The 247,500-nt window shown below is 42.5% G+C and overlaps 1 protein-coding gene across 2 annotated transcripts; it reads left to right on the plus strand.

The window, feature by feature from the left end:
• Window positions 1–61,685: 61,685 nt before the first annotated feature.
• NR5A2 (nuclear receptor subfamily 5 group A member 2) lies at window positions 61,686–204,255 on the plus strand. Of its 2 annotated transcripts, XM_049770644.1 has the most exons (8): window positions 61,686–61,953; window positions 72,586–72,723; window positions 76,704–76,822; window positions 78,343–78,484; window positions 81,086–81,732; window positions 145,046–145,165; window positions 157,750–157,897; window positions 203,500–204,255. In XM_049770644.1, exons 1-8 carry the CDS (start codon window positions 61,890–61,892, stop codon window positions 203,745–203,747), a joined length of 1,626 nt encoding a protein of 541 aa, XP_049626601.1. In that variant the 5' UTR covers window positions 61,686–61,889; the 3' UTR covers window positions 203,748–204,255. The 2 variants fall into 2 exon arrangements, with proteins under 2 accessions (XP_049626601.1, XP_049626603.1); XM_049770646.1 differs by lacking the exon at window positions 72,586–72,723.
• Window positions 204,256–247,500: the final 43,245 nt, after the last annotated feature.

The raw sequence follows: 247,500 nt of genomic DNA on the forward strand, positions 1-247,500 counted from the left end.
CTCCATGTTATAGTTGCATAAACACATATCTGTAATTGTTTCTCTTTTTAACTAAGCTCCAAATAATCATATTCATCAGTGAACTTAAATTATCTTAGCATAAATGTACTCATCCATAGGGAAAGATAATAGGGAACATATAAGCAAGAGGATAAATCTAGTTTTCCATCATTAGTAAATATTATAGCTGCTATTCCATGGCAAATGCAATAAATATCTACAGTAGCTGGGCAGGCACCACCCACCCCTGCCTCTGCCTCACTCACTGTTTTCTCTTCTGTGAACCCTTGTGAATCTCTTCTGAGATTTTCTAATCTTGTCTGTAAAGATAATATATTTGAAATGGCCTTTCTAAACTTTGGAACATTTCAAAGATCTTCAAATTTAAGTTTCTATCATATATTACAGTATCACCCATAAAAGCATGTAGGATGATACAAAAAACATTTCAACTACAGAAGCTGAAGTCAGGACATCAAAGTGAATTTCATTTCAGTTCTGGTTAGATTTGAAAATGTTCTCATGTCATGGTTCGATGGCTTTCGAGAAAGAATGTGCACAATTGGCTCTGGTTTGAACAAACTGTTGTGAGCACCAAAACCTGTCTCCATTGCTTTATGGTTAACCAATTTATTGATTTCTGAAATTGGTCATTCAGTCCCAGGTTTAAATTTCTGGTTCAGTTTTGTTCAGCGTAGGGTTGTTCTCATTTCCAGTGGTGCTCAAAGGCTACTCTTGGCTCAGGGGGAGGGGTCACTCCTGGTGTTTCTCAGTGGACCATGTGGTGCCAGGAATCAAACCTCAAACCATAAGCTTAAGCAATAATGATCAAGAAATAAACCTTCTTGATATTCCAGTGTTGCATTCTGGATGGTGCACTTAAGGAATAGTTTAGAAATTTCCTAATTTTGGGCCCGGAGAGATAGCACAGTGGCGTTTGCCTTGCAAGCAGCCGATCCAGGACCAAAGGTGGTTGGTTCGAATCCCGGTGTCCCATATGGTCCCCCGTGCCTGCCAGGAGCTATTTCTGAGCAGACAGCCAGGAGTAACCCCTGAGCACCGCCGGGTGTGACCCAAAAACAAAAACAAAAAAAAAATGAAATTTCCTAATTTTGTGGTTTCAAAACTTAGCTGGTCACCAGAATCTGCTATAGAGTTTAGGGTGTGTGTGTGTGTGTGTGTGTGTTTAATCTTTTGTTTTTTTGTTTTGTTTTTTGGGCCATACCCGGTGATGCTCAGGGGTTAGTCCTGGCTATGTGTTCAGAAATCACTCATGGCTTGGGGGACCATATGGGAGTTCATCCTGGGTCAGCCGCATGCAATGTCCTACCACTGCGTCATCACTCCAGTCCCTGTTTCTAATCTTTTGAATAAGAATCTCTAGTGCTGGCACTTGCAAACTTAGAGACTTAAGAAATACCTAGGATTGGCTTTAGCTCAGCAGTTACTTCGGCAAACTTGGCTTTATCATCATTGTTGATGGTTCGAGATCCTCGGGTGCCTTCCATTCCTTTAAAAAGAAAAAGAAAAAAAATACCTAGGAAATCCTTTGAGCTACTAACTTAGCCCACCATCTTCCTGCATCCCTTAAAATCATGCAAGTGCATACTACTGCTCATGTGTGGCCATTACAGAGAATATGTGTGTGGTACTGGCTGTGGCTCAGACTGATGTACATCCTTCTAACTATCCTTTAATGCATGAAGAACTCCTTACATTCTCCTCTCTCCAGCATCTCAGTACTCTTTTTTGGGAGAGGGGATCCACACCCGATGGCAGCACCAGAGGTTACTCCTGGCTCTGCACTCAGAAATCAGTCCTCGCAGGCCACAGGGGACCATGTGGGATTCGAACCACCATCTGTCCTGGATCTACTGCTTGCAAGACAAACACCCTACCACTCTCCTATCTCTCCGGCCCCATCTCAATACTCTTTTTATGTATTTTATCCTCTTCTGTGTCCTCAGTGGACATTAGTAAGTGCTCATGTGTTACTTCTGAAAATCTTACCATCTAAACAAAGATGGTAAAGTGAGTGGGTTTCATTTTCCATGAAATAAAAAAATGTGAAATGTGCACTATACTATAAATAGTGACAAACCTCATAATGATCAGGGAAATTAATAAACTCATGGGAAATCAATTTTTCTGGAGAACAAGCTAGTATAAAGACACCAAGGCAATTCCATTGTCCTTGGCCATCAGGCAAATTCCAGTGGTAAAGGCTTCCAGAAATTCACCTCCTCATCCCATCTTTAACTATTGCCATGTTGGGAAAACTGATAGATCACACTGACCCATCTGCGACCATGACTGGCTTTGTGATTAGATTTTCATGCGGAAAGTACTTTGGAGTTATTAAAATTATGCTCAACCAGATGAGTTTGATATCAAATAAAACTAGTTTTTGTGTTTCTAGTCTGGCTTGCTTCCAATACTTCTAGCAGCAAAGTTTTTTAGTTTAATCGGTTTCCATATAAATGTTTCACTTTTCACAAGATTGCTGGGCACCCTCAGATAATTCACCTGCTAAGGGCAGAGTGCCAAAAGTATGAAATGAAAGCAGTGTTTGACAACATACTCCCACCAGAAGACACCACTGGATCTTCATGTCTTTCTATATATAAGACCAAACCAAGGCCTCCTAAAGGAAAGTCTTGGCAGCCTGAAGCCATAAGTAATACCCTATTAAAGAGCTGTCCATCTAAACTGCCAGAAAATTGAATGGATTAGAGTACAACAGAGCAATAGAAGTATCTCCATAGCAAACGCCAACTACACATTTCTCATGATTATTTCATCTCTTCCAGTCAATTATGTAAACGATGATGTAAGAGACACTAAAATAGGAAGGAGATCAAAGTGATCCTGCTGCGAATTAAAAACACGGTGAGTCTGGTGACAGAAACACAGATCTCGCTGAAGCTTAGTGCTCTGAATGTCTTCCAAGCCCATTTGCAGACATTATTGGACTGGATCCTCCCTGAATTCTAGCCCAGAAAGTAACAAGAACAGAGGGGAGCTTTCTTGCTCCGAAGCAAGAAGCCTGAGTTTGATACTTGATTTTAACATATTTGACCTGTGATAAACAGGTGTGTGTTCTATCTGAGCACCAGCCTTGGAAATAGTGGGGCAAAGAGAGCGGTTTTTCTCTGGCTGAAAAAACTTCTGGACAATGAAACACAGAAACCCTACATCAGTGAGATCCAGAGGGCAGAGAGAAGTGCCAGCCACAGGACAAGCATCTGCAGCAACTCTCAGGGCTGCTCTGGAGTCTGTCAAGGGCTAAGAGGCTGATCGCAGGCTGGACAGTGGCCAACAGACCTCAGAGTGGAGGTCACATTTGAGTCTCCCAGGAGACATGCACTTTCCTAAGAGATGCTGTTGCTTCCAAATAAACTCATCTTCTGGATAAAAATCACTTGATTGGTCTTACTTAATGGGCAGAAAAGAGCCAATGGACTGGAGGCTTTGCATGCAGAGGCCGGGGTTCCATGCCCAGCACTGAATAATTACCCCACTTGTACCAAGCACAGCCAGGAGTGACCCCTGCGCATCACCAAGTCTGGAGGGGAGACAAAAGATTAGAGCTGGGAGATAGTTTATAAAGCAAGAGTGTACAATCATTCGATCTCTGGTATAGTATGGGCCCCCAGCACAGCAGGTGCAACCCCCTAATACAACCAGGTGTGCTTCAAAGCCTATATAAATAAAATAAAAATGCAACTAAATAAATTAAATGGCTACATAAAAGCATCTAGCTCAGAGACAAATAGATAGGACATAAAGGCACTTGCCTTGCCTGGGGCTGATCCACATTTGACACCAAGCTATCTGAAGGAGTATGTTCATAATTCTCCCAAATAGGAGCATCAATTCATCACCTACCACAATCAGAGCCTGGGGCCTGAGGGCTTCTCCACATTCCAGACTCTGCCCCTAGCTGCAGTGTGCATGATCATCAGGCAGTGTGAGTGAAACAAAAGACACTGAAGCAACCACTATCTAGACAAGCTTTATAAAGCCACTGTGGGTAAAATATATGTCAACAGAATTACAGAGCACTGGGCCCAAAGACAATGTCAACAATCTGAGACAACACAGGGGTGACTCCTGGTCTGCAGCCGACCCCAGATGGATCTCAGTCCCACTTGTTCCCTGAATCACCGGTACCACTCTAAAGAGCTTGAGCACTGCTGAGATGAGCAGTGGCACCTGGTACTAGCACTGAGCCACTGAACCTGTTGGCCAGGCACTTCTGGGAGGTTCTGAGCACAGCTAGGAGGCCCCTCCACACCCTTCACAAAAACTTTTCAAACATACCAAAATGTGACATTAAATTGTCGTCTTAAATCTTCGTGGAAGAGATGAAGCAATAAGGCAGTGTGTTGGGACAATAAACTCTCAGTACCAGAGCTGCCATGTTAGTGCCAGTATGTGCACACAAGTGGGGACAGTATCCTGAGGACACAACAGGGACACGAACAATGGTGGAGCAGGGATCACACTCAGAGCGTGGGGTGTCAGGACATGACAAAGGTCTGCAAAGCAGGGCCCCACCATGGAGCTCTATCCCAGGCCCTGAATTGCTTGAGTTTGAAATAAAGAGAAATATCATTAAAAAAAAAGATCATAATGTTATAGTTATTTCCCTAAAACAAAGTATTTTAAAATCTTTAAATAAGTTTTAAATGAATATATAAAATAAAAATATATTTATGCCGTGTAAAAATATTATACATAAATGTAACAGTACACAATAAAATATATAGATAAATAAATAAACTATCTCAAAATCTTTCCATAGTGAGGAAAGACTTTTTAAGCATGATGCCAGTGAATGAAGCAGAAAGAATGATAGATCTAACTATGTAAAATGTGAAGTGTGAGAATATATTTAAAATGCAAATAATGTATTAACTTGGGCCCAACAATTGTTATAGTTTTTTACAAAGTTGAAATTTTTATATCCTGACACAAACTTAAATTTTATAATTTGAGAAAATATAAGATGTTCTTTTTTTTTTCTTTTTTTTTTTTTGTGTGTGTGTGATTTTTGGGTCACACCCGGCAGTGCTCAGGGGTTATTTCTGGCTCCAGGCTCAGAAATTGCTCCTGGCAGGCACAGGGGACCATATGGGGCGCTGGGATTCGAACCGATGACCTCCTGCATGAAAGGCAAACGCCTTACCTCCATGCTATCTCTCCGGCCCCAAGATGTTCTTTTTTGATACAAAAGCATGCTAAAGTTTTATCATTTCATACTTAAACTTAGCCAATTTAAACATTATATATGCATAACAAGAAAATAGAAGTTATATGTTAAAAATAGAGACTATGCACAAAAAAAAATAGAGACTATGCACTGGCATTCTTTGACCCACTCAAACTGTGAGTGTGAAAATAGACTGAAAAACAGAAAGATGCTCAGCGCTTTTACTCGTTTTCAAAGTTCACTTCAAGAGCCAAAACATTAATCAACAGCTGCCATCCTGTGACCCTAATAACAGAAATTCCGAGAAATCTTTTTTGTGTGTTTTTTGTCTTGTTTTATTTGGGAGCCACACCCAGTGATGGTCAGAGGTTACTCCTGACTCTGCACTCAGCAATTACTTCTGGCAGGCTGGGAGGGACCATATAGGATGCCAGAGATCAAATCTGGATCGGTTGCCTGCGAGACAAGTGCCATACCCATTAAACTCTGTCTCTGGACCTGCAATCTTGTGCCTTTAGTAACTTCCTCACTGCACAAATATCAGTGAATTCACATTACACAAACAAAGTTCACATTAGAGCCAATTCAGCTCAAGGATACCAACATACATGACTGCAACATAAAGTGACACACCACCTTAAATAAGTACAGGAGAGCATTCCAACAATGTTCCCACATGTGCAAAGATCCTGTGATGGGGGTTGGGGGGGTCTGGTCTAGCTGAGAGCAGAAAACAGGCAAACAGAGAAAGAAATGTGAGAAAGGAAGGAGACAGTGAGCAGGAGTCAGGGGTTATAGAACAGGGAGGATTTTGATCTTCCACCTCAGATTATAAAAGCTCCTGGGACAGTATTAATTAGATGAATAACTAATTGGGCTTTATTTTGCAAAAATATCTTCTGGCTACAGAAAAGAGAACTGACTGAAGCATGTGAAATTAGTGAGCATCTGAAGTACTAATATAGCCAAGATGGAGTGAGCCTGGTCTAGATATGGACAAGCAAATGGATTCAAAGATAATCAAGTGATTTTCATAAATGGGCACCTGGTGATGGTTCTGATTCAGGGAGTAAATAAAATGATTCTTGGTTTTGTCAGTGACTAAGAAACAAAAAAATCAAGTTGGGGAGACAGGGAATCATGAAGTCTTGGGGTTGGAGAGATAATAACACACTTGCCTTATACGTGGACAAACAGGGTTTGATTTCTAGTACCATCTATGGTTCCCCAAGCATCATCCAGGAGGATGTCCTAAACATAATCAGAGGTGCCACATACACACACTCAAAATGAAGTCTAAGTTGTCTTAGAAACATTCCTATTGAAGCAGGAAAGTGTAAGTAACTGAGACTCAGCACAGAACAGGTAATGTGGTTCCTTGAGGACGATGCTAGAGTAGAACTAATGTGAGAGGCCCTGGATGTTTAAGACTCAGAAACGTGACAGGCAGCTGCAAAAGAAGCATGTGGCCAGGGTGAAGAGAAAGTGTGAGGAAAGCCAAGTCTCCACTGACAGATGAAGCAAGATCCTCTCAGAGTGGAGGCTCACAGGATAGAGAGGGAAAAGCAATGAGACCATCCCCTATCCCTGACCAATGGTGCCCTGAGCAAGCCACACTGACACCCACGGGGCAGAAGGGAGGAGCTGGATGAAAGTGGACTTTGCCATGTTTGATTGTTATTATTGGTTTTATGCCATTGGAATCCATCTGCCCAAGTTTTCAGTCACATCCAGCCCTCCTCCACACCACACAGATGTCAACCCATTGGGCCACCTCTCTTGCCCTTTAGTATTCCTTTCTAAAGACAATCTTCTGTTTGTTTTCCCCTCCTACTAGGACAACCTTCACATAAGTAATAGCATGTAAAGAACATGATGAGCATTAGTCCCTGGTGCTGCTCAGTTTCTTAATTTCCAGTGTCCATTGTCTTGTGCTTCTCCAAGAGAAGAATCAAGAATGTACATTTAAATGCCCCAAAGAATATTTATTTTTCTCCTACCAAGAAAGCCTATGGTAGAGGGAAAGCTTTTTATTTTTTAAGAGGATAATTAAAGCTCTCACTTTTTCCTTTTACAAATCAGGTGAGCTATGTACTTAACTCCAAACCAGGACAGCTTTTTGGCTGCCTGGGACCCCTGGAAGTATTGATCAGTTAAAAGTATTCGAAGGCTTGCATCTCCTGAATGTGCTTACTGCAGCCTTCTTCCTGCTGGCTGAGGAGAGTGCCAGCAATTTTGTTCTGGTGATAAATGATCCTCCCCACCAGGTCACTCTTTTTTACCTAAAGTTACAATTTGTTCCTTCCTGTGGGTCACCACCTGAGTTCATGGGATGGCAGATTTATTGCCTGCTTTGTGCTCCCAAACACAAATTGGCAACATTGCTCAAAACACAGGCCTGTCACAAGAACTTGGGCTACTTCCCAATGGAGAAGTGGGGAGAAATAGGGAGGGGAGAGAAGGAAGGGAAGAAAAGAGAAGAGAAGAGGAAGGGAGGGAAGGGAGAGAAGTTGGGGGAAGATTGGCAGGGAAGGAAAGGGAAGAGAAGGGAAAAGAAGGGAGGTAGAGGAGGAAAGGTATGGGAGAGGAGGGAAAGCAAAGGAAGAGGGAGAGGGGAAAGTAAAGGAGGGGAGAGGAGGAGAGCGCAGGAGAGGGCAGGGCAGGGAAAGAGAGGGCAGGCTGGGAAGGGGAGAAAGGGAAGCTATTCACATTTCCATCTGGCTGCAAAGACAGAAATTAAGTTTGACCAATTGATACCCATGCCTTATCAGAGTCCTGGAGTCTTTATTTCTTTTAGAGGATGCTCTAAGAACAAAGCCCCTCCAGCCCTCCAAGGCAGCCCTTTGACTGCTGGGACATTTTTCTTCACCATCACAAAGGACTAAGTCCCAACAAATGTCCCTCAAGCCCAGGCTGAAGCTGTGACATTTCCAGAGTAAGCTCTGGCTATGGAATGTGGCCAGAGAGTAAGCACGTTCAGGGCACAATGGTTACTCAGGTTTGCATACAGCAGATTTGGTTGGATCCCATCATCACCTAAGGTCCTAAAGCCCCACTGGGAAAGGCAATGAGCACTGCCAGGTATGCTTCTCAACCCCAGCAAAAAAAAAAAAAAAAAAAAGGCACTCAGCCCTCTGCTTCCTTCCCCAGCCTACATACTAGAATTCTAACCCCAGATTCCACCAAGTTACCACCTGTGCAAGCCAAAGTAAAGTTCTTCCAGAAAAACTCTCAGTCCTAAAGACAAGGGCTTTATCTGTGACCATTAGGAAGGTCCAGCTCATCCACTTTTCAGACAAACCACACACCACACCACCCCCAGTTCCCTCTTTTCAGAGGACAGTCTTTTCCACGGTTTTAACCCATCAACTGAAAAAGTCCCTGCATACTTATCTGTTCCTGATTCATCCTGCTTTTATTTGGTTATGTTTAGAGCCCACACCTGGCGGTGCTCGGGGTTTCCTCCTGGCTCTGCATTCAGGAATCACTCTTGACAGTGTTCAGGGAACCATATAAAGTGCCAAGGATCGAACCCAGGTAGGGAGCATGCAAGCCAACACCATTCCCACTGTGTTATCTCTGGGGCCCCTGTGTCACCACCTGAAAAGTCATAGAAACCCTGAAGATGCCTGATGACCACAATGGCAAGTCACATCATGTAAATAAATACAGGACTGAAACTACACAGTGGTGGGCACTGTAGGTTCCTCAGACAAAGCCAAATGTTGTCATTATCATTCACATCTTCACTTTCAAAGGGTTTTTTAGTTTTGGTTTTGTGTGTGGGGCCACATTCAGAAATGCTCAGGGACTATTCCTGACTCAGTTGTTTGGTGATCACTCCTAGCAATTGCTGGTATAACCAAGGGGTGCTAGGAGCAAACTGGGTCTCCTACGTGCCAAGCAAGCACTCCAGCCCATGAAGATCTCTCTAGTCTTTTAAACTTCTGATTTGGGGATGAGGGAGAGTGGGATTCAGAATTCAGAAGCTAGTGTGGACTCTGTACTCAGCAGTACCATGGTGATGCTCATGGGGGAGTATGTGGTACTAGGAAGCACACCAGGTTTAGCCATACACCATGTCTGCAGGTCCCTAAATATCTGAATTCTTGAGAGCAAACATAAATGACTGCCATTCTTATCCTCACAGCCAGGACTTTGAAAATACAGTAAATAGGGCCCGGAGAGATAGCACAGCGGTGTTTGCCTTGCAATCAGCCAATCCAGGACCAAAGGTGGTTGGTTTGAATCCTGGTGTCCCATATGGTCCCCTGTGCCTGCCAGGAGCTATTTCTGAGCAGACAGCCAGGAGTAACCCCTGAGCACCGCCGGGTGTGGCCCAAAAACCAAAAAAAAAAAAAAAAAGAAAGAAAGAAAAGAAAATACAGTAAATAGAAAGATAGAGTCAAACTCCTTATTTGAAGTCATTTTAAAAAAAAATAAGAATAGGGGCTGGAAAGATAGCATGGAGGTAGGGCATTTGCCTTGCATGCAGAAGGATAGTGGTTCAAATTCCGGTATCCCATATGCTCCCTTGAGCCTCCCAGGAGCGATTTCTGAGTACAAAGCCAGGAGTAACCCCTGAGTGCTGCTGGGTGTGACCAAAAAAAACAAACAAAAATATATAAAAATAACAACTGGAAATGGAGTAGTTATGCAAGCAGTAGGGCATCTGCCTTGCATCCACTAACCTATAACGAACTGCGGTTCGATCCCCCAAGCCAGGAGCGATTTCTGAGCACATAGTCAGGAGTAATCCCTGAGCGTCACCTGAAAACCAAATAAATAAAGAAAGAATAACAACTAAAACCTCTTCAACTAAATTTTAATTCCTTTACTTTCAAAATTAATCTAATCAAACACTGTCACATGGACAAGCAAAATTTCCATGACTTGCAATGATTCCCTAACACTTGCCCATGCTTCCTGCAGCACCTTAGCAGACATCATTGTAACAAAACTTCCCCCATAAGGCAGGTACTGGACTGGGTCTGATAACCCAAATATACCTGAGATAACTGGTGCAATTTTCTTGTTCACTTGCAGGGGATAAACAAGGAGGTTCAAAGATTGAACAAGTACAAAGAAAAGACATTTTTGAAAAATCATTCATCCATGTTTCATCAGTCATGTGACATGGCACTGAAGCCTGTGACTATTTATTTACCAAATAAATATGCAAAATGCAAGTCCTAACAGTGGTCCCACAACAACCCTAGAGAGCTAGAGCTGCTGCGAGCATATGTCATATGCTGTGGTGATGGAAGGAAAGTCCAGAGTCACATGGGTGTGATGGCTTGCTACAAACAGGCAGCTCCCATGGAATCAAATTTCCATTGCTCCTGAGCTGCATGCCAAACAGTTAATTAACACAGTGCAAGTGCAGAAGTTACATTTTTTTAAATTCATCATTGATACCTTTAATCTGTACAGATCACATAGAAAGCAAATTGCATTACTCTTGTTTCAATAAAACAGTGCTTCATGTGAATATTTTGATACATTTTCCTACATGCGTTTTCTAGTGCATTTTTAGTAATAAAAGATTAGCAGGCTTGTGTTAGCACAGTACTATTTGAAGTGTACAGTCAATATATTTGTCATATTTTATTACTATATTAGTGAAAACATGGAAATTAAAGTATGAAAGAATTTCTAATAATTAGCATGTACATGTATTTATCAAGTCCCCTGTGTTATTACAGATTATTTAAGCAAGGACAAACTAACTCAAAATTATTAATTTATTTTAAATTACATCTTTATGCATTTTAATTTACTATATTTTGAAAAACTCAGTTTGACATTTGACAATTTTATATCAGATACATACATCCAATATTGAGCAATGAACAAAACCCAGTTTGCTTGTTTCATTCCCATTTTTGTTTGTCTTTTACCATCTTGGGCAAAAAAAACTGAATAGATGATGTCATTGCCAGTTTTTGAACAGCACAGGCATAGCAAAAAACATTTTTGATTCTGGCCAGAAAAATTGTACTTTGTTTATTATATAAATCCTTTGATGATTTTATATCTTTATTATGATAAGCCTAAAAAATCAATTAAATGGGGACCGGAGAGATAGCATGGAGGTAAGGCGTTTGCCTTTCATGCAGAAGATTATCATTTTGAATCCGGCTTCCCATATGGTCCCCCGTGCCTGCCAGGAGCAATTTCTGAGCATGGAGCCAGGAGTTTCCCCTGAGCACTGCCGGGTGTTACCCAAAAACCATAAAAAAAAAAAAAAAAAAACAATTAGACAATACAGTCTTGACAATTTGAACTATGGTTTTATTCAGTCACGACAAACATCACCAATGTGATAAAAAGCTTTACCAAATATAGCATTGAGCACTGGAGAGATATTAGAAAACCACCAGTCAGGAAGGAACATCCAAGTACCAAACACATGTGGTCACCAAGCACCACCAGGGGTCACTCCTGAGCACTCCCACGGTAGGGGCAAAAAATAATTTTTTAATAAAAAAAATAAACAAAGCTATGAAGTGTTTAAGACTATAAGAACATTTGACAAAGTTCATGCTGGTAAAAAAAAATTAAGAATTATCTTATGGAAAAGCTTTTGGAATAGCTGACATTAGCAATTGTTTGTTGTTTTTTTTTTTTTTAAGTTTCTTTCTTTGGGGAATCACACCTAGTGATGCTGAGAGGTTACTCCTGGCTAGAATGGCTTTAGATTGGATGGGGGCTCAGAGGCAATATGAGATGCTGGATCAAACACAAGCAAGGCAAGCACACTACCCACTGTATTCCAGACCCAGCAAAATTCTTTTCAAAATCATTCACATAAGCTATGGGTGAGTTGTGAGTTTCTTATAACATTTCATTGCTGGTTGCTACTTTGCTACTCAGGGGAAAAGCCACATACTGGGCAAAAGAGAGCCCACAAGGAATAAAGCATTTGCCTTGCATGACCCAGGTTCAATCCCCAGCAGATAATATGGTCCCCAAGCACCACCCTTGGTCACTCCTGAGCAGAATCAAAAATTATTCCAGAGCACCAATGAGTGTAGGTGCCGCCCAAATAATCTCCCTATCCCCCCAAAAGCCCCCACTGACAAAGAAGGAAAAACTATATACTCTTGGGGAAAGACGAATTCTACTGACTGTAAGCGAGGTGATACACACAGTACTACACAATCCAACAACTGATAGGCCCAAGAAAATTTCTTTGAGTAAATGGAAATGTTTGAGATGTTGAAGACTCATTACAGGGAGAATTTAAAAACATTCCAGTTCTCAGTAATGCCAGATGAGTCAACTCAGCCAGGAAATGAAGCCTTACTTTCAGCATACATATAATTCATAAAAGCAGCAGCAAAATGCCGAGAATTCATATTATTTGGTAGAAATTTTCAGACTGATACTAAGAATAAGTATTTCATGAATTGGAAGACTTAGGGTTGTTTGTTTGGGGGGCTTTGGGTATTTGGGGGAGGGTATTTGGAACGACACTTGGCAATAGTCGGGCTTTGTGTTCATAGAGAGAACCCAGCTCAGCCATATATAAGGTAAGTGTCTTATTCTTATATTTTATTTTCGGTCTGGAAGCTCTTAAAATAATAACAAATCCTCCTAAGTAATATTTGTCAGTTGTCACTAATAGTATTCCAGAGATAATAGGGGGCTACAGGCCTTTCTTGCATTTTTTAAAAGAAAGTTCCAAATGTATGTTTTTGTATACTGCGATAGTCATCACCAACATTTAGTTTTCAAGGCTCTGAATGAAAACCAACAGAGGTCATTAAAATGATAAAGAAAATCAAAAGTAATTCCCTTTTTGGACTCAATCAAAAATATACTGAAAACAGTGACCTGTAATGACGTGCATCGGAAAAGAAATACTTCCACAAGAGCCCAGACAATCTTCCGTGTCCCAGGCCAATCACCCTGCGCACAACCGTCATCTGAAAAATGAAATCCCTTCTGGTCTGTCAATCACTGAGTTTGTGTTTTCCTTTTGTGGCCTTTGGAAGCTGTGAATGTGATAACCCAGGAATGGTCACACCCAGAGAACCACATGGACTGGACTTTGCTAATCCTAGGCTTGTTTGAAGAAGCAATAACTTGTAGAGAATGGGGGAGTACTTCCTAGCTCCCTGCCACTCTAAGGGTCTATTCCTCTTTCTCTAGCCTACTCAAGTTCCAGAGAAGAGAGATCCCAGTTAACTGTGTTTTATCTGGTGAGAGACCCCAGTTATGGTGAGCATGAAATGAAAATATCATTGCCTGAGGGGCCAGAAAGACAGTGCAGTGGGTAGGGTGCTAGCTTTGCACAGAGCCAAGAATAAAATGGTTCTGACATAGATTCCAGAACCTCTTTCACAGGTCCTGCTGAAAATATTCTCAATCACCATGCTTAGGAGAAACAGAAGGGCTAGAGAGGCAGGGGAGCCCCCTAGTCAGCATGCTGACGTCAGGGATAGACTGAAGTCTATGCACCCAGCCAGCTATCAGCTCTTGCCACCAGGCCAAGGGTACGACCAAGAGATGTGGCTGAAATTCAGCCTCCTGGCTCCCATCATTGCCGGCGTTTTGACAATGATCAGCACCATCTTCTCAGGCATGGATACCCAGAGGGATCCCCAAACCTTCTTCCTTTAGCTCCCCTTGCTCAGACAAGGAAGGCTGATTCCGTCCTGCAGTACAAAGGGCTTTTTACCACTTGCATTCACGATTCACCTCCTTCCACTTTATTGATGCAAGTTCGGTTTGGGTTTTGTTCGTTTGTTTGTTTGTTTGTTTGTTTGTTGGGGGCCACACCCACACTCAACGGTGCTCAGGAGGTTACTTACTCCTGGCTCTGTACTCAGGAATCTCTGGCCTTAGTCTCTGGGCATTTCCTGGGCCCACAAGCTTGTTCCCACAGACATTTCCGAGCTGGATGCTTCTCACCTAAGTTCCAGTTCTTCCCCTTCTGAAGACTCTTCCATCCCTTTAAATTGAGACTGACCCCCTCAAATACACAGCATATTCTTACTTGCATGGTATCTGGGGACTGTTCCCTGTAAGGGCTTTCAGGGGTCCTCAAACTTTTTAAACAGAGGGCCAGTTCACTGTCCCTCAGACCATTGGAGGGTCTGACTCTAGTAAAAACAAAACTTATGAATGAATTTTTATGCACACTGCATATACCTTATTTTGCAGATACAAATACAATATTTGGCCCGCGGGCCATAGTTTGAGGACCACTGGCTGTGCCTCCCATCCCCCATCTTCTCACAGAGCATAGCCTCCCCGAGGCCAAGCCTCTATTGGGTCCTCCCTTTACCAGCACAATAAACCCAGAAATATTCTATTACACACCTGCAGGGTGGTCTACAAGGGCTCCCCTTTCAATGGGCCAAATCCCTCATAAGCAAGACAAAAGCCAGGATAGTAGTGCTGATCCCCAGAATACAAGTGCCAAAGGCCCGCTGGGCCTCCAATATCCATTTCAAGAGAAAGCGGGATCTTGCCAGTTCCTTGGTAGGGGCTTGGCTTTGTGCTGATCTGTCTCCTCCTGCTGTGGAGGTCAGCAAGTGTTGGTGGGGGGGAGCAAAAGTTGGATGGATGGGGCATAGAAACCTCTTCTTTCCTTTGGTATTCCACCCCCTCCCACCACCACCACCACCCTGATCCAGTCCTGATCCAGCATATGCAAGACAAGCACCTTAGCCAATGTACTACTCTCTCTCCTACTTGCCTACTCTTGTTTTTAATGTTCTTACTAACTGTACAATTTGTCTGACACCCAACCACCCAGCAAGCATATACTACACTTTTTCTAGAATCACAATTAAATCATCAATATTTGAAGGTAAAAGAGACAGCTAAAGTTTCTGAGAAATATTCCGCTTCCAGATGAAAGAAATTGAGACAATTCAAGAGAACATCAAACTGTTTATAAGGAATATGAATCTGATGATATAGAACAGAGAAGCCAAATAAACAAATGAGTGACTTTGCCACCGCATAGGTCTCTTATCATGCCCTTAACTACCTAGGCTCTGAGGCCTGAATTTCCTCAAGCAGGGGAAGAGCGGCAGTTAAGCCAAGGCAGAGAAATGAGCCAAGAAAGGGCACAGATAGCAGAACGTAGCCAAGGTAGGTTCCATCCCCAGAATGCCTATGAGCCCCAAGTTCCTTTAAGAGTGATCTCTGAGCATAGAGCTAGGAATAAAATCCAAGTACTGCTAGGTATGCCCAAAACGGAAGGAAGGAAGGGAGGAAGGGAGAGAGTTGCTAGCAGTCCCTCCATCCAAGCCTGATGCCCACTGGCCCCCTCACAACTCGAATCTAGTCACTGTCTCTGTTTCTGTTTTTGAGCCACATCTTGGTGCTCAGAGCTTACTCCTACCTCTATGCTTATGGGTCACTCCTAGCAGTGTACAAGGGGATAATCAAACCCAGGTCAGTTGCATGCAAGGAAAGTGTCTTTCTCATTGCACTATCTCCCTATTCACTGTTCTGTCACTTGGCTGTGATTCAAGTCACCTCATGTCCTCTAGTTAAACTATAAATGACTGAACTACAAGGGTTCTCTTCTTACCATAACGATATTATTATAATTTTTTTGTTTTGTTTTTGGTTCACACCCGGCAGCGCTTAGGGGTTACTCCTGACTCTATGCTCAGGATCAGGGGACCATGTGGGATGCCGGGATTCAAACCACCCTCCTTCTGCATGCAAGGCAAATGCCTTACCTCAAGGCTATCTCTCTGACCCCAATGATATTATAAAAAAAATCATACTAATATTTTCTAGTAAACCAAGCATTTGTTGTACCAAAATAAGATTTTTATTTTTTTCTGGCACCACACACACGCACACACACGCGCGCACGCGCGCGCACACACACACACACACACAGAGTCACACACAAAACATGTAAATAAAACATAAACCAGCTGCAGCTAACAGTGATTCAATTTAAAAATGTATTACTTTAAGGGTCAGGAAATAGAACAGCAGGTAGGGCATTTGCCTTGCATGCAACCAATTCACATTCAACCCCACCACTTCCCAATCAAATATAGTCTCCTGAGACCACCAGGTGTGATTCCTAATGGAAAAGTAACTCCTGCGCATCACCAGGTGTAGCCCCCAAAAAAAAAAAAAAAAAAAAAAAAAAAAAAAAAAAAAAAAAACAAATCAGCATCTTTCTAATGCAGAAACTCAGCTCAAACCATCTATTATATTGTTGACTAGATGACATCAATGGAAATCCGTCGTGTTTTGCTTCCACCATTAAGAAAACCATATAGATCATCTCTTTACGCCTCAACTGAACTAGAACAGAACTAGATTTGGCGGGGGGGGGGGGGGGGGGGGGGGGGGGGGATGGTCGAACCACACACCCGGCAGCGCTCAGGGGTTACTCCTGGCAGGCTCTGGGGACCTCATGGAATGCCGGGATTCGAACCACTGTCTGTTCTGGATCAACTGCCTGAAACGTCCTACCACTGTGCTGTCTCTCCAGCCCTGAGAACAGAACTAGATTTATCTACAAGCCTCACTACCCACTATAAACTAACCATCCTGATTCACCTCAAAGATAATCAGAGCCATTCTTCCCCCAAAGACCTCCTGGTTCACCAAAGCCCCCCCCCCCCCCAACTAACTAGGATCACATACGCAGGCCAGTTACTACCACTACAAGGAAGTTTTCTTCTGATGACAACCCTCTTCATGGAAGTCAGTTTCTAGTCCTTCTGGTACCCCACAGATCTTAAAAATGTGTGTGGAGGGGCCAGAGCCATGGCTCAGCATTAGGGTGTTTGCCTTGCATGGGGCTGACCCAGGATGGACCGTGATTCGATCTCCAGTGTCCCATATGGTCCCCCAAGCTAGGAGCGATTTCTGAGTGCAGAGCCAGGAGTAACCCCTGAGCATCACCAGGTGTGGCCCAAAAATCCAAAACAATAAAATGAGAGAGAGAGAGAGAGAGAGAGAGAGAGAGAGAGAGAGAGAGAAATATATTTTCAGCACCATCTCTCATGGAAATAAGAGAAACAATTATAACACAAAAGAATGTTGACTTAAAAAAAAAGTGTTGACTTGAGAGAGTGCTGGGATAATGGTGGTAACCCGCCACTGTTCTCTGCTTAAAGGCTGTTTTAGTACCGTTGCAAGAAATGCTTTCTTTACCTTTTTCTCCTTTCAAACACCCTAAACAGAAAGAAAATATGGTTGGTGATCATTAGCCAGTTTTATTTTATTTACTAAGATAAGATTTATAACTTTCAAGAAAGTGCAAACTCTTGTGGATGGCCAGCAATTGCCCTGTGATAGAATATTATGACCAAGTGTCTTTGTAGATGCTGAAAACACTCAAGACAGAGAAAATTCCTGGACACCATGTGCCCCAGTGACCTCAGAGAAATAGTCAACAAATCACTGCCTATTACTGATGAAAACAGTCCCCTACACAAAGGCTACTTATGGAAAATAGGGTCTCTCAACACAGGAAAGAAGGATAGATTGTTTTTATAGAAAATAAAACAACTGAAAAAGAATGACTATATTTAAGGACAAAGGAAGCAAAAATAATTATATAAGTGCATAAGATCAATAAAACACTAACATAAAGTAATATAAACACAAATAAAATTATGCCATTAATTTTTTATTAATGTTCCTCAGATCTGACACATTAAAGTGAATAATACAATATTATATTTTAAAATATATGTATTAATATCTGAATTTCTATAAGGTAATGTCAAAATTGGAAAGGGATCAATTTACAGGTTAAGCAGTTTAGAGGCTATCAATGTCTCATCTAAAGGTTGATAAGTAACAAATGCAAAAGACACAAAGGGAGAAACATCTGAGTCATGGAAAAAAACAATACAATTATAAATAATAAAAGATATTATTATATATAATGAAATTATAAAATAAAATAAGAGAAAATATTTAAGCTATTAGTAGTTAAGGAAACAAAGGTAACTATCAAGGAGTGTAATTATAATTAAGTTTATTACAGATAAGGCAATGGACTAAACACTTTATTTATCTTTACAATAAACCTGAATATAAATTCTCATTCCCATTTTACAGGCCTAGAAATGGAGGTTTAGAGATGTTTGCAACTGAAGCTGAAGAGATAGTTCAGCAGGTAGGGTGCTTATTTTGTATAACCAAACTGGGTTCAATCCCCAGCATCCCATATGGTCCCCTGAGCACACTGGGAGTGATCCCTTACTGCAGAGACAGAGGTGAAGTCCTGAGCATGGCCAGATGTGGCCCCAAACAAACATGGACAAGTAAATAAAGAAAATTCTGTATATACAATAAAATACAACTCAGTCATCAGAAAAACATTTGAAATCTGAAATGACGTGGATAAAACTGGAGCTGGTTACACTAAACTATGTCAGAAGAAGTACTAGACAAGCTAACTTTAGAAGCAAAGCATCAAAAAACAAACAAACAAAAAACTCATGAGCTCAGAGCCCAGAACTATAGTTACCAGGCCAGGCCCAGCAGCTCTTAAAACCAGTTGTGTCAGCATATGGTCAAGAGTTCAAATCCCTAGAGTCTTGCATACACTGAGTACAAGCCTGGCAGCTCTACTGTCTTCACTGCTCCCCTCCTGCAAACAGTTCCCTGACACACTGTAGCCTAGTATATATAAGCACCACAAATAGGCAGAACCTTTAATAAACTCCTCAAACATAATGTATGTCTCAACTAAGAGTGCAACGTCTTCACCAGGAAGCATGATGCAAACACTAAAGCAAAGGGAGTGCCATGGACAAATGTTCTAGCATCACAACCTGATGTGATCACAGCTAGCAAGCACCATGGCTAAAGACATGTGAGCACCGAGCTGGGCATGAGTGCAGGCCCCAGGCAAAACAGTAACAGCTGAAAGGAAGTGGAGGGGGATTTAGAAATAAATTAGTTGGGGCCAGAACAATAGCGCAGCAGGCAGGACATTTGCTTTGCAAGCAGCCAACCTGAGCCCATCAAGAATGACCCTTAACCAGAGTCAGGAGCCAGCCAGGCATGGCCTAAAAACCAAATAATAATGATGATATACATATATATACAAATAAAAGTGAAAAAAATGAAAGAGAAAAGAACAATGGGTGCTAGATGGAGTAGTAAAGGAGTGAAGAGGAATCTCTGAAACACATACAGTCGAGAGAATTTAAGAACCAACTAGAGGGCCCAGACAGATAGCACAACGGCGTTTGCTTTGCAAGCAGCCAATCCAGGATCAAAAGTGGTTGGTTCGAATCCCGGTGTCCCATATGGTCCCCCGTGCCTGCCAGGAGCTATTTCTGAGCAGACAGCCAGGAGTAACCCCTGAGCACCACCGGGTGTGACCCCCCCCCCCAAAAAAAAAGAACCAACTAGATTAGCCTCTCATGGTACTAAAACATATCCTAAGTGTAAGCAAAGCATCATCGCAAGACAGCAAGACTGAGCTAGGGAAATGAATTTTGCTGAGGCACTGCAGCCCACTCTCCAGGATATGATCCAGAAAACTGGCGTGTGATTCTCCCACTTCCCTTGGCTTTCACACGCTGTGTTAGTATCACACAACAGACAATTGACTGCTAAAATCTACTGAAAGTAAAAATACCAACAAATAACCAAAGTGCCAACTTTTCAAGCAGAGTTCACAATGACGCCAATGAATTTCTCAAATGACTGAGTTCAACAAGCTCATCAAGGCCAGGATGTGTTCGATTTCCTGAAACTAGAAGGGCAAATCCTATTAGATCAGTGTCCAGTGGCGGCTGTTTAACTCGAGTATGACATGCTGTGTGTATCCAACATATTGATTCTTAATGTCCTAACTGGCTCACAGGTGGGCATCTTGATTCGGGAATTCCTCATTCTGGGTTCTTGATTTTTCTTTATCATCAGGATTTATCTAGGCTGTTCTATAGACTATTGGCAATAATACTAAGCATGAAAAGTGAAGAAATATTATATTATCTGACTCCTTGAGGTCACCTCGCTCTCCTAGAACTTCCTGTCTGGTGGAAATGGGAAATGTTCTATATCTGCATTATACATTATATATATATATATATTGGTTTTTTGGGTCACACCTGGCAGCTCTTAGGATTTTCTCCTGGCTCTGTGCTCAGAAACTGCTCCTGGCAGACACAGGGAACCACTATTTGTCCTAGGTCAGCTGCATGCAAAACAAATGCCCTACTGCTGTGCTATCTCTCCAGCCCCTGCATTATCCATTTTAGGAGAGCACTTGAAATATGGCCCAAGGAAACTCAGGAAATCAATCTAATTTTAAATAATTTGCATGTAACTCATGGTTATTGTGTTAAACAGTACAATTTTAGAGAACTCTTACACTTTACAAGACTAACCAGAAATATAAGTCTCTGTCCCATCTTGTTTCAGTAACTTGGGGCTGGAGCAATAGCATAGCGGTAGGGTGTTTGCCTTGCACACAGCTGACCCAGGAAGGACCTGGATTCGATTTCCGGTGTCTCATATGATTTCCCCAAGCCAGGAGCAATTTCTGAGCAAATAGCCAAGAGTAACCCCTGAGCGTCATCAGGTAGGCCCAAAAACCAAAAACAAAACAAAACAAAAATTCAATAACTGTTGGTTTACTGGTCCTATCCTAATCAATATTCATACTCCACCCTAGGGTGTCATCTGGAGATGGAATAATGTATTATTCCCTACTTTGTATTTTTCTCCCACCCTAGGGTGGGGGCCTGATTCTTTTCAATAAAATTAGGGATCTGAGGAAGGCAGAGCTCATTCTTCAGTCTTCCACTGAGCTGTGTTCCTTCGTAGGAGCAGAAAGCTTGAGTAGTTGAATTCTTTATTTGAGTGCTGGATTTCCTGAACCCATTCTTGTACCTCTTCACCATGTGGATCATTTCCTGCAACAACATTTGCTTCCAGGCCTGAGGGTCATCAGCTCCTCAATTTGGAGCCCTATGCTCCACTAACAAGTGACAATTGCTTACAACAGAGAATGAGTGATACTCAACACATAAATGAAAGAACCAGATCCATGGCTGTTCATGCCAGTAGCCTTCTAATTGAAGGGAAGAATCACATCAGTGTTAAATTAGTTCTATCAATGTATTCCTCTCTCCTTTGCCATCAAAAACCACCTCTTCTTTATTGGTCACAGTCCATATCTAAAAATTAAAATCACAATTTGCATTAGGGGGTTGGCATAGTTTGACAGAAAAACCCAAAGTAACACCAGATACTCTTTTTGTTTGTTTGTTTTTTGGGTCACACTGGCAGCACTCAGGGGTTACATACTTCTGGCTCTGAGCTCAGAAATTGCTCCTGGTAGGCGTGGGGGACCATATGGGATGCTGGGATTTTAACCATCGTCCTTCTGCATGCAAGGCAAATGCCTTACCATTTACTATGCTATCTCTCTGGCCCCCAACACCAGATACTCTTACCAATTACCATTTCATCCTTATAGCAATTAAATCTTTCCCCAATGGTGGCAAAAGTCTTCACAGTGGCACAGGATATCAGGAACATTTGTCTCCAAACATTCTCTTCTTTCACTGTAAATAAAATATGCATGTTTATGCTGGGAACAGGGGTGGAGGGAGGACAGCACTGGTGGTGGGAATGCCACTCATTCATTGTCACTATGTACCATAAATGATGCAGTGAAAGATTTGTAATGCACATTGGTCACAATAAAAATTTTTTAAAAATTAAAAAAATATGCATGTTTAACTCAATGTGCTCATCTCATTAAAAACTTCATTTGCCAGTCACCTTTACCATTACATAATCAGATATCAAAGGCCTGGACAGTTAGACATGGGCAGAAATCGCATTATAAATCCCAAAATAAAAGCACATGCTGAAGTTTCTGTTGAATGGAATGTGACAACAATGGTTGTAACTAAAGCAGCTATCATAGACCATGAGTTAAAAGGCAAGTATTGCAATGAACAGATCCCTGGTTTCTAAACATTCATAAAACTGCTACCCCAAACACTTGGGCTTCGGTGTTGGGGTTACATCCAGTGGTACCCAGTGCTTACTCCTGGTCCTGTACTCAAGGATCATTTTTAGAAGTGCTTAGGATACTTCTGGTTCTAGGGATTGAACTTAGGTCCCCTGCAAGACAGTCAAGTGCCTCACCTACTATGTGATCTAATTTCTCTGACCCCAGCTTAGCCATTATAAAATATGCTAAGAAACACTTACATTAGACTACAGTTGAGACAACGCATCCAACACCAAGTCTATTTTCAAATAAAATATTGAATATTTGTGTGATTTACAAAATACTACAGCTGTGAGTCTCCTGATTAGAGAAACTAGCATATTGCACAACCCAGGGAAAAGGTCAAAGCCCCAAAGTTAAAGAACGGTTTTACCCAAATGTGGATATGTAAGTCGGAGAGCCCTAAATCCAACCATCACATCAAGGATGGCCAGTACTGTGACAACAAAAAACATGCCCACAGAACTATCTATCACCCAGCCAAAGAGTGGTGTGAAAGAATAGGGTTTGTCCTGGCTTAAGCAACTCATGTCCTCTACAGGCTTCCCAAATGACCTCTACTTTCTATGAACTGTTTCTTCACTTACCCCAATTTCACACTGAAGTGGAAAAATTACTAGAGAGTTCAGACTTCATTTTTTTTACTACAGTAGATCCCAAACCAACGAACTCAATTAGAACATGCACTCAACAAATTATTGGTAAATAAACAAATGTATAATGGCAAGGTCCAAAAATTTTCCCTTAGGAATCCCTCCCTTCCCCACACCATGTATAGGCTTGGTTATTTATTCCCGAGTGTGGTGACCAAACAGGGCCATTCACACCGGTTTAAATTGGAAAAACCCAGAATCAACACAAGCTCCAGCTTGATAAGAACAAACAATACCAAAAGGACAATCGAGGAAAGGAGATTTTAGAAAACTTTTGACAGCAAGTTAGAAAAAATTAATCACTCCCCCCACACATACAACAAGCAGTTCACCCCAAAGTTCAGTTGAAGTTACTTATTCTGGTCTGCAGATATCATGACCCTGCTCTTGACAGCAAAAATAGAAAAAGCAAAAAAAATTAAAAAAAATTTAAAAAATAGAAAAAGCACAACATTCTTTCTATAGATCCTAGTTCACTGTGTAAAAAAAAGGAGTGGGGTAGCACCACTGATCTCTGGACATATTTAATTTGGGGGCAAGTTGGGGGGTTGGGGCCACACCCAGAAGTACTCACCTGTTCAGGGATCAATCAAGACAGGACTCGAGACCATCAGTGGCAGCGGGGATTGAACACTGGTCAGTAGTGTGCAAGGCAATCTCTCCAGCTCTATGAGGGGAGTTTTTTTCTTTTCTTTTGTTTTTGTCTTTGGGCCACACCTGGCAATGCTCAGAAATTACTTCTGGCAGGCTCAGAAGACTATTGGATGCCAGGGATCAAACCCAGGTCAGCAATATGCAAGGCAAACACTTACCCACTGTACTCTGGTCTGGATCTGTTTGTTTTTTGTTTATTTGTTTAAGTAAAAACAGGCTTTACTCTATGGTACTGAAGAAGGGAGGGAACAGATAAAAAGCAGTGAATAATGTACTCAAGAGAGAGCTTGGACTTCTCCAAAGGAGGAGAGAACCCAGAGCACATGACCCACCATGAAAGAAGGAAAGTGTATGTCTCAGGAGAGGAGATGTGGACAACATGTGCATGTGTAGACTGTGTTCATGGGCCCAGGGAGCACATGGGCCTGAGTGAATTTTAAAGAGGTAAAAAGAGATCCAAGAAATAGTAGAGTGGGTAAGTCCCTTGCCTGTCATGTGACCATTTGATTATATCCCTGGTAGCCCATGTAGACCCCCTGAGCAGTGAGAAGTGAGCTCTGACCACATCTTGGTATGGCATAAAAACAAAAAATCCAAATCAAAAGCAGTTTAAAGAATCAGCACACAAAATGACTAAACTAGGCTTGGGGATGGGCTTGCTTTTTAGGGGTGAGGCTGTAAACTGTATCCCCGGCAGCATTCCACATGCTAAGAATGATTTCAACAGCACAGCTCTAGGGCTCCCTTGTGCCCCAACAGAAGCATGTGATCTCCAGTGAAAAGTTCAAACTGTGTGAGCACACATCACAAGACCCAAAGAGCAGAGGGTCCAAGGAAATGAGGATCTCACCTCATTTAGTCTTACAACTATTGAGGAGCTGTGAGCATCTGAGCATGAGCCCTCTGAGGAACAAGTGCTAAGTGATATTTAGCCAATTAAAATGAGCATGAATAGAGAGAGACAATACAACAGGTAGTGTACTTACCTTGTATGTAGCTGATCTCAGTTCAACTTTTGGCTTCCCATATGGTCCCCTATGTACATCCAGGAGTGATCACTGAATACAGAGCCAGGAGTGATCCTTGATCATCCCCAGGTATGGCCCCCAAACCAGCAAAACAAAACAACAACAACCAAAGAATGTAAGTAGGGACTAGAGTAATAGTACAGCAGGTAGGGTACTCACCTGGTAACCAACTCAGGTTTGATCCCTGGCATCCTGTGTGGTCCTCCAAGAACTACCAGGAGTGATCCTTGAGCACAGATCCAGGAATACCATATTTTCCAGAGTATAAGACGACCAGGCGTATAAGACGACCCCCTAATTTTACAGTTAAAACATAGGTTTAGGCCTATATTCACTGTATAAGACAAAACATTCCTGTACTGCAACTGTAAGTACCACAGTGAACCAATCACAACAAGCAAAGGTTCAAAGGTTATACTGTAATAGTCTTCCTCTCAAACTCTGGCCAATCTGAGCAGGCTTTTGATAGTGTAGATTCAGGTACAGAACATTGTATAATTTTCATGCATAAAAAGCCTGCTTGGATTGACTGAGTTAGAGAGGTGGTCCAAGCAACCTTGCAGTGATTGGTACAGGATTGAGTTGGAAAATTTGTTTCGTGGCAATATGCAGACGATTTTCGTTTAGTGGCATATCGAAATGTTTTTCAGGATATACTTGGTGTATAAGACGACCCCCGATTTTTGGTTGACTTTTTTTTTCCATTTCAAAAGTCGTCTTATATGCCACAACATACAGTAAGCCCTGAGCACCTCTAGGTGGTTCCTCTCAAAAAAGAACCAAAAAAAGAACCAAAACTAAGTGTAAGTGCCATTACAGTATTCATTTCCCTATGAAAATGCTGTGTGTTGTTATTATTATAAACTTCTACAGTTTTTTTGTTTTGTTTTTGTGCCACATCCAATGATGGTTATTTCCTGGATTGCTTGAAAGACCATAGGGTGCCACGTACTAGGCCTCAGACTCCCACACCAAAGCTTGTGTTCCTGGCTTTGAGTTATCTCCCAACCCCACACTTCCAAATCTTATTCTACATCATCTTTGCATGTGGCCAAAATTAGTATCACCAGACACCAGCAGAGCACAGCTGGGTATGAGCCACGTAACCACACCCCCAAATAACAACTAAATCTAACTTTACATACAAAGTATATATACAAGAATCCTGGTCGAGTATAGATGTTCATTATTAAAAGAAGAAATGTTAGTTATTTAAGAAACAAATGTCTTGATGGGGGGAGGAGAAAACAGCATAGATAGAACACCTTTTCCCAGCCTGACTGACAGTTATGCCATGTCTACACAAGCAGTGACCACATTCTTGCATGTGCTGGAACAGTTTGTGCTGTGACAGAGCAAGGAGAAAGAGTCACATTTCCACAGAAAACCCCAGTTATGTCTAATACAGCCCCAGACCTGGTAGGTAGCCATGAACATTTGGTCCCTATCCCTCCTCCTCTCCTCTCTCTCCATTCACTGGTGATTCCCTGGACCATTGCCCCTTAGAAATGTCAAGCTTTGGGGCCGGGCGGTGGCGCTCGAGGTAAGGTGCCTGCCTTACCTGCGCTAGCCTAGGAGACGGACCGCGGTTCGATCCCCCGGCGTCCCATATGGTCCCCCAAGCCAGGAGCGACTTCTGAGCGCATAGCCAGGAGTAACCCCTGAGCGTCACCGGGTGTGGCCCAAAAACCAAAAAAAAAAAAAAAAAAAAAAAAGAAATGTCAAGCTTTTCAATTCAGGGGCTCTTGTACCAAGGCTGTTTATGTATCCCCACAGAACTCAGTACAGAGGTAATTCCAAAGGGATGATTTTATGCCCCATGTATCTCAAAAACAAACAAACAAAAAGATCTTTTCCTGCCGATGCTCTTGACTAGGATAATGGGCAGGGACCCTCTACCAGTGTTTGTACCAATGCCCATGCTTTCCAGGGTATGCAGACAGTTCCTGAGTTCTCACCTTCCAGTCCTTCCTTTTTGTCGCCTCTTACAATTTTCACATCAACCCATGATCCCATTTCATAAACACACACACCCCAACAAAAGAATTAAGGAGCCCAGAGAAATGTAGGTGGTGGGGATGATGGTGGGAGGACACTGGGGATGGTGGTGAGGTGGATGGTGGAGGAGGTAATGTGAATGTGGTTGAAAGAGCATTCAAGTTCTCTAGTGTAACACACCTTTGCCACCTACAAAAAAATGGACTTTTCCATTTCTTCCATCTGTCTGCATTCTGGTTGACCCAGAAGCCCCAGTCCAAGTTCTGGAGATGTTTACCCCAGCTTCACATCCCCGCTTACTCATTCCAGCTCTATCCAACTTTAACACAGGAAAAACAAGACAGCACTGGCTTTAGAGACAAACATACATGGGGAGAGACTGGTTCTTACTAGCTAAGTAAATATGGGAATCTGTTTACCTTCTCTAAGATTCTGGGTCTTTCTTTGAAAATTATATAAACAGGGCCCAGAGAGATAGCACAGCGGTGTTTGCCTTGCAAGCAGCCGATCCAGGACCAAAGGTGATTGGTTCGAATCCCGGTGTCCCACATGGTCCCCCGTGCCTGCCAGGAGCTATTTCTGAGCAGACAGCCAGGAGTAACCCCTGAGCATCACCAGGTATGGCCCAAAAACAAAAACAAAAACAAACAAAAATTATATAAACAAATACCATTTTTGGTTATAAAGATTAAATGGGCCGGAGAGATAGCATGGAGGTAAAGCGTTTGCCTTGCGTGCAGTAGGTCAATGCATGCAATTTGATCGAATCCCAGCATCCCATATAGTCCTGAGCCTGCCAGGAGCGATTTCTGAGAATAGAACCAGGAGTAACCCCTGAGCGCTGCTGGGTGTGACCCAAAAACCAAAAACCAAAAACAAACAAACAAAAAAGATTAAATGATAAAGTGAGTAAATTATCTTCAATATCTCCCTAGTACTCACTAGCAGAGTTAGCATAAAGTCCATCTATCATAATCAGGAAAAGGTTAGGTCACATTGCCATAACAAACATGAGAATAATTTCTCTGAGTTCTCATAGAAATGATTTTTTTTTATCACTCACCCAAAGCCCAGGGTCTAGGTAATTCTCCATGGACAACCATCTTCTATAAAATCACTCAGTCCCCACTGAGTCAAGCTCCATCTTGTACTTCCTGAAGATACAACATTTGTAGTTAATGAGAGAAGGAAAAGGAAAGGAGCTCTGAGGGGCCGGGCGGTGGCGCTCGAGGTAAGGTGCCTGCCTTACCTGCGCTAGCCTAGGAGACGGACCGCGGTTCGATCCCCCGGCGTCCCATATGGTCCCCCAAGCCAGGAGCGACTTCTGAGCGCATAGCCAGGAGTAACCCCTGAGCGTCACTGGGTGTGGCCCAAAAACCAAAAAAAAAAAAAAGAAAGGAAAGGAGCTCTGGAATAACACAATGAAAGGTCCTGTCCCAAAACTGTCACATAATTATTACTCCTGATGAATTCACCTGGCCAGCCACAATTTTCCAGGACACAGGAAAGAAACACTGATAAGCAGCTATAACATGACATTCAAAGGAATCTGGTTTCAAGGGCACTTTATGGAATGAAGAGATGGTGCAAAACCTAAGCAAAAGCATGGGCCAGAGAGATAGTATGGAGGTAGGGCATTTGCCTTGCATGCAGAAGGATGGTGGTTTGAATCCCAGCATCCCAGATGGTCCCCTTAGCCTGCCAGGAGCGATTTCTGAGTGTAGAGCCAGGAGTGATCCCTGATCACTGCTGGGTGTGATCCAAAAACAAAACAAAACAAAAAAAGTAAATAGCAGGAGCACCAGAATCTTCTTCTATACATCATGTCACTATTGTGCAGGGATCAAACCCGGGGCTTTGAGCATGTGAGGCTGAGCCAAGTCTCATTTCTACCCAAACTCTCCTTAACCCCTCATCCTCCCAAAAAATGTTCTTTCTATCAACTGAAGGCCAGCCCCCACCCAGACCAGCTGGCCAGCTTGGTCCCTGGCTCACTGTGTGGGCAAGTCTCTCACTGTCTGAATTTCAGTTTCCTCAGAGGAAAAACAGACAGTTCCTGCCTTCTAAGCAGGCTGTGAGAAAAGGGTGAGGAGGATGGGTGAGCACTTTTATTTTATTTTATTTTATTTTATTTTATTTACTGTTTATATGTGGTACAAATTGTTCTCTCAGTGTTTCTTTTGGGGGCATACCCAGTGTGCTCTGGGATCACTCCTGGCAGACTGAAGGGACAAGATAGAGTCCCACTGATCAATCCCTGGTCAGCCATGTGCAAGGGAGTACCCAATCACTAGCTATCAACCTGGCCCCTCTATTTTTACCCTATTACAATTTTTTATTTTTCGGATTTTGGGGCCATATATGGGAACATTTGGGATGTCGGTGCTCCAGCCGAATCAGAGTATGAAGGCAAAAACCCTACAGCAGTGCTATCACTCTACCCCCCATTACATTTTATTTTACAGAAATTACAGGATCAAGATGGGAGCATTGAGGCGGCTCATATTTTCCAGAGGCTCCCCAATCTTTGCTGAGCTCTAGACAATCAGCTCTGAGTCCTGAGCTCCTGTGGAAGTCACACCGCTATGGTGACTGGAGCTTTATTTCAGAAGATTTTGTTTGTTTGGAAGCCACATTTGGCGCTGTTCAGGGGTTACTTCTGGCTCTGCACCCAGGAATCACTCCTGGCGGAGCTCAGGAACCATATGCGATGGGAGGATTCGAACCTTAGTCGGCTTCGTGAAAGGCAGATGCCCTCACTGCTGGGTATACCCCTCCCAATAAAAAGAATCCTAGAGAGAATTATGAATCAAAGAGAAACAGGATTTTCCTTGCTCTTTGGTAGGCTTTTATCACTGGAGAAAAGAATGTCACTTTTGGTTTTTTTTTTGTTTTTTGTTTGTTTTTTTGTTTGTTTGTTTGTTTGTTTTTGTCACACCCGGCATCGCTCAGGGGTTCCTCCTGGCTCTATGCTCAGAAATCGCCCCTGGCAGGCACAGGAGACCATATGGGATGCCAGGATTCAAACCATCGTCCTTCTGCATGAAAAGCAAACGCCTTACCTCCACGTTATCTCTCTGGCCCCAGAATGTCACTTTTGTTTTTTTTTTTTGTTTTTTTTTTGTTTTTTTTTTTGATTTTTTGGGCCACACCCGGTGACGCTCAGGTGTTACTCCTGGCTATGCGCTCAGAAGTCGCTCCTGGCTTGGGGGACCATATGGGACGCCGGGGATCGAACCGAGGTCTGTCCTAGGATAGCGCAGGCAAGGCAGGCACCTTACCGCTAGCGCCACCGCCCGGCCCCGAATGTCACTTTTGTAATTTGCAACTTTTTCAAGGTTCCACAGGGAAACCCCAAGAAGTAGGTACAACAAATTCTGCCTTCACAGACACTCAGTATTACCAACGATTGCAGGGGTGGGGTTCAGGGTGCGGGGTGGGATTGAAGGGCTCTTTATGAATACAAGCATTGCCACCACTTCATTTTATTGTTCACCAAACCAGCTTTAGAAAGTCTTGTGCTGTTCAGGGACACTGGAATGTCAACCAAACAGGGTTATCTGACATGGTCAGGTCAAGACAAATTATCTGCCCAGTCTGGGGGCATCCTGACCATCAACTCCTAGTTTCTTAATAACCTAGTTCAACCTGAATTCTTTTCTTGGCTCTTCTAAGCAACCAGGGGAAGCTTATATAATTCTCATCTTATAAAAGAATTCATTTAAAGGTGCTTTGAGAGTTAATGGTTAAACCCATTGTTTGTGATTCCATGAATATAGGTCACAATAGTCAGAAGCCTTTAGACAGAAGGTACATAAAGAGGTAGTGAGCAGTTCAGGACCTTATTACAACATGTCTATCAAACCTGGGGGAACAAACAATGTATCTGATTGATTAGAAAAAGAAATGGGGCTGGGGGGGGGGGGGTCTGGCAAACAGCTTTCTTTTGCCATAACCTCTGAGCTTGCCCCAAATTTAAACTAGTAGTGAAGCAAAATTTTTCTCCAGTCAATGTCTTGGATCAGCTTCCTTTTTTTTTTTTTTTTTTTTTTTTTAGCAAAAACTTCTTTTCCAGATTCTCATCTTTCCTCCCATCAGTTCAGCTGCTGGGGCCCAGAAATGTCTGTGCAAACCTTTGTCCCCAGCATGCAGAGGCACCAGGAGAACAAAGCAAGACCCAAGTCTCTGCCCATCTTGAAATACTACAGGAAACCTCCCTTTCACTTTTAAGGCTGCTGCCCCAGTCAATCACACTGCTCTTGTTCTAGGAAAGAATTCATTCTAGCCATGCAAATTAGATTTTTTGATGTTTAAAAAGAGGAATAGAATTTTTAAGCTGTGACTGAGTTCTCAAGTGAACATCACCTCTCAAGTCCCAGAGCTGGAACTCCCCCAAGTTCTATGATGCTAGGTCCTCTCATATTCAATTGTCTCTCACCAAACCTCAAACTTCTCTCCTGTCCTTCACCATATAAGTCATATGAGAGGTTTGATGCACACCTCAGGAAGAATAGACTGCATGCTAGTCAGAGAGTGCAGATTAATAGGAACTGTGTGTCAGACTGTAAAAGAATCTTTGAGGGGCCCTAGAGATAGCACAACAGTGAGGCGTTTGTCTAGAAAGCCGCCAACCCAAGACCAACGGTGGTTCAAATCCTAGCATCCCATATGGTCCCCTTAGCCTGCCAGGAGCAAACCCCTGAGCACCGCTGGGTGTGGCTCAAAAACACCAAAAACAAACAAAAAAAATCTTTGAAATCTGAAGAGAGAGGACATAATTAGAACCTGTGAGCTAATGATTAAGAGTCTATTGAGCTGAAGATGCAGCTCAGTGACAACATATATGACTTACATGTGTGAAGCCCTGGGTTGGAACCTAAGACCTCCAAAAAGGGGTGGTAAGAGGCTGAAACAATAGCACAGTAGGTAGGGCATTTGTATAAGTTGACCCTGATTGAATCCCCTGCATCCTGTGCTATCCCCCGAGCTTGCCAAGAGTAATTCCTGAGCACAGAGCCAGGAATAACCCCTGAGCACTGCCCAGTGTGGCCAAAGACAAACAAACAAACAAACAAACAAACAAAAAAAGATGGGAACATAGAAAATTTGAACAATTACATTTTAGATTTAAAAAGCTTATACATATACATATTTAAAAAGCTTATAGGGATATACCCTAAGAACACAAAAATACAATACAAAGTCCCTTCCTGTATTCATTGCAGCACTGTTTACAATAGCCAGACTCTGGAAACAGCGTAGATGCCCCTCAATAGATGAATGGTTAAAGAAACTGTGGTTCATATATACAATGGAATATTATGCAGTTGTTAGAAGAGATGAAGTCATAAAATTTTCCTATACATGGATGTATATGGAATCTATTATGCTGAGTGAATTAAGTCAGAAGGAGAGAGATAAACACAGAATGGTCTTGTGACTCCACCCTGGATTTGTGTAACTACCTGCAAGAACCCGTCCATCTATGGGAGGTGTCTTGGGTGAATATTACCTGTATCTTTACCTGCAAGACCCTGCCTATTCCTGGGAGGAGTCTTGGAAAGGTTAGATAAGGCCTTTGACCCAAGGGATTAGGGTCTTTGCCAGCATGGACAGGTAGCAGAAGCAGAGATTGCTGAGAGACAAGTACAACGCAGGGCTGAATAGATATACAGCATAATTGGTTATAACATAGGCCACATAGTGGGCCAAGGCCAATAAAGATGTTATTTCTCTGGAAGCCTGTCTGAGTGAGTCTGATTCCCTCCACAATCACCTGAAGATGATGACCTGCTAGTTAATGGGGGATGGAGCCACGTGGCGGGGGCCTAAGGACAAAGGACATCTCCACCATCCAATCCCATCCTAAGGGCTGCTTTACTACATCCATGGTCTCACTCATCTATGGGTTTTGAGGAAAATAAACGACATTTGTGTAATGATTCTCAGAGACAAAATAGAGGAGGACTGAAGGTCCAGCTCACGACATGAAGCTCACCACAGAGAGTGATGAGTGCAGTCACAGAAATAATTACACCGAGAACCATCATAACAAAATATGACTGTATGAGGAAAGTAGAAAGCCTTTCTAGAGTACAGGCTGGTGGGTGGAGAGGAGGGATAATTGGGACATTGGTGATGGGAATGTTGCACTGGTAAAGGGTCTTTTTTTAATATATAAAATACTAAACAATAATAAAATAGGAAAAGATTAAAATAAATAAAAAGCTTATACAACTGGACACTTAAAAATGCATTGTTCACCAATAGTATAATATGATATTGTTCCTTTTTGCATAGACACACTAAAATGAAGAAATCTTATGTATAAAAAAAACCTTATCTAATAGAAATAAAATTTAAATTTATTAAAATTATAAATTTTATAATGCAGGGCCAACTTCCACCCTGAACATTTGTCATGGGGACTTGACATAGACCTCAATTGTTCAGACATTGACCGTCCAACACCGAATCCTGGATCGCAACCTTAGAACTGGCACAGTTCCCTGTACCAACACCAGGAATCAAACTCCCCCTGGAGGAGGCCCTAATACCACTGTCACCAACTTGCACTCTGATGGCGAGGAAGCAGCAACAACTTGATCTAAGAGCATGTTGCCCTACCTCACCACCCAACAGTGAAATAAAATCAGAAGACGCTCTGTGCTAGGAACTGTGCAAAAACCAAGATCACTAATTACAGAAGACTAACTACAACTGGGACCAAAAAGAAAGACCTTGGGGTTTGACAACTAACATGTCCGAAGTCTGTAGTAGTATTATAACAGTATGGGGATTTTCTTCCTAATTTCCTCACTGCTTACTGTGCCTATGGGGGAAAAAAAACTTGCCACATCTCCCTCCCATTTTTATTTTATTTTATTTTTGGTTTTTGGGTCACACCCAGCAGCACCCGGGGTTACTCCTGGCTCTACGCTCAGAAACCAAAAAAAAAAGAAAAAAAAAAAAAAACCCTCAAACAAAATCCACAAACCCTCATGAGCTAAGTTATTATTACAACACTAAAATTACAGAAAAAGAGCTGTGTTGTTCAGTCTTCCCTTGTATGTGTGAGATCCTGAGTTTGATCCCTGGCACCGCAAAACACACAAATAAATTAAAAATAGAAAAGAAAAGCAGTGACAAAAGTTTGCCACCAGGTAGGGTTTTTTTGGGTTTGTTTGTTTGTTTGTTTTTGTTTTGGGGTCACACCTGTGGGCACTCAGGGGTTACTCCTGGCTCTATGCTCAGAAATCACTCCTGGCAGGCACAAGGGACCATATGGAATGCCGGGATTCAAGCCACCGTCCTTCTGCATGAAAGGCAAACGCATTACCTCCATGCTATCTCTCCGATCCCGCCACTAGGTAGTTTTTAAAACAACAAAAAGCTGGAGTTCAAAAGGAGTATTTTAGGTGTTATAATACATATTTTATGTGTGTTGTTCTCTAGTTATAGAGTCATCTTTTAAAAAAAAAAACTTTATTGATTGATTGATTTGCTGATTGGTTTCTGGGTCATACCTAGCAGTGCTAAGGGGTTACTCCTGGTTCTACACAAGAAAATTACTCTGGCAGGCTGGGGGACCATATGAGATGCTGGGAATTGAACTGGTTCCCTCCTGGATCAGCCACCAGCAAGGCCCTACCACTGTGTTATATATATATATGGCTCCTTAGGGTCATCATTTAAACTAAGACAAGAGTAGTGAGAGAGATAGTACAATGAGTAGGGCATTTGCCTTGCACACAGCTAACTGGGACTGAATTCCTAGTACCATATATGGCAGCCTGAGTCCCACTAAAATTGATCTCTGAGAATAAAGCCTGGAGTGAATCCAGAATACCATCAGGTGTGACACCAAACCAAAATATAAAATAAGACAGGTATAAAATATTTGATAAGCATTACCATAATTATAGAAGTAGAACTTTCATGTTGAATGTAAAAAAATAATTAAACACATTTCAATAAACGTTTTGAAATCTTTTCTATCCTCCTTTTCAGAGATATGAAAATGCATATTTATAGTTGCAACTAACTTTTTTTTTTTTTTGGTTTTTGGGCCACACCAGTCAATTCTCATGGATTTACTTCTGGCTCTTTGCTCAGAAATCACTCCTGCCAGGCCCTGGTGACCATATGGGATGCCAGGAATCAAACCCAGGTCCATCCTGAGTCGGGCACATGCAAGAAAAATGCCCTACCACTGTGCTATCTTTCAGGAGCGTAGAACCAAGAGTAATCTCTGAGTGCTCTTGGGGTGTGGCTAAGAGTAAATAAATAAATAAATAAATAAATAAATAAATAAATAAATAAATAAATAAAAACCACCAGAAAACAAAACTTGGCATTTGTTATTGGGAAAGTAATATTTAGCCCTGGACAGCTGAGATACCATCCAAATTGTTGCCTCATTCTCACAAACTGAAGCCAAATCAACAATGTAATGTCTCCACCCTAATTCAATACATCTACATCTGAGCTGCCACATTTCACCAGACTCTGTACTTCATTTTAGGTCATATCCACTCTAACGAAGTGCAAAACTTTAATCAAAATGACAGTTCCAAGCATTGTCCCCTGTAGAACTGGTACCATTACTCTTTGTGTGTATATCTATATAGGCTTCAAGTGAATAAATGACTGTTAGAATCAATACTAATCAATATATTCTAGCTACAAAAAATAATAATAATCTGACCTGAACAGTGTGTAAAAAACAATGAGAGAAAGGTTAACTGATATTGCTCTTTGACAGACCTTTCTTAGAACTTAACTAATTTCCTCTTCATCAAAACAAACTCAGGACGAGTAAAGTTACCATCTTTATTTCACAGATGAGGAAACTGAGGTTCAGAAGGGCTAACCAGGGTGGAGGTAATGTTACACTGGTGGTGGGACTGGTGTTGGAACATTGAATGTCAGAAATAACTAGTATGAGCAACTTTGTAAACCACAGCGCTTAAATGAAGGTATTTAAAAAATAAGATGAATCATAAAAATATTTGTTTATTGCCTCAACATAGACAAATTGGAAGTCAAATTTTGCCATTGTTCTCTCTTCCCATATTCCCCCCACCCCAGGTCATTTAGCATGGTGTCTATCTTAAGCAATTTGATAAAAATAAAATTGATGGATCTGGACAGTTAGTACAGTGGGTAAACTTTTTCTTTGCATTCAACCAAACTAGACTCTATCTTGAGCATTATATATGGTCCCTGAAGCCCTTCCAGGAGTGATTCTTGAGCCTTAAAAGCCATGGACATAGATGTGTGATCCCAAATTAAGAAATATAAAACAACAGAAACTCAATGCTTTAGTTTAACTTGGTTACTATGGAAAGATCCTCCAAAACTTTGACAAAAGAATTAGTTGCAGACAACCCTAACTCCTCATGATAACTTCCTACTGAGGCATACTCTGCAAGAGAATATAACAGTTAATGTATGTCTTGGTTTGGGTTTGCACCAGGGGTCTCAAACTTGCGGTCCTCCGTACAACATTTTGTGGCCCACGGCGGGCCTTCAAATATCGCAGTATTCGCGATTATTTGCTTACCGAATAATCGCAATAAAAATTGCATTAGTAAAAAAAATCGCATTAAACATTCGCATACCCCGAGCAGTTCCTTTCGGGGTATGCAAATGTTTGCTATTTTTTTTCTTACTAATGCGATTTTTTATTGCGAATATTCAGTAAGGGAGTAATCGCGAATACTTTGTGCCTAGCGCAGACGTCATTTCCACTGCTCCTGCCCGCTGTCCCTTGCATTATCAGAGATCAAAGGGAGAGAAGGGAGAGAAGCTTATTACAGAATTAGATTTTGTCATACCTTCATCATGACTTCATCAAAGCCTGCAGTGAAGAGAAAGATTGATGACGAGCACAGACAATTTCAGGAAAAGTGGGAGACACAGTATTTCTTTGTTGAGTACAGGGGCATCCCCACATGTCTTATTTGCTCAGAGAAAGTTGCAGTGCACAAGGAATACAACTTGAAACGCCATTATTCAACTAAACATGCTGAGGAATGTGCAAAATATCAAGGAAACGAGAGAGCCAAGGAGGTTGCATTCTTAAAGCATGTCTAATGAGGCAACAAGATTTCTTCAAGAAAGCAACCAAAGAGAATGTTGCATCAGTCGAAGCTAGATACATGGTTAGTGAGATGATTGCTAAGGCAGGGAAACCATTCACAGAAGGAGAGTTTGTTAAAAAAAATGCATGTTATGGGCTGCAAGTATTATCTGTCTGGAAAAGAAAGGTCAGTTTAGCAAAATCAGCCTTTCTGTCAACACTGTGGCAGAGCACATTTCTTTTTTTTTTTTTTTGGGGGGGGGCCACACCCGGCGTTGCTCAGGGGTTACTCCTGGCTGTCTGCTCAGAAATAGTTCCTGGCAGGCACGGGGGACCATATGGGACACCGGGATTCGAACCAACCACCTTTGGTCCTGGATCGGCTGCTTGCAAGGCAAACGCCATTGTGTTGTCTCTCCGGGACCCAGAGCACATTTCTGACATGTCAAGTGACATTTATCATCAACTGTGTGAAAAAGCCAAATGTTTTGATGTATACTCAATTGCTCTTTCTTTTTTGGTTTTTGGGCCACACCCGGCAGTGTTCAGGGGTTACTCCTGGCTGTCTGCTCAGAAACAGCTCCTGGCAGGCACGGGGGACCATATGGGACACCGGGATTTGAACCAACCACCTTTGGTCCTGGATCGGCTGCTTGCAAGGCAAACACTGCTGTGCTATCTCTCCGGGCCCTACTCAGTTGCTCTTGACGAGGGCACAGATATAACAGACACTGTGCAGCTCACAATTTATGTCCGTGGTGTTGATTGCAATTTTGAATTGACAGAGGAGCTGCTCACAATAATTCCAATGCATGGCCAGACCACTGCTAATGAGATATTTTGGCATCTGTGTGATGCCATTGAGAATGCAGGTTTGCCATGGAAGAGATTTGTTGGAATAATAACCGATGGAGCGCCATCGATGACAGGGAGAAAAAATGGACTGGTGGCAAAAAAAAAAAGGGGGGGGGGGCCGGGAAGGTGGCGCTAGAGGTAAGGTGTCTGCCTTACAAGCGCTAGCCAAGGAACGGACCACGGTTCAATCCCCCGGCGTCCCATATGGTCCCCCCAAGCCAGGGGCGATTTCTGAACACATAGCCAGGAGGAACCCCTGAGCGTCAAACGAGTGTGGCCCAAAAACCAAAAAAAAAAAAAAAAAAAAACTTGAAGAGGAGGGTGTAGAGAAGGCCATTGCTCTTCACTGCATTGTCCATCAGCAGGCCCTTTGCAGTAAATACCTGCCGTGTGACAATGTGATGTCTGTTGTTGTGAAATGCATCAACCAAATCAGATCCAGGGGCTTAAAGCACAGGAGGTTCTGTGCTTTTTTTTAGAGGAAATGGAGTCAGAATATGGAGATGTGCTCTATTTCACCGAGTTACATTGGCTCAGCAGGGGAAATGTCCTGAAAAGATTTTTTGAGTTGAGAGAAGTGAAAGCCTTCATGGAGAAGGATGGGAATGCTGTTTCTGAGTTGAGTGATCACAAATGGCTCATGAACTTAGCTTTTCTTGTTGACATCACACATAAGCTGAATGTACTAAACAAGATGTTACAAGGCCTGGGGCAGCTTATCAGTGCTGCCTATGACAAAATGAGAGCATTCTCCACAAAACTTGTGTTATGGAAATCCCATCTCTCTAAGACAAACCTTTGCCATTTCCCAGCATGCAAGGAGCTTGTGAATGCAGGCATACCATTCAGTGGTGAGAAATATGTTGATGCTATTTTTAAGCTAGAGAAGGAATTTGATCACAGATTTGCAGACCTCAAAAAGCACAGAGCCACTTTCCAAATTTTTGTGGACCCCCTTTTCCTTTGATGTGCAAGATGCCCCTCCTGTGCTTCAAATGAAGCTCATTGACCTGCAACACAACTCTGATCTCAAAGCCAAGTTCAGGGAGATTAGTGGAAAAGCAGACATGCATGGGCAATTTTTGAGAGAATTGCCCCCACAGCTTCCCTGAGCTTTCCCGAATGTTCAAGCGCACAATATGCCTTTTTGGGAGCACATGTTTGTGTGAAAAGTTATTCTCCACATTGAACTTCAATAAGTCAAAGTACAGGTCTAGACTTAATGATGATCATCTTCAAGCCATACTGAGGGTCTCAACTGCTTCCTCTCTAAAGCCAAATGTGGTTCAGATTTGTGAGAAGAAGCGCTGCCAAGTCTCTGGCAGCAAGGAATAGGCAAAAGATGCCATGTTCAGAACTGTTCATGATCTTCACTCAATGTTCTATTCATGTTCAGAAGAAATAATTAAAACTGTTAATAATGACGTTTGAGGACTTTTTTTTTTTTGTGAAATCCCTTATGCGGCCCTGCCTCACCCCGACTTTGCCTCCTGCAGCCCCCAGATAAATTGAGTTTGAGACCCCTGGTTTGCACTAATGTGTGCACACAGGCTACTTCCAGCTTCTGCCATGGATCACTCTTAGTGGTGCTCAGGGACTCTGTAGTACCTGCGAAGGCCTCCTGCAAAACATACATTCCAGCCCACTAAGCTAACTCTCCATTTTTGAACTTCATAAAGTATATCAAGGGGAAACTATCTTTTTCTAGTTGGGTCACCTCTTTGTAAGAATCTGCATGTGCAACATATTAGAAATGGAAGAAATTAAATTACAAAGCCCTAAAGACTGGGTATCCAGCATAGAATTGAGAACAAAGATGCAAAATTAGGACCATCAAGAATTTGTAGCTGTGGAATCAGAGCTATAATACGGTGGGTAGGGCATTTGCCTTGCACTTCACAGACCCAGGTTCAATCTCCAGTACCTCATATGGTACTCCAAGCACTGCCAGGAGTGATTCCTGAGTGTAGAGCCAGGAGTGAGCCCTGAGCACCATTGGGTGTGACACAAAATTAACTAAAATATTTTTAAAAAAGAATTTGCCATTGCTTATGGTTCTGCTTCAGTTATTTATTGAAATGAACAACTCTCAAACATTCTGCTAGAACTAGTTCTAAAGTTTAGGTACCAGCTCAGAAACTCAAAATACAAAATACAAAAGCTCTAGTCTATATCTGAAAATGGTCTTTTTTTCCCCCTAGGTACTCCACATTGTGACTTTCTTGAAAACCACATACCAAAGATTTTTTTTAAATGTCATCTAAAATATTTCAACATTTGGCTTCCCAATTGTTGAAAGCTTCAGGAGTCAAATCCCAGTTTGAAAACACAATAAACTTGGATTTTGTCATTTCCCTCTGCCTTTTTAGCCAATGCTGGGGTGTCTTTCCTCCATGACTCAGGCCAGAAGCCTGCTCTGCCCTTAACTCTGCTGGTTTTCAATTTCCTTTGGTGCTGATGACTAATGCAGAACTCGGAGATGGCAGATGGGACCCTGTAGCAGTCCACACTGCTTGGAAAAGGGCATGGCCACTGCTTCCCTTGAGCCTGGCCACTTAACCCATTCTCTGGCTCCATATCTCAGGGGACACTGTGACCTTCTTGATTTGATTTCTTACTATAGTACTTTGTCTCCTCATCGATCAATGAATAGGATCCTAAGAATGTCAAATCTACATGTCAGAGTTTTGGGGTAACTATTAAGAATTGGGGTGACTCACTCATCTGTGGAATTATAGAAAAATAAAAGACATTATTGTAATAATACCCAGAAACAAGAGATGAGGGCTGTAAGAACCAGCCCACGATATGAAGCTTACCACAAAGAGCGTTGAGTTCAGTTAGAGATACAAGTATACTGACAACTATCATTGACAATGGTAATGAATGAGAGAAATAGAATGCCTGTCTCAAATACAGGCATGGGGTGGAGGAGGAGGGAATGGGAGCATTGGTGATGGGAAGGTTGCACTGGTGAAGGAGGTGTTCTTTTTTATTACTGAAACCCAACTACAATCATGTTTGTAATCATAGTGCTTAAATAAAGATATTATTTATTTATTTATTTATTTTTGGGTTTTTGGTCATACCCGGCATCGCTCAGGGGTTACTCCTGGCTATACACTCAGAAATTGCTCCTGGCAGGCTCAGAGAACCATATGGAATGCCGGGATTTGAACCACCAGCCTTCTGCATGCAAGGCAAATAAATGCCTTACCTCCATGCTATCTCTCCAGCCCCAATAAAGATATTATTTAAAAAAAAGAATTGGGGCAATGGATAGAACAGTCTAGTTTTATTTTAAGGTCATGGTAGGAGTACAGAATCCAGCTTCATCCAAAATTAAAGTGGGGGATAGAGGAAGAAAAGCCCAGATTCCAGAGTAAGGCAGAAACACAAACCCCAGCTCTTGTTCTTCCTATCTGTCTTTCTTTGTCTTTCTTCCTTCCTTTCTTCTTTCTTTCTTTTTGGTGTTTTTTGGCCATACTTGGTGATACTCAGGGATTACTCCTAGTTCTGCACTCAGGCATTACTCCTGGGAGTACTCAGTAGACCCTATAAGATGCCAGAGATAAAAAAAAAAATTTTTTTTTAAATGCCAGAGATCAAACCCTGGTCAACCACCTGCAAGACAGTGACTTACTTGCAATACTTTGTCTACAGCCCCAGATTTCCTTTCAACTGAGTTCCAGGCTAGAGTTCTCCCAATAAGGCATAACTCTCAAGTACTTAACATACAGGGTTCTTGAAGCAATTGAGACTGGACTTAGCCAAACTTCTTCAGGGAACTAAATAATTAACTAGCAGTAAATGACTAGGACCACCCCATAATCCAGGGTTCGGTGTCATCGTTCTGAGCCCTCGCCAAGAAATCAGCTCCTGTTATTACCCAAGAGACAAGCTTACACCACCTTTCTCTCCTCTTCTCCTGGACCCATACTCATGAATTATGTTTTGGCAATGCCTGGGTGGCCTTTTGGCACATTGGGCAGTATGCATGGTGAGTGCTGAAAGGTCTATACAGCGTTTTTTAAAAAATCATGGTGCTTGGGATAAAACCCAAATGTAATTTATGCAAGGCATGTACTTTGCCACTGAACCATAACCAGCCCAAGATTTTTTTCACTTTAGGTAGATACATGTATTGGACATATGTTGGATGAGGCCTGGAGTAGAATTCAAAAGTCATCAACATGAAAAAATAAGTCCTCAAGGTAAAAAAAAAAAAAAGACAAATATTTGGCTAGAATGATAGAATTCTTTAGCATGCAGCTGACCTGGCTTAATCACTGTCACTACAGATAGTCCACTGAATGCCACCAGAAGTATTCACTGAGCTCAGTTGGTTGTGTCTCAAAAACAAAAACAAAACAAAACAAAAAGAAACAAGGCTCATCTCTGGGCTCCCTATACCTTGAAAGTTCTCACTTCACCTTTCATGCCAGCAGGGACAGACATCAGGAATCAGAGGCTAGACATCGGGAATCAGGACTAGGAAGGAAGAGATGCCAATAAACAACATTAAGAAAAGACAGATGGGGCCGGGTAGGTGGCGCTGGAGGTAAGGTGTCTGCCTTGCAAGCGCTAGCCAAGGAAGGACCGCGGTTCGATCCCCCGGCGTCCCATATGGTCCCCCCAAGCCAGGAGCGATTTCTAAGCACATAGCCAGGAGTAACCCCTGAGCGTCAAACGGGTGTGGCCCAAAAACCAAAAAAAAAAAAAAAAAAAAAAAAAAAAAAGAAAAGACAGTTGGTGGCCCGGAGAGATAGCACAGCGGCGTTTGCCTTGCAAGCAGCCGATCCAGGACCAAAGGTGGTTGGTTCGAATCCCGGTGTCCCATATGGTCCCCCATGCCTGCCAGGAGCTATTTCTGAGCAGACAGCCAGAAGTAACCCCTGAACACTGCCGGGTGTGGCCCAAAAACCAAAAAAAAAAAAAAAAAAGAAAAAAAAGAAAAAAAAAAGAAAAAAAGAAAAGACAGTTGGAGCCAGAGAGATAGCAGAGTGGTAAAGCGTTTGCCTTGCAAGCAGTTCACCCAGGACCAACGTTGGTTTGAATCCCATATGGCCACCGTGCCTGCAAGGAACAATTTATGAGCAGAGAGCCTGGAGGAACCCCTGAGCGCTGCCAGGTGTGGCCCCAAAACAAAAAGAAACAAAACAAACAAACAAACAAAAAGACTGTGAGGGAAGGACGGAGAAAAGGCAGTGAAGGCTGGAGAGAGTACAGCAAGTAGGGCACAATCCTTACACTCAGCCAACCTGGGTTTGATCCCTGGTACCGCATAGGCTCCCTGTGCACCACTAGAAAGGATCCCAGAGCATAAGGAATAAGCTCTGAGCACAGATAAACTCTCTAAGCAAAATAAATAATCTACAAAAGAAAGAGAGCAAGCAAGTTTAGCTTGTCAACTTAATCAACTTGAGAAGGGAAGCAGGAGGTTTTTAGAATAAGCCCAATATTTGTTGTTTGTATTTGTTTTGGGGCCACACCTGGCAGTGCTCAGGGGTTACTTTTGGCTTTGCATGCAAGAATTACTCTTAGCCGGCTCAGGGGACCACATGGCATGCTGGGGATAGAACCAGGGTTGAATGAATGTAAGGCAAGCACCCTACCCACTGTGCTGTCGCTCCTGTCCCAAGCACAACTTTTCTGTGTTAGCAATTGTGTGGGATCATAAAAAAAATTTAAGTGTCATTTGAAATGAAACATCATGACTTGAGTTCCATTTTGGACATAATAGGTCAGATCTACACCGACAAGTTGTTATCACTTATTACAATGTGTTTATCGGTGCAATTTTATTTCTTCACTCCTGCCCCTTCCCTCCTGCTTGTTGCTGTTGTGATGAGAAGCTGTGAGCAGACCTGGCAGTGATGCTCACACAAACTCAGCTGTGGCATCTTTCCTTCTTTTTGTGGGGTATGCACCTCATTTTGTGGAGTTTGCACACAACTGGGGGGAGCACAGCAACCAAAAATTGTCCTAGATGTGGACTGCAGACAGCAGTACCTGCAGGACAGCTTTTAGCATATGTGTGTGCCTTCATCTTACTAGTCAATAGATTGACATTCTGATTCATCAGTGACTGCCAAGGAGTGAGAAATTTTTAAGGACTAGATATTTGTAAATTCCAGAGCCAAAGAGATAGTACAGGTATTATGACACTTGCCTCACATATTTCTGACCCCAGTTAGGATCCTTGCACATTTTCCAAGCAAGTGTTCCTAGGTGAGCACCAAAATAGGGCTCCTTTGGGGCCAGAATAATAACTTGCTTTGAATTCAGCAGACCCAGGTTGGATTCCCAGTAGCTCAAGAAGGTCTTCCAAGCACCAAGAGTTATTCTTGAATGCAGAGTCAGAAGTAATCCTTGAGCATCACCCAGTGTGGTCCAAAAACCAAGGGGAAAAAAAATAACTCCTGAAAACCATATGATATGGCCTAATTCCCCCCTCCCCGAATAAATGTCTAACATTCTTATCCAGAGATGGCTTCATGGCAGGACACCTGCCTTGTAGGCATAAAGCCAAGAGTTTGATCCAGACCCAAGCACTATCCCATTTGCCAAGTGTCATTCCCCAAAATGGCGTATGATGTCCCCTGGTGTCACAGTGAACTGTGGAATCCAATATATGCCATCAGCAGGTATGTGATCACTGCAGAAAGGGAGAAGGGAAAATTCACTTCATTTTTATTAGACACTTTCCTTTTTTCCCCCAAAGGATTAAGAGGTCAAAAGTCATGATGTCTCCTAAAATAATGAAGATCCTTGGTACCAGAGCAGTGGCACAAGCAGTAAGGCCTTGCCTTCACTAGCCTAGGATGGACAATGGTTCGATCTCCCCATGTCCCATATGGTCCCCCAAGCCAGGAGTGATTTCTGAGCACATAGCCAGAGCATCACTGGGTGTGGCCCAAATGCAAAAAAATAAAAATAAAATAAAATAATGAAGACCCAAATAAAATGTAGCCATATAAAATATGTCATTCTAGGTGCTGGAGAGGTAGTCCAGCTGATAAAGCACTTGTCTTACACATGACCTAGCCGGGTTTGATCCCAAACACCTATGTGGTTCACCAAGTACTGCCAAGACTGACCACTGCCAGGTGTAGCACCCAAATCACAAGATAAAATCAAATATTGTATTAAGATAAAATATGTGGTACTAGGTTGAGGTGAGGTATTTCTTGGCACAATGCCTTTACCCCTTCCACCAGCAGATCTGAAGGCGCAGGATAATAGCGTAGAAATAATCACAAGCAGTCAGAGTTTCATTGGAGTCAATTCGCTTTATTCTATGTCCCTATCTGCCATGTGCATTTCCTCACATGGCTTCTATGCTCTGCTTATTCCAAGCATCTTCTTCTATCCTGCTCCACCTTTGGCTCTCCGTCTCTGTCTCTCCTCCCTTCCCCCCAGACAAAATCTATTATTCTTTATTCAAGATACACCCCCCCATCCCAGGTGTGGGTGGGTCTGACCATTCAGATGATATTAGCATTTCAATAGAAAGTTTAGGGCTTTGGGGAAAGGAGTACCTCATAGAATAAACAGAAACAGAATTTCTCATTATTTTGTGTGTTTATCAAGAAAAGTAGTTAGAAAACAAGAATGTTTAAGGTATATTTTGTGGTTTCAAATGTATGTATATGTGTAATATATATCCTGGGGTCACATCCAGCTGTGCTCAGGGTATATTCCCTGCTCTGTATTCAGAATTACTCCTGGAGGGGCTATATAGGATACTGGTGGTAGAATGTTGGTAGATTTTGTGCAAGGCAAGCACCCTGCCCACTGTACTGTTTCTCAAACTCTGAAGCCTCATATTTTTATTTACCTACTAATGAAATTAAAATCTTTTTTAAAGGGCTAGAGAAGCACGTGGCCAACCCAGGACAGACAGTATTTCGATTCCCAGCATCCCATAAGGTCCCCTGAGCCTTCCAGAGCAATTTTTGAGTACAGAGCCAGGAGGAACCCCTGGGCGCCACCAGGTTTGACCCAAAAAACAAAAAACAAAAAATCTTCTTTAAAAAAAAAATCTTCTTTAGAAAATATGAAAGAGGGGCCGGAGAGTTAACATGGAGGTAAGGCGTTTGCCTTGTCTTGCATGCAGAAGGATGGTGGTTCGAATCCCGGCATCCCATATGGTCCCCCGAGACTGCCAGGAGAGATTTCTGAGTGTAGAGCCAGGAGTAACCCCTGAGCGCTGCCGGGTGTGGCCCAAAAATCAAAAAAAGTAAAGAAAGATGAGCTGGAAAGATAAAACAGCAGGCAAGTCACTTATTTTGCATGTAGCCTACCCAGATTTGTTCTATGACAAAAAATATGTTCCCCTGAGAGACACCAAGTGTGATCCCTAAGCATAGAGCAGAGTAGCCCTAAGCACTACCAGATGTGACCCAAAAACCAAAAGAAAAAAAGAAGAGAGGGGCTGAAGAGATGGCATAGAGGTTAGGCTTTTGCCTTGCATGCAGAAGAACTGTGGTTTGAATCCCGGCATCCCATATGGTCCTCCGAGCTTGGTAGCAGTGATTTTTGAGCATAGAGCCAGGAGTAACCCCCTGAGCACTGCCGGGTGTGACCCAAAAACAAAAACAAACAAACAAAAAAAAGAGGAGAGAACAAAGAAAAAGAGGAAATCTCATTAAAAAAAAATTGAAAATGAACACCCCAAGTTGGAATATGGGCAATTACAGAGTGAAATATTGCTTAATATTTATTCTTAAAAAATTATTAAACAACTCAATTGCTAAAAGCATGTTTCACCTATATGAGGCCCTCAGTTCAATTACAGGCACCACAGAAATGAATAAATAACATAACAATACATGATGGAACATAATTACTAAGTAACTCCTAGGGAAATCACTCTGGATACTCTAGAGGTCCTTTCTCTCATCTTAATTTAATTTAATTTTTCACACAATCTGTCATTTACTGATTTCCCCCTACCTTTCCTCTCTCCTGTTGACTGTTACAGTGCTGCAGTCCATACACACTTATCACTATGCTCTCACACTTTATTTGTGGTCCTTGTCAGGGGTCACACATTTTAGCTGGACTACACTTGTACAGCTTGCTGGCAGTACTCACTGAGGGTTGGGTCTCAGTTGTGCTGCTGAGGAGCCCAACAGCAGTGCCTCTGGGATGGCCCTTTGTGTAGGAGGTGGTGCCGGGATCAAACTCTGTGCCTTGCACCTTCAAGTTTTAATAATAGTTAATTTTTGTTTTTATTGTTGTTTTGGGTCACACCTGGCGGTGCTCAGGGGTTACTCCGGGCTCTGAGCTCAGAAATCACTCCTGGCAGGCATGGGGGACCATGCCAGGATTCGAACCACCATCAGCCCTGGATGGTCTATGTGCAAGGCAAACGCCCTACCACTGTGCTATCTATCTGGCCCCCTTAATAATAGTTAATTTTAATAATACCTCTCTGTGTGTAGAGAATCCAGTCCTCATCTAAATAGATCCTTTTTTCATTTATTTATTTTTTTAGTTGTTGGGTCACATTCAGTGGTGTTCAGGGCTTTCACTTGGCTCTGCACAGGATGACTCCTGGCAAATCCAATAGATCCTTTTTTTTTTTTTTTTTTTTAAATAGTCTATATAAGGACTGAAGGAATAGTAGTGCAGCAGGTAATAAACTACTTGCCTTGCTCATGGCTTACCTAGGTTTCATCATCAGCACCACACATGGTTTCCTGAACACCACCAGGAGAGAGCCCTGAGTGCAGGAGCCAGAGCATAACCAAATATATCCAAGTAATCACCCTCCTGCAAAAACACAAACAAGCAAAAAAAAAAAAAACCTGCTTACATAATTCAAGTATTTGCTTACATGTTTTGCAAGATCTTAAAAGGAAACAAACTGATAATGTTCTATTTCATTTTCTTTAAATAAATATCTGGATCATTAGCCATCAGGCATTGATCGTAGATTTCAACCAACATAGAGATATCAAGGGAAGATAGAAAAGTCTTAAACCTTTCATTCAATAGACATTAAGATTGACTAAGGCTCTGTTTAATTATTAGTGCTATAAAAAGCGAGTCATATTTACTTGGCCATACTAGTACTGTGTAAAAGTCACTTATCTTTCCTGCCAGGTGCTACATTTCTCACAGTTAATAACAAGAATGAGAAGAAATCTTTACTCAGTCACCCCTTTTTCAGATCCACCATCTGACTATCTGATGTCATTGGGTGGTTTAGAAATTGTTGGAAATGAAACTGATTTTTTTTTTTTTTTTTTGGTTTTTGGGTCACACCCGGCAGTGCTCAGGGGTTACTCCTGGCTGTCTGCTCAGAAATAGCTCCTTTGGTCCTGGATCAACTGCTTGCAAGGCAAACGCCGTTGTGCTATCTCTCCGGGCCCAAAACTGATTTTTTTAAGTGTCAATCTTATCCCAGATTCTAAATGAAGTTAGTGACAAAGGCTTTTGTTCATGACAGAATCAAGCAAGGTGCAGAGTAAGTAATGGATTGCCAGAAATTAACTGGCTTGGTATTTATGGCTTTTGTAAACTCCTTAAGACCCACTCATCAGTCCGTTTGAATAAGTCAGTTAGGGTGCTTGTTTTTTGGCAAACCCTAAATCTAAGCCTACTTAAAAGTTCTTTTTTTTTTTTTTTTTTTTTTTTTTTTTGGTTTTTGGGCCACACCCTGTAGTGCTCAGGGGTTACTCCTGGCTATCTGCTCAGAAATAGCTCCTTACAGGCACGGGGGACCATATGGGACACCGGGATTCAAACCAACCACCTTAGGTCCTAGATTGGCTGTTTGCAAGGCAAACACTGCTGTGCTATCTCTCCGGCCCCTTAAAAGATCTTTCTAATTCATGCACACTGCCTACCAGAAACCCAATTTTACAAGATTAACAGTTGCTAACGGATATGTCCTCATGTCTTGGAAGAACATACTCAGGAAGTTTGCAGAGTCTGTAACTCATTAACTAAACCTTCCCATCATCATGCATTTGGGGCCCGGATGACATTGTTGGATGCCTTTTGGATTTGGACAAGGATGCCTTGGAGCCATTAGTTATCTGTCAATCATTTACAAATACTCTCTGAAATCAGTAAGCAAATAATATTTTATCATGATAAACATGTATCCTCATAATGTGAGTCATAGTGAGTACTCCGTGTCGGCATCTGATGAACAATGTGAGCTAGTGAAAGTGCTGGAAAATGCCACCAACCAGAAGGAGATGGCTCGATTGTGCTGGGCTCAGAAGAGCAATGACTCAATGTCGAGGCTGGGTTTGCTGAGCATTCTCCCCCAGGAAATCTGGAAAATACAATGTTTACTAACCATCACCAGGCTGAGTTCTACGCACCTGCTCTTTGCATCACATGAGAACGTGACCTCTCTCTTTCTTTCATAAAAATATGTTCATTTCTCACAAAGTCCTGAGCAACTATTTTTATTTAATTAGCCAGATAGATAAGCTTCAAAAGACCAAAGTAACTCATTAATATAATGTTTCCTCATCATGCCAGTGAGTTTGACAGGAAAGTGAGTAAGAGGGCGACAGCAGAGAAGAGCTTTTTCTAATGTTCTGGTAGGAGTTACCAGAAAAACACAGTCGCCAGTCTCTTCCATACATGTGCTAAAGTATAAGATTAAGTATGAGTATGAGACAACTCATTATATGCTATCTCATTCACGTCAATAACAACACATGTGATTTCATTTTTGGGGGGTGTGAGGTTATATGGTTTGTTAAGCATATAAAATATGGCAGAATAGGGCCGGAGAGATAGCACAGCGGCATTTGCCTTGCAAGCAGCCAACCCAGCAGCATTTGCCTTGCAAGCAGCTAACCCAGGACCTAAGGTTGTTGGTTCAAATCCCGGCATCCCATATTGTCCCCCGTGCCTGCCAGGAGCTATTTCTGAGCAGATAGCCAGGAGTAACCCCTGAGCACCGCCGAGTGTGGCCCAAAAACAAACAAAAATAAATGGGAGAATAGGGGTCTGAGCAATAGCACTGCAGGTAGGGCATTTGCCTTGTACATGACCAACCCAGGTTCAATCCCCAGCATCCTATATGGTCCCCTGAGCCTGCCAGGAGAAATTTTTGAGCACAGAGTAAAACAAACCAAAAATGAACCAAAACAAAAACCAGGAGAAGCAAAGAAAATCACCATATAAAGCTATGAAAATACAAGAGTCAAATAATTTGTTTTATTTTTGTTTTTTGGATCACACCTGGCCACGCTCAGGGGTTCCTCTTGGCTCTGCAGTCAGGAATCAATTCTTGCAGGCTTGGGGGATGATGTGATGCCAGGGATTGAGCCCAGGTCAGCCACATGGATGGCCAAAGCCCTACCTACTGTACTCACACTTCAGCCCAAGTCAGATGATCTTTTCTTTTTTGGTTTTTGGGTCACACCCAGCAGCGTTCAGGAGTTACTCCACACTCAGAAATCACTCTTGGTAGGCATAGGGGACCAAATGGGATGTTGGGATTTGAAAAACCGTCTGTCCTGGATCGGCTGCATGCAAGGCAAACATCCTACTGCTGTGCTATCTCTCTGGCCTTCTAAGTTAGATGGTTTTTTAATAAGATCAAATAGTATCAATAACTAAAATGAAGCTATGCTCAAAACACAATCCTGGTAGGTATTTGCCTTGTGCGTAACTGACCCAGGACAGACACGGGTTTGATCCTCAGCATCCCATAAGGTCCCCAAGCCAGGAACAATTTCTGAGCACAAAGCCAGGAGTAACTCCTGAGAACCATCAGGTGTGGCCCAAACAAACAAACAAAATAGGAAGCCAAGAAGAAACAGGAATGCTAAACTTGCCAATTCTAAACCCCAGATTCTTTTTTGGGGTGTGGGCCATACCAGCAGTGCTCAAGGGTTACTTCCTGGCTCTGCATACAGCACTCATTCCTTGGCAATGAGTTCCAGGGGACCATATGAGATGCCAAGGATTGAACCCAGGTCAGCTGCATGCAAAGCAAATACCCTACCTGCTGTGCTATCCCTTCGGCACTAAATCCCTGGTTCTTAACCTTTAGTCTTACCACAAGCTTCAATGTTTTTGTGCTCATGAAGGCCATCCTTTCCTGACTCTAACATCCTTTCGAGAGTGTGGAAAGATGTGACAGATGATACGGTTGTAGGGACTGAATAATCTGTAAAATTTTAAACTCATCTTCACCACTTTGGCATATATAAAGATGACACACATTCTAAAGTAGCTACAGGTATTAGGGACTATAATAATAGCAGAGTGGGGAAGATGTTTGCCTTGTATTCGGACAACCCAGGCTCGATTGCCAACATTCCATTTCATTTTCTGAGCACCAGGGGTGTGGCCCTAGAACCACTAAGCCCTGTTGGTGCAGGTGGTCCCAGAGCAAGCAATGCTGTATTCTTGACCCTTTGCACTGACTTACACAACCATTGATGAATATTCCATAGAAATGGTCTTAGGAGTCACTGAGCACCAATTGGAGAGCTACCCTTGCCATAAAGTTCCATATATAGGACCAGAACAATAGTATAGTGGGTAGGGCCTCGCATGTGGCTGATCTGGCTTTGATCCAGGCATCTCATATGAATACCAGGATTAATTTTTAAGAACCAAGAGTAGCCCCCTGAATATTGCTGGGTGTGACACAACAAAAAAGCAAGCAAAAAGACTTCAACATACATAATCACATAAGGATCAGAGAGATAGCGTGGAGGTTCGGCATTTGCCTTACATGCAGGAGGACGGTGCTTCAGATCCCGGCATCCCATATGGTCCACCGAGCTGCCAAGAGTAATATCTAAGCATAGAGCCAGGAGTAACCCCTGAGCGCTCCCGGTGTGACCCAAAAAACAAAAAGAAAAAAATTTAGTCACATGAAAGTAGATTCTCTTCCAGAAAACTGAAATAAAATGTAAAAGCTAATTAGTGTTATAATTATGCATTCTGATTTACCTCATCAGCAATCACAATTTCAGAATAGGAGGCCAAGAAGATGGTTCAATGGTTCAATGATCAAAGTTACATGAACAAGCAGGTGCCCGAGGTAGTATCTTATACTCTAGACCCCACTAGGGGTGCTAATACACAGGACCAGTCACAGAACAGCCACCCCTGGTTGGTCTTCTTTCACCCCAGATCACCTTAACACTGATTGGAACCACACTCCCCACCTCTCCGAAACACACACAAGTTGTTGCTGTTTCTCCAGCAGAGCTCAGCAAGCCTGGGGGCCCTGCTGATGAGCTGGTGATTCTCCACCAACTGGATCCAAACCCAGAGGCTCCTAAAGCAGCGGCAGGAACCTGGTTACCAGTTCCCACAAGTTCTGCAACTCCCTCAAATGCTGGAAACTGGTCACCCTGTTCAGAAGCTGATGCTGAGAACAGGAAGATTTATTTCCATTCACAGAGGAACTAAGCAGTCTCTGCAACTTCCAGGAGAAGAAAGGTGTCCTGGGGTTTGACAACACAAGATACCTATTCTTTTTTCCTTTCTTTCTTTTTTTTTTTCTTTTTTGGGCCACACCTGTTTGATGCTCAGGGGTTACTCCTTGCTAAGCGCTCAGAAATTGCCCCTGGCTTGGGGGGACCATATGGGACGCTGGGGGATCGAACTGTGGTCCTTCCTTGGCTAGCGCTTGCAAGGCAGACACCTTACCTCTAGCGCCACCTCGCCGGCCCCAAGATACCTATTCTAATAAAATTCTGATTTATCCTATACTCCCAGTTTTCTAAAAATAAAAACACAAAAGTTTATTTTATAAGAGATCCAATTAACTTATCATTTTACTTTACTAAAAAAGTACAGGGGTTAGCAAGATGCTACAGCAGGTAGGGCTTTTGCCTTGTATTTGATCAACTACAGCTTAATATCTGGCATCCCATGTGGTCCCCTGAATTCTACTAGGAGTAATCCCTGAGCACAGAACCAGAGCCAAGCCCTGAACACAGCCAGGCATGGCCCTCCCATGCAAAAAAAAAAAAAAAAAAAAAAAAGAAAAAGTCTAGAGGCCAGAGAGATAGCATGAAGTTAGGGCATTTGCCTTGCATGCAGAAGGATCCAGCATCCCATATGGTCCCCTGAGCCTGGCAGGAGCGATTTCTGAGCATAGAGCCAGGAGTGATCCCTGAGCGCTGCCGGGTGTGACTCAAAAACCAATAAAATAAAATAAAGTTTAGAGGGACCAGAGAGATTGTACAGGGGCTGAGGCATTTGCTTTGCATGCAGCTGACACTTGATCCTGGATTTTATATGATCCAAGTACTGCTGGGAACAATCCTGGAGCACAGAATTAGAGTTTCCCTAAGCAGCAGCAACGTGTCCTTTGCCCCCACCCACCCAAAATCTAGAGGCTGGGAATGTAGCACAGTGGTATGCCACACACACACACACACACACACACACACACACACACACACATACACACACAGACACACATCCACTAACATTTTGTTTTCTGAAAACAGCATCCACTAGTGTAATCAATGTATAATGTGAGTTATAAAAATTAATTGGGATGAGAGATAAAATAAAGTGGGAAAGGTGCTTGCTTTGCATGCTGCCTACTAGATTCGATTCCCAGCACCCCATATGGTCCCCTGAACACTGGCAGGAGTGAACCCTGATTACAAGAGCCAGCAGTAAGCCCTGGCTTACTTAAAGCCCTTGAACACAAATGGCTGTGGTCCAAACCCCCAAAATAAGAAAAGTCAAATAAATTTTAATTAAACAAAACTTTCTCAGGACACTGCTGCACCGCAAAGCAAGTTCCCCTTCCAGCAAAGCCATTCCAGAGTGATGTTTTCCTGAACTGCAATAGTCTAGATCTCACACTGCATTCAGTGCTTTAATCAAGCTTGCTGGCCTTCTCCAGGGTGAAACCACATGCTATGGGCACAGCAGTTGATCTAGTGCCCCCCCCCCTTTTTTTTTTGCAAGGAATGGAACCAGTGGCCCTAAATCTCTCCCAGCTCTAGCTGCCTTTAGGGTTAGGGAAAAATGGGATTGGACTACACCCAGTAGTGCTTAGGGGCCATTTCTGGCTCTGTGCACAGGAGCAAACCCTGGCAATGCTCAGAGTACCATTTGTGTTGCTAGGATCCCAACCAAGGGGCCTGGGCCTTCAGCCCCACTTCGGGCCAGCAGGCTCTGCTCTGGTCTTTTCCCTGCTCCACCCTTCAATAACTGCCAGACTCTCCCTTTTATATTTTGAGGGCAGTTGTCACTTGCAAGGGGGGCATATCCCAGTCCAACTGCCATTACAGGGGAGGGTGTTATCACCCCTTAAAGGTACATTGAGTAATTCCCTTAAATATATCAACAATGAATGACTGACCCTGGCTATGAAGAGAGCTCAAAGGGCCAGTGCATATATTCTACATACTAGATGTCTGGGTTTGCTGCCTAGCACTGCAAGGTTCACTAAGCATGGCTTGAGTGTGGCCACAAAACAAACACATTCAAAAAGCAAATGAACAAAACAAAAAGAATGACTGTGGCTATTTATACATGGGTATTTTGAGGACAGTTCTCAAATATAAATGAAAGAAACTGATTACTTCAAGAAAAGAAAATGATGCTTCTGGAAACATAACGAAAGACGCTATCCCAGGCCCCGTCCTAGGATCAGCACAAAGACCAAGACCACCAACCACAGAAAACAGATTAAAAAGACACGGAGGGAACAGAACTTCTAGAACCACAAGGAAAGACTTCATCATAAGTTCCACTCTTTGACTTGTGTAGATACCGAGATCTCTAGATACAGAGGTCTGATTTTATCACCCAGGACGGAGCAGAAGTCTTCCATTCACAACAAAAGCACCAAGGGGAGAGTAAATGAACCTGAAAGGAGTCTATAGTTATACTTCAAGGGTGGAGAAACCCTGTTTTTCTTAGGCCAAGGGAATTCCTTTTCAAATGACCCCAATATTTACTGTGCCTGTACAGGAGGGAAGAAAAAAAAAAAGGCAAAAAGCACAAAAAAAATTTTTATCTAGTTTTTGCCAATTTATTTGTTTTGGTGTGGTTATTGCAGTTGTTGTCTTCGTTCATATTTAGTTTTTTTCTTCTTCTTTTCTTTTCTCCCTTTATGTGCTCTGCCATATTTTTTATCTCAAGACCATGGCCTTTATGTGGTGCTTATCTTTATTGTTGGAGTGTTCACTGGATGTTTTATTTGACACTTCTTTTTGTACTGTTGTGGTGTTCCACCTCCTTTTTCCCCTTCGTCTCTCAAAACTAGGATGAGAGCTTCCAGAAGGACTCCGCCCATTTTCGGCGTATTTGTTTTTTTCCCCAGTTTATTACTTTTCTCTTCTTCAAACAAAACCACATAACTTGAACTATCTAGTCCCGCCTCCCAACTAAAGCGGGAAGTACCAAGACCAAACTAGTGTAGGACCACTAAGTAGTCAGCTGGGCACAGAGGGGACCACTTATTCTGGCAGCCCCGGGGGTGAGGAAGGAGGATATGGGAGGTAGGACGGGAACGGAGGTGGAGGGAGGACAATTAGGTGATGGAAATTCCCCTGATTTTATGTTAATATGTACCTAAAATATTATTGTCAATGATATGTAGGCCACTATGATTAAAATAAAAATTGTATTAAAAATAAAAGAAAAGACTGAATGCAAAATTTCAAGAGTATGTTCTAGAGGTTTCTTTTAGCTATTTGTACTATTTCAGATGCTTATCTGTTTTCCCTATTTTTGGATAGGTGAGAGTATTTACTTGTATATGCTATGTGATTTGTCATAGTTAAATGTTTCATTATAGAAAAAAAGAAAAGAAAAAAAAATGATACTTTTCTCCAATGATAATAATTCAGGTTTTCAAAGAAAAATTTAAATTAAAAAAAAAAAAAAAACTTTTCCTTGGGTCTGTTATATATCCAAAGCTGACACCATAGATTTTGTTTGCAGGAGCCCCAGGTTCAATTTCCAACACCAAATGTTCTCTGAAAAAAGTCAATTAGGTCTACCAAAAGGAGGGGGAAAAAAGCCAAACAAATAAAACGCATGTATCTACCATCGTGAGTTTTATAATCCCATATTTAAACATTTCTGATGGTGTTTTGGGATATTGGAAGCAGAAATTCTAATTATGCATAATGATATGGATCAACATGTATAAACTTGGCCAAATATATTCATATGAACTTTACAAGTTGCCAATGGCATTGCCAATGCCAATGCCAAGTTCCAAGTACAGCATAAGCTACAAGTATTTTTCAAGTAATATGCCATAATATTCCCCCCAATGCCATAGTATTTTTATTTACTTGTGTAAAGCAATGCACTGATATGTCCATTAATATTCACCCAACTCCTTTTCCATTTTAACAACAATGCAGTGATATGGACTTTAACAATCACTCAACTCTTCTTCTGTTTGAAATACAGATCTACTTGCCCAGATAAATATTACTCACCTTCCTTGTGATTATGTGTGTGTGATTAGTCTTCCACCTTGGAGTTACCTAGAGATTAAGTGCTTTGGATAAGCCATGCATGTGGCCAATTCTGGTTCACAATTCTGGTTCAATTTCTGACACCTCATATGGCCCAGGGTCCAGCATGGACTGGTCCTTGTGCCCAGAGCCAGTGAGAGCTTCTGAGTATTTCCAGGTATGATCCCAAACGTCAAAATAAATAAATAAATAAATAAATGTCTGTTGAGTGAGATATTAGCAGTGTATTTAAATGAGACTTTTTCTGCTTTGTTTTGTTCTACTTTTTTTTTAAATTATACCTTGTTCTGTTCAGGGTTTATTCTTGGCTCTAAACGTAGGAACCATTCTTCGAGGTGCTTGTGGGAATCTTATGTGATGCTGGGGATCAAACCTGGGTTGATTACATGCAAGTGAACCCTACCCACTCTACTATTTCTCTGGTCTCTAGATGATGCTTTCAAGAAATGTTTTTAAGAAAGATGTTCAGGGAGGGCTGGAGTGATAGTACAGCAAGAAGGGCATTTGCCTTTCACATGGCTAACCCAGGTTCAATCTTCAGCATCTCATATGGTCCCCTGAGCCTACTAGGAATAATTTTTGAGTACAGAGCCAGGAATAACCCCAATGTAGACTCAAAACAAATAAACAAACATAAAAAGATGTTCAGGGCAGAATAGATAGGACAATGGATAAGGAAATTGCCTTGCAAGTAACTGTCCTAGCTTCCATCTCCAATATTCAATATGGTCCCCTGAGTGCCACCAAAAGTAATTTCTGAGTGCAGAGTCAGGAGTGACCCCTGAGCATTGCTGGGTATGTTCTAAAAACAAAAAAATAAAAAAACAAACAAACAAACAAAAAATGTACAGTGGTTGGTATGATAGTATAGTGGGTAGGTCATTTAACTTGCATGAAACCAATTGAGTTCAATTTCTGGTATTCCATATTGTCCCCCAAGTATCTCCAGTAGTAATCCCTGTGTGCAGAGCCAGGAGTAAGTCCTGAACATTGCCAGGTGTGTGGAGAAAGAAAAGAAAGAAAGAAATAGAAAGAAAGGAAAGAAGAAAGAAAGAAAGAAAGAAAGAAAGAAAGAAAGAAAGAAGAAAGAAAGAAGAAAGAAAGAAGAAAGAAAAGAAAGAAAGAAAGAAAGAAAGAAAGAAAGAAGAAAGAAAGAAAGAAAGAAGAAAGAAAGAAAGAAAGAAAGAAAGAAAGAAAGAAAGAAAGAAAGAAAGAAAGAAAGAAAGAAAGAAAGAAAGAAAGAAAAGAAAGAAAGAAGAAAGAAAGAAAGAAAGAAGAAAGAAAGAAAGAAAGAAAGAAAGAAGAAAGAAAGAAAAGAAAGAAAGAAAGAAGAGAAAGAAAGAAAGAAAGGAAAGAAAGAAAGAAAGAAAGAAGAGAGAAGAAAGAGAAAGAAAGAGAGAAAGAAAGAAAGAAAGAAAGAAAGAAAGAAAGAAAGAAAGAGAGAAAGAAAGAGAGAAAGAAAGAGAGAAAGAAAGAGAGAAAGAAAGAGAGAGAAAGAGAGAGAAAGAAAGGAAAGAAAGAAAGAAAGAAAGAAAGAAAGAAAGAAAGAAAGAAGAAAGGAAAGAAAGAAAGAAGAGAAGAAGAAAGGAAAGAAAGAAAAGAAAGAAAGAAAGAAGAAAGAAGAAAGAAGAAAGAAAGAAAGAAAGAAAGAAAGAAAGAAAGAAAGGAAAGAAGGAGAAAGAAAGAGAAAGAAGAAAGAAAGAAAGAGAAAGAAAGAAAGAAAGAAAGAAAGAAAGAAAGAGAGAAAAAGAGAGAAAGAAAGAAGAAAGAAAGAGAAAGAAAGAAAGAAAGAAAGAAAGAAAGAAAGAAAGAAAGAAAGAAAGAGAAAGAAAGAAAGAAGGAAGAAAGAAAGAAAGAAAGAAGAAAGAAAGAAAGAAGAAAGAAAGAAGAAAGAAAGAAAGAAAGAAGAGAAAGAAAGAAAGAAAGAAAGAAAGAAAGAAAGAAAAGAAGAAGAAAGTAAGAGAAAGAAAGAAAGAAATAAAGAGAAAAAAAGAAAGACACAAAGAAAGAAAGAAAGAAAGAGAAACAAAGAGAAAGAAAGAGAAAGAAAGAAAGAAAGAAAGAAAGAAAGAGAAAGAAAGAAAGAAAGAGAAAGAAAGAAAGAAAGAAAGAAAGAAAGAAAGAGAGAAAGAAAGAAGGAAAGAAGGAAGAGAAAGAAAGAAAGAAAGAAAGAAGGAAAGAAAGAAAGAAAGAAAGAAAGAAAGAAGAAAGAAAGAAGAAAGAAAGAAAGAAAGAAAGAAGAAAGAAGAAGAAAGAAAGAAGAAAGAAAGAAGGAAAGAAAGAAAGAGAGAGAGAGGAAAGAAAGAAAGAGAAAGAGAAGAAAGAAAGTAAGAAAGAAAGAAAGAAAGAAAGAAAGAAGAAAGAAAGAAAGAAAGAAAGAAAGAAAGGAAAGAAAGAAAGAAAGAGACAAAGAAAGAAAGAATAAAAAAAGAAAGAAAGATAGAAAGATAGAAGAAAGTAAGGAAAGAAGTAAAGAAAGAAAGAAAAAGAAAGAGACAGAGAGAGAAAAAGAAAGAAAGAAAGAAGAAAGAAAGAAATAGAGAAAGAAAGAAAGAAAGAAAGAAAGAAAGAAAGAAAGAAAGAAAGAAGAAAGAAAGAAGAAAGAAAGAAAGAAAGAAAGAAAGGAAAGAAAAGAAAGAAGAAAGAAAAGAAAGAAAGAAGAAAGAAAGAAAGAGAGAAAGAAAGAAGAGAAAGAAAGAAAGAAAGAAAGAAAGAGAAAGAAAGAAAGAAAGAAAGAAAGAAAGAAAGAAAGAAAGAAAGAAAGAAAGAAAGAAAGAAAGAAAGAAAGAAAGAAAGAAAGAGAGAAAGAAAGAGAAAGAAAGAAAGAAAGAAAGAAAGAAAGAAAGAAGAAAGAAAGAAAGAAAGAAAGAAAGAAAGAAAGAAAGAAAGAGAGAGAGAGAAAGAAAGAAGAAAGAAAAAAAAGAAAGAAAGAAAGAAAGAAAAGAAAGAAAAGAAAGAAGAAAGAAAGAAAGAAAGAAAGAAAGAAAGAAAGAAAGAAAGAAAGAAAGAGAAAAGAAAGAAAGAAGAAGAAAGAAAGAAAGAAAGAAAGAAAGAAAAGAAAGAAGAAAAGAAGAGAAAAAAAAGAAAGAAAGAAAGAAAGAAAGAAAGAAAGAAAGAAAGAAAGAAAGAAGAAAGAAAGAAAGAAAGAAAGAAAGAAAGAAAAGAAGGAAGGAAGAAAGAAAGAAAGAAAAGAAGGAAGGAAGAAAGAAAAAAAGAAAGAAAGAAAGGAAGAAAAAGATATTTTCCGGGGCCGGAGAGATAGTATGGAGGTAAGGCGTTTGCCTCTCATGCAAAAGGTCATCGGTTCGAATCCCGGCGTCCCATATGGTCCCCCGTGCTCGCCAGGAGCGACTTCTGAGCATGGAGCCAGGAGTAACTCCTGAGCACTGCCGGGTGAGACCCAAAAACCAAAAAAAAAAAAAAAAAAAAAAAAGATATTTTCCTTTCTTCCATTCTTAAAATCAGCCACCATGGATGTAATAGTTGGAATTCAAGCAGCTATTCTGTGACACATAGCAGGAGATGGAGAATGGTAGAAGGAAACTAATGGGATTCTGAACATCTCTATAGAGTCATTATACCTTTCCTGCATTACCTACCTCTAAGCCTGTTTCCTAAGAGAAAGAATGGTCTCTATTCTTCCCTTGATGGGAGAGTACTAGGGTCTAAAACATGCAGGGCAAATGCTTTATCACTGACTCACATCCTCAGTCCCAGAAATAAAGATCTTATCTGTTTTTTGTTTTGAGACTAAACTTGGCAGTGCTCCAGGGCTACTCCTAACTCAGTGCTCAGGGAACTATGCAACAGTGCAGATCCAACTGGGGGTTTCTGCATGCAAAGCATCTGCTCCAGCCCTTTGAGTTACCTTTCAGCCTCCTATAGGTTTTATTGAACCATTGTTATTCTGTCCTATAAACTGTAAGCACTAAAATCTATTGTTAAAAAGTATAATTTTGATGGACAAAAAGGTTATAAATAAATTTGGGGGCTTTCCAGGGAATCTGAAGCAATAGTACAGTAGATAGGGACCTTGCATTGCACACAGACAACCCAGGTTTGATCTCCCAGCATCTTATAAGGCTCCCAAACCTCCTTCAGGAGCAATTTCTTATCAGAGTCAGGAATAAGCCCTGAGCACAGCCTTCCAAAAGATCTGGGGTTCCGGGCCAGAGAGATAGCACAGTGGTAGGGTATTTGCCTTGCACACAGTCAACCCATGAGGGATCTGGGTTTGATTCCTGGCATCCCATATGGTCCCCCGAGCCTGCCAGGAGTGATTTCTGAGTGCACAACCAGGATAAACCCCTGAACACTGCTGGATGTGGCCCAAAACACAAAACAAACAAACAAACAAACAAAAAGATCTGGGATTCTCAAATAGATTCCCAAGCAGAAGGAAACTTTTGCTCCCTTAATAAATGACCAGCCCGAGTTCAATCCTCAACACCCCTTATGCTCCCTCACCCAGACCCACCAAGAGTTCCTAAGAACAGAGCTCTGAGTAAGCCCTGAGCACCAATGAGATATGGGCTCCAAAACAAACCACAAACCCTTAAAATAGGTGTCTGAGGACAGTACAGTGATTATGAGGCTTGCCTTGCAGTAGCTGAGCCAGGTTCAATCTGCAACATGAATATTGTCTGCTCAGCACTGCCAGGCTTAGGAAAGTCTTCTTTACCACTACCACAGAGGAGGGAAAAAAAACCCCTTAAAACAGGGTTGGGCAAATGGTTCAAAGGGCAAGAGCACATGTTTTGTATGTGGGAATTTCTGGCACCACATGGTCTCCTGAGCACCACCAGGAGTGATTGCTGAGCCCAGTGCCAAGAAGGAGCTAGGTGTGGCCTCCAAACAAATAAGAACAAAATAAATAAAAATATGTAAACAACTATTCTCAGCTTGGCAAAGACATGCATTGGCCTGAGAATCCAGATTTAACTCAGTTAAAGCATAGGCACATTTAAAATAAAACAAACCACTTTGGGCCTAAAATTACCCTGAGTCATTTGAGTAATAATTTTTTTTCTGGTGAAGAGTAGATGCAAGTAAAGAACTTTACATTTGTGGAAAACGGATTATACATTTATGGTTTTGCCAGATTCCTCTCCAAGTCGTAAGTTTGACTTTATGGGAGATACAGACCAGCTGCCATGGACATGAAAGCATCAAGGTACAAAAAGCTCAGGCTAACTCCTCGTCATAGGAAGAGCCTCACTATAAAAGTCATCTGAGCAGAATATGAATAAACAGCTTCCCCTCTGCTGTAAGAGTCGAGGAGTTGGTTTCAAAGTGTCAATGATATCTCTAGCCATCCCTTAAAGAATTACTGTCTGCCAATGTTATCATCTAAATATATTTACAAAGGTCAGGAGAGCTCTGTCTGTCCTCTCCCGCCAGAAGTGATGACATCTAGGGGGGATGTCACAAGCCCTAAGTTCAGTAAGTGGATTTCAGCTGCTTTGGCGTTTTATCCACCCCAGGATGATCTCCTGACCCCTCTGGTTTACAAGTTTCCACTCTCTGTGCCGCATCGCACCTCTCCTCTTGGGAGTTAATCATTGCTTGGCCATTATCTGCCAAGAGTTCTTATCTCTTTCCCTGTCACTTTATAACAGGGCCCTCTTATCAACCTGCAGAGAGACACGTGACCAGGGCAAGCCTATCGAAAGTTTCCATTCTTTTGATTAGGACCCATCGTGAAACTGGATTCATGGTTTACAGCAGGCCACTAATGCTGGAAAAAGTACAGAGTCCAGGGAAAGACTCGCTTGTAACTTTCTGAATTCTTGGATTTTTTTCTTTTTCTTACTTTCACTCAGGGTTACTAGAGTCTGAAGTGTCCTCCCCAAGGCCACAGAATTTAACAAGCTGCACTTTTTCCTTCTGCTCAATGATTTCTGCTTTAAGCCAAGGGACTGCTTATAATTTCACAAAGAATGTCTTCTAATGCGGATACTGTGGATTTACAAGATTCTCTAAAGCTTGGATTTACACCTCTTGGTAAGTAGGAGTTATTTTATTTGTCATGTATGTATTATTCTGTTACTACAGTGATGTGGATAGTTTTCCTGCTTTCCTGTCCTTAGTATTGTTAGCCACTATTTTGTTAGTTCTTTTCATGTAGTGTTCATTACAAGCAAATAAGTCTGTGTATGTATCACAAATTTGTCTTTCTGGGAGTTTAAGAAAATAAAAGGATGTCAGACATTCATTACCTCCAATTTGGGGATGTCATTGACCAAAACAGCCAGAAAATATAATGCCCACTCCATTTTATTGCTACTGCCTTTCTAATACTTTTTTAAATCAGAAGTAATATGCCACAATGTGAGCAGACTGAAACAAATGAACCATATGGGACGATCATTGAACACACTTTTTTCTTCCCTGGAGAGCTTTCAAAAACACTTATAAAATTTCAAGGCACTCTACAGAAAGGAGTTCCATTCATTGCAAGATACTATAGAAAATCTTTGGGTTTTCTAGCAAAGCAAGGTACAAAATCAAACTGGACGAGGAGGTGAATAGTTCTAAATAGGAACTTTGATCATTTGTTTGATCAAAACTAATGAGTATGTTCTGTTTTTAATAGATGTAAGTAAATTAAGTTTTTATGTTAAAGGAAGTCATAGATTTGTTAGTTTTACAGCAAGAACACATTCAATTTGGGCCGAAGCAATCAATTAATCTCAGAGTGAAGAACGGGAGGTAGGAAAGTCTGTAAAGCAGCTGTCTGTTAAAAAGCAACTTGTCTTGCCTTGAAGGACACTGGCTTTCTCTTGTGGCCTTTTCTTAGGCGTTTGGACTGAAACATCTCTGCTGATTCTCAGAGCCCTGGTAGAGAGCTCTGAGTTCTAGATCCACTGTGAAAGGAAGCAAATGAAGGCTTGTTGGCATTTCCCTCTCCTTCCTTCCTAGCCAGCTGACTCTAGCGGCTGCAGTGATTGCGTTGTTTATGGGCCAACTACACCCTAAAGTTCTATCAGTTAAGGAAACGGTGACCAAAAAAGAAAAAAAAAAAAATTCTGTACTTACGGAAAGAAACCTCAGGGAAAGAGAGACTGAGTGCAGCTGAGAATTACAGCTGAGCTGATGAAAAGCGCACAGGGGGCACAAGGAGCTGTACCGAACAAATCCCGGTTTCCTCTGGCCACCCTCCCGGCCGGCCGGTCCAAGGCTGGCAGCCCCCTGGGGTCTCTTGGTTGTCAGGGGTCTTGCAGAGAGCGTGCGCTCCAGCCTGGCACCCGGGAGGCGCGCGCGCGGTGCCTAAGCGCGCGCCCACGCTCGCTCCCGCGCCGGGCGGTGTGTATCTCCCTCCCAGCTGCCAAACCGGACTGGTGCTCAGATGCAGTGGGGTCGAGAGATCGCACAGGCCATCGGCGGCGGGTGAAATGTAGGGGTGCTTACGGACGCTTTTGCTACCGTAGTTTGCTGCCTATTGCCGCATTTTCTTTTTCTTTTTTAATTTGGGGGCCACACCAGAGGTGCTCAGGGCTTACTCCTGTCTCTGCACTCAATAATCACTTCTGACATGGAACCATAGAGTTTGGGAGGGATTAAACCCGAGCCGGCCACATGCAAGGCAAACTCCCTCCCCATTGTTACTATTAACTCCAGCCACAGAAGCCTCGATTTTTTTTCTCTGAAGGAGGCACCCAGCATCCCTTTGGAGCATGCACCCCCTGCTCCCAGTAGTCCAGGCACTTCCTAGAGGCAGATCCGGGCATGACAACATTCCAGGCCATTTTCCGGTAAAACCCCGCCCCGCCCATCCCCTGCAATTGCTCGACCACAAGGGGACTTGGTCCCCTATGCAGCAAGTCGTCACCTAGAGGTGGTTGCTGGCATCAGTATTCAGCTTGAATGCAAGGAGACTGAGGATAATGACGGTGTTGCTGGGCTAGAACCGTGCCCCCAAAGGCAGAAAGAGAAAGAAAGGGGCAGTGCCTTGCTATCAGACTGGAGGGTTGGACAGGAGGGGCTGACTTGTGGCCTTTGCATTTAGGTGATCTATTGAGTAGGGAGGGCCCCTGTGAAGAAGCTGCTGTCAAGAGTGGCCTCATTTGGGGAATGGGACTTTGAGATGAGTGGGAGGGGGCAGGATTGTGTGAGTAACATCTCTGCACTCAATGCAGGTCAGCATCAACCATGCAGCAATCAGCCATGATGAGTTTCACATTATGTAATAAGTTGTGTGATGCTAGAAAATGTGGTTTAGGGCCAAACCCAGTGGTACTCAGGGGTTACTTCTGACTGTGCTCAGATATTACTCCTGGCAGGCCTAGGGGACCACATGGGATGCCAGGGATCGAACTCTGGTCCATCCGGTAGGTAGCATGCAAGACAAATGCCCTATCACTGTGCTATCACTCCAGCCCAAAGTAAAAAAGTAAAAATAAAAATAAACCTCTCCATTGGATCTAGCTGGATTGAAAGTTTTCTTCTGGCCACATTAGTGGCTTATATCAAAATTGTGGACGGATTTCTGAAACAAATGTATTATGATCAATTGTGTCAACTATGTGATATATTTCTTTTAAATAAATTTTAAAAAAATGTGGACAGTGTCTATGCACACACAGAGAAACCCAGACATCGTCCTGTGGGCCAACAAAAGGATGATTTTAGGTACTAAAAGAGTAACAAGCTCAGAGATACTAAACGAGTAACAATCAGCCACAGCGGATTGGTGACCACTGAGTCAAGAGTTCACTAGCTCCTGAGCCTCTCCCAGATTTTTAGAATCTGCCTCCATTTCTATATCTTTCCCCCAAATGCAGTGATTTTACTGAAAGAGATGCAGTACTAATTTCAAAGAGAAAATAAAACCTTCATCTGCAGCAAACAAAACCCAAACCTGGGTAAAAAGCATGTTTCATGATAACTTTTAATAGATTCTCCTGCCTGGAGTCAATATGTTGCTTTGACTGTATTGAATGTCCATAATTCCTCAAAGTTGACATATCACTGTATGAATCCCATGGGAAGTTGTACTTGAGTGAAAGGTGAATGATCCAACATAGGGCACCCCTTTTCAGCAGCTTGTCATCTATCTTAGCACTCTAAAGTCTGACTTTATCTCCAGTGATAACATGTAGCTAGTTCTTTTCCCATAGGATCTTGGGAAGTAGATTTCAACCAATAGAAAGTGAGAGGACCAGGTCACTTGAATAACCCACATAATTTGTAATGCAGTCCAGGATGCATACAACATCTGGATAACTCCAAAACACTAAACTCTGGGGTTCCTAATCTCATCCTGTCTCTGAAATCCTGTATCCCAAATGCCATTTGGGCCCCTCGACTTGTAGCAGAATTTATTTTAGCACCTTAGAACAAAGCAGAAGAGACAGATGGAGAGGGAGAACAAGAGGCAGTGTAATTCTTTTCTTCTTTATCTGACCCTGGTCAGCAGACACAATGGCTAAGGTTATCTGGGGTTTAAGCTTGAATTTGAACTAATATAGAGAACTGGGAGGCAGATTTGCTTTATACTCAAACTTTCCCAACTATCTTCAGCTTTTTCTTCTGTTTGGATTTTAGGCCATACCCTACTGTGCTCAGGACTTACTCCTGACTCTGCATTCAGAGATCACTCCTAGCAGGCTCCTCAGAATCCATAATACCTGCTGAAACTGAACCCGAGTGGTCTGGTGCAAGACAAGTGTCCTCACCACTGTACTATCACTCTGGCCCTTTCAAGTCGGGCATTTATCTGGTTCCCCCAGTCCAGACCTTTCTTCAGATAGTTATTTATTTGGGCATTCTCTTTAACCTTATTGAAACAAAATCTGAAAAATCCAGTGGATTTCGAGGCCTTTATGTCTTGGGAGACCCTGAGGAAGAGTTGTAACATGACCTGTGTGAGTTTAAGAATTGAAGAGATTGAGCCTGAGAGAACCAGAAGGACCAAAATGAACCAAATTAATGGCTAACTAGTTCTCAGTCTTTTAGGAAGCTCCATTATGTGAGATTTTGTATGACTGACATGATGGCACATTTAACTTTCAAAGAAAAAATGAGCATTTGCTTCACTTTTAAAATTTCATAGCCTAAATACTTTTGTTTCTTTGTTTTGAGATCACACCCTGCCTTGCTCAGGGCTTATTCCTGGTAATACTGGGATGGTGGGGGGTGGGGGACCATCTGGGGTGCCATGAATGGAACTCAGGCCAGTTGGGTACAAAATAAGTGTCTTACCTGCTGTACCAATGAGGATGCATTTTTGTCTAGTTAGTTTTTGGGGTTTCAATATTTGGGCCTTAGTTTTTTGGCTTAGTGGTACTCAGGGCTTATTCCTGGCCCTGATCTCAGGGATCAGATGTTGATAGTGCTCAGAGCAACAAGATGGGGTGCCTGAGGATTTACCAAGCATTGCAAAACATGTTAAATTAGCCATTTTCTCACTAGACTGCTTAATAACCTACCAATGACCAAATAGTGCCTGCTGTATGTGACTGTTTCTTGTGAATAAGAAGTTTACTTCATAAATTACTTATCAGTGAGACTGAGGAAAGGGGGTATAATTTGCTCAGGTTCACTCAACTTATCAAGGGGGTAAAAGTTTGCCTTTGGTGCTAGGATGACCTTCAGAAGAGACCAGAACTGCTCAGTCTAGTAGGGTGCCTACGGGCATTTCGAGATGTCATCTCTTGGGATGTCCCTGACCCCCGCCCCGCAAAACTCTTATATTTTTATCCCTCGACGGAAAATCAGATCATCAGTCTGAGGATTCAGGAGGCCGGAGAGGAGGGGAGGAGGCCTTGGGGGAGCCCCGAAGGCGGAGCTGAGCCAGGACGTCCCCTCCGAGATCCTTGGAAAGAACCTCTAGGGTTTTGGATGGGGCTTGTACCCAACTTGCTGCCAAGTGGTGTTTCTGGCAATACGCAGAGCTACGGAGCAGATGAGAAGCGAGTGGAGAGACAATTCCGAGCTTCTACCTGCTCTAGGGTGTTCAAGAAAGGCGGGAAACTCGTCCCCCAGAAACAGCTCGGAGAAAACGCTTCGATTCCCCTAAGGATCAAGCTGTTTGTCTCTCGAGGGAGACGATGGGGAGTTTCAAAAAGCCTTTGTCCTTTCAAAAAGCCCCTTCGAAGTTCCAGGGTGTGTCTGGCGCCTGGCGGTGCTGGTTCTTCGCCTGGGGCTTATTCATTGTAGAGAATGGAAGTGCGCGGCCTCCGGCCCACAGCCTCCTGCAGTGTACAGGGATGGAAAAGAAAACCGGTTGGAACCAGCCATTGGGGGGGAAATCTTTCCTCCACCGAGCAACGTACCCCAGTAACAGGCCTAGGACCTGGACCGTAGCTCCTGCGCACGCTGGACACGCCCCTAACCCCCTAGTTCACCCTGATGATGTTCCACTTGGAGGAGCAGTGCCCGAAGCAGCATAGCCTCCAGATCTCAAAACACAAACACACACACACACACACACACACACACACACACACACACACACACAGTCCTCGAGGCGAGCCAATAGTGACACTGCACCCAGTTCCCACTTTCTTTGCTCTGGCGCTGGCGCCCACGTCCCTGCGCATCCTCGCGCGCGTTGGCTCTCCCACCCGCAGAAACAGACACCCCTTACGCGGAGGCGAACCCCATCCGGACACCTCCGATCAGTGCACACTGTACTGAGAGCCGGGAAATCGCAACTCTGGGGGAAGCATTTTGGTCCCCTCTAAAAACTTTCATTCCCGGGGGCTCCTGCTTTGGGTTCGTTCAGGTTGGAAAGGGGCGGAGGAAGGGGCGTGGCACGGCAAAGTCGGGGTTCCAGAGCTCTCTTGGACAGCAGGATTTCGCTCAGGGTCAGGATGCCCTAAGCTTTTGGTCCGGAGGACGGGCTGGTGTGATCCCGAGTCCGGAGGCGCTTCGTTTGGACGTGGGCATCTCATCTCCCCATTTCCTTTCCGTGGCAGCGGTGGAAGGACGATCTTTCGGGACATCTGCCCCCAAATGAGTCCTCAAACAGCTTCTCCAGGGACACCGCGCTCAGAAGCCGGGACCTGCTGCGTCCTCAAAGCTTTGCAAGGCAGCGGGTTGTTTCGCGGGAAAACTTGCAGGTTCCCTGCACCCAGGCCAAGCTCTCCTCAAACCTCACCTGATTCAGGTGTCCAGGGGAGCAAGATCGCACTTTCTTCCCCAGCAAAGAGCTCTCAAGGATATAGGAAAACACACTCCTTGGGATCCAGCAACCAAGGTCATTTGCCGCTACACCTTTCCTCCCTCCCAAGACCAGCGTGGCTAGGGGCTGGATGACTGTCCACATTGGTAGCAGTTTTGCTTGCAGTCGTGACAGTTACTGATGCTGCATTAAGTTGTATGTACATGAATTCACTAGTTGCCAGAGAAAGGCGTCTCCACCACCACCTTTCGTATTTCTTTCACCAAGCCCGCCCTATCTAAACTTGTTTTTGCAAAACTTTGCCCAAGGTGTTGCTCCCGGGTTGTAGTGAAACTACAACATGTTGTAGTGAAACTTAATCCTCCCTCTTTTAAAAGTGCTCCGGATGTGGGGCGGAGTGAGCCAATAGGGCAGGCACCTGAACTTTGGAGTCTGAATTAGGAAATTCAGAGAAAGGCTTTTAGGAAGGTGAGTGGGGTGGGAAATTCTGGCTGAACAGGAACTTCGCTGGAGGCAGGTATACATGACTTCTCCTGTCCCTTGGGCAATCTGGGTCTTCGTGGATATCTCCTGAGGGGGGGGGTGGGAGTGACCAGATTTCTTCTGGAGCTGGGACGTGGACACGTGGGACGAAAAAGGTGAAAACTCCGGTTTCTTAAAAACACCTAAAATCTTAAAAACCCAATAAAGCAAGGAAGGGACTTTAGAAATGGTTTGCAAGGTTCCAGCAGGAGTCGGGCTCCCGGAGCAGGTGCCTCCAAGGCGATCCAGGTTCCTGGATCCACTCTGGAAACTCGTGGCGCTTTGTCCCTAGAGGGATGCCTGCAAGCGTTTCTTCACTCACAGGAAGGACCCTCATCTCGGGTGAGGTCAAGGGTTGGCTGTCCTCGGCCACTTAACTCGGAGTCGCAGGAGGCAGAGGCGGGCGAAGGCGCTAAGCATTTAGTTCCCTCCTGGCGAGTGGGGAGCCCGAAACCTCTCCAGCTGCAGCCAGCCCGCCCGCCGAGTGAATGAGGGCGCGCGGGCCCCACAAGGCTGAGCCGGGATAAAATATGCCAGGACTGCGCTTCTCCGCTCACCAAGGCTGCGGGAGCCTCCCCGAGCCATCAGCCTTGGTAATTGCAACCGTCAATCAACGCTTTAAGACAAAGTCAGAACCGGAAAGGACGTGCCCCGGAGACCGGTCTCTTTAGAAGGAAGGTGGAGGCTTAGGGGATGTGGGGGGAAAGGGGAGAGAAGTTTGCCAGAAGTTGGCCGGAGCGCCTGGGAGGACTGCAGAAGGGGCGCGCGTCCTGGCCCAGAGCACATTTCGCGGCCTCTGTTGCAGCACCCGTTTAGTCTTTTAGTCAAAACCAAGTATTGGGGGAGGAGGTGTCCGAGAATGGCAAGTGCTGAGTGACTACGGCCTCAGGATGGGGTATCCACCCACCTGCCATGGGGTATCTGTCCACCTACCAGGACGCTTGCATCCAGGTGCGTGAATGTATCTGTGCCATAGGAAGGGCCACACTGGTTCTGGCGTCGATTCGCAGCTGCATCACTTTCCCAGACTCACTGGCCTCTCCTCTTTTCCTCTCACACCGAGGCTCACTCGTGTCCAGCAGTCTTTCTGTGAGGGCACTCTGGTAGACAATGGGTAGACACTGGATTCAAAATACCCCCTTCTCCAATAGAATTCAGCGAGAGAGATTCAGCCCTGGAGAGCTGGGCAATTAGACTAGAAGGTCGGTGGGGAAAGTGTGTGATAAGGAAAGAGTGAAAGCCTGGTATGAGGATTCCTGGCTCACATCTGCCCAAGCTTGGGCTGGGCCTATTCTCTATATTACCCTTTTTCCGAGCAAGGCCAGAAAAAAGGTGAGCATGATGGGGTCTCTGACCACATGGAAGAGTCCATACTGCTCTGCTGCAGGAGGTATTCTGAATCCCTGGAAGGGCCTGATTGTGCAGCTCCTCCCTGTAGCTGGAGGGCTAGGGGATATAGGGGGTTCTGGGTTCCTTTGATTCCTAGGAAAGGAAGTTTATGCTTGGAACCTCATGCACTGGGGCCCCTTTGACTATTGCTAGCAAGACAGAGTGAGTGGGCAGCCCTGTCTAAAGCTTGACAGCCATTCCAAATGCCTCATATATTTTCTTTGATACAACCACCTCTCCATTTTTGCCCCTCACCAAAGACAGGCAGCCCCCTCTGTTTGGGGAAGTTGTACAGATTACCCTAAAGGAGCAAGCCTGAATTTTGAGAGGCCTTATGGAAGTATGTCCCTCCTAACCCCAGCACTTGGGTGGCTGCAGGAAGGCTCAGAAATGAGCTGATTTTCCCAATCCAAATACTAAGCAGTGCCATGACTACTTTGAGCTTCAATTCCTTTCTGGAGCTCTACTCACACACATATATTCTTAATTTACAGTGACTTTGAAAACTAAGGATAGAAATGAATTGGCAGTCTTACCTGACAATAATGGTGAGAATTTGAGCATTCTAAGGATCACCAACTTTGCTAAATTCAACCCACTCTTCCCATAAGCCTGAAGATAATGCTAAAAGTTGTATTCTTAATGTATAGAAGAATGAAAGGACAAAACCATGAAGGATGCCAAGTCATCTGAATGGGCAGGCATGAGGAGCAGATGAGGGAAAGAGATAAAGGGTACAATTTTCTCTCAAAATACAGATGTTGCCCAACAATGAATGAAATACTTTCAGTTCTTGAAACACTGGACTTAGTCAGGGTGTGTGATTTTTAGTTAATTCAAAAAGAAACAAGTCATATCTTTTGAGATTCATATTCATCCTCTTGTGATACACTTTTGTGTACCCTGCTCACAATACTGGATGTGGCAGGGGCAGTGGCAGGAGCGGAAGAGCAAGGACAAGAGGGAAAGGTTTTCATCTTGTGGAGATGAGATCTGAAGGTAGCCCCTGGGTTGGTGGCCCAAGCGTTTTCCTAACAGTTCTTTAAAACTCACTATTAAAGTACTGTCTCCGGGTTCCATTTGGATGATGAGTGTGTGTGGAGGAGAGGGGGGGGGGTGAAAACGGAAAGCTGAGACTGAATGTTGCTTTTTGTATAAAAACCCAAAATGTAGGAAGGCGGCTGGCGAAATGGGCTTAGGTTGAGAGAGAAAGGAGAGAGAGAGAGAGAGAGAGAGAGAGAGAGAGAGAGAGAGAGAGAGAGAGAGTGTGTGTGTGTGTGTGTGTGTGTGTGTGTGTGTGTGTGTGTGTTGTGGAGGCGGAGATGTTTATAAGTGACTGAAGAGACTAGGGTTCCTCAAATTCCCCGCAAGACAGTGACCTCCAGGACAGACTGTCCCCTGGCAGGATGTCGGGTCCTTGATCCTTCCCTGGCCCTCCACAAGCCGAGCGCCCTAGAGCAGACCCTGGGGACCAGCCAGCTCGGCTGTGGCCAGCAGCGCTCAACTGGTTTCTAGCTCTCCTTTCTTTGGGTACTCTAAGTGGATGCTGAACTCCCCCTCGCGCCCCGCTTTGAACCAGTATACAGGCGAGGCACTCCCAGCTCTGTGCACGCACGCACGCACACACACACACACACACACACACACACACACACACACACACAACCGTGCCTGCCGCTGGCCGTGGCTCGGCGCCCCGCGCGCCCCAATCGGCGTCCATCCCCGCGGCGCTGCCAGAGGTCGCTTCTCGCCCGCTGTAAGACCCGCGGCGCGCGCCTCCCCCGCCCGGGGCCTGGGTGGGCTGGGAGGGCGCGAGGCGGGGTGAAGAGGTTGGGGCTGGCGAGGGGCCTGGAGCCGGCGCCTCCATCTCATTGGCTGGCGGCTGGGGGTCCGACCCGAGTCCGGAACCTGCGTCCCCTTCCAGTGTCAGCGCCCAATATCCCGGGAGCCCGACCCCCGGCTCCTTCTCTCCTGCCCCCGAGCCTAGCCCGCGCCAGCCCCTCGGGGGCTGGAGAGCGCAACACTCAGGACGCGGGAGGAGAGAAGAAGCGAGGCGGGGAGCGAGGCTGCAACTTCCCAACTCCGCACTTGTGACAGCCGAGCCGCGCGCGGCGGCGCCGGCCAAAGGCACGGAGAAGTGAGCTGGAGAAAGGGGGAGAGAAAGGGGGTCCCCCTCCTGCGTGCCGGAGCCCGAAGGCGCGGAAGGAGCAGCCCCTGGAGCCGTCCGGGAGCTGCGGCTGCAGCATCGCCGCAGCGGCAGCGGCAGCAGCAGCAGAAGCAGCAGCAGCTCCGCAGCCGCTCAGAGCTCGGCCAGACCCGGCTGCGCGCCCCGGGCAGCTGCGCCCTCGCCGCCGCCGCCGCCGCCGCCTTTGCCCACCCCAAGCAGGTCATCGCCGCACATCGCACCCCTATCTCCTCCTGGCAGCTGGAGTGGAGTGCCGGGGTGCAACTCTGGAGCTGCGAGACTGGACGGGGCTCCGGGGTCCTTGACCCGCAACCCCGCGGGTGGCTTGCTCCGGCGCGCGAGCGTGTGAGCTGCTCCGAGCCACCCCTTGCTTCTCTCGGCCGGAGTTGAATCTTGTGCTGCCCGTGTCCAGGTGCTGGGCTGCCGGACGCCCAAGGACCCCCCACCCACTCCCGAGGCCGCCTTGTCATGCTGCCCAAAGTGGAGACGGAAGCCCTAGGACTGGCTCGATCGCATGGGGAACAGGGGCAGATGCCGGAAAACATGCAAGGTAAGAAAGAAGGCGCCGCGCGGGCTCCGCCTTCGCCCGGCCGCTGCTGCCTGCCCAGCGCCCGCGCCTCCGGGGCCCGGGGCAACTGGATGATAGCTAGCTAGCTAGCTAGCTCGCGGGGTGTTGGTTGTGGTGGTGGTGGTGGTGGTAGTAATGGTGGTGGTGGTGGTGGTGGTGGTGGTGGTGGTGGTGGTGGTGGTGGTGGTGGTGGTGGTGGTGGTGGTGGTGGTGGTGATGCCGCGCGCTGGCGTCTGTCCGGGTCCCCGAGTGGAGGCATAAAAGTTTATGGCTCTTCAACAATGAGGGGCGGAGGTTTTTCCTAGGAATGCCTAATTGGCTGCTTCTAATTCAGCCGATGAAGCTTTGAGCTCTATGGCAACCCCAGCTCAGCGGCTTCAGGTTAAAGGTGATTTTTTTAGAGATCTCTCAGAAATGCAATGGCCCGCTGGACATCCGGGCAGGCTCCCCGCCACCGGAGTCGGTGGGAACTCTAACCACTGCTCCTGCAACTGGAATGGTCGCTCTGCCTAGGAAAGTCTTCTCCCGAAAGAAAAGAAAGAAGGTGGCTCGGGAGAGGTCTTAGTCCCCGAAGCCCAGGCGGACCCCCAGACAGACGCTGCTCGGACCTGGAGCACCGCACAAGGGCCGACCGAGTCTAAGACTCGGAGCAATTTCTCCGGCCTCGCTCTCTGAGCCGGGACGAGCGAGTGAGTGGGGAGAGAGGGCGGGCAGCGCCCGGCTCTCGAGAGTGTCTAGGGACTCTCGAGGGCTGGCTCTGTAGAGGTCCTCTGTGTTTTCCCAGCTCTTGACTGCCTAGATGAAAACGGGGTGAAAGAAGCAAAGCAAACCCCGCTGACTCTGATTTCCGCACATTCCCAAAGAGCGACTACTAGCTAGGGCTGCATGAAACCTTCAGAAGTTTATCGCAGTTGCTCTGCGCCGGGGAGGGAACAATGCTAGGAAAAGTCACCGGTGCTCTTCCATCCTCGCCCCTTCCAGTGCGCAGGATGTGCGGGACTTGGCGGACTTGTGATCCCAGAACGCTTCCTGCCATCCCCTTGAGCAAACTTGAAAGGGCCAGGGAGGTGTTGAGAGCAGAGTTCTGGGCTGGCGCACCCGGAGGTGCCGGCCAGGCGGCGCGCTCTAGGCGCTTGGGCCAGCCGTGCTGGGCTGAAGAGGGGCGCGCGAAGATTTCCTTGGTTCTCGTGCGATGGTTTGTTCTTTGGTTATTCCGGGGGGTTCTCCAAGCCACCGGGAAGGGCTGTTAATACCCCGCTATCAAGGTCTCTTGGGGTAAATTGTGGTTTGAGTGCTGGGGGGAACCCAACTGGCCCCAAGAGGCATCGATATGCGGCGCCCACCTGAGATTTCCGTCACGTGGGGACACGGGGAAGAGAGTGGAGCGGGGAAGCGGCATCCCAGGACCCTCCGCCGCCAGCTCCCGTGTAGGATTATTTTTGGGATAGTCCGCGGGGCCTAAGATTCTTTGGTCCTCACCGGAAAGTTTGAACTCTTTCTGGCGCACACCATCCGGAGGGTCTCCTGGGAAAGATCCGGGGACGCTGAAGAATAAGGGAAAACAGAATAAGAGCTGAGAGGGGGGCGTGAAAAGACAAGCCATTGGAATATTGCCTTCGTAAACCCCGAGAGAGGCGTCCCCGATAAGACTTTAAAAGCCGCAAGTTTACTTGGCTGTGCCTAGGTTTCAAGAGAAGCCGTCTGATTAGTTTGGAGTTGGGGTTCGAGAGCATTTTGGGATTAGTTTGGAGTTGGAGTTCGAGAGCATCTTGGGAATCACTAGGACCTTTTCCTTCAGGCCACACAGCTGCTGCCCCAGAGTTGCCCCGGGGGACGAAAATCCTCTCTCACGCCTGCTCAGGTCTCAGCCGTGGACGCGCCAGAGGCCAGCCCAAGGAGCCGCTGCTGGGCCCAAGAGGGCTCAAGGTCCGGCTAGGGGATCCGCTCCCACTCGCCCCTCTGCGGGCCCACCTTCCTGGCCCCTCCTTAGGTCAAGACGGAACTTCTCCGTCCGGACTGATTCAGTTGTTTTTTGCTTGGCTTTTTGTTTGTTTGTTTTGTTTTGTAATGCCCACTTGAGCAGCGGTGCCAAGGAAACCTACCCAAGCCCTCACCTGGCACTACCGTGTGTCTTTGCATTTTCTGCCAGGTCGGAACATTCAGCCTCGAGCATTTGGGGGGTTGGTCCTCGAAGTGGGCACCGAATCGCTGTAAACTGTTTCAAAGTTCGAGTTTACTTTGTGGGGGAAGCGGGGATAGAAGAGACAGTTGGTAAAGCACGTGTCTCCCCAAATCTGAAAACACGCCTCAAGACCTCAGTTTTGCAGGCGATGAGGTTCACCCAAATTCCGACCTAAGCCGGGGCTCTGGCTGGTACCGCGGGCGACTGTTCTCCGCAGAGGCATCTCCATTTACTGGAGTCCAGGCCAGAGATATTTTTTTAACCACCCTTGGTAACTTCTGCCCCCACTTCTGAGCCCCAACTGTGATTAACTGAAGCTAACACCCAGCCCCGGGGCCCTCCGTTTCGGTCCCCGTGTCGCCATTCTGCACCCAGCAACATAGCGCCACAAGTGCCAACTCTCCCGGCAGGGCCCTTCCTAGGGGATCCAAGAACTGCACCCGGCAGAAGGGGGGGGGGGGGGACTTAATTGTTATTTTTAAAGAGTAAAGAAAAAAAACAACTCATTAGACTTTGATATGGAGACCCGGCCGGGGCCAGAGCGGCTCGGCTGGGCTGGGGGCTAGTCCTCGCTTTCCTTTTGGGTCAACAGGTCTGGAAACTTCTGCCCCGAAGTCGGCGCCCCATTCCCCAGCCCTGCCCCCGACCAGCGCCACTGATTAACGTAAAACAAACTCCACGCGGTGTTTGCAGGCCGGTGTGCCGCCGAAAGGTTGAGCAAAGGACAGGAGGCGAGCGCGCCCCGCGGTGTCCCGAGGACGCACGGCGGGGTGCGGGCGGCGGCTTCGCCAGCCGGTCTCCAAATCCTCGCGCGCACTGCCCGGTTTGGTGGGGGGGTGGCTCTGGATCTGGTTCTCTCCTGGGCCTCCCCCATGCACCCTCCGGTCTCTGGGAACCGGGTAGGCTCCTTTGCCGGCCGCAGCTTGATTTGTTTAACTTGAAGCGGGCGGTATCAAGGTGGTGATAATCTGCAGCAAGGAGCGGCAACTTGTGAAGTCCAGGAGCGGACTTGAGCCCTGTGCTGCCAAACCAAACCCCCCTGCGGAGCTTTGCTGCATCCATCGCACCGGGTGTCCTCCCTGTTCCCTGTTTTTTAAATAATTTTTATAGTTTTTTTTTCCCCACCGGGATGGGGATGGTTGGGTGGGGGGGGTGGGGGGCAGGAAAGTATCCAGAACCCGAGTCTGGTCTGCGAAGACTTGGATGTTTCTGAGCACTGCGAGCCGCTCGCAGTTGTTACCCTACGGCGGCTGTTAAGAGACAAGTTCACCCGGCTTCGTTTTCTCTTGGTCCAGGGTTTGCAATTTGGCGTTGCAATGCTGGGCTGGCAGCCCCTCTGGTTCCAAACAGGCAGGAAACATGCCTTGTCCCTCTCCCAGGAAGGCCAAGGTGACTGGGCAGTTGAGCTGAGATGTCCAAAGACATTTCAAGTTGCTGCTTTGGGCAATTCCTGTTTTTTCCCTAAATTGGGAAAGTTGGGATCTGCCATGGTTCAAAAGCAAACATCATCAAAATAATTTGGGATTATCTTTTAATGAAAAAAAAATTTTTTTAAAAGAACAGCCATGAAGGGCATTCTATGAGACTCCAAAAGATGTTTTTCCTTTTAGTGCACTAAGAAATAGTTCTTCTTTAGGTACTCCTGGGTAAAAATATGGTTTTCCATTTTTTAATTTTACCTGGGAAATATTTGTCCATTTGCACCCTCACCCACCCCCAAACACTTCAAAAACCAACCTGGTAAATTAATTGGGCGCGTGTGTGTTTCTTCTTGTTTCAGTGTCTCAGTTTAAAATGGTGAATTATTCCTATGATGAAGACCTTGAAGAGCTCTGTCCCGTGTGCGGAGATAAAGTGTCTGGGTACCATTATGGCCTCCTTACCTGTGAAAGCTGCAAGGTTGGCTTCTATGCTGCTACCTGAGGGCTGTACTGTTTAAACCACTGCATTCCCTCCTCTAAACCAAAATAAAGTTATTTTTTATTAAAAAAATTACTTATTATATCTATATATATATTTCAACTGAAAATGAGAAAAAGTTCATCTTAGGGAGAAGATTCATAGAAACGTGTCTAGTTTAGTTCAAAAAGCAAAGAAATATCTGCTGTTTAGAAAACTTTGCCATGCTGTGGCTTTAAAATATTTTATTGTAGCAAAGGGACGCAGTTTTCGAAAGACTTCCATTTCTAACGTCCTAAATATTGATTTTTGTGTGACTTATATATATTTAAAGCATCATTGCTCTGGAGTGGAAACAGGACAAAGTATTTCCTCAATACATTTTAACTTCAGAGTATTCTGTGCTACAAGCCTTGGCATTTTTAAATTCACAGACATAAAAGTCTACGTTTTTGACCTCATGATTTCAACCTGATTTATTCCAAAAAATAATTCTGAAGGATTCTTGAAATTCATTTCAGAAAGAACATAAAATATAGTTTACAGTACATTAACTTTTATAAATATATGACCTATTTAAATGTAGGAATTGATAATGTTAATGTATACCATATTGTTACCCATAGTATCAATTATAGTTTAAAGATTTTTTTCATCATATATATATATATGTATATATGGTACAAATCGTCAGCATTTTTTAAAGTTGAAAAAAGTATAATTACTTAAACCACTGCCAGAAAAATTCCTTCATTCTCGAAAACAAAATAAGATTGTTTCACTTTAGGGGGAGGAGGATAAACAGAAGAATATACCATGCGGGTAAAGCTCTGATTATATTATAAAGCCACAGATTTTCTTTTCAATTAATTCTTTTGAATGAAATATAAGAAAAGACACATTAGGCTGAAATTTAGCTCTGCTATCTATACTTTGCTTTCATTAGTTTAATAACCCTTTTAAAGAGTTCCATTTATTGACTGTATTCCAGTGAAACTGAGCATTTTTCCATTTTCTTTTCTTTTTTCTCATTCTATTTTCTAAATCCTTTTGCTTTTAACTATCATGGGTGGACATTTGGAAATGATCTCAGGTGTTTTGCCATTCAACTTTTCACTTCTAATAGTTTGTTACTAGAATTGTATTGGACGTCTCAAAAACAGTACAATTTTCATAATTATCTATGAATGTAAAGGAAACAGCAAATATTTCCTTCAACATAGGAAGACAGATTTTTAAAAAATTATCTGTTGAGATAAAATGGTTCATAGTCTAATATAAAGACCTGATTAATTGTAAATATAAATCTCTAAGAATAAAGACACTGATGCCAGAAATATTTCCATTATGGCCTGGCACTGTTTTGAGAGTGGATCTTCCTAAAATGTAAAACAAACCACAGAGCCACATAAGGGCACGAGTGGTACCCTTAAAATAAAACAATACAAGAATCGGGTAATAGATGTATAAGATGACTCATTATATATATATATATATATATTTTTTTTTTTGTCTTATAGGGATTCTTTAAGCGAACAGTTCAAAATAATAAAAGGTACACATGTATAGAAAACCAGAGCTGCCAAATTGATAAAACCCAGAGAAAGCGGTGTCCGTACTGCCGATTTCAAAAATGCCTGAGTGTTGGAATGAAGCTAGAAGGTAAGATTCTTTTTAAGCCTACTACTGCCCATTCAGACTCTGCAAGGATGTAGGGTTGAAACAGCATTGTACTTGGAACTTGGTGAAATGAGTTCTCCAGTCTTTTTAACATGATTGGCAATAATAAAGAAAATCTTATGTTTTACTGGGAAAATAGACTGTTTTATTCACTGATTAATTATACTAGGAAAACATCTTAATATCAGTAGTGTATGCCCCCCTTTTATTGAGCTTAGGAAGCAGATTAATTTGACAATAAAAAGGCCAGGTCAGATGAAAACATTACAGTGATACAATGAAGATAAATATTTAAAGAAAGCATAAAAATATCTTTGTTTTAAATTAGGTGTTCTTAAAAGTTTAGTCTAAATGTTGTAGAAGGTGTGCTGGTCAGAATTATTCCTATTAATTTTGTGATTCTCCAGCAAGTGAAAGTTTTTAATTATGAAAAGAAGCTTCACAATATTAACAAAACTAGGATCATTTTTGATAGCTGTTAAAGTATTTTTTTTTATTTTTTTTCATTTGTTTTTTGTGTGTGTGGTAATGACTTGAGTATGAAAAATACAAAAGTTGAGACACAGGAAACTGAAAAATAATGGACTACTAAATCAGAAGCAATGATTTGACAAGAATCAGAAAATAGGTCCCACAAAACCACATTAAACTCGACTACAGCGTTAACTTACAACATCCAGATTGGCAGGCTGTAAAGTTAATATGTGACTCTTGTAAATAATCTGTCATTCATGGACTATTATGGCATATCGCTGTTTTTCAGCCTCTGACCTACAGAGTTTTCACAGTTTAAATATACTGCAAATAAAGTAATAATAAGAGATACATATCACTGGTAGGTGCCAGGCCCAAGTGCCTTTCATTTGATCAATGAAGCACAGGCTAGTTTTGTTTCGAACTTTTCTGTTATGTGAAACTTGGACTTGATAGAAATACTCAAAAGAGCTCACATAAATCTGCTGAATTGCTAATAGACGCCTTCCTGGCCACTTTGCTTATCTTGAGGACTATGAAGTAAGCATTACTTTTTAGAAAAGATCGAAAAGGAAGTAACTAATGCTTATTACTTTTTGTATTATCAACCATTTTATTGTTTTCCAAACAGAAAATATGTGGGTAGATGTCAGAGGCAGAATTGAACATTATGTTTTCATAGGATGTCATTTGATCTATTTCCTTGTTTTCTTTCATTTTTTTTTTTAACAGCAGAAAGAGTTTCATTTCTTTACTTGAACAAGTGTTTTGGTAACTAGAATGCATTTATGGTACATAAGCTTCCTTAGCATATTTTTGAAGCAATTGAATCTTCAATGAATTATCATCTAGCTGAAAATTCATTGTTACTCTTTCCTAATCATCTAGATAGATAGCATTCACAATACATTTTTAATGCCAAACTAATCCGAAGATGAAAAGCTCAAAAGCTTAACCTCCAGCAATTTCAATGTGTCACAAGTTGTCAAAGGTCACTGGTTTCTAATTGGCACTGGCCACCATGAGCTTGGAGAAACTGCTGTCTTCTAAGGCCTGCTCTGCACACGGCACTGTGACAGTGACAGCTCCGGAAATGAATCGGCTTTAATTATGCCCAGTTCTGCTTAAATTCAAAACTGGTGGTTCTCTGAAGCATGCTCCACAAGTCCAGGTGAAAGTGATTTTCCAGGAAGGGCCTGCACCCCACTTTTAGGGAAAAGGAGTCAAAAATGTCTGAGGAAAGACGATGTTGAGAAAATATTCAGAGTTTAGTCCAGAAACAGGTTATTTGGTTTTCCTCCCCATTAGAAGTTTGGGTTTCCATAAAAAAAAAAAAAAAAATCATCATGCCATACAGGTGAAGTAATAGAAACAGGCCTCTATTATCTTAGTAAACAAAGTGAAACTCTTTTGTTTGGGGGGCACACTTGTAATGCTCAGTACTTACTGTTAGCACTAAGCTAGAGTGATTTATTTTACACTCAGATCACTCTTGGTGGACTCCAGGCATCATATGGGATGCCAAGGAGAGAACCTGGGTTAGCCTCATGCAAGGCAAACTCCCTATCCACTTTACTATAGCTCTGGCCCCAAACTGATACTCTATTTTAGCAGGCTGGTATGTTCCTCTGAATAACAAAAATTACTGAATCTGGGGCCGGGAAGGTGGCGCTAAAGGTAAGGTGTCTGCCTTGTAAGCGCTAGCATAGGATGGACCGCGGTTTGATCCCCCGGCATCCCATATGGTCCCCCTAAGCCAGGGGCGATTTCTGAGCACATAGCCAGGAGTAACCCCTGAGCGTCAAAACAGGTGTGGCCCAAAAACCAAAAAAAAAAAAAAAAAAAAAAAAAATTACTGAATCTTTCAGTCCACCATGAGTTAATGAACTCTCATGAATGAATCCCAATTTTTTTTGTTAACAAACACCTAAACAGATATGACTTTTTTTTTTAATATTCTTCATAAGCTGGTTTCATGAAAACAGCCCTACACATACCATTCTGCTCCCTGTTCAACATTTCTAAATGTCTAAAGAACTGGAGAATGCTTATCATTTGCAACTTACTTATACCCCTGTTTTCTTTTCCTCACTTGCCACCTCCTAATAGCGGTGAGAGCAGACCGAATGCGTGGAGGAAGGAATAAGTTTGGGCCAATGTACAAGAGGGACAGGGCTCTGAAACAACAGAAAAAAGCGCTCATCCGAGCCAATGGACTCAAGCTGGAAGCTATGTCTCAGGTGATCCAAGCCATGCCCACTGAGCTGACCATCTCCTCTGCAATTCAGAACATCCATTCTGCCTCCAAAGGCCTACCTCTGAACCATGCTGCCTTGCCTCCCACAGACTATGACCGAAGTCCCTTTGTCACATCCCCAATTAGCATGACAATGCCACCCCATGGCAGTCTGCAAGGTTACCAAACCTATGGTCACTTTCCTAGCCGGGCCATCAAGTCTGAATACCCAGACCCCTATACCAGCTCGCCAGAGTCCATCATGGGCTATTCCTACATGGATAGTTACCAGACAAACTCCCCGGCCAGCATCCCCCATCTGATACTGGAACTTTTGAAGTGTGAACCGGATGAGCCTCAAGTCCAGGCCAAAATCATGGCCTATCTGCAGCAAGAACAAGCAAACCGGAGCAAACACGAAAAGCTGAGCACGTTTGGGCTTATGTGCAAAATGGCCGACCAGACCCTCTTTTCCATCGTGGAATGGGCCAGAAGTAGTATCTTCTTCCGAGAACTCAAGGTATGTCCCTAGTAATTACAATTTGTTCTGCGCTCTCAAGAGACATAAATTAACTTATTCTGGGTGCGGGAAGTTTGCGTTTCTTACTTTTCGTCTTTGTAGGCTTGAGAGAGTAGGATTTTCTGATCTTGTTTCTAGACTGCAGCAGTTTAACTATATGGAATTTTTTTTGGGTTTTTTTTTTTTGGTTTTTTTTTTTTTTTTTGGTTTTTGGGCCACACCCGGCAGTGCTCAGGGGTTACTCCTGGCTGTCTGCTCAGAAATAGCTCCTGGCAGGCACGGGGGACCATATGGGACACCAGGATTCGAACCAACCACCTTTGGTCCTGGATTGGCTGCTTGCAAGGCAAACACCGCTGTGCTATCTCTTCGGGCCCTGGAATTTTTCTATAGCTTTTCATCTGGGGGGGTGGCATTGAATATAAAATAGAGGAAATTTAGTGAGTTATTTCCCCCCCTGCATTGTAGAACGTTCTTACTTCCTTTAACTGGGATGATTTATGACTAGAAAATAGCCCCGAGTCAATTTATTAAAAATTACTCAGTATGGGGCCGGGAAGGTGGCGCTAGAGGTAAGGTGTCTGCCTTGCAAGCGCTAGCTAGCGTAGGATGGACCGCGGTTCGATCCCCGGTGTCCCATATGGTCCCCCCAAGCCAGGGATGATTTCTGTGTGCATAGCCAGGAGTAACCCCTGAGCGTCAAACGGGTGTGGCCCAAAAACCAAAAACCAAAAAAAAAAAAAAAAAATTACTCAGTAAATTGCTCTGTTAAAATGGTGCCATTTCAAAACTGAAAATGTCAGAACTTAGTTGTGTTTAGACACTAAAGAACGCAGATACCCCACTGACCAGATCTATCAAATGGCTATTTAGTACCTGCTTACCTGGACATTAGGTTGGTAAAGCCTTGAGAGTGGGCAAATAGTGAGTGCTAGGCGGCTTGGCTTGGGTTTAGTTCTCATCATCTATGACCGTCATTGATTTTAATGGATTGTAAACACAGTACTTGTTTGTATAAGGATCTCTGTTTAACTACATAATTATTTTATTTCCTGAAACTTAAGACTGAATTAATATGGGAAAGTTTTACATAGACATTTGGAATTTAAATGTGGCTACCAGACCACATTTGGTAGTCAGTGGTGGTTTGAGTCTCTGTTTTAAAAGCAAAAGTAAACCCTGGACTTGGTCTCTAAGTCCATTTGTTGCAAGATCAGTTTCTTCTTTTTGCTCTTGGGGGCTGCTTCTGGCTTCTGGCCACCTAGGATAGTTGGAGGAAATTTTAAAACCTTCTAGTAAAGAACAATCTCAAACAGACTTAATTTAAAAGGGTTCCTCTAAAACTGTGCAGATGGAATTGAGGGTATGGAAACCATTTGCTTGTGGGAACTAGTAGTTTTCATACCGTTAGGTACTATGATTGATACATGGAAACAAAAAGTTTTACTTGAGGAAGTGAGTAAAACATCATTGGCACGTGGAAAAGATTTCTGGCGCATTCTCCTCCTTACTCTCTAGTCTAGTCTGGTACATTGGAAGAGGGTTGAAAAGGGAAACTTGAATCTGTGGAATTGCACTGAGTTATCACAATCAAACCAACAGTGTCTGAATATGTAACTACTTTGTCATAATCAAGACATTTTTCACTAAAAACGCAACAACATTCCTGCTGTTCTCCAGTCACAACTTTTTCTTAAAAGTATTTGAAAGGAAAATGATCATTCATAGACAGAAATAAAAGAGCTTGGCAAAACAAAGTAAGGAAAACAGCCTTTGGTAAATTTTCTGGGGATGAGAACTAAGTTCTCATTACTTGATGCTGCATCTTCATGCACAGGTCAATCCTGTGGGTCTTTCTGCAGTGGGGTGATCTGGAAGGAATGGTCCTTCTCAGATAGAGGAGCTTTTGCAGGAAAACTTAGCCCTAGATTAAGAGCCTCACTTGGAATATATAGTTAATATAATGATGATGTTCCAAAGTCATTTTCTACAAATATGGAAGGCTTTACATAATATCTTGATGTAATCTTATACTTGATGTAATCTTATACTTGATGTAATCTCTTATTTGTACTCTTACTAGTTTGACAATGAAAAATAATAGTACATACATATAGAGTTGTAATTATATACATCGTCGGTAACTACTATGAATTAACGTGCATAGTAAATCGGTGTAAGACAAATACAAAGTTGAATAAGGCAAAATATTTCCTGTTGAAGATTTTTATGATAGGACACTTTCACCACTATTCAAAATATGGAAAGGCAGCTGAAATTGTATTTCACAAATCAAGAGGAAAGATAAGCCTATGTGTTTTACATCTATTTAAAAGAGGGAAAGGCTATAACATGAATGTAGGTAGCCACAGGTAGTAAAATTCTCTAAACCTTTCCACCCCCTTTCCCCACCCCACTTTGGCTGAATTCTGAGATTCTTTTATGGGACATGAGGTTTAATATTTGGCTAAAGACAGCTGCCCCTGGGAAAGGAACATAATCAGCCATTATTAATCACTTCTGCTGTGGTTTAGAGCAGTTATCAGTCTTTCATGAGAATATGCATTGAAAAGGGAAAGAAAGCAAACCTATAGGGGCACCTTCAAGGAAAGGCAAACCTGACTCACTTGATCCTTTGCTTTGAGCTTATAGAGAATGGGACTGAATTCAAGAGGAGTGTTTCAGAGGCTAGAAGAATTTAGGAATAACTTTTTGTTTTGTTTTGGGCCATATCCTGTGGTGCTCAAGGCTTACTCCTGGCACTGAACTCAGGGTTCACTCTTGGTGATTTTCAGAATTTTACACAATGCCAGGAATGAAGCCCAAGTCCACTGCATGCCAAGCAAGTGCCCTACCCACTGTATTACCTTTAGGCTCTGCCCACAGTTTTAATACAGATTTAGGAGGTGACTATTCCCTTGGGCAAGATCTCTTTATCTTTTTATTTCTAAATTGGCTTTGTAAAAAAACCAACAAAGTCCTTTTAAACCAGTATCACATATGTGCTCCGCAGTGATTATTTATTTATTTACTATTTATTTATTTGTGTGTGTGTTGGGTCAGAGATTGAACCCAGGGCTTTATATATGCAATGTATATACCGACTTTGAGCCATAATCTTGCACCAGGGCAGGAGTTTTTAAATTTTGTGAATAATGATCTACAGTCAACATCTCTCGCGCTCTCTCTCTCTCTCTCTCTCTCTCTCTCTCTCTCTCTCTCTCTCTCTCTCTCTCTCTCTCTCTCTCTCAGTTTCACTATAGAGTATAGGACCTTCTCCATATCATGTGCTGTGATATTTTCTTTTCTATTCTGTTTTTATCTAATTTATTTTATGTGTTGTTGGTTTTTTTTTTTTTAAGGAAAACAATTCTAGTCATGACTCACTGTGTTGATTTCATAAGCTACTGATGAGGCATGACCCACACACAATTCAAGAAACATAGATTTGGAAAAGGTTTTATTTGCCATCCATTGGGGACTGTCTGTCTGCCACCAAGATTCTCCCCAAAAGTATTTCCTCCTGGCATGGACCTCTGAGCCATCCCCAAAACCCAGATAGCCCATGCTGGGTTCTATCTTCTTACAAACATTATAGGGCTTTTTTTGTTTGGTTTGGTTTTGGTTTTGGTTTTGGGTCACACCCGGCTGCACTCAGGGGTTGCTCCTGGCTCTGTGCTCAGAAATGGCTCTGGCAGGCACAGGGGACCATATGGGATGTCAGGATTCAAGGCAAATGCCCTACTGCTGTGCTATCTCTTCGGCCCCCAAACATTATAGTTTGTAAACATTACTTGAGAAGATGAATGTTTCCCTAATAAACATGTCTTTTTCTTGTTAACTCTACAGCAAATTACTCTACAGGTGAATATATTTATTTAAAAAGCAGAGTGCTTATTACCTTTGAAACAATGGGTTTTGGTTTGGTTTGGTTTGGTGTTTGACTCATTCCTGATTCTTTCTCCTGGACTCATTCCTGTTTCTGCACTCAGAAATCACTTGTCACAGTGCATATGAGGGACCATAATGGTGTGCTAGGGATCGAGATCAAGCGATGGGGCCAGAGAGATAGTAACAGTGGGTAGGTTGCTTGCATGCAAGGCATCTGCATTCCTTTGTTCACTGTAGCACCATTCACATTAGCCAGAATCTGGAAACAACCCAAGTGCCTGAGAACAAATGAGTAGATAAAGAAACTATGGCACATCTACACAATGGAAAACTATGCATCTGTTAGAAAAAAATAAATCCTGATGAATATGGAGAGTATTATGCTGAACAAAATGAGTCAGAGGGAGAAATATATAGAATGATCACACTATTTGTGAAAAATAAAAATCAGACAGTATGTGTGGACTCAGTATTAAATAGTATTAGTACTGTATTTCTCCTCTGAGGAAATTTCTGTTTCTCAGATAGTGTTTATATTCAGGAACAACAGAGATGAGGGCAAAGAGGACCAACCCATGGTAGGAAGCCCATGGTAGGAACAAAGGACAGGGAGTGCAGTTAGGCCAGAGAAGGGACTGCTAAGATAATGATAATTGGAAATGATCACTCTAGACAAGAACTAGATACTGAAAGGCTGTAAAGTGATGATACCCCTTAAGTAACAATATTGCAAATAAATAAAGGAAGAGAAAGAAAAATGTCTGCTACATAGGCAGGTAAGGGGAGAGGGCCAGGGTGAGGACACAAGGGAATTGGGGACATTGGTGGCAGGAAATATGTACTGGTGAAAGATGTTGGACATATATGAATGAAACTGAATCATGAACAACTTTGTAACTAACTGTGTCTTTTTTTTTTTTTTTTTTTTTTTTTTGGTTTTTGGCTTTGGGGTCATACCCGGTAGTGCTCAGGGGTTACTCCTGGCTCCATGCTCAGAAATCACTCCTGGCTGGCTCGGGGGACCATATGGGATGCCGGAATTTGAACCAATGACCTTTTGCGTGAAAGGCAAACGCCTTACCTCCATGCTATCTCTCTGGCCCCCTAACTGTGTATCTTACAGTGATTTAATTAAAGGATTCAATTATTTTTATTTTTATTTATTTATTTATTTTTTTGTGGATTTTGGGTCACACCTGGCAGTGCTCAGGGGTTATTCCTGGCTCCAGGCTCAGAAATTGCTCCTGGCAGGCACAGGGAACCATATGGGGTGCCGGGATTCGAACCGATGACCTCCTGCATGAAAGGCAAACGCCTTACCTCCATGCTATCTCTCCGGCCCCTGGATTCAATTATTAAAAAAAAAAAAAAAAGCCTGTGAAACAAAGGGACTGGAGAAATACTAACTAGTAATAGTAACTTGCCTCTACCTTATTCATTAGCCTGCTCAGAGTATTAGTCTTTCTTGCCAGTGATGCTAATGCAACTCTCTGAAAGATTTCGAAGTCTATTCTATTACTAAATCAATTAGCACCATCTTAAGATGAAAATCACTAAGAATCCCAGAGACAGAGTCTTATTTAGCTTACAGTGTTACACAATGTCTTATGAGTGAATTCACTGAAAATGAATTCTCTCAAATCACTGCCTGAAATCTGGTCAGTGCTCCAGTGAGCATGCCTGCACTTCTGAACTGTGCAAAGCATTCTCTAAGCTTCAGGCTGGGTGACCTCTGCTAGTTAAAATGGGTCACTTTGGATATTTGTTTATAAGAATAGGCAGGAAGAAAACAAGAGGTTACCTGCAGGCAAAAAACCACCTGGGCTCAGAGAAGTCTCAGGGATCTGTCCTGAAAATGGAAGGTTTCTTATATTTAGCCACACCTTCTAATCGATCTAAAATTCAAGTCACAATGACCCATTCTTAATTCTTTTCTCATCTTTAGAAATAAAAGTCAATTTAAGACTTGGAAGCACTTCTTTAAGAGCTATCCTGAGAAGTCAAAAGGTTTTTTATTTACATACATAATTTTTATTTTTATTTTTTCCTCCCCATTTATCTCTCATCAGTGCCTTGCATAACTAAATACTAGAGCAGCGAGAAAATAATTCCCACTTTTTGCACACCTAATGAATCTAGAGAATCTATTTGAGCTTCTAATGAGACCAGATGTCTTAAGAGAATTCTGGGAATGGATATAGAAGCACTTCCCCTTGGAAGAATGATGCTGATGCATGTAGGATTAATAATAAAAAAATCAAAATTAATCCTGGCTGAAGCATGTAACTAGTGTTTGTGTGGAAGAGATGCCTCAGGGGCTCAGGAAGCTGGTGCCAGGCGTTCAGCCATGCTCTGGCCAGTTTGGGGGAGCAGCAGTGTTTTCTCAAGTGAGAAAGTTGGGGGTGGGAGTTTTTTCTCTCTGGTCCACTTCAGAAACTTTCAAAAACAGCCCCCCTCCCACCCCGTCATTTTAGAATCCTCCCTATGGGGTATAGGCGATGAACACAGATCACCCATGTGCAAGACAGGAGCCCTCCCTGCTGTACGTCACTCCAGCCCCAATTTGTTTCTTTTAGGGGGTCCTGGAAAGGAAGAAGCACTTCCATCTTATCTTCCTAAATTTAATCCCCTCACACTGTTCTGTTTTTTGCTGTTACCCATGCTGGGATGTATAGAACTTGCTCCCAGCTATCCCAGTGCATCAGCAGCCCCTTCCTTGATTTCCTCTTTCCCTTTTATTTCACTAAATGTAGAGTGCCTTCAGGAAATGAAAGTCTAAGCCTTTTCCTTCAAAGGAGAGACCCAGTATCAATACCTTTCCACAAACCCATCCAAAGAGTCTTAAACCTACCCTCAGCTTTAATTTGCAAGTGAATGAAAAAATCTGCTTTTCCTGTCCCCTGCCTTCACCCCCAGCCCCAGAGGTGGGTTTGAAGATTTTCTTATGTCTTGGTACCTTGGTGAAAGGGGCCTTTGGTGTCACAGGTGCAAACACTCTCTTCTGCAGCTTCTTCCAGGCAACCCAGAAACAAGCTGGCCAGGTTAGAGGTGTCGAGACTAATTCTAGCCTCTCCCAGGTCCACCTGCATCACTGCAGAGAAGCCTGTTCACTACAACCAACTCCAATTTGGTAGCTTCTCTTGTAAACTGTTCACTGGACAGCTCAGCCTTTCTCAGTCAATGATGTGGATACTCTGCCAGCCCTAAGTGGGGCTCCCTAAATGCCCACCTGATCACAGAAGCTACTTTTTTTGTTTATTTGCTTGTTTGTTTGTATTTGGGTCACACCCAATGATGCTCAGGGGTTACTCCTGGCTCTGCACTCAGAAATTGCTCCTTGGCAGGCTCGGGGGACCATATGGGATGCCAGGATTCGAACCACCATCTATCCTGGGTTGGCTGCTTGCAAGGCAAATGCCTATCTATCTCTCAAGCACCAAGAAGCTACTTTTTTTTTTTGGGGGGGGGCACACCCAGCAGTGCTCAGGGGTTACTCCTGGCTGTCTGCTCAGAAATAGCTCCTGGCAGCACGGGGGACCATATGGGACACCGGGATTCGAACCAACCACCTTTGGTCCTGGATTGGCTGCTTGCAAGGCAAACGCCACTGTGCTATCTCTCTGGGCCCAGAAGCTACTTTTTTGAGAGCCACACCTGACAGTGCACAGTGATTATTCCTTATCTTCACTCAAGGATTGCTTATGACAGAGCTTGGCTAACATGTGGTGCTAGGGCACGAACCTGGTCAGCTGCATTTCAGGCAATCATCTTACCCACTGTACCATCACTCTGGCATCTCCTTATTTAAGGTAAAATGTATATCCCTTGAACTTCACTCTTGCCATATCCTGATGTGCTCAGAGGTTCATCTCTAAGCCCTGCCTCACTCCTAAGTACTGATGTCATTGAGTTCCTTATGTTTTCATTTTAGAGTTTTGTGGACTTGTTTTTGGATCACAAGTAGCTAGGGTCCCACTGCTGAGGTTGCATTCCCAGCCGATGCATTTCCACCTATGGTGTGCAAGAACCTTACAGTGTAGTGTAGAAGCACACAGGGAGAGTGTGCTCCCACCCTTTGAGAGTCTCCCTCCTCCAGTCCTGTCCTTAGAGTTTCTTTTGCAAAGCACTACATTTTTTCACTACACTAGGAATTGAAACTCTGTGTAGGGTGAACTCAGTTTAGGGCAAGGTGTGCGGGTTCCTGGTAGTTTTTTCCCAGCACGTGTACCCCAGCAGCTCAGTCTTCTGATCACAACTTCGCTTTGTATTTGCTTGTTTATACACGTGAGAAGGTTCCTGTTCCTGTTAGTTTCCATGTTACCTGCTGAGATCTGGGGGAGAGCACACACTCCACCCCACCACCACACTCCACAATTCCCATGTGACTGGCTGGGCCATTATCCGAAATTGGAATAAAATGGGCCCTTTTCCTCATTCTGATCAAGTGCTCACGCTGCCATGAGAATGAGCAGAGATTTTGACTGGCTGTTCCCTGTTTGTAGTGCTGGGTGCATTCAGATTCTTTTCTGGGGGTTGAGTCTGAGAACAGCCTCCTGAAATGCAACTGGGTCAGGCATTTGGACTCCCCAAAACTATGAGCCTCCTAGCCTGTCCATCCTTTCTCCTCTCAACCTTGGGGCCATTAGTGACACAGCAGTGAACTGATCAAAGCTCACGCATTGTAATTATTTGTGTTTGGGTATGCTGGATTTGGGGCCAATCCCAGAGCCTGGTCCTGCCTCTTTGCTCAAGAGTGAGACAATGTTTAGACTCAGGGACTCTATGCAGAATTAGGTATTGATGGCCTGGTATTAGGTGCTGGTGAACCAGGGTTGGTGGCCTGCAAGGTATGAACTTTACCTCCTAACTTTCTCTCCAGATTCACTATTTTGTATTAGCATTTCATTTTTTTTCTTTTCTCTTCTTTTTTTTTAATAATAATAATATCTTTATTTAAGCACCATGATTACAAACATGTTTGTAGTTGAGTTTCAGTCATAAAAAAGAACACCCTTCTTTGACCAGTGCAACATACCCACCACCAATGCCTCCCATCTTCCTCCTCTCCCTTTCTTGTTCTGTCTTGTTTTGTCTTATCTTGTCTTTTCTCATTTTTTCTATTCTCTTCTTTGCTTTATTTTTCTTGTCTTCTCTCTTTTGGAAGGAGGAAAGTACCAACAGTACTCATGGCTTACTCCTGGGTCTGCATTCTTAAGGATCACTCTCATCATTGATACGGGATGTTGGAGATTGAACCCTGGTTGGCTGCTTGCAAGGCAAGTGTCTTGCCTGCTATACCATCTCTCCAGCCCCATAAGTAGTCATTTGGGGGGTTAGGGGAAGAGTTGCGGAACATCTGATGGTGCTTCCCTGATTATGCACTCCAGTATTATTACTCTTGGCAGGCTTAGGGGATCATATGTGGTGTCAGGGATTAAACTGGGTCTGCTCCATTGTTTTGTTGGTTTTTTTGTTTTGTTTTGTTTTTGTTTGGGGGACACACCTGTCAGTGCTCAGGAGTTAATCCTGGCTCTGAGCTCAGAAATCGCTCTTAGTAGGCTCGGGGAACCATATGGGATGCCTTGGCTTGAACCCGGGTCCATCCCAGGTTGGCCACGTGCAAGGCCTTACCATGATGCTATCGGTCTGTCCCAAAGTTTTATTTGGGGGTGGGGGGCAAACGCAGCATCATGAATCATATGAGATGCCAGGGATTGAATCAGATTCGTCCAGTGTCAGCCGACTGCAAGGCAAACACCCTAACGCTGTGCTATGGCTCAGCCCCCCTATTCTTTTTGTTTGATTGTTTTTGGGCCACACCCGGTGACATTCAGGGATTACTCCTGGCTATGTGCTCAGAAATCGCTCCTGGCTTGGAGGACCATATGGGACGCTGGGGATTGAACCACGGTCCTTCTTACGTCAGCCGTGTACAAGGCAAATGACCTACTGCTGTGTCACCGTTCCAGCCTCCTATTCTTTATTTTTAACTAGTTAAAATATGTGTTGGTGGGGCCGGAGAGATAGCATGGAGGTAAGGCGTTTGCCTTGCATGCAGAAGGACAGTGGTTCAAATCCCGGTGTCCCATATGGTCCCCTGAGCCTGCCAGGAGTGATTTCTGAGTGTAGAGCCAGGAGGAACCTCTGAGCACTGCCGGGTGTGACCCACAAACAAACAAAATATGTGTTGGTGTTACCTAACCAAAATAATAACAATCTGAAGAAGAAGCTGGAGAAAGGGGAAGGGGGGAAACATGATAAAATAAATCATGGAAGTCTCACAGCTACTTCAGCAGACTGAGGTGGGGGCAGATGGGGAAGCCCCAGGCCAGCAGTAGCGCCTTCATCTATCTCCCCAGCTATCAGGTTGGGATGGTAGAGAGCAGTTGCATTGATTTAGAATTTATGGAGAGTCAGAAAGTGGTTTTGTGTGTTTGTGAGCTTGTTTTGGGTTGCTCCTAACAGTGTCCCTGAGGTCGGGGTGGTGACGTCTGGTGCTTAACCTGGGATTGTAGGGCACTTACAAAGTGTATGGAAGCCAATAAATTTCTTTTTCACCCCCTTTTATTGGTGGGGGAGGGCACCACCCCTGTCGGTGCTCCTGGCTCTGCACTCAGAAATCACTCATGGTGGGCTCAGACAATAGGGGAAGCCAGCATGAAATCCAGGTAGGCTACATACAGGGCAAGCACCATACCTGCGATACTGTCACTCTAGCCTTAAGTAAACTCATTTCTAATTGGTCCCCCAATTTCTCTGCCCATCCAGGTACTTTGTGCTGTTGTCCCAAAGCATCTCTGTGATCCATGAGCCTGCAGAATTGTTTCTCTTGAGTTGGTTCCTAGATACACCATTTCCCCCCTTTCATGATCTCTTTAAAGAAAGGATTACCTTGTAGGAACTGAAACAGTCATGTTGAGGAAGTTGACCCCTGACAACTGGGTCTGGGGATGCCTTTGGATGCAGAAGCCAATCACCAGCTATCTCCTCCTTCTCAGTGTGGAGGTCCCAATTTGAAAATGGGGCTGCATCAAATGAGAGGTTCAGGTGTGCAGTGCACAGTGGTCCTGAGTTTGTAGCTCCTTGGCAAATTTCCCCATCCCCTGCACCCCAGTCCCCAAGCCCAACCTCTCCACTGTCATTAGTCTGATGTTTTTAGCTGCAGTCATGCTTCTTTCCTCATAGGAACTATACCTCAACCTCCTCACTTGTCCCTTACCCAGTGAAGATCACAGATCTGGAGGGGGGTGTGTGTGTACCTGCTGGTTGGGGAGCCAGAGACCTGGATTTAGGGTCACCATTTGCTCATGGTTTCCTCTTTTACAGAGAGCCAGAGTTGTGAGTAGAATCAAGAGCCCCCAGTCTGACTCATGTGTGACACTCCTTAAAACATTTTGGAAGAACTTTGCCCTGGGAATGTGCAAGGTGGAATCTTTTCATTTCCAGGCTGAGTGAAGAGGGGCTTTGCTCCCACTTAACTTCTTTGCAGCTTGGGAAGGAGGTGCAGTATATCTTGGAGGGCTCAACATCTATTTGTAGAAAGGCTGCAGAGAAATCTAACCTTTAAGCTCCTTGTCCCTCAAAGACATTGATCTGTGACCCCAGCACACAAACACCCACCCCACCCCATGCAACAAGAACTCACCTGTCCCTGCTGGGTTTGCTTTAATGGCAAAAATGTACACCCAAAGCCTCTGAGCCCCACCAGTGGCCAGCCCCTGACCAGCTTCTTAAGGACTTCAGACAAGCACCCCTCAAACATGAGCTTCTTTCTTGCTTCCTCTCCTGCTCCACTCTCCTTTCCCTCTGCTCCACTCTTCTTTCACTCTCCAATTCTGTATCTTCCTTACATCCTTGAGCCTCCTAGGGAGCCTTGGTAAGTCTTCTGACTGTTGGAACTTCAAGAAACCCTACCACCCCCCAGAATGAAAGCCCCTCCTTAAAACCCCTCCCTTCAGCCTTTGCTGGGATTGCCCCTTTCTTTTCATCAGCATTAGAATGAAGTGACATGAAGTCTTGAATTTTCTAGAATTTCTAGACATGAAGTCTAGAATTTTGGTACCACGGTGGTGCTTTAGGGCACCCTATGATAGCTGACCCCTGAACAGCTGCCTGCTACCATTGGGTGCCTGGAAGCACCTTTGCCCTGCAAAGAAATGAAGTTGAGTCAGGGAGGCACCTGGTCAGGTGTGTCTGATGAGGTGCATGTAGAAAGGCAAGTGGCATTGTGGGGGTGGGGGTTGGTTCTGGCTAGTGCTGGATGTAGTGACTACAGAGAGTGGCTGATTTCTCTGTGCATGCTGAATACATGTGGTGTTTTTTTCTGTTTTTATCTTTAGTAGGCTGAGCAGGAGGGGAGACTAGGTTTGTGGTTCTGAGGTGAGTTTCTATGCTCCTTCCTGTACCTTTTGAAGACTTCATACTGTTGTTGGGGTGTACGAAGGATCTACTGAAGTAATATTGCTTCTGTTCCATCCTATATTTTTACTGAGCCCAGACCTGACTGAAATGTTCTTAACTCTTAACTTGCTCTTTGTTTTGTTTTGCTCTGCTCGGGATCATATTCATAGTGCTCAGGTCTTACTCCTAGCATTCAGAGATTACTACTGGCAGAGCTTAGGGGACCCTATGGGGGTGCTGGTATTAGATCCAGGAATGGCTGCTTGCAAGGCAACTTCCTTACCTGTGAGACTATCTCTCCAGCCCTTAACTTGCTCTTTGGAAACCCTGTTCCCATGACATGTTCTTGGGTTGAATTCTTTTTTTTAACTCAGCAAGATCGATTATTTGATTTCTTCATTATGGTGTGGTCTGAGGGAGTAGAAATCTTGGAGGAGAGAAAACCCAAGTACACAAAGCCTCTTGGGAGCATTTCTCTAGAAAAAACATTTTCTTGACTGCTAACAATGCCCCTAGTATTATTCAACACCCAGGATTCAACGAACCTTGATTTGACTTCTAACCTGGGAGAGTGGTTTTTGTTTCTTTTTATTAAAAAACATTTTAATTGCACCACCATGAATTATAGTTATTCATTCATACTTATTGAGTTTCAGGGGTGTGGTGTTCCAACACTCATCTCTCCATTAGTGTCCACTTTCCTCTACCAATACTTTCAATTTCCCTTCCAACCCCACCTCATGTGATCTACCTCAATAGCAGACATCATTTGCTTTTACTTTGCTTTTTTCTCTCTCCCCACCTTTTAAGCATTATGTGTACCATAATGTTACAGATAGGGGGACATCCATGACACTTTCTCTCCTTTCAGCATCTGGATTATCATGATCACCTCCATCTGTCATTGTATTGATGTTCCCTTTCCCCTCTTCCTCGCCCCTACCCCAGTGAGGGACTTCCTATCAAGGCCAGTTCTGCTTTTCACTTCTATTGCCTTGGGGAGTTATTTATTCCTTCTTTTATTGAAGGGGGCACACCGAGCAGTGTTTAGGGTTTACTTTGACTCTGCCCTCAGGAATCATTACTGGTAGTTGGTGCTCAGGGGTTGCTGAGAATTGAATCAGGTCAGTACCACCTGCAATGCCAGCACTCTACTTGCTATTGCATCACTCTGGCTTTATTGTTCTTTACATCCCCATATGAGAGAGAACAGAAGACTTTCTTTTATTCCATGGCATACAGACTATTGGCCAGTGGGTCTAATATCTGCCCTTCATCGCCAGCAGTGAGGCACCTCACCATGGCACAGCATCAGCCCAAGTGACTGTCCAATGCCTGCACCACCATTGCTTTCCTGGGGGCCTGTGCACTAGCATCTCCCACCCACAGTGCTGGAGATTGTTGTCCAGGACCACCTATTGTAAACCAGCCCTCACTCTCTCCCCAAACCTGTTTACACAACATTCACTCAGAGCTGCATAATTTATCCATAGATGATAGAGCCTGTTCTTATGGGAAGGTGACAAAGTAGATGGTGGATGCATCTGAGTCAATGTGCACCTATCCTCTGTTTAACTTTTCCCCACTATATACTGCCCACTTTGAAAGAATGACTAATGCCTGTTTTCTTTGTACTTTCTATTATCACAATTATGTTTTTATGGTAGGGGGTGCACATCGGGTAGTGCTCCAGAGTTATGCCTGTCTTTGTGCTCAGGGCCTATCTCTGACAGAGTTGGAGTAACACAGATGGTGCCAGGGATGTAACTGGCATTGACCACATATAAGGCAAGTGCCCTACTTCCTATATTATATTTCCCGATCCAGTTGAGCACTTTTTGATCTACAGTTGTGATAAATATGGTCCCTTGAGCCTGCCAGGAACGATTTCTGAGCACAGAGCCAGGAGTAACCCATGAGCAACACTGGGTGTGCCCCAAAATCATAAAAAAAAAAAAAATACTAAATATTGAAACTTTTTTTTTTTGGTTTTTGGGTCACACCCAGCAGTGCTCAGGGGTTACTCCTGGCTCTAGGCTCAGAAATCACCCCTGGCAGGCACGGGGGACCAGATGGGATGCTGGGATTCCAATCACCATCCTTTTGCATGAAAGGCAAAAAGCCTTGCCCCATGCTATCTGTTTGGCCCCTAAATATTGAATCTTATTGTAAAATAATGACATGGATTAGTATTTGTGCAGAAGTGGTGACAGTAAATTTCCTCTAAAGCTTCCTTTTGGGTATGAAAAGCTGATGTTTAATTTTGAGTAGCTAATCAATTGGAATTGGGAGCTTATATGATTATCAAAGTGGGAAGTGTAAGCTGTGGAGTGGATGAAAGACATCTCGCACGCTATTCTTTCAATTATAGATCTTACAGAGTGAATGAGGGAAAGATTCTCTAGCTAAAAATGCAGAGGCTTGAAATGCTTCTGAGCAGTAATTGTTGTATTAGCTAGTTAACACATTATTAAATATTTTCACTGATTCTTGCTCCAGCATTGAAGGAAAAAAATTCTGCATCTGTTTGGCAAGTATCTTAAGGGTGGGAGGGACATAAACAATAATTTTGCCTTTCCATGAAGTTCAAGTGATTTCAGATATCAGCAATGAAAATGCAAGTTCCACTTTTTGGGTTTTTTGGGGGGAGCACTTGCGTTTGAGTCAATGAGAATCTGTACTTGTGTTGGGAGTCCAGGTTCTGGCTGATTCTCAAGTCTTACTGGACCATTGAGGACTACTTTTATGGCTCTTTCAATGAAATGATGCAATCTCAAAATTAAAGTTTCATCCCTGTCATATATTTGGAAGGGCCCAGCTGAAGTTTTCGCTTTGAAAAATAATCGGAATGGGTTCCACCTGCCTTTACTAAGATGCAGCATTTTCCGATGTAGAATCCGTCTTTCAAAGTATCTTAGAACTCCCCATGACCTAAGATTTGGCCAGATTCTGTTTTTAATTCACTCTTCATTGGCTTGCACATGACACATTTATTAAGCTCCTGCTATATGCCAATCCCTACTCTCAATACCTGGAAACCTGGACAGACACTCTTGATCTGAGGTTCCATGAGGTTCTCTAGCAAACACTTCCCTTCTTTGCTCAAGCCATTCTCCCTGACATTTTTTGTAGCATAAACACCCAGAAATCCCCGATTCTGAAATTTTATGTAAGCATTGGCTGATAGCATGCAGAGCAACCTGACTGTAGACACCCTACTATTAAGGTTATATCTGAACTGAAAAACACCATTGAAAAACTGTGTGAAAACACACAGTAGGCTGAGCTCGGAGAAACACTACTTGAATGCAATAATGACTGAAATTGAGAGAGAGAGATTTACAAAAGACCATGGGGAAGCTTTTATTGGGCATCCAGCCCAGTATCAGACAGGGGAGAGTGGTCAAGTAGAAGGGCAAGTTATCTTAAAGGGGATCCAAGAACATGAGTGGGCATCGGGGACCAGATGAGCAAGAAGGAGGTGGTGGGCTTCACTTGCAGAGAACTTCTTGCACAGAGCTGTGGAGGCTTTGGGCGTGAATCTACAGCAGGGATCCAAGAGATAAGATAGACAGATGAGCAGGAGAGACATAAGCTTAGATTCCAGGTTGAAAGGAAAGCTGCAGAGGAAGTGAGTGAACACAGGGAACACTGAGGGTTTTGAAATGGACAGTCATTGTGAGGCAAGACATAATGTGGAGTTGAGCTAGGGTAAGATTTCCTGGCATTGAAGTGAAACTTTCAATGTTATTGTTATTTTTCTGGTTTTGTTTTGGGGGCCACACCTGGCAATGCTCAGGGGTTACTTCTGGCTCCTTGCTCAAGAATAACTCCTGGTGATCTAGGGGGACTTAAATGGGATGCTGGTGATCGAACCTGGGTCGATCCAGTGCAAAGCAAAACACCTTCCCAGTGCATTATGCCTTTGGCCCAACAGTGTTTTTCATTTATGTAAAATTTCAACTTTATTGCTGTTGCAAAGCAGATATATAGTTGGTTGATATCTTTTATCAATTATATATAGACTAGCAATAAATATTTATTGCTTGTCTTTCTAATCATGACTTTTCTCTCTGGGTCAGTTTCAGTTATTGGTGACAGGAACATGTTTGAATTCTGGATCTTCTTTCATTTTAAATTTAATCACATATCATATTTTCACAATTTTTCTCTTTAGCTTTATGACGAGAGGTTTTTTTTTTTTCTCTTCTTAACCTCAACCTGATCTCAAGCCATTGATTTATTGGCACCAAATCAGCTTTCTAGTTTATATACTCATTGAGATCATCTAATGTACTAAAAGTGCTCAAACGTCAGTTTGGAGATTTTGGTGGGAACCTAAGATACACTCCCAGTGGCCCTCAGCCAGTTGGTGCTTAGGTCTGGAAGACTCTACTGGAGAGCTAGGGCAGGGTAAATGGTCCTTCATATGACTTGATCCCCTGTACCACATATGAAAGTTAAGTTGGCTTTCCTGAGCACTGCTGAGCACAGCCCTGGGGGCTCCTATGCACTGCAGATGACCCAGGAAAACCCTAGCACCTCATGGCCTTTGAATTGTGTTGCAGAGCTCAATTGGTAGAAAATGGAGGAGGCTTTGGGGTCTCTTGAGCCACCTGGAAAGTCCTTTACCCTCTCCCAAAATGGGATCCTTAATCCTGTGCCATTTTCTGGGCCCTCCAACAGAAGTTTTTAGAATACTGAATTCCCAGGTCCTCCTTTAACCTGGTGGACTTACTTGTTCATTCCCTATTGACAAAAATATGCCAAACCCCGCCCTAGACCAGAGGAGCTTGTAGTGAACAAGGTTAACAAGGGTCCCAGTCTTTTGGGGTCTTACATTCAAATGGAAGGGTTCTTCCATTAAGATAATCCTACTTGATAGCCTCCCACCAGGTCTGGAGAGGGAGGGATGCAGAGTTGCCAGCTGTGAAGACTTCTAGAATTTGAATCTCAGGAAGAATAGGGAAGATATGTGCTTGCTAGGTGGGGAGCCAGAGCAGCCAGACCAAACTGTGTGAAGGTCCTATGGTAGGAATGTTCAAGCTTAGTATTTTCCAGCAGTGCCAAGGAAAATAATGTGCCTAGGAATCACTTACAGAAGAGAAAGCAGTGCTTGAGAGAACCAGAGTTTGACCCAATCCAACTCTCTTTCATTCAGTTTTCAATAGAAAATCATGGATGGATTCTAAGCCATGGAGAGACTCTATCAGAATCCCATGGGTAGTGCTACTTTGGCTTCAGGTGAGAAATGGATTGAAAGGCAGCAAGAAAAAAGTCAGGGGTAGAGGGGTGACCCAGCCAGCAGAGTTATGCTTGTGGTTGTCAACAAAGAGGGGAGAAACCATGGACTCAGGGTGTGTGTTAAGAAACATCCAAAGAGGGCAGTGGGTAGGGCGTTTGCCTTGCATGTGGCCAACCCTGGACTGACCCACGTTTGGCCCCCAGTATCCCGTATAGTCCCCCGAGACTGCCAAGAGTGATCTCTGTGTGCAGAGCAGGGATAACACCCTGTGCACTGCCGGGTGTGGCCCCAAAACAAAACTAAACAAAAAAAGAAATACCTGAAGAATTTGTTGAAAGGATCTTCGACAGAAAATGATGAGATGAGCAAGATAAAGCTTGTTGCCTTGGCCTGAACTAGAAACCTTCAGTTGAGAAGGGGTATCAGAAATTTCTGGGATCAAGGCCTGCAAAATTCCTAAAAAGCTCCCTAAATGTATCCAGATGCTAGCACTTGTCTTTCAATGCTTCTTGGGGGAACCACTGATCCCCAGTTTTAATCAAGAGAGTGCAGTGAGATCATCAGATGCAAAAAAGACTTCAGAATTCACTCACAGCCCAGTATTTCTGAGTTAACAGGGGTCAGGACTTTGTTTTATAGGCAACTAGAATCCTTCTGTGACCCTGTTAATTATTCCCTCTGGGGCCATCAGTAGAGTGGAAATAGTTTTCACTTGACTTCAACCTTTTTTTACATTCCCCTTGTTAGTATTTCTGTTGTGACAAACTAGGATTTCACACACATTTGGTTGCCCTGGGGGTTGTATGCTTTTTCTAGTTGTGATTGCACTCAAGATTGCACTTGGCTGTTTGGTGCTAGGAACCCACTGAGGAGAGCTGCTGGGATCATGCTCATCATGTGGGCCATGCAGGGGTAGTACATCTGTATCCTTGTGTCCTCTCTGCTGGGCTTTGTGAAATGAAAATGCGCCAGATCATTTCTTTGTTTATTTTGTTTTGTTTGGGGGACACACCCGGCAGTGCTCAGGCCTTATTACCTGCTCTAATATTGTCCGGCTTAAAAACTTAAAGTTCAAAATACATTTTAAAAGTCTTTAAAAGAAGTTTATTTATCTTTTATTTTATTTTATTATTATTTTTTTTGGTTTTTGGGCCACACCCGGCGGTGCTCAGGGGTTACTCCTGGCTGTCTGCTCAGAAATAGCTCCTGGCAGGCACGGGGGACCATATGGGACACCGGGATTCGAATCAACCACCTTTGGTCCTGGATTGGCTGCTTGCAAGGCAAACGCCACTGTGCTATCTCTCCGGGCCCTATCTTTTATTTTTTTATTATTGTTTTGATATCACACACATCCAGTGGTACTCAGGCCTAATTCCTGGCTGTGCTGAAGGGACCATATATGGTGGCAAGGATCAAACCATGGTTGGTCACAGCCAAGGCACTTACCTCTCCCCTTACTTTCTCACTAACCCAAGAATGCTTTTGTTCTTGTTTTGGGGACACACATTAGTGTGTGCAGGGCTTACTCATAGATCTATACTCAGAGATTACGTTAGGCATCATTCAGGGAACTTTTTGTGGGGCTGGTGAACTCAGTTCACTATCATGTAAGGCAAGAGCTTTTATCTGCTGTGCTAGTTCTCTGGTCCCCCCCAAAATTGTGTATATGTGTGTGTATGTTTTAAGAGAATGTTTGACCAGAGAGAGAGAGAGAGAGAGTGTGTACTGGAGTTAAGATACTTGTCTTGCAAACAGCTGACTCCAGTTCTATCTCCTGGGCTATCTTTGATCCCTCTAGCACTGCCAGGAGTGATTCCTGAGCTCAGAACAGAAATAATCCCTAAACACAGAGCCAGGAGTGGTCCATGAGCACTGCTTGGTATAGTCCAAACCACTCTCCCCCAAATAAAAACAAGCAAGGAGAACTTACATTATTGCTGGAAAAATTAAGAAATTAGAAATCCCTCCTGGCTCCGGGGACCATATGGGGCTTAAGGAATCAAACTGAGGTCCCTCCTGGATCAGCTGCGTGCTAGGTAAGTGCCCTACCACTGCACTACTGCTCCGCCCCTACCTTTGTTTTTGATAAGTTAAATCTTGACACCAAGAAGTTAACAGAAGTTATGCATGAAGTTAACAGAAGATGTAATACTTAGCTACATCGATGAAAACTCTTTCACAATGTGTCTGTATATCAAATAATCATGGTTCAGACTTTGGAGCCTTATGATGCTAAAAGTTAGTTAGACCCCAGTGAAACTGTAAAAATGGTCAAATTAAATGGTTTAGGAGACCAAAGAAATAATTTATTTTGGAATTTATGGTAGTGCTGGGACCTTCACTTGGCTCCCTTCTTGGGCATTCCTCTTTCTGGTTCTCAGATTATATTTAGAGACAGGAATGTACCCAAGCCTTCTGCATGCAAAGCTCCTTGATCTAGATGGTCAGTCCCAGGAATAGTTTTATATGCCATTTTAGGTAAATTTTTGGTGCATCTACTTCCTGTTTATATGGTTGTCAGTGGACTTGGAATTTCTTCTTTGTTTTGGGGCCACACCTGGCAGTGCTCAGGGCTTACTCCCATTGAGGCTAGGGTATTTTCCTCTGGGGCTGGGGCAAGGCTTGGAGGTCTCTGCCATGCTGGGGAAGGAAACGCAGGCCTTCTGCTTGTACAATATAAACGACTAACTAGAGCCTTCTCCCCAGATTCGATTAGTAATACATGCAAAATGGGTTAGCTATAATAGCAATTTTGTTTCCTTATCAGTGATGAATTTTGAATGATTTGAGTGCTTGGTTTCCTGTGAAGTGAAATTCCTTTATGGGGATAGAACCCATGAATAGAATGCCAGGTACACTCTCCCATTGAAATGCCTACCCAGTTCTGGTGAAAAAAAAATTTGAGGGTGATGTGGCCATTCCTGGCAGTGATTAGGGCTTACTCCTGGCTCTGTGCTCAGGGACTCAAGACCATATGGGGTGCTGGGAATTAAACCGAGGGTGCTACGGCAGGGCAAACATCCTATCTACCGCACTCTCTCCAGCCCCCAACTATTGAAATTTTTTTCATCAGTTAGAGGTCAAATTAAGATGATTTCATGTACAATCTGGGAAGAAAACAATTGCATACCTCCTCCTCCCACCCCCCCCTCCGACTGAAACTTGTTTTCAGTTAATAAGGAAATGGGGTAAAATATTTTATTAAGCCTAATTATAGGCTTTTATATATTAAAAGAAAAGTTATTTACAGGTAATTTGTTGCTAAATAAAATCTTAGAGGAACACCTTTAATTACCAAGAAGGTTAGTTAACAATAAACACAGGAAATATAAGTGAATAAAGTGTTCGGAGTCATGTTGCTTTCTAGGCTATAAATAGTCCTCCCCCCTCACAGTCACTATTATTAGCATCTAGGAACAAAAGAAGGTTCCAGAAATAGAAAGGGCAAGAGCATCTCGGTGAGCCTTGTATTCTATGGCATAGGAAATGTTTCTAGCAAGCTTATGAATTTAGGGGTTAATTGATTTTTAAAAAGGACATTTCCATGCTGTGTGTTTGCCAAGGAAATTCTTTTACTGGCATGTTTGTGGAATTGGCAGGCCGGGGCTTCCTCTGGGTGACACAAGGTGTGATGATCTTAACTTCCTTACTAAAATCAGCGCTGATTACCGGCCGTTTATTAACTTATTTGGTGCGTCTCAGATCACATGGGGAAGGAACCATAAATGGGTCCTTATGAAAGGGACAAGTGAACAGATCGGGTACCCAAGAGTTAGCCAGCTTCTATCTGACTGACTTGCCACCAAATGGTTATGTTATAACTCCCTTGCCACTTTGCCTGAGCAAACAGCTGGAGCCCCCAGTATTGCCAGCACAATGCTAAGGAGTAGGATGCAAGGAAATTTTGCTCACCAGTCCTGTGTGCTGGGGGCATAGACTTAGAAAGGTGGGTGTAGAATTGACAGAAGACCGATCAGAGATTGTATCATTTGAATCAGCTCTGATAAATGCTTCAGCAAGGGATGAAACAGCCTGTCGTTACCTTATGACACACATCTTGTGAGAAGCCACAGCAGTGGTTAAAAGGGAGCTAGAAAGCCCAGGAGACGATGTTAACGTAGGCTGCTGCTGATGGATCGCTCTTATTTTTTGTACCAAAAGGTTTCATGTGCTTGCATGGTTAGTACAAAACTGCTTCTCATTTCTGTGACCAGCTTATGAATAAAAATTTAATATTGTTACTGCAATTATTTGAGAACTATTATAGCACAAATCTCAAACATTTGGTTTTGCTTTTCTTTTCTTTTTTTTTTCTTTTTCTTTTCCTTTTTTTTTTTTTTTTTTTTTTTTTTTTTTTTTGTGGTTTTTGGGTCACACCCGGCAGTGCTCAGGGGTTATTCCTGGCTCCACGCTCAGAAATTGCTCCTGGCAGGCAGGGGTGGGGGACCATATGGGACGCCGGGATTCGAACCGATGACCTCCTGCATGAAAGGCAAACACCTTACCTCCATGCTATCTCTCCGGCCCCTGCTTGCTTTTGTTTTCTTAACCAATATGGATAAGACTCAAATAAAGAATAATCCTCCAAATACAAATATTTTCCCCATTCATAGACAGAATAGGATTTTTTTTTAAAGCCAGTCAAATTGAGCAGTGGGAGGGTTATATAGGAATTATTTTAAAATAATTAGTTTTTAGTACTTGTTAGGATATAAAATGATGAAAATGTAATATTTAGTACTAGAAAATTATATATATTTGTGTGTCTATCAGTTTCTGGACCACACATGACATTGCTCAAGGAACACTTCTGACTTTGGGCTCAGGAATCACTCCTGAAAAGCTTTGGGGTTCTTCTGGGATTCTGTGAAGGTCAGCCAAGTGCAAGGCCAGTACTCTGCTGGTATACTATTGCTTTGGCCCTAGAAGATTATATTTTAAAACATTGATTGTTCATAAAAGATGGACTTTTCTTGTGTAAGAATCATATACTAATCAAAACAGGCATGAAAATGACTCTTCCCAGTGAACATTTATTTATTACTTTCCTGTTCTAGGTAGGTTTCTAGCTCCGTGTAGAGTACAGTTAGCAAATTTGTTCAGCACATATATTTGAGTGAGGTCAGACAGAATCAGCAGTATCTTATAGAAGATATTCCAATATCTTTTATTTTCTTAAACAAAACATTTAAAATCATGCTAGGGGTAGTTTCTTGTTTTAAAAGAAAGTTAAAAAAAATACACGTAAGTCAAACATGGGCTACAGTGGTCACCCATTAAAATAAATGAAGCCATTTTAATCCCTCAAAGAAGGATATCTCTACTTCAACAATGGGAGACTAATATGGTCATTTTTGAGCAGGCGTTGATTTAGAATTACCAGTCTGCAAAACATACGCTTCCCATGGTAATATTATCTTTTCCAAAGTTAATGCAACACGGAGGAAAACAGTCAAACAAAAATCCACGCTGCGCAGTTCTTGTTAGTCCAGCATACACCGGCAATTTACAGTTTGCATTCAACAGCAGAGGTTCGTCTGCTATTTTGTATTTAGCCCTCCCCGCCTGCCTTTTCTCCCCTTGCATTTATGCCTTTCTGCTTGGAACAGTGAGGATGAAGGTGGGAATATTCTAATCCGGAGTCTTCATCAGTCCTGTAACCAGGTCTTCTCAAAATGAAAGTCAAGTCGTTTGAATTCAGGGAGGGGAAAAAAAAAAGTGCATCTAAACGGTCTCCTAGTTCCATTTGATTTTTGATTTATTGTTAAGAAACAATAGTGTTTATTTATCATGTTTGGCTTAGAATGTCTTTGGTATTCAGGGTCTCGCCATTAGAACAAGAAACCCAGCTCCATAACAGTTTTGAACAAACAAAATAGTTTTCGGTCGAGGGCGGCTGGGGAAGTTGTATGAAGATTGAGTGGGAACTTCAAGCCAAGGACAGAAGAGACAAGAAACCATTTTTTGTTCTTTCCTTTTCTTCAGAAGTAGTCTTCCGCATGGTTTAATGTGCTAACATAACCCCAGTTCCAATATTTCAAAAGATACAGAACTTCCCAGCATGATGATAAAGTTTTCCTGTGTTCCAATAATAAAACCTCAACGTACCAGTGATTTCCAGTTCCTTTGTGTCTCAGCAACCTGTGAAGACCAAGTAACCGCTAAATCCTCGTCGCAGTATCAGTGTGGGAGTCGGAAACAGATGTTCCCCGGACAATGCCATTTGTTGTCACTGTCGATACTATGTGGCAACTTTCCCAAACGAAATTGTTTGTGGATGGAAAAGAATGTAAGCTGTGATTCATGCCCAGGAATTTTTTTTTTCTTTTTTGGCTGCAGTCTCACCATATTTTATTTGGTTTAAATCATAGGACATTAACAGATTAAGAATTTTAAGAGAGTTTATGATGAGTGCTGCTTTTCCATTGTATTTTTTAGCCAACGGTTGCTTCCAAAAGGAATGAGTTTTAAGTGCTTTGCTAGAAGTCTTAATGCTTTACTTTCATCTAAGGATTTAGAGCCTGGCTTAATTTGAAAATATAGAGAATTCCAAATAATTAAACATTAAGTAGAAGCACTTATTGGTGCTAATTCATGACATGAATTCAGTTTGTGTGATTTCCGTGATTCTTACGAAGCAGCATTTACCAACTAATACTTCTTATAAAAGGCACTGGGTTTAACTGTGCAGATTAAATGTGAATTGATAAAGGATCTTACAATATGCTTACAGTAAATAAGCCCCGCAAAGCTATTTAAAACTTTGACCCACCACATCACATGATGCATACAGAAACCACATTTTTCAGATGGAAAAACCCAACAAGAAATTGAGGCACAATATCATTCTAATGACATTTTTATAAAAACAAAATTTTAATCCAAAAATGATAGTCTTTTGATGCTTACTTTAACAACAGATATCTAAAGTCATCATCAATCAGAGAATTTATGCTTTTGAAAATACATAGGTATCACTTCCACTTAGCTTTCTATAGTGCAGTGCACTTATTTAGAAGATCCAAAAGAAAACCTGACTTTCACACCACAGCAAAGGAAGGATGGCTGTTGTGTGTGGCACAGCTGTGTTGTAGCTGGGAGCTGGAGCTCCAATACCCTGGTTTGAATTGTGTGTGTCTGCATCTCTGCACTGTCCCAGCTTTTGCTTCTCACTCAGTTTCCATTTTCTCCAAGTCCCTGTTAACCTTACTTTGGATCCCACCCAAAAGTAGCTGATGAAAGCTGCTGGGTTTGTTTGTTGTTTTTAGGGGGGCCCTGGGGGCAGAGAGTTTTGGGGCCACACCCAGTCGAAGTTCAAGGTCTCCTCCCAGTTCTAGGGGCGTTTCTGGCAGTGCTAAAGGACCTTGTGGTGCTAGGGATGGAGCCCAGGATGCCTGCACACAAGTCCTCTCAGCTCTCTTTGCAGGCTGAGAGCTAGTCTCACACACACACACACACACACACACACACACACACACACACACACACACACTGAGCAGGCTGAGAGCTAGTCTCACACACACACACACACACACACACACACACACACACACGCTGAGAGCTAGTCTCACACACACACGGATACTAGCCAGATTTTTTTTTTTAAACCTATGAGTGACCCAGCAAGTACCTTTCAAGGGCCTCACACTTGACCTAATCCTAATGAGTTTGAAAGTTGATTGTTTTCATTTTCTGACAGTTCCAACCCTTCGAATCCAACATGAGTCTCAACCTGCTTGAGTTATAAGTTATGTTGGCTCACCAGAATGGTGCAGAATAGAGCTTGAAAGAGAAAAACTATGCCCTGCTAGAGGAGAGGTACCCTTCACCACCACCCACCACCCAGCCCTCTGAATCCCAGCTTTAGAACAGAAAACAAGTGTAGAGTGCTAGTCTTACTCAGTCTTTGAACCAAGCCTGCTGCTCTTTTTATTTTATTTTATTTATTTTTGGTTTTTGGGTCACACCGGCAGCACTCAGGGGTTACATCTACCTCCATGCTCAGAAATCACCCCTGGCAGGCACAGGGGACCATATGGGATGTTGGGATTCGAACCATCATCCTTCTGCGTGAAAGGCAAACGCCTTACCTCCATGCTATCTCTCCAGCCCCAAAGCTGCTGTTTTTATTTATGAAAAAAATATTTAGATGATTTTACCCAAGAAGTAAGGAGCCTACGGGAGACTATTTTCAACCTTGATCCATGTTTAGAACCAAAACAGACAGAATTCAAGAATGTACAAAATCTTTTTTTTTTTAAGTACAAACTAGAAATTTCAGTTCAGAATAAAGAATATTTAGACTGCTAATTTCATTCCAGGTCACTACAATCTCTGGTTTTTTCCCATAAACCTGCCATGGGTAATTCGGCATTTTCCTAAATTCCAATATCACTTGGAGAAAGCTTTGGGCTTTTTCAAGTGCTTTCCTACACACGATCTCATTTGATCCTTTTATTATAACCATTTCCCTCCCAGATAACACTAACCATGTGTGATTCATTGTAATGAATAATGTCAGTCTCAAAAAAAAAAAAAAAGAAAAAAGAAAAAGAAATCTACCAAACTACTTCTTTCATCTAGGAAATGTATAAGCCTGCGAAAAACTTGCTTTTTCCTGCCATATTCATAACTTTCGAGTTCTCCAGTGGACAGATTTCTTCACAGGGTCGTTTTCCCTGCATTCCTGTTTTTTTTCTTTTCTGTGCATGAGGATTAAATGAGATGTGTGTCGCTGATCTGGCCCTTTCAGTGAGCCCAAGGCCAATCAAGAAAACAAAGGCTGGTCCTGGTTAATACAGTAAAGTCTTCCCAATTCTCCTGGAGAATAGTGACCAGTTAGGCAGTGCCTGGCTTACTTTTCTAGTCATCTAGAACAAATGTGGGTAGTGGAAGAAGAAGACCTCGGGTCCCTGCTCCCCGGCTGGCTCTGGGGAGCAGAGATCTCCAAGCACTCCAAATCCCATCTCGGGTCTCCTGCGATATTTTTCTCTGATATGTCACAGAGGTCACCTGGCTCATGTGTGACAAACTGCCTGCATAAGTCACAGTGCCAGTGGCAGAGATTTGTAACCCTGCCCCTGGTCCATTGCCTTTGAATTATTTCACAGGCCCGCTGCTTTACATTTACACTCTGTCGGAAGATGAACAGGGGAAGGGAGTAAAATCAAGGGCAGGGTCTCATCCTGAAGGACAAGGGGAAACAGGTGGAAGGTTAATGGCCCTGGAGCGATTCCACCAGCCTCTCAGGCTTGATATATGGGCCTTGGGCCTAAAACGGGCATTGGCTTTCAAAGATATATTATTTCATTTGAGGAGAGACATTCTGGAGTTCCTGCATTTGTCTGCTGATAGATGGCCCTCTGTCCGCAATTGGTTATGGCGGCTGAGTTTTCCTTGGGCCTGCTCCCGTACATAAAAATTTTGCTGAGTTCTCCAACCCTTCATAGGCCTTTAAGAATGGGGCGGGTGGCACCCCGTTGGCAGGCGGTAGGGTTTTTGTTGCTGCTATTTTAGTAGTTCCTTTTGAAGCAGGAGGCCAGTGGGGGATGAAAGACACTTCTGTTCATTCACATACGGCTGAATCAGGGTGGCCTTGCCCCCAATAGACAGGGGTGTGGGGTGGGCGAGGAGCAACTGTGTGGTCTTCATGTATGATCAATCATTGGTTCTGGAAGGTGCCTTATTAAACGATGGGTCCCATACAATAGGATTATTTTGTTTATTTTATTTTGGTTTGAAGGCCACATCCAGCAGTGTTCAGGGGCTACTCCTGGCTCTGCACTCAGGAATAATTCCTGATAGTGTTTGGGAACTGTATGGGATGTGAAGTATAGAACCTGGCCAGCTTGCATGCAGGCAAGTGCAGTACCAACTGTACTATCTTTCTGCTCCTGCTTGTTCGTTTAGGTATTGGGTTTCATCCAGCAGTGCTCAGGGCTTACTTCTGACTTTTGGCTCTATGATAGATCCGTTCTGGCAATGCTCAGGGCCCCCTATGCAGTGTAGGGTTAATGGCATACAAGGCAAATGCCAATTTGCTCTATTATCTGTCTAGTCCTGATGGCAGAGTTTGACTTAGTAACTACTTACAGTTTTCCCACATGATTTACTTGGTTTTATTATTTTGATCGGAAAGTTTGAGGTGATTTGGGGAGCTAGGGGAGAAGAGAGTTAGAAAAAGATGCTTTGCAGGGAGAGCCGTGGCTGACGTGCCTACTAAGTCAAACCATGGGCAACTTGGCCAAAAATCTGCCAACACCCACCACTGCCCATAGACTGGTTATTAGAATAATGGACCTAGTCACTGGAATGAGCCTGGCACAATCTCTAAAAAGTTGTGCTTCAAAATGTAAGTCTGCAAGCTCACACAAGACTGTTCACAGATTTGGTTTTCATGGAAAAGTTTGCAGTTCTCAGAGCTGGGGAGTTAGCTCAAAGGACTGGTATGCATGCTTAGTATGAGGAAGGCCTGCAATAGATCCATGAGGTCCCCTGAGCACTGCTGGGTTGTAGCTCCCAAACACAAGGAAAAGTAAAACAAAACAAAAAGTTTCTCATTCTAATCATGCCTTAATTGCTTAGTATTCTGCAGTTAATGAAGAGCTCTGATTTGGGGTATATCTTTGAAAGATTTGACTCAAATTCTGGAGAACTATTCTGCTAGCCTGGTTCAGAGGTAGGCCTTATTTGTATGGTAAAATAGTAAGGAAAACTGAATGCCATAAACTTACAATCTAAATAAAAAGTGAAAGGGATGGATCGATAACAGAGTGGATAGGGCATTTGCCTCGCATGAGGCCAACCCCGGTTTGATCCCTGCATTCCATATTGTCCTGTTTCCACCCCGATAGTGTTTGGGTACTTCTAACTGTAGGAAGTGTCAGGATTGATCCATAAACTTTTTTTTTTTTTTGTATTTTTGGGCCACACCCAGCAGCACTAAGGGGTTTCTCCTCCTGGCTCTGTGTTTAGAAATCGCTCTTGGCAAGCTTAAGGGACGATATATAGGATGCCAGAAATCAAACCAGGATCCATCCTGTGTAAGGCAAACAGCCTACTACTGTGCTACTGTACTACTCTCCAGCCCAACATTTTTATCTTTTTTTTTTTTTTTTTTTTTTTGGTTTTTGGGCCACACCCATTTGATGCTCAGGGGTTACTCCTGGCTATGCACTCAGAAATCACCCCTGGCTTGGGGGGACCATATGGGACGGATGCCGGGGGATCGAACCGTGGTCCGTCCTACGCTAGCGCTCGCAAGGCAGACACCTTACCTCTAGCGCCACCTTCCTGGCCCCAACATTTTTATCTTGAATAACTTTGTCAAAAATCAGTTCTTTACATGTTCTTCACACAAAACTTCCATCGCCTTCATAGAGGCATTAAGTATTACAGAAGTTAAGATCTGACTGGGCGTTTGATAATGAGCACCAATAGGAATTTAATTTCTTGATGAGTAATGTCTTCCTGTCCAAGTAGTCAATATTAAGCATGTACTTTCTAAGGTACCCTGAAAACAAAATCAAGTCCAGTACTTAGTGGCCAAATGGGCCTAAGCCCTGTAAAGAATGAGAAGATCAATGTGTGTTTTTCTTCTGAAATATGGCAAAGCACTGTTAGGCCAGATTGTGCAAGACAAGAGCAAAATGTGTGGTACCTCCAGGAAGAAAACTCCACCCCTTTTTATATCTAGAACATTTCTTTGGATTTTTGGCCTATGCCCAAGGCTTGCTCTGGGCACTTCTTGCTAATCCTGGTGTTGCTCAGGGGCCTTAGGTGGTATCGGGGATGGAGCCCAGCTTGACCAGATGCAAGAAAATGCCTTAACTCCTCCAGCAATGCCTTCCCACTTTTTAATTTTTCAGTCATCGCTTCTCTAAAGGAATCAGTAAGTATATGGTAAATTGAAGGATATTGTTAGCAATTGTGAGAATCTGCTTTTCTAGCAAATCCAACAAGTGATTCAGGGATGGAAAGCAAATAGGTCTGTGAAGACTCCACCGGGGGTTCTGGAGCTGGAATTATGGCAGCAGAATTGCAGGTCCTAAAGCATGCAGGTAGGTCTCTTCAATCCCAGAATGTAAAACTGTGGGTTGTTTACGTCTTTCCCAGCTTTGTGACCTAAAAGCCTCATTTTTCAGATTTGAAGAGTTACCAACTTCTATTTCTCAGCTCTACTGAGGCATTATTTCCTGGCCAGTTAGACCCCAGGCCTGCTCTTTAGAGCAATTGCTCTCAGCACGCAAGACCTCCATACCCAATTGGTAGAGAAATGCCCTTCTCACATATTTGCCTAAGTCTTGCACTTAGATGGACGCCTCCATAAGCTGATCCATAGGAAGCCAAATACTTGCAAACAGTCCCTTAATTGCTCATTTGCAGTTGGACAAATGCTAAATGCAGGGCGACTTCAAAGCCAAAGGAGTCTGCATTGAAAACAGGATCTCAATACACACAGTCGCTTATTGTTGCAAAATTAGAATAACAAATGTTCCCAGCATGAAGCCAACATAAACTTGCCAGTCTTATTCAACCTGAGATATATTGGGCTGGGAAAAAAAAAAAAGAATAACAGAGACCGAAGAAGCATGTTCAGTAGTGTTCTCTACTCCTCGTTTTAATGATATATTTAGGTTCTAATCATACTTTGTGTTTTTATGTTTAATTACCCAAATGAAGACACACACACACACACACACACACACACTCATTAGTGTTCTGTTCCACTGACTTAATTATACCCTTAATTAAATCTTGACTAGCTGGGGGTCACTGCGATGTCAGTAGGATTTGTCACTGTTTGTCAGCAGGTGTCTGGCAATATTTCTGCAGTTCCTAGGATTGGAATCTATTTAAATGCTTGCTATTTTCCCCTTAACTGCCTGAAGGGGAGTGGTTTCTTACCAGAGGGAAGAAGCAGCACATATTTGATGAGAAACTACTTGCTTTCAAAAGCTTTGCCTGCAAGAGGGAATTTTTGTTGCCTGCAAGAGGGCATTTTTGTTATCCCAAGTTTAGGGGGGAAATATCTCTTGGATTAGTGAAAAGATGCCGAAAACCTTCTTAAGTACCAGAGGCATTTTTAAACATATATTTGCACTCTAGAAATTAGGATCATATTGATAGAGATGATTATTCTTTCAAGCATACAAAATGGTTTTGAGGGGTTTGTTAGGAAAGGACCAACACACTAGGTGCATATAGATTGAGTTCATTATTGGATTGGCATTTGTCATTGTGAAAATATTAAGTATGATAAAATAGGGATTGAACTAAGTATGTCCTGAATGAATTTTACATACAAATAAAACCTCCGTTTATTATTTGGAACGAGATTGAATAATATGTCCAGACTGCTCTGCCTTCAGTGTTAACATTAGAATGCTTTACGCTCATGATTTTAGTACATTAATTAAGAAAAATAAAATTGCCCTGCTTATGTCTATAATAGGCATCTAATGTTGATCTGAGCAAATTGATTACTCTGGACAGGCTTTTATAATTAGTTGTTAGCATAAAAAATCTATATGCATGTGCAAACTACCTGAAAGCATAGAATAGAGACTTTTGGTGAGTGTGAGGGAGAAATTGGGTACATCAGAATTGGTGTTTTGGGGTAAGTCCTAGCTCAATGATCAAGGGTCTCTTCAGAGGACCATGCAATTCCAGTGATGGAACATGGACCTTTTGCATGCAAAGTATATGCTTAGCCAATTGGGACAGTACAGGGCTCTAATGTTTACATAGACATATGTGTATATATATATATATAATACTAATATGTAATATGAGCTGTCCCCTAGCTGGTGTGTGTACATATACAATATGTATCTATACACACCATATATATTCTAGAATTAAGATGAACCTATAACATAAACTCTAAGAAACTACACTCAAACTGTCTCTCTCCTTTTAGGGAAGGAGTCACACCCAGTGGCGCTCATGGGTTACTCCTGGCTCTGTGCTTGGGAATTACTCCTGCAGGCTGAGGGGACAGTATGGGATGCTGGGAATCAAACTCAAAATGACTGTATGCAAGGCAAACGCCCTCCTTGCTGTCCTATTGCTCCAGCCACCTGAAATTATCTCTTATTTTAAAAGTGTGAGACTGTAAAACTTTATTTTTTTTAATATGCTTATTTTTATTTCAAGTTAAAAAGTCACAATTGATTTTCCCTGTTGAGGTGGTAGGATGTTTTTTAGAAGCCCAAAGTCCATGGTAACTGGTCACAGATTCTATAGTGTTGTGGGGACTCGGTGGTACAGCACTTGGCTTACATCTGTTTGATCCCAGCATCCCCAAACATAAAACTGGATCAAAATCCTAGTGTTGTGATCTTATTGCTATTATATTTTTGGTTCATGTATGCATGTCTTGGTTTTTGTTTATTTATAAGTATATATGGAGAGAGAAGAGAGTGAGAGAGATACGTTTAGATTGGTGGTCATGTATGTATATATATATATATATATTTTTATATATATATATACACACACACACACACACACACACACACACACACACACACATATATATATAGGTGTTTGGGGGCTACTCCTGGCTCTGTGCTCCAGGATCACCTTCTGTGGTGCTGGGAGAATCCTGTGATGTCATGACCGAATCAGCCTTTCACATGTACCACATGTACTCCAGCCCTTATGCTATTCCCTGGCACCTAGGTTAACATTTTGAAATGACAAATATGAACCAAATAGTTACACGAGTAAGAATCTTGAAAGAAATAGATTTAGTCATTTAACATAACTTTATTTTTTCCTACCAATTCATTTCATCCCAAAGGTCTCTTTTTTATGTTTGTTCTTTGAAGCAATGGATGCTCAAGTACTACACCCGACTCAGTCCTCAGGAATCACTCCTGACAGTGCTGCAACTGAACCCCAAGTTTCCTCCATGTAAAGTATACACTCAGTTTGCTCTGGAATTGCAAATATTCTCATTCGATATCAAGGAAACTATGGGTAAACTCCCATGTGATGTTTCTTCTCAGTTCTCATCAACTTTTATCCAATCAAAAAATTAAGTTTATTTCAAACAGATTGGTGAAATAATAAGCATTATTACGCATTCGGTGAATTCCTCTACAACCTTTAGTTGATAAAGAAAGGCTGTGTCATGTGTATAACCATGGAAGCCTAGTAAAACACTTAACTTCAGATTTCCTGACACTTTAATCAATGAAATGTGTAAATTTTAGTTTTAGTGGGTGAGTCGATATTTTTAAGATACCTAATCTTTTATTCTGCAGAGTGACCAAGTATTCACTTACTGTGCTATAGGTGTTAAGACTTAGATCAACGATGATCCAACTCTTTAATATGAAGGAAACAAATGAAATACTATGAAGGATCATGTTTTATTCTGTATATTTTTATGATAGTAAATCATTTTTATTCAGGTTACATCACCTATAATTTAGCAAACTAACTGAGACTTAAAATTCATCTATATTATTGACATTAGAAGGCTACTGATCCATATTTTCTTTTTTATTGGGATAAAAGTGACCTAAGGAGGATATGAAAATGTTCCTTCTGAAACACGATCAAGTTAAAAGATAAATAGGGGAAGGAGTGATAATTCTGTGATTTGGTTTCTTGCCTTGCACACAGAAGATCCATGTTCAGGAAGGAACCACATATGGTTTCTTGAGTCCTGCCAGGATACCTGAGCACAGTTAGGAGTAAGCCCTGAACACAGGTTGGTGTGGCCCTAGCCTCAACCTGAACCCCATAAAACAGTTTCACAGATAAAACTTTTTGGGAAAAAAAATACTAATGCTTAAGAGAAATAAATTTCAATACAAACTATAGAAGTGAGCTTAATCACACAGAATGGAAATCTTATAAGCAGTGAATATTGAAGATTACAGATATTTTTGTTGTTGTTTTTGTTTTTGGGTCATATTCCTTGATGCTTAGGGATTGTTCCTGGGTCTGCTCTCAGAAATTACTCCTGGCAGTGGTTGGGGGACCATATGGTTGCTAGGAATCAAACCCGAGTTGGCCATGTATTTAGTGCCCTACCTACTCTACTATCTCATTGGCCCAATTTCATGTTACAAATAAATTATTTCATTTACAAAACTTACAGGCCAACTTACAAATGTCCCATCGTAAACCTCATAGATTTGCAATTTGGAGCCCTTTGAGAATAACAAGTGCTTTCTTCTCCTTACATCTTCTCTATTCTCCTTCCCTTCACTGCTCTCCTCTTCTCTCTCTCTCACAGTGTCTAAAATAGAACCTAGGAGCGCGCGCGCGCGCGCACACACACACACACACACACACACACACACACACACACACACACACACACACACAAACTTCTCCGCTATTGAATCCCACCCTCACATTTCCAGAGGATTTTGTTTCCTTCTGGGGATGCTGAAAGGAGTAACTTACACCCTGCTGTGCTCAGGGTCCACCTGTGGGCCTATGTTCAGGGGCACACCTGTCAGTGCTTGGGAAACCTTATGCAGTGCTGGGACTCTGCAGCTGTGTGCTAGACAAACTTACTTAAACCTTTGTACTTTCACTCTGGCCCCAGGAGTAAGTTTTCTTTTGTTTGATTAGTTGGTTGGTTGGTTTTTGGGCCACGGGTACTCAAGCTTTACTCTTGGCCCTGCAACCAGGGATTATTCCTAGAGGGCTGAGGTGCTGGGGATAGAACCCAGGTTGGCTATGTGCAAGATAACAGTCTAAGCACTGTACTATCTCTCTGGCCCCAGGATCTTATTTTCTAACAAATAATCCTTTGGTTGGACACTGCTAAAATCATAAATTATGAAATCTGTAGAGGGCCTCATTTGAGTTGTGTGGGACCAGGTCACATGACTTGTTCATGAAGATGACTTTGAAGTGTGAACTTGGATATGCTAGACAGGTCTCTGTGTTCATGGAGACTCCAAACCCTGACCCAGAAGCAAGGCCTGGCAGAGTGGGCAAGACAAACTTGATTCCTGGGAGCTGCTCAAGGGCCCTGTCTGCTCATCTGTAAAATTGTCCACTCCTAATGGGTGCTAAAGGAACTTAATGGACTTGACCAAATGATATTCCTGGTGGTGACTGTCCAGGAAATGCCATTTCAAGTGGGCAAACATCTTAACCTCCACTTCTATTTTTTTTTGGGGGGGGGCCACACCAGGTGGCGCTCAGGGGTTACTTCGGGCTCTACACTCAGAAATTGCTCCTGGGTAGAGGCACCATACGGGATGCCGGGGATCAAACCCATGTCTGTCCTGGGTCAGCTGCATGCAGGCAAACACCCTACCACTGTGCTACCAATCTGGCCCCCTAGTTCTTTTCCTTCCTTCCATCCTTCCTTCCTTCCTTCCTTTCTTCCTTCCTTCCTTCCTTCCTTCCTTCCTTCCTTCCTTCCTTCCTTCCTTCCTTCCTTCCTTCCTTCCTTTCTTCCTTCCTTCATTCTTTCATTCATTCTTTCTTTACTTTCTTTCTCTTTCTTTTCTTTTTTCTTCCTTTCTCTTTTTCTCTCTTTCTCTTCTTTCTTTCCTTCTGTCTTTTCCTTTCTTTCTTTTTTCTTTTTTGTTTTTGGGTCACAACCATCAGTGCTCAGGATTTACTCCTGGCTCTGCATTCAGTCTTGGCAGGGCTAGGGAGCTGGATGGGATACCAGGGATTGAACCCAGGTTGGCTGCATGCAAGGCAAATGACCTCCACACTGCACTAGTGTTCTGTTCCTGACCTCTACAAATAACCACTTGCAACCACAACCTCTTAGGAAGGTAACTCAAGTGTCCTTATCTAGGAAATACTTGCAGAGAAGTGAGATTGTGCAGAGATGAAGGCACTTGTCTTGCACGTGTCTGACCCCAGTTTGACCCCCAGCACACCTGACCACTGCCAGAAGTGATCCCTGAATACAAAGAGAGGTATAAATCCTGACCATAGCTAGAATGGCCCAAATTCCACAAATAAAAATAAATACAATAAGATAAGACACAACTTTCGTGATAATATAAAATTAAATTTAGAAATCAAGTTATATCATAACTTAAAATTAAATAAACTGATATTATAAACTAAGATATTTAAAAAAAATTAGAAAATAATTGAAGAAAACATTGGTTGAGTGCTCTGTGCTAGAACCCGGATACCAAGAGCTGATTTACAAAAAGTCTCAACCCAGAAAGGAGTTTACCTGTGTGTCAAAATTGGAGTACAAGGGTTCTTTCCTTTAAAGGCAAGATACCAAAATGCTGTTTCTGATGTATAGTTCAACATGGTCCAGTGCCAAAGAATGACCTTTATAGAAGCAGAAATGCACCAAGTGATGTATTGTTCAAACCCACAAATATGTTTATTGAGATACTCTGAATTAAATAGTGTTTAATAGCATAGCATTCTTAGGTCTGTGTGATTCTGCTTGCTTAAATTTTGCTTTTGTTTTGGGGTCAGGCCCAGTGTCGGTGCTGGGAATTGAACCCAGGATTTGCACATGATAGACCCTCATTCCACAGCCCTTTGCCTTTTGTCTCTAGCCCACATCTGCTTCTGCCTTGTGAGATGTAAGGCTGCTTCATCCGCAGTCACTGCTGAAGGCCAACAGAAGGAGAGAGAGTTGGTGCAATTATTAGCTTACCTATATGGCCAGAAGACAAACCTAGGGTTGGCCTCTGGCTGCAGGGAAGGAAAAGGAATACAAGAGCCCTTCACTGTTATGAATTGGCTCCAGCCCTTCTTTTATTAGTTTGCCAACTAAGTCTTATATATACCTATTATTAATGGAAAGGTATGAGGATGGGGAGACAATGAGGTCCGGAAACTGTTTGAGAAAGAAAAAATGCTCAGATAATGACATTACAATGTGGTAAGAGAAATAGAAATACCCCCTTGCCCACCCCTTACCTCACCCCACCAGTGAAAGAACCAGGCCCTAACTTGCAAATATCTTTCTGAAACTCTGACCCAGATCAACCTGAGAACAAACAAACAGGGAGAAATTGTTCCTTCCCCAAGTGACTGATTTTTGCTCAGATGATTCCTGCCCTCTACTGAGTTTTGTCTGCAGTATTAGCCACAGACAGAACCATTTTCCACACTGATTTGGATTTTTGCTTTTACCTCAGTGCCTACTTTGATTCAGCATCAAGCATCAAGCTGTCTCTTCTGGGCCAGAGAGGTGGCATTAGACGTAAGGTGCCTGCCTTGCAAGCGCTAGCCAAGGATGGACCTCGGTTCAATCCCCAGGCGTCCCGTATGGTCCCCCCAAGCCAGGGGCAATTTTTGAGCACTTAGCCAGGAGTAACCCCTGAGCATCAAACGGGTGTGGCCCAAAAAACCAAAGCTGTCTCTTCTGGTCCATGTTTCTGTCAACTCTTCATCCCATTTTCTCTTTCTTCTGTTTTTCCCTCTGATGCTAGAATTTTTTGTCTTTCCACACCAGAGGGTACCACTAATTCACAGCTCTATGCCAGACTCCCATCCTAAAAAAAATAGAATAGACCCTATTTCCTTCACAAGTCCTCCCACATGACACACCATCCTGCCTTTTGTGCCCATATGAACCCTAAAACCCTTTTTCTCAGCCTGCTCTCACTGCCACATAATGTGTGTATGTGGGGGATGTTTATGTTGCCCTGTGGGGAACAGGAGGCTGCACTGCTCCTTCACAGTAGAAAATAGGGTGTCCAGGAATCTGAACTATTATCAGTGACCTTGGCCTTTCTTCCTAGGCTGCTCCACCACCTCTCCCGACCATAAACATTTCTTTTCCTCTAAGTTTCTGTGCTCAAATCTCTTTCTTTCTTGCATGACACATTGATGTTTCACGGATCTATTTCTCCTCCAAACACACTGAAAATTGCTGAATACTAATGCTCATCACCAGCATCACTTCCAGGAGCCTTCCTTGGGTCCATCCAGGTTTTTCTTCCTGTACTTTTTTAGAACACTTTTTGTTGTTGTTTTGTCTTTAGGATACACACAGCGGTGCTCAGGGGTTACTCCTGGCTCTGTGCTTAGAAATTACTCCTGGCACTAGGTATTAATATTATTATACTGTCTTTTATTTTTCTTAATTGAGTGAGACTATTCTATGTTTATCTCTCTCCCTCTGACTTACTTCACTCAACAGAATAGTCTCCATATTCATTCATGTATAGTAAGTGCAATTAAAGAAATAACTACACTAAAAACTACCATGACAATGATAGAGAGAGAAATAAAATGCCTGTCTCAAGCAGGGAATGGGAGAGGAGAGAAATGGGGGACAATGGTGGCAGGAAAGTTGCATTGGTGAAGGAGGTGTGTGCATTGTATGGCTGATACCCAATTATAAACATATTTGTAACCATGGTATTTAAATAAGGAAATTATAAAAAGAGAGAGAGAGAAAGTTGTATGGAATCAGAAGAGACCCCCAAATAGCCAAAGCCATTTTGAAAATAAAAAACAGGGAGCTATCTCATTACCTAACTTGAAACAATACTATAAAGCCATAGTAAAAACTTTTTTTGAGAGAGAGAGAGATTACTCCTGGCAGAGTTGAGGATGTTGGGGATCAAAGCCAAGTCAGTCGTGTGTGCAAGGCAAACACCCTACCTGCCGTACTATTGCTCCAGCCCTCTTCTAGAGCACTGTCCTTACAGCTCTCCGTAGGTTTAATGATTTGATCATGTCTTATTAACTTTCCATTCCATATTCACAAAATGTTTCTCATTTTCATTCTCTTACCAGGTTCCTGGCCCTGGTTGGGATCCCCAGTGCCTTCTTTGTCTGCCCCCTCTTTCTATCCTCATACCTCTGGGCTTTGCCTCACAATTTTCTCTGCTTACCTGCCCCTGCACAATATTTATGAGATATGGTAGATTCTCAGTAATAATCCTGAGACTTTTTCCAGTGGCTTGAGCTGAAATAAACTAACCTCTTTCTTGTATTACCATAGTATTTTGCTCTGTTTTTTTTGTTTGTTTTGTTTTGTTTTGTTTTCCTTATTAGCTGTTCTCTGGCTTTCATCTCCAAGGTCAGCCATTTGATAAGTCTAAATGCCATCACGGAAAGATTTGAAATTGGGACTCTCTAAGCAGGGGATGTAGGTCATCCCCAGAGCACTTGGCATTGCATATGTAAGTCCCTGAGTTTAATTCACTGCACTGGGGGGAAAAAAAGGAAAAGAGAGGAAAAAGTGGAAATTTAATGAAATGAAGGGCATCATGGTGATCATGAGACTCAAATCCTCCCGTTGTTACTTCTATGTCTATCCAATCTGACCTTGCCCCTGATGTATCTGTTTCCTTCCTTAGTACATAGTTTTGAACTCAGTTATTTATGCCTTAAATTTTTCAGCTGGTCAGAAAGCTACTTGTTAATAGGCAAATAAGTGGTTGATACCATTTTAAAGCAGTGGTTCTCAAACTTTTTAATCTTAGGACCCATGAAAATAATAGGAGATATAACAGACCTTGAGTGTAGGAGCATTTTAACCACCCAGGATAGTCACAATTGTCGAAACTGAGCTGGTGAACAAACGGACCCAAGAGCTCACATGTTCTCAGAAGTGACATCATTATATCCTGTGTAAGGGGAAAAGGAAGGGCAACTAGCATCTTAGTGTAATCGAGAAAATAGTTTGATCCTCCTGGATTCAGACTCCACCTTAAAAAATGAACATAACAAACAAACCTCCCAGATTTAAATATGCAGAACTTCTTAGTTTTTTTATAGGAATTAGAGCTTCATGGCATCGGAAGACAAGTTTGCAAACTTCAAATATCAAATCAGCAAATAAAGAACGTGTTGCCCAAGATACCCAGAGGAGCAGAAACCTTTCGTCTTGTTCTCCCAGGCAGTGCTGGCAGAATCAGCAAGGTCAGGAGATAGGACAAAGCTGGGGTGGGGGCATCCCTAACAAATACATACAGGTTCTCCTTACATGTCAGCACTATAGTGTCCCCACCCACCACACACACATTCACACACACTCTCACACACATCCACACATACACCCAAAGTCACACTCATGCCACTAGGCCTGACCATTTTTTTTTTTTTTTTGGGTCACACCCGGCGGTGCTCAGGGGTTACTCCTGGCTGTCTGCTCAGAAATAGCTCCTGGCAGGCACAGGGGACCATATGGGACACCGGGATTTGAACCAACCACCTTTGGTCCTGGATTGGCTGCTTGCAAGGCAAACACCGCTGTGCTATCTCTCCGGGCCCTAGGCATGACCATTTGAGCTTCATTAAGGGACATTTCTGAGACCAGACTCCCCTGGGCCTCTCTGACAACTTCAGTGTCTGTATGGTCAGCCCCCAAGAGAGGCAAGAAAATGAGGAAAGTCTTTAGATGTCTGGTGTGTTACATGATCGTTTTTATAAGCACTAGACCTGGTAGTGCTCTGGGGAATATATAGAATGTCATGGATAGAATCTGGATTGACCAGGGGCAAGGCAAGCTCCCTACTTTCCTGCTGTACTGTCTCTCCGGTTCCAGAGCTAGAAAGTATAGTTTTGCAATATTTCCAGGTAAATCCTGAACACAGCCATATCTTCCAAGATTGCCTGCTTAGTCCAGCACCTTTCATGAATGAGACAATGTGGCTTTTAAAAGAAAATGCTTTTTTAATTATTATTATTATTATTATTATTATTATTATTTATTGTTATTATTGTTACACCTTACACATGCACTCTATCACTGAGTTCTGTCCCAGTACCCAGAATATACTTTATATTAAACACATGCCCTTGGATCAGAGAGATAGTGCAGAGGTTAAGACAATTGTTTCACATGTGGCTGGCCTGGGTTCCATCTCTAGTTCACTAGAAACACTAGAAGTGTTCACTAGAAACACTAGAAGTGGGAGTCAACAATAAGTCCTGGTGTTCCAACAGGATAAGTGGTGGCCAAGAATAAATGGTGGTGTGTCACCACCTCCCCAAGAAAAAGAAACCCAAAATAAATAAAAATAGCAGTTTGCATTTAACAGTGTTTCACTCGTACTTTGAAACTTGTTTGTAATTTGGTAAGATCTTCTAGTTGGTATAAAAGTTGCACCAAAAGGTGACTTTTTAGCATCAAAAAATGAGTAATATTTGGTAGTCATCTTTGAGGTCTGCTTGTAAGGTACTTTATTAAAAGCAAGAGAAGCCTGAAGGTCCCATTGCAGAGTGTGGTTTATGGTGGAGTCCAATTTGTACCTCAGGGCAAAGGTCAGACAGAAGAGCTCGTTAATGCACTCACTCTTCCTGAGATCAATCTCCATACTTCAGCGAATCGATCCACAGGCTCATTGGCGCGCCCCTCCCTTGAACTGATTAGCTCACGTGTGAATGGAGATGGATGCTCAGGAGCCAGGACTCAGCCGGCTGGCATCCCAGCCACAGGCAGATGCTTTAGCATCCTTTGAGCAGGCCAGCTGGTTCTGAGCATTAGGATCTACTTCTACTAATCACGTGCAGATTGTTATCAGCTACTCGGGATAAAAGTTTTTTTTATCTCTTCTACTATAGGAATGGTTACTTGTCCTTGGTGGTTGTTTCCCCTCTACCCCTATTTTATAGAGCCCACGACCCAATGAAGCCTGACTGCTCAATGCTTGCGCCTAAAAATAAGGACCTGTTCAGTCCTAGTTATGCTGGAGTCAGCCACCTAAGTCATGCAAGGGCTAATTGAAGACCACCAATGCTGTATGTGCTGGTGCTTGGAGGGGTCATGTGGCACTGGGGTTAGAATCTGGGACCTGGCACATGCTGCAGCCCTGTGAGTAATCTACTTCATGTGTTTCTTGTTACGTTTGATTAAATGGTTGTTTTGGTGTTTTTTTTGGGGGGGGGGTTGTTTGTTTGTTTGTTTGGTTGGTTTTTGGGTCATACCCAGCAATGCTCAGGGGCCAATTCTGCTCTATGCTCAGAAATCACTCCTGGCAGGCTCAGGGAACCCTATGGGATACCGGGATTTGAACCACCGTCCTTCTGCATGCAAGGCAAATGCTTTACCTCCATGCTATCTCTCTGGCCCCTGATTAAATGTTTTTTATAAAGTTAGAAAATTTTCTAATGTTTCACAGCCTAGATTCCTTTCTTCATCAAGGAATTCCTGCTCACGTGCGCTTTAGGACCCAAGAGTCCCTGCCATGCTTCCTTTTATCAGTAGACCCCACTATTTCTATGCCAGTGTGATTGCTTAATTGCAGGAACACAGGGGAAGGAGTGGCGTGGTGAATTCAGCTCGTAAAACATTCATATGACCTTTGAGTCTGTCTTCAGTAATGGACTGTGGGTGTCCAGGAAGGGAGGTAGAAACAAGCCAATAAGCCAAGGCTTCCCTTTGGAAAACTAAAATAGTTTCTAGAGTCAAACTAGACCCCAAGACATGCAGCCCTTCTCATTCTCGGATATGGTTTCCAGGAGAAATGTGGCCACATGAAAAACAGCAACTTGTTCAGCTCACCCCTCAGCAATTGCATTACAATTGTTGACAAGCCCATTTTCCTTGCACTATGCACAGGAACTTTACCTTTTAGAAACTTCTAAAATTAATGCACAGGAGATTTACCTTCTAGAAACTTCTCCCAGACATCATTTTTCTTTTTTGGGGGGAGTGCCGGTGGCACTCAGGGGTTACTCCTGGCTATCTGCTCAGAAATAGCTCCCGGCAGGCATAGGGGACCATATGGGACTCCGGGATTCAAACCAATCACCTTAGGTCCTGGATCGGCTGCTTGCAAGGCAAATGCCGCTGTGCTATCTCTCCGGCCCCAGACATCATTTTTCTAGCTGACCAGTTCAAACTTTGTCTCCTCACCCCCCCCCTCGTTGTTTTTATTGTTTTGTTTTGTTTTGTTTTTGTTGTTGTTTTTGTTTCGTTTTTTTTTTCTTTTCTTTTTTTTTTTTTAGTCCATAACTAGCAGTGCCAAGGGATTACCCTTGGCTGTGCACTAAGAGATTACCCTGGGGTGTGGAGGCTCAGGAATCATATGGGGTACACAGGATTGAATCCAGGTTAGTCAATTGCAAGCCAAGATCCCTACCCTCTGTATTATCTCTCTGGCCCCCTCAATTTTTGAGAAAGGGAGAAAGGGAATGAACTTTGATTGTGGCTGGTAACTTAGGCAGACTTTGGAACAAAATTGCACCTAATCTTTGGTTGGATTAGTTTCCTCCTGTACACACAGGGATAGGATGCAGGAACACATCAGATAGTTTACAGCGACTATCCAGGCTTTATGTTTGGAGGAGGGACTCTGTGGTTCTAGGCAAAGAACCTAGGGCCTCTGCATGTGAGACATGCTCCATCCCTTCCTACTCTCTCCACTCTGGCTGGGTATTGATAAATGTTTCACCTATGAAGCTCCTCTTTTGATATCAAAATATAAGTATTTTTATGTGAAAGATATCACCTTTGATATCTTTGCAAGATTTCAGGTGGCAGAGCTTGTACCTCATCTCTGGCTTTGTGGAAGTGAAAAGTACTCATTTGTCAGATTTGAGCTCTTACAGAACATTGCAAATAAACCTTCCAGCTCTGGGTTAAGAGTGTTCAGGCTACTAATAAAAATGAAGTGGGCAGTGCAGAGGAAATATATATAACACACACAACAAACTTTATATGTTTTATATGTGTGTGTTGTGTGTGTGTTTGCATGGGGAGGTCAGTGAGACAAAGAACCCCAGTAGGGCAGCACATTGATGGAGGAGTTCCAGCCTGTACCAGTGGGGATTTGGAGAATTTGAGCTTTTGGTTTTTTTTTGTTTGTTTGTTTGTTTGTTTTTTTTGGTAGTTTTTGGGTCACACCCGGCAGTGCTCAGGGGTTACTCCTGGCTCCATGCTCAGAAATTGCTCCTGGCAGGCACGGGGGACCATATGGGACGCTGGGATTTGAACCGATGACCTCCTGCATGAAAGGCAAACACCTTACCTCCATGCTATCTCTCCAGCCCCTGAGCTTTTGGTTTATCATCTCCTTCTACATTCTCTATCCCAGGGGTGGCAAACAAGTTCGACACAAAGAGCCAAAATTTGAAACTGTGAGAGTCAGAGAGCCACACCACACAGTGACCTGCCAAAACAGACAAACACTCACACAAAAGCATCTAATTTTAACAATAATCTATTCAACACATATTGCATTTTGAGTGAGGGTCAGAATCTTGCAGTGATGGTGGGGTGTGCTGCGTCCTCCACACTAAGAACTAAAGGCAAGAGGGGACCCAACATGTGACACATGGGTCCCCGGCTCACTGGCCCGTGCAGTTGTTTCCAAGGGATGGGAGATGGGAGGACGCAGCCTGGGGGCGGGACTCCACGCTTGGAGATCTCTCCTCAGAGGTCCCTCCTCAGAAGCAGCAGACCAAAATTCAAACTTGGCAAAGAGCCAAAGTATACAAAATAATGATAAGAGGCAAAGAGCTGCATTCATTTTGGCCAGGAGCCGCGTGTTTGCCACCCCTGCTCTATCCGAGTCAATGTAGATTTTGAGGGACTGGAGATACAATGCAGTGGGTAAGGCAATTTGCCAGGCATGTGACTGACTTGGGTTCAATCCTTTGCACACCATTGATTCCCCTGAACACAGCCAGGAGTGATACTGGGCATTGCTGGTTTAACCCACCCTCTTCCCTTCCAAAAAAAGAAAAAAATGAAAGGAATTTTTTTGAAAATTTTTTTGGCAGGAAAAAGTCATAATTGGTCATAAAGAACTAATAGAACCAGAAGTGCATGTTGGACTTGGAAACCTGGGTTTATGCTCTGTGTATCACTCAGCATCATTAAGACCAAGTTGAGACAGACTGATTTTTTTTTTGGGGGGGGGGGGGTCACACCCAGCAGCACTCAGGGGTTACTCCTGGCTCTACACTCAGAAACCACTCCTGGCAGGCTCAGGGGACCATATGGGATGCCAGGATTCAAACCCTTCTGCATGCAAGGCAAACACCTTACCTACATGCTATCTTTCTGGCTCCAAGAGACAGACTGATTTTTAAGAGCTTAGGTGCATGTTGCTGCCATTTTGTGTGTGTGTGTGTGTGTGTGTGTGTGTGTGTGTATGTGTGTGTGTGAAAATAATAGAGCCCTCTAACGCCATCTTGCTACCTTAGCAATAGGGTCTGAACTGTCTGGACTAGATGACATGAGATAAGGACTGTTGCAATGGCTGACCTTACAATAACCCTTAGCTCAGAGAACTGCTGGTCACTTGCATAAAAAACATGAATTGGCTAAATCCACTAGCTAACTCCAGCATCTATCTATACAGTGTACGCAGTGAAGTCTGGAGGCTACCCTGACACACAGAATCACACACTTTTCCTCTTCTCAGACAACACACTCCTCAAAGAGCTACCTGTGTGCATGGAAATACAGTTTGTATCCTCCATTCCTGTTTTTTGTGTGCCTAAACATAGGATAAACTATAAATACATTGAATCACTTAAATTAACTACTACCTGGGAGGGAGGGCAGGAGATAAGGGATGTCCTTGTTAAGGATTCTGCCTCCTTCAGATCTGCCTCCAGCAGGGAAGCAATTCCTCATTCCAAACGGGCTCCTTCCCATCCCTTCTGGACATCACTGGGGGAGGGATGAGGAACTCCATACTGTGAATTTTTCTAGGACTGCTCTAGTTTAGGGAGACTGTGACAGTCGGGAGGCCCTCAGCACTGCTGTAGCAATGCAATGCTTCTTTGTCATTTTGGCGGTCACTCTTGGTACTGCTGGAGGGACTATATGTGATGCCAGAATGAAACTGGGTTGACTGCACATAAGGCAAGTACTTAACTCCTGTGCTCTCCAGCCCTGCCTCTGCCTGTCTTTGAAAGAGGATGTTGGAGAATAGTATCATAGTCCCCCCCCTCTTTTTCCTCCCTTTATCTAAAAGAGAAAAAAAAAATAGGGCACGGCGGGGAGCTGATGGTTAGGCTCTCTCTTTGCACACAGTTGCCACATGGCTGGTATAGTCACAGCTAACAATCTAGCTTAGGCCACTTAGATTCCCAAATTCATATCCGATAGCTGGTGTCATGCTGCTATTTCTCTTCAGTGCCCATAGCTAGGGGATTAAGACAGTGTGGAAAGCATGTAAAATAAGATTTCCATGCAAGTGTACTCCTGACTTTAAAGTCTGGGGTTGGGCTTCTCCCTGCCTTCTGCAAGCTGTTGTAGGAAGAGGCACAGCACCCAAGGCTAATGTAGTGACTCAGTTTACCTTTGGATCTTCTGGGTTTGGGGCTAGGGAGTGATAACATACCAGGTACCACAGGGATAAGGGTAGTGCTGTGCAGGTCAGGGCGGGTCAGAGGAGAGGTCAAGCGAGATCAAGGAGGTCAGGAGAGCTGATTCTGGGTCAACTAAAGGCAGGGCACTCCCACATAGCTCCTCATCTTTCCAAGGAAACAGGTAGTACTGCTTGATAATATGTGGGTTTATGGAGTAAAGGCCCATAGTCACATATTGGTAGGATTGGTCTTTAAAAGCACTTTGCCACCTTCTATACCTGAGGACCCACAGCTGCCCTGATTGGCAGAGCCCAGATGAGCAGTTAGAACCCAAATCTGGACAGTAAGTGGCCTTTCCACCCCACAGGCCAATACCTGTCTGTGGACTGTTCTAGTCTATGAGAGAATCTGGCCTGCTACACAGTAACATGGGAAGCAGGAGGAGTATCTTGGGACTGTGAAGACAGGGCTGTAGTGATGTATTGTGGTGTGCACACTCATGAAGATTCTTACGTCAACACAAAACATGACATCACAGTGACAAAATTTGACATCAAGTTGGTGTACAAAGTAAGGTCCATTTTGATTGCGGAACCATGAAAAATGACATCATAATCACAAATCACATTGGTGAGCAAAATAAAGTCCATTCCAACTTCAGATACTCATAATATGAAGTCACAATCAGTAATCATATTGTCACAGCTGGTTGCAAAACAATGTCCATTGTGAATTCAGAAGCACGAAACATGACATCACAATCACGAATTATGATGTCACAGAGGAAATATGGTGTCACAGTAATATGCAAATTAATGCTGAAGCTGATTTTGTAACTCCCCTTTGGGAGTTAAGTGAAGGCTCTGTCTTTGTCCACTCCCTATAGTAAAGAATGTCTGGATTTGCTGTCCTAGGCCATCTACATCTATCTCTGGACAGTTTTGTTTGTTTTTGTTTTGGAATTCCAATGAACTTTGTTTTTCACAGCACAAACTTCTTGACCTTGAAAATAGAAAATTTACCTTTCATGTCATTCCTTGCAGAAATAATAAGACTGGACAAAGCTAGATTATAAACCAAAAGTGTAGAACACAAATAATTCTGCTCTTTCCTCCTGTGGGGACAAGGCCCAGTGAGAAGTATTGGCCAGAGACTTGGAATCTTGACTCCCAGCTTAAGTGGTACCTGAGTGACAGAAATAACCCCCACCCCAATCTAAATTCCTCCCAGTACCATGAAGTCTTTGCCGTAAAGGCACTCCACAGAACCATTCAGTACTGATTCAGCAAAATTTCTCTTTATTCTATTAAAGAAACAGAATTTATAGTGACATAGTTGTGTTAGAGTGATGGAATGTTCTAGCACCATTCCCACCACCAGAATCAAATTTCTCCACCAAGTTCTCTCCCACAGCTTCAGCCTACAGCTCTGACAGGCAAAATTAAATTGTGTTTTTATTATTTAATGACTTATTTATATTTGGATGTTGGGCCAGACCTAAAGATATTCAGTAGTTACTTCTGGCTCTGCACTCAGGAATGACTCCTCGAGATGCTCAGATAGACCATATAGGATGCAGGGGGTTGAACCCATGTCAGCCACATGCAAGACAAATGCCCTACCTTATTTGCTATCACTCCAGCCTCATTGACAGGCACAATTTATAGTTTGGATCTTCTGTTTTCAGTGTTGTTGACTCTGTGATTAGGGTAAATAGCTGTACCTATTTAAATAAATAAATATGAATAATAAAATAATAACAAATAGTGATAAATAAATATGTAAATAGCTGCCACTGCTGTACCTAACTGATATACTGGAGACTCAATTGTACAGCAAATGTTAATTAAACACCTACATCATTGCAGGACCAGGTGATGCAGAATAGAATAACTTATCTGTTGGGTTCTTAACTCAGGTAGAATATGAGGTACCATTCCAGCACTGATACAGGATGGCAACAGGAGCTGTGAGTATAGGTAACAACGTGTTTTTAACACTAGAAGGAATATTTCTTTGTATCTACAGAGCAATGTTTATGCAAAGCAAAATATATTTGGGGGGAATATTTTGTGTACTTAGAGCCACCCAGAATTGAGCATTGAGCTTTGAGTGGCCTGAGTTAGCTCAGTCGCCCTGCCAATTTCTGAAAGCACTTAGTGCCATGGCCTTCAAGGAAAACTTGTGTGAAGGGAGTAGTAGGTCCTTCGTGTGTCATTGGGGAACTAGGTAGAAGAATTCTCCCAGGATCCTTTGTACCCAGAGAATTCCCATCATTGAATAGTCTCCAGGGACCCCTCTAACTCTGGCCTAAATTAGGCTGTAATTTTGGTAAGTGATACTTAGGCCATTTGGGCTCTTTCCTCCTTTCTCTGGCTAAGTGCCTGATGGATTTAGCCTGCCAAAAAAGAACCCAAGGACATGTTAAGTTCTAAAAACTCTTTCTCCACTCCAGCTGTGAAATGCAGTATACAAATGAGTAAGTTCCGAAGGTGGTTGGTTCGAATCCCGGTGTCCCATATGGTCCCCCGTGCCTGCCAGGAGCTATTTCTGAGCAGATAGCCAGGAGTAACCCCTGAGCACCGCCGGGTGTGGCCCAAAAACCAAAAAAAAAAAAAAAAAATGAGTAAGTTACTTTAAGGACTTCCGGGATCACAGAGCATGCCCAGTGGAATGGCTCCACCTGCTCCTTCTCCACCATCACTTCCCCAGGATTTTAATCGCCTATTTAAGTGCCTGAAAAATACCTGTTACCCTGTTCTGAAAGTAACATTTTGATTCACTGATGTATCTGGCCATTTCCAACCCACCCACCCCCCAAATATCATTTTTAGGGGATTTGTCTTTGTTGTTTTGCATTTGCATGGTCAGACATGGAGAACATTGGTTTAATTATATATAGGAAATTTCTAAAGCAGAGAACAGGAAACAGGTAGTAATCATAAATAATACAATACACAGCCAGGGAAAGGGTAATTGTCCTTAAAGAATTTCTTTTAACTACATCAAACTTTTCCATCACCTGGAACTTTTTCCTTTGTACTTTGTTTAGCATTTCTTATATTTTACCTTCTTTAAATAATTAGGTTCACGTAAAATGGACTGTCCGAGCTTTGGCACTGAGGTAGAAAAATTTAAATTTTCTCATTTAACAAAAACCATGGCCATGAGGGCAGCTGAGATGGAATAAGTCAGAATTTTTGCCCAGCGACACATGGTAAGGATGTCAAGGTGGAGTTTAGATTTCCAGTTTCAAAGCCAATCTATTCCCTTTCCAGTGTTTAATGCTCCCAAACTAGACTATTCATGAAGGAACACGACACGTACCTTCTCTCTACTTCAGGCCCATGTCCGTTCATCTGTAGAATGAATGTACATCAAAAGACTGGGTCTGACGACCCTCTTCCCAGAATCCTCTGAGAATTGCTATCAGTTCTAAAAGGAATACTCTAGAACTAAACTCTGATCTTTTTGAAGATGCCAATAGACTCTCTCTTGGAAAACCCTTAGAGAAATTTTTTTCAAAACTAGAAGAAATGGTTTTGCAAATAACAACTCTGATTTTTAAAAATTTCTTTGTTGTTATTGGTGGGCTGTTGAGGACACACCTGAATATACTCAGGGACTACTCATGGTGAGAGGTGCTTGGAGGACTAAGTGGTACCCTGCATTGAATCCAGGCCTTCTGTATGCAGAACCTGCACTCAGTTCATTGAGCCAAAATTCAGTTCTCTGCTTTGATTTTATCTCATGTAACCGCATCCTATGAGGAATGGTGCTCTGGCTATGAGGAACTCAGTTGTGACTTACTTTATCACTTTTTCTCCAGTTTATTTCATTATGAATCTTCATACCTATAAACTGCAGATCTTTTAAGGATATGATATTCTAGGTACATATGAAGAATGTATCTCTATATACATATTAATTGTATGCATACATACACTTTGTTTTTTAATTGCTTCACAGTGTTAACACTCCCACTAATTTGTGCAGTTGTTTTACAATGGATACATTTTGTTAGCAATTTGTTCATGTTAATTAACATTTTGTTAATTTGTGTTTCCTGAGAATAAGACTAGGTCTTAATGATGTCAAGCCACAGTATATGTCGAGTTTATTATTGCATTGGGTATGCCAATACTAGGGCACAGTCTCCAGGCTAACCCTGCTACCAGACAAACTATCCCTTTTACTACCAGTCTTGCAAAATCATAAACTTTATCACTTTAATGATTCCTAACTTCTTTACTTTACAAAAGACCTTGATATCATGGAAGAATCCTTCCCTCAGGTGCACTAAATACCAGGTCTTGGGAAAGTATGGACAAAACTAACTTCCTATGATTAGAGTGGGCTCCCTTTCCCTGCCTCATTATTTATTTTTCTTTTTGGGAGAAGTCACCTGGCAGTGTTCTCTCTGCATTCAGGGATCATGCCTGACAGGAATCAGAGACCATATTGATTACTGGGTATCACATTTTGGTTGATTGCATGCAACAAAAATGCCTTAGCCACTGTGCAATAGTACAACCAAAGCTCTGTACATTCTTTACTTTCAAGCCATGCTCTATGATGAATTCCATATGTCACAAGAATAGTCTCATTACCTCATGGTACCTACCTTCATCATCAGATCATGTGACTGATACATACCTGCATGTAAAAACATAAGCAGAAAAGACTATTGTAACTGCTTTGCATACATTTCTTTTTGATCCCCAAATATAATTCTTTTTTTTTTTTTTTGGATCACATCTGCAGCGCTCAAGGGTTACTCTTGGCTCTACACTCAGAAATTACTCCTGGCAGGCTCAGGGGACCAAATAGGATGTCGGGATTCGAACCATCATCCTACATGCAAGGCAAATGGCCTACCTCCATGCAATCTCTCTGGCTTCTTTCTTTTGTTTTTTGTGGGTTTTGGGTCACACCTGGCAGTGCTCAGGGGTTATTCCTGGCTCCAGGCTCAGAAATTGCTCCTGGCAGGCACAGGGGACCATATGGGGCACCGGGATTCAAACTGATGATCTCCTGCATGAAAGGCAAATGCCTTACCTCCATGCTATCTCTCCGGCCCCTTTTGTTTTGTTTTTTGATGACTAACTTTTAATTAATTATTTTGCAAGTCACTTTTGGAAATGTAGGTAGCAGGAATAAAAGCTTCCTTCAAATTTTTATTTTTCTTTGACAAATTCTATATTTCTATTAGAAAGAAGTACGTTAATTGGCATTATAGTACCCGGAGATGATACTTAATATGTCATTCAATGCAGCATTGTCTTCAGCAAGTATAAAACATGTCCCTCACTTATTTCTCACTTAGAGAAATGAAAAACAAAAACCCTGACATTGGGCTGGAGTGAAAGCATAGCAGGTAAGGTGCTTGCCTTGCATGAGGCTGACTGTTAGATTCTATGAAGAGTGCCACATATGATCCCCTGAGCACTTCCAGGAGTGTCCCCTTATCATAAAGCCACGAGTAAAGCCTAAGTACAGTCAGATGTTCCCTCAAAACCAAAAACAAAACCCTGACATTGAATATCTGACATTAGCACAATTTTATTTAAAGTAATACTGCAACCTGCACCTGAGTAATAAGGTATACCATTCATATGAATATTTTGGGTAAATAAAACTTTTCGTAGCATTGGCCTCTAAAAGAAATTTTCTATATTTTAAATTGCTGTATAACCTGCTATGTAAGTTTCAGGAGTATAAACATTTGGGTCTGTATATACAACACCGTCAGCCCCACCAGAATCAACTCCACCACCTCTATCAAATCCACATATACTACCTGCTCTTCCCACCTCTCTTTGTAAGCATCTCCTATAACTAACACTTTATGGTCAGAATCTAAGAGTTTTAATATAATGATGGAAGATGGCCCACAATCACAAGGCAGATTATTAAAGCAACATTCGGTGAACCATTCCTGTGTATCCAGTGTAGTTGAGTGCCTGTTTTGAAACCTTGAGTGTAGAACTATCTCTTGGTGAGGGTGGGGGTCACTGAGATTGAGAATCTCTCATTCTCTGACTCATTTAATCTCTCTCTCTCTCTCTCTCTCTCTCTCTCTCTGGCTCTCTGGCTCTGTATCTCTGTGTCTGTCTGTCTGTCTGTCTCTCTCTCTCTCTCTCTCTCTCTCTCTCACACACACACACACACACACACACACACACACACACACACACCATACCTCTAATGGATCGAGATAGTAAGATCTGTTTTGTTTTCCATCTCCTCCCTCTGCTGGCTGATAAATTCATTTCCTTTTCTCACCTTACACCACATCATGGGGGCTGCTAGAATGGCCTGTTCCTTTACCCTGGAGATTGAGTTGATGACAGCTACTCTCCTGGACTTCCCAGCATCTGAGTGACCCAGCCCCTACCCCTCTTAAAGGTCCTAGCACACCCTGCTCAGTGTCTCATCCCAAATCGAGAATTCTGGGGACATCCTGGGAAGTGGGACACTGTTCATGTCCAGACCCACACACAACACAGGTCAGTCTTAATGACTATTTGAGAAACTGAAGCAAGAGGGAGATACAAACAGATGGACTTACCTTGGTCCTGACCAAGAGTGGAGTAAATTGATGTGGCTCCAAAAGGCTGTTGGTATGAATGGAATGGAAATGCCAGTCCTCACTGATAGCTGGTCCCATTCCCATATCCACAAAGACAATTTAGATCCCAGAGAGGGAAAAGTCTTTATTGGTTCCCTTAGGGGAAAACACAAAAAGGAGTCAATGTAGCTCAGTTCTCTGGCTGGGTGTAGGCAGAAGAGTCTATGCTAGGGCGTACAGACACCCAACTGGGAAACCAGGATGAATTTGCCCCTCCCACTATCTTAGCAGGGAAGACCTGGTTGTAAATCTGTGGACAATACCCCAATTGACAGAGAAGTTTGACTGCTTTTATTTCTCTTGTACAGTGTTGTTTTGAGTGCTTGTTTAATCATTACTAATGTGAAATCATTTTTCTTGGACTTTGTAGCTGTTTATTATAGAGAGTGTGATGATCATTCAGGTTCTTTGGGCAACCAGTCAGAGAATTAAAGCAGCTGTTTTCTTTCCCACTAGACAAGTGGAGGAGGATTGGTTTGAGTTTGGGATTTTCTCTCCTAAACCCATGGACCTTTATAAATGTAAACCTTATCACAAAAGGAACGCAGGGAAAGGAAACCTACCTGCAGGGAAGTGATTTTCATTTTTGGAAAGAAAATGAAAGATTCAGAAGTCTCACATAGTTCCCCCCCTCCTTTTTTTTTTTTTTTCCTTGGTTTTGCACTTAGGAATTATTCCTGAGAGTGTTCAAGGATGACTCCTGCCTCTGCACTCAGGAATCACTTCTAGTGGTGCTTGGAGGACCATCTAGGGTTCTGGGGATTGAACTCCCATCAGCAGTATGCAAGGCAAACACCCTACTCACTGTACTATTGTTCTGGCCCCTTATTTTCCATTTCCTGGAAGAACTCTTATTCCCAAAGTTAAGGAGAGAATATCAAGTGATCACTTCTGCAGGAAGGTGTTTCGGGACACCCCTCTCTGCCACCCTGAACCCCCGGAGGCCCCAGGCTTCTGGTGTATGGAATTTTCATAAGATTTTTTCTCTTTTTCCTCTGCTGAAACTTCCTGATGGCAGACACAGAGTTTCAGTCTCGCCCAGTTCTCCACACAGGGCCTAAAATACCAGAAATAATGATCAAAAATAAGACAAGGGCTCATGTGCATTTTATTTTGCCAGCCATGTCAATAGGATGTTTCCTCAAATATCCTTCTATGGGGGGGCAGTGCTCAGAGGCTACCTCTGACTTGTGCTCAGGGGATTTGCTCTGCAGCCTTGCTTAGGGGACTGTGCAGTGCAGGGGGGGTTTGAACCTGTAGAACTTGCACACCAACCTGTGCTCAAGTCTGTTGAACCATAGCCCTCATCCCTAAAACTCTCTGGCAGCTTCCCCACAGTGAGCTGTGGGTTCAGCCAGGAAACAGCCATGTCATGGCCGTTTACATACTGTTCACATGTCTACATGATGCAAAGTAAAGAGTCAGTGCCCACATAGGTTCTGAGAAGATTGTTGTGGGGCTAAGAAAGGTTACCTCCTTTGTATCCCTTCTATTCGCCAGACTCCCTGTCCCTGTGAGAAAGCGCACCTTCTAATGAGTCACCTCTGATAGGTTTCTAATACCTTCCTCTCTAATATCTGTGTGAAGTTTCTCTTCAGAGTTGCCAGGCTTCTGAGATAAGCCCTTTTATTGCAGCTGATAGCTCAGGACTGTAGTAGACACCAGTGATAGTGAGAGGTTTTCCTCTCCACTGGAAATGACACTCCATCAGTGCTTTTCCTGGGCTCCCCAAACGACCCCCAAATTTGTTTCCTGACAACCTTGCCTGGGGAATTTTCTCACAAATATGACCTCATTTTTCTCCTCTCCCCTTACCCACCCTGGGCTCACCTATCACTCAGTTTCCTAAAGGAAGGCATTTTCCAAATGGGCAGCATTGCTTATCTAGAGATAAAGAGCAGGTCGGCCATAAATGCTGCCCCGTCCTGTGATTCATAGAGCTGTGGCCATGCTCACATCATACACAGGAAGCTGCAGTCTTCAGAGAAGCTCAAGTCCTTTCCATGCTCCATTATGGATGATAAGAAAATGGAAAGGTTGGCCCGGCACAGCTTTGCTGAGAGATGCTCACCAGGGCTTTGATGTGGGGACAAATGAGAACCAGGGCTCCTTTGGGGAAAGGCCCTGAGCAGTTACCTACAGTGAAGAGCCTCTGCCTTCTGCAGATGTGGAAGGTGGGATGCATATGGGAAGTGACACAGTGCCCAGTGGCTGAGCCACAATTCAAGAAATGTATCCTCGGGGTCAGCGAGGTGGCACTAGAGGTAAGGTGTCTGCCTTGCAAGCACTAGCCAAGGAAGGACCCCGATTTGATCCCCCGGCATTTCATATGGTCTCCCTAAGTCAGGGGCAATTTCTGAGCGCTTAGCCAGGAGTAACCCCTGAACATCAAATGGGTGTGGCCTGAAAAACCAAAAAAAAAATGTATCCTCAAGTCTCAATGCTCAAACTGTTCTAGATACTTCCACACACACAGGTGAGAACACCTGGTGCTCACTTAGACCTTGTGGGGTTTGCCTACTGGGATCCCAGCCTGGTAATGGGTCAACCTGTTCCCTGCAGCTAAGTGGCCTGTATTGCAGGTGAGGGGACCAAGCCATGGAAAGTACTGTTTACTTTTCCTTCCCCAGGTGGGTATTTATAAGATGCTGCCTCTTACTTAGTTCATAGACTCCTTTATTTGTTCAGGAGGTATGAGTAGGGGTGGCAGAAAGGGCAGGGGCACTGACCTTCTGGGAGGGGATTGGGGAAGGATTTGCAGCATCAGGAAGTAGCACCCGCAGCTCTGTAGATGAAAAGGTGGCCACAGGTGGATGCAGTGCCTGACTCCAATTCAACCTTGAATCCGTGCTCTGGGAGTTACTTAGTGCACTGGCCTGAGTTCCTGTGACTGGAGATTTTTAATAGAAAGTATATGATGTGTTTCTTGTAAGTCCAGTTTGAACCATCATGGCCAAATCCATTCATCTGAAGATCTGAAAAAGGCAAAACCTCTAACCCAGCCGTGCACCCCTCCCTAGCCCCCACCCCTGCTCAAAGGCAGAAGCCTGATGGTCTTACTAGGTGTAAACTAGTTGCCCCCTTTAGGTTCACTCCCTGCAGAGCTTCACCTTCTCAGGACACTCATCCAACTGTGCTCATGGATCTCTTCTGTCAGGATGGGGGGTACTGGGGATCGAACCCTGCCTGGTTGGCTTTAAGCAAGACAAGTGCTCAAGACCTGCTGAATTGTCTCTCCAGTCCCTCCTCTGCCTTTTGGAGGAGGGGGTCAGACACTCAGACACTCTGGTGATCACAGACATGACAGAAGCTCAGCTCCAGACTCCATCCTGCTCTAGGGACAGTCAGACAACCACCAGGCTCAGAAGACAGGGAGGTTCTGCTTCAAGGAGCAAAGTTAGATGGGGAGGAAGAAGTCACACAAAGAAAGGAACCACCCGGCTCCTAAAACCAAACATGACAAATGTGGCAAATAGATAAGGTGCCCCGCACCTTAGACTGTCCAAAGAAGCAGCAGGAAACGGAGATTTGCCAACTCTTGTGAATTGGGTCTTTTTTTTATCCCTGTACCCACTCTGTGCACAGGCAAGAACAGGGTAAGAGCAACTAAAATCTGCCCATACTCTATGGGGCCACAGGGAAGCTAGGCTGCCCAACTTCTTCATCCCTCTGTTTATCCTCTTCTTCTCCTTTCTTTCCCCCACCTCCCTCTCTCCATCTTCTCTTTTCCCTCCCTTTCTCCCCCTCTCTTTCATACACTCACTCACTCACAAACTGAGACATCTTTACAAAACTGGGAATAAAATTTTAAAACGAGAAATGGAAAGATAGTATAAAGGGTAAAATGCATGCCTTGCACGTAGATAACTCAGTTCAAACCTGGGAAGTATAAATGGTCCCCCAAGTTCACCAGGAATGATCCCTGAGCACTGCTAGGTATTCTCTCACCTCAAAAATATATCCATCTTTTTCTTTTTTTTTTTTTTTTTTTTTTTTTTGGTTTTTGGGCCACACCCGGTAACGCTCAGGGGTTACTCCTGGCTATGCGCTCAGAAGTCGCTCCTGGCTTGGGGGACCATATGGGACGCCGGGGGATCGAACCGCGGTCCGTCTCCTAGGCTAGCGCAGGTAAGGCAGGCACCTTACCTCCAGCGCCACCGCCCGGCCCCCATCTTTTTCTTAATATACGACAAAAATGTGTTCTCTTAAGAGTCTGACTTAATGGATTTCTTTTTTTGAGGTTGCTGACAATACTAGCAGATTCTTCCCTTACAATAGATGCCTAATGCTGGCCAGTTCTGCTGCTGCCAGGACTTCTTTTATGTGATACAGGAAGGACTGAGGAACAGATACTGAAGACAGAAACAACTCAAGAAAATGTGATTCTTTTTTTGTTTGTTTGTTTGTTTTTGGGCCACACCCAGCAGTGCTCAGGGGTTACTTCTGACTGTCTGCTCAGAAATAGCTCCTGGCAGGCACGGGGGACCATATGGGACACCAGGATTCGAACCAACCACCTTTGGTCTTGGATCGGCTGCTTGCAAGGCAAACACCGCTGTGCTATCTCTCCAGGCCCGAAAATGTGATTCTTGATTATTTTTGTTTGTTTTGTTTTGGGGCTACACCCAGAAACACGCAGGTTTTACTCCTGGATGTGCTCAGATCCTATGGGATGCTGAAGATAGAACCTTCAGCCACTTACAAGGCAAGCACCCTACCCACTGTACATTCGCTCTGGCACAGAAAATATGATATTTTTAATGCTCACTCTCCTTTTTTACCCCTTTTCTCCCTGGCCAACACACAATTTCTTAGTTCCTTTATCTACCTGCAAAATGTAACAATCATAGATTTTTCTCACTACATACATAAGTTCATTTTGTTGCTTATTTTGGGGGCCACATGGGGCAATGTTTGGGTATCCTTTGGTACTCCATCCAATCTGGATCTCCTGCATCAAAATCTGTGCACCCCTCTTTTGAGTTCTATCCTCAGCCTCATAGTTTTCCTACCTTCTTCCACACTCCACTCCCTCCTCCCATCCACCCCTCTCCTTCCCACCCTCTCTGACTGCCTGCCTGCCGCCTTCAGTTCAATGCAGGAATCCAGGGATGCAGTGTTGCTCAGGCCCTGCACTGCTGGGACTCCCTAGGCCACTTCAGTGGTGCTTGGGGTACCTCCGAGACTGCACTTGGTGATGATATTTGGGGAACTCTGTAATGCTGAGAATAAAACTAGACTTGGTTTCTCTCTCTCTCTCTATCTCTCTCATACACACACACACACACACACACACACACACAAACACACACACTCACACACACAAACACACACACTCACACACACACATACACACACCTGGAAAAAAGTGCTAGTGATCTAACTAAAACTTGACATTGAAAAAAATAAGATGCCATGGAACCAAATGACCATCATAAACAGATTGATTGGAAATAAGGTCCTGGTAGTATATTTGCTGGAATGGAATGAACCCCCATGTTCTTAGATCATACCAGGCTGAGCCCCACCCTGTGCTGGGGGTGAGTCGGAGGTATCTCCATGGCTCCTGCCCACAGTCTCACTGCTGTGAGTAGCATCACTACACACTCGGGAGCTTTCTAGTAAGAGAAAATGAGCTTTCATGGTCACAGACCACTTACGTTTGGGTGGGCTCAGGGTTCCAGGAGAGTGATTCTGACAAGACAAGAACTGCTCCATCCTTGTTCATCTCTCATCTGACACGTTCACCCCCAGGCATTTGGAGCTAAAAGATATCTGTTTGCTTAGTACCTGAAGTCCTTTCGGGCAGAACAGACTTACTGGTTGGAAATCTTTCTGATGAAGATGGATGGAGCTGCCTTGTTCTACTCACAGGGCCTGAGTCACTCTATTGTTACCTTTCTGTTTTCTCCACACACTTAATATGATCTCCTAGTTGGGCAAATCCCATTGGTGATGGCTTCCTCCCGCAGGCATTAATTTACACTTGAACAAGGGGATTTTTCCCATCCCCTACTGATTTCTTCCTCAAAACAACATCTCTGATATACTTTAAACAGTGGTCCTCAAACTATGGCCCGCGGGCCACATATTGTATTTGTATCTGTTTTGTTTCTTCATTGCAAAATAAGATATATGCAGTGTGCATAAGAATTCGTTCATAAGTTTTGTTTTTACTAGAGTCAGACCCTCCAATGGTCTGGGGGCAGTGAACTGGCCCCCTGTTTAAAAAGTTTGAGGATCCCTGCTTAAGAGGAGAAAATAAAAACTGCCAACTTCCGTGGTTAGAAAGTATAAACTTGTACTTCAGTCCTTGCTATTACTCTGATGTCAGCATCCTCTGACTCTTGTTCACTATGTCCTGAACATATGAAGTAAAATCAAGCACATGCTTAGTAACATGACTAATATATTTGCGGAGATTTTCTAGGAACCACCCAACTCTTCAGAGTCCCAACCACTTTAAATTGAATTTGTTGGGCTGGGATAGAACACTCATCTTGTAAGTGTGAGGCCTGAGTTTGGTCCCCAACTCCACAGGATCTCCCAGAGCACCAGCAGGAGTGAGCCCCAAGCTGGGAATATACCTTGAGCACCACTAGGTGTAGTTCAAATAACTACCATGATGACATAATGGCAATTTGTTAAGAGTGAGTTCATGGGACCAGAGAGATAGCATGGAGGTCGAGCGTTTGCCTTGCATGCAGAAGGACGGTGGTTCAAATCCCAGCATCCCATGTGGTCCCCCGAGCCTGCCAGGAGCAATTTCTGAGCACAGAGCCAGGAGCAACCTCTGAGTACTGCCGGGTGTGACCTAAAAAAAACAAACAAAAAATAGAGTGAGTTTATTTGTTTAAACAAAAATTTTAGTACTACTTGTTCTAAGGTAGACCACCTTTGGGGGAGGCACTATCTCCAGCCTCATAAGGCAGACAACTTAACCTCTCTGAGTCTGCTTTTTCATCTGTAAATTGAACATGATAGAGATTCTGCTAATGTCACAGGCATATTTTAGGAATCAAATGTCAAACAGTATGCAAAAGGTCTTATCAAATATTAAACAGTATATGTCAGTATTTTGGTTTTTTTTTTTTTTTTGGTTTGGGGGGTCTCATGCAGTAGTAAGTAGGCTTACTCCTAGTTCTGTCTTCCAGAGTTCTTCCCTGTGATATTTTCTTTATTTTTTTTACAATTATCTTTATTTAAACACAACTTTATAGTTGTATGATTACAGTCATGTAAAGAACACCCCCCTTCACCAGTGCAACATTCCCACCACCAATTTCCCAGATCTCCCTCCTCCCCACCCCCCCACACCTGTACTCGAGATAGACTTTCTACTTCCCTCATTCATTCACATTGTTATGATAGTTTTCAGTGTAGTCATCTCTCCAACTGCACTCATCACTCTATGTGATGAGCTTCATGTCATGAGCTGCACCTACCAGACCTCATCTCTTTTGTCTCTGAGATACTATTAAAAATGTCTTTCATTTTTCTTAAAGCCCATAGATGAGTGAAACCATTCTGTGTCTTTCTCTCTCCCTCTGACTTACTTCACTCAGCACAATAGATTCCATGTACATCCATGTATAGGAAAATTTCATGACTTCATCTCTCCTGACAGCTGCATAGTATTCCATTGTGTATATGTACCACAGTTTCTTTAGCCACTCATCTGTTGAAGGGCATCTTGATTGTTTCCAGAGTCTGACTATTGTAAATAGTGCTGCAATGAATATAGGTGTAAATAAGGGATTTTTGTATTGTATTTTTGTGTTCCTTGGGTATATTCCTAGGAGTGGTATAGCTGGATCGTATGGAAGCTCAATTTCCAGTTTGTGAAGGAATCTCCATATCACTTTCCATAAAGGTTGTACTAGACGACATTCCCACCAGCAGTGAAAAAGAGTTCCTTTCTCTCCACATCCCTGCCAGCACTGCTTGTTTTCCTTTTTTTGTGATGTGTGCCAATCTCAGTGGCGTGAGGTGGTACCTCATAGTAGTTTTGATTTGCATCTCCCTGACAATTAGTGATGTTGAGCATCTTTTCATGTGCCTTTTAGCCATTTGCCTTTCTTCTTTTTCAAAGTGTCTGTTCATTTCTTCTCCCCATTTTTTGATGGGGTTAGTTCTTTTGATTTTTTTCTTTATTAATAATTTTTATTTTGACATATCATTCAAACAGTAGTATTTTAAGAGGGTTGGTTGTCTACAGTGCTGAGGATTTGAACTCAAGCAAAAAAAGGACTTAACCCTTGAACCATCGTTTCTCCAACCCTGTCTCCAAGCATTATTTTTATAAACACAACGTATATGTGTAAATATGGCCACTGCCCTAAGAGTGCTACAAGATTGGGACTGGTTGACCGCACAAAACAGAAACGGAATCACTAGAAACTGGAATGGAGATATCTCAGTGTGCTCTCTACTCTTGGACCCTGAATCTGTAGGTTGTGTGTGATGTCTGTCATAAAAGGATTAAAGAGCTTCCCCCAGACTCTACTTTTTGACCCTGAATCTGTGGGTCATGCACGATGTCTGCTGTGGAAGGTTGAAGAGTTTGACTCGCAGACCAGAGGGAAGTGTGACAGCAAGCAGGCCTGTCATGACTCAGCACTTTTTACCTCCCTTATTTTTTATTTTAATCATTTTTGTTGTGATCAAAGTGGATTACAAATCTTTCACAGTAATATTTTAGGTACATGGCGATATTGAACCTGGGGCATTCCCACCACTAGTGTTGTCCTCCCTCCAACCCTGTTCCCAGCATGCATCCCTTATCCCCCCCACTACCCCACCCCCCCATCCCACCCCCCACCCCCTGGCTGCTAGTATAAGTGGTTCTCTCTGTGTCTAGTTTGTTGTAGAATGGGTATCTATTCTGTTGTGGTTGGCTTTGGATTTGGTGTTTAAAACCAATCTTTTTTTATTCTACTCAATGTTCAAACAACTGTTCGGTCTTGGTACCATCCATTTTTTCCCCTCAATTTATGAGGCAGAACAAAATGATTCAAATTATGTGGTTCTGTTTGAAGGGAAAAAAAAAAGAAAAACTAAAAACAAAACAAAAAACAAACAAACAAGAAAAAACCCAAAAAGGCAAAACAACAAACAAACAAACAAATCCAGGAGGGGTCCATATAGAGGGTTATAAATTTCAGTTTAAGAGAGGAGAGGGGATAAGGAAGAAAAACATCACAAAAAGAGAAAAAAATAAAGACCAAACAAGAAAACAAAACAAAACAAAACACCCACAATGACAAAAAAAAAAAAATCCAAAAAATACCACTGCAATACAGACAACAACCAAGTAATAATCACGAGCCTGAAATAAAACAAAAAATTTTTAAAAATTGTGCTTCCTTTTTTCCCCCCTCTTTTGCAAAGGCACAGTAAATATTGGAGAGATTAGAAAGGGGATTTCCTTGACCTAAGAGATGCAGGGTTTCTCTGCCCTTGAAGCATACTGTCATGGGAATAACTACAGGCTTAGTACATGCTCTTTTACTCTCCCCTAGGTCTTTTTGTGGTGTCTGGAAACTTTCTCCTCAGTCGTGGATGATAAAATCAGGCCTCTGTAACTAGAGATCTTGATATTTGCACAGGATGGAGCCTAGGATAGAGTCTTTCTTTACAGTTTTATAAGTTCTGTTCCAACACTGTTGTTTTAATCAGTCTTCTGTAATTGGTGGTCTTAATGTTTGCACCGATCCTAGGACAAAGCCTAGGATAGAGTCATTGTTTCCAGAAATTCTGCTCAGTTTCAGTTGTCTCAGTCAGACTTCTGGAATTAGAGTTCTTGGTTGTTGTACAGATCTTAGGCCAAAGCCTAGGCTAGGGTCTTTCTTATTGGTCCCAGGATAAATTCTGCTCAGTTTCAGTCAGTCTTCTGTAGTCAGCAATCTTGGTTTTTGCACAGGTTTTTGACACCCACCTCCCTTATTTTTCAGTCTTCCTCCCCTTTTTCTTTTTTGTTGTTGTTGACATTGTGCCATGATGGGGATATGCACATGCGTTTGGTGTTGTCCAGAGGTGTTCTATCAGGCTGGGGTGTCACACACTCACTGACTCTCGTACTCTTAATTGTTTGTACACAGACTCACCAGGGATCCCTATCTTTGTGGAGGTGCACACGTCATGATTCTGTTACTTGCCGGGGGTGGGGTGGCTGGACATAGCTCACAGCACTTTGTGAGATGTAAACTGTCTGGACCTTGCCCAGCACATGCAGGACATGAGAATGTGGTAAGCCACTTGTCCAGATTCACCATTTCCTTCTAACCCTAGGTGAAGTTCTCTTGGCAAAGACCTGTTCTACACCCATTTTCCAGTTCAGGAACTTGAAATGTTGAGTTTGTGGGGACATTGTCTGCATCCTAGAGCAAAGGCATTGTAGTCCCAGACCATGTTATTGGATTGCCCTGCACAGACTGTTGCCTCTGAAGGCCATGATGAAAGTGAGCATCTCTCTTTGGGTTGCCACATGAGTTATCTGTTAGAAACTGCCTCCATCCGACAGCTGGCTACTTGCTACTCACCATTTCAGCTCCAGGCCAGTGTATTAACCTAGAGATACACAAGTGATGGCCATCTGGGGTCATTGTAATGGGGTCTGATGAGGACAGTGTAGGGCGTCTGGCGTGCCCGTAAGCAAACTCTAATAGCTCTATTAATGTGAGCTTGACCCACCTAATGGAAAACGCTTTCCTCCAGCTCATTGATTATAAATACTTAGCCTTAAGTATTTCTCTATGGCCTAAGAAGTATTTTTGTCTGATTGATAATGATTTTTTTTCAGGAGCAGTGAGGGAGATTCTGAGCCTCTATTTTTTGGTAACTGTTAGTGCACTTGTCTTACAAGGCAGGTAATGATGTAAAAACAAACCAAGGAGCTTATAACTGTGTTGTTTTTTATTCCTTTTTTATTTTTCTTTTTACAGGTTGATGACCAAATGAAACTGCTTCAGAACTGCTGGAGTGAGCTCTTAATTCTTGACCACATTTACCGACAAGTGGTCCATGGGAAGGAAGGAGCCATCTTCCTGGTTACTGGGCAACAAGTGAGTGGAGAGACCAAAATATAAAAGTGGCTTTTCATTAAGCATGTTCAGAAAGGCAGGAATCTCTCTAGAGCCAAAGCACTCTGGTTCTGTGAAAGAGAGCAGTTGACTGCCAATAATTTAGAAATGATGGCTTGGGTACACTCTGTAATCACTGCAGTGATTACAAGTTAAACTTGTAAAAGCAACATCGTCACAAGCTTGCTGGGCCAATGGGCTACTGTGGTGAAAAGCCCGGTTTGGAAGCTCAAAACCAGTGTTTGATTCACGAGAAATCTTAAATCATTAGGACCTGGATGGCTTTGCTTTCTTTCAAGTTTCAGCATCAATTATGCTGTATTGATTGGTTTGCTCTTATTACAAAAGTGTGATCTGTTGAATTCAGTCCTTCAAGATTTGTAAAAAATACAAGTGAGAAGAGTCAGGAGGTTTAGTTTTCAAGAACCAATCATTATTGGCAAAGGAAGGAAGCTGGTGAAGTTTGTGTTAGATTTTACATCTTTCAGTATAGCTGTTTATTTGGTTCCCAGAGAGTTCATAAACAGAGTCATTATTCTGGGGCTTCGACATAAATTAGTGAGTAAAAGTGAGCAAGAGTCTAGTCCTCATGGAGCTTAACACTGAAGCAGGGAGAACTGGACTCTAGAGATTAATCTAAATATGCAAACCAATGATGTTGTAGAGAGTAAGTGGTCGGGAAATAAAAGAAAAAGGTGGTGCTGGATTAGGAGGTGTTAGCCTGGTAGGTGGTGTGGTTTGCAGTGGAAATTACAGATAGATAGCTCAACTAACTATTGATTAAAGATGCCATCACATTTATTTATACATCTATTTTTGAGCCACACCCGATTGTGCTCAGGGAATCAGTTCTGGCAAATTTAGGGGACCAGAAAGGGTGCAAGGGATTGAACCTAGCTGGATCGGCTATATGTCAGGCAAGTGTAAAGATGCTATTGTATTTAAGTGAGGAGGAAGGAGCAGAAGAATGGTCATGGTCATAACTCTGGGGAGGACTTCAAGAACCTCCTTTCCACTTTCCAGGTGTCCAATCCTTTCCTCTTAGACTCTTCTTTTCTTAGCCTCTCTTCTCGAACTGTGTGTTGCGAGCAGTGATTTCTTGAATCCACTGAGTCCTTCCCATTCAGGTGTCCCTGTGGTGGCACTTAGCGATGCTTCAGCTCTTTGGCACTGTGATCTTTTACATCTGCCCATAAATGTTTATGTGCTATGAAACCCCAAGTGGTGCACACATGAAAATGAAAGGCTTGTCTCCACGCCATTTGCTGTATTATTAATAAGTCACATTTCCCCCCATCAAATGAAAGGCAAGCACCATTTCAGAGTTTTTGCTAGTGTGCTCAGTTCTACTATCTATCTCTGTGTGGTCTTTGCTTTCTACTCTTCTTGAGAAAAGCTTCTAAGACAAGAAAAACAACTCCTCAAAGGATTTTCTCTCTTTGTTAAGCATTCTTCCTCATACCACCCAGATCTTTGGCATACAATATGCCAATTTCTAGAGATTTTTCACCAGGGAACCAACCCAACACTCCCTCCCACTCCCTCCGCACCCCCAACTCCACTCCCACTGCCTGTGCCTGACTAGGAGCTGCATTAGGAGAGGAGAACTCAGCTCACAAATTAATTTGATTTCATTTCTTTCTGAGTTTCAGAAATGAAATGGGTTTGTGCTGTTCTTTCTCTCAAAGCACTTTCATTCCTGCTTTCTGAAATACTCTCTATTTCACATTTCATTTTGCTTAAGTGCCGCCCTGGGTAAAAGTAATAGCCATTTAAAAAAATAAAGACCCAGCATTTTCTTTGCTTCCTTTATTTTCCAAACCAAGAACAGTCAAGGAATAGAGCACACTTATAGTCTTTAGGTTCAATTATTGCTACTCTGAGCCTTGCCATCTCATCAGAACAAAGCCTTCCCAGAGGAGAACTAAGTAGGTTTTGCCTTAGACCTTACCTGCAGCCTTGATTCTTCTAGATTCTCTCCTGCATCTCTATCAATCCTTCCTTACCGCTCTCCAGCCAAGACAAGTAAGTAGCCTAATCATGACAGATTAGAAACAGATGTTTTCATTTATGAACATTAGGGAACAAATCTTTTATTTTCTCCTGTGAGTAAGCTAGATCAAAATATTGCGAATCTCTGGTCTTCCTGGAATTTCTTTAGATTAAATTGGGGTAGGGAGGAAGCTACAAAGAAAACCTTTGCCCATGCTCAGGACCTTTCTAAGAGAGTAAATTTGAATTCCTGGTCAAAGGGAATGATGCTTTCACATCTCCAGAACTCAAAGCATTAGGTGTGTGAATAATTTTTATTAATTGTGTTTCATCGGAATGAGCATTCCTAACCTAGAACCCAGAATTAAGATTCAAGAATTATCTGTCTTTAACATGTCTCCATATCACATCTATCTTAAGGCATAATTTTCAGTTCACTATCATAGAGCAGAGATGCCATCAGTAGTTCTGCATGTTAAATTACATCTTGCTTCCAGTACACATGCACAGCTCATTTCATGAAAACATACAAATGTGGAGTCTACATCTCTTAGAAGGGTCAAGTGCTTTCATAGCATGGGTGGGAAACACAGATCTTTGTTGAAATGTCAACAACCACAATAAATAAATGTGCATATTTTGATTTTAAAAAGATAGTTAAAAGTGATGAAAGGAAAGAATGGACTGTATTAAGTGGAAGAGGGAAGTGGTATTCTAGAGAGAAAAAGTGATTATTAAAAAGGGAGAAAGATGAAAGTAGTGGAAAGCAAAACCAGAATTCATTCCCCCTTGATTATAAATGTCAAACTATGAGTAAAGTGTGTTTTCATTATTACTGCAACTATTTACTCTCTATTGTGTGTGTGTGTGTGTGTGTGAGAGAGAGAGAGAGAGAGAGAGAGAGAGAGAAAGAGAGAGGGAGGGAGGGAAAGAGAGGGAGAGAGAGAGAGGGAAAGAGAAGTAGAGAGGGGAAGAGGGAGGGGGGGAGGGGGGAGGGAGAGGAAGGTAGATTGCGGCCTCCCATTCCATCTGTGTCTGTCTCCACCCCCTACCAGTCTGCTTGTGCCCTAGTCACCCCATTTTTCCTATTCCCCAAAATTTTCTTTCTCTTCCTCACAGCCCCCTGTGTTCAGAATCTTGTTCTGAAATGACTAGCTCTGTCATTCTTCGATTTTAAAACCACACTCAGTCATGCTCACAGCTTACTCTTTACATGTAGGGATCACCCCTGGCTGGGGTCATGGAGTGCTACAGATACAGCCCGGGTTGGCCACTGCAATGTGCCCTACCTTCTATACTATTGCTCCAGTCTCTGAGTAATTCCTCAGTTTCCTTATGTGTTTGAGAGACTTTCCTGGGATCTTCCTCGGTGAATTGCAATAATTAAAAAGTTCTGCACAAAACTGTGACTTATCCAAACTGACATGTGGTGGATGTGGAGTCCACATCCCAGTGAAAAAAAAAACAGTTTTAGCAGTGGTAGCAGCATGTCATGGTCCTCAAAGTCATCATCTTTATCTTCATTTTGAGATGAACAAGTTGACGAGAAGTTTAGTTGATTCCAAGTCACATCACACTTGAGGGAGCAGACAACATAAGAAGAGTCCACTGTGAGAAAGAGAGAGAGAGAAAGAGAAAGAGAGAGAGTTTGTGGGTTCCTCAGCCTACCAGCCTTCTTCCCAATAACTCAGGGGTCCTGAGTTATAGGGCTCACCTCTATAGAGGTTCATCATTTGCTTTTTGCATTTAACTGGCTGCAACAAGTCCTTAGGGAACTTATAAGCAAAACATTTTTTTTATTGAATCACCATGAGATATGAATTTAAAAGTAAAACAAGGGGCCAGAGAGTTAGCACAGCAGTAGAGCATTTGCCTTTCACACAGTCAACATGGGATCGACCCAGCACAGACACAGGTTCGATTCCTAGCATCCCATATGATCCTCCAAGCCTGCCAGGAGCAAATTCTGAGTGCAAAGCCAGGAGTAACATTTTTTTATGTTGAACTATCTTTTTAATATATTTTCTTCTTTATTTAAACATCTTGATAACAAATATGATTGTGATTAGGTTTCAGTCATGTTAAGAACACCCCCTTCACCAGTGCAACATTCCCACCACCAATGTCCCAAATCTCCCTCCATCCCACCCCACCCCCACCTGTACTCCAGACAGGCTTTCCAGTTCCCTCATTCATTCACATGGTTATGGTATTTCTCAGTGTAGTTATTTCTATAACTGCACTCACCACTCTTTGTGGTGAGCTTCATGAAGTGAGCTGAAAGTTCCAGCCCTCCTCTCATTGTCTCTGAGGACAGGAGTAACTCTGAATGCCATAGGATGTGACCCAAAAAGCCAAAAATAAAATAAAAGCAAAGCAAAATAAATTTTATTCTCTCTTTAAAAAAAAAAAAAGTAATGTCTGCACAAGTAAATGGTTTGAACATGGCATTACACAAATAAATTAAAATTATTCAGAAGTAATTTTTACTATAGTAAAAATATTTCCAATGCATATGATTTTATTTTGGTTGTTTTTGGTGGCTCTGGCAAGGGGACCCAGTTTTATATTTGCAAGGTTAGTGGTTAAATCCTCAGCCTAAATTATTTTCGTGTTAAGTAAAAGTTAGGGGTGAAATTTAAATTCTCCATTATCAGCTGTTTTGGTTGATGTTTCTCCTAGTCCTTGAAGAGAATATATCTTTAGGGAGTGGTTTCTCCCCTAAATTAAATAACCCCTTGCCTAGGAGGCATACTGACCTATTGCCATAGACTTGTGCTTAGGTGACCTTTGAAACAATGATAAAAACGTGTTTTTCTGATAAGGTGTATCAAGTCATAATGTTGATACTCTGGGGGGGGGAAGCTGTTGAGTATGACTTTTCAAAAAGCATGGCAAATTCCTTTAGGGTGGCTCACCTCTAAGAGAGATATTTGATGCGTTTGACGTAAAATATTCCTGCTGAGATGTACCATATTTTCCGGAGTATAAGACGACTTTTGAAACAAAGAAAAAGTCAACCAAAAATCAGGGGTCGTCTTATACGCCGAGTATATCCCGAAAAATGTTTCAATATGCCCCTAAACGAAACAAACAAAAAATCAGGCCACAGAGTTTCCAAATCTCTTTCTTGGGGGCTCCCAAACAGTACTCAGGAGATCTGGGGGCCACTTCTGGCAAAACCCAGCTAACAGTGTTGGTGGTTCAGGGCTAGGGTCCGAGGATGGGGTGTTGTTTGGTTCATGTAGTTGGGGAGATTAACTGACGCCAACAGGGAATTGCCAGAAAAGGTGCCTATGATAAGGGACCAATCACTGCAAGGCTGCTCAGACCGCATCTCTAACTCAGCCAATCCATGCAGGCTTTTTATGCATGCAAATGAGACAGTGTTCTGGACCTCAATCCTACACTGTAAAAAGCCTGCTCAGATTGGCCAGAGTCAGAGAGGAAGTCTATTACAGTATAACCTTTGAACCTTTGCTTGTTGTGATTGGCTCACTGTGGTACATACAGTTGCAGCACAGGAATGTTCTGTCTGATACAGCGAATATAGGCCTAAACCTATGTTTTAACTGCAAAATTAGGGGTCGTCTTATACGCCAGAAAATAAGTGAAGAGAATTCAGGGCTCAGAGAGGATAAAAGGAGCCCCTGCCCCACTAATGTGGCTCCAAGCTGTGACTCATCTTACTGAGGTTTGTAATGGTTCCCACTTTATCAGTCTTTGCAGTGCTCATGCTCACAGAGATGCATCGGACCCTGATGCAGAGACGAGATGAGGAAGGTTCTGCAGAGGCAGGGGAAGGGATCCCAGATGAAGGCTGGATGCTAGCGAGATGACTTTGCCCCTAGGAAGAAAAGCTTCTCCTTGAGCCAGTGGTTTGACCAAACTGAGGCTAAGCAGGGCTGCCTTCATCTTCCCAGGATCCAAGCTCAACCCGGGCATTGCAGGGAGAGACCTGGACTCATCTCAACCCCAAGAAATGCTCTTTTAAATCGTTCATTCATAAATCTCTTGCATGGTTGTGGACTCTTCTCAGCTGCTTAGGATGCTTCTTTCTAACAACAACAAAAATCCTTATTCCGAGTTGTTTAAAATGCGCTACAGGGCAGCATCAAATGGGCTGCAGTCTGCACCGCCAGGTCTGTGGGTCAGTGGTAAAGTGCACGCCTATAGATACCTGAATCCTGGGTTTGGTCCCCCACTGCTCCATTGGCAGCACTTGGAGTCGTGGTGACAGAACAAGGACCCAAAAGCAATGTCATGGCCCCCTGGAAGCTTGTTGGTAATTCCCACACCAACTTTCTACCAACTCTGCAGGAACAGCTGAGCAATGTGAGACCCGGTAGCCTGGGTCTGGGCTTCTGGCTTCTGGCTTCTTCCTGTTGGATAGAGCTTCGGGGTAAATAACTGGTGAATTTATTGCAGTAGCAGAGGAGGCAAAGATCAGATTTAATTTTTTTGTTTTTTGGTTTTTGGGTCACACCTGGCAGCGCTCAGGGGTTACTCCTGGCTCTACGCTCAGAAATCATCGCACCTGGCAGGCTTGGGGGACCATATAGGATGCCGGGATTTGAACCTCCATCCTTCTGCATGCAAGGCAAATGCCTTACCTCCATGCTATCTCTCCGGCCCCCCGATTCAATTTTTAAAAATAATAAAAATAAAGAAATAAATTGGGGATTCCAGAGAACAGTAATTTAGAACTTGAAGGGAGGTTCAGGGGCCAAATGATAGTACAATGGTTCGAGAGGGCATATGCCTTGAACACAGCCAAACCAGTTTCTATTCCCAGCATCCCATATGGTCTCCAAAGCACTGCCAGGAGCAATTCCTGAGTGCAGAACCAATAATAGCCCCTGAGTACCTTCAGGTATGGTCCTCAAACAAAAACAAAACAAATAGCTGTTCTGCATAGCTGCTTATTTGGTGTACAGCATATGGTTTGCTCCAGGAAAGGTAGAACTGAGTTACCCCTAATTCAGTCAGTGTTATAGCCATTGAATCAGCCCCTGACCAGGAACAGCCTGGACTCCACAACCCCAGTAGTCACTGCTAGAGTGAGATTCTGTCTTTCCCCCCAAATTTCTTGCAGAACTATCACTTAGCTACTAGATTTTATGACATATTTTAAATGGACATCCATCAAAGTCTACCATAAGTGATCTTGCCTGGAGAAAAGGAAATAATGGTTATCAGTAATGATAAGCACTGTTAAATCTATTCTATATATTTAGCATCTTATAATAGCCAGGGTTTATTTAAAAAATGCATGCACATAAAATGTGTCTTTCTCTGTGTATGCGAAATAACAATAGAGTACTTTGAAGTAGGTTGGCTGTTAGTATTTGCATATTGTAGCTAATTAACAACCCCTGTAACATCATCCTGAGGGAAAGGTCTACTGGCAACTTATTCATTATCTTCTATTATTGTGTATCATATTAAAATGACAGGCATCTTACAATATACAAGTCATCAAAAATTTTAGTGATTAGAACTAAAAGCAATTTAGCTAAAGCTGTTTTCTACCTTCATGATGAGTGAAATTTATCCAAAGGGGACTTCAGCTTATATAGTATTTCTTCAATATCTCCCTTGAATTTAATAGCACAAAGATCGCATGTAAAAGAGCAATAAATTAATTTTACTAAGTACATAAAAGACAAGGCCAGCTGCTCTGAAATGAGCACAAGCCCTGCCTCCAACAATGAAAATATAATTATGTTTGTCATAAAAGGTAAGGAAGTTGCAGATCGGGATGCTGTTTCAGGAATAAATCACTGATCCTCCTTCAGAGCTATGCGATTTGACAAATGATGCTGGAAAAAAATGGTATCAGGCCTCAATTTAATAAGCATGTTTGAGTGTTCAAATTAGCATGTAAATAAATATAGCTTTCAAGTGGCTGGCACACCACTTCCTAAAGTTCCTCTCATTCAATGGAGACCACCTCTAGCTCCTTCCCTTCCTTTTTTTCATGTTTTTATTTACGAAGTTATTTACAACAGGGTTTCAGACATACGATGTTCTTATCTCCAATCCATCAACCCATGACCCCATTCTCCTTAGCTCCATCCTTTCAGCCTGTGACCCCATCCCTCCATTATTGAACCTATGTTCCCGCCCACCTGTCCACCAATCTTGAGCGATACATTTACACTGTGATGTTGTAGTGAATTAACTTACTAGACTAGAACCTATTAGAACTAAAGACATTACCAAAATAACATTTTTCCCCAATGTTGTGGCTCAAATCAGGTCTCTCATAAAAGCCTGCTTTCTGCCACTGAGCTCCATGCGCAGCTCCCAAAACTGAGGTGAAGTCAAGTCCAAGTGAACTGTATGTACGTACCAACTTCAGAGCATTGGTGCTTGATTCTAAGCTTTTAACTACTCTCACCTGGTAGGAACTACTAAAGTGAAGGCCATCCTCTTTGCTTTTGGCTTGATTGCCTAGTTCAAGGTTTAGAGACTCTTAAAATATAGGTTGGAAGGAATGGAGACATTATTCAATTTTTTGTTTGTTTGGGGGGGTCCACATCCAGGAGTTCTCAGAATTCATTCCTGACTCAGTTCTCAGGGATCACTCCTGGCAGTGCTTGGGTGACTATATGCAGTGTTGGGGATGGAATTTGGGTGAGCTACTTACTGTCCTTTCTCTCCAGTCTTGGAGGGCTTACAGAATATGGTCCAGATCTTTGCCCCCACCCTTCCTGTTGTTATTCCCTCTTCTGTCTCACAAGTCTCTACAGGATTAATCTGTTTACCCTTAGAGTAATAAAATCAGGTACAGAGTTTTGGGAAGCTTTTTCTTTCTTTCTTTTTTTTTTTTTTCTTTTGGCAAGGGAGTGTTTAGGCCATACCTAATGATGCTCAGAGAGAATCTTGGCTCTGTGTTCAAGAATCACTCCTGTTTAGAAATCACTATGGTCCGGAAACCATATTTGATAGCGGGAATAGAATAAAAGTTGGCTACATGCAAGCAAGTGCCTTAGCCCTGTGCAATCTCTCCATTCCAGTTGCAAGTTTTTACAAGTACTTGATGACTCCAGAATCACTTTTTTTTTTTTTTTTTTGGTTTTTCGAACCACACCCGTTTGATGCTCAGGGGTTACTCCTAGTTAAGTGCTCAGAAATTGCCCCTGCTTTGGGGGGATCGAATTGCAGTCCTTCCTTGGCTAGCACTTGCAAGGCAGACACCTTACTTCTAGCGCCACCTCACCGACCCCCAGAATCACTTTTAAATAAGAAATTTTATGAACAGTGTATGCACCCTATGTCTGTCTTTTCTGGATAGATTGTTCCTGACTGTTCTCAGTCTTAGTCTGCTTTCAAGGCCAAATTCTAGAGTGACTGGGACTGGCCTTTCATCTCACACATTCTGAACCCAAAGGCACTTTGAGGATGTTTGCCGTTTACATAGATGGCAGGTACCAGCTGCTGGGCAGAGCAGGTCTAGCTGGGCTTGCCTGATGCCCAGAGCTTCCCTGGCACACATTAGCTGGGGCTTTTTCATGCATAGTTGACTCTGTAGTAACTGATTGGCACCTTTGGGGTCATCTTTCCACTGACTCATAATTTTTTCTCACTCTTGAAAAAAGGTTTCCTTATCCCCCAGTATTCTCTAGTTAAAGCTGAAAATTCAACTCATCATATTTACACAATAAAAAAAAATCCATTCTGCCTTGTTTTTAATTGCAAATTCCACTCCAGGGACTAGTTCTCCTGCTTAGGAGGCAGCCTCGCCTTGTCCTAGAGTAGCAAGTGCAGTCAATTATGGTAATGAAATGTCAATAAATATAAAAATTTAATACAGTCTGCTCCGGGTGAGTGGCAGATGAGGACTTGCCTCCCAGACAGATTTGCTGCTGCTGCAAATATTAAATGCACCTAAAAGAGGATCCGGTTTCCTGAGCACGTGCCGTGCCATGAGCAGAGGTGGAAGTACCAGGTAGAGCTGGGCTTTCCTGTTACGTTGGATTCATTCACTGTGGGAAAGTCTGCACGGGGGTGGGGAATGGGGGCTGACAGCCGCCCAACATCTTAACTCATGGCAAATTGAGCTTTTGTGCCCAGGAACAATCTAAAGCCAGAGTGTTGTGATGCTTTTGTTTGTTTGTTTTCAAATGAAGATTATCTACCACTTTTTTAACCTTTCATTATAAATATTTTTATTTAAACCATTGTGATTTGCAAAATTATTCATAGTTTTAGACATACATTGTTTCAGCACCAGTCCCACCATCAGTGTCAACCTCCCTCCACCAATGTTCCCAAAGCCCATTTCATGCCACCCCCTCCCTACCACAGCCAGCCGTCATAGCGGGCACGTTTGATGGGGGGCAGGAGAATTTGGGCCACATTCATTGACGCTCAGCGGTTACTCCTGGCTATGCGCTCAGAAATCGCTCCTGGCTCAGGGGGCCATATTGGACCCCGGGGATCAAACCAAGGTCAGTCCTGGGCAGCCATGTGCAAGACAAACGCCCTATGTTGTGCTATCACTCCAGCCTCCTACAGGCACATTTTTAAATTTGGTGGGTTTAAGTTTGGATCTCATGATATTCGTGTCGTTGACTCTCACTTGGATATTTAGTTCTGTTCTTTCTTAACACCACCAATGCACCTGGAACCCGTTGGCCCCTCTCCCCTTCCCCTGTTATTTTATATGTGCCTTTCTCCTCCTCCACTTAATTTCTTTTCTTCTCTTCATTATATTCTAAGACATAGAGTATACTCAATAATCTCCATTTAAACCATTGCATTTCTTCATGCAATTATTCTAAATATCACATAAATGGTATCATTATTTATCTTTGTCTTCTGGCTTATTTCATTTAATAAGTTCATATCTTTCAGTTCCTTTCATTTTCTAGGTCAAGAAATTATGCTTAAAAGTAAAGTTATTGTTTTCTTTAGTGAGTAATATATCCATACCCCTAGGAAAATGAGGACTTAAAAAATGAGGCATTCGGATGCCACAGTCTTTTAGGGAAAGTAGCCAGTTGAAGATGATTCTAAAGAATCTTAATAGATTCTCCTCATCACCCATAAGCGTACCATTGTCAACAATGACCACTTTAAAGTGGAGTGTTGGGGATAGAGTCATAGTACAGCACGGAGGATATTTATCTTGCATATTAATGCCTTGGGTTCAATCCCCAGCACCACATAGAGTTCTCTGAACCCCATTAGAAATGAATCCTGAGCACAGAGCCAGGACTAAGCCCTAAGAACCACTGGGTGTGTCAAAAATAAATAAATACATACATAAATACATAAATAAAGTGGAGTCTCTTGAGGCATGGTAGGAGAGTAGGTATTTTGAATGCTGGAGGCCTGGGTTGAGTGCCAGCCTTACATGGTTCCCTCCTCCAGCATCATGAAGAAAGAGTCCTGAGCTGGGCATTGCCACCAGCACCATAAGCAGGGCCCAAAGTTCACCCCTTCAAAAACCAAAAATAGACACAATCAAACAATGTAGTCTCATACTAAAAGATACTATTGTTGTTGTGGTAGTTGTTGTTGGGTGGGTTTTTGTCTTTTGTTTTGTTTTGTTTTGTTTTTGTTTTTGTTTGCCACACTTAGTTGATGCTCAGGAAATACTTCTGGTTCTGTGCTCAGGTATCACTCTTCTTTTTTTTATATAATTTTTATTTTGATCATAGTGGCTTACATATTGTTGACAATAATATTCTAGGTACATATTTACATAAAATCAGGGGGGATTCCCATCCCTAAATTGTCCTCCCTACACCTCCGTTTTTGTCCTACCTCCCATTTTCTCTTCCCTCCCCCCCAGGGTGGCTAGAATATGTGATCCCCTCTGTATTTGACCTACTACTCAGGTATCACTCTTAAAGGATTTTAGAGATGCCAAAGATAAAACTTGGTCGGCCCTATGCAAGGTGCATGCCTCACTTGCACTGTACTATGGTTCTAGCCCCCAAATAGAAATATATTTTTATCTTATTTTTCTCACATAATAGTTATCTGAGTGTGCAATAGAATGCTCTCCTGGATTAACCTTTTATAGATAAGATATTTTCCTAAAACAATTTCTTGAGAGTTCAAATTTTTAATCCCATGCAAAGACCTACTTTTCCATTAGAAAAGCATTCATATCCACCTGGGTAGCTCCATCTGGATAAGTACAAAAATTAGATAGTCAAAGTCTTGTCCCTACAAATGTATGACATTTATTCATTTTCTCTGAGTAATTGTGAAATCATTTAGGACAGACTATGTCTAAAATCCTCTCCTTGGGGAAATTTTCATCTGTCTTTGCAACCCAGATCCAACCACAATATCTTTTTTGTTGTTGTTGTTGTTTGGGTCACACCCGGCAGTGCTCAGGGGTTACTCTTGACTCTACACTCAGAAATCGCATGTGGCAGGCTTGGGGGACCATATGGGATGCCAAGATTCAAACCACCGACCTACTGCATGCAAGGCAAATGCCTTACCTCCATGCTATCTCTCCGGCCCCCAACCACGATATCTTATGTGTGTCAGGTGTGATCTGCATTTCTGATTCTGTGCATCATTGAAATCTTGTTTCTGCCTTGTAGGTGGACTACGCCATCATCGCATCGCAAGCTGGGGCCACCCTCAACAACCTCGTGAGTCACGCACAGGAATTGGTGGCAAAACTTCGTTCCTTGCAGTTTGATCAGCGAGAGTTTGTGTGTCTGAAATTCTTGGTGCTCTTTAGTTTAGGTAAGGAAACTTTCTTTTACTATACCTAACTGCAAGGTTCTAAATGATGGTCAACTACTTAGTGTCTTGAACACAAGCATGTTCTTTAATTTGTTCTCCCATCCCATCATAAGGTCTTTCAGGCTAAGCCTGTGAATGAAGAGTACTGGGCATTTTCACACATAAATGCTGTCTTGGATTAGAGGCCCTACTCAACTCTCAAAGGAAAAAAAGAGTATAAGAGGGGCCGGTGAGGTGGCGCTAGAGGTAAGGTGTCTGCCTTGCAAGCGCTAGCCAAGGAAGGACCGAGGTTCGATCCCGGTGTCCCATATGGTCCGCCCAAGCCAGGGGCAATTTCTGAGCGCAGCCAGGAGTAACCCCTGAGCATCAAATAGGTGTGCCCCCCCCCACCAAAAAAAGTATAAGAGATGTTGTCCACTATGAATATATTGTTCACGAATGTCTTTCTGCATGGTGCATTTCCTCTCAATGATGAGGTTGGGTTATGGAAAGGAGGTATTTGTCTGCAGCCCTAAATTGCCTTCAACCATGAACATATTTTGAGGGGAGATAGCACTCCAATCAAGCAGAGGCTGAGGTTTAATTGAGATGGCTTCGGGAAGACATACTGGATGGAATTTATGCTATCTTTCTGCTGTGGGTTGTTCTATAAGCTTTCTGTTTGAGACTGCTTCCCTACTGCTTTTATTCTTATAAAATATGACTAATAGTTAAACCCTGCTTATCAACTTTCCACAAAGAATAACTAGAAAAGTCCTTAGAACCCCATGTACCACTGTGCAAGTATAAAAGATGATGGTTGTCAAGGGGAAAGGATGCTTCTTTAGGAACTCTCAGGAGAAGAAAGATAACTAAGCAAGACAGATTAGCTAAATCAAGGTTCTCAGTGAGTCAGTAGAGAAAAATCACCACTGCTTGGAATAAAAAAAGGATTAAGGAGATGGATTTTTATTGACTTCAAAGGAACAGATTTTTCTGCCTGTCCCATACTTGATTTCTGTATTTTGTTGGCTTAATAAAGCCAACTTCAATAAACTTTTTGCCAAGTCCATTCATTACTTACTCACAGACAGCTGAGGAAGGCAACTTTCCTTGAATGAAAAAAAAGGGCTGAAATCAGATTTACCAACATATGTTTTTTCTTTAGGCTTGCGTTACAAGATAGTTGTGAATTCATAGCCTAAGAAATAAAACAATAAAACAAACTGCAAAGTAAACCAGATGTGTCTGCTCTCCTAATTTGGTGCTTTCTTTTTAAAATGCTTCTTGACAGGGCCATACAACTGTTGCTAATAAAAGAATAGTTTGAAGTAATAGAACCAGAGTTAATTTTTCACATGTAGTCAACATTGAAAATAAGAAGAACATTTTCCTAATTTGGAAAATGTGATAAATGGAGCAAAAAGAAATGTTCCTGAAAATGTAAAAAGACAACAGAATTTCATAGATGTAATGTTCAAAGGTTTACAGTGCCAGAACTGAATCTGTGTGGTTTATGTATAGCCACAAGAAACAGGAAAGTTCTATTCCTGTAAGTCTTTGACCCAAAACAGCTTTTAGAAAATCCAGATCCGGATAGCATTGAGATGCTTGCTATTCTCTGTCTCACAAATCTGGTTTATTGTAAGATCATAGACTTTCCCAGCTAGGGGATTTGATCAGCAATTATATGAGAAGCATGGTAATCAATGTGTAAGAAAATTGTGTAACATCTTCATGATAAAAGATCTCAAGAGTGTCATCTCTTGTAGGTGGGATTTCAATTGAGCTGAATAAGCTATTATACTTGAGGGCGTCGGCATCTGTTCAGAGGCATGTTTACTTTTCATCACTTTCTTCTCATTTTTCACAAGTGCAATATTCTCTGCTGTGGGAAGGAGAGTGGAATTTTCTAATGTGCTTTTGACTTTTGAACCTCACAAATTCAAATTGCCTTCCTGAATTATGGGCTGTGCACATACCAGAACCTCACCCTCTTGCTCCATGTCTGTTGACTGTCTTACAAGTTCCTTAAATCATGTGTTTGTTGTAAAAAGAAAAACAGAAAAGTCATGGTTTCCAGATCTTTTGGGCCAAGAGTTGATTTTAAAGAAGGAAAAGAGAAAAAAAAGTGAAGGTCAAGTTATCTGTAACTTATGAATGGAAACATTTTTACAGATAAAAACTAGAAATAACTATTGGGTAGCAACTTTATTGGGTATTTGGATGATGAATTCTTCCTTCATCCCCAAACCTGTTTCTCTTGGCCATTGGAGTCCTCAGATCATTGTGTTTTCCAGATAGGCTTAGGGAGAGAAAGCAGGTGTAAGTTTCAGAGAGTGCAGCATCTAAACTAGAAAGAAGGTACCAGTGTGTCAAGGCAGGAGCATGTTTGTTAAGACTGGAGTACTTGCAGTGGTCAGAATGATGTGAGGAAGGAGATGATAGAAGTAAGAGCCCAATGTAGAAGACTTTACACCCAGAAGTCATTCAGGGAAGCAATGGGCAGGAGAATGGCCATCCAGAGTGCATTCATATCTTCCTTCTGCAAGGACTAGGGTAAGGAGGAAGGTCTTAAAATTCTTTTTACAACCTGAAATAGATTTGCCCTTTAGTAGAGTTGAGAAAGGGAACAAAGGGAAGTGGCTGGGAACTTTGCTCAGCAGTGAATTATTTTATATGCAACACCAGGAATTCAGTCCAGGGCTTGACTCATGCAAGACACATGCTCTACTACTGAGTCCCGTTCTCCGCACCCCAAGTAGTTTTATTGCCCTGCCACTCCCCCAGTACTAGAAAAGGGACAAGAAACTAAAGGAGTGCTTATATGAGTTGCAAACCACTGTGATGTGGTTGAGATGGAGTTATGAGTGAATCCCAGGTTTCTGGATGCTTTTGTAGGAAGAGAAGAATCTACAGGAACTATGGCTGGTGGTCAAATCAAAACAAGTTCTGGCAAAACTATACCCTCCTAAACTATACCCTCTTATATTGTCAATTGTATAATGATTTCTTTGAAAGCTGATGACAGTATTCAAATGAAATGTGCACTTGACTAAAATTTCCCAGCATGCCATTTGGTATTTTTTGGTTTTGCCTCAACTTGTAATTTTAACTTGATTAAGATGGTTGAATTGGAGCCAGAAAGATAATACAGCAAGTAGGGTGCTTGCCTTGCACGTGACTGATACAGATTTAATACCTGGCATCCCATATATATGGTTCTATTAACCAGCCAGGAGTGATTCCCATGTACGCTACTAGGTGTGCCCCCCCCCAAAAAAAAAAGATGGTTGGATTAAGCTAGTCAAAAAAGGAAAAATGAAAGAAAAATCTCTTGTTGGAACTGGAAACAGTTTAGGGGTTAAGGTAGTTGCCTGTATGTAGCTAACTCCAGTTCAATCCCTGGTACCAAATATCATCTTCTGAGCGCAGAACCAGGAGTAAATCCTGAAAACTGCTGGGTGTAGCCTCAACATAAAAATCAAAACTAAGAAAAGCTCCCTTTATCAGGACATTTCCCTGTGTGTCGTCTAGAGTCCATAGACCCAGTCTGTCTCATCTATCTGTGGAGTTTTCTGAGATGCCTGTAAATTAAATGACCTTGCTACCTCTGAAATAACAGAAGCTGAGTCCACTAATAACTTTGTAAAAGAGGAGACAGATATTCTAAGGCGGCCAGTTAAAATTAATGATTCATGCACAGCCAGAATGAAATTTGAATGCTTATTTATTAGTTTGTATTTCCTCCTCCCCTCAAGGAATCCATGACTGGCGAGAGTAGCGTTGCTGTCTGTCAACCAACCAACAGGGGAACTAATACCACTGGGGAAGCACCAGGTCCCTATCCTCACAATCTTTGGGGAAGCAATGAGTCCCTCCCCTGGGTCTGGCTGTGGCATCCAAGCCAAAGATCAGTCGCATTACCTCACACTGTCTCTTGGAAACACTGAATTGGCTGCCCATTTGCTGTTCTTTAACTGTAGCCTCTGAACAGTGCTGTGGCAGGTTCACTCCCATCAGGAATGTCAGTGTGTTTAGTGCTCAAAGCAGCAAGTAACAGGATATGCTATCTAAGTTGCCATCTGAGATCTAAGCCTCAGTGACTGGCTCTCTCTAGTTTAATCCCAGCATGAGAAAGGTTGGTGGCAAGTATTTTCTTCATTGGCCAGCCAAGATTTCAGAAGGTACATCTCAGTTGTTTTTAAAATGTTGTGTTTTAGGGCTGGCGCGATAGTGCAGTGGTAGGGTGTTTGCCTTGCATGCGGCTGACCCAGGATGGACTTGGGTTCCATCCCCAGCATCCCATATGGTCCCCCAAGCCAGAAGCGATTTCCGAGCTCATAGCCAAGAGTAACCCCTGAGCTTCACCAGGTATGGCCCAAAACCAAACAAACAAAAAAAATGTTGTGTTTTTACTTTTTCATTTTCCTTCTTCCTCTGCCTCCCACCTCTCCCTCCTCTCCCACAAAAACACACACTTTGAATTTTGGGCCATACCCTGCATTGCTCAGGTCTTCCTCCTGGTCTGGGCCAGGGATCATTCTTGTCAGTGCTGAGGATGCAGTCCCAGAAAACTAACCTGGGTCAGGAAACACCCAAGGCAAGTGCCTTAACCCCTGTATTATCTCTCTGGCCCCTGTTACTTTCTTTAAAGTAATTAACATCAGTGTAAAAAGTAACTAATATTTGCCTTAATTCTAAGTTTAGGCTAAATGCACTGAAATGAAGTAGGTTTTTATCTGTGCTTCAAGTGCTCCTATTTGTAGATTTTTATAGTTCAATCTGAGTCTCAATTGGTGATAGAAATTTGAGAGGAACACCCTCTAATTTTTTTTCTCTGGGTCCCAGGTTTTTCTAACATCCCTTGGTACATAATAAGAACTTAAGGGAAAAAAATTTTTTTAGAAAATGTTATTGATAAGATAAATACATAAGTGAATCTGCTTAGTTTTAAATTCAAAGCAGAATCCTCAAAGTTGTGTATGCTAAATAAAATAGAAAGCAGTTAGGCCAAAGAGTTATAGGTCAAGCTTATTTCCTGAGACTAGTTATCCTTAAGAACTCTTAACAAATAGATGTTTCTTGTTTGCTTTGTCTCAATTTATGAGGAAAGCCATTCATTTTCAACTCTTTGGGAAAGCTAACTAACTTGCAAGAAAATGAGAATTATTATGCCAAAATTCACCCAGGGAGCAGTTGAGGAAAAACATTGCTATTCAGTGAATTCTGCAGAAAGAATAAAGAATAGAGAAACCAGGTCTTCATTCATTGTGGCAATTCTTTACTTTACACCAAATTTCCAGATTTTCCTGGTTTGGTTTGGGGGCCACACACAGTAGTGCTTGGAGCTATTGCTGACTCTGTCTCAGGAGTGACCCCTGGTGTGCCAGGAATTCAAAAGGAGCATGCTAGTCTCCTGGCAGCTCATGCAAGCCCAGTACCTTACGTCTTGTACTCTCCCTTTGGCCCAAGTTTCCGATTTTAGAGTGTCATCTGCTTGCACTGTGATGCATCCCAGGTAAGGTGGATATTCATGGAAGCTGTGAGCACCCCTGGACATGAGTTGTTCTGTGGAATGAATAGTTGAATACTATATGAGCTGTCCACAAAGTGTCACTGGAGCAGTGGAGGGATACCCACAGTGCAAAGGACATAACTCAAACAAAAGATTGTTTTCACCATCCAGGTTGGGGGTCAAATTTTTTTGCTTGAGCCCCCAAAGCATTTATCTAAGTTCCACCCAGTATCTTTAATAGCAATAATTATCCAAAACACTGCAGAAATGCCCTAAAATGGTATAACACGGTATGACTTGAACCACAAGCTGGAAAGGGATATGAAAATGCATGAGAACACCATCAGACCTTCTAAGACCTTGAACTTTCACTAAGAAAGAGAAAAACAGGGGCCAAAGTGATAGCACAGCTGGTAGGGTGTTTGCCTTCATGCAGCTGACCTAGGTTCGATCCCCAGCATTCTATATGGTCCCTTGAGACTGCCAGGAGTAGTTTCTGAACACAGAGCTAGTAGTAATCCCTGAGTATTGCCACCATTGTGACAAAACCAGCTGGGGAGGGGGGCAAAGTAGAGTGTTATACCCTCCTTGTCTTTGTGGTTACTTTTATTCATTTATTTCTTTTAATTTTTTTATTATATTCACTGTGGAATAACAAAGTTATTCATGATTGGTTTCAAACATACAATGGTTCAACACTGATCCTTTCACCAGTGCCCCCTCACACAAACACACACATACTTAACCTCTCAACCTATGAAGTTACTGTAAACTATCCAAGACTAACTCAAAGGAAATAAAGAGGGACTTTTAAGTTGTTCTAGAATTTATTTGTGGCAGAGCAAAATTATTTTATCTATCAGACTAATAATCCATAATGTTCATGAACACACAGACAGAACTGGCTTGCTTTCTAGTATTAAAGATATCATATATCTCTAATAAAGGTTTACTGTTTTCATGAGTGCTTTTTCTTCCAGCCTGAGACTTGACAAGTCACGTTAACTGGGAAAGTTAGTTGAAGAAAATAGTGTAAGGGCTGAGGGTGTGGCCTGAGTGTAGATGACCTGCCTTGCACATGCAAGTGTTGGGGTTAAGCCCAAGTACCACATGCAGCTCCCTACCAGTACCACCAGAAGTGGGCCCCCTAAAATAAATAGGCAAAAATTACAAACACAAGCTTTGAAGGAAGGCTTAAAAGTGGAATGTGTTTAGGAAAGTTGGCATCTTTCCCAATTTATGAAATCAAGTTTTAAGTTTTCCCATTACTCACACAAGGAAGAAAGAATCTAAAGTTTATAATTCTTTTTTTTTTTTTTTTTTTTTTTTTTTTTTTTTTTGTAGTTTTTTTTTTTGGGTCACACCCGGCAGCGCTCAGGGGTTATTCCTGGCTCCAGGCTCAGAAATTGGTCCTGGCAGGCACGGGGGACCATATGGGGCACCGGGATTCGAACTGATGACCTCCCGCATGAAAGGCAAACGCCTTACCTCCATGCTATCTCTCCAGCCCCATATAATTCTTTACAAATAAAACCATACATGGAATTGATGGCTGATGATCCATCTATTTCAGTCACACAGACATACCTTGACAATATTGTTTGCTGTGTGGAGCTGGGCCAATGAGTTCATATGGTGACAAATGTGAGATGTGGCTGCCAGGGTTTCTGGAAGTATGGAGGGTAGAGGTAAGGAAAGGATTATACATAGTTTTTGTTTGTTTGTTTTTTAGCCACATCCGGTGATACTCAGGGGCTACTCCTGGCTATGCACTCAGAAATCGCTCCTGTCTTGGAAGACCATATGGGACTCCAGGGGATCAAATTGTGGTCTATCCTAGGCTAGCGTCTGCAAGGCAGACAACTTACCACTTGTGCCACCACTCTGGCCCCTATACATAGTTTTATAAATGTGAAACAACCGTCTAAAAGAGGCATACAACATAGTTTGTTGCTAAAATGCTAGCCAACACTTGCAGTTAATGACTTATTGTTTTGCCACCAACCTTCCATTTCTTAAAAAAATTTAAGAAAGTGCTATACTTACAAAGTACCCTAAGGTGAAGTGCAATAAAATTCACTTTTATATGCCTGAATTGAGGGGTGCCTGAATTGCAGTTCTGCCCTGAGAATGTCAGATACTCCCAAGAAGCCACAGAAGGAGGTGGCAGGAATGCTTTCCTTGATTTCCTTCCGGGGAGAGGGGGAACTGGAGGAATAGGTCCAAGACCTGCTAGGAGGAAATAGTTTGTTTCTGCTTGCAAAGGGAAGGTTCTGAGAGATCCACTGCCTTCCTTTCCATAATTGAAAAATACTTGAAAAATACTAAATGAGGCTGCCTCGCCATCATTTAGACCTTTAATAATCCCATATACCGTCCACATTGTTTCCATCTGCTCTATTAATTTTTATCTTCTTGAATAGCATCATTTACTATTTTAAAATGATAGACTGTCCCCAATGGTTCCCTAATAAAATTTACTTTTTTTTTTTTTTTTTTTTTTTTGGTTTTTGGGCCACACCCGACGGTGCTCAGGGGTTACTCCTGGCTGTCAGCTCAGAAATAGCTCCTGGCAGGCACGGGGGACCATATGGGACACCAGGATTTGAACCAACCACCTTAGGTCCTAGATCGGCTGCTTGCAAGGCAAACACCGCCGTGCTATCTCTCCGGGCCCAAAATTTACTTTTCAAGGATAAGAAGTGATATTCTTGCCATTGAAATCGTCCTTTATTTTTCTTTTCTATTTTTTTTTTTGTTTTGTTTTTGTTTTTGGGCCTATACCTTGGGCAGTGCTCAAGGTTTATTCCTGGCTCTATGCTCAGGGATCATTTCTGACCAGCTCAGGGGACCAGATGAGGTGCCATGGAGTCAGAAGCATACAAGGCACCTTACCTGTTACACTGGAAACTATCCTTTAGGTTCTGATCTTTTCTAGAGCAAATGAAGGTAGTTTTGTGTCTCTTTTGAAGGTGGGCAGTGACTGGCCAGTGCTCAGTCCAGCACCCAGCCAACCACACTAAAACAAGGTGAAGCAGCCAACTGTCCAACTCTGAGCAGCCACTGAGTGGCCAGTCTACTGGAGTCTCTTTGGCTTTGGCTCTTCCCATCATGTCTGCATGTGTGTGTCTTCTGCTTTCTCTTTCCTGAAGCATGTCACTTCTCCTCCTACTTCCACCAGACTCTGGCCCAAGGGCACCAGCCATGATCCCCCCAGAGCAGTTGGCAAAGCAGAATAATAGAAGTGAGTTGGGCTTTGCAGGACCCAAGTGAAGAGCTGGCCCTCTTGGTGCACACACACACACACACACACACACACACACACACACCACCACTACCACCACCACCACCACCACCACCATCAAACACTTCTAGGAAATGCAACTTGCTGCCCAACCAGGGATGCCACATGCCCTTTATAAAGTAAGAAAGACTTTCTGGGGGAGAAACTCCATGGTCCCTGTGTGTATCCTCCTGCTTGCACACCAGAGCCCAGACTGTTAGCTCCAGGAGGGCATTGATGTTCTGTCCACACTACAGTGCCTTTCTCCGAATGTGACAGAGTCCTATGAGTGGGCCTGAGCAGGTGATAGACAGAGGGGCAAGAGAAGGGCTTACAGATTTGCCAGCTCCTGGACCAGTCTGTTCTGTCTCCATGGTACAGAAGGCATCCCAACCTTGGATGTGCTTGGCAAGCTTAGCAGTCCCAAGGGGGTATACTTAGTAGCACAGCTTCATCCCAGTGCACCTTCCTTTTCTCTTCCCTCTTCCAGGGCCTCATGAAAATACACGGAGAAAGCTAACTTTATAGGAAGAAAGGGGAGATGGCTACATCTCTCAACAAAGTTATTAACCTACTGTGTACAATGGAGTACTTGACTAAAAGACTACTCTGGGTGGAGGGAGAGAGTGGGGAGGGTAAGAATAGTAAGGCAAGACAGCAGGAGCAAAAGGGAAAATGGGGTCCCCTTTTGCCTTTGTGTGGCAACATTAAGCCCAGTTAAGAAGAGAGGTTTCCAAATCCAGAGAATTTGACCACAACGTTGAAATTGTGTTTGCAGTGCCTACCGCACAACGGACGGTTCCCTCTATAAATCAGCAGATGATAGCTGCGTGTATCATTTGCTATAGAGCACAGCTCTGGCAACCCAGAGAGTCAAGCAGTAGTGTCTGCTGTGAGGATTTTGAGCAGGTAGCCCATGAATGTCTCTGCACATGGAGCCGTGGGCCATGAGTCAGCACAAATGCTGCCCGCAGAAATGATGGGCTTTGGGGCTAGCATGTTCTCTGACACAACCAATAATAATTCCTGAGTGCAGAACCAGGAGTAACCACTGAGCATCATTGGGTGTAGCCCCCAAACAAAAAAGAGTATACGCTTAAAACAATGAAGCCCAGTCTTCCTGATTTCTTTTTTTTAATTATTTATTTAAAGAATATGTATCACATTGTTGACATAACTAATCATAATACATTTGTTTTAGGATGACAGAAAGCAAAGTTATTAAGAAATAGAAAGAGAGGGCCTGGAGAGATAGCACAGCTGTGTTTGCCTTGCAAGCAGCCAATCCAGGACCAAAGGTGGTTGGTTCGAATCCCGGTGTCCCATATGGTCCCTGGTGCCTGCCAGGAGCTATTTCTGAGCAGACAGCCAGGAGTAACCCCTGAGCAACGCTGGGTGTGGCCCAAAAAAAAAAAAAGAAATAGAAAGAGAACAGAGAGTCCAAAAAATGGAAGAAGGGGAGAGAGTTCATTAGCAGTTATATTTGTGAAACTTACTGTATCACCTATAAAGTCATTAATGCAATAGTCGAAGGTTTAGTATGCTCCCATTTTTTCCTCCAGAGATGGGAAATACATTAAAAAAATGTGTGTGGCAATTGTCATTTGTATAGGCACAGCAAAATATGGAAGAAGTTGGAAATAAACACCTTTGGCCTAAAAAACAGGAAGATCTTACCCCCAAAACACTCTGGCATAAGACCAATGCAAGGCTCCTGGCATACTCGGTTGTCCAATCCCCTAGTCATCCTCAGTCATCAGTTCTTCCATCTAGGATACTTGTTTTCTTAGACTAGTGGCAGGACTTGCTTCTTCTAAACTTTTGTACACATGTGTGCAAGTACACACCCTCACACTCATACTTATCAGTCCCATGTAACATTTTCACTCCCACCTTGCTCCACATGCGTTTCCAAAATTGTTCTTCATGAAGTAAGAGATCTATCTGTCTCCCAGGGTTCTTCCTCCCATTAACATTCCGCCTCCATGCCTGCCTTTTCATGTATGATATTCTAATTTAGAAGAACACTCAGTAGAGGCTTGTCAAATAACTATGCATATCTTCATACTAACACCTCACTGCTTCCGGTGCAGCTGAGGGTACTGCTGGCAAATAAGCGTTCCCGCAAATTTATAGAATCATTTGAAATTCAGAAAGGATTGATTAGCATTCAGGAGATGCAAGCGTTCAATATTTACACCATAGAGATTTGGCAGAAGCAAATAATGGCACATAAAGTTGATGCTTGTCTTAATTAAATGCAGTATAATGGGTGTTGGGCGGATTTTTTTTTCCTTTTAGTGAGCAAAGCAGTTTTGCAGTGGCCAGATATAATTCATTTTGTGGTTCTCCGTTTGAACTTAATCAATATGTATTTAAAGCTTAGAAAGAAGTGATGATCATTTGTTATCTGCCCACACAAGAATATAATTGCCTAAATAGTATTTATTTTGGCATATTTCTGAAGAGCTTCTGACTCAAAAAATTTATCATTTCTTTTTTCAGTTGTTAATATTAATGTTGTCATCTTTGCTAACTAGTGCTCTTTAGTGGAACCATTTTTCAGTGACAAATTGGCCTGACACTCTGGCCACCCACAGGAACAGGAAGTGAAGTCACATGTTCTGTACATGTCAGTCCTGAATCATGGATTCCTCTGTCCTGGAGCAGAGACTGTAGATGGGGACCAGTTTGCTCAGACATGCCTGTGAGTGAACTCTCAGTCATCTGGAGCCTTGTGGGCCCTTCTAGCACAGAGCCTACTCATGACTCCATCTGATCTTTTTTTTTTTTTCCTTTTTGAGGGGTGTGGAACCCCAGGAATTTAGTTATACCAAACTCAGCAGTGTTCAGGGGCTGCTTATCAGTTCTTGGGTGACTATGCAGTGCTGAAATCCTAACTTCTTCATCATCTATCCAGCCTCATCAAGCATTAAAAACTGCTTTGTTGTCTATAGATGAAATTCTGTTCTGTCTTGTTCAGGCTAAGACGGTTAGATTCCAGCACTGGACAGAAGCTCCATGAGCTGTGTGTGAGCTTTGCATGCACTAGCCTCAGGGGCAGTGTTTGTTTGTTTGGTTTGGACCATACCCAGCCTGTTCTGGGTTTGCTCTGGTTTTGAGCTCAGGAATCACTCCTGGAAGGCTTAGGAGACCGTAGGAGATGATGAGGATCAAATTCACATTGTCTGAATGCAAGACAATTGCTGTACCTAATGTTCTTGTGCTCTGTCTCAGGAGCCTCAGGTTTGAGTTACATTATAATATGAACCACTTAGCACCATCAGTTATAAGCCCAAAGCAAAAATAAAAAATCAAATTTATAAGGGGGGTTAAATTTCAAACAAACTAAATCGTATCAGGAACCAAAAATAAGTAACCTTTGGACATTTTGTTTCTTTGTTTTGCAAGGGGTTATATCTACCTATGATCAGGACTTATTCCTGGCTCTGTGCTGAAGAATCATTTTTGACAAGACTCGGGACCATCCGGTGTACAGGGGTCATACTTGGGTCAAATGCAGGCAAGCACCCACCCCACTGAACCATCTCTCCAGTCCTCCTTTGACATTTTGAATCATTCAGCTTCAGTGTGTTTTGGGCACCAACTAGATGTGGAACCCTTGTGAGTTCTAGCCCCATGGAGTCTACCCAGGTGGAAAAAACTCCCCAGTAGGACCCAGAACTGCACTTTCCCAGGGAACCACAGTGCCATCAGGAAGGATCCAGAACTCGTTCCTTCTCTCAGCTTCTCCTTCACTCTTTTCCTCCCATTACTTATCTTCACATCCTCACCCCATTTATTCTCTCTCTCTCTCTCTCTCTCTCTCTCTCTCTCTCTCTCTCTCTCTCTCTCTCTCTCTCTCTCTCTCTCTCTTTTTTGCACTGATCTGGGGTCAAACACTTGGTGGGTGGACTCACACTTGGTTGTGGTACATGGATATCATAGTTGTGGACTCCATGCCCCTGAAGAGATAGGGGAGATCTAAATTACAGGTGGCAGTGTTGTTCAGGTCACAGGTCATAGTGGAGCAATGCCTGGGATCAAACTCCTGGGTTTCACGCATAGGAAGGAGACAGGTGCTCTGGTGTGGAGCCCAGGACTCAGTACTGAAGTTAGAGGTAGAGAGGCGAGCTGTCCCCATCTCCAGACCCCAAGAGTGGACACATCTTTAAGATCCTGAGCCTCAATTACTTGCAATTGAGCTCCATTCTGGACACCGTATCTTAGGCTTTTTCAGCAGGCTTTGCATGTAGCCAACCTGAATTCAATTCCTGGCATCCCATATGGTCCCTTGAGCCTTCCAGGAATGATCCCTGAGCTCCTCCAGGTTCCTTCCTTATAGTGCTAGTAAACTCAAAGGACTAAGAGGACTAAAAAATGTGTGGAGATGAAAACATGAATTTGATCATATTAAAAATGCTTTCAGGACCAAAGAGATAGTAGAGGGGCTAAGTCCTTCTCCTTGCACACAGTTGATGCTGGTCAGTCCCCAGCACTTCAGAAGTTTCCCAGAGTACCACTAAGAATGACTCCTGAGCATAGAACCAGGTGAAGCCCCTGAGCACCACAGGGTGCTGGGACCAATCCTTTCCCCCCCCCCCCGCCCGCCCCAAAGCAAACAAACCAATAAAAAAAAAATTTATAGCCCTCAAAATGAGGAATTTTGGAATTCCAGGTTCTGGACTCTCCCAATCAGAGATAGAATCACATGGATATTGTTTTACTATAAAGTCCACATATTGGATGAGGCCTTCCTCTGCAAGGCATAGTGCCTCTAGGTCATTTGGCCTGTGGGTCTGATGAATGCAGGGTAATGGTGGAGAAATTAATTCACAGTCAAAGTTTCTTCAGAGTCAGCTTGTTTTATTCCAAGGCCCTATCCACCATATACTTTTCTTCACATGGCTTCTATGCTAAGCTTATTCCAAGCACTTCTCTGCTGCTTCTCCTTTGGCTCTCTCCCTTCCCTCCAGCCAAACTCTATTATTCTTTATTCAAGATTCCCCCTACCCACCCATCTCAGGTATGGGTGGGTCTGACCATCAATAGAAAGCTTAGGGTGCTGGGGGAAGGGATACCTTACACAGGGTACGGAGAAAGCTGATGCCAGCAATATTCCTTCTTAAAGTGTGAGTTCACAGAAGCTTCTTCATTGGGGAAGAGGGAAATTGGGCCACATCTAGCACAGCCAGGGATTACTTTAAGCTCTGTGCACAAGAATCACTACTGGCAGGACTTGGGGGACCATCTTGACTAAGCTTGACTAAGTGCAAGGCACTTAATTTCAATACCATCTCTGTCCCACAAATCTTTAGAGTGAATAGAATATAATCATTTATTATATATTCTTAGCCTGTATTCTTAAAAATATTCTCCCTTTCCTAATATTGGAGTTTCCAACTCAAAAGATTGACTTATTTTGTCAGAATAGGAAATGAGAATTGGAAGATGAACTTGTGCACAATTTTTAATTATTTTAAGGTTTCCCAAATAAAAGCTCATCATAGGGGCCGAAGAGATAGCATGGAGGTAAGGCATTTGCCTTTTATGCAGAAGGTCATTGGTTCAAATCCTGGCATCCCATATGGTCCCCTGAGCGCTGCCAGGTGTGACCCAAAAACAACAACAACAAAAAAGCTCATAATAGGGGCCCAGAGAGATAGCACAGCGGCATTTGCCTTGCAAGCAGCTGATCCAGGACCAAAGGTGGTTGGTTCGAATCCCCGTATCCCATATGGTCCCCCGTGCCTGCCAGGAGCTATTTCTGAGCAGACAGCCAGGAGTAACCCCTGAGCACCGCCAGGTGTGGCCCCCCCCCAAAAAAAAGCTAAAATAGTCTCTTTGGGGGATGAGTGTGGGGGAGTGGACATAGTTGGTGATGCTCAGAGCATTCTTCTAACTCTGTGCTCAGAGGTAATCCTGCAGTGCTTGGGGGGAACCATATGTGGATCAACCAGGTAGCCATATGCAAGGCAAGCATCTAACATCTGCACTACCACTTCAATCCTCATTACATTGAGCATGTTTCTGATAGCATTTTACTTTACTATTTTATTTTATTTTATTTTATTTTATTTTATTTTATTTGGGGAGTTTGAGCCACACCTGGCAGCGCTTAGGGATTACTCCTGGCTCTGTACTCAGGAATCACTCTTGGCAGTCTCAGGGGACCATGTGGAATGCCAGGGATTAAACCTGAGTCAGCTGTATGCAAGGCAAGTTCTCTCCCCACTGTACTATCACTCTAGTCCTCTGATAGCATTTTTGTAATTAGCAATTTTTTAAAAAAAATTTTTAAAGGAATCAGGAGTACTTGCCTTGTGTGTGGGCACGTTAGGTTTAAACCTGGCACCCCATGGGTCCTTTGAGGACTGGGGATGACCCTCAGCACCATTGGGTGTGTCCCAAAACAATGAAAAATATTGAAGGTATTGTTATTGCTTGCCACAAGAAATTATAGGACAAATTGGAAAACCACATGTGCTGGCATTTATCCAAAACAATCCATATCAAAAGAGATTGGGATCCGTGAATACTGTAACAGTATCACTACTAATTATAACTTCAAGGAACTTCCTTTCTCAAAGAGGTAACTACAGAAACATCTTACAAAAGAATGAGGCTGTTAAGATTCAAAACATCTTAATTTATCCTTTTGGCTCCATGTTTTCCAGATTTCTGTTTTGATTCATGTAGCTCTGGAATCTTTAAATTCAGAGCCACATCATTATTTTCATTGATCCATAGTATTTCTTTATTTAATGTAGCCCACATCAATGCATCCACTCTATAGCTGATGGATATATTTTAAAAAGCAATGCCAAGGAAGTATTTGTCCTGTGTTATCATACATGTATGACTCTTTGATTGCTGAAATGACTAAATTGCTCTCCCAAATGACTTTCCCATATTGCATTTCTGGCCAGAATACTGTGAATGATCATTTTGGAGCTGGAGAAATACTACAAAAGTTAGGGAACTTGCCTTACATGGACTCTGGTTCAAATTGTGGCACTGCCCAGAGTCACTCCAGATCGCAAAGCCACAATTAGCTCTTAAGCACCTCAAGGGACCTGTTTCTTCCCGAAAAGAGTACTCACCAAACAACTTCTATTTCTTGAGTTTCTTTATCTCACCCCGGAGTAGTGCTGAGGGATCCTGAGTCATTTCAGTAGCACTCAACTGTCTAAGCCTGAGGATATGGTGCTGCTTGGGCAGTGGTCATCAGTATCAAGAGACCTGTGGTGCCAGGCATTGAGCCCAGGTTGGACACATGCCAGGCAAATGCCCTTACCATAATTCCAACTTCTTGCCTGACTTTTTACTTTTTCAGTCTTTTTATGAATTTGATTTTTGGGGCCATAACCAGTGATGATCAATAGGCCAATAAACTGAGTTTGGCCACATGCAAGAGAAGTCCTTAACTATATCTCCTACCACCAATACCTTTTTTCTCTATTTAGGGATCCAGGGGTGATAGCTCAAAGGGCAGGAATGCCTTTGTGTTTGGAAAGCCAGGACTGATCCTCTCCATTGTATGGTTCCCCAGCACTGCTGTGGGAATAGTGGCCAGTACTGTTAAGTGTCACTGAACAAGCCCCCACTCTCTCCATATCATTTGGCCATTTTCCGGACATTCAAAATAGTTTGAATTATTCTTATGTGTTTCAACAGAAACTTTGAAATTGGTTTCCTTTTCTGCAAAGAATCTGGCTAAGATCTTGAACGGTTGTGTTTAGACATTAATTTGGGAGGGTTATTTTCTTTGCAGAATTAGCACTTTTCATCTATGGAAATAGTTAACTTTTCTTTACTCAGGTGTACTTCGGGAGTGCTTTGTCATCTTCTCCCAGGATTACTGTTTGTTAATAATTTATTTAATTAATTTATAGAGTTTGTTATTATCAATGTAAATTTTTTTTTGTTTTGGTTTTTGGCCCACACCCGGCGGTGCTCAGGGGTTACTCCTTGCTATCTGCTCACAAATAGCTCCTGGCAGGCACAGGGGACCATATGGGAAATCGGGATTCAAACCAACCACCTTTAGTCCTGGATCGGCTGCTTGCAAGGCAAACGCCATTGTGCTATCTCTCCGGGCCCTATGAATGTAAATTTTAAAATATATAGTTTTAATTGATTTGTATGCAGCTAAATATTTTTATGTTGGACTTATTTTTGACAAATACATTGAGGGGCAAGAGCATTATTTTATTGACTGGGTGATGCTGAAGTCAATCAGCATAATTGTTTTATTTTGATATTTAGTGGAATACTTTTACTGTTTTACAACTTCTTATGGAAAGTTTAAATATATTATAAGCTATTAGTTTGAATTATTATTTAATTTCTATTCTTTTTCAGTAAGACCTGCTTTAGTTTGTTTTATTTTGGTTATGGGTCACACCCAGCAGTATTCAGGACTTACTCCTGACTTTGCACTTAGGGATAGGGATGGTATCCTGGTCGGCCTGTGCAAAGCAAGTGCCTTCCCTACCCACTGTACTGGTCCCACTTAGCCCTGCTCTTTACTACTATTCTGTTACTTCAGTGAAACAGTTTGTTAATCTATTTCTAGCCTTTCACATTAGGTATTTCATTCATAGAAAAACATTTAATGCCCCATCACAGGCTTAATTGGAGCTAAAGTTTTGTGTGAGGCCATATATGACCTTCAGGGTTGCTTCAAAGTTCTACCAATAATGCTGAAGAACTCTAGGGGGCGCAGTTCACATCACAGTCTCAGACACTAAGCTAAACTCAACTCAACTAAACTAAACTAAATTAAAAGTTGAGTAAGAACGGGACCTTACACCCTGAACATTGACATAATAACCTGGCACAGGCCTCAGAAGAATGGGCATTCTCCATTCACAAAACATCCAAGTTTGTCTATAACATCACCTGGAAGCAATCCTCTACCAGGGAAGACCCTACCACTGCTCTGACATTGACCTGCTCAAAAGAGACTTCCCTTAACACTGAGAAGACTTAACAACAACAATGACCTGCTTACAGGACAGGGCTCTCTGCATTGCACTTTAATTGTGAGGTGAAACTAGAGGACGCTCCACATCCTGACTTCAATGTAGAATATGCAGTTCCAGGATCTTTAATACAGAAACATGATACCAACAATAGAAGTGTGTTGGCACTACAGACAATGTCTTGGATTGGACAAACTAGCTTGCCTCTAGCCTAGAGTTGGTCTTATGCCAGGAAACTTTAGGGGTAGGGTCTCCTTATATTTAGGCCAAGGTTTTTCCTTTCTATGGCCCTCATATTTTGGTGGGCCTATGCAAACAATAATTGCCACTCTAACACCGTTTTTACTGTGCTCCTTTGGCTCTAATCCTTAAAGAAAAACCCACTTAAACTTTTGAGGTTAATTTAAATTAATATGCATGTGCATGGAAATGTAAAAAAATACTATGCCTTTAATGTTTAAGGAGTTACATAAGTTTTATGGCTTTAGATTGCTTTGTGTGCTGCTAAGAAATATTATAATGTATAACAATCTGGAGACTTGAGGGATAAAGTAATTGTACATGGGTTCTGTTTTATTTATCTTAAAGTTCTTTGGCTGAAAGTTCAAAGTTGAGATATCAGCAAGGGGACTTCTTCTGAGAATTCTGTTTATGGGTGATTGTCCTTCCACTGTAACTTTATCTTGTCCTCTTTCTTTGCATCTTTGTTCTCATAATTAATAATAAAAAATTTTTTTAAATGTTGGTAGGCACAACACTGAGCATCCTAACCAATTGCCCATCTTTAAAATATAGATATTTCATCTATATTGTGATTTTTTTTAAGTCACAGCTTATTTGAATTACAATCGAAGAGCCAGAGCAGTGGCACAAGGGGTAAGGCAAGGCCTAGGCCTTGTCTGCGCTGGCCTAGGATGGACGAACCGTGGTTCAAACCCCCTGCATCCCATATGGTCCCCCAAGCCAGGATTTCTGAGCGCATAGCCAGGAGTAACTCCTGAGCATCACCAGGTGTGGCCCAAAAACAAACAAACAAAATTAGAATCAAATGTGTTCTTTACTATTTTTTCAGTTATAGGATCTAAGTCAATTGCATTATGAAGTTGTATGAATTATTGATGGGTTGAATTACGTTAGGAGTCTATGGTATTATAGTTAATTTTGACAAATGTAGCATGTATACCCAAAATAATGGCTTCATTGTGTTAGGAGTCCTGTTTTATTTAACTATTTCCCCCCTTTGGAAGGTGGGGAGGAGAGAAGATTTTGAGCCACAACTATTGGTATTTGGGGGTCTATTCCTGGCTCTGTGCTCAGGAAGTGACTCTTGGTGGTACTCTGGGGAGTTTATGTAATACCAGGAATCAAACCAAGGTTAGCTGCATTAGAACACAAGTGCTTCATTCACTGTATGATCTCTCCACCCATATTTATACTATTTTGATAATTTTTGTATCTTCTTGGTGGTTTTTTGTTTGTTTGTTTGTTTGTTTTTGGTTACACCTGGTGGCGCTCAGGGGTTACTCCTGGCTCTGAGCTCAGAAATCGTCCAAGCAGGCATGGTGGACCATATAGAATGCCAGGATTCTAACCATCACCCATTCTAAATCAGCTATGTGTGAGGCAAACACCCTGCCACTGTGCTATCTCTCTGGCCCTCTTCCTGGTGATTTATTGCTATTTTGGTATAAAGGCATTTTTAATACCTTTATCTTAAGAATTTTCTTACCTATTAAAATATTTTATTAAAAAATTTTAATTATTATTATTGAAACAGAAGAATAATTCAGACAGGGCCAGGACAGTTTCCTCACCATATCAGGGAGTCCCCGACACTGTCTAGTCTTTAACAGTAGCTCATATGCCTTGTTAGGTAGTTCTGGGAGTAAGTCAGTAATGCCGAGTCACTGACTCCATTTTTAGAGTTATGCCTGCTCATGACAATGTCTTAGCTGATCAGTGCAGACAGACACCCAAGTCTGAAAAAGACGAAACTAGAAAAATGCCTGAAGTTGGAGATCCATAGGTAAACTTTGGACCTTATGCCAGAGAACCAACATAAAACGCAAATTTCTGGTTCCTTGTGACAAATAAGAAAGTCTGGCTGCTATCATCCTCTCATGGCAGGTCACTAGGTACTTTGATGCCCCAAATGATGGAAATGAATTCATAAATGGACTGAGTATAAAGAAACAATTCATACTCCAGGGAATGCAGCTTACCACATAAATGCCAATGTGTGTCCTGGCTTCAGATACGTATGCAAGGAAAATTCCAACTGTCAAAAGAATAGAACCAGAAAATCTATATACTAGATATAAATAGTGACAAGTTTTATTAAATATATTTATCAAATTCTTTGAAATTGTATTGGATATACATATGCATGTGATATTAAACACATAGAAATCATTTCACTTAAATGAAAAGCGAAATAAACATATAAATGAAACAAAACTGACCTTTAAATACTGCTAAATCTGTAAGCTACAAGACTATGAAATACTAATAAAGTTTCTGGGGTCAGAGAAATAGATAGTGCAAGGTTGAAGGTGCTTGTGTTGGATAAAACCAAAAATGAGTTGATTTTCTGCACCAGATGGTCCCTGACCACTGCCAGGTGCAACTCCTTATCCCAGAGATGGAAGGAAGCCCTGAGCATCACCAGTAATAGCACCAAAACTAAATTAAATATAACTAGGATTAAAGAGACAGTACAGAGGTTAACTTATTTGCTGTGTACATGGACTAACTCTTTCAACTCCTGGCACTGAACATGGTACCTCAAATACCACCAAGAGTGTAACCCTTGAGCAGAGCCAAGAATAAGCCCTGCACATAGCCAGGTGTGGCCCAAAAACAGGGAAAAAGAAAAAAGAAAAAGCAATCATCCTGCTTTTTTTTTTTTAATCCTTCTTGTAGCATTGGGTTGCTTATCTGGGATCCCTGTAGGAAATGTTCTGTGAAGTTTGACCCAAACAGGTCTGTTCCTTTTTAAGCATATTTCAACTAAGATCCCAACAGCCTATATTCGCATTGTCAGTCTTGACATGCTTCTATACTTTTTCATGGCACAGAACTTTATTAAGGCACTTTATTAAGACACGTTTTGATACATGTATATTTCTACTAATTCAAAAAGATCTCTGTGTCTTTCAAATCTTTTTTTTTTTTTTTTTTTTTTTTTTGGTTTTTTTGGCCCACACCCATTCGATGCTCAGGGGTTACTCCTAGCTAAGCACTCATAAATTGCCCCTGGCTTGGGGGGGACTATATGGGACACTGGGGGATCGAACCACGGTCCTTCCTTGGCTAGTGCTTGCAAGGCAGACACCTTACCTCTAGTGCCACCTCACCAGTCCGTGTCTTCCAAATCTTAAATCAACTTGAGTCAGATATTTATTAAGAAGTTCTCGTGTCCAAGCCTAGACATTGCTATGAAACTGGGTTCCAAGCTCCCAGTCCCATATTCTCAAGTTGGGGTACAGCCCAAAAGCAGTGAGTGATACCCCAAATGTATTAGTACTTGGAGCACTTTTTCAGGGGACAGCACATTTGTGTCGAGTGAGGCAAAAGTTGAATAACACTAATGATCTCTAGCACATCCTCAGCAGTGATGAGTCACTATTAATTAATATGGGAGTAGATAGCCCAGACCAAGCCATATCTGACTGGTAGCCATCTTTTTAGGGGGCAGGCTATTAATTCATTCAAAACTCAATCTGGGTTCATTGTTAGTTAATTATCACAAGTAATTGAATTATTTATTATTGTTTGCCTGGTTTGGAGGCTAACGCCAGCAGTATTCAGGGGCTGCTCTCAGCTTTACCTGATACCATACAGACCCAGGTTTGTAGGGCTGGGTTTTAAGCTGTCAGGAGTCCTGATTTCTTCTTCACAGGATCTAGCTCCTGGCCCCATCCTTGAATACCACATACTCGCAGCAGACCCTTTGTTTTTAACTCATGATGCTGTGAATTGCACTCCTGTAGCCAGGACGACCTGGCCCATGAGCAGATGCTGCAAGGCCTGGTCTAGAACTCCAACATGCTGCTCCCAATAACACCCCTAACTGTGCCTAAGAACTGCCAGAATTCTCAGTGTTACAGCAGTTTACTAGGTCCCCTGCTCTTGGGATTATATGATGTTACTTCAGCCAAGAGTTTTCTTCTTTCCTGATTGTTCTTCCTCTCTGTCAGCACCCCACTGCTGTGTTCTTTATCAACACTTCAATACACAGACAAATGCTGTGAAAGCAATAACATTAAAGCAGAGGGTCTTAGTGATGGCCCTAGGGCCTGGCAGGAGTGGGTGTATTCATGTACAAATGTGCCTGACCCTCCGTCTTCATCTGAAGACAGTCCAGCCGGTCTGCCTTCCTCTTTGCCCAGAGCACTGAGCACACATCAAGCAACTATGGCCATCCCTGCCTCTAATCACAGTGGTCTTCCAATGACCCCCAGGGATTACTCAAAGCCTGTCAAAATGTTTCCCATTTCCCAAGGCCTGCCTGAGTCCTCTGTGGTTTTCACACTTACCTCCATATATAGTGCAATGTACTTACCTGCTTAAACCAGGATATGCCTACTTGTCTCCATTCCGTAATTCCAAAGCCCAGACCATAGAAATGATTCAAGTTGTGTAGACTGAAGGAATGGGGTAAGTGCATTGACTCAAAAATACGTTTAGTCACTGGGAAGAAGATTCTCTCACATGCTTCCCTTTGGCCATCCTAATTCATTCAAGGCCCAGAATGATACCTGGCAGCCAAACTCATATAGAAAAAAAAAAAAAAAAACAGAATTTATATTTTGTCATCATTGATATATAATTGGTGTAAGAAGAGTGAGATTTTGCTGGTCATACAAGGAGTAAATAGATAAATGGGTTTACTCACCATTAGTTTGTTTTTCCAGCTTCAGTCTGGTGTAAAGACAAAAAACAATCTTGGACACTTGTAAGTATCATTTATATTTAATGCCTCTATATTCATAGCAGTAAAACTTTAGATGATTATCAGCACCACTTAAAAATATGGTTCAGTGTTAAATAATTAATACATTTGATGGGGGTGAACTTCAAACAACACTGAAAGCTCCAGTAATTAATGGGCTAATTACAAAAGCTTTTAGAATGACTTGAACAGTATAAAAGTGTGGTAGAGATGCAATTGTTTTAGAGCCAACTCTGTGTAAATAAAGGTGAAGAAATGTCCAACGAAATAACAGATTAGATCACAAGGTACTACAGCCATTCAGAGCCCTTGGTTACTGATTAATTCTTCTAAGAGCTCTACACAGGTGCACAAGGTATCCCAAATACTTTTCCAACAAGAATAATCTCATCCTTGAGATACAGGGCTCTGTCTAACTTTTGAGAAGCTAGAAATTCCAAGAGTCCCAGAGCTGTGAACATAATTCCCTGATCTTAGCAAATGCCTAAAAAGCTCTTACAAACAGTGCTTGAGACCTCAACTTCTCGCATATTCCAATCCCAGGCCCTTGGGAGTTGAGAAGTAATGGTAGCTTGCTTTTCCCACTCCCCTCTTCCTCTGTTCTATTCTCAGAAGTAAACAGATCACCTTGCTTAACTGTATATGTGTGTGTGTGTGTGTGTGTGTGTGTGTGTGTGTGTGTGTTTCTCCATCTCTGTCTGGCTCCCTCTTTTCCTCTCTTTCTCACACACATGTGTGCATGCGCGCACACACACACACACACACACACACACACTCGCACACACACACAGAGTGGGGGGCTCTTTAGAAGATGAAACATTGTCTTGTGTCCCTTAGCATCATCACGGGCAGTCAGTCTGTTGGGACATATGGGGCAATTATAGGCCAACCTCTCTAAGGGAAACCATGGGTTTCAAGTTAGCAGGGATCATCTATCAATGGCTGAGATTATGCCATGATTTACTGTCAGAGCATCATGTATTCTCTGATTTTCTGCCTCCTGTGAAACATTGTGCTTTCCTTTTCTATTGATGTATCAACTCTAATAGTTACAAGCAGCTACAGAAAAATCAATAGCAAGCTTTCATTACTGTGTACATCAAGTACAGAGGCTGGCTGCAGCCCTGCCTTGTTAGATACTCCCTAGTGGAAGGTACAAAAAGCGGAGCTGGTTTGTCCCAGGCTAAATCAAGAAATGATGGGACTCCAGCCATCAGAGCCAAAGCCCTGAGAACTCCTGCTCTCTGTAAAATGAAGGAGCAGAGCACCAGGTGGGAGGGTGGAGGGTGGGAGGGGGAGGATGTCAAAGAGTCCTCGAATTGGAATCATTTTCCAAATAAAAGTCACATTGCCAACATGGACACGAAGATGCAATTCTTATGTGTTTTGTTTTGCAATTTCCTTCCTAAGGTCGTTTGGATGGTGGGAGTAGTTAATATTTGCTAGGTTGACTCTCTGAGCAGAGTGACTATACCAGCTAAGTGAAAGATAGTCGTTCTATCCAAGCTCAGTTAGCACAGGGCCCCCCAAATCCTGATAATGTAATATCACTCAATTCTCCATCAGGAGCAGGGCCTATGATAGATGGATGCACCAAGTTTATTTGTTTTTCAAGCCCATGTTCAAAAAGGAAGAGACTTAGAATTTTCTTTTATTTGTAAGGGAACATCCAGAAATCCCCAGGACTCACTCCTTATTCAGTGCTTGGAGGACTGCTGATATTAGTCCAGGGTGGAGTCAAAGACAAACCAGGATTAGCTGCTTGCAAGGCAAATGCCTTAACCCTTGTACCTTTGTGCCTCTGGCCCCAAGACTTGGGATTTTAAACCATCAAATACTTTTATTTGCTTTTGGAGTATATCAGTCACCAGTTAGAGTGTATAAATGGAGATGATGGTCACTGAGGAACACAGTCTAAACCCCCAAATTCCTGAGAGTGGTCAGAACCATGGAACCCCTCTAGCATTGCAGTGTTGGTTTGGAAACACAAAGAGGAGATATTTTTTGTTTGTTTGTTTGTTTTGGGGTTTTTTTGGCTAAGCACTCAGAAATTGCCCTTGGCTTGGGGAGGACCATATGGGACGCGGGGGGATCGAACCACGGTCCTTCCTTGGCTAGCGCTTGCAAAGCAGACACCTTACCTCTAGCGCCACCTCTCCAGCCCAGAGGAGATATTTTTTAATTGTTTTTTGGTTGGGGGTGTTGGGCCATACCTGGTAATGCTCATGGATAACTCCTGTCTGCACTAGGAAATCACTTGTGGCAGTGCTCAGGGGATCAAACTCAGAGTGAGCAATGCAAACACCTTACTTGCTATACTATCACTGTAGCCCCAGAGGATATTTTTAAATAAGTCCTAAATCTGAACAAAAGAAATCATAAATCTGGGGCCAGAGTGATAGTACACCAGTTTCAATCCCTGATATCACATATGGTCCCTTGAACCTGTCAGAGGTAATTTCTGAGCGAAGAACCAGGAGTAACCCCTGAGCACTGCCAGGGGTGCCCCCCTACCAAAAAACCCAAGAAATTATATCCATCTAATTTCTAATTTTAAAGTATGTGCAGTGAAATATCTGAATATATACATATGCATATATAGACCTTTCTGATAGCAATAATTTAAAGTGGTGTTTGTTTTTTTTTTAATATTAGGGATGGAGTGATAGTACAGCTGGAAGGACATTTGCCTTGCATAGGGCAAACCCAGGCTTGATCCCTGTCACTCTATATGGTCCCTTGAGAACTGCCAGGAGTGACTCTTGAGCACCACTGGGTATAGCTCCCCCAAAATTAAAGTTGGTGTTTTACTATTGTGATCCAGATTCAAAAGACAGTGTTGAGACTGAGATAAAAGACCGAGTTAGGGAAAATGTAGCTGCTGTTCTGTGATCATTTTAACATTCATGTCAGAATCCTAAGAAATGACAGTATACCAGAACAGAGAAACATCAGAAAGAAGGCACAAATGGCTGGAGCTTGAATTTTACATTAGGAAATGAAGTCGATCCCCAGAACCACATGAGCCCGTGTACCACAAAGAGTGACCCCTAAAGATTAGTATAATCTAGCACACACACCCCAAAATAGGAAAGAACTCAAAGATACTTTTGAAAATATCACAACAAAAAACAACTCACAGAGTCTTAACACAGAAGATCAGTCCCTCCAAACTACTGCTGCAGAAAACAGAATCTGGCCAAGTGGTTTGATATCTGGGTGAAGGGAAAGGGGAGAATGGTGAAGAATAGGGGATTTCAGTAATAAATATTTTAAATGTTTGATTTATTTTCCCATTTTTCCTAATTTCTACTTTCATGTCTCCGAGAATTAGAAATTCCCCTGGGACACTCTGGCCCTGAATCAGCTGTTACTCGGCTATGGGCACTACATGATTGTTTCTGTTTTAGAAGGTCCGCCCAGCCAGGAAATGAAAAGGTTAAAGGTTAGCAGGCCACATGGGTGACATGAGAAGACACTGAGGAAGTCACAACAGGGGTACTTTCCTGCACACTGTCTGGAATAAGGATATCCTCATTCCCTCTCTCCCTCCCTTCCCCTCCCTCTTCCAGGTAGCAGGTTCTCTTACAAGGTTAGACTATTTGCCAATAACTCTGACAAACAGAAACCCAAATCACTATCATACCAACCTTAGTTTTGTGCTTGCCACCCACCATTTCTGTGTATACTTTCATGGTTGCTGCTGTCCATGTATTTACGTACCCCCCCACACACACACACACCTTTGGTCAGAGTCTTAAGGGTGTTGCCCCCAATTCTGTAGCACTTCTGCTCTCTTGAATAATTCCATCTTTTTGACAGCAAAAGTGTAGTCTCTGGGGGGCAGGTGTAGGGAAGGGAATACATACCAGACAATGCTCAGGAGTTACACCTGGCTCTGCATGCAGGAATTACTCCTGGTGATGCTGGAGGACCTTATGGATGCCAGGGATGGAATTCAAGTCAGCTTCATGCAAAGCAAGCTCCCTACCCACTGTACAATCTCTCTGGCCCCAAAGCACATTCTTTCCACATATTTTTTCTTGCTGAGTGAAAAGAAAGTGTGACGTCCTCATGAATTCCGAACACAAACATACTGCCGTGTCCTTTAAACTGCCCAGGAGAGGAATGCTTTGCTGTTGGATTTTTGCAGTATCTGAGCACACTTTGGTTCAGAGCTGATGGAGGGGGCAAGGGGTGGGACTCTGGCAAGAAAACCAGAACAGGATATTGTGCACAGCAGGGGGCTTTCCAACCCAGGTGGCCTGAGCTTCATAGGGTCAAATTAATGGGGGAAATCCAGAATGACAACAGATTTGCCACCAGCTTTCATGGATCCATGCCAGACATCCGTGCATATATTAGGTATCAATAGGTTTAAAACCTATGGCACTGTGTGAAAGCAGACTTTTTCAGCAAGAATAGAGTCTATAGTATAGAAGATGCAATTGCATGGGCAAAATAAACAGGGAGTGAGGGAGAACTAAGAAAGAGAAAGGAAGAAACATAGGAAATTAAGATTAGGAGTAGAAACTTGAGTTACTACTAAAGCAAAGGCAGCTATATAGCTATTTCTTAAGTATTTAAGATAACATTTTTCTTCTATTTAAGAAAAAGGTTTGTATGTCCGTCTATTCTGTTATCGCTTCCTTTATGAAAGTAGCATTATTTACAATAATGAAAAAATACTTTGGGGGACAGAGAAATAGCTCAGGCTAATCCTGGATAATCCTGGTTGAAACCTGGTGCCCTCTGGGACCCCTGCATCACTTTGGGTGGCCCTGGAAACTCCAGAGAACTGTATGGCCATTCGTGTGCTCCCAGCTTCCTGGGCCTCAGCACTGAACTAACTGTCCAGAAAAATCTCTGGGAACCTGGGTCTTTGCACGCCACTTGGGAGACTCTTTCCCCCAAGTCCATCAAGAAAAGGAAAAAAGACATTTGGGTTTTTTTTTAACTGTTAACCAGTCCACCTTTCTGTTTGTTTGTTTGTTATGTTTTGTTTTGGGGCCACACCTGGCTGTGCTCAGAAATTACTCCTGGCAGGAGCAATTATTCTCTACCTGCTGTGCTATCACTCTGGCAAGTACCAGTCCCTCTTTAACTTACACCCCATTGTTTCTAAAGGGTCTTAGCAGCTCCCCATTTCAGCTGGTTTCTTCCAGTTCCTCTCTCCAGGTCCCCGTCATCTTTGTCCCAGGTTTGTGCCGGCAGCCCACCATGTGTGTGTGTGTGTGTGTGTGTGTGTGTGTGTGTGTGTGTGTGTGTGTGTGTGTGTGTGTGTGCTCACTTCATTCAGGGTGGGGCTGAAGGGGCCACGGTAGGTAGGTTCAGCCTCTCAGTGTGGATGGACCATGCTCAATAAATCCCCTTCCACAGGGCATTTGGGGCAGAGATGGGGCTCCTACCACTCACCTCTGCTCCAGCAGCTGTTGCAGGAAGGTTTGCAATGGTAGAGGGATTCTTGTGCCCTCCTGCATTATAGCTGTCCTCCCTGGAGCCTGATGAGTCCGTTTTTGAGGCTATCACTGGATGCTGCAGAAGCACTTAGGAGCATCCTTCTAGACAAGATGGACAGTTGGGTGGCTGGGGGCTACACATGTGTGCGTGCTTGTATGCGGAGGCCACTTACATCGGCTTTTATGCTCAAGTGGCTCATGCCCCAGCACCCCTCTTGTGACCTCTGGAACTCAGAAAAAAGGATTGTCGTGCCAACTAATGACAGGAAAGTCAGCCCAGCCCAGCATCCCTGGGCACTGCCTTGGCAGATGGGACTGTGGACATCGTGTTTCTTCCGCCCAGAGTTCCTGCCAGGTGGGAATAAATGCCCCTTTGAACATTCTCCCTCATTTCCATCTCCATCTAAAGAAATGCAGGCTCCACAGCACGGGGCCTGCAGTTCAGGCTGGCCTGAAGGCAAAACGGGGCTGGGGAGCTAGTACTGTGGATAGACACATGCCTTGCATGCAGCTGGCCCATGTCCCATCCCCGGCACCCCATATGGTCCTCCCCACAAACCCCATCCCAAGCCCTGCCAGGAGTAATTCCTAAGTGCAGAGCTAGGAGAAAGCTCTGAGTATCATCAGGTGTGGCCCCAATAGAAAACACAAAAACAGGCATCAGAGCAATAGCGCAGTGGTAGGGCATTTGCTTTGCATGCAGCTGATCCAGGAAGGAGATGGTTTGAATCCCGGAGTCCCATATGGTCCTCAAAGCCATGAGCGATTTCTGAGCGCAGAGCCAGGAGTAACCCCTGAGCGTCACCAGGTGTGCCCCCCCCCAAAAAAAAACAAAGAAAAGAAAAGAAAACCCTAGAAGCCAGTGGACAAAGATTATCACCTAAGCCCCTGCTAGCACAAAAGTGGAAGTTTTATAGTAGCAGTAGTAGTACTAGTAGCATCAAGCAATATTAGTAATAGTAGTAATAGTAGCAAGCAATCATAGGTCTAGCGTAGCAGTAGTAGGAGTAAGCAACAGCAATAGTATCAACAGTAGTAGTAAGCAACAGCTCTCCTGGTAATAGTAGCAGCTGTAATCCTCTGAATATAGTATCAATCTCACAATGGTGTATTAAACATTAAAGGAAGCCACGCCAACACAAGTACATATAATATTCATTGCTGATATTATTAATTGATAAGTCATTAATAATATAAAATCGTTGGAGTCAGAGAGATAACACAATGGTAGGGTGTTTGCCTTGCATGCAGACAATCCAGGACAGACTGTGGTTCAAATCCCAGCATCCCATGTGGTCCGCCGAGTCTTCCAGGAGCGATTTCTGAACACAAAGCCAGGAGTAACCCGTAAGCACTGCTGGGTGTGACCTAAAAACTAACAAACAAAAATAATGTAAAATGGTTAAGAACACCATAGTTTGCAAACTAGAAATGCTTACATGCTATTGCCAAGCTCTGAACTTCTAGAACTGCACTACAGGTCACTTCCTTTCTCAAGATTTTGGTTTTTATCGAGGAATCAAAAATGTTCTTGATTTCCTAGGACTTGTTTGAGGGGTGTGCTGACTTTGAAATAAATAGGGTTGAAAAAGAGAATCGTTTTTGTTTTCCTCCTCCTCAGTCTAACATCTCAAGAATCATTTTTTTTAGATGTGTTTTGGTGATTTGCAGTATTTCTCTTACAGTCTAGGAAGTGCCTTGATGCTGCCAAAAGGAGTGAGCAGTGCCCAGTTTACTCAGAAGAGCCTCTGGTGCCAAACAGAAGTCAGTCACTCCTGGCTGATCTTTCCAAACTCTCCCCCACTCCTTTATTGGGAGGGGGGGTGAGGACTTTAATGGTTACCCCTGATGTTTCTCTGTTCATGGGGACTTCAGACAACATCAGGAGGCCCCACAGATAGCTCACAGCTAAACCTTAAAGAGATGCTGAAGAGTCCACTGCACAGGAGGAAGATAAGGAGCTAGCTGCAGCCTAGAGCACTGGGAGTGTTCCAGGGCTGTCTTTGAACTTGGTGGGTCGATTAATTTCTGAGCCACTCTGAGGCTCCAAGGAAAACACTCCAAGGGTGTTTTGTCTCCTTTCCTGGATAAGTAATTTTGAATACATCACTGAGATAGGGTGAACTCTGTAGAGGGTGTACCTGGGGAATGGGGGTGGGGGGTTCTGAGCTGCAGCCTCCCCAGGGGATCCTATAAAGAGGTGGAAACAGCAGAACTTCCTCACTTCCCAGTGAGACTGACTGGGGAACTAGAGGATGGGCTGAGTGATAATGACCCAAGGATGTGAAGATATGCCTTCACAATAGGAGGGTGAGATTTCTTGGGACTGCCATCGAGGTATTGTTCTCACACAGCAGGAACCACAATTCAGACACAAGGAGTATGAAACAGCCATTTTTCTGTCCTGAGATCCCTTGGTAAAGGTCACAGATTGATTAATTGGGAGAAACCCACATATTGTAGTGTTCAGGAGCTACCCTCAGCTATCTGCTCAGGAATGACCCTTGGAAGTGCTCAGAGGACCTGATATAGAACCAAGGGTAGTATCACAGATTGAAACCAACTATTGGGTCAGCTACCTGCAAGCATTTTTTTTTATTTTATTTTCATGATAGTTTCAGTCGTACAATGTTTAAATCCTTTCACCAGTCATATTTCTGCCATCAGTGCCTCCCCTTTCCCTCCCGCCCTTTTCCCTGGCCACCTCTGTGGCAGATATTTTATTTTTCTTCTCTCTCTCCCCCATTTTTTCCTTTAAATAACTGTGATTTACAATAGTATTACTGAAGGGATATCATGCATATCACTTTGTCTTCTTTCAGCACCCAGTTCTTGTCCAGAGTGATCATTTCCAACTATTATTGTCATAGTAGTCCCTTCTCTGCCCTAGCTGCACTCCCCCACTATTTGGCAAGCTTTTTACCATGAACTGGTCCTCCTGGCCCTCATCTCTATTGTCTCTAGATATTATTATCATACGATCTTTCTTTTGTATTCCATAAACGAGTGCAATTATTCTGTGTCTATTCCTCTCCCATTGAGTCATTTTGCTCAGCAAAATACTCTCCACCAGTGTATTCACAAATTTCATGACTTCATAACTCCTGTTCTATCTCTCTAACTCATGAGTTCACAGATTTAGAATCACCCCTTTTCTGAACTGGAGAGGTAGGCACTTGTTTAGCATGCAGTTACAGCCATGATTCAGGTTTATATACCAGACAGCACATCGGGTCCCTGAACAGAACCAGGAGGAGCCCTGAATATCACTTAAATGTGTACCTGCCAAAATTCTAAATAATAAAAAATTAAATTATCCCTTTTTATAGTCCTCAGTTATTAAATTCAGAGATCTGAGGGGCTTGAGGTTCAGGGAATAGAGTATTTGGCTTGCATGTGGCTGACTGTGGTGTGGTACGCAGACCCCTGTATGGTTCCTGAGCTGCACCAGTGATGATCCTTGAACACAGAGCCAGGAATAAACCCTGAGTACTGCTAGTTGCTTTACAAGTTATTTTAAACTTTTAAAAGTTCTTCGATTAATAATTTCCTATTATTTGCTCTGCCACATGGTTAAACAAGTACAAAACAAATTGATAGTATGGATTTTCTGTGTTCTTTAACATACAAATACATATCCCTGAACAATTGAATGAATTATTAATTTTGGTTATGTCCAAAAATTGGTGTTTGGTTTTAATGATTTTGTTAGGTAATATGTTTCTCTTTCACCTTAGTTCCTTTTCCCGAAAGACCTCTACCCGAGTCTTTTTATGGTTCAAAGGATTTAGAATAAGTACTGGTCACCTGAATGATTTCTGCCCCCACCCCACCCTTCATTCCAACCTCTGATCTTACTGCGCAGAATTTTAACAAGCTGAGGGAAGGAATGTATCAAGACTATCTCACTCTTCCAAAAAGGATTTCATTTTAATTCCCCCAACTCAAACAACCATGGCTATTTAGAACACAGTTGTACTATATAAATAACAGTTCTCAGAGAAGCATTAAGTTGCAAGTCTTATACTGATTGCAATATTACTTTGTTTTAGTAGGAGTAGAAACAGAACAAGTTATAATAAACCTCACCAATCCAGAACTATTCCACTTGCCACAAAAACACTGAATTTGCATTTGCTTGAAGAAATGCAATTTTCATTACCTCAACCTTCTACTTTTTCCAAAGCAATGTAGTTAACAAGTGGGAGTCTTTGGTTGTGGAGCCACACCCAACAATGCTGGGAGTTTACTCCTGTCTCTGCACTCAAGGCTTAGGGGTACCTAGTGGCATGCTGGGGATCATGCTGAGGTTTGTTTGTTTTTTAGTTTTGGGGCCACATCCAGTGGTGCTCAGATTAATCTCTGACTCTGTGCTCAGAAATCACTCCTGGCAGGCTCAAGAGATCTGATGGGATGCTGAGGATCAAACCTGGATCAGCTGCATGCAAGGCAAATGCCTTACCTGCTTTGCTCTTGCTCTGGCCCACATTGCTGAGTTTTAGTGAGTAAAATAACACAAGACCCATAGAATGCCCGTCCCTACTGCTGCAAACACAGTTGTTCTTAAACTGATCCATCCTCCTGTACTGATTGGCCAGAATGCCTCTCATTCTTTAAAAAGAAAAAAAAAAAACCAATATTCTTTCTTTCTTTGGGGGAGGAGGAGTGAGCCATATTCACTGATGTTTGGGACTTGCTCCAGGCTCTGCACTCAAGAATCACTCTCCTGACAGTCTCAGAGAACCATATGAGATTCCAGGGATCAAACCCAGGTCGTCTTTGTGCAAGGCTAATGCCTTAGCCATTGTATGATATTTCCTGCTCCCTACTATTTATTTTTTCAAATGACATATACCTTATGTCCCTGTCTATTTGGGCGGGGGCAATAGGGTGGAACCCTCTTGAGAGAAGACTCAGTTCCCCTACCAGTGATTTTTAACCAACAGAGTCAAATTGGTTCAATGAATTGAGCCCAGCAGTACTTAGGGGCTTCCAAGTGTAGCATCTGAGAGTCTCCGGGGCAGCGTAGAGCTGCAAATGGAAGTGGGGCTGGATGCTGCTGTATTAACTCCATCCCGCCTGCAGGGTGCGCTAGAGAAGAATGAGGTGCTGGAGGGTGGCAATTGGAGTCTCTCCAGCTTGGGCGTCTGTGTCCACCAAGGTCCCTATGGTCTCCATGCCGCCAGGCTATCCCTAAGGCCATCCCAAGGACCCCATAATCATCAAGGTATTGAGGGCTGGGCCAAATCAGGTCTGTGAAGACCACTGATATGTCTTTCTGGCTTCAGAGGCCTCCCATTTCATGGCTGTGATGTTAGAAGAGTAAGTCCCTCCAGAACATTCTGTGACATTTTCTGCCATTTAACTCTGAGCACTGAGGGGTGAGCAAACACAAGATATATGAAAACAGTGGATGACTCGGTGGAGCTCCTTGAATGCCTTTATAAAACATTTGTTTGGAACCAATTTTTCTTTATTTTTAATTTATTTAAAATGTTTTATTTGGAGTCGGAGAGATAGCATAGCTGTAGGACATTTGCCTTGCATGCATCTGACCCAGGATGGATGGTGTTTCGAAATCCCGGCATCCCATATGATCCTTTGTGCCTGCCAGGAGTGATTTCTGAGAGCAGAGCCAGGAGTAACCCTTGAGCACCACCGGATTTGACCCAAAAACCAAACCAAAAAAAAAAGTTTTGTTCTGTCCCATGCCCGGCTGTACTCAGGGGTTATTTCTGTCTTCAGAGATCACTTCTGGTGGTCTTTTGGATGCTGAGGATCAAACCTGAGAGCAAGGCAAGCACCCTACCCACTCTACTATCTCTGCGACCCTAAAATTTTTTTGAATCACTATAATTATAAAGTCACAAAGATATTTGGTTGAGTTTGAGGCATACAATGTTCCAACACCAATACATTGTTGTCCCACCAATGTCCCCAGTTTGCTGCCTGTCTGTCTCTGTGGCAGGCATATTTCATTTTGCTGCTCATTATTTTCCTGTCAGCTTCTCTGGCCCGCTGGCACCCTTCTCCCTTTTCCTCAATGTCCTGTTTCTTCCTAATCTATTTCCCTGGCCAGCCAAGAAAGCCCAGGACCGAGAAGTGAGATTTGAACTAACCTTCTGTAGACAGCTGAAGCAAACAGGAAGTTGCTCTTGGCTGTACAACTATGACCCACGGGACTCGGAGGCATTTCAAAGAAAAGGATTTCTTTCAGTGCTGCCTTAGGAAGGAATATTGATCATTGGCGCAGAAATATCTCAACTGCATCTTTTGTCTTAGACGAATGCTCTAATATGGCAAGATGGTTGAAATCCGTATTAGATTATGAATATTGCACCTTGTCTCCTATGTGAATATCTACATCCACCAAGGGAACATACTTTCCCTCAGAAACCATCTTTCTGTACGAGGGATCATTCAGAATTTTCTCTGGCTTTTCCACATTTTAGTCAGTAGGGCCAAAACGAGCTCTTGGCCACACTCACAAAAAATAGTAATATTTTATTGGCTAAGCTAATATTTGATCCAAGTTCATAAAAAGTTTCTAGATCAATAATTAAATGCAAATACAGTCTTCATCCCAAAGATGCTAAGAATGCCTTTAGCTAATATTTTTAACAAGAACGGTTGGACAGCACGCTCTTGTAAATTTGATCACACCTGAGGCACTTTTCCTCTTTCGATTAGCTGGCAAGCTGAATGTACCCCTAGGCAAAGCCGACTTCCAGTGCTGACTAAATTCAACAACTGGAGCTTACATTTGGTTTAATATATCCCCACTTGGATCTGCCTGTTTAATTCTCTTTCATAGGATAGCATTGGTTTATTCATAGTCTTGACTCTGCCACCTGCACAAACTGAACCTCATCTCTTATTCTACAAGGAAAAAACTTTGTGATAACCACAAAAGTTGCTGATTCCTGAATGGAAAGCAAACACGATTTTAAGATTTTTAAAAAATGGCGGTTTCAGGACTGGAGAGATAGCACAGCAGATAAGGCACTTGCCTTAAACATGGGTGACCTGGGTTCTATCCCTTGTATCCCCAAGCCCACCAAGGAGTGACCTCTGAGTATAATCAGGAATCAGGAGTAAGCCCTGAGCACTGCCCATTGTGGCCCCAACATAAAATTTTTTTAATCAAAAAAAATTTTTTAAATCAAAAAGCTGTTTCAGAGTGTGATTACAAGAATAGGGTGATGAACTTTTCCTGTTTCCTATTTAAGGGTGTTGTATGGGGGGCATTGGGTTAGATAGTTTTTCTAACAATTAGTAACCATGATGCATAAGCTAGTAGAGGCAGTTGCTGGATCTCAAGAGCCCTTGAAAGATAATCTTAGCACTGGGTCTGCTGTAGCTGCTCACCTGTTTGACACGGGATTCATTTCATTCATTTGCTTGCTGGATCTTTGTTTGGGGCCATACTCAGTGATGCTCAGAGGCGATTTCCAGCTCTGTGCATAGATGTTGCTCTGGGCAGTGCTTTGAGGGCTTTGTGTTGTAGTTCCAAAAGCTTGCTTGGAAGCACTCACACTTGACCTTTAGACTCACTCCCCAGCCCCAAGTTCTATTTGAAGGTCAAAAGGAAACCAAAACGTCACCTCAGATAGACTGTGGCCCTTTACATTCTGGCTTTTCTGGCTTAAAATACTCAGTGGGTTTCTGACAAGAGAACTCAATTTTGGCCTTTCATTTTTTTCATGCATATGAAGTGGTTTTCATGTCCATGTCATATGCAGAGATTGCTGTAAGATCACACTCTGTAATTTTAAAATCTCTTCTGTAACATCTTCATTCCGAATTCAATCTCTATGAGCTCTGGGAAACCAACTATAAACATACAACAGAAATAAAACAAGCCAGCTGATGTGTGATGTGGTTCCAAGCATAGGCAGCCCCAACTTCAAATAGGTTTGTTATTTTATTGCCATGCATTCTGATGACTACTTTATAGCATCAGGTGAACCAAATGTTTTTCCCACTTCCAATCTTTAACCTCACGTTTTCCAATTTTGAATTAAATTATACCTTTTCTCAGGGTCAATTATAAGTAATGTGTTTTTGCTGTCATATTTAAAAATTAGTTATGAGCATAGTTAAGTAAGAACTTTAAGACTGCTGGAACTACATCCATATACAAGGAGCAAATAAATCTCGTCTGAAGGAGCTCATTTGCATATACTTTGTATGCATAAAAGCAGGATTGGAATTAGCATACTTTTGTTGTTTGTTTTTGTTTGTTTTTTGTTGGAGGCTATGGAGCTGTGTTCAGGACTCTCTCTCTCTCTTGAGCTCAGGGATCCAACCTGGCTTGGCTGTATGCAAGTAAGCATCATACTAGCTTGTACTGTCTCTCCAGCTCTGGTTATGATTTTTGGGGCCATATCTGAGAATGCTCAGTGTTTACTCCAGCCTCAGGGAGCATATCTTTCCAGGTACTGAACTCAGGCTTCCCCTATACAAAGTATACACTAAGACCATTGAACTATCTCTTTAGCCCCCAAGTTAGCTTTTTATAATAGCATATGTATTGAAGTGATCTTGTGTGTGTGTGTGTGTGTGTGTGTGAGAGAGAGAGAGAGAGAGAGAGAGAGAGAGAGAGAGAGAGAGAGAGAGAGAGAGAGAGAGAGAGAGAGAGAGAGAGAGAGAAGACCATGCCTGATGGTGCTAGGGGATTATGAAGTGCTCAGGATTCATCCAGGGTTTTCACAGGCACAACATGAGCTCCAGCCCTTTGACCATTCTAGGACAGCACATGTATTCGACACATGCTGTTTGTGGAAACAGGAAATAAGGTAAATCTCCATTTTTTCAGAGAAGGAAGGGGCAACATCACAGAGAATGGAGTATCAATGAATGCTTGACAAAGAAGAATCTATGGGAAAAACTAAAAAATCTTCCAGACAAAAACAAGTGGGGAGGATTGATCGAGAAATAGCTGAGAATCATTCTTTGACTCAGTGTGAAACAGGCTTTCACTTTGTCCTGGTGCCTGGTGCCATTAGCAGACAGATGACCTCTGACCTTGTAATTGACAGTCAAACTGGTATACCTAGCACCCGATGTGATTGCTGGGCACATGGAGTGTGCTCTTAGTCTTAGAAGAGACTCCCAGAGGTACTGAAGTTTGTGCCAAGTCTTGGTGTATATTGGTCTAGTCATCACTATAGGAAGAGCAGGAAATGGAACAGGTTGAGAACACTGCAGACACAAGGCTGAGTTTTGAACACTATAAGTTTCTAGTGCCTGATTGCCACTAGCTAGAGCTGCCTAATGAGAATTCTTTCTCCAAAACCAAAACCAACCTTATTCTGCAGCCTTTAGTGTGAAGCTGAGTAAGAAGATATAAAACAAAGTAGAGCAAAACATTCTAAATAGACTTTAAAGATCTAGAGGAGTCAAGGACGACAGCCAGTCTTGACACTACAGTCAAAACACCAGACAAAACTCCTTCTTGGAATTGTTTTCCAAGTTAGCACAATACATACGAGGCTTTCTGTTATGGAACCATTCTAGGCGAAACAAAAAAAAAATAAAGTCTGCTATAAGACTTGATTGGAAAAGAGAGTAGCGTGATCAAGGTGAAAAAGAAAATTTAAAAGAATAATTTGAGATTCGGAGAGAGCAGTTTTAATCAAACAGTTCATTCTTTCATTCTTCACATAGGATCTTGTCCACATTGGGCACTGGACCAGGTATCAGCTACCCAGCACACATATTAGACCAAGATTACACCTTCATAACTTGTCTTCATTCTTGTGAAGCGGGTGGACAATTTTTTTAAATTAGACAAATGGAGATCAGAGGGCTCAGGGGTCTTCTTTACACAAGGCTGACCCCAATTCAGTCTCCAGCATGAAATATTATCTTTCAAACACAGCTAGATGTGGCCCCAGAAGCTCTGGAAGCACCTCCATGGTGACCCAAGTAACCAAAGCATCATAGAGTCATGGATGAGGTGACGGGGAGAGAGCACAGCCAGCAGTGCTTAGGTTTTACTCCTGGTTCTGTGCGCAGGATCACTCCTGGCAATGCTCGGGGGACTCTATGTAGTCTTTGGGATCTAATTTGAAGTCTGTCTTTTACTCCTAGTAACTTCAGTGTGTGACTGAATGAATGGATGAATGTGTTATATATAGCTTGAAGGTATGAAATAGTAAATAATGTGTATTTGAATGATTCCTCCATTCCAACCTGGCAGTTAACTGTAAGGACTGGTATTTGATTTGATGGGCTTAAATTGTGTAAGTACTGAAAGTCTGTGTTGACACTTATCACTCCTGCCAACCAGTTTTGCCTTCTTGCTTTCTCCTAGATGAAGGCACTGAATTATATGTGCCAGTTGCTAACTAACATGAACCTTCGGTTTAAAAAACATGCACACAAAGCTATTTTGTAGAGTCAATGGTGGATGTTGTATCTTGTTCACCTTTTATCAGAAGTGGGACAGTGCTTCACCTCAGATGGCAGCAGTAAGTCAAACCTGCCTGCCTGTTCCAGCCCTGTTCAACCCACCTACTCAAAGAAGGGAGCTTGGCTCAGGTAGAACTATCAGGTTACTCTTTAGAAGAACTTCTCAAGTCATTCATAAAAATTACTTTAATAAATAATCTCAATTCCTTATAGAAAACTTTCCTAGTTTCTCCTTTTCTGGCTTACTCCCAAAATGGACTTTCTGGGGTTTACTTGTGTCCCAGTCACGAAGTATCATCCCCTCAAAAGCTTCCAGAAAAGGTATTCTCTTGGTGTAAAATAGTCCCTGCATCCCTTTTTTCCACTTTTTCTTTCTTTTTTTTTTTTCCCTTTGGGGACCACACCTGGCAGTGCTCAGGGATGATCCTGACTCAGAAATCACTCCTGGTGGTGTTCAGCATGTTTAGGTGGTGCTGAAGGTTGAACCAGGGTCCACTCTATGTGAAGACAAGCACCTTTACTACTATAGTATACTATACTATACACCCCCATCTGGGGGTGGGGGGACATTTTTCCTTCTATGCAAAAAATGAACAAAGACAGGTACAGTCTCAGCAGAGGACAGAGGCCTCCATTAGACCTTCCCGTCCCTCACCCCCCCCCCCCAACACACACACTCAGCAAAGGACCCCTCAGAAAAGAGTGAGCTCAGTACTGAGAGTTCTGGGCGGGGCCCAAGGCAGGACCCCAGGAGTCCTCAGCATCTTCACCAGTTGAGCTGTTGGATTCAGGATTGGGGAGTTGGCAGCCCCCTAATGTGAGCCAGAGACCTAGGGGTTTGCTCTCACAGCCAGGAGAGTCTTAGCACCCCGCTGTGAACTGAGCAAATAACTGCCTTCTACAAAAGTTGGTAATTAGTCCCCGAGTGACTGCAGCAAACGAGATGCTAAGAGGGAGATTCGAGGAGAAACATAAAATGCTTGTGCCAGTCATTGGAACATAAAGGCTAGAGAAGGGGGTGGGCACATCTGTTTATAAAATGGCCCGACCCAGACTGTGTCAGGGTAGAGTTCACAACTTCTCATCTGTCTGTCTGTCTTTAATGTTTATTTTAATTGAATCACTATGACTGATTTGTCTTTAAACCATATTAAAACTAAGTTTCCTCTTTTCTGAAAACATACCTGGTGCAAAATGCAGGAGACTTAGAAGAGCCCCCTTGGAAGCCTCGGAGGAACAGGCAGGATTTGGGTATTCCTTGAATCTCTATCCTGCCACTTAAGTCTCTTCCTAAGTCCTAATGTAAGGTGAAGGTATTGAATATGAGGGGTGGTCTCTCCAGGCTTTGTTTCCTCTTATGAGGTCAGTTCATTGGTGAATTTCTGAACTGTTACTGGCTTCTCTTAGAGATGAGACAAAATTCTAAATGTTGAGTAGGGAGGTTCAGGACTTGCCTTTGCAAGCCCTGCGTTCACTCTTTATACTGTGGGGCCCCCAGCCCTGGCAGATCTGATCCTTGCTTCAAACCAAGACTCACTGACGAACTCATTCCTCTCATCATGGATGTGGAACAGGGAAGGAACTGGTAGCAAATAAAATGATTTGTGATTTTTTATTTTGGGGGGGCTATACACTGTGATGCTCAGGGGTTATTCCTGGCTATGCGCTCAGAAATCACTCCTGGCTTGAAGACCATATGGGATGCTGGGGATCAAACCCAGGTTTGTCCTGGGTCAGCCATGTGCAAGGCAAATGCCCTACCATAGCGCCACTGGTCCAGCCCCTGATATGTGATTTTATGTGGATTTCCTGGTTACATTTTCATGAAAGGGCACAAATTTCAAATTCCTTAAAGATGATGAAAACATACTTTAAATTGCCAGATTGTCATGAAAAATAACTATAAGTGAATTATATGAAAGAGAGAATATATCTCTGGAGAGGTGTGATTTTTATTTTGGCATTTCTTTGTCATATTTATACAATAAGGGGGAACACTCATGGTGTTTACTTCTAGTTCCTCATTCAGGAATCACTTCTGGTTGTCCTCGGAGGACTAGATGGTGATTCTGGGAGGTTGGACTGGACTGATAGAATGCAAAGGAAGCACATTTACCCCTATGTGATCTCTTCAGTTCACATCATGAATTTAAAATCCTCTTGGAAGCCTAGTAGAATAAAAACACTTATTCCTGCTGGATCAAGACTACAAGAGACTCAGGAATAGGCATCTGATTTCAGATACACATAAGAATATAGGTATTACTCTGAGAGCAAGACTGACCCATAAGAATTCTCATGTCAAAACACATCCATTCAGGAACTGGAGCAATAGTGCAATGGGATGGGTGCTTGACTTGAATGCAGCAGATCTGGATTTGGTCCCCAGAATCCATTTAGTCCCTAAATACAGCCAGGACTAACCCCCGAGCATTGCCAGGTATGGCCCAAAAGAAAACAAACAAAAAACCACAATCATTCAGACCACTCACTTGACAAAAGGATACACCACAGGATTCTGAAACTATTTCTGTTAGAGATTTTATATTATCTTATAATGTAACAATGTACATTATCTTATAAATATATCTAATAGAAACACAATTCCATCTAAAATATTTTATTTTCAGGCAGAGGTCTTTAAAAAACTGTGTGTTAAGTTTAAGAATTACGACACAATGGCATTCTAAATATATATTTTGAAATGATTAAATTAAAATTTTGAAAACAAGGGCCAGAGCAACAGTCCAGCAGGTAGGGCACTTACCTGATTCCCTGAGCCCCACCAGGAGTGTTTCCCATGAGTATGACTAAATGTGCCCCCTTTAAAAAAAAGTAAAAAAAATTTTTAATTGAAAACCAGTTTCATTTTTTATTGTCTAAATTATAAAACGATTTTATTTTGCTAATATTTTGTTAAAAGACCAGAGCAAATAGTGAACCATATGTAGAGTATTATTTTTACTTTTTTTTTTTTAGAAAAAGAAAATTGGCTTCTAAAATACTTATCAACTTCTATAATAAATCATCAAAGAATTGAATAAATCTTAGGTAAATGCATCAATAACTGCAATATTCTCTGGAGCTTCCTCCCTAATCCTCATCACCCCCAAGAACTTATAGTCTGTGTGGAAAAGGAAAGCAAATCCTGGGCAGAAAGCAGAGAGAAGGTCTATTACACCTACACAGAGGCAGCAGAGCGAGAATGCAAGAACGACCTGGTCAGCAAATGAAAGTAATTCAATCTGAACCTTTTCTATCTTTTCTTTCTTAACCTTAGAGTTTGACTCTCAGGATCATTGCCACAAAATTACAAATTGCCTGTCTAGTCTTAGAACCAAAGTAGACATTCAGCATCTTTAGGGCAAATGAGCAGCGTGGCTTTTGTTATGTTTAATGATTGGTTCATAGCAGTCACTTAATGGGATAATAAATTCAGTCATGTGGATTCAACTCTGAGGAACTTTAGAGGAAAATGGTATTGATGGCAAAGTGTGGAGATACTGTTTTCCTGACCTGCTGAGAATCGCAATCATGCTTTTAAACTTTCCAAAGGAAGGTGCCAGCTTAGACAGGTATTCAGAGAAATGGTCTGGCAAGTGCTGATTCAATGTCTTGAAACAATCAGCGTGGAAAAGTAAAAGCAAATAAGCCAGAATTTATGATATATCTTTTGTTGTTAATGTTATTAACACAGTGACACAATTTATCACAGAATGTCAAACCTAGTTCTCAAATGTTTATCAAAAAGAAAGAAGGTGGGGTGTCAGAGCTATAGCACAATGGGTAAGGTGTTTACCTTGCATGTGACTGACCTATGTGATCCCAGGCATCCACTATGGTCCCCAGAGCCTGCGGCCAGCAGTAATTTCTGAGCACAGAGCCAGGAGTAACCCTGAGTGCCACTGCATATGGCCCAAAACTAGAGAGAGAAATTTAGGGACTGGAGAGATAGTACAGTGGGCAACCTTGCATATGGATGATGCAGGTTTGATCCCCAGCATCTCATGTTCCCCAAGCACAGAGCCAGGAGGAAGCACTGGACACCACAGGTGTACCCCTCCCCACAGAAAAATAAAATTTCAAAGATAACTTTATATAAAGGCTATTATTCATTTATCTTATATCTTATGTTGTGTGGAATTCCTACCTATTAACCTCTCCAACCATTGTAAACAAAGTGTTTACAGTACCTGTAAACAAGTTAAAAACAAGTGGGAATATATTTCATGATAGTATCAAATAATACTTCTATGATTGCTTTTCTGTAATTGGGTTTCAGTCACAGTATACTGGAAGCAGTTTGCTTTTGTTGCCAGCTTCCTAGTGACACCTAAAAGAGAGAGCTAAAATTTCTCCTCTGTAAATTGGAGAGAGTAAAGTTGTTCAAGACATGTTTCAGAATTCAGGTGAAGTTTTTGAAGGTCACATTCATTCATGTCCTGGCCACGAATACCATGCAGCAGAAGACACTGACCTTGTGCGTGTGAGTCTCAAGATCAATCTCTGATACTATGACACCCCAAAATGGCCATGGTCCATTATACTTGGCTTTTGTATTTATGGGACCATGCATTGGAGTAAAAAAGCTGACCTGTGTACAGGGGTTTTTTTCCTGCACTAAATACATGTTAAAGATATTTCCCATTTATATTTTGTCATTTGAACTATGTGTAAATTTCAGCCATAGCTATTATTTCTGAGTACTTCTAAATAGTTTTTTTTTTTTTTTCGGTTGGTTTTTGGTTTTTGGGCCACACCCGGTAATGCTCAAGGGTTACTCCTGGCTATGCGCTCAGAAATTGCTCTTGGCTTGGGGGACCATATGGGACACCAGGGGATCAAACCGAAGTCCATCCTAGGCTAGCACAGGCAAGGCAGTCACCTTACCTCTAGCGCCACCATGCTGGCCCTATCTAAATAGTTTTTAATATTTTGGAGACCATACTGGTTGTGCTCATGGGATTATCGATTAGCAAATCTAGGGCTCTCATTAGCTCAAGGAGCATGTAATCCATCCCTTTGAGCCATCTACTCAGTCATTTAAAAAACAATTTAGGGGGGGCCAGAGAGATAGCATGGAGGTAAGGCATTTGCCTCACATGAAAAAGTTCGGTGGTTCGAATCCCGGCGTCCCATATGGTCCCCTAAGCCTGCCAGGAGCGATTTCTGACTGTAGAGTCAGGAGTAACCCCTGAATGCTGCCAGGTGTGACCTCCCCCAAAAATAATTTAGAGGGAATAAGAAAAATAGTGCATGGTGTAAAGGACTTATTTGCTTTGCATATGGCTGATCCCAGTTGGGTCCCTTGTGCCCTTTTTGATCCCATGAGCATCAATAGGAGTTGATGTCCAAGCAAAAAGCCAAAAAGAATTTAAGGAAAATAAATGGGTGGTGTTTATTAACTCTAAAGAGTACTGTGTGAAGATGTCATGTGTGCAACAACAGGGCTGTAGGCTTAAATGCCACAAGCAGAATCAGAACTCCTAACAGCACAGTACTGGTCTGAGTGTTCATCTCATCAATAAGTAATCAAAGATTTTTTTTATTCTCCCATCTTTGAAATAGATGTGCAGTCTGATGCCCACACACCCTCTCGATCCTTACTCCTCACAGTTTTTAATTTGGAGCAGATACTTGTGAATGGCAAGGAGGAAAACATATTTAATGCACAGTTATAGCTTAAAATAACACTAAAATCATCCAGGACACATTTAAATAGCAATGAGAGGCAACTTTATTAGTGAAAGCATTTTGAGATATCAGAATCAAATGTGCACATATATAGGCAGGTGGGGTTTCGCTGCAGAAAGTGGCCCAAATACTGGGCATGAGTCACTGCTAACCATTGGCTGAGGTGAAGACATTTCACCTTTAGTCAGAAGATTATCTGCCTCTCTTCAGACTCTTTATTTCTGTTCATCTTCAAAACAAAAGAGGATCTGTTGACTTTCTTAGCCTGGGTGTCTTTGAATACACACACATAGCTGTGCGTTAGCTGCGCGTTTCTGTTAGAAACTTCTATATGCTTGTTGTTAAAAGTTATACAATTAAAACAAATAAACTCCAGGAGAGAAATTCAAGCATAACAGTTCTTCCTCGCTGTTTGTCTGTGTGTATTTTTATGTCCACCAGTCTGATTTGGACTCTATGTTGGTCTCGTTCAATATTTACAAGGACCGTAGGGCAGATAGTTTAAAACGACTGGATGGGCACCAGGGGTTGGGCTGGAATGTGTTGGCTTGTCTGTCTTCTCTATGTAAGTGAACCAGGACCAATTGCACGGGGGGAGGGGAAGCGGCCACGAATTGGCTTTTAGAAACCACATCAGGTTAAAGGGCACCTGCCATTTGGGGCTTGAATTCTGCCTAAAGGACAAGACTTTCATTTGATAAAGATCATTAGTCACCAAGATATATATTTTAGCGAGTTCCCAGTAGCACATATTCCGTTGGCAGTCACTGGAGTGTACCAGATGGTTCATTAGCATAGACTAGACAAGTTCGAGGCTTTCAGAATCATTTAGAAAATGTCAAACAGAAACAAGAACCCTGTCACTTTTTATTAGAATTAACTACATCATACCCTGGACACAGATTTCACCTTGGGTCAGAAAAATTAATATAGAATTATATGAATTGTGTAATATACTAGGTTAAGATCTGTCTTTCTCTAGGGACTCATTTGCTGGCAATATATTATGATCCCTGCCCTTTAGGAACCCTCAAACCTTCCCTTTTATAAGATATGAAAAGAGTTGACCTTGCTCAGAATCCATTGGTGTCTAATTGATTGGAGGGATATGCAGAATTTCAACAAGACAGTCTTCCAAAGTGCTTTTGTGGTCATTTTCCCAGGAAGCTTGGGGAGTGGGGTTTACAGAATATTCTCAGATGCACGTATTGGGGATGGGAGAAAGATACCTTTTAATTGATCATACCACTATCCTACATTGGAATTAAAATGCCATTGAAATGTTATACTTGTTTGTTTTGTTTTCGTGCAGATGTCAAAAATCTTGAAAACTTCCAGCTGGTTGAAGGTGTCCAGGAACAAGTCAATGCTGCCCTGCTGGACTATACCATGTGCAACTACCCGCAGCAGACAGAGAAATTTGGGCAGCTGCTTCTTCGACTCCCAGAAATCCGGGCCATCAGCATGCAGGCTGAGGAATACCTCTACTATAAACACCTGAATGGGGATGTGCCCTATAATAATCTCCTCATTGAGATGTTGCATGCCAAAAGGGCCTAAATTCCAGCCCCCAGGAACTCTGCTTTCAAAACAAAAAGATTGAAGGGGGAGGGAAAGATGTAGAAAGGGGAAGGGGGAATACTCTGAACTGCTCCAAGCAATGCTAATTAAAAAACTTGGTTTCAAGAGTTTGCATTTTAAAAAGGCATAATAATCAAATACTGAATAGTAAATAAGTGATGGATCAGGGTATTTGTATGGCAAAATGTGAATCAAAGGCTTCATACCCCCCAAAGGATTCCATGGAAAAGACAGTGATGGAGCAGAATAAACTCACTGGTGGATTTCAACCCCTGTCAGTGCTGGAATAAAAAAAAGAGTTCTTGGATATTTAACCCATCTCTGTCGTGAAGAAACTTTAGGACTGATCTGTGTTGTTAATCAGGCTTTCCCAGCAGGAATTTGTGCTCCCAGAATTCCTCCATGGTAAAGTGGAACTGAAACATTCCTCAAAAATTCATCAGCTACACCTAGAATAGCCCTGCCCTGTTCCTTTCCAGCACCTTCTGTCCTAGGATCCCCAAATCTGTACCAAGGACTCGTGCTCAGCCAGAACCCTTAGATGCTCCACCAAATTATGAATAGTCTGATTTGGAATGTCTGTGTCTTAGACCTACAAACTGTTCGTAAAAACAGTTTATTCATATTAGTTACCATTTAAAATATGTTCTGGTTTGTTCTGTCATGTGTTCATAACATTTAAAAAAAAAGCAGGCAGTATCCCTCTTTTGATCTTCTAGACGCATTCATTCCTCTTAAGTAAAATGACTATGAATTTAAAGCAAATGTTCCATAGCTAAAGTGAGTTCTTACTGCTCTTGTTACTGAATTGTGGCTTCAGCATTGCAGGGCTTCCTAACTATTTCAAGTTCCCCAGGGTTGATAGGATACAGTTTCTTTTCAGCTACCCAAGTTTGATGTTCATTTAAAATGAAAACTAGAAGCCTAGGTTACAGGGATGTCTGATGGGCACAGTAGTTTAAAACACAACCAAAACATATTAATCCATGCAAAAGCAAAGAAAGGATGAGTCAGTAAATTGACCCAAGGTTGGTCCCTCTGTCAAATGAACATCCCTTAAATATCATGACTTTTACAAATCACTTGAAGGGAAATTGGGATTTTTTTTTTTTATACATGGCCTGGATAGACACTAAAGTTATTCGAATCTTCCCAAAGAGAACAGAAAGAGAATGATACTGACCTTTTTAAGTCAAAGACCAAAGTCTGTTATAGAACAAATATTAGAGGACAAATCATTACAAAACCAACTCTCCAAAAGACACTATCAGTATTATGACCATGCAAGCCACAAGGATGGAAGTCTTGCCTTATTTCACAACTCTCAAAATTAGCTGTGCAGATGTGGATCAACATTTGTGTAAAATAAAGTATTAAAACCTTTCAAAGTCAAATGAAATATAGTGTTTACATTCCTTAGGTCCTGAGGAGGGGAGGGGGGAAGCTGTGATTTTACAAATAGTGAAAGCAGTAATTTCCCTACTGTTATTTTCAGATTGGTAATTATTTTTAACAGTACTTAATTATTATATGTCGTGAGACACTAAAATCAAAAATGAGAATCTCATCTAGACGTTAATTGTTTGGAGATGATCCGGCGGCACAATCACTTGTAGAAAATGTAAAAAAAATAAAGTTATCTCCTAGTCCCTTAAATTTTTTTTCAGAAATGTTTCTGGCTTTTGAGTAGTTTATTTATATTGTATATCATAGTTTCAACTGTAGACAATTATGATGCTAATTTATTGTTCCTAGGTTTCACCTTTGTATGATATAACCAAGACTGAAGAAACCAAATATATGTGTTTACTGTAGCATGTCTCCAAGTTAGCGAACATAGTTCAGGGATATCATAGAAGGGTCTTACTCAATGGAAAAAAAATCCACTTGATTCAATGTCTGTAAATCTTCATAATTCTGACAGTAGTTTATTTAATATCAATTGTAAATTATGTGATGTGTAGCTTCCTGTTTTCAAGTACAATTTTCAAGAATGAAATCTTACTTGGTTTTCCTTTCCAAGCATTGTAAGTTGTATACCAAAGATCTTAGTTATTCCTGCTGTGTGTAAAAAAAGAATTATGTTCATCTCTTTCTTAATCACCTCTACTATTCGGCCACATGAAGGGTGGTTGGTACACATTCGCTCTTCTGAGCATGGGCAACACCTGACCTCAGTCACTTGTGTCATCTGAGAGGAAAACTTGATCTATAAGAGTTCACATTCGAAGCATGAACAAAACTGGCAGCATCTTTGGTGTCTCCATGGAAGAGCAAGATGCTAGCGACTGGTGGTCGGGGATGGCACTGGCGACCATCGTGAAATATTCCATCATGAAAGCAGATGGAGGTATTTCTGAGGTAGGGGGAGTTATTTGGAGTGACTTCCATATTCAGTAAAGAATCCCAGGCATGGTTTATGGAGGGCCACTTCTGAAACAGATCAAGCTCCCCATGGAACAAGTTACATCATGAGGACAGATAGAAAAACGGGCATCGTAGATGGCATCAAGGACAAGCTGGCAGGTGAGAATGCTGTGACCAACCTTCAAGGCAAGTGGCTCAAATGTTCATTGTTATACTGTGTCTGCTCAGCAACTGCCTTCTCAATGACAGGATCTATTGGTCAAAAGAGACCCAAATCGATAAGAGCTGGGTGTTAGCTACACTTGTCAGCTGCCAGTTGGTCATGTTGGAGTGTTTGTATCCCAGACCTCCTGCCACTGAGTCCAGGCAATGTTTAGAGTGTGCAGTCTGGTTACTTGTTGATGTTTTCTTACTGTATCAGTGAATTACATACTGTTATGTCAGTTCTTGCCAGGAATTTCTCAACAAAATGGATTTTTTTTCAGTATTTCAATAAATATTGATATGCCCAGCCTAATCATTTTTAAAAGTCTTTATGTTCTCCTCATTTTGTTGGATTCTAAAGCTTCCAGTAATGAAGCTACTTGGCTAGGATTTACTTTGGCCAATGGGACCCACAAGAGTACTTTACCCTCTCTACGCTTTCTCCAATAACACCCTGCCCTTAAATGTGGCATTATAGTTACCCTGGGTCATATTAATTAAAGCACTGTGTGTCATTTACTGGGATAGGTCTTCAAAAAATAATTTTAAGAATGGCTAACATTTTTTGTAGATAGAATTTCTCTATCCTTGTAACTTTTCTGAAAGCTTTTTAAAGTGAATTGATCTTGAAAACAGTTTCAAGCGTTATCCCTGCAAAAGGTGCTTGCTCAGAACCCTGCCCGCACAGTGGAGAAATAGAGACTTCAACCCCAGCTGCTTAGCTCCAACTTAGTCCAGTTTTATTCTTAAATATTCCACAATGTCTTCAGCCAGGGGCCTTTAGGATTTGCTTCCAAGGCAAAGGTTAATAGACAAATCACACACCTGGTTGTGACTAAGTATAAAATCAATATAAAATGTAAAGACTTTGACATTTGTGGATGGTTCCAGGGGTTGGCACATGCCTGGCTTATGCAAAGCCCCCTGTTTGATCCCTGACACCGCTGTGCTTCGCTCTCAGAGAATCCAGCACCCCTAGTGTCAAGTAGCCACTAGCAGTGCCCTCCTCAAGCTTCTTGGCACTGTGAGGGAGTCACACTCCAATCAAAAAGAAAAAAAGACTTCTAATTCCTGTAGTTGTGCCCAAAATCAGTTGCCTTCAGTACTTCTGAGCTATGGAGATGTTTAAGGCAACACAACACATATAATCCATTGTATAAACTTGAATTTACTTCATAGTATAAACTCGGGGAGCCTTTCCCCTTCCCCTTCCTGCCATTCCCAGACCAGTCCTGTCAAGAAAAGCAGGAATGGGACCCAGAGAGATAGCATAGTGGTAGGGCTTTTGCCTTGCAAGTGCCTGACCCAGGACCCATGTTGGTTCGAATTCCAGCATTCCACATGGTCCCCGGGCCTGCCAGGAGCAAATTCTAATCACAGAACCAGGAGTAACTCCTGAGCACCGCCTGGTGTGGCCCAACAACGAAACAAAAAAAAGGAAAGCATTTAAAAAAAGCAGGAGTTATCCTTAGACAATAGCCATCATTCAATCAAACTTTTTTTTCTTAAGATCCTACACTAAGCCAGCCAGGAATCAACCCCAAAATATTGCACTTAGGTTTAGAAGATACTGACAAGATTTTTAAACAACTAAAAGTTGTCCAAAAAAAAAAATCTTTGTCAGCCTCTTAGTGAAAAAATTTGAAAATATTTTTCTTAGAATAGAGGAGGACAGGCACTTGCCTAGTGCCAGGAGTGATTTCTGAACACAGACTCAGGAGTCCATCCTGAATGCCGCTGGGTGTATCCCAAACTTTTTTTTCTTTATTGATTGATGTGTTATGATTTACAAAACTATTAATGATGGTTTTATGCGGGCTTGATTCCAACATCAAGTCCATCACTAGAGTAACTAACTCCCTCCTCTAAGGCCCTTAACGCCTCCTATTTTAGTCCCCTAAGAGAACTCTGTTAAAAATAAAAGCTATTTTAGAGCACAGAGCAACAGTACAGCAAGTAGTCTATGCTTGACTTGCACACAGCAGACTTGGATTCAATCCCTAGCATTATATGGTCCCATGATCCCCACAAGGAGGGAGCCCTGAGCACAGAGTTAGGAATAACCTGGATTTAATAGCACTGTGGGTGTTACTCCCCAAACGAGCTATTTTCCTGACATTTGAGGGACTATAAAAACAATACAAACATTTAATTGATATATAACCGACATACAGAGAAGCATTTTGTTTGATCAATTTTTCTATATGTCTATTACCGAGTAATCACATAGATCGAGCAAGATATAGCACTTTTTTTTCAATGTTTTTAGAAGCGATTATGCACATTTCCACCAAATTGGTGGAGATGGAGTTTCTCCAGAGCCCCAGCCAGCAGCCAGCAGAGGTCATTGTGACAAGAGCAGAGATCTGACTCCCATCACTTAGAATAACACGTACAGAGTTGCTAACTCCATCAGCATGAGGCAGCCCAATAAGGAAAAATAGCTCACACTGAGGTGCATTTGATTGTTAGATTTGATTTTCACAATAACTTTGAAGAGGCCGGTACCTTTAACTAAGTTTGACGTTCATTCTGAAGCCATCTCTGATGTATATTTTTATGAGAAACATGTGGGGAGTTTGTTCAACATAACACAGGTCAAAATGCTACGATGCTTTAGTGATCCTGACATTTCCCTGGAATAATGAAGACCAATTTTCCTTAACACTGAACAGGAAGTATATCGTTTAGGCACTCAAAATAAATAGTCTTGCAATGCTTTAACTTTCACAGAGGCATTTGTTTTATGTTAAGTTAGGAATTAATAATTCAGCAACTAATATCTGGCTACAATTGTGGTTCCATCCGGGAAATCTCAGAACCCACCTATGAAAAGGTGCCTGTGTGTTCATTGCTAGAAAAGAGACTTCAGGGCCCAGAGAGATAGCACAGCGGTGCTTGCCTTGCAAGCAGCCGATCCAGGACCAAAGGAGGTTGGTTCGAATCCCGGTGTCCCATATAGTCCCCCGTGCCTGCCAGGAGCTATTTCTGAGCACCACTGGGTGTGCCCCCCCCCCCAAAAAAAAAGAAAGAAAAGAAAAGAGACTTCAACAAATCACTGAGTATTCTCAAAGTGAGTTTGATGCTGAGTGATCTAGAAACTAGAAATCAACAGGGTGGACCCTCTGCCCCACTCCTGGTCCTAGTGTGGCCAAGACCCCCAGTAACATCAAGAGACAAGTTGCTCTTAGGCAGACCCACAGGAAGACTCAATGTGTGACCGTTATCAGGACAAAAATCTGCCAAAAAGGGTCCAGGAGAGGGAGCGGGAGCAGAGCTTGTGAAGGTGCTGACATCTGCCATAAATGCATTTAACTCCCAGAGATGCTGACATCTCTCTCCCTTAATTCCCAGATTTATAGCCCCCCCCCACTCTGGTCTCACCTTGACCCAGTAGCAGCCTCTTGCCCTTGATACAGTGGGAGACCCCAGACCAAGTACAGACGGGGTCAAGCCTTCCCAATCTGTGAGCATCGGGAACCCAACCACTTATAGAAGAATCCCTTGTCCCCACGCTGCTTCTGTGTCAGGTGCTCCCCACCCTCACTTCAGACATCAATCTCTCACATATCCTGACTCTGAACCCCGCTTACTTGCCCTAATCCCCTCACATCAGCCCCCTCCTCTCTCCTCTCTACAGCTTGAGATCAGCATCTTGGCATTTCTGACATGACAGAATCACCTCTAGGGATGGTCCCTGACTATCCATCCTCGCCTATTCCAACCCTCAGCCCTAGCTGACTTGTGATTTTCACCCCGGATCCTCCAGGCCTCTTTGCCCATGGTTTTTTGATGCTCTTTCTAAAAAAAAATTATTTTAGAAAAAAAATCTTAAATCTTTCACAAAAAAAAAAAAAAAACCACACACACACACCCATGTGCAAGATGGCGTCCCAGTCATCTCTCTAACCAGCCCTGCCTCCCTTTCCAGCCTCACTCACAAACATTCACAACTAGCTCTACCTAATTTCATTCTTATTTATGTTTTTCACAGTCATCCTAGAAAAGTCCCATGTGTAGTCCTAGTGAGGATGATGCAAGTCTAAACCAGCTGTGTTGATGAGAAGACAACTTGGTAGGCCACCACTTTTGTTCACATTCCACAGCAGTGGGGTCCTGACTAATATGTTCACTACTTACTCCAATAACAATGACAATAGGATTTTACCCAGGAATGTCAAAAACTCTGCTCTCCAAGTGGAGTGAGCTTCTATAAATAATGGCACAAACTGCCAGGATCTGCTCAGATGAGCTCTTTCTTCAGTGCTCCTGCTTGGTGGCCTTTTTTCTAGTGTGTTAACTGTACCTATGACTGTTGGTGAGCTGGACACCAGCCAAGTTCCTTGGCACAACCTGGCCAGAACACATACAACCTTACCACCTCCCTGACAAGATCAGGGGATCGGGACTTGTGTTGTCCTCTGGGGAAAGGGAGAGTTGAGGTAAGTAGAGGCCCCTTTCCTGACATATATCCTATGGGCCACTTCCCCAGTCCCCATACTTGGGGTCATTTGTGATAAAAACAAATGAGATGTTGACTCACGGTGGCTGAGCCCCTGAAATATCTATTTCCTGAAGTCAGGATGCCAGCCCAGGTCACTTGGCCTCAGCCACAGAGACACATGTCACCTTTGGATGCGATGGTATCTGGGAACAAAAGCCACAATATATGTGCTGTGAATCTCCACACCTACTTCTTGTTTCACTCCGGGGAGAATCTCCCTTTTCTAATCTTTAATTGAGTATACAGTGATCAAAAAAAATACAAATAAGGCAAAAATATACACCCTGATGATGAGCTCAATTCACATCTCCAATAGGAATCAACCCAGCAGAGCTAAACACAAGAATGAAAAAAAAAAAAAAAAAGCACAGCTCAGTGTTTTCATCTTGTATGCTATTTTTCCCTTGGTTTCCTTTTGTTTTGCTTTGTGAGGAAGGGTGGATATTCCTAAATTATGCTCAGGAAACCTGGAGGTCCCTCCAAGTAGTTTTTGACCAACCAAAAGAGTAGTTCAATGTGGGATACCCTCTCTCCAAAGATATGTTGCTGCTTGAACTCTGTGATGCTTGGGGACCTCCAGGGTTGTGCCCAGCTATGCTCAAGGAGCATGTGGGACTGGAGATGGAACTGGAGTGGGCTCCAGGCAGGATATGTGCCTGAGCTCTTTAACCCCTGTGGGACCATTTCCCCATTTCCAGATTTACTTCATTTGAATGTGAAGAAACCTCGGACAAGACTCTGGTTGACTGTCAACACTAAAATACAGGCATATTTTTTAGTCATCTTGGTGCCCGCAAGTTACCAAAAAATGATTTTATGAAGTATTGAATGTGGAAGATATAAGAGATGCCCCAGATATAAGCGCTACAGAATAGAAAGGCTTTGGGAGTGGAGATAGAGGCAATCCCAGTCAGGGAAAACAAGAGAGAGGAGACAGAGCCCAAAGGGATTTAGGGTGAGTTTAAAGATTGGGGGGATTTAAACAAGCAGAAGGTATCTTGGTCTAGAGATTGTCACCTGGTAAGAAAACTCATGTTTATCTTGGACCAGTCAAGATCACATTAAGTGTACTCCCAAACCCTATCTCAGAATTGTCATTTTTCATTTATTCAGTAGGAAACTGTGCTCAAATGGTTTGAAATAAAATTCCATGAGTGCCTTTATGTCTAATTTTCCATAACTCTCCGAAAGATCCTCAGAACTTCCTGTGACCATTTTCACTAGGTACAACAGAAACTAAACTGACCAGCCCAAAAGGGGGATTTCCATCCAGCTTTGATTTACCATCCACAATGAGGCCAATTTCCTGTCTTTCAGGCCCTGCAAGGAAAATGTCCCCAGTTGATTCTGATGGGCAACGAAGAGGCTTAAACAAATATAAAAATGTGGGGGAGGGTCCCAGCCCAGTGTGGAGTAGGAGGAGACCCACTCTACTCTGTTTCTGTCTAAAACAGGAGAATCAGAAACCAAATCTATCAACTCTCAATCTTCCCAATCTAGTTCATTTGGACACTAATAGACCAGCCTGCAGGTATCGTCATCCATGAACCAAATACTTCTGAGTGCCCCAAAGAGTAGAAGGCTTCCATGCTGTCTCTTGTGTGCACGAGGTCAAGAATGGTAAACAGTTCACATTTATTTCATCAGGGCTGACATGGGGACCTGAAGTAGGAATGGTAGGATGGTAGGATCTCAGGGCCCAGGACAGACAATTCCCTCTGTGCTTGGTTCTGAATGGAAAGACTTGCTAATTCCCCATGGAATTTGGAGTGTTGAATGACTGTATATGTAGCCATGTGCTCCAGGAACTCCAGGGTCTGTAGAAGTGGGCTGAAATTTTGTTGACCTGGTATCTCTAGAGGTTAGTCATGAAGCAGAGAAGTTGAGCCCTCTGCATTGCAGTGACTGTGGGTGAGTTCATGGCTGCTGGAGACTCAGCCCTCTCCTGTCCTAAGGGTCCCCCAGAGTTTTCAGAAGACTGCAGTTTTAGTGACATGGCTTGCATCTCTTCAAAGATTAGTTGTGAAGTTGTGAAGCTGGATCATTGTTTACATGGTGGCAGCTGTAGGTTTGGGTGTGACGGCCTAGGCTTCCAGAGAAAACAATTAAAAAAAAAAACCTTTATGGTCCCAAATATGAACGTATATTGTCTTTTCATTTTATAGCAATTCACAATGCATTTATATATTGTTTGAAAGCTACAGCAAGCACAGTTGCACTAAAGGCATAGATATTATTATCTGCATCAACTCTTGCAACTCTAACCCAAGTTCTTACTTGAGTGATAATTGATTTGGTCATTCTTTGATCTGAAAGTACAAGTAGGAAATTCCTTGTTTCTTCAAGTTAAAGATCAAATCTTTTCAGCACAACTGTCAGACACATTATTTTATGTACCTCTGAAAAGGAAAGTTGCTCTGAGATAACTGTAAAACATATCCTGACTTGAAAGAAATTATTTGTATGGAAATATGTCTTAGAAGTAATGCTATGAAGTGTGACTTCACTGGTTACAGCTTTCTCATGATCAAGCTCAGAACCATTCCTTGGGTCATGAAGGATCAAGCACCAGTCATTCCAAATGGAGGTGCTAGAAGAATCTGAACTAAAACTGCTAAACCAAATAAATACATGTCTTTGTGTGTGGTACATGTGTATGCACTATGTATGATGTGAGTTTAGACACACATGGATGTGTGGGTATGTGCATCAGGTAAAGGATTGCACCCTCCCACCTGCTGGAGCTGAAATCAGGCAATCACTCAGCCCTTTGTCATCTGCTAGTTTGGTCCCAGTCTTGAAAGAGTCTATGTGATCTTCTGGTAAAAAGTAATATATTCCCAAATCTCACAATGATTCATTGATCTTTAAGCTCATTTAATAGGAGGAGTAAGAAACAGACAGGATTATTCCAGTCTACTATCTGGCTTTTTAATCAAAATTGCTCTTCATTCTCCCCTTTTTGCTAGTTTGTTTTTGGGTCACACCAGCTTTTTTTATGACACCCCCCCCCATGTTATTTCCTTCTCAATTAGATATATAGCTCAGGTATCATTACTATTTTGTTGTTGTTCTTTTTGGGTCACACCCAGAATGCTCAGGAGTTACTCATGGCTCTGCACTCAGAAATTACTCCTGGCAAGTTTACGAGACCTTATGGGATGCCGGGGATCAAATCCAGGTCAGCCATGTGCAAGGCAAATGCTTTCCTTGCTGTGCTATCACTCTAACCCCCTGTTACTATTTTAACAAGAACCATAAATAAATAAATAAATAAATAAATAAATAAATAAATAAATAAATAAATTCCAAGGAATGAATCTCGCATTAAAACTATGACTTGGGAATAATGGTCCAGAGCCATGTAGAAGGTCCATGGCCATAGGTCACAAAGCCAGACCAGCAGATGTCATGGATAGTGCTGATATTCTAACTAGAAACAAAATTTTGATTTTTTTTTGGCCTAGGGTTTTTTGTTTGTTTGTTTGTTTGTTTGTTTTGGCCACGCCTGGTGATGCTCGGAATCTGCCCCTAGGGATCACTCCTGATAGTGTCAAGGATCATAAAAGATGCCAGGGGTTGAATCCAAATGGAAGAAGTGCATGACAAATGCCCTATCCACTGTGCTATCACTCGGGCTTTTTACATTTTACTACCATGTCCTGTGTAATAAAGGTTTCCTTATCCCAAAGTATTTTACAACAAGCAATTATGTGCTCTTCCCATGAAATCCCAACCATCTGACAGTACCTTTAATTTATTTATCTCTATATTTATTTATTTGTTGTTTTGCAGTCACAATGGTGTTATTTTGGGATTGCTCCAGACTCTGCTCAGGAATCATTTTTGACAGTGATCCGTCTTGCTGAAGATCAAACTCTAGTCAGCAGTGTGCAAGGCAGTCACCATACCTGCTGTATTCTCTTACCTCTCTGACCTCAGTGCCTCAGACTCTAAAAAGGGAGAGTAGGGGCCGGAGAGATAGTATGGAGGTAGGGCATTTGCCTTGCATGCAGAAGGACAGTGGTTCAAATCCTGGCATCTCATGTGGTCCCCTGAGCCTGTCAGGAGCGATGTTAGGAGCGATTTCTGAGCATAGAGCCAGGAGTAACCCCTGAGTACTGCCAGGTGTGATCCAAAAAATAATATTAATAATTTAAAAAATAATAATAATAATAATAATAATAAAGGGAGGAGGGAGTTTGCAAGAGTGAAAAGAGCTTGAAGATTTCCCTAACTGAGATTTTTCTTTTTTTTTTTTTTTTTTTGGTTTTTTTGGGTCACACCCAGCAGTGCTCAGGGGTTATTCCTGGCTCCAGGCTCAGAAATTGCTCCTGGCAGGCACGGGGGACCATATGGGACGCCGGGATTCGAACCAATGACCTCCTGCATGAAAGGCAAACGCCTTACCTCCATGCTATCTCTCCGGCCCCATAACTGAGATTTTTCTAAGTATCCAACTCGAAGGTTTTTTTTGCACCAACAGTAAATGTCGCCCTCTGGGTGTGGCACCTCAGTGCTTGGTATTCAGAACGTACTATACCGGTGGCCTCCCAATGCCGCATTTCGTGGCATGTTTTTTTTTTCTTTCTTTTTCTGTAAAACTGGCCGCTGGACAATGGTTTTAGTGCTGCTGTTGCTGTTTGGTTGTTTGCATGGGGAATCCACTAAGACGAACAGTTCTCCATTTTTAGGTAGAAACCTTCATTTCCAATCTCCCCAGGTCAAATTTTGAGGGTTTGTTGCTCTCTTAAGAAGCTGCCACAATGACTGTTACCCCTCACTCTATTTAAGCTGAGCCCAGGCTTTTTCATTAGTCTTCTGTTCTCTGAAATATGTAGTTAAAATGTCCCCTATTTACCATTCTCTTCATAAAAAGTTAACTCCTGGAAGCAAAAGCATTTTTATTAGCATTTAATAAATAGCTCCAGATTGAATCTCCCTGCAACCATAAGCACAATTCAATTTATTTAGACTCAATTTCTTATGAATGTACTTGGATAGAAGCTCAATCAGACAAGGTCCAGAGAATTTTCCTCGAAACCATTATGCTTCCTTGCCTACATGGAAGCAAAGAACTTTCAAGTATTAGGACAGAATGTTCAGCATGCCAATAATTAACTGAACATAATCTGGAAATAAAAAAAGGAGAAAAATAAAACAACTCTCGGAAAACAGAAGTAATGCATTAGGATCCTAGGTACAGAATTCTGGTTCATTTGCAGGGAAGCTGTGTACAATTAGCTTTCCAAGAAAAAAATTTGTGGCACCACACTAAAATATTTTCGATTAATTACCATCTTTAAGTACATATATTTGCAATTTTTTTTATATCTGAAACTCATTCTTTTATGTTGTTGCTTGGATGGTTGATTCCTAATGTAGATGATCTTAAAATATGGGGCTTAATATAAATTAACCATTGTTTTGTTTTGATTTGTTGTTTTTTTTTTTCAGTGTCAGGGATCAAACCTAGGTCTCATACATCCAAGGCATGTGCATAACCACTGAGTCACATTCCTAGCTCTGAATTATATTTTTCTTATTGAGATACATTGACTTACCAGACTGTATAGGTTGTAGGGTTATAATTTCACATTTCTTTAGAATATATGTTTGTTTTGTTTTGTTTTATTTTTTATTTTTGGATCACATCTGGCAGTGCTCAGAGGTTACTGCTGCTTCCACACTCAGAAATTGCTCCTGGCAGGCTCGGGGGACCATATGGGATGCTGGAATTCAAACCAATGACCTTCTGCATGAAAGGCAAATGCCTTACCTCCATGCTATCTCTCTGGCTCTAGAATATATGTTATCAGATCTCACACACACCAAATATACCAATAGTCCTTCCTTATAATGACAGGGTTTTTTTTTTTGTTTGTTTCATTAGCTATTTTCTTTCCAATCTTGTGTTTTTATCATTGATAGAAAATGTTATCAGTAGGGGCTAGAGCAATAGCACAATGGTAGGGCGTTTGCATTGCACTTGGCCAATACAAGACAAACCCAGGTTCAAATTCCGGCATCCCAAATAGTCCCCCAAGCCTGCCAGAAATGATTTCTAAGCACAGAACCAGGAGTAACCTCTGAGTGCTGCAAGGTATGACCCCCCCCCCAAAAAAAAAAGGAAAGAAAGAAGAGAAAAAGAAAATATTATCAGTAATTGCATAGCTGATAGGCAATAAGTTTTTTTTTGTTTTTTTGGCCACACCCATTTGATGCCCAGGAGTTACTCCTAGCTAAGTGCTCAGAAATTGCCCCTGGCTTGAGGGGAGCATATGGGACACCGGGGATCGAACCGTGGTCCTTCCTTGGCTAGCGCTTGCAAGGCAGACACCTTACCTCTAGCTCCACCTCACCGGCCCCAACAATAAGTTTTTTAAAAACCTTTACTAGACTTAAGCAGAATAGGAGTTACAATATGTAACATATCAAGTTTATAAAAATAATAAAATATCAATTTTATTTATTGAGAAGGGAGAACCAAGATGGTGGAGAGTACAGGAAATTCTCATCTCTAAATTCACTGATGATAAACTCAAGTTTTAGAGATGATATGAGTGTCATTTCCAGAGGGATTTAGGATTGCTCCCAAGCATGAGAAGGGACTGCAGAGTCCTCTAATTGTCCCAACTTCAGTACACTAAACCCTCATGGAAATGGTAGGTTATGACAGGGCTGAGGCTGTGGATCTTTCTCCCTGGACTTGTCTGTTGTTTGTTTGGGGCAACATCTGACAGTGATCAGGGCTTACTCCTAGATATACACTCAGTTATTATTCCTGATGGGGTTCAGGGCCACATGAGGTGCCAGGGGTCAGCCGCATACAAGGCAAGCATCTAACATCTGTGCTATCAGTCTACCAGGGGTCCTCAAGCTTTTTAAACAGGGGGCCAGTTCACTGTCCCTCAGACCATTGGAGGGTCTGACTATAGTAAAAACAAAACTTATGAATGAATTCTTAAGCACACTGCTTATATCTTATTTTGCAATGAAGAAGCAAAACAGATACAAATACAATATGTGGCCTGCGGGCCATAGTTTGAGGACCACTGGTAGTCCTTTCCTTGTCTGGATTTGTGTAGACTAAGCATCTGCACTTCCTCAGCACCACCAACATGCAGAAATTTTGCTGCTAATCTGAGCAGCCAGTTTAGCTCCTGGATAAAACACACCATTAAGTAACACAGCAGAGAGAAATGGTTTCCCTTACTCAGAATGGTTCTGATCTAAAGACACTCTTTGGGGGACATTAATAGATTTCAATGAGTAGTTCAATTTTCTCAGATCTTCCACTTTCTAATAAATAGTGAAAGAGCCAAGTAACAGTTTATGTTCTGATGTTGACCCAGTTTGTAATTTTGAAAAAAAAAATTGAGTTTGCTTCCCTAGACTACTTCATCTATAAATGAGAAAATATGAATGAGATAGGGATTGCTTTAATATCTTGGGAGCCAGCAAATAATAAGCCTTCGCTTATTTTTATACAACATGATCAGATTTACTTGAACTTCAGAAGGGAAGAAAATGCAATCAGAAAGAATACCACCACCACTATTTAATTGTGGGCATGAAGAAAATATTTTAACTCAGAAAAGTTAAATGGAAATTATAAAACATCTTAAAAAGGTGCACAACTTCACTTTTAACTTTGAAATGCAAATAGAAACAATGATTTATCAAGATTGGTGAAACAGTTCAATAATTATGGTGCTTGCCTTTCATGCAGTAGTGAGTTTACCCTGAAATCACATAGGGCCCTCACCTCTTCCCAAGCACAGAGCCAAGAGTACCTCCAGAGCACAACCCAGAAAACAAAACAAAACAAAAGCAAATATATCATTTTTACCTACCACATGAGTAAACTGGAGAAAACCAGTTTTCGTTATTGCTTATGTTGGTATGAGTGAACCTGTACAGCCTCGTATGCCACCAATTTGTTAATATTCATTCAGAGTTAAAATGAGTATAATTGAGCAATTTCACTTCTAGGAATGTGGCTTAGAGATATGCTGGAAAACCGCACTAAACTATGTGCACAGGAATGGTTGTGACCAATCTGTCAAAAATGGTGTCAAATAGACTCATTAACAGCAATAGAGCTTCATTACATTTATGAGGCTTTGCACAAAGGTTGAAAAAATCATTTTTCTTGTTTTTGTTTTGTTTTGTTTTGGGGTCATGCCCAGTGGTGTTTGGGGTATTTTTGGCTCCACACTCAAGAATTATTTCTGCTGGTAGAACTTCTGGAACCATACTGAAAGACTCTATCCTAGGCTCTAGTCTAGGATCTGAGCAAAAACCAAAACCACTAATTATGGAAGACTGATTACAACAACAGGGAAGGAACAGAACTTCTAGAACTGTAAAAAGAAAAAGAAAAAGAAAAACCTCTCTCCTACCCTTTGTCCTATGACCTATACAAATAACAAGATCTCTAGCTACAGAGGTGTGATGTTATCACCCACAACTGACCAGAAAGTTCCCTGGCGCCATAAAAAGAACTTGGGGTGTGAAAATGAGCGTGTAGAGAGTCTGTAGTTGTTCCCATGGCAGTATGCTTTAAGGGTGGATCTTAGGCCAAGGGAATTCCCATTCTAATTTCCACAATATATACTGTGCCTTTGCAAAAGAAAAAAAGAAGAAGGAGGAGAGGAGGAGGAGGAAGGAGGAGGAGGAAGGAGGAAGAAGAAGAAGAAGAAGAAGAAGAAGAAGAAGAAGAAGAAGAAGAAGAAGAAGAAGAAGAAGAAGAAAAGAAGAAGAAGAGAAGAAGAAGAAGAAGAAGAAGAAGAAGAAGAAGAAGAAGAAGAAGAAGAAGAAGAAGAAGAAGAAGAAGAAGAAGAGAAGAATTCTTTTTATATTTTTGTATTACTGCCCTATTGGTTTTGGGCTTTTTGTTTTTGTTTTTTATTTGATTGTTTTGCTTTGTTTTGTTACCCTTTTTCTTCTTTTTTCCCCTTTCTCCTTCTAAAGGGAAATTTATAACACCTAGACGAACTCCTCCTAGTTTCATTTTTTTTCTTTTCTTTTTCTTCATTTGCTTTTGTTTTTATTTTTGTTTTTCTCTTTTTCTCCCTTATCTCTTTATATATCTTCAGCAGAACCACATTACTGAAATCATCTTGTTCAGCTCACAATTTGAGAGGGGGAAATGGATGGTACCAAGACCAGACAGTGGAATGAACATTTAGTGGAAATAAAAAAAATGATCAGACTTGAACACCAAAGCCATAGTCAATGACAACAGAATTGATACCCAATTTACAACAAGCTATACAAAGGGGGAACAGTTACACTTGCAGTATGGTGGGGAAAGGAGAGAGATATGGGATGCATGCTGCGAACAGGGGTGGAGAGAAGACAACACTAGTGGTGGGAATGCCCTCACTCATTGTCACTATGTGCCTTAAATATTTCTGTGAAATAACTGTGATTCACTTTGACCACAATAAAAATAAAAAAACATTATTTAAATAAAAAAATTCTTTCTGCTGGTGTTTAGGGAATCATATGGTAAATTGGAGATAGAACCTGGGTTGGCCATGTGCAAAGCAAGTGCCTTACTGCTGGACTATTGCTCTGGCCCATGGAAAAGTCTGAGTGTATTAAGCGGATAAGCTGCTAAGAATATTGGGGAAGAGGGGTGGGAAGCAAGTGAGCAAGCAATGAGCATAACAAGATGCAACTTGTTAAAAATAGATTAAAAGGAAATGATGAGAGGGTAATGTGGAGAGAGTTTTTCAGAACTCGGCGATTTTTCTAGAACTCTTGGGAGGAAAGCTTGGAAGCATAGGGGTAAGGGGAGATCTTTCTTTCCATTTCTTTTATTCACATTTGAAATTTTTAAAACCAGGATCATTTGCATTTATAATCCATTTTTTCAAACTGACGTAAGCAGGGATCAGCCCCGGGAAAAGCAGGAGGAGATGCCACAGCATGAATGATGCTAGCTGGACAGGCTGCAGGCAAGAATCAGGGACAATTAATTTCTCAACATCTCTCAATCCCATTTGGTTTCCTTCCTGCCACCACTCCCCATCACACCAGTTGACCCCTAGTCTCATGCTCTGCTCCCCCCATGTGATTTTTTACTTATGGCTGATTGGGCATCCTATGACCCCCAGTTGAACAACTGGGTGTCTAGACAAAGTACACTCATGCTTACACAACTCAGTACTCCTTTCCTCCAGTAACTGGACCCACTTTCCTTTTTCAAGAACAGTAACTGGACCCACTTTCCTTTCAAGAACCACTCTTCTACCTTGCACCATCCATTACTTGGGGCAGGGGGCCTAAAGGTCTCCTTTCTGGACCAAGCATGAACAACTTTCCCACACTGTCCCTATGGCTTCAAGAACAAACGAACCCACCCCCAGAACACCTAACTTGGGGGCAGTGGGCAGAAACACTTTTCTCTTCCTTCAGAGCTGCTCAAGAGAGTTTCTGTGACAGCAGTGGCCCGGGCAGAAGGCAAGTGCCACAGCAGTGTCCTATGGTCACAGAACCCATCTTCTTGGACATTGCAAGAGCGAATTCTTCTATAAGGAGAGACTTAGTGATTAGAACAAACCATCCAACACTGGTCAAAAGCATGAGGTACAAAAAGTCTGAACAAGGAGCAGAGATCCGGAAGTTCAGTCTCTACTTCTCTTTTTCTTCTATCATGATTGTGGCGGTGCCAGGGCCCAGGGTTGTACAAGTTTGGCTGTGGTCTTGCACACTTAGTTATGGCGAGCACCAGGGGCTGCAATTTGACTTTGGAGGTTCTTACACACTTGGCTGCCCAACAGAGATCAGTATACTCTGTGGCTGAGCCAGGGATGGGTCCTAAACCTCAGAGCTGCTTAGCAAATTGCAGGCGCCAAATTGAATGGAGCCTGAGGCCTCCACATGCAAGGTTGCACCTTTGACCCAGAGCTAAAGGTGAATGTCTCACAAACCCCAAGGTTGAACTGGGGTAATGGAAAGTCTCTGTAAAAAGTTAAGTGGTGACATGGTGGGATTTGCCTTTTAAGATAATCCACTCTGCTTACTGTGTAAAGGTGAGGTTGTAGGGAGCAATCATGAAAGTAAGGAATCTAGTTTGTTGAGTAGAAATGAGGGCTGGAGATTGAGGCAAAGTAGAACTTTTGGTCATCAGGAAGGCCTTCTTCAGGAACACCTTCACCCTCAACCCTGAGTAAAGCATTTGGCAAGTTCCTGATAAAGACAATCAATCCAAAAAACAAACCAGATAGCTGTATCTCACATTGCAAATGTCTTCCAGAGCTATGCTTTTACAAATGCCTTCTCTGAATATTCTATAACAGGGGATAGACGTAGGGTGAGAGAAAGGGGAGAGGGAGAGGGGAGAAAGGAGAGAGGGAGAGGGAGAAAGGGAGAGAGGGAGAGGGAGAAAGGGAGAGAGGGAGAGGGAGAAAGGGAGAGAGGGAGAGGGAGAAAGGGAGAGGGGGAGAGGGAGAAAGGGAGAGGGGGAGAGGGAGGGGGGAAGAGAGAGGTTATAGGAGAAAGATGGGAGAAAATTACCACAGTGTTATACTGCAAATAGAAGGGGAAAACCCTCTCAACATCCAGGCACAACATTAGAACCAACCCACTCAGCCCAGCTCTAAAATTAGGCAAACAATCCTGGCCCCACCACTTGCTAGCTATGTGACCTCACTTCCTTTCTCTGAAGCACAGCTTCCTGAGCTCTGAAATCAGGTCTAGAATATCATAGAGCATTTCATGCAGATTAATGGAGATCAGACAAGGAAAGCCCAGGCCCTGCTGCTAGGCATAACATAGCCATGAGCCTCTCCCAGCCGAGCAGACCTGGCCCAACATGCTGCCGTGTTATCCAAGCAGATTTCTTTCTTGCCCTTCACTGGCAGGTAAACTCCCCAGTCTGGAGTCAGCCTTTGAAGCCCATTCAATCGCACAAAACTGTTTTTGTGGGTAAGGCATCACTGAGAAGTTTAATTGTGTTTTGAACCCAAACCATTTGCCATTTTCCTGCCCCTAACACACAGGTCCCTGTGTGTTGATCTAACCAATTGGTAGTGATTTGAGTAATACATCATGGGGCCAATGGCGCCTTAACGATGTATGACGTTAATATTTCATCAAAGCCATGGCATTGTTATGATATATGACTTTAATACATCATTGGAGTGCCATGCCTTTAATGATCTATTACTCAAAACCATGGCAATGGCTAGAAAGATCAAGATAAGTTTTGTAGTTTTTAAAACTTATTTTCAGTAAATGCAATTTTTAAAGTTTACACAATAAAATATATCTGCAAAGGAAAGGCAAAGACACAAGTTCTCTTGATAAGCATCGAGATGTTTCCTTGGTCGTCTTTCTTCCTCTGTTTACTATACTCCTCATCCCTCAATTCATTTAAAAGGATCTATTTTTTCCAATTTCAGGGTATAATATCACATGACTAAATGTTATGATCCTAGACATTTTCTAGCGATCTTCAGGTAGCGTGACAATGGCACATTTTTAGAGCACTTGTTTTACTTGAGTAATTCAAATATTTTTTTTACGTAAATCATCAAACAATTTTTTCCAAAGGATTTTCTAAGACTGGCAAATTCTGTTAACTTATGGACAAAGTTATTCACTATAACATGGGTGTGTGTGTGTGTGTGTGTGTGTGTGTGCATGTGTTTCCTAAAAGGTGCCAATGTGTCAGAAGGATTTAAATTTTCAACCTTCTGCATTGGCAGCCTTGAGCCATCCCTATTTTTTAACTTAATAACAATTGGCAAATAAAAGACAAATAAGATGATTACATCCATTGTAACATAATTATCAATAATAACAGGAAAATCAGTGAGTCCAGTTCTTCATGGAAAATTTCAACCAACTCTCACAAGGAAATGTATGAAGAACAAGCATGTACTTAACATGCGTGCATGCACACACATACCACACTCCCATTACACAAAGCAGGAAAATCAAACATTGGTGTCAGACCTGGACTCCAATGTCAGCTATATCAGCTCTCTCTCTCTCTTTCACCATTTGATTTCACACCTCCCCTTCCCTTTGTTGTTGTTTCCAGGGAGTTCAACACTCTTGGCTGCAGTGCTCATGTAGAAGGTAGGGGTGGGGATAGACCACCCTTTTACTAGCTGTGCTCATCAGTTTAATGCCTGCAAGGCAGCTTTTGCTTCTGACCTGGACCCCCCAGCGGTCCTCAAACTTTTAAAACAGGGGGCCAGTTCACTGTCCCTCAGATCATTGGAGGGTCTGACTATAGTAAAAACAAAACTTATGAACGAATTCTTATGCACACTGCAAAGAAGAAACAAAACAGATACAAATACAATATGTGGCCCGTGGGCCATAGTTTGAGGACCACTGCCCCAGACCTTCTTTAATATATTCTGGAATTCCAATGTTCTAATCCTCATCCAAGATCCTTGAATTTAACTTTGAAAATTAAATGATGGGGATTGCTGGGATGAGCCAAAAAAAAAAAAATGTACCAGGGTTGAGACCCGTGCTGATTTTACTCAATTTCTAGTTTAATTCTTGACATCACATATAGTTTCCTGAGCTGCCAGGAGTGACCGTGGAGTGCTGAACCACATCACTGGCTATGGCCTCAAACCAACAACAAAAATTCAACAATAGAATTCAACGAAAGAGCCAGAGCAATAGTACAGTGTCAACAGATGAGAGGCTAAAGAAACTGTGGTACATATACACACAGAATACTATGTAGAAGTAGGAAAAAATGAAGTCATGAAATTTTCATTTTATGAAAATTCATACATGAATGGACATGGAAACTATTATGCTGAGTGAAATGAGTCAGAGGGAGAGAGATAGACACAGAATAGTCTCACTCATCTGTGGGATTAAAGAAAATAAAAGACATTTTAATAATACCCAGAAACAATAGAGGTGAGGGCTGGAAGGACTGGCCTATGATATGAAGCTTACTGCAAAGAGTTGTGAGTGCAGTTAGAGAAATAACTACACTAACAACTATCATGACAATGGTAGTGAGTGAGAGAAGTAAAATGCCTGTCTTGAATAAAGGAAGGGGGTGGGGGAGGAGGGAAATGAGGGGCATTGGTGGTGGGAAGCTTGCACTGGTGAAGGGGAGTGTTCTTTATATGACTGACATCCAACTACAAACCTATTTATAATCATGGTGCTTAAAGATATTTTAAAAATAAAAATTTTTTAAATTTTAAAAATTAAAAAAATATTACATTGTCGGTTTCAATCACTAGTACTGCACATAGTTCCTGAGCACTCCCAGAGTGATCCCAGAGCACAGAGTCAGGAGTAAAACCCTTGAGCACTGCTGGATGTGGACCAACCTCCACCAAACCCCAGTATCAGAATCCTCCTTTTTTTTTTCTATTTCTTTTTGCTTTTGTGCTACACCTAGTGATGCTCAGGGCTTACTCCTAGCTCTGTGCTCAGAATTGACTCCTGACAAGATTCGAGGAGCTATATGGGGTGCCAGGATTGGACCTGGGACAGCCTCATGCAAGACAAACACCCTGCCCACTGTACTATTTTGCTGGCCCCCAATATTGTGCCATTTAGAGGCAGTTACACAATACCATTTTGACTTTGAAGTGCAGCCATGTCTCTTCTTATGTCCCTGGCTCAAATTTGTTATGCTGAAGAGCCCCAAGTTCCCCTTAGGGACAAAAAGTCTTTTCTCATTTTGAGTCTGACTTGCCAATTGAATTCTCTGTCTCTGATTCTATCTAATCTCTGTCTCTGCCTCTGTCTCTCTCAGTCTCTGTCTCTACTCTCTCTTCCCTCTCTATCTTTATCGTGTTTCTCTCTATCTCTATCTTGTCTCTGTCTCTCTGTCTCTGTCCCTCTGTCTTTGTCTCTGTCTCTGTCTCTCTCTGTCTCTGTGTCTCTCTCTCTCCCCCCCCCCCACCCCCCCACCCCCCGCAGAAGGTCTGTGAGGGAGAGATCCAGCTGCCTGGGGAATAGATTAGGTGATAAATGATGATTCAGCACCCCGGCTTCCTGCCAAGTGCTGAAGGATCAGTTTAGTCTCAATCAGCGGAGAAAGAAAAAGCCTGACGGAGAGGCAAGAAGACTCAGGCCGGAAAAGGGAAGGATAATAGAGACCCTCAAATCAGAAATGGGAGATTTGTGATAAGGGTGAACCTCAAGAAAAAAGAAAGAAAGAAGCCAACTGCTTCTGTGGCTTGTTCTGAAAGATAAGGAGAGAAAGGGGGCCTGGTTTCTAAAGAACCTTAATTAACCATAGAACTGCAGAGATCTCTGGGATCACATCTCTATCGGGGTTTTACAAATGAAGCACAGGAAGTGTGGGTTGGAGCCTAGAGCCCTTTAAAGGAGCTCATTACCTCTCTAATGAGTCCATCCATAACCATTAGGCCATCCATGACCCTCAATAAGCATCTATGCCATTTTCTGCCCAGAATGGCTTCTTCTGCCTTATCTCCTATACTCGCTGTAAACTTCTGCTCCTTTGAAAGTCAAACTTGTGTCTAGCCTCCTCCAGGAGATCTTTCTGACTTCCCCCAGTTAGCAGTGTCTTGTGACTATCCTTCACTTTTATCACTTGCTACCCAGAAACTTTGGTGCTTTGTAAGATATGCCCAATCACATCAACTTCAGGCAATTGGGGGAAATGTGTCTTTTGAGAATCTGTTCTTGGCAGAAGAAGGGAATGGCAGGATGGGAGGAGGAAGTGGAAGAAAGCTTTAGGGATAGAGACAAAATTACCATATGGCCTATGCTTTTCCTATGAAGCACTTTTTGCAAAGCATTTGTTACAGAGAGCCCAGAAGGGCAGCTGCCCTGTGATCCTTTATAAAGGATGGAGATCCTCTTAATGCTATTTTGTATGTTTGTCCCTCCCTCACCTTTCAGAATTCTGGCCTTGTGGGTTGTTTGTAGAGGAAGAAATTTCTACATTAAGTTAAGGACTTCTGAAACTTTTTCAACTCACAACTGCTTTATTGCCCAAGAAATTTTTTATGCAGTGCTGAGTATATAGACCTATAAAATAGGTAAACAAATCACTGAATATAAATCATGAATTTATTTTAAAATAAAAAAGTACTTGAAATTACATGAGTTTATAGGGGCATGTGACCTAGATAGAATTTAAGAAGTTAGGCATAGGAAACTGGGAAATAAAAAGGTTGTGTGCTCTTTTTTCTTATTATTCAATAATCATTTTCTAAAGTTTTATCTTGAGTTAGTATAAAATCATTTATATAAATATATGGCTATATATCATATGCAGATACATAAGAACATCAATAGCTCTACTATTATAAAGAATAGTTTAGAAACGTAAAAAAAAGATAAAAGTATTGCATCAGGCGCTAGAGGTAAGGTGTTTGCCTTGCAAGCGCTAGCCAAGGAAGGACCTCGGTTCGATCCCCTGAATGTCTCATATGGTCCCCCCAAGTCAGGGGCAATTTCTGAGCGCTTAGCCAGGAGTAACCCCTGAGCATCAAATGCGTGTGGCCCCCAAAAAAAAAACTAAAAAAAAAAAGTATTGCGTCATTCTGTCTGGATTTTTTTCCCAAGAAAATGAGTAAATGGCTTTGTCAAACTTATTAGAAAAGGGCCCGGAGAGATAGTACAGCGGTGTTCGCCTTGCAAGCAGCTGATCCAGGACCAAAGGTGGTTGGTTCGAATCCCGGTGTCCCATATGGTCCCCTGTGCCTGCCAGGAGCTATTTCTGAGCAGACAGCCAAGAGTAACCCCTGAGCACTGCCGGGTGTGGCCCAAAAACCAAAAACCAAAAAAAAAAAAAAAACTTATTAGAAAAAAGATATGGTTATAGAAAAAAACATATGGTTATGAGTTTTTACATATTTACATAAATTACTCATCATTTCCAGCAATGAAAGGTTATCTACACTTATCCAAAGAAAATTTTTTTCGAGGGCTATAGCAATAGCACAGCAGGTAGGGCAGTTGCTTTGCACACAGTCAACCTGGGTTCTATCTCTGACATCCCATAGTGTCCCCAAGCCCGCCAAGAATGATTCTTGAGCATAAAGCCATGCGTAAGTCCTGAGCACCGCTGTTTGTGACCCCAAAACAAAACAAACAAAAATGGAATATTATGCAGCTGTCAGGAGAGATGAAGTCATGAAATTTTCCTATACATGGATGTACACGGAATCTATTATGCTGAGTGAAATAAGTCAGAGAGAGAGAGAAAAATTCAGAATTGTCTCACTCATCTATGGGTTTTAAGAAAAATGAAAGACATTCTTGCAATAATAATTTTCAGACACAAAAGAGAAAAGAGCTGGAAGTTCCAGCTCACCTCAGGAAGCTCACAACGAAGAGTGATGAGTTTAGTTAGAGAAATAACTACATTTTGAACTGTCCTAATAATGAGAATGTATGAGGGAAATTGAGAGCCTGTTTAGAGTACAGGCGGGGGTCGGGTGGGGAGGAGGGAGACTTGGGACATTGGTGATGGGAATGTTGCACTGGTGATGGGTGGTGTTCTTTACATGACTGAAACCCAAACACAATCATGTATGTAATCAAGGTGTTTAAATAAAAAAAAAAGAAAAAAGAAAAAAGAAATAGGAGGGAGGTAACCTGTATTTTTACATCTGAAAAAAATAAAACTTCCTAAATTCTTCTACTCTAGGGACCAGAGATAGTTCAGAGATTAAGGCACTTGCTTTGCATGTGGCTAATCCCCTGTTGATTCTCAACACCTCACATGGTTCCCCAAGGGTGATTCTTGAGCACAGAGACCAGAGTAAGCTCTGAGCAATGCCCAGTTTGCCCCCCAGATAACAACAATAATAATAACAACAACAACAACAACAACAATTCTACCAACCATTACAGGAACCAGTTAAATATTCAAAGTGTAAAAATAGACACAACCATGACAAAATATTTCAAATTCCTGAAACACTTCCTTGTGAAGCAATAGTTTGGAAAAGGATCTTCCAGCTACTTAGTATAATAATAATTAATATTATATTTAAATATTAATATAACTCAAAATACCTGTATTAATATGTACCCTTGTGTTAATATTTCACATAATATACCTGATTATTAATATTTTCCATATGAATAAAAAACAAAACACCCTGGTGTATTAAACTAGCAAGACTGAGCAAGAACTTGGTCTCACTACGTTTCCTTTCACCACTCTGCACACGTGCCTATTTCCTTGAGGTTTTCAAATGCTCTCAAATGCCAAACCAGAGCAACAACAAAACCCAGTTTCCTGTAAGAATCAGGAATAACATTTTTGCTTCACATACAATGAGCAGTTTTCTTTTTCACTTTCCAGTGATGGTGTGGGGGGCCCATGCAAACAATAGAGCTCTACTTCCGAAGTCTCAGCTGCCATCGAATGGGACAAAGGGAAGGCCACATGACATGCTTTGGAGGCAAAAAACTCCTCAGGAAAAAAAAATGTGGCCAAGCATTAGATGCTTCCCCATCGTGAGTCTCTTCTTGACCTTCCTTCCTGCGGGTGCTGTATCCTTTGTTACCAAGATAACTTGTTTATAAAAGTGCTTGTATCAGTTACTGAAAACAAGCCACAGTACACTTCACCTGTGTGTGTTGCAGAAGCCAGTTCTGGACAAGGCCAGAAAAGAAAGCAATTCCTTTCTTGAGTTCTGTTCTCCAGAGAACCTGCCTTGACTATGAGAATTCCCCATTCCACCCCCCCAGGTCAAGGTCCCCTCTGAAAATCACCTCTGCACTTTAACTGGCACCTTCTTTCGATTTTTTTTTTTGGGGGGGGAGCCACACCCGGCGGTGCTCAGGGGTTACTCCTGGCTGTCTGCTCAGAAATAGCTCCTGGCAGGCACGGGGGACCATATGGGACACTGGGATTCGAACCAACCACCTTTGGTCTTGGATCGGCTGCTTGCAAGGCAAATGCCGCTGTGCTATCTCTCCAGGCCCCTTCTTTCGATTTTTATTTTTCATCATTCCTATTGTATTATTCCTAAAATACAAAGATAAACTTGTGCTTTGCCTTATTAAGAATAGAGGGTGCAGGGGCCAGAGAGGTAGCACAACGGTGGGGCATTCGCCTTGCATGTGGCCAATCTGGGAGGGACACGGTTTGATTCCCAGCATCTCATATGGTCCCCGGCCTGCCAGGATTGATTTCTGAATGCAGAATCCAGGAGTAATCCCTGAGCATTGCCGGGTGTGACCCAAAAACCAATCAATCAATAAATAATGTTTAAAAAAAAAAACAGAGGTCCAAAGAGATAGCACTGCGGTAGGGTGTTTGCCTTGCAAGCAGCCAACCCAGGACCGATGTTGGTTGGAATCCGGCATCCCATATGATCCCCAGTGCCTGCTAGAAGTGATTTCTGAGCACAGAGCCAGGAGTAACCCCTGAGTGCCACCGGGTGTGACCCAAAAACAAAAACAAAAACAAACAAAAAAAGAACAGTGTGTACAACTTTTTCATGGACTAGCTTTTTCATCCTCACTCCTATGTGAATCCCAGAGATCTATTAACCCCTGACCCGGACCCTTGCTCAGGCAGCTTCCTCCACCTGAAACACTTTCCAGTTTTTGGTCTTGTCAATGTATGCTTGAATCTTAGTCTCAGGTAAGACTCAATAACGTTGAATCCTGCTGGACCAGCCCTTTCCTGGAAGACAAATTCTTCCTCCATGTGCTTATAGCTCACTGCACTGCCCCTTTCCAGAATATACATTCTGCTACCATAGAAGTGTCTGTTTTCTTATTCAGACTGCCTCAGAGGCACTTCTAGGGCACCCTGATGCCATCTTTCTCATTCCTGTGATCTTGACACCAAGCACCCAATTAATGTGCCCACTTCCTCTTCATGGGATGAATAAGTGATTGCGACCTCTGAATACCCAAAAACACACTTAGTTGGCTTCAAAAATACAGTGCAAGGATCATGACACTGCAACCGTGCCAACTTTGATACCTGAGCACCAAGAGGAAGAAAAGAAAAGAGAGGAAGGAAGGAAGGAAGGAAGGAAGGAAGGAAGGAAGGAAGGAAGGAAGGAAGGAAGGAAGGAAGGAAGGAAGGAGGGAGGGAGGGAGGGAGGGAGGGAGGGAGGGAGGGAGGGAGGGAGAAAGAAGAAAGAAAGAAAGAAAGAAAGAAAGAAAGAAAGAAAGAAAGAAAGAAAGAAAGAAAGAAAGAAAGAAAGAAAGAAAAGAAAGAAAGAAAGAAAGAAAGAAAGAAAGAAAGAAAGAAAGAAAGAAAGAAAGAAAGAAAGAAAGAAAGAAAGAAAGAAAGAAAGAAAGAAAGAAACGAGGAGGAAGAAGAGAAGGCAAAGAAAAAGAAAAAAGGGAGAAGAAAAAATAGACTGAGGGGGAGGCAGAGAAGAAACATGATATTAAGTAGGGAGTATCTAGGGCTTTATCATCCAAAGAAACCTCCATCAATACTGTCCCCTCCTATATATCCCAGCCTTCTGTTCTCTTTCTATTGCTTGACTAGAATTGGCTCTTTCCAAAGGAAAGTCCCACCTACCATCTTTGCAAGTGGTGGGATGTTGCTTGTAATCATGACCCTGGAGGCCACATTATCAGTTTCTTCCCAGTCCCTGAGTCTCATTGCACTGCCCTGCACTCAATACCTGAACCAATTCCCTTCCTGGCTCAAATGACAAACCTGGCATTCTGTGTCTCTGTTGCTTATTCTGTTCCTTCATCACCAATGAATTGTTAGTTGGTGCCTGGCTTCGTTATAGATGTGTCATGTGTCTCCACTGGTACATAGAATATGCTAAGTCATTGAATGAATGAATGAATGAATGAATGGTGATAAGATCTAAATGCTTGCCAATCTAACTCAAATATTATTGTGAAAATAATTACATTATGTTTCCAAAGAAACTGGAGAGACCACTGGGCTTGCATATGACTTAGTGATTATAGTATACTCTACTTTGTGTTCCTTGTACACCCTGGTCACCAGGGAATCCAGGAGAGTATAATACTATGAAAAGAGAAAATAAACTCGAGTGACTTGTCTCCTGAAGAGGAAGTAGAGGAGGCACAGCCTGGGGCAAGATTCCTTCACCTGTGTACAAATATTTAAGCATAGACCATGCTTATCCAGAGGAAATGCTATAGACATATTTCCTGGAGAGCTTCAGAAAGGCCAAATTCTTCAAGTTCAGCTCCTTAAAAAGTGGGTTTGGTGGGCCGGAGAGATAGCATGAGGTAAGGCATTTGTCTTGCATGCAGAAGGACAGTGGCTCGAGTCCCAGCATCCCATATGGTCAGGAGCAATTTCTGAGTGTAGAGCCAGGAGTAACCCCTGAGCACTGCTGGGTGTGACCCAAAAACCAAAATAAATAAAAGTGGGTTTTGTTGCCACTTGGGGGTCACCTAAGATGAGGATCACAAAAGTGTAGGCAACAGAAAAATGGTTTCAGAACCACCAAAAATTTTGGTCAAACTCAGCTGTGTCCTTAATTGGAGGTTTTCTGGCTATGCTCACTTGGGCTGCATAATTGAAAAGCAGTGATGAGTGGGAAATAATATTAGAAAGTCCTGTCTTAGAGGAATCAAAGAGGCTTGATTTTTATCAGGATATCTCAAACCAACCTCTGGGAGTCCTGGACCTTCCAAATGAAAGAAGCAAGGTAGAGAGAGAACACACTTAAAAGTTTTCTAATGGGGCCAGAGGGATTGTACAGTGGGTAAGGAGCTTGCCTTGCGATCATCGGCATTCCATCAGCATCCCTGAGCACTTCAGGAGTGATTCCTGAGCATAGCGCCAGAAGTAACCCCTGAGCATGCTGGGTGTGGCCCTCTTTAAAAAAAAAACGTTTCCGGGGCCGGAGAGATAGCATGGAGGTAAGGCGTTTGCCTTTCATGCAGGAGGTCATCGGTTCGAATCCCGGCGTCCCATATGGTTCCCCGTGCCTGCCAGGAGCAATTTCTGAGCCTGGAGCCAGGAATAACCCCTGAGCACTGCCGGGTGTGACCCAAAACCAAAAAAAAAAAAAAAAAAAAAAAAAAAAACGTTTCCCCAATTGGTGTCCATTGTGATTATTATTGTCATCTATAAATAAATTCAAGTGGTTGTTATGGAAATAAAACTGTAGCAGAGCAGAGTGGTGGCACAGAGGTTTTATTTAGGTGATTCCTTTTAGAAAAGCTCCCCAAGAATAGTTCAAAGTCCAGAGTTCTGTCTGTTGCCTGCTGTTCATCACCATCCCCCTTCCCAGAAATCCCTTTGAAAATTGAGGGTATCTAAGCTCATGTGGCCTGGTGCTAACTACATGTTATTGCTTCCCAAAAAGGAATTACACTGTATATCCGCAGGATGACTCTCACCATGCTAAGGTTATAATTAGTTCATGTCCATTAAATAGAGGTTGCAAAACTTCCTAGTAATTTACTGGTATCTTAAATTATAAGGCTCCTTTTGGAAAATGTTTTTGCCTGCGTCATTTTTCTCCTCTCAATCTCATTTAAGTTCTGGGCTTCTTCTACCAGAATGAAACCTTGCTCCTTTTTTTTTTGCCTATCAGAGAACAAATTTAAAAAATTAATCTAGGACCGGAGAGATAGCATGGAAGTAGGGCATTTGCCTTGCATGCAGAAGGATGGTGGTTCAAATCTCGGCATCCCATATGGTCCCTCAAGCCTGCCAGGAGCGATTTCTGAGCATAGAGTCTGGAGTAACCCCTGAGCGCTGCCGGGTGTAACCCAAAAACCAATAAATAAATAAATAAATAAATAAATAAATAAATAAATAAATAAATAAATCTGAACTATATCCTAAGTTTCACTAATAAGAAAATTCACATGACAGCTGAGAAAGTCCTAAGACTAAACTCGCATGAAATAAATTCTGACAAGTCCTGTCTTGTTCATATCACTTTCAGAAAACAGTTGAAAAAAATATCAGTATACACATCCCATTCTCTGATGTTACATTGATTAGGCCGAGTAAGCACTGTTAAGCAAGAACATTTACATCAATGGCAGACACTATACAATAATCATTTGCTTTCACTTTCATTTCGTTCGGTTCGTATTGTTTTCTAGTTTTTAGATCACCCCAGCTGTGCTCACGGGTTGCCCCAGTTCCATGTGACCCATCAAGGAAGCATGTGATGTCTGGAACCGAACCCAGGACTCCTGCCTAAACACAGTCACTCAGCCCTGTCCATCAGTCTTTAAAGAGGATGCCAGGTTTAATAATTCAAAATAATAACAAAAATATTTCAATAAAAAAAATGCTAGGGTGGGTATCATTTTTGATTGAAATAGATTTTAAAAGGAAATTTAAGACTTTCAAAGAAAATAAACTTTAAAAATCTTAGATCTTTCATGAGTTTTATTATAAGAGCGGAGTACTTGGGGCTGGAGCAATAGCACAGTGGGCATTTGCTTTGCTCATAGCTGATCTGGGTTCTATCCTAGGCATCTCAATTGGTCCCCCAAGCCTGCCAGGAGTAAGTTCTGAGTGCAGAGCCTGGAGCAAACTCTGAGCACTGCTGGGTGTGCCCCAAAAGCAAACAAACCAAAAAAAAGCAGAGCCCTCATTTAAGAAAGAAACCGAGACCTTTAATAAAAACAAAATAAATTTCCATTAAGCTGGAAATTTTTTTTTTTTTTTTTTTGGTTTTTGGGCCACACCCGGCAGTGCTCAGGGGTTACTCCTGGCTGTCTGCTCAGAAATAGCTCCTGGCAGGCACGGGGGACCATATGGGACACCGGGATTCGAACCAACCACCTTTGGTCCTGGATCGGCTGCTTGCAAGGCAAACACCGCTGTGCTATCTCTCCGGGCCCTAAGCTGGAAATTTTTTAAATAAATTAATACAAAAGAAATAATGGGTACTGAAAATTAAATACTGAAAATTTCAGAATTATTTTTTTTTGTGGGACAAGAGCACAGCTAGTGGTGCTCAGGTATTATTTAAGGTTCTGTGCTCAGGGATCATTCCTGATGGGACTCAGAGAAACTTATGTGAGTCCAGGGATCAAACAGGGTCAGTTGCATGAAAGGTAAACATCTTACCTGCTATCTCTCCTGCCCCACACTATTCTTAGTTTTGTGTTAAACCAGATAACCACAAGAATACCCTGAAAATGAAGTCAAATGCAAAGCATGCTGATTGCCATATCTAATTTGTACTCCTGAAATATACTTATTCATTTATAGCTGAGAATATGGCTTAGCTGTAGAGTATTTGCCTGACATATGTAAGGCCCTGGGTTTAATCCTTGGCAACACACACACACACACACACACACACACAGTATTGATTAATGTAAATGGTATAACAAAAAATGAATAATGAATAATAAAATATTCTCACTCAATGATTCTAAGGATTGACCAGAGCAAAGGTCCCTTGTAGGTAAGAGTTTGCTGTTTAATTAGAACAAGGCCCCCTGGCAAGGAAGGAACTCATTCTCATTATTCTCTCAGTTCCAAAGCACTGACACAAATTTCATTTCCATTTTTGGATCCAATTACACCTTGCTCAGTTCCTCACAACAATTTATAGCAAACTTTGCCAAGCTTTTGAGCTGGAGCATCTTATTAAACTTTTATGACAAATCAATGGTGTTGCGGCCTCTCTCGGGGCTGCTCCCCACACAGCCCACAGCAGTGAGTGGAGTAGCTGGGTTGCGTGGTAGAGGACCCACATGAAGCATTTATTTTACAAGCCAGGGTGGTCAATAGGAACTTCTTATATTAGATGGGGAGAAGGCACTGTGAGAATTGCTCCCCTGTGAAAATGGGACTGAAGGGAAAAGGAAAGGAGATACCTGTAATCACTGTCTTTTGGTGGTGATGGTGGTGGTCTCATTGGCTTGTTCCCAGACAACACTTTGGTCTCTGGAACTTCAAGAACTGAAGCTGAGCAGCCAGAAGAAAGATGAAACATCAGTTCTCAGACAAGAGCTGTTCCTGGGCCCGAGGAGCCAAAGATTCAGCTCAGGAGTTCAGCACTCACATTCCTGATCCTCCTCACACAGGCCTTTTGTAATGAGTCATGGTTTGAGAGAGAAATGCCAGATTCATCTCTTGCCACTTTGCCAACCGGTCATCCTACCAATCATTTTTCTCTGCTTTAATTCTAATGGCACTAACTGAGGTTTAAGAAATGTTTTTGAGGGGCTGGAGTGATAGCACATTGGCAGGGCATTTTCTTGCATGTGAGTGAACCAGGATGGACCCGGGTTCAATCCTCGGCATCCCATATGGTCCTCCAAATTTGCCAGGTGTGATTTCTGAGCACAGAGCCAGGAGTAACTCCTGAGCACCTTCAGGTGTGGCCCAAAAATAAAAAAAAAAAGGAAGGAAGGAAGGAAGGAAGGAAGGAAGGAAGGAAGGAAGGAAGGAAGGAAGGAAGGAAGGAAGGAAGGAAGGAAGGAAGGAAGGAAGGAAGGAAGGAAGGAAGGAAGGAGGAAGGAAAAGAAAGAAAGAAGGAAGGAAGAAAAAGAAAGAAAGAAAAATGAGGGGCCGGAGAGATAGCATGGAGGTAAGGCGTTTGCCTTTCATGCAGGAGGTCATCGGTTCGAATCCCGGCGTCCCATATGGTCCCCCGTGCCTGCCAGGAGCAATTTCTGAGCCTGGAGCCAGGAATAACCCCTGAGCACTGCCGGGTGTGACCCAAAAACCACAACAAAAAAGAAAGAAAGAAAGAAGAAACAAAGATAGAAAGAAAGAAAGAAAAAAGAAAGAAAGAAAGTAAGAAGAAAGAAAGAAAGAAGAAAGAAAGAAACAAGAAAGAGAAAGAAAAAAAGAAAGAAAGAGAAAGAAAGAAAGAAAGACAGAAAGAAAGAAAGAAAGAAAGAAAGAAAGAAAGAAAGAAAGAAAGAAAGAAAGAAAGAAAGAAAGAAAGAAAAGAAAGAAAGAAGAAAGAAAGAAAGAAAGAAAGAAAGAAAGAAAGAAAGAAAGAAAGAAAGAAAGAAAAGAGAAAGAAAGAAAGAAAGAAAGAAAGAAGAAAGAGAAAGAAAGAAAGAAAGAAAGAAGAAAGAAAGAAGAAAGAAGAAAGAAAGAAAGAAAGAAAGAAGAAAGAAGAAAAAAAGAAAGAAAGAGAAAAAGAGAAAGAAAGAAAGAAAGAAAGAAAAAGAAGAGATGAAAGAGAAGAAAGAAAGACAAAAAGACTGAAAGAAAGAAAGAAAGAGAAAAAGAGAAAGAAAGAAAGAAAGAAAGAAAGAAAGAAAAGAAAGAAAGAAAGAAAAGAAGAAAGAGAAAGAAAGAAAGAAGAAAAAGAAAAGAAAGAAAGAAAGAAAGAAAGAAAGAAAGAAAGAAGAGAGAGAGAAAGAAAGAAAGAAAGAAAGAAAGAAAAAAGAAAGAAAGAAGAAAGAAAGAAAGAAAGAAAGAAAGAAAGAAAGAAAGAAAGAAAGAAAGAAAGAAAGAAAGAAAGAAAGAAGAAAGAAAGAAAGAAAGAAAGAAAAAAAAGAAAGAAAGAAAGAAAGAAAGAAAGAAAGAAAGAAAGAAAGGAAGGAAGGAAGGAAGGAAGGAAGGAAGGAAGGAAGGAAGGAAGGAAGGAAGGATGGAAGGAAGGAAGGAAGGAAGGAAGGAAGGAAGGAAGGAAGGAAGGAAGAGGGAAGAAGGAAGGAAGGAGGGAGGGAAAGAGGAAGGGAGGGAGGAAGGAAGGGAAGGAGGGAGGGAAGAAGGAAAGAAGGAAGGAAGGAAAGAAGGAAGGAAGGAAGGAAGGAAGGAAGGAAGGAAGGAAGGAAGGAAGGAAGGAAGGAAGGAAGGGAGGGAGGGAGGGAGGGAAGAAGGGAGGGAGGGAGGAAGGGAGGAAGGAGAAGAAAAAGAAATGTTTTGTGAAAAACGAAGTTCAGAATCAGAGTCATAGAAGAAGGTTAAGGAGCTTGCCTTTCATGTGTTCAATTCTGGTTGGAATCCTAGTATTGCATAGAGTCCTCATAGCTTTGCCAGGCACAGCCCTAGAATCTAGAGACATGACATTGGGGGCACCTGTGCAATACCAGGATGACCCAAGTCATTCCAGAGCCACAGTGCTTGGGCAGTGCCACATTCCCAGGTCCTTGCATTGAACAGTTGGTTTAGTTAGCCAAGGGAGAGGCAGTCAGATCTCTCTAGCACAACTTGGTAGACTCCCTGCAAAAAGAAAAAATAAGGTCAAGCCAAGACTCGTTCAAACCACAGCTCTGGACAGCTTTGGACAGTTCTTACTCTGGGCTGCCTCTTGCCTTTGGCTGCCCTCTAGTTTCATCCAGATCAGTTTGATTGAAACAACATGACACCCTATTTCTCCATATGTCTTGGAGACATCTTCTACCAATCACTTTCTACCAATCTCTTGGACCAGAAACTTGAGAGCCAGTCTATGTTCCCTAATAGCCAGCCTATCTTCCCTCCAAAATATGTTTTCAACTTGTACCCTTGCCCCTCACTTAATGCTCAAGTCCCAACTCAATCATTGGAACCAGCACAGGAGCTTTCTATGCTGAGAGAGAGAAAGAGAGATGGGGGAGGGGAAGGAATGAGGGAGGAAGAGAGAGAGATAAAGGATGAGAGAGAGAGAATATGTGTGTTCAGGGATTAAGGGATAATTGGTTGAGCAACACCGGGTGTGGTCCAATCCCTGCTTTAAACCAAACAACTCAAATTTCTCTTCTGCATTTGTTATTTGTTCTCTTGGCCTAGAGTATTGACCACATGAATTCATGATAAACTCTAACATCATCATGATGGAGCCCTTCAAAATAAATGATAACTATATATTTCTCTCCACTAAAATCCTTTGAGGGCCCCATCAATCACCTTTGGCCCTATCAATCACTCTCAAAAGGAAAACAAGCTACTTTAAAGTAGGAGCCAAACTTTGTCATCAGAGCTTCTGCCTGAGTGCTCAATAGGAATAAGCTATGGTTCTGGTTTCTTTCCACTCAAAAGGCAAATATATAACTTCTCTTGTGCAAACAAAAAAACAAAAATAAACTTCCTTTTTAATTGAGCAACTCAAGGTTAGTTTCTCTAAAAAAAAAAAATGTGGTAACAAATGACAAGAAACCATATTCCCTTCTTTCACCAATAGTTTCTTTCTCCTTTAACTATGAGGACTGCCACGACCTTTCTAAGGGAGAAACAGCTGTGTTGGGAAGAAAACCAGAAAGTCCACTAACAGATCATCATCAATTTAAACACTTCAGAGCAGACCAAAAGCAAAGGCCAAGAACCTTGTTTCCTGAATTAATTTTCTGCATCCACTCTGTTGTCTGCAGGATAGCCCTACTCTGTCTAACCAGTTAGCTTGAGTCTAACAAAGGTAAAGAAATTTCTAAACTAACTGAGATTCTTCATCCTCTAAACCCTCCTGAAGTCTGGCTGCCCATGCTTTCTTTATTTCACTTCACTTCCCCTTGGGAAAACTCATCTACTTCTACAGAACAGTGACTCTTGCTCATGATCTGCCATGTTCCTTCTCCTGACAGGAAGTCAATTCCCATTCGAATGCCCATCTCTTCCTCTCCTGCTTCAGCAGCAACTGGCTCCACCCTGTGTCACAACAGTAGCCCAGATTTCTCGGATCTGTGGAAGAAAGAGTTCTGGAAAGTTCTATCTCCTGTTCTTTTCAGAAAACTTTTCATATACAGTCTCTCTCCTTTGGGACTCAGTTGGCCCATGGATGAGACCTAAAGCAGTTGCATCCACTGGCCGTACACTGGAGAAGATGAGAGAAAATTGTCTATTTGCAAAACATCTGAGAGGGACTGGAGAAACAGTACAATGGGGAGGGTGTTTGCCTTGCATGCAGCCAACCCAGGCTTGATATCCAGCATCCTAAATGGTCCCCCAAACCACCAGGAGTAATTCCGAAGTGTAGTGAAGAGCCCTAAGCACTGCCTAGTGTCCCCCCACCAAATATAAACAAAGAGATCAGAAAAATGACGCTTTCTTTTTTTTTTTTTCTTTTGGTTTTTGGGCCACACCCTGCGGTGCTCAGGGGTTACTCCTTGCTATCTGCTCAGAAATCGCCCCTGGCAGGCACGGGGGACCATATGGGATGCCGGGATTCGAACCAACCACCTTATGTCCTGCCTGCAAGGAAACGCCACTGTGCTATCTCTTCAAGCCCAGAAAAAAATGAAGCTTTCTTGGGTTTAAGATTAAACCAGCCAGATCCCCATCTCAACTTCTTGGCTTTTTTGGGGGGGAGGGGTTGGTTTTTCAGGCCACACCTGTTTGATGCTCAGGGGTTACTCCTGGCTAAGTGCTCAGAAATCGCCCCTGGCTTGGGGGGACCATATGGGACGCCGGGGGATCGAACCACGGTCTTTCCTTGGTTAGCGCTTACCTCTAGCGCCACCTCGCCGGCCCCAACTTCTTGGCTTTTTTATAAAGAATAAATCTCTTGATTTTTTGAATTAAATTTTGGCAATTACTTGTAGCTAAAATAGTCTGACTGATGCATGTGACTCAGGTTTCTATCTTGGTTCCAAACTCAAGCTGTAAAACTGGAAGCTAAGCAGTCTACAGCAGCATTTCAAAGGAGTATTGAGTTTACCACCCTCCTTCCAACACCCCTGCTCCCTCTCCTCTATTCTCTAGCTCACTATCACAAGCCACACAAACGTGCATGCCTGGAATTCCCTTCATTCATCCTTTCCTCCCAGAAGATCCTGGCTATGTGCCATGTGGTCTGGGGGCACCTGATTCTGTCCCTCATAATTTATACCTCTTCCTTCCCTGTGGCTGCTGCTTTAACTCATTCTTTCATCCTTCATCTCCTGGATTAATACGCAAGGATAGTTATCTTCCTGGCCTCAGGTTCTCGCCATCCAATTCAGGATTATAATAGCATAGGGCCGGAGAGACAGTACAGCAGGGAGGATTGCTTGTCTTATACATGGCTGACCCAGGTTCAACACCCAGAATCTTATATGGTCCCCATGCCCCACCAGCAGTGATTCATTAGTATAGAGCCATGAGTAAGCCCTGAGCACTGCTTGGTATGTTTCAAAAAAAAAAGAAGAAGAAGAAGAAGAAGAAGAAGAAGAAGAAGAAGAAGAAGAAGAAGAAGAAGAAGAAGAAGAAGAAGAGAAGAAGAAGAAGAAGAAGAAGAAGAAGAAGAAAAGAAGAAGAAGAAGAAGAAGAAATAAACTTGAAGGATTGGAGAGGAAGTACAATGGCTAAGGTACTTGCCTAGAATACAACGACCCAGGTTTGACCATAAATGGTTCCCCAAGAAATGATCCTGCCAGGAATGATTCCTGAGCACAGAGCCAGGATTAGTAAACCCCAGAGCCCAAATTTCGAAATAAACTAAAATTGGTCTGTGAGGGCTAGCGAGATTGTTACAGAGGTTAAGGTGTATGCCTTGCCTATAACTGAACCCAGTCTGATCCCACGTCAGCCAAACATTGACCTGTAGGGTCCTGAGCCCATTGAGGTAAACCAGGTAATGCCGAGCTCATTTGGACTTTAAAACAGCTGGTTAACCAAAAATGACCAAGAGGAACCCCTGAGTCTCCTGGGTATCATTTGGGGCCCCCACACTCACTGTAAAAAAAATTTGTGATGGGGCCAGAGAGATAACATGGAGGTCAGCATTTGCCTTGCATGCAGAAGGACAGTAGTTCAAATCCCGGCATCCCATATGGTTCCCTGAGCCTGCTAGGAGTGATGTCTGAGCATAAAGCCAGGATTAACTCCTGAGCGCTGCCAGGTGTGACCCCCAAAAAATATTTGTGACCAGTGAATCCTAAAAATTCTTCACAGCTTCTAGAGCATAATTAAGTATTTATAACTGTTGAACTGTGAGCGCAGAATCCAAGAGATCTGCTACAAATATTTATAATAAGCAATTGAAAAATATTAGGTGTAGTACTTAAAGAAATCACATACTCCTGCCACCATGAAAACTCTATGAGAAATACATATTTTCCCAAGAAAAGAGTCAACAAGCATTGCTGGCAGTGAGTCAGAAAAGTCAAATTGAATTAAAAATCATCTTGTCCTGGAGACCAACCGTCAAACCCGCATCAACTCATCTTGAGGGACCCTCAAAATGGAATATAATTGTTGTGACTTTACCCTTGATTACCACGGCGAAAGCCTAAAGTGGGATGCTCTGTGGATGAGAAATAGAACATGAGCACGAGTCTCCAGGGATCTCAGTGTTTAGTCATTCTGGGCCTGCTGTGTTTACAAATATGACTGATTGTGGAACCCTGGCATAGAGACTGCATTTCATTGTCCTTTTAATCAATTAGTCATCTAGCATAGAACTACCCCAATTCATGAAACTTTAAGGAGGAAAAAAAAGAAGAGGGAAAAAGTAGGTAATAAAATATAGCCCAGTCTTCTAAATATAAATTGATCCAAGCTGTTGACAATGGGTTACAATCGGATAGTTGGCAAGATTGTGTATATCTCTAAAAATCAAGGGGAAATACTTCAAGAAAGGAACCATATTATACAATGTTAGAACTGGAAGGGCCCTCCTTACAGATAACAAAATTTTGATTACTCATTTTTCCAGTGTGCCGTAAAATCAATGGCAATGTGCAATCATAGTCTAGCTCTAAGCCTTGCAATCCTGTAGAAACACACTTAGATCTGAATGTGTATCCAACTTCATCAGATAAAAAACATTTTTAATTCTGTGCAAAGTTACTAAGCCTTTGGTGTGTTTTTTTTTTCTTACTTTACGTTAATTTGAATAGAATTCCTTGAGTTTTTATTATGTATTTCCTGTTACCCAACCATATATCAGGTATGTTACAGGAGTCCTTGTGTCAGATTAATCCAATCTTCCAAACTTCAATCTTGTGCTCTTTTTATAACTCAGAGTGCAACATTGAGAGAGTTTTCCATTATAACAAAGCAAAAATATTCCTTAGTGTAGTAATTAAGACAAAATCTACAATATTACAGTATCATACAATCAAGAAATTAATAAGCAATGATCTTCCAACAGTGTTCGCATTCATCAGCTCTTTACTAATAGCCTCTCAACATTTACTTTACATATTTTTAATCTTCTTTCCCCAAGTATTTTGCAATCCAGGACTCCCAAGACCTGTTTATAAGAAAAAGACAAGGGATAAAGTCAAAATTGAGATTACTTTTGAGTAGCAATCAGTATTTTTTATTAAATAAGTATTTTATGAAGCAATAAAACATAAGAAGAATATAATATTTGTAAAAGTGACTTTATATTTTTAAATGTTTGAAAGAATATGTTTTAGGATGAGAAAGAAAATAGTGAAACTAAGATATAATTAATGTACTCAGATGTGGGTGGAACATGGGCATATCAAGAATTCAGTTTTTCACCATGTAAGTGAAAACTTGGGCTGAGGGGTAGAAGCAATAGCACAGCGGGTAGGGTATTTGTTTCGCACCGCATGACCTGGGTTAGATCCCCAACATCCCATATGGTTCCCCGAGTCTGCCATAAGTGATTCCTGAGTAGAGACAGGAGTACACTTAAGCACTGCTGAAACAAACAAACAAACAAACAAAAAAACACTTGGGGCGCTGGAGAGGTAGCACAGCGTAAGGTGTTTGCCTTAGATGCAGAAGGACGGTGGTACGAATCCCATCCCATATGGTCCCCCGAGCCTGCCAGGAGCGATTTCTGAGCATGGAGCCAGGAGTAACCCCTGAGCTTTGCCGGGTGTGACCCAAAAACCAAACCAAAACAAAACAAAACAAAACAAAAAACAACACTCGGGCTGCATCTTACTTAAATTTTTCAAATATTTACAACATTATCTAATAAAGACAGGACCATGTCACATGGATTTGGATTGAAGGAAAATAATTTAGCTACTATGTTTATGGAGAATCTAAGGAGTTTCTCTGTGTTCAAAAAATTCTCTTCTACGGAGACCTACAATTCCAGAATTGAATCCTTATCTTGGAATTCCACCATGCTTTAAAATATATAGAAAACTCCAAAGAAGACTATTAGCAAACTGTCATTTCTACCTGCGTCTGATGGAATGTATGGACTCTTTCAGAGTGGGGGAAATGATAAAGAAGAGAGGCAGAATTTTGGAGGAAGAAGGAAGCAAGAAGAAGCAGGACAGAAGCTACATGGAAGCTGGCTGGATATTTGCCAATAGCCAGAGATTCCTGAATTGGACCTTTTAAGTGAAAATCAAAACCCAAGATCGTCTTCAAACAACTGGACAGGTCTGGAGGACAGATTCTTCACCTCAGAGACCTGGCTCATCTTCTCTGCTTCACACACTCCCTGACCAGGTTTGTTTTGCAAAGGTCACTTAATTAGTACTCTGGGTAACAGTTATAAGTTAACATTATCTTCTCTTAGATAATGATAGCATTTTGCATGTGCTAAGTCAAACAGGAATTAACAAAATTCCGATGGCTTACTGAAATGATAAATAACGAGCCATTTTAAGGAAGAGTGTTCCTGGAGCTTGCGGAAGGGTCTGCGGGCTGTAGGCGAGAGCCCGGATGTAGCGCTAGGCATAGGCATAAACAGGAAACGCAGCGCAGCCTGTGGCCTGGCTGCAGGACTTGGGGTGGCTCCTCGAAAGTCGGCACTGAGCTGGGCCTTTGGCAAAAGCAGAGGCTCTTGTTTTGCTACATTTTACTTTCATATCTGTGCGGGCCTTATTTTTCAAAAGCCTACTTGCCCTCTAAAAGATATCTCTGAAAAATGCCACACATAACCCAAAACCAATCGAATTATCTCCTTAATCCAAATTATAGTGGTGCCAATTACATTTCCCCTGCTTTTGTGCAGCCTCCTTGCCAGAGCCCTGAGCAAATCTATTATCAGTGAAGTATTTCACCTCCTAAAAGCCAGGTCTTGGAGGACCTTGGTGTTTCTGCCTTATTAATAGCAGCACTACACAGTAGACTATCCCAGGTAGGATGGACAATAGATTCCCCCTCAGATTTAAACCTAGGAGCTGAAACTTTTAATTCTCTGTGATAAAAATTAAGGCCAACAGCCTTATTAAAATATGAGCACTTCGGGACTGGAATCTTGTACAGGGGTTGACTCAGATTCAATCCCTGGCACCACGTACAATCCCTTGGAGTGAGCACAGAGCTGGGAGTAAGCCATTGTTGACTGTAGCCCCAAAATCAAACAGAGTGACAGAGACAGAGACAAAGAGAGAGAAACAAAAATTTTGTTGTTGTTCTTTAGGCCAAACGAGGTGATGTTCAGGGTTATTTCCGGCTCTATACTCACAGATCACGCCTAGCAGTGTTCTGGGGACCATATGGGATGCTGAAAGTTGAAGCCAGGTCTGTCACGTTAAAGAAAATCCTCTACCCACTGTACTATCACTCTGATTCCCCAGATCTCTAGAAATAAGAGTTTTGAAGTGACTGGAGAGATAGTACATTGAGTAGGGCACTTGCCTTGCATGTGACAGACCTGGGTTTGGTCCCTGGTTTCCTACATGGTTCCCTGAGCTCCACCAGTGATCCCCCAAACCAGAAAAAAATAAGAGTTTTTATGAGTGTATCTTATCAAACATGTTGAAATGAGAATTATAAAGATGAAATTGCCCTCTGCCCTAGAAGGAAGCCAGCTTTACCTTGTGCAAACCAGCCTTACATCTGCCTTTCTCTGAGAATACTACAAATCATCAGTAAAACTCAGCTCTATGTATTTATGACAGAGATCACTTAATCTGAAGATTATTGTTGGGGAAAATAGGCCCCAAGACACATTTTCTTAAACATTTTAATTGAATCACTTATGAGCTTCAAGATGGCTCAGAAAACTAAATGTGTCGTACTTAGAACTGACTTTACATTAATGATGCTCTAAGATGCTAAAAATGGATAAAATTTAACTGAGAGGTGCTATGTAAGGATTCAAATCATTTCTTTGTCTACAAAAATAAATGAGTGAACTAGTACGTATGAGGGTATTTTCTTTTTTGTTGTTTTGTTTTTTTTGGGGGGGGGTCACACCCGGCAGCACTCAGGAGTTACTCCTGGCTCTACACTCAGAAATCGCTCCTGGCAGGCTCGGTGGACCATATGGGATGCCGGGATTCGAACCACCGACCTTCTGCATGCAAGGCAAATTCCTTACCTTCATACTATCTCTCTGACCCATATGAGGGTATTTTCTGTTCTTGTTATATATTCTTTGCACGTTAGTGCCAATTGAAAAACAGTAAGCATTATCATTTGTTCTAAGACATGTCTAGGAAAGAGAAACCACTAACAGTGTACCAACTGAAATGCAAAGGGAGGTTTTTCTGGATTCTCCTTCAATGGAAGCTGGCCCAACTTCCTATCAGCATTGTTACCCGTGGCAGCAAGGGGAGAAATCTTGCTTGGAGCAGACATAAGCCTCTGGAGTTTGCAGGCGCCCGTAAAGAGGACAGAGGAAGAGGCCCAAGGCACATAGGTTTATCACTCATGCATATTAATCCCCACTGAGACAGGACCTGATAGCTGTAGAGTCTCTAAGGAAGAAAACAGACAATTCACTGCATAAACATCCCTATTTGGGGGCCTGCAGCAGCAGATAGCCAGGGGCCCATTCATTCCCCCCACCCTGACATTCATCCCAGGAGGAGAGGCCCTGCTTTGTGTTCCCTGGGTCTGGACTGAGACTGCCCTCAACAATCAATAACATAGACATCCGAAACCAGCGGTCCAAAAAGGCACAAGATTGCACAACCCACTTGACATTCGCCTATTTCGGAACTGCCTGTGCAACGTCACTTTGCACACAGGGGCCTCCAAAGCAAGAGTAACAGGCCCTTAGAAAAGGCATGTCTTCACGGCCAAATGTACCAAGCACCTCCGCAGTGATAAAATGTAAACTCCACAACTTGAAATCCTGGAAGTTGATGTAAACAGCTTTTAATAGCAGCAAACTTGTGTCCGCTTTGTTTAGGCCATCTGGATGTTCCATTGTGTTGGGCTCAGCACTGGCTGCCGCTGGGTGACAGTTGATATATGTGAAGTACAAGCAAAGTGCCTGGGCCCACGCTGGGACAGAGAGAGAACTTCCCTGGCTTTGGGCTGTTCTGCCAACTCAAGGCTGAGTCGGCTGCATCCTTAATGGCAATGTGCCAAAGGTTGTTGTTTTTTTTTTTTTAATCAAATCAAAGGAGTTTTGCTTTTTACGGTCGGAAAGGTTAGGAAAACTATGCCAAAGTTCTTCCAGGCAATGTGAAGAGAAGAGGCTGCCAGAGCTGGTTCTCCACAAGTAGGAAAGGGGAAAGAGCTCACAGATCTGCAGATCCTCAGAGGATGCTGGCTTTGCTGATTACTTCTGCAGTGTGTCTGACAAGCAAACTACTGAAACACGCCCCAAGAAATACTCCCGGATCAAAGGTTGCAGTTTTCAATCCCTTCCTTATGAGCAGTTTCTCCTTCAAAGATGTGCACAAGGTGTCTGCCTCTGTTTAACCTCCCGTGCAAAACAGTGCCTGTCCTAGAGGAAGTCAGAAAAGTGTTATACAGCTGGAGCAATAGCACAGTGAGTAAGGTGTTTGCCTTGCGAACGGCCGACCAGGGCTTCGATCCCAGCATCCCATATGGTCCATCCAGCCTGCCAGGAGTGATTTCTTTTTTTGCTTGTTTTTTTGTTTTTTTTTTGTTTGTTTTTTGTTTTGGGGCCACACCCAATGACACTCAGGGGTTACTCCTGGCTATGTGCTCAGAAATCGCTCATGGCTTGAGTGACCATATGGGACTCCAGGATCAAACTGTGGTCCATC

The sequence above is a fragment of the Suncus etruscus genome, chromosome 3, assembly GCF_024139225.1.
Source record: "Suncus etruscus isolate mSunEtr1 chromosome 3, mSunEtr1.pri.cur, whole genome shotgun sequence".
Lineage (NCBI taxonomy): Eukaryota > Metazoa > Chordata > Mammalia > Eulipotyphla > Soricidae > Suncus > Suncus etruscus.

Bases quoted from the DNA above. Each gene is read 5' to 3' on its own strand.
- NR5A2 (XM_049770644.1), top strand. From the start codon at position 61,890: ATGTCTTCTAATGCGGATACTGTGGATTTACAAGATTCTCTAAAGCTT. The intron at 61,954-72,585 runs GTAAGTAGGAGT...GCCCGTGTCCAG, and splicing joins GCTTGGATTTACACCTCTTG to GTGCTGGGCTGCCGGACGCC. The intron at 76,823-78,342 runs GTTGGCTTCTAT...TTTGTCTTATAG, and splicing joins TTACCTGTGAAAGCTGCAAG to GGATTCTTTAAGCGAACAGT.